This window comes from Astatotilapia calliptera, chromosome 22 (genome assembly GCF_964374335.1).
Source record: "Astatotilapia calliptera chromosome 22, fAstCal68.1, whole genome shotgun sequence".
In the NCBI taxonomy this organism is placed as follows: Eukaryota; Metazoa; Chordata; class Actinopteri; order Cichliformes; family Cichlidae; genus Astatotilapia; species Astatotilapia calliptera.
In genome coordinates, this window is record NC_137442.1 from 24,940,235 (window position 1) to 25,183,742 (window position 243,508).

The 243,508-nt window shown below is 41.7% G+C and overlaps 11 protein-coding genes and 2 long non-coding RNA genes across 21 annotated transcripts; 8 read left to right on the forward strand and 5 right to left on the reverse strand.

Annotated features, from left to right (window-relative positions):
• Positions 1–9,183: 9,183 nt before the first annotated feature.
• Positions 9,184–15,148, forward strand: LOC113014509 (sodium-dependent neutral amino acid transporter B(0)AT1-like). Its single transcript, XM_026156093.2, has 12 exons — positions 9,184–9,558; positions 10,101–10,241; positions 10,719–10,856; positions 10,945–11,126; positions 11,215–11,325; positions 11,923–12,035; positions 12,125–12,253; positions 12,365–12,521; positions 12,644–12,848; positions 12,935–13,094; positions 13,707–13,869; positions 13,990–15,148. Exons 1-12 carry the CDS (start codon positions 9,360–9,362, stop codon positions 14,197–14,199), a joined length of 1,908 nt encoding a protein of 635 aa, XP_026011878.1. The 5' UTR covers positions 9,184–9,359; the 3' UTR covers positions 14,200–15,148.
• Positions 15,149–24,509: 9,361 nt separating this feature from the next.
• On the forward strand, positions 24,510–32,900 carry LOC113014527 (sodium-dependent neutral amino acid transporter B(0)AT1-like). Of its 2 annotated transcripts, XM_026156120.2 has the most exons (12): positions 24,510–24,708; positions 26,762–26,902; positions 26,994–27,131; positions 27,220–27,401; positions 28,367–28,477; positions 28,560–28,672; positions 28,818–28,946; positions 29,553–29,709; positions 29,815–30,019; positions 30,150–30,309; positions 30,854–31,016; positions 31,257–32,900. In XM_026156120.2, the coding sequence occupies exons 1-12, from the start codon at positions 24,510–24,512 to the stop codon at positions 31,410–31,412; spliced, it is 1,854 nt and encodes a 617-aa protein (XP_026011905.2). In that variant the 3' UTR covers positions 31,413–32,900. The 2 variants fall into 2 exon arrangements, 1 of the variants encoding a protein (XP_026011905.2); XR_013904565.1 differs by lacking the exons at positions 24,510–24,708; positions 26,762–26,902; positions 26,994–27,131; ... (6 more) ...; positions 30,150–30,309; positions 31,257–32,900 and adding an exon at positions 30,552–30,728 and having other exon boundaries at positions 30,854–30,990.
• A 5,678-nt stretch (positions 32,901–38,578) lies between these two features.
• LOC113014577 (sodium-dependent neutral amino acid transporter B(0)AT1-like) lies at positions 38,579–44,903 on the forward strand. The gene is made up of 12 exons (XM_026156207.2): positions 38,579–38,810; positions 40,400–40,540; positions 40,674–40,811; positions 40,896–41,077; positions 41,168–41,278; positions 41,377–41,489; positions 41,716–41,844; positions 42,358–42,514; positions 42,588–42,792; positions 42,879–43,038; positions 43,741–43,903; positions 44,551–44,903. The coding sequence occupies exons 1-12, from the start codon at positions 38,615–38,617 to the stop codon at positions 44,719–44,721; spliced, it is 1,866 nt and encodes a 621-aa protein (XP_026011992.2). The 5' UTR covers positions 38,579–38,614; the 3' UTR covers positions 44,722–44,903.
• A 1,602-nt stretch (positions 44,904–46,505) lies between these two features.
• On the forward strand, positions 46,506–52,209 carry slc6a18 (solute carrier family 6 member 18). The gene is made up of 12 exons (XM_026156024.2): positions 46,506–46,940; positions 47,645–47,785; positions 48,063–48,200; positions 49,163–49,344; positions 49,522–49,632; positions 49,709–49,821; positions 49,906–50,034; positions 50,122–50,278; positions 50,400–50,604; positions 50,694–50,853; positions 50,943–51,105; positions 51,827–52,209. Exons 1-12 carry the CDS (start codon positions 46,805–46,807, stop codon positions 52,043–52,045), a joined length of 1,854 nt encoding a protein of 617 aa, XP_026011809.1. The 5' UTR covers positions 46,506–46,804; the 3' UTR covers positions 52,046–52,209.
• On the reverse strand, positions 51,140–65,996 carry tert (telomerase reverse transcriptase). 4 transcript variants are annotated; one of them, XR_013904450.1, is made up of 17 exons: positions 65,873–65,996; positions 63,268–64,543; positions 62,991–63,180; positions 62,744–62,897; positions 62,486–62,653; positions 62,188–62,349; positions 61,134–61,235; positions 60,963–61,048; positions 60,765–60,881; positions 60,550–60,621; positions 60,069–60,257; positions 59,710–59,836; positions 57,467–57,528; positions 56,488–56,612; positions 54,221–54,358; positions 52,878–53,040; positions 51,140–52,066 (listed from the first exon to the last, which is right to left on the reverse strand). XR_013904450.1 is itself a non-coding variant. In XM_080295797.1 (16 exons), the coding sequence occupies exons 1-16, from the start codon at positions 65,399–65,401 to the stop codon at positions 52,937–52,939; spliced, it is 3,288 nt and encodes a 1,095-aa protein (XP_080151923.1). In that variant the 5' UTR covers positions 65,402–65,514; the 3' UTR covers positions 52,173–52,936. The 4 variants fall into 4 exon arrangements, 1 of the variants encoding a protein (XP_080151923.1); XR_013904448.1 differs by lacking the exon at positions 65,873–65,996 and adding an exon at positions 65,186–65,513; XR_013904449.1 differs by lacking the exons at positions 54,221–54,358; positions 65,873–65,996 and adding an exon at positions 65,186–65,527.
• A 121-nt stretch (positions 65,997–66,117) lies between these two features.
• On the forward strand, positions 66,118–73,484 carry rbbp4 (retinoblastoma binding protein 4). The gene is made up of 12 exons (XM_026156025.2): positions 66,118–66,325; positions 67,635–67,785; positions 67,884–68,029; positions 68,125–68,298; positions 68,544–68,659; positions 71,027–71,187; positions 71,290–71,416; positions 71,597–71,674; positions 72,443–72,519; positions 72,649–72,706; positions 72,790–72,900; positions 73,089–73,484. The coding sequence occupies exons 1-12, from the start codon at positions 66,307–66,309 to the stop codon at positions 73,149–73,151; spliced, it is 1,281 nt and encodes a 426-aa protein (XP_026011810.1). The 5' UTR covers positions 66,118–66,306; the 3' UTR covers positions 73,152–73,484.
• A 1,061-nt stretch (positions 73,485–74,545) lies between these two features.
• Positions 74,546–78,402, reverse strand: sync (syncoilin, intermediate filament protein). Its single transcript, XM_026156027.2, has 6 exons — positions 78,245–78,402; positions 75,709–77,291; positions 75,416–75,630; positions 75,058–75,265; positions 74,864–74,988; positions 74,546–74,791 (listed from the first exon to the last, which is right to left on the reverse strand). The coding sequence occupies exons 2-6, from the start codon at positions 77,233–77,235 to the stop codon at positions 74,743–74,745; spliced, it is 2,124 nt and encodes a 707-aa protein (XP_026011812.1). The 5' UTR covers positions 77,236–77,291; positions 78,245–78,402; the 3' UTR covers positions 74,546–74,742.
• Positions 78,403–92,476: 14,074 nt separating this feature from the next.
• nhsl3 (NHS like 3) lies at positions 92,477–129,709 on the forward strand. Of its 5 annotated transcripts, none has more exons than XM_026155687.2 (9): positions 92,477–92,851; positions 122,352–122,510; positions 122,692–122,735; positions 122,845–122,980; positions 124,918–125,025; positions 125,118–125,281; positions 125,392–125,562; positions 125,695–129,112; positions 129,491–129,709. In XM_026155687.2, the coding sequence occupies exons 1-9, from the start codon at positions 92,620–92,622 to the stop codon at positions 129,529–129,531; spliced, it is 4,473 nt and encodes a 1,490-aa protein (XP_026011472.2). In that variant the 5' UTR covers positions 92,477–92,619; the 3' UTR covers positions 129,532–129,709. The 5 variants fall into 5 exon arrangements, with proteins under 5 accessions (XP_026011472.2, XP_026011473.2, XP_026011475.2 ...); XM_026155688.2 differs by having other exon boundaries at positions 125,395–125,562; XM_026155690.2 differs by lacking the exon at positions 92,477–92,851 and adding an exon at positions 103,382–103,666.
• Positions 129,710–131,062: 1,353 nt separating this feature from the next.
• On the reverse strand, positions 131,063–136,234 carry yars1 (tyrosyl-tRNA synthetase 1). Its single transcript, XM_026155691.2, has 14 exons — positions 136,105–136,234; positions 135,466–135,539; positions 135,236–135,382; positions 134,972–135,147; positions 134,725–134,854; positions 134,502–134,582; positions 133,275–133,367; positions 133,022–133,157; positions 132,824–132,909; positions 132,600–132,735; positions 132,393–132,511; positions 132,111–132,304; positions 131,871–132,012; positions 131,063–131,757 (listed from the first exon to the last, which is right to left on the reverse strand). The coding sequence occupies exons 2-14, from the start codon at positions 135,520–135,522 to the stop codon at positions 131,647–131,649; spliced, it is 1,608 nt and encodes a 535-aa protein (XP_026011476.1). The 5' UTR covers positions 135,523–135,539; positions 136,105–136,234; the 3' UTR covers positions 131,063–131,646.
• On the forward strand, positions 136,105–136,880 carry LOC145423440 (uncharacterized). The gene is made up of 3 exons (XR_013904477.1): positions 136,105–136,243; positions 136,511–136,540; positions 136,618–136,880. It is a non-coding gene; the product is annotated as an uncharacterized LOC145423440 (long non-coding RNA).
• Positions 136,881–141,914: 5,034 nt separating this feature from the next.
• On the reverse strand, positions 141,915–143,150 carry LOC113014607 (SOSS complex subunit C-like). The gene has a single exon (XM_026156263.2). The coding sequence runs from the start codon at positions 142,928–142,930 to the stop codon at positions 142,619–142,621; it is 312 nt and encodes a 103-aa protein (XP_026012048.1). The 5' UTR covers positions 142,931–143,150; the 3' UTR covers positions 141,915–142,618.
• A 1,871-nt stretch (positions 143,151–145,021) lies between these two features.
• mfsd2ab (MFSD2 lysolipid transporter A, lysophospholipid b) lies at positions 145,022–159,987 on the reverse strand. The gene is made up of 14 exons (XM_026156274.2): positions 159,747–159,987; positions 156,345–156,467; positions 155,297–155,421; positions 151,314–151,437; positions 150,912–150,990; positions 150,653–150,828; positions 150,449–150,539; positions 149,765–149,883; positions 149,457–149,540; positions 147,809–147,892; positions 147,560–147,672; positions 147,312–147,455; positions 146,879–147,055; positions 145,022–146,786 (listed from the first exon to the last, which is right to left on the reverse strand). Exons 1-14 carry the CDS (start codon positions 159,834–159,836, stop codon positions 146,732–146,734), a joined length of 1,584 nt encoding a protein of 527 aa, XP_026012059.2. The 5' UTR covers positions 159,837–159,987; the 3' UTR covers positions 145,022–146,731.
• Positions 159,988–215,819: 55,832 nt separating this feature from the next.
• On the forward strand, positions 215,820–221,632 carry LOC145423473 (uncharacterized). Its single transcript, XR_013904521.1, has 3 exons — positions 215,820–215,924; positions 217,240–217,342; positions 220,782–221,632. It is a non-coding gene; the product is annotated as an uncharacterized LOC145423473 (long non-coding RNA).
• Positions 221,633–243,508: the final 21,876 nt, after the last annotated feature.

Here is a 243,508-nt window from a genome sequence, read left to right on the forward strand (position 1 = left end):
TTGTCTAAATGTGGGCTTGATCACCTCCCAACCACGCCTTTACACCGTGCATGGAAGTCATCATGAATAAGATCATTTGCAGCACCTTAGTCATTGGGTGGATGGCATTAGCTGCAGGTTATAATACAATCTTTTTGATGGATTATCAAAATTGTACAACTAAAATTATATATATATATATACCTCTGACCACCACCAGTAGGCAAACATGGGGTTAGTATCTTGCCCAAGGATATTTGGCATGCAGGCAGGAGGCAGCCTGGGATCAAACCACCAACCTTCTGATTAGTGGCTGACCTGCTCTGCCACCTGAGCTACAGCCACCTCATATAAATAGCTGCCTATGGACCTGCACATGTGTCTATACAAGGGGGCTAAATTTGTAAGTTTGTTTGCTTACAAAGAAATGAACAGTCTCTAATTTTTATGATAGTTTTATTTTAATAGAGAGAGAGAATATCAACCAACACATTACATGAAAGTGATTAAATAATTTGGTCCATTCCTCTTGGCTGCTGCTGGGCAACTCAAAGTTTCGGCTCCTTCCACACATTTCCTGTAGGACGGAGGCCTGAAGACTGGTAAGGCCAGTACATGACCTTAATGTGCTTCTTCTGCAGACACTGTTTTGTTGTTTTTGGGATATTTTTTCAGTCATTGTCATCCCAGAAGACCCTTCTTTGAGCTGGTTGTAGGAAGGCGTTTCTCAACCAAGATTTTACAGTACACGGCCCCATACCTTGGCCCCTCAGTCTTGTCTGTTATGATAGAGAGGTTGAAATGGAAGAAACAGATCCTATGTGCTTCATACATATAATGAGTTGAGATCTATCTGTAATTAATCGATTGATTGTAGAATGTCACAGAATTCTGCTGTGGTGAGCTAGAATTCTGTGACATTCAAATCAATGTGTAACCTCTATGTAATGTGTTTTTTCTGTATTTTTAGTTATTCTGTCAATCTCAATTAAAATGAAACCACCACAGAAATGAGGAACTCTTCATTGTTTTGCAATGGGGCAAACTTACAGATATAACAGGGGATGAAAGAAGTGTTCCCCCCACCTCACATCTCTATGCAAATATGTGCATTTCAAACTGTTATACATATGGATGCCACTGTATTGAATCAAAATACATTAAGAGGATGAACAAACAGAAAGGGATGTCATGTACCGAATACAATGTGTGTGTATTTATTGTTTCTTTTGTGTGTCTTTTTTTTTTTCAGATCAGAAAACGCAACAAGTGAAATGACCCACACCAAATGTAAGACGGCTCACTAACTGACCCTCGCTGTTTTTTTCACCTGGCATAACAAAACTGCTCAGGGTTTGCAGATTCGTGCTGGCTGACAGACTCTCGAGTGACCTTTGAATGCATCGCTTGAGCAGGCATTGCAGAATTTTTAAAGGTCCACTGAATCTAGCCGGGCTGATACTTTCCCTGAAAACGATCATTGCTTTCTGGTAATGCCTGACTCTGTATGGATGTGTTTGGTTCTGTGAAGTGTCCCCCTGTGTCAGCATTGTTACATAAACGTGTGCTCCATTTGACAGTCTGGGTATGCAACTACTTTTATTACACAATTACTTTGATTCCTACAGCTGAAGTAGACTGAGTGACAAAGCCAGTATGCAGGGATGTTGTAGTTTTCCATATAAAGGACTATGGGTTAAAATTTATTTACCTCCAATCTTCTGCCTGTAGTCACACATATGCAGTTCTCAGTTATTTACCAATAACGCTAAGCTCTGAAGAACGGAGGTTTTTTTTATCTGAAATGGTAACATCTCATCCTGTTCCTTGAAGACGACATGAGTGTGTGCAAACTATGCAAACACACTTATGGCCAATCCAGCAGGACCTGGAATTGCACAGACACCTACGAAGAAGTGGAACATGGGGCAGTGGCAGAGTGGAGATCTGCTCTATGTGCTTTCATGGCTTCACTCCAGCTTCCTCGTGCAGTCCAAAGACATGCGTGTTAGGGTCACTGGTAATTCTACACCAAGAGTTTAAACAAAAATAGACATACTGTAAGGAAATAAAGGTGATTATGATTGTTGACTGATGGTCTGATAGACAGTATTTGCACCATAAACTCCAAATACACTGAATTGGATTTTTCAAAGGAATCATTATCCAGTGTAATCTATTACCTTAAATTATCACATGGAAACTGCATGAACCTTGACCAGTATGCCATAAATAGAGGTGTGTTGCAAGTAATGCAGATTAAATGTTTTCATGATTCAATTTCATGGTCACATGTCTGAACCTCGAGTATTAGTAACAGCCTAGATATGTAAGAGAGGGAGAAGGTGATTTCAGACTGACATCGAACATTAAAAATGGCATTAATTCCTCCCTACTTCAAATTACACCGACTAAAACACATCAGCATGAAATAAAATAATAAAAAAAAAACAGTAGGAGGGTTTACATCAGTGAAGAACTGATTTTATTTCACTTGTGTATCTTATTGAAAATGCAGTAAAGTGCAAGTAACTATGCTAGAATCACTTTTGATGATTTTATCTCAACCTCATTGAACAGCTGTAATTCTGTTTCTGTGAATAAGAAATCTGGTGGGAGAATATAAATACCGGAGATAAAAAAAAACTGAGCATGCATAATCTAAAATGCTAGAGACACAATAAAAAGCCCGATGCGTCATTATGGGTTTAATATCCTGGCTCAAAGTAATTTGTGTTAAACATTAACTTACAGGTGAATGGAAATCGCTTCAAAAAGCTAAAACATCCATTTGAGAGCAAAGACCCACCGAAGCGTTAACGCACTGTACATAAAAATTTGTGTCCATAGAGTTGATGTTGTTTTGCTGCAGGGACAGTGGTTGTGACACGATGCTATCAGCACATGCAAACATCAGTTAACAGACACGTCATTCAGAGGAGCATGGAGCCAACATAAACTGGTCAATCTATCACTTTGGCATATTAGCATCAGCTAATTAAGGGCTAAATGCGAATGACTTATTTGTAAATCTAAAAGGTATATACATTTTTATTTACTATTGTAAAAAAAACCAAAAACAAATATATAAGAATATATTTTTAAAAATGCTCATGAAGTCCAAACTTCCCATATGAGCAAGTTTAGCAGCTTTGAGATCTGTGTAATATTGGGCTGTACTTTTGTTTAGCTGATCGGTGCTTGTATACAGTGATTAACGTTTAGTTTGCGTTACTATCGGACAAAAAGTAAGAGCCAGAAGTTCAATGGGACAGCCACCTTTCCCTATAGAGGCCCAATCATGTCGAAAATGAAGGCTCAAAACCCGATGTGTCATACAGCTTCTCCATATCAGCTGATTGAAATCTCTGTTATCTGAAAAAGATGCTCGACCAAGAAGCGAACTTTCAACCCTGACCCCACACCACCTGCATTGTCACGCGTGATAATGAAGACAGTAAAAGCTCTGATTGGTGCATTTTCTTACTTCGCATGTTTAACAGTTTCTGAAAGACTTACGTGTCAAGTTCTGAAATATGTAACTGACAGTCTTGAAGAGATTGAATTGCGAGGCCGTTAAATTAGTTGAGGAGAGGGGAACTGTGAAAAGAATAATGAAGGTCGTACACGACACTTTATACGGGAGAAATAATAAATCTTTTCCGTTTGTGTTGGGGTTTGAAAACATCTAATGTTCCAGTGGTTACAGTAAACAAGGTGTGCGTTTAACTCATTGTACACAACTCTCGTATCTTTCAAGCTATTTAAGTTTATCTCATAACAAATGCCCGAGTGTGCTTTTATGGTGCCTTTCCTTATCGTGCACGGTATTTCCCATCATTCCGCTATCGGATGGCTTCTTTGACCCCCTCCGTGTTATTATGCTGCTTCAGAGAATACTGACGAGGCTTGAGGTCTCTCATGGCAGTGTGGATTCTCAGAGCCACGGTGTGTTTTTCAGTCTATACAAATGTACGGGTGCACACAGTGAAGTGAAAACCATTTCTCCCTCTTGCCTTTTTGTTGTGTTGTTTGTTAGCAATGTTTAATGCTGCTGTTTCATTTCCAAATATCAACCATGGAAAAGGTTCCAGCTTCAACCAGATATTTAATTATAAGTATTTCATTTAACAAACACTCAGCTGATCTCCAGAGATTTCTAGAGGCAATTGTAATAATCAATATTGGTCAAGCTACTTGAAAGTAGTAATTAGTTGCTAATTACTGATTACTTCTCTGAGAATGTAATTCCATTACTTTATCGATTACTTATTTTCACAAGTAATTAGTTACTTTATTACTTAGCTACTTTTAAAAAAACGTGACACACAACCTGAATACAGGTTAGCAATAGACCTTCCAGCCCAATTCTATTTTTTCTGCATAATCCTTCATATAAAACTGAATCAAATGAAAAAGTCTCTTTTTAAAACTTGTTTTATTAGTTTCGGTCTTCTAACTTTATGCATCAAGCAAACATTAAATTATATGCGACAGTCTTTGAATTGAAGAAGTTTGTTTAACATTTAAACCTGTTTTCTGCGTATTCCAGCACATAAAATCAAATAATGTTTTGTGTTTACACTCAATCTTTCAAATAGATGCAAGTAAAATACAGCAAAGAATTAAATAAAATCAAAGATTCACTGGCACTGAGTCCTGTCGCTCTTAAATCTATTTTCACCTGTTTAGCAGGAGTGGGGCCGGTGGAGGTTTGCCCGGTGCTGCACCAGTCATGTCAGCGGGGGGATCCAGGGGTTTCTCTGTGAATTTCACATTCCCGTGGCAGCTGCCTGCTCAGATTGAAAGTTTCATTTTTTGTTTTCTTCCCACGCATATTGTACAGCGGACGCCAATGTTTTTGTCACTTTTAATGGAATCAAACTCAAAGTAATGTCAGTACTTCCAAGCTTTAAAACGCTGCATGGTCGTACTCTGTCCCACACTCTGCTGCTGATTTTTCCCAATCAGTCCACTAATACAGTGGTGTTCCTTAAACAGTGGGAAAGACGCCATTTTTAATCATTGTTTTTTTTGTTATTTTTTTATTGCTTGTCCTGTAAATAAGTCAGTGAAGCACCGCAGGTTGTTTTATAGAGTCTGAAGGGAACAGTTTCTCCTCTATTGCAATCATAGAGGCCATAAAGTTTTGCCCCGGCCTCTACACGATGCTTGGAAGTACAGAAGGACTGCTGGTTCCTCTGCAAGACCTCAAAATTTTACGAATACCTGTGTCAGTGTGCTAGTTTGTACATTGTTTCTTTATTGGAAAAGTGTGTTTGTTTAGGATTTTAGAAAATGAATCCTTGTCATCCGTATTGATCCTGCTTATCTTTGGTCTGTGATCTGTTAATTAGTGGTTAGGATTATCAGATAGATTTGCAGGCGTCACCACTTTCTGTAGGATGATTACCTAAGTGTCCTAAATGGTTAGTTGTTAGATTTTCTTTTCTATTCTTCCAAATATGCTGCTACAGCTCAACACTGTTTCTGCCAAAATCATCAAGCACAAGAACACCACAGAGCATCCTGCTCCTCCTTCAAAAATGTCTTTTTTTCCCTCAAATCCAAAGAACGTTTGCCAAATTCTTTTGATGCCTCAATGAGTGACACTGATATCTATCCATGCAAAAAGCAATGACATCAATTCATAATCTGCTGCTTATCTGAGCCTGGGTCAGTCAGGAGAGAAGCTCAGACCTCCGTCTGGTTGGGTAAACGGATGTAGGGGTGTGTGAGGTTGTGTTAACATATTGTGAGTTTTGTGTTCTGTACAAATCGTTTTAGATATTTTGTACAATTTAATTTGTTGAAAACAGCAGGTTGAAAGCGGTTTTTGTATCTTTTGTGACAAGATGAACAAACTACCTGTGCTGCGCTGCCCTTTTTACTCCCACATGCTGATCCAAATCTGTTAGAAATACGTGCATAGATACATTTGGATAACTTTCTCTCAGCATATCTACACTGAATTAAAGAAAGCATAGTTTTTACAGTAGCAAATGAAATATTTTTAATGAAGCAATATCTTGAGATTATTTTTATTATATTAGTGATTTCCATTTAAAAATGACTGATACTCAAATCTGACTTTTAAAAAACATTATTTTACACATTTCTTCACAGACAGCCTGAATGTAACATAAATCTTCATAATTTAAGTGCTTTTAAGCTTCATGTATCTTTCAAAAAGACATCCAGTATTGTCTTTTAACATGGTCCCATGATGACAAACCTTTAAAAAAAAGAAAGAAAATAAAATCCTGAATTTAGAGTGCTGTAACATAGCACTGTTGCCTCATAGCAAGAAGGTCCTGAGTTCTATCCCACCATCAGGGTCTTTCTGTGTGGAGTCGACGTGGGTTCTCTCCCACAGTCCAAAGACGTGCAGTTAGTGGGGTTAGGATAAGTGGTGATTCTAAATTGCCCATAGGTGTGGATATGAGTGCGAGTGGTTGTCTCTATGTGTTAGCCCTGCAACAGACTGGCGACCTGTCCAGGGTGTACAGGCTCCAGCCCCCGCCCCCGTGACCCTGTCAAGGATGAGTGAAAGAGAACGGATTGATGGATGATGCTGAAAAAACACTGAATCCTGGAGGCAGGGATCTATTAAGAAAGAAAGAATTGTGATGAAAGTCAAATGTAATATTAAGAAAAAGAGTCACTGTGATACTAAGACAAAAAAATGAATAGAGTGGAAGAATCAGTCATTTAGATGCTATTTCACCCCCACAGTGAAGCATTTAACATTACTGATGGTAACCTGCTGACTTCACATGCACAAATGAACTATTAACTATTTGATGATTCGGTCTGCAGCAGGCAGTGGGGAGTGAGCATAAGAGGAGTAAGTTTTTTTTTTGAAGTTGCAGGTAATTTCTCACAGGTCAGCAAATATCACCAATGTCACAAATTGTTCTGCACAGGCTTTAAAAAAAAAAAAAGGGAAGTCACGGTTGCTGTAGCTGCAGTTTCCACATTAAAAAAAAAAAGCAGCGTGTAATAAATTCACTCTCAGAGAAAGATGTAAGACAAAGAGGTCAAGAGAGGAAGAAAAGAGATTATTCTTCAGAGGCAAGAACTGCTCAGCAACAGACATTTTACAAAGCAGCAACAATGGGAAACTCCATGTTAGATTGAAGTAGTCAGACAGTGGATGTGTACACAAAGTGCTGCTTGAGATATCTGGTTATTTCATATTGTGAAATGTCTTTAAAAACAAATTACATTATAATAATTTCATGTTATTAAGAAGTACATGGGTAGTTAGCGCAGGCTAAACTGGGACTGCTGTGTTGCGGTACAGTTTACAGTGATGGACGGTGGTATGCATAGAGAAGGGCTTGGAAAAGAATTGAAAGAATTCTGAATTGGACAGAATTTTGGCAGAATTTTGCAACAGCAAAGGCGATGGTAGAAGTAACTTCCAGGGGAAAATGCTGTTTTGTCTTTTTTTTAAATGAGATTTGATGGGATATTCTGTTCATGTAGTTTTGTTTTTGTCCTGTTGACCACTGAAATAAAAGGTAATGCTTTACAGTAGGTGAAGCAATACACCTGTTGTCCTCAGGGGTCAAAAATGACCCCAGTTCATTTGAGTGTTTTTTAAAGTACAAAGTACAAATTGTCAATCAATTCAGTGTTACACCTTAGTTTAGCTTAAGACCAACACATTACCACAAAATTTACCTTTCATTTTGCAATTTGGGACCACCAGAAATTGTTTACATAAAGTATAGCCTGTTTTTTAGCGAAAATAAAATCAGACAATAAAATATTTAAATGTTTAGATTATTTTGACTATTTGACTAACCACAGAGTGCTGTATGTTGAACTTTAGTGAGAATGTTTTTCTTGAAGCATTTCAAATTTTTAAAGCAGCACATAATCACACCTGTTGTCCTCAGGGGTCAGAAATGACCCCATCTGGTTTGATTGATACTTAATTAATATGAAGTGGATTTTTCACCCAATTAAAACTTAATTCAAACATTTTGACACTATTTCTTTTTTAAGTCTGATAAAACCTCATTTAAATGAGCTTTTCCTTTGTTTTTGGCTAACACTGAGTAGTGCTGATTTTCTAACACTGGAATATTTCTAACATTTTGAGTTATTTTCCAGTGTTAGAAAATCAGCACTGCTCAGTGTTAGCCATTGTTAATCTTTAAAACTGACTAGGTTACTTTTAAACATATAACACTGTCAAAAGTGTTAATTTAACACTCAACAGTGTTGTATTTAACACTCAGAGGTGTGGACCCATATAGACACTCTCTAGTGTTAATTTAACACTGGAGATTTTGCTGTGTAGCATGTGGTCTAAATATTGGCAATATTTTCTTTATCTTCTAATCCTGGATCCTCCTGATCGTTGATTCTTCCTCCTCATTATATTAGAGGACAATATGTGCATTGTTCTACTGGTCATTCCTTTCCACAACATGGTAAAAAAAAGAGTTCTTTTAGGGTCAAAAATGACCCGAGGACAACACAAGGGTTAATCTGATGATTTTCTTTAGTGACACTTTCCAAACTCCACCTTAATATTTACCTTCTACCGCCCCATTATTTAGCCAAGTCCCACTTTACTCCCTGAGTGTGACTGCCAGTTACATTGATAGTGGAAATGTACCACTCCGTAAATGTTGATGCCAGCCTTTCATTAGTTAGTTATTACGTTAGAGAGCAACACTGATAAGGTTTACAAGGGCCGTGAACTACTTGACAATCATACTGTGAGGTAAACATGGTATAAACTTAGAGAAAAAAATCACTTCCACAACTCTGTGATCATTTTAAAAATACTTTAATGGTTATCATTTCAAATAAGTCACAAATGAGCTTTCACAGACCGAATAATGTTCTTATTGTAGCAAGAAATAAGCCATCTAGTTTATCAGGGATTACAAAAACGTGACCCGATGGTAAAGACAGAGGTTTATATCATTTCCGGTATTAGAATTCACCCAATCACTCTTCGCCCAGGGAAAGGGTTATTGGCAGCATCTCGTGTAATGTATTAACCACTAAGAACAAGGTTGCACCTTTTTCCGCTTAAAGTTGCTGACATCATATAATATAACACAGGTTAAGACAAGTGACTGATAACCACAAGTTAGGTGCAACGGGTCACAGTAAATGCCTCAGTGTCCCTCACCTGGACACACAGTAGGGATAAAGGACTCAGAGAGAGGGAGGAGAGAGAGAGAGATAGTCCTAGGAGACTCAGGAGCCGACTGCACAGAGGAGGTTTACTTCTGAATCCTCTCAGTTGCTTAAAAATTTACAAAAGTAACAGAACTTCTTATTAAAGAGAGACACAGAAGCTCTTATTTCCAATTTCTTTTTTGCACGGAGGAGGTTTACAGCAAGCCACCATGAAGCTGAAATTACCAAACCCAGGACTGGATGACCGAATCCCATCTCATGAAGATTTGGAAAGGATGGAAACCGAGGAGGCTGGGGACAGGCCCAAATGGGACAACAAAGCCCAGTACCTCCTCACCTGCGTGGGCTTCTGCGTGGGACTCGGTAACGTCTGGAGGTTCCCGTACCTGTGTCAAAGCCATGGAGGAGGTATGCAGGGACGTGTGGGGCAGTAGATGTGAAAGATATTTGAATATAGACTAGATGCCACAAAAGAAAATATCAGTGGATTTACTTTGTTTTTGCTAACAAAAGGACACTATGGATTTTAGTGATTAGAAAGAAATTATACCATTTGAGAAATGCTTTTGTTAAAAGGTTACAACCAAGTGATAGGACAAAGCATGCAGACATGTTGTATCAACACAAAGAACCCCACAGTATGAATTATGGAAATGCCCGTTTTATTCACCATAAATAATCAGATATAGATGCTGACTAGATTTTTATTGAATTTTATTTCTATTTAATGAAACTCAAAAAAATAAAGTCTTTCTTGAGGTAAATGCTATGGGAAAGGTAATGTGTGAGTCTTATTCTTGGTTTGTACAGTTCCTAGTTTAGCTAATAAAAAGCTGCTTTTCACAGTTTACAAGTATCTTTGTGCTTAGTTTCCTTTGTTAAAGTGTCTAACAAAGTGAAAATCTCACCACTTTGCTAATTCATTATGAATGTGAATGTTGTGCTTTTAGGAGCGTTTATGATCCCGTTCCTTATCCTGTTGGTTCTGGAGGGAATCCCGCTGCTGCACTTAGAGTTTGCCATTGGTCAGCGCCTGAGAAAAGGCAGCGTGGGAGTGTGGAGAGCAATCAACCCTTACCTGACTGGAGTTGGTGTGTACAAAAAAAAACATGCATGTGTGTGGGTGTGTGCGCCTTCGTATCTTTGTGTTTTATTGTGTCTATGTTGGCAAAATGGCTCCACAGACAGCAATAAGTTATAATTCCCATAATGGCTAAATATCTCATGTATTAACTAATTTAGAGTTTTTAGAGGATGGAATTGTTCTGTTCTTCCATTAGGTTTGCTTTTGCAGCAACGGTTACTCAAGCTAGGTTTTAATACAAAATACAGACCGAGTAATCATTCCTATCCAAGCATTTAGAAAAAAACACTCAATATTGGGATCACTTAAGTGTACACTGAGCACCATAATGAGACCAAATTCCTGCCAAGCATATATCATATGTAACATATATAAACATAGCACTTACTATGCTGTCATGCTAAAATAAGCTAGCAAACATGGCCCACATCTTAAGCAGATAATCACTGTGAGTTTTTCCACTGCTTTCTTCATTCTTTTGCAGGCATTGCATCGTTACTTGTCTCATTTTTGGTCGGTATGTATTACAACACCATCATGGCCTGGATCATGTGGTACCTGTTCAACTCCTTTCAAGATCCTCTGCCTTGGAGCCAATGCCCTCTCAATGCTAACAGCACAGGTGTGCCTTCATCTAACAAGAGGTTACAATAGAACGTTATGCGATGATTAGCCTGCCATCAAGTTGCTCTTGCTTGTGCCGTTTGCAGGTTTAGTGGCTGAGTGCGCACGGAGCACCACTGTTGACTACTTCTGGTACAGAGAGACTCTGAACACTTCAGCAGCCATTGATGACTCTGGAGGTTTGCAGTGGTGGATGGTGCTGGCCCTGTTCGCTGCCTGGACTCTGCTGTATGTGTGCTGCATTCGTGGCATTGAGACTTCTGGCAAGGTCTGAAAAATCACAATGTCTAAGAAAAGGAAGTGATTTTTACATGTAGGTTTGCTCAGATATACACGTGCCATCTTTCTTTTTTCAGGCTGTCTACATCACCTCCACTCTCCCATATTTTGTCCTCACAATCTTCCTCATCAGAGGATTGACTCTCAAAGGCTCTACAGAGGGAATAAAGTACCTCTTCACACCAGATGTAAGGGTTCAATGTATCACATGTCACAAGAATCAGAAGGGACAAGATGAACTTATTTGTCATTATGGTTTTTGTACAGTTTTACAACGTCTGTGGAGAATTACTCAATAACGTCAGTGAAACCTGGACCTCATTGTTTCCACTCTTCATGCTTAGCTAAGCTAGATGGCTGAAGGCTCATATTTATTGCACAGACATTACAGTAATATATGGTTATATAACTGTTAGAAAGTGTACTTACAGAGATACAAGCCTATTTCTTTAAGCTATTATTTGCCGTTTTAAGACACCCAGGCCTGAAACATGAGAGCAGTAAACCTTTATCACAGGACTGATAAAAGCTGATATAAAAGCTGATACTGAAGGCTGAAACGCAGCACAGTTAGTACTGTAAATTCCAATACATAAGTAATCTAGATAGGCACTTTAAAGCCAAATTACCTGGTGACAATTGTGCAATTGTGCATTGTGTGTACCCTCTTAGATTATTAACTAACAACAGCCAGTGAGGTGGGAAAGTGTCCGTTTTAAAATTCTGTATAGGTCAGAAATCTGCTCACAGCTCAATAAGAATGCTTATCTTTGGATTCTCTTTAGGTGGATGAGTTAATGAATCCACAGACTTGGTTGGATGCAGGAGCTCAGGTTTTCTACTCCTTCTCCTTGGCTTTCGGGGGCCTCATCTCTTTCTCCAGTTACAACTCTGTTCAGTGAGTAAAGGTCTTGATTACACAGTCATAATGGAACTCACTGTCCAGCAAGTGTCCTCACGCTATGTCCCTTTAAAATCTACTTGCAGCAACAACTGTGAGCAAGACGCCGTTCTCATCTCCATCATCAATGGCTGCACCTCGGTGTACTCTGCAACGGTGATCTACTCCATCATCGGTTTCAGGGCAACGCAGAAATTTGATGAATGCCAGGGAGAGTGAGTTTCAGTTTGCACAAAAGATGACATTACAATAGGGGGAAAAATGAGAGAGTGAGATTTACTTGTATCTAGATAGACTCATATGAGTTTTTTCTTACTTTTTTTCAGTAACATCCTGCATCTCATCAATGCCTTTGACTACCCTGAAACCTCCATCACAATAGAGAACTACGATCAGGTTCTGACCAGCCTAAATCAGACAAATCCAGATATCATCCAAGGTTTGCCCTTAAAAACCTGCGACATTCAGAATTTACTCAGTCAGGTCAGTGGAGCCTTTATTTTTTTGTATCCTGTTAATTCCCTGATTATTTGCCCAGTTTGAGTGTCACAAAAATGATTCAAAATCGATTCAGAACTTGAAAGATTTGCCCTGTACCGCTTCAGGGTGTGGAGGGAACGGGCCTGGCCTTCATCGTTTTCACAGAGGCCATCATGAAGATGCCTGTTTCACCTCTCTGGGCAGTCCTCTTTTTCATCATGCTCTTCTGTCTCGGCCTTTCAACTATGTTTGGGAGCATTGAGGGAGTGGTGGTTCCCCTTCAAGACCTTAGAGTTCTTCCTCAAACTTGGCCTAAAGAAGTTTTTACTGGTAACTTTCTCACATTGAGAACTTCTTCATAACCACCATGGAAAACTGGGTATGATTGTAACCGCCTGCTTGTGTTGTTTTTTCAGGTCTTACTTGCTTAATATCCTTTGCTCTTGGGCTCATATTCACCCAACGCTCTGGGAACTACTGGCTAGCTCTTTTTGACAACTTTGCAGGCTCAATCCCCCTCCTAATCATCGGTTTCTGTGAAATGTTTGCAGTTATCTACATCTATGGGATTGATAGGTAAGTGTGCCCGTCCTTAGGTGATCATTGAGTCAGCTTCCAAAGTAATGACCTTCTAGGTACTTTATCAAACATCCGACCATCTAAACAGAATCATGTTTGTACTTGTCATTATGGGAAAGTTCGCTTTCCTGGTATTTTCATAAGAGGCAGAAAAGGTCAGTGTTCAGTGAGGCAACCAACAGTTCTTGTTAGAGTTCAAACAAAGCGTTGCCTTCTGACCTTGCAGTAGAGATAATGTAACTCATCACAGCAGAAGTGTGTTTTAATGTTGCAACAGGAAGGGGAGGAATGTGTAAAATGTACTTTTGGCTTAGAGTTTCTGACCATGCACATGAAAGCAGTTAAGTTGACTTATTTATAACAATTATCTAATAGTTAGAAGAAAAGGTGCAAAAAAGGTGGTGTAATATACATCTTTTAATGTTGTCAATTTGGACTCAAAGTTAGCTTAGAGAAAAATAACAGACTACAGTCTGCTTTGGTATCAGCCAGTTGAGCAAACAGTGACATGTGATGCTTTATTTACTGTAACTAATAAAATCTACAAGGTTGCCTTTTATGGATGATTTTTACACGTATGTATGTCTCCCTCTTATTGCTTTCAAACAGGTTCAACAAGGACATTGAATTTATGGTTGGCCACAAGCCCAATATTTTCTGGCAGGCAACATGGAGAGTGATTAGCCCACTCCTTATGATCTTCATCCTAATTTTCTACTTTGTTACCCAAGTCACCAAAGATTTAACCTATCTGGTGTGGGACGAGGAAGCGGTAAGTTTGTTGTTCACAGTAGTTTACAACAAGTTTTTACATACAGTAACTGCAGGAATAAAGATGTAGTTTGATGTTTTGTGCTGCAAAATGTAACTTTTTTGTTGATCCCGATCACAGGCGAGCTTTCCCATACTGGAAGCACGTCCCTATCCCTCTTGGATCTATGCCATGATCTTTATCCTTGCTGGAATTCCCAGTCTGGCCATCCCCATTTTTGCGCTCTTTAAATTTTTCCAGAGGAAGTGCTGCAAGGACAAAAGCTACAAAGATCACCCAGTGGACACTATCTCAGCCAAAATAGAAATGAACGGCAAAGCAAAGTTCTAGGTTGATGTCGCCTTGATTGTTTAATGTGACTGATGTGTACTTGCTTTTATTGATGTGTTCTATGCACAAGATTGCGACTGCTGACTATTATCTTTGAAAAACAGATGTGTATTTTTAAGTTGTTAGTTAGTTTCTGCATGATTGTGCACTTTGGGAGATTTATTATAGGGCTACAGGACACCCAATGGCTGCTTAGCTTATCTTGGCAGAAGGAAACAGGTTGACCTGCTCTGTTCATAAAATATGCTTACAAGCATCTAAAGCTCAATAATTAACATGTTCTCAGATTGCATCTGTATGGAGTGCACAAAGAAAAAAAAATGGGTGAGCCGGTCTGATATGTTTCTCCTGTACCCACAGAAAGTAGTAATGTTAAGTTAACCAGTCAGTGGTTGAATATATAACTATTCTTTTGATATTTTAAATGTACCACGCATGTATGTCTAATACAGACAATTGACTAATTATGGGACAAATCCTGACCATCGTTCCCTAGAGTGATGGCTTTGCAGTCACTAAATCTTTCAGAAGAATGGTATTCATTCATTCAATCAATGCAAAGATGAACTGAAGATGCTTTGGTGTCACGTGGCAACCCAGCATATTACTCAGACACTTTATGTTGCATTTTCCTGTGGTGTGCCGAGTGCCTCTATATACATGAGGTTTATTTTAATATTTTGTAAATAATCCTTGGATTAAGTAAGATTTTTACACACTGTAATAATGTCTTAGATTTTTTTAAGCTGGAAAAAAACGAAGAATACAGGCCTCGCTACCATTCAGCCCCCTTTTGTGTTGTTTGGTTATTGTGTTTTTAAGGCGGACTGTTGTAAACTTCTACCTTGTGATGTACAGTTCCAAGAAAAGGTTTGTGAAATTTCTGCACTGATCCTAACTTGAGGCACAACTATTGATAAACTTTGTCTGACTAAACTAGCACAAACAACGGAGCTTTTCATGTCATTATTTGAACACACTGAGCACACCGATCATGTCATATGTTTGACTTACTAAATATTGAATTGATTAACTCTTATACTTTCTTTAGCAGCGTCCATGAGATGTTTTCAGTAGCCGCTCGTGAAAGTTCTGCGATGAGCAGCAGGACTTTTGTAAAAGTGTTTCAGTTTCTCAGTATTTCTGGAATGTTTTGTACATCACTCTTCATCAGAGCTCGTCTTTTTCACTGTGTTCTTTGGCTCATTGAAGTATTATAGCACCCAGCAATAACAATTGGTCATGAAACCAGTATCGATGGCTGCAAGGCAACTGGGACAAAGCAACCCCAAAACATGATGAAACCTCCGCCATGCGGAGATGGAGTTTTTGGTGTTAGTGTTCAGCAGGTGCTGGCTGACCACTTCTGGTCTCGATTCATCCGGCTGTACCTTCCAAGCCTGCAGCTGCGGCAGAAATGGCAGTCATCCCCCGCGGATGTCACAGAAGGTTTGGTGGTGATGATCGTAGATCCTCAGCTGCCTCGCACTTCCTGGCTCGTGGGTCGCATCTCCAAAGTCCACCCCGGTGCAGACGGGCACATCAGGTCTGCTGACATCAAGGTGAAAGACAGGACCTTCACCCGACCTGTGGCGAGGCTGGTGGCACTGCCTGCCCTCCCGGACGAAGACAGAAGGCAATCATAGTGACTTTGTTTGTAAAGTTGCCTTTTGTTGTGAGCAAATGTACTCCATACATTTGGGGGCGGCTGTACAAAAGGCCCCGTAGTTACGGTTGTTGTTCAGTTGTTAGTTCACCTGTAGTTTTTTTAGAGTGGCCAGTAGAGGTCACCCTACCGCTTTGTATGAGAGAGACTATGGGCAGGGAGAAACGTGGGCAAGGCACCTGAGCTTTTCTGCTCCGGATTACCAGCAGAGAAGGGGTCATTCCGTGAAAAGTGTGTGTTAATGAGCAACGTTAAGTTTGTGATGTGTGAGGATGTGATAATAAGATGTGTTTGGGACTGTAACTGAGGTTAGGGGGGAAATGACTATGTTTCTGTCTGTGCCGCTAGCGGGCGCTAGGCTAAGCTAAGCTAACTCTCCTGCCATGTGGTTGGGTATAACTGTGTACTGGGTTAGCTCTCTCAGTGGGTCTATACGTGAGTCGTGGGTAATATATGGCCTATGGCAGGGGTCTGCAACCTTTAACACCCAAAGAGCCACTTCGACCCGGTTTCCACGCAAAAGAAAACACTGGGAGCCGCAAATACTTTTTGACATCTAAAATGAAGATAACACTGCATATATTGTTTTTTTTACCTTTATTCTTTGTATGAACAACTAAAGTAAGTAAGTAAAGTTTATTAAGCGCTTTTCACAGAAAGGCAGTCACAAAGCGCTGTACACAAAGATTAAAATAAACAATACAATCAACAGACATTATACACAATGTAAAAGATCAAATGTAAATAAAGAATATAAAATACGTAGATCAACAAAAGGCTTGTTTGAAAAGAAAAGTTTTTAATTGCTTTTTAAAAGAATCCACAGAGCAACTAAAGTGTTGCTTATGAAATCCATGAAGTGCTACCGAGAAAATTACATTTTATTTATGTAATTAACACATTTGAACTCTTAAAGAAATATAACAAAAGTAAAGACACCCAGCTGAACTAAAATGATCCATGTAGCAAACAAAAACTGTTGTGAGCCGCCACCCTTATATCGCCTTTGGGCTTTTGGAGCCTTGACCTGACTTTTAAAAAGTAATTGGAAAAAAGCACTATGCGGCTAAAAAAAAAAAAAAAAAAAAAGATATTTGCAAAATTATGCCTAAATATGTATTTTACCTGGTTAATGTGTGTGGCGGGGCGTGGTCTACCTGAGCGGCACCCGTAATCACGCCTCGCCACCTTAAAGTCTGTGCTCTCTATGCTGTTGTGTTGGTATGTGTCGGGCTGTGAGCTGAAAAGCTACAGCCGGCTGTATGCGTACAGCAACCGTGTGTGAAAAGCGGTCAATAAAGAGATGCTGAAAAGCATGTTCATGCAAACATCGTCGGGTCTGTCGTGATATGTTTACAATAAGACTTATGGTCCCGAACCTCTGCGCACAGCGTCTGCAAATCGGGGCTTTCATCTTTACGCAGGACTGTAAGCTGTCATCTGTGGGGCGTGAGCGGTGTTTGTTTTTAACGTAGTTCACGGTGGAGAATAGCTGCCGACATAATGTGGATATGAAGATCCATAATTGGCCTACCTGGGGTCGAAAGTCTCGATAAATGCACGGCGTTTCGGCTTCCGCGAGTGTGACGCTTATTTTGAGCGATGAAAAAATAATAAGATATAATTAAATTTTTATATTTCAAAATCACAATAATCTTCCAATTTAGAAGTACAAGTTAAAAAAAGAACTAAACACAAATAAAATACACTTCAGCTAAATACTTCTAATTTATTTTCCCAAACCACCCAGAGCCGCAAAATAAAGACTAAAAAGCCGCATGCGGCCGACACTCCGGGGAGTGGTAGCGGCAAATCTGAACTAGCATCTTACAGTACTCCCAGTCCAAGCTATCTACCCAACAAAATGCCTCAAACAATCAACGTAGCTTTAAATAGCTGCATGCCTTATGACAAAACTAGCAAACGCTGGGGGGAACTAACTAATGCAGTGACACATTGTTTAGCCAGGGACATGATGCCTATTCATAGTGTGGAAAGAGAAGGTTTCAAAAAGATGCTTAAAACGTTCAATTCACGCTACAAGCTACCCACCAAGAAATACTTCTCTAAAGTACTGAGGTGTCAAATGCGTTATCTTCAGTGGAGTGCGTCCACCACGGACATGTGGTCAAGCCGAACATCGGACCCCTACATGAGCCTCACAATACATTATGTGGACAAAGACTGGAAGCTACAAAACAAGTGCCTCGAAACAAGTTTTTTTCCCCGAGGACCATACTGGGGAAAATATAGCCAAAGTCTTAAAAGAGTTCCTCAGCTCAAACAAGTGTGTGTGATGACAGACAACGGGGCCAACATTGTGAAAGCCATTGCACTCAACAACTGGACCAGACTTTCATGCTTCAGACATCGCCTGCACATTGCAATAGGTAAGTTAATTATAACGTCAGATTAAGCACTTATTGTATTAGTTTAAATGGTAATAATACTGTTTGTGTTATTGATCTCTGAATGTGGGTACTTGTGCTGCAAGATATATATACAGGGTGGGCCATTTATATGGATACACTGTAATAAAATGGGAATGGTTGGTGATATTAAAGTCCTGTTTGTGGCACATTAGTATATGTCAGGGGGCAAACTCCTTGTGATGGACCGAGTTGAAAAACAGGAGGAGTCCCAGGAATTATTAGAAAAATATAATTTTCATTTATTTAACCCCAAAAAATTATATTTACAAAAGTAATAAATGTTGAGCTCATAAAAGAGGTCAAAGAAACAAAACTGAACTCAGGCAAAGACTGCAAACTTAACCAGGCAAATGACTGCTCAAACACACATAATTGACCTAAGCATGAAATGACATACAAGGGTATATATAATGGCTGATCAGACCATTGTGACACATGAGGGGTAACAAACAAAACACAATCATAAATCACAAACGATGCAGTATTAATAAACTAAACACTAAAGAAGAAAATCAAAAAACCCCATTAAACCCTAAACTCAAATATTTAATTAAATACAAATACTTTGTTTTTAAAGTAAAGAAAACACACATTCCCCCCTTCAGCAGGAAGTGGTGGTGTGGTCCAATTATCTTCCTTTGTATTTAATGGTTTCAAACCCTGGCTACCATCTTTTGTCCAGCAACTCCCAGGGATAATGGCAGGTAAGAAATAAAAAGACAAAAGTTAGTCAGAAAGCAAAGAAATGAAGTAGTATGAATACATAAGTAAACTAAATGTGCGCGCTTACAAATAGAACAAATGTATCCAAACCAATCAATAAAGTTATTGGCAACTAAAATGTATTACTATGTTCAAATGAAGAATGAAAATACAAAAGTTACCGACTTTAGAGTGTGGCCATGGGTTTGGCCATCACACTCCTCAAGATGGGTGGTGACCATGGTGGCCATTTAGAAGTCGGCCATCTTGGATACAACTTTTGTTTTTTCAGTAGGAAGAGGACCATGTGACACATCAAACTTATTGGTAATGTCACAAGAAAAACAATGGTGTGCTTGGTTTCAACGTAACTTTATTCTTTCATGAGTTATTTACAAGCTACTGACCACTTATAAAATGTGTTCAATATGCTGCCCATTGTGTTGGATTGTCAATGCAACGCTCTTCTCCCACTCTTCACACACTGATAGCAACACCGCAGGAGAAATGCCAGCACAGGCATCCAGTATCCGTAGTTTCAGGTGCTGCACATCTCGTATCTTCACACCATAGACAATTGCCTTCAGATGACCCCAAAGATAAAAGTCTAAGGGGGTCAGATCAGGAGACCTTGGGGGCCATTCAACTGGCCCACGACGACCAATACACTTTCCAGGAAACTGTTCATCTAGGAATGCTCGGACCTGGCACCCATAATGTGGTGGTGCACCATCTTGCTGGAAAAACTCAGGGAACATGCAGGCTTCCGGGCATAAAGAGGGAAATGCATCATCGTGTAGAAATTTCAAATATCCAGTGGCCTTGAGGTTTCCATAGATGAAGAATGGACCCACTATCGTTGTACCCCACATACCACACCAAACCATCACTTTTGTTGTTCCAACAGTCTTGGAGGGATCCATCCAATGTGGGTTAGTGTCAGACCAATAGCGGTGGGTTTGTTTGTTAACGTCACCATTCACATAAAAGTTTGCCTCATCACTGAACAAAATCTTCTGCGTGAACTGAGGGTCCTGTTCCAATTTTTGATTTGCCCATTCTGCAAATTCTGTGCGCCGATCTGGGTCATCCTCGTTGAGATGCTGCAGTAGCTGGAGTTTATAAGGGTGCCATTTGTGAGTAGCTAATATCCGCCGAAGGGATGTTCGACTAATGCCACTCTCCAGTGACATGCGGCGAGTGCTACGCTGTGGGCTCTTTCTGAATGAAGCTAGGACAGCCACTGATGTTTCTTCATTAGTGACAGTTTTCTTGCATCCACATTTTGGCAAATCCAACACTGAACCAGTTTCATGAAACTTAGCAAGCAGTTTGCTAACTGTAGCATGGCAGATGGGTGGTCTCGTAGGGTGTCTTGCATTGAAATCTGCTGCAATGACCCGGTTACTGCGTTCACCAGATATCAACACAATTTTGATCTGCTCCTCACGTGTTAACCTCTTCGACGTGTCAATGGCTGTGAACAAAGAGAAACTTGTAAATAACTCATGAAAGAATAAAGTTGCGTTGAAACCAAGCACACCATTGTTTTTCTTGTGACATTACCAATAAGTTTGATGTGTCACACAAAAGTTGTATCCAAGATGGCCGACTTCTAAATGGCCACCATGGTCACCACCCATCTTGAGGAGTTTGCCCCCTCACATATACTAATGTGCCACAAACAGGACTTTAATATCACCAACCATTCCCATATACTTTCAGCAGCATATTAAACATATCAGGTCCCCATAAGGAGAATCATGTGCTAACGGCTGTCTAAATGACTCGGGTAAAGTTTGTAGCATGCTTGTCGTTTTTGTCTGCTTCCACTTGTCTTTGCACTAGGATGATGTCGGCGTAAATGTGCAGTCATATTCGTTGTGTTCCCACTAGTGCTGTCAGCGTTAATCTCGTTAAAATGACATTAAAGCCATAACGCGGCAAATCTCCGTTAACAAGTTACCGCGGATCGCCCTGTGCTTGGGGCTGGACGGCGTCAACACGTTAACAAGCTAACTGCGCTAACGCACTAGTTCCCACAAATTGAGCATTGCGTGGCACATACGACATGCTGTTTTACTTTTGTCCATGACGCGCTTACCATCAGGGTCATGTTTCACATGAAAACCAAGATAGTTCCAAACGCCAGATCTGAATGAGGGTGGGGGAGGTTCAATTTCGGGTAGCGTTGAGGTAGTTGCCATGTTGCAACGAGCTTAGCTTCTGTCTTGCTAGCTTGCGCTGCGCTCAGTGGATCTGCACTCGACAGTGCAGTCTAGGCGGAGTAGTCGAACGCAGATCCACTGAGCACTCAACACAGACAGCATCGTCAGAAGAAAAGTTGATAAAATAAATTTAAAATATTTTATTGTTCGATACATATGCGTACCGAACCGAATGCACTGTATCGAACGGTTCAATATCGATACGAGTATCGTTGCACCCCTAATAAATATGTGTGTCTATATGTGTGTGTAAATAATTGTGTGTTATACATAAAACTTAAATGTCACACATTCCACACCGCATTGATATTGCTGTTGAGTAATGAACTGTGTTTCCTTTTAAATGTATGTCTTTTAGAAAGAAGTGTGAAGGAGCCAAGGATCAAATGGGCAGTTGGAGTGGGAAAGAAGATTGTTGCTGCTTTTGGCCACAGCTGGAAGTGCCAGCAAGCTCTGCAGGCTGCCCAAAAGGAACTGGGCCTAGCAGAACACAAACTCATAACTGAATGTTGCACTCGTTGGGGTTCAAAGCAGAGAATGATCCAACGGCTGCTGGAACACGAAAAAGCTATAACACAGGTCTTAGCAGCTGATAAAACCACAAGGCACCTCATGTTGCCATGGCAAGACATTGAAGTGCTTGACTTGGTCAGCACTGCATTGAGTCCACTCCTGGAGTTTACAGATGCTTTCTCTGCTGAAGAGTATGTAACCATTTCATGTGTTAAGCCTGTTCTTCAGATGTTTAACAATGACATGTTAAAAGTAAAAGAAGGTGACACTGAGCTGACCAAAGACATCAAAATAGCAATACTTGATTACATGAACAAAAGCTACAAAGACAGTGTCACAGAGAGGCTTGTTAACATGGCTTCTTTCCTCGATCCACGGTTTCATACAGAATATTTCTGTGAGAGTGAAAGCGAAGCCATCAAAGTTCAAGTCATGAGTGAACTAGAGCATCTTGTGTCACACCAGGGTAGCACAGCCACAGGTTTTTCAGAAACACCTCATATATCTACTGAAGACCAAACAAGTCAGGGAGCTGTTAAAAAGCCAAAGAAGAGTCTCGGGAGTTTTTTTTGAAGGGACCAGTTAGTGTCAAGATAGAGGTAACTGCAGAGAGGTTATCATCTGAACTGCGCAGTTATGTGAATAGTCCACCAGCAGACAGTGAGTGTGATCCTCTTTCGTGGTGGAAAGTTCACACAGTAAACTTTCCCCACATCAGCAGATTAGCTAGGGAATACCTCTGCATTCCAGCAACTAGCTCTGCATCTCAAAGGTTGTTCAGCACAGGTGGAAATGATGTAACTTGTCAAAGGTCCTCCCTTAAGCCCGCATCTGTGAACATGTTAGTGTTTCTGACAAAGAATCTTAAAACTTGAAATGTAGAAAATGTAGCATAATTTATCTATGTTTTTGTTTGTTTTGTTTTTACTCAAGAGTTTGTGCAATATTATTATTTGACTTATTGATTTTGCACACTGCACTTTTGTTGCAAAGCACCTCTTAAGTTTTGTGGATATACATGGTTATCCATAACCATGTATATAACAGGATAACCACTGTTCAATTTTGTGTGGCTGTAATGCACATTAAAATTAACAGCTGCTTGTTTAAACAAGAAGAAATTGATGGGTTTTTTTTCCCACTAATAAAGTTGTGGAGTTGTATTTTGTTTCGTGTCAATTATATCGTCAGTTATATCGTTATCGCAAATTTTCAAATCTACATCGTGATAAATATTTTTGGCCATATCGCCCTGCCCTTCTCTGTGGGGGTCAAAGTTTGCAGAACTACAAACGCAGCTGGAATCCATAGCTGTGCGTGTTCATGGTGCTTGCATTTTCACCTGCTGGACATCACTACCTGACATTAACATGTGTATCTCTGTACTAACAAACATGCCATATTGGCCCAGTTTATTTTTCTTATCATTGTTGTGAGGAGACCATAAATAGCATTGCATTTTCTGTCGTACAGCTCATTTGCTGTTATGGAGTTCTTGTTATGGATAAAAAGTGTCTTTTTTTGTTTCAAAATAGCTGATAACTGCAAACATCTGCGAACAAATGTGATTCTATAAAGTGGTTCTATATAGCGTGTAACTGTTAATATAGAGCTTTATTAAATTCATTGCTAATGCAATCATATGGCACATTGACTTCTGAGGAAATTTTAGATGGCACTCATCATCAGAAAGGTTGCCGATCCCTGGTTTATGTTGATGTGCTGTGTTTGGTTTGGTTGCATTATGTTCAGTCATCTCCCCTTTGGTCTTGTCTGCCCAAACCACAGTGGCCCTCATTTCCTTAGTTGTGACTAATAAGTGCTCACTCAAACAAAATTTAGCCCCGGATACAAATTTGTCTTCAGTCTCAGTTCTGCACGGGAGATGAATGCTGATTATGGCACATGATACAAACACAAAGGGAAAACGTAACATTTGTAGGGATGATGAAATGAACTTAATATAGAAGCAAAGCAAAGAAATTGGATTTATAATAGACGCTCATTTAAAAACATAAATGTTAATAATTACCATGCGTTTCACGATATCTGTCTAACATTTTGTTCAGACATATATACATACATATGCTACCCTTATTATAGTAAGATTATTATTATTATTTTATTATAAGATTATTCTGTTTATCTTATGTTAGCAAAAGAAAACATCTGATAAAGGAGATTAAGCACTGTACTAAAGTCTAAAATGATTAAATACACACAACACAAATTTAAAGACTGCAGCTTTTTGTGCGTTTGTGTGTTTTGCTGATTGCCCATAATTGTGACATGGGTAAAACCCAATGCCAATCAATATAAGCTATAGATATTAAAAAACAGTTATAGTCAGTTAAAAATCTTTGTGGTTCAGTTTAGATTGTGGTTCAAGCAATGATTTAGTGTTTCAGTGAGAAGAAATGTGCTACAAAAAGTGATGAAAATAAAACTGATGCTCAGAATAAAAAAAGAGTTCTGACCATAGCAACAAGAGAAATGGGTTTTGCTCCTATTTCTGTTCTTTTAAATGTTCATGTAGACTGTTAACTAATTTGTAACAAAACTAAGAAACTCAACGGCTATAAATGAAGAAAAAAGTACAGAGTGTGCCTGTGTCTGGTTAATCTGCCCAACACTGCAGATAACGTAAAGGTCATAAATCGTTTCATGATTACCCGACAAGCCTATGGGGGCGCACACACATGCACTCCCCCCTGACAAACGCTTCACCAGCAGTAGACACAACGTGCGCTTCAGTATACAGTGGACACCATGAGACTGGTACTTCCTAACCCAGGACTGGATCTCAGAATCCCCAGGCATGAAGATCTGGAGAGGATGGAAAAACAGGAGGCTGCAGACAGACCCAAGTGGGACAACAAAGCTCAGTATATACTAACCTGTGTGGGGTTCTGTATCGGTCTGGGTAATGTTTGGAGATTCCCTTACTTATGTCAGAGTCATGGAGGAGGTAAGCTAAGACAGAAAGGGCAAGATAACATATCTGGTTAATAATCAGACAATTTAGTGATTTACTGATTTTAAAAAATGTGTGTTTGTGGTATACAGGAAGTAATTTTTATATTAATCTAATATTATTATTAATAATAATATTAATATGCTTTTCTTTAAATAATTAAAACTTTAACTGCAACAAAATCACTTGACCTTTGTACCAACACTTAAATGGAGTTAAATTGTCACCAATTCATTAATACAAGAGAGTGCCCTTAGGTTTGCAGTCAAGCTGCATTAATGATTATTCACCAAGATGTCCCCTGAGTCCAGCTGGTTAAGTTTAAACACAATCTTAATTATGTAATGAGAGGTGTTGACTTTTATGCAGTTACCTTATTGCACTCAAATATTTTTAAAATATGCATTTATTTTGTAATTTAATCATTCTTTTTAAATCGTTAACTCAAGCACAGTATCATGAGCTATAGCAACGAGTGTCCTTTCTGTGCAATAGTGATGGTGTATACTGATTAATACAAAACAGCAATGTGACCTTTCAGGTTGCACTGACACGAAATCTTATTTTTAGCCTACAAAAAAAAAGTGCTAAATATAGCCAAACACATCTATGACTAACCATAGTGATAAACGTCGCCCATCGTATTTGTACATAAGAGCATATCTAACTTTTAGGGCCACACAGTTGCTAATGGCTAACTGCTATTAATAACTTTTATTAGAAGATGTTTTAAATTATCATAAATATGTCGAATTTTGAACATTTTTAAGTTCCTACACACTTCATCGTGTTGTCGCGTTATCAGACAGAATCAGACAAACGGACACTTGTCAAAAACATAAAGCATTAAAATGTAGACTAACAGAAAACCCTTTATTTAACAAACTCAGAGCCTTGTTCAAAAAACAAAAATAAACCCACACAATCTGATTATCAGTCCACTTCTTGTGTAATTTGGAATACTTAGCCTTCATGTACATGGATAAACTGAAGGGTTGGACGTATCTCTGGGGTCCTGTGTCAAGTTCTTGCTGGATCTGTTTTCTATTTATTCAGGATGTGACTTTCAGGTACTGTTCATCAACAAATCATTGTTCCTCCACCACTGTATGAGGTCTTTGGGCTCATATGCTGTGTTAATGGCCAGACATCTGCACTTTGGGTTTTATTTCTGTCCAGCGTACAACGGCCCTCTTTTACTGATATGTCTAATATGACAAAATTACCATCAGATTTATGAAATGCGTAAAGCAGTCTGTTTTGTTCTTACCATCATGCGTAAATTGAATCTGAATCATTCTGAACCAAATCCGATTTTTTCCATTAAATAGACACACTTGCCTCTAGGTGAAGCAAAGAAAGTGGTGATGATGTAGCAAGGGAGGAGCTTGCATCACCATGCCAAGAAAGCAGAAACTGAAACTATTAAGTTCAAAGAGGAAGCGCAGCTTTCCATTGGAGTGATGAAAGCCTCAAAAATGTAAAAGGAAAAAAAAAGAGCCTCTGGCTGAAAAAATGAAAGTTCTGAATATAATTTTTCCTGAGATGATCACTGTGGCTCAAGTAAGAAAAAGATTGGACATCAAACCCGATATGTTAAAACACTAATAGACTACAAGAAAAACAAGAAAACATCTCATGGTCGGTTAGACCGAAATGAGAAAACCACTGTGGTTAAGAAAAAAAAGCAAAGAAATTAGACTTTAAATGATGACATCCAGCAATGATAAGTAATTTTAATAAGATGATTAGTAGTAGTAACAGTATTAGTGGTGGTATTTAAATTTTCTAAGAGAACCTGGCCGTTGTTTGTTCGCGTGAATGGTTAGAGGCAGTTTAGATTTATTCATATAGCACAGGCTAATTCAGTTAATAAAGCACTGATTTGAGAATAAAACATTCATGTGCATGACTTACACCCACAGTCGTGTATGTCTGTCATGGCATTAGTTGTTCCCCAGAATTCTGTGCTTGAAAACAGTTGTGTGTTACTTTCACCTGTTAATGATATACTAACAATCTCTAACCTACTTAAATATATTTGCAGGTGCATTTTTGATTCCTTACCTGATTCTGCTGGTGCTAGAAGGAATGCCTCTCTTACTGCTAGAGTTTGCTATTGGGCAGCGCCTTAGAAAAGGCAGTGTGGGAGTGTGGCGGGCCATCAGCCCATATCTGACAGGTGTTGGTAAGTAAAATGGTCCCTGCAAAAAAACCAAAAATACCCAGTGTGTGGTTTTTAGTGATTGTGATGATAGATGATTAATGCTGTCCCTCAGGTATTGGCTCCATGTTAGTGTCCTTTATGGTTGCCCTGTACTACAACACCTTAATTGCCTGGATCATGTGGTATTTCTTCAATTCCTTTCAAGATCCATTGCCTTGGACTAATTGTCCTCTCAATGAAAACAGGACAGGTATTTGTACACTGATTTTCATCCCACACACACAAATCATAGCATCTGTTTTGCTATGTTTAAGAGTGGGTTTTTTTTCCCACTTTAGGATTTATACCAGAATGCCAGCAGAGCTCCACGGTGGACTACTACTTTTACAGAGTCACTCTGAATGCTTCTAACTCAATAGCAGACTCTGGAGGACTCCAGTGGCCCATTATAATATGTCTGTTAGCTGCCTGGACAGTTGTTTGTATCTGCTGCATACGAGGGATCAGTACTTCAGGCAAGGTTTGTAGAACCTTAAATAAAATGATCACTCTTTACTCTGCCAATGTTCCTATTTTATTCATTAACGTGAGTATCCATCCCTCCATCCATCCATCAGTTTTCTTCTGCTTATCTGGGGCCTGGTCGTAGGGACAGTACCCTGAGCAGAAAACCTAGTCAGATGCCCGAACCTCCTCAACTGGCTCCTTTCGATGTGGAGGAGTGGCAGCTCTACTCTGTGCCCGTCTCAAATGACTGAGCTCCTCACATTATCACTAAGGGAGAGAGACCAGTCACCCTTTGGGGAAAGCTCATTTCTCCAGCTTGTACCCACAATCTCATTCTTTCCGTCATTACCCAGAGCTCGTGACCTTAGGTGAGGGTAAGGGATGTAGATCGACCAGTAAATCATCAGCTTCGCTTTTACACTCAGCTTTCTCTTCACCACAACAGTCCGGTGCAGCGTCCACATCCACGTCAGAGCCATTTGTTAATCCCTCGCTCCCCTCACTCGTGAACAAGACCCCGAGATACTTAACTTCCTCCACCTGGTGCAGTAATTCGTCCCTGACTTAGAGTGGGCACTGCTCACTTTTCCAGCTGAAATCCGTGGCCTCTCATTTCAAAGTGCTGATTCTCATTCCTGCTGCTTCACATTCAGCTGTGAACTGCTCTAGAGTAAGCTGGAGGTCTTCACCTGATGAAGGCAACAGGGCCACATCATCGGCAAAAAGCAGTGACGAGATTCTTAGACCACCAAAGTGGAAGACTTCCACCACAAAGCTGATTAATCTAATGTATTTTTAAAATCTGGAATTTTAAAAAGACATTTAATATGATGCATTGATAGCATTAAGCTAAGTACCAGAATAGGTTTCCACAAAAAAAAGAAAGAAAAAGCATTGTAAATTATGAAATTTTGTATGCTAATTGTTATAGCTACATTTCCATCCCACAAGTTGTTCCACTCTCATTTCTGTCCTCAGGCAGTCTACATCACAGCCATCTTGCCATACATAGTGCTGGCCATCTTCCTGATCCGAGGACTGACTCTTAAAGGTGCCCTGAGTGGAATAAAGTTCCTCTTCACACCAGATGTATGTTTCAAATCTTGATTTTTTTTTAAAGTATGAATTTAAAGGTCAGAAATACATGTCAGTGTGTGTCTCCCTCTTGCAGGTGGAAGAGCTGATGAATCCAACTACTTGGTTGGATGCAGGTGCACAGGTCTTTTATGCTTTTGGCTTAGCGTGGGGAGGGCTGATTTCCTTCTCAAGCTACAACCCTGTTCAGTAAGGAACTGCACTTTTAGCATTTTGTTCACTTTAATTTAATTTCTTTTAAAAAAAATAGGCAAAATAAGTCATTGAAAAATGTTCTAAAAACCAAAGTCAGGCTGTTGTTTCCTTGTTCTTTTTGCACATTTAATTTCCAAAGCAACAACTGTGTGCAAGACTCTGTGATCCTGTCTGTGGTAACTGGCCTCACCTCAGTCTATGCAGCCACAGTGACCTACTCCATCATTGGCTTCAGGGCCACTGAGAAATATGACACCTGTATCAACGAGTGAGTAAAGCTTATTTTAAGGCTTTGAAAAAGTTTACTACTTTTTGGTAAAAGGCACTAAACTTACTGACCAGGAATTTAAAAACCCTGTGACGTCCAGGTACCCCTACCCCTTAACACCATGCTTTCAGCAAATGTAATTTGCATCTTTTGAAAAATTTTCTCCCAAGTCTTGTAAAAAACAAACATTCTGGCTTTAGCACAACAGAACTATTAGCTTCTTTTCTGCAAAACATTGAGTTAAGGTTGTAAAGGTTTTTATCCTCTTTGTTGACTTCACAGTGTTCAGTTATAGGTACAAAGATTTTAAAGTCAGTCTAATGAGATCGTCATCATTGCAAGCAGTCTGCCTGTAGACATGACACCAGCTGGTTTGTCAGTCAGCACACAGCACCACAACATCCTTATATATTCACATCAAGCTACGGCAAAATATGTGTTTAATGTGACTAGAAAATGCTAACATGCTTAACTCAATTGTGGGGATGGTAAGAATACCTGATGAACACCTGCATTTGTGCATTGCCATTATAAACATATGTAAGCATATCCTTTAAGTAGATAATAGTAACCCCGAATTACTAATCTGATGTAATTTCTCATCAGAAACATCAGGACGTTACTAAATGGATTTGAACTCCCTGAAGACAGCATCACTGCCAGCAACTACAATGCAGCCCTTCATCATCTGAACAGCTCCAATCCAGATACTGTTTTTGGACTGGACATTAAAACCTGTGACATGCAGAAACTCCTCAGTGAGGTGCCTATTTTAATGAAAATCTATTAAGTTCCCATGATAATATTATTATTATTATTATTATTATTATTATTATTTTATATTCTAATCTGCATTGCATTTGTTCAGGGAGTGGAGGGAACAGGTCTGGCCTTTATAGTCTTCACTGAGGCCATTACCAAAATGCCGGGTTCCCCAGCCTGGTCTGTCCTGTTTTTTATCATGCTTCTCTGCCTCGGACTCTCAACAGTTTTCGGAAACATTGAAGGAATCGTAGTCCCTTTGAAAGACTTTAATTTATTTCCCCAAAAATGGCCCCATGAAATATTGACTGGTAACTTAGCTTTATTTTATTTTATTTTATCTACATTTGATGCATTCCTCAGAATTTTACATTTAAATTGAACATTTTTAGAGTTTCTTGCTGGATTTTTAACAAAAGATCCATTGTTCTTATTTTTTAGGAGCAACATGTTTTGTATCCTTCATCATCTGCCTCCTGTTTGCACAACCATCAGGAATTTATTGGTTAACTCTCTTTGATAACTTTGCTGGATCTGTTCCACTGCTGACCATTGGATTGTTCGAGATGATAGCTGTTGTTTACATCTATGGCATTGACAGGTTAGTAGTGCTTCCATTTGTTAGCAGAGCTGCTCTGTGCAGCGTTATGGCATAATAATTTTAAGGGAGAATAAAAAGTCGACACACATATCTCATTCCTGACGGAGGACTCTACCACTACACTTCTCCAGTCCATTCACAGAGTCGTTGCATGGTAAGACATGGATAGGAAGTGGGCGAAGCCTTTTACCGTCATTTTATTACGACGCAAAGTACAAACACCTGTGGACACACAATCCAACACCATTAATTTCAGCTGCATATTTGGAAACTCAAGTAAAGTGTCAGGAAGAGTAGCTTTACATTTCACTACTATTAAGCTGCATAAGGTAGCTCAGCTTTCTGCAAAGCACAAAGAACAACGGGGTTAGCTTGGTGCAGGCATTTCAGCACATATCAAGCTAAAACAAACAGTTCAGGTATTAAGGGAAATACCTGAACTTAGACATTAAGATTCTTTGTCCGTTTGGAAAAGCAGCATCAAAAAGTGGTAATTTTTTGTATAACATGATGTGAAGCTAACTGAAATTTTCTTGTTTGGCAGGTTCAACGAGGACATAAAGTTCATGGTTGGGCGAAAGCCTTCTATTTTCTGGCAGATTACGTGGCGATTTATCAGTCCTCTGATTGTCCTGGTTATTTTGGTTTTCTACCTGGTGACTCAAGCCCAAAAGCAGCTCAACTATCTAGTCTGGGACATAAATTCTGTAAGTTTGCAACCACCATCCTAGTTACTGAATCAACTTAAGCACCTCCTCTTTGTTTTGCTTTGTATCTTAATGTTCACTGATGCAATTATATGGCGTCCCAAATGTTTATATTTATCATCATAAGTAAAGTCAAAAGACAATAAGCAAATTGGCAGCAGTCACATAGCTTACCAGTTTGAAAAGTTATTGCATAAACTCATAATAGGTTGTTGGATTTTTTTCATTGTTCTTTTACAGGAGACATTTCCAGCTTTGACATCAATACCCTACCCCTCATGGATCTATGCTGTTATCTTCCTCTTAGCAGGAGTCCCCAGCCTGGTAGTGCCTATGTACGCATTATGTCGGCTGATCTTTGTTTGCTACAAGAAAAAAATGTCATCCAGACTATAAATGAATACATCAGAGAACAAAGAAGAATTCAGGATTATTTAACAGCGCGTCCTGCATCCAGCATCACGCCAAAACATGTATTAGGCATGTTGGTCCATGGTGTCACTCTTTGCAAGAGTGAAATGGACACACGTGCAGTAATTTGCAATAATGGCAGAGGGAGGTATTTTATCTGAAGACACCATGAAAATAATCATGGGAACGCATTTGAACAGACATTACTAACACATTTAAATGTAAACACACATTAGCCACCTAGCTTAATCTGGCTAATAAAGGACCCTGGTATACTTCATACTTCACTTCATTGTTCACTAGCGACTTCTTGGCCTTAAATATATTATCTCCCCCTGCTGGTACTGCAACATCTGCACGGTGGACCCGCGTGTCTATTGCATTGCTGCTGTGATACCGGGTTCATTATTAAGTGTTTGGTAATAATCATTGCCAACAAAAAACCACATTGACAGTGAATTATAGTTTGGTAAATAGATCTCATTAGTCTGTGTAATCGATATTTATTTGATAAATTGTATTTTGGAGTGGACAGCACAGCTGTGAGGTGATTAGCACTGTTGCTTCAGAGCAAGAAGGGTTGGGTTAAAACTATTAGGCTACTTCAGAATATATTGCATTGAATTATACTGAATATGTTACTTTCCAGACCTTTTGTTGAGGATATTCTCGAGCTACACCCCTGTAACTTCTTATTACATATATCCATGTTATAGAAGAATAGTTTTTAACCTTGTAGATTTGAGGAAACCTATAAAATTGATGTCTGCATGCACTTAAGCTGTTATGAAGGCCCAACACTAAGAAGCTTTTTTAAGCTGACCCATCTGTATATGTGTTTACACTGTCATGTGAATAAGAAACAAGCATCGCACAGGTCAGAGAAAAACTAGATAGACTTCAAGGAATTATAAGGGTATGTAGTAGCCAGGTGCTGCTGATCAAATGCACTTGATTATCTGATCATCAGCAGCCTTGATGCATGCTCAATTGTCAAGACTGCTAATTAAACCCCAAAAGGTTGATTCTGTTCATCTGGCTGTAGTGTTTTCAGTGGGAGAAACATTTCGTCACTCATCCAAGTGACTTCTTCAGTCTCAGCTGACTGCAGGTTTCCCAAACATAATAAGCAGTACATTTACATAATGACTGAAACTACTTCACTGAATTAACAATGAACAATGATCAGTTCCTTAATCATTAATATGTAAATTGTCATGACCACTGATCAACAACCACTGTCCAGGAGTCAAGGAGGTCTTTGCTATGAGTTTAATTTCCAAGATCTACATTTGATGCTTTGACATGCCTTTCTTTGCTTTGTACTATCTCTCCTTTCTTTTATGGAACCCTGTCTTTACTTTTAATGAAGTCATCCAACAGTCTGGATGCAGTGGTACCGCTCCCGACCAAACCATTCCTTGAAATAAAGATATGAGATACCGCTTTTTAAAACTAATGCTAAGACATAAATATGTTTATAAGTGCTTTGTGAAGCAAATATTCTTTTATGGTGATAGGGTAATAATTTTCATTTAAAAAGTGACTAATTGACAGATTCATTTCCTAAAGCACCTAGAAAATAGTAGAACAGACAACAGTTGTTAAGCAAATTCATCCTGAGGTTTGACTGTGTCGTGCACAGAGAAACTGCAACAAACCCAAGAGCTATAGACTCTACAGGCCTCAGTTAGCATACATTTGACGTATTAAGGAGAGCTATTGCTGTATATAATTGTGCAAGTTTTAATATTTGATCTGTTTATATGTCCGCTATACTATGTTGCCATATTAATCTTCAAATGTGTCCTATTAAATCAACGGTGCTGTTTTTGCTTTTATTCCTGTGGCTTTGTCTCTTCTGTTTAAAACATTTTTGTAAGCTTTGAATGAAATTTGTGTGAAATTATCACATTGAAAAACTGAATGGTTATAGACAAAAGTCAAAGGTACAAATGTATAGCAATGTTCAGTATTACCATGTTCTCCTATTTGTACTCACTAATGTCCCAGTTTCACTAGTAGATGTGACTTCTGTGCTTCCGTACACTCATGGACACCGTGAGATGGGTACTTTCTAACCCAGGTTTGGATGTCTGGATCTCCACTCATGAACATTTGGAGAGGATGTTGTACACAGAAGTTATCTTGAACGTCATAGATTTCACAGTAATGTTAATGTTTTTTCACCAACATGAGAACGACGAACTTCCTTATAATTATTCTTTCCAAAAATAATTCCTGGTCTTTGCAACAGCAGCTAAAAGAAGAGATTAATGTGTCATCTATTATTGGGTTCAAGTGAATCTGCTAGCATGTCATATTAATAATTCTCAAGAATGACCTCATAGGTTTTTCTAAAGTCCACAAGCTTTTGGTTTGTTCAGATGAACTCGGCAAACCTAAGAGCAATGCTGCCGTGTACTTTGTAGAGAGAAGACGCTCTCTCCTGGTAACGTCTCCACACAAGTCATGCTCATTTGCTCTTTTTCTAATTATACTGTCAGGATTTACTCAAAGGAATTTCATCTGCTTTTCAAGCATGCTGCTGATTCAACATTTTCATTTAGTGGATTTAATTTAATTGTTTAATCATCATCATCCAACATCCAAAAAAGAGCTTTGAGTGTTCTTCAAGAAGCCTTTCTGAAGACTGTTTTTGAAGGACAAAAAAGTTTGCCTAAGAGAGTTCAGGCTGCGTCGAATAAACATAGTGATACCAATACTGACTTGTGTATATTGAGCTGTATTAAATCACTGCACCTATTTCCTATTTTATGGGAAACATGCTAACAGTTATAGCAAAATATAACTTTGTAGAGCTCTATCCATAGTTAAGTGTTAAAGGTTTTTTGTGAATAATTCACCTTCCTTAGACTCATAAATTGTAATCCAGCTGTAGTTATTTCTTTAGAAGTAATGATTAAGAAATGTTTTTAATCTGTCCACTAGGGGGCAGTGTTTTATCTGTGCGTTTTAGTGATGTGGTTGTTTACTCCCCCATGTAGTAAGAAATTTGTATATTAGAGGGGCAGCTCAAGTTAAGCAGTTTGGATACAAAGTTAGAGAGGCAATGCTGAGATGGTTTGGACACGTGCACAGGAGGGTTAGTAGAACACCTGCAGCAACAGATCTACAACTTCATACATAGCAGCTTCTCACTAGTTCATTATTGCTTCAGGATTACTTTAGTATTGCCGACTGTATCCATGTGCCATAAAAGTGATGCATCAGTGCATCAGTGCAATAGTTATTCAGCAGGTCTTTAGTGTCTTTACAGTTATTTCCATAATGGTAAATCAGAGACAACAGAAATCTTAGAACATGTTTTCATCGACATATTCAAATCAAACACACTCATATAAGTTTCATGTTTTTATTTTTGTTTTTTGTTTTTAGTAGTGTTAGAATTTAGCTTAACTTAAAGATTTGACACAGAACCTGGCAAGAAATGCAAGAAATCCCAAACTCAAGCTACATTTATACAGGATATTAAGTGTTTATGTATGTTTTATTTATCTGATAGCTGAAACAGAAACAAAGAGAATTTCCTTTAAAAAAAAATTAAAAATGAACCAATAAGAAAAAGTAGTATAATGTGACATATGTTGCAGGTGAACTTTGTCTCTTGTTCTTTAGGTTCTTTAGGCACTTGGATAACTGACAAACTTTTCCTTTAATGATTCACAAAAATAATGATTAAAGCAAGATACATTTCCTCAGGATTTACTTGCCCATAGACTAATGACCTATATAATCACTGTACCCAAAACAGCATGGTTCAGCTTTGAAGCTTTAAATGGTGCTTAGTGAGTATGGGTTTGCACTCCAGGTGACATATTTCAAAAGAATTGTGTGCTATATAAAGTGCTAATCAATTTTTAGTACATTGTTATGACTTTAAAATGTACAGGACATTTTTACATACATACAAGGACTTTAGGAAAGTAATCTAAGCATGTCAATTGAACTAATTATTATTTTCATAGAAAAAAAAATCAGCAATCTTTTTTTTATAAACTAAGAAATTGTTGTTATCTTTTTTGGGGAAACATTATACTTTCTCCAGTTTTGAACAAAGATATATGCATAAAATAAGACAGATTAATTTTCCACTTATCATCAGTTTCTTTTGATGTTTTACATTAAAATTGTGATCATCATTCCAATAGAAATTTGTGCAAGTGAACTTGATATTATCATATCAAGGACAATAAAAGATCAACTGCAGACAGTATAATTAACATTTATGAACTGAACTTTTGCAGATGAGAAAGCAAATTCCACCATAATGTGTTTGAACATTACCCTAAACATAATTTAACTTACAACGCTGGTTGTTTCACATCTCTTTCAAATGAAATGCAGACTTGGTGAAAACTGATGCCTCAACAATAACAGTAGAATAACACTGGAGGGTAAAGTTTTGTGAACGTGTCTCATGAAGGCATGCAAATTAGAGATCAGCTGATAGTTAGATCGGTTTTGCCTGAGTGCTGAACGTCAAAACAGCCAACCTTCTGGGCAGGAGCATTTTCAAGGATTTTTTAAATGGGGACACTGCACGATGTGTCAATGTGATGCTGAAAAATGAAGCCGTGGCCAATTGCACTTTTTCCAGATGGTATTGCACTGTGTTTCATAATCTGATGGTACTTTCTGTGTTCATACTACAGTTCCAGTAATTGTGACAAGATCCCAACAACACTGGTTAAAATGAAGCTCCAAACTATGACAGTCTCCACTGTGTTTTATGGTTGTCAACACTCACTGTTGTACCTGTCAATGACCTTCTCCATAAATAATGAAAATTATATGACATGAAAATTTGATTCATTTCAGTTCTTGTATAATTTGGCATACCTCAGACTTTTCTTCCTGTTTTGCTTCTGCTCAGAAGTCCTGAGTAATCTGTTTTGCTTTACTTCCTTAAGAACGGTTTCTTGACAGTCACGCTTCCAGTGATTAGGTCTTCATGTTGTCACTTCCCTACTGTCGTCTTACCATTTTGTATCAAAGAGGCATAGGTTTTAGTTGTTTGTTTATTTTGTAAGAACAAGAAAACATCATCATTATCATCATCATTTATTTATATAGCACTTTAAAAACACACCTGGTAGACCAAAGTGCTGTACAGTACAAATATAAATATAGTAATACAACAGGAAAAACCAAACATAGCAATAAAATTAATAAAAATGTCAGTTGCCCCCAGAGTTAAAAGCCAGGGAGTAAAAATCTGGACTTAAAAACTGCCACTGATGTAACTTGCCTAATATGGAGAGGAAGATTATTCCAAAGCATCGGAGCCTCAATAGAGAACGCTCGGTCTCTATGCCGTGCACAATCTCAAGAAACTGCTTTTGGGAAGCCCTGGAATAATTACGGGGTACAATAAGTCCAGTGTTTACATTGTAAAAACAGCTGGCTGCTTTATTAGGGGGTCAGAACTGAGTGTGAACTGAACTTCACAGGGTCCTTCTTTTAGAGGTTTCTCAGGTTAAAAATATGTTGGAATGATTATGCCTCTTCTTTCTGAAAATTACTCAGGACTCTTGGGTAGAAGCCCCTGGTACTTCTATGTTCTTGTGCTATTTCTTCCTGACGTTGCCATATGCCAGGATTGCCTCATTTATCACATCTGAGGTCTCCTGCTTCTTGTCAGGCACTACTATGTGTGGTTGGTCAGCCAGCAGCTGCTTCTCTGGCTAAAACACTAAGTTCCTGTTGCTTTGAAATACTTCTCATTGATTCTCTTATCAGGACTGGGGACTTTCTTGTCCACATGCAGCACAGACATTCATGTACACTATCCTAGCCACTTGGTTGTGCTTCTCATGTACTCAGTCGAACTTTCTCTTACATCCTGCCGCTATATGTTGGACTATCTCAGGGACACCTTTGCACAGCCTGCAGCTTGGGTCCTGCTGGCTGCTCTTTGGTTTCGAGATATCTGCTACTTCCTCTATCTGTTGATGGTATGTCTCAAGGAAGGACTTGGTCTTCCATGATACTTCCTCATCACCATCTGTCTTCAGTTGATTTCTGGGGTCATCTTCCCGATGTATTTGCAGATGCTTTGTGTTTCATTCTGGATTGTGTCTCTAACCCTCACTAATCCTCACCCACACTCTTCCTATCATTGAGCTGGCTTCTCAGCACATTACCTTCTACAGCTGTTTGGCTGTGGCTGACCTTCATGGGTCTTTATCTTGGCTCACATCAGCCGGAGGGATACGCAGGTACTTGTAGCTGTTCCTTATGTCCACTATCTCCTGTTTTTGAAAACATTCAGCCACATTATCCAGCCCAAATGGCATCCATATGTCCTCGCTCTAGAGCCTTTTGCGTTGGAGCAGTAAATCGATGTCTTGCTTGTTCCTGGCATACATCTTAACGTCAGCATTGTACAGGAGGCGGCTGATGGTTGCTCCACTCCTGAATCAGTATACACTCTTAGTGGCAGGCTGGCTTAGGGGGTTTAGGCCTATGCAAAACAGCAATGGGGACACTGCATCACCTTGTTATCTTCTGCATTTAATGGTGATTTTTATGATTGCCTTGGAGATGGCCATGGAATATCCAAAGATGATGCACTTTTTACTTTTTGTTTGTTTGTTGTTGTTTTTTTACTTTTAATGTGTTTGAACCTGGTGGCATGATTCTAAGCAGGTGGGTTCTAGGAGTTTTCATCTCAGTTTCCACTCTAATTTTAACTCATTGAATAGCTGGCTTGGGTTTAGAGCCTGTTCCTACCACACATGACTCCCTTTGAATTCTTCCACCATTAACTGTGAGCACTCAGTTATCATCGTCGCATAATAGGCTGCATCAAAGTTCCCTGCAAAGTTCATGTACTCCCTTATCAGCTCCTGGAAACAATATGACTTCTCCTGGGTGACTGAGTTGCAAAATGGGATTACAGGTGATCAGTAGATTCAAGCACTGTGAGGATTATTGAGAGCTACCATGCCATTGTTTATGATTAATGTTTGATTAAAATTTGTGACTTATACAGTACCGACACAGAGTGCACATTTGCTTATCAGTGCAAATGTGCACTCTGTGCACTTACCAGATAAAGCAAAAGATCATAAACTTGTTTCAACCCAGTCTTATGCTTATAATAAGCCCTCACTTTGACTTTCCAGAACCATAGAGTAACATCTCTGTTTTATTGGGCAACCATGAGACTGGTTCTTCCCAACCCAGGACTGGATCTCAGGATCCCAAACTATGAGGACCTGGAAAAGATGGAAAAGGAAGATGGTGACAGACCCAAATGGGATAACAAAGCTCAGTACATTTTAACATGTCTGGGCTTCTGTGTAGGGATTGGGAATGTGTGGAGATTCCCTTACTTGTGTCAAACCCACGGAGGAGGTAAGGCCAGAAGAAAACAGTAAAGCATCGCATTATTTCTGTCTCCAATTACAGTATTGTCATTTTTTATTGCAGTGTTATAGAGGTTTGTGGGTATGTTGCTGTTTTTGTCTTTTAAACATTTTCCTGAATTAGAAAGAATTAGAAAATAGTTTTAAAAGTTACAAAATCTGTGTGTCAAGGAAACTTAGTGGAAGCTTTGGAAATTAATACTTGACATTTGTAAGTGTCTGAATCCCAACAAAGCTACATTATGATATTTATTTTAAACATTGCCAATAGAAATAAGCCACAAACAATTTAATGAATGGGACAAATTGTTGTCAAGATAAATTTGGGAAGGTAAAAGGCCCTGAATTAGATTTAAAACCATACAATTGGCTAAAGGAAAAGGGGGGTGGGCCCTTACTTCTCTCAAGGATCATTATTGGGCAGCAAACATAATGTTTGATAAATTAAAGCTACGTTTTAATTGAAGCAGAAATTATACAGTGTATTAAAGATTTTTTATTAGAGCTTTATTTTAAGCTGTGACCTTTTCCTTCAAATAAACAATAATAATAATAATTTTTTAAATTCATGGAAAACAGAAAAAAATATTAGCTTTGACTCCACCACTGATCTCCACCAGTCTTAGCTTGATAGCCCACAAAAGCTGTCAGTGTCATGTACTTGCTATGGCAATGCCATCTCAGAAATCAAGAGTTTAATCTATGATAACAGTGTTGTTGCTTAAACAACAATTGCCCTTCTGCACATGTACAAAAGTCATGTGTGTCGGTGGCTGTCTAATTCATGCACACTCTAGCATTGTTCAGTAACGAAGAAACACAGTCACTGGGGGGGGGGGGGCATTTTTAAAAAGCCATTTTTAAAAATTCAAGTATTAATGTCACTGATCTCCCAGCAAGCCCCTGACAGTTTTTGTTAAACTGCTGGTTGCAGCTCACCAATCTACACCACTGCTGAGAATATGAACCGTGCTCCCACTCTCTTTGAGATCTCTATCTTTGTGTATATATTTTTCATAGGTGACTATGGGATCTCATAATTATCTGGAATTTTCTGAATGGGCGTTTAGAGCCGTTACATGTATATCACATGTATAACATATCAATGTTCACACATGGAACAGCTGATAAATGGTAAATGGCCTGTATTTGTATAGCGCTTTACTAGTCCCTAAGGACCCCAAAGCACTTTACAGTACATTCAGTCATCCACCCATTCACACACAGGTGATGGCAAGCTACATTGTAGCCACAGCCACCCTGGGGCGCACTGACAGAGGCGAGGCTGCCGGACACTGATGCCACCGGGCCCTCTGACCACCACCAGTAGGCAACGGGTGAAGTGTCTTGCCCAAGGACACAACGACCAAGACTGTCAGGGCCGGGGCTCGAACCGGCAACCTTCCGATTACAAGACGAACTGCAACTCTTGAGCCACGATCGCCTGCATAAACCAGCTCAGCTCAGATTTAATAGCATCTGACTTCCAAACCTTATTCCACTACTAAGTATCTAAGTATGTGAGGTATTGCAAACACCTCTGACTGTCTAATTGTGCTGCTGATCAACATGTTCCAGGTGCCTTTTTGATTCCTTACATCATCCTGCTGGTGCTAGAAGGATTGCCCCTTCTGCTGTTGGAGTTTGGCATTGGCCAGCGACTCAGGAAAGGCAGTGTGGGCGTGTGGAGGGCCATCAACCCCTATCTGACTGGTGTTGGTAAGTAACGGCCTCTACAACCACATACCCAAGCAACAAATGGGAGAATTATCGGTACTACAGGAACACAAAGTTGTTAATGAAAGCTTGGTCCTGTGTAAATGTGATGTTTGTTAATGATCCTTTCCTACAGGTATTGCTTCCATGCTGGTCTCTTTATTGATTGGCCTGTACTACAACACCTTAATAGCCTGGATCATGTGGTATCTCTTTAATTCCTTTCAAGGCCCACTGCCTTGGACCCAGTGTCCTCTCAATGACAACCGAACAGGTAGCTGAAAAGACACAAGCACATACTTAGAATCTGTTAGTCTCCAATATCTAATCACAAGTGTGGACTTTTATGCATTTTCAGGCTTTATATCCGAGTGTCAGCAGAGCTCCACAGTGGATTACTACTTTTACAGAGTCACTCTGAATGCCTCTGCCTCAATAACAGACTCTGGAGGACTCCAGTGGCCCATAGTGATCTGTCTGTTAGCTGCCTGGACAGTCATCTGTATCTGCTACATACGGGGGATCAGTACTTCAGGAAAGGTTTACTGAACTTTTTTTCAAAAACAAGCATTGCTTAATCAGTCTTATTGCTGTTATTTGACAATTTTTCACATCTTTTCATGACCTCAGGCAGTGTACGTTACAGCCCTCCTGCCTTATGTAGTGTTGGCCATCTTCCTGATCAGAGGACTGACTCTTAAAGGAGCCATGAACGGAGTGAAGTACCTGTTCACACCAGATGTGTGTATTTCAAAGTTCTATCATAAATATACATCATGTAACATTGTGTAAATATCTTAATACAAAGCCACATTACACTGTGTATCTCACCCTTGCAGGTGGATGAGCTGATGAACCCAACAACCTGGTTGGATGCAGGTGCCCAGGTCTTTTATGCCTTTAGTTTAGCATGGGGAGGCCTGATCTCCTTCTCAAGCTACAACCCTGTCCAGTAAGACTTATAAAGAAAGGCTTATATTTTCTGATAATCTAGATCAGATCTCTAATCCCCAGTTTCTGGGCTGCCTTTCCTCAGAACAGCCACCCCTCAAGACTCTCACCATTTAAAGCAATGCATTATCAGGGACTGCAACATCTAGTCCTTTTACTGAATGTATCACTACATGACTGTTACAGTAAGATTCGACTCACTTCTATTTTTACTTTCTTTCGCCAAGCAACAACTGCATGCAAGATGCGGTGATCCTGACTATTATAACTGGCCTCACCTCAATCTATGCTGCCACAGTCACCTACACCGTCATTGGCTTCAGGGCCACTGACAAATATGACACCTGTATCAGTGAGTGAGTAAAGCTTATTTTAAGGCTTTGAGAAAGTTTGCTACATCATTTTAGTAAATGTCACTAAACTTGCTGACTAGGACTTTAAAAACCTTTTGAAAAATTTGGAACTTTTGAAAAATTATTCTCATTTTTCTTGCAAAAAACAATCATTTGAGCTTTAGCACAACAAAAATTATTAACTGGTATATATGTATATGTATGAAAAATGGACAGCTTGTTTATGAAGAGTTGAGCATTTTCATCATTGACATCTTGATTGGAAAAAAAAGATTTAAAAAAGTGCCACAGCTATCGCCACCTGGTGGCTTTTTTTATAGAATGCAGCTTTAAGGCTCTTCCATATTTGCTTAATTTTTCTAACCTAGATTTGTCAGTGTTTGTAATATTTAAGATTCCTAAATTAACTTTCTTGTGTTTTTCTTTTTCATCTTTAATTAAAAATCTAAAAAAGGTTATTTGCATAACTAATGTATACTCCTGTAATTACTATTCTCAACTGTAATGTCTTCTTAGAAACATCAGGATGTTACTAAATGGATTTGAACTCCCTGAAGACAGCATCACTGCCAGCAACTACAATGCAGCCCTTCATCATCTGAACAGCTCCAATCCAGATACTGTTTTTGGACTGGACATTAAAACCTGTGACATGCAGAAACTCCTCAGTGAGGTGCCTATTTTAATGAAAATCTATCAAACTCCCATTTCCCATTTTTATTCTAATCTGCATTGTGTTTGTTCAGGGAGTGGAGGGAACAGGTCTGGCCTTTATTGTCTTCACAGAGGCCATTACCAAAATGCCGGGTTCCCCAGCCTGGTCTGTCCTGTTTTTTATCATGCTTCTCTGCCTCGGACTCTCAACACTTTTTGGCAACATCGAAGGAGTCGTAGTCCCTTTGAAAGACTTGAATTTATTTCCTAAAAAATGGCCCCAAGAGGCACTGACAGGTATTCTGTTTCAAAGACTAAACAATCAACACGTCGGCCTGCAACCCCAATGTTAACACAAGCTCCCTTGTTTTCATGTCTTTCAGGAGTAACGTGTCTTGTATCCTTCATCATCTGTCTGCTGTTTGCACAGCAGTCAGGCCTTTATTGGGTAACTCTCTTCGATAACTTTGCTGGATCAATCCCACTGCTGACCATTGGCCTGACTGAGATGATAGCTGTTGTTTACATCTATGGCATTGACAGGTTAGTGCACAAAGTTTATGTACTTTTAGATAATATTGTATTATATAAAGCAGCCACACATCTGTAAAATCAGGAACATGATGTCCTGTAACCTTGTACAATCAGGCTGTCATCAATCTTTATTTGGTGCATTTAGCACAGTTGGACAACAATTAAATATTTAAGAGCCTATGTTATGCTCATTTCCAGCTCCAACTTTTATTATTTGTAGCTTTGCACAATCCACTGTTTAAAAGCATTTCTCATTCAGCCAATATTTGTCTTTGGTGCAGCCCCACCCTCTTTTTATGCCCTTTAAAACAACTTCCTTCTGACTGACTGCCCCTCCTAAACATAACATTTGAACAACATGCGTGCAGAGTTTCTTTGCTCACAGCCAGAGCCGTGTGTCTGAGATGATAGTTATCCTTTCTCGCTCAACTTTTCATAAAAGCAGAAGTAGGGATCATTTGTACACATGCTGACCTCATCATTTGAAACTTTGTCCATCCACCACTGCAGACTGTCCCTTAAAGCAATCACCTTGCACATTGCTTCTACAGGTTCTAACTTTACTGTTTACTGATCTTTGTATTGGTTCTACTTTAATATGAGTCTATTTACTTTTTGTTCTTTCATTTTTGTTTTTGTTTTATTTAAATACAGTTATAATTCCATGAATTAAATCAAGTTTAATTTCATGAAAACCCTCTTGTGTGACAGGTTCAATGAAGACATCAAGTTCATGATTGGAAAGAAGCCTTGCATCTTCTGGCAGATTTCCCTGAGATTCACCAGCCCTCTCATCCTCCTGGTCATTTTAGTTTTCTACCTGGTGACTCAAGCCCAACAAGAACTCACCTATTTAGTCTGGGACCCCGACTACGTGAGTTCACAAAGACCACTTCTTATAAAAATCTGTGAAATCTGAAAAAAAAAGGAAAAAGAAAACAATCAACATTATCTCTCAGAATCAGCTGTTTTTCTTTTATGTTATTTTACCACATTTAATGAAGAAATTTCATTTTTACCTGCATAATATAAAAAAACCTCCAGATTTTCATTGTCAGACAACAGGACAGGTTTACAGGTTGTTTTCATGGATTGAAGCGGGGAGTTGACAGCTATTGCAAAGCTGCAATAACTCCTTCAACTCTCCTGTTGGGTTCAAAAAGTTCAGGAAGCCTCGCCCTGTTGGTTTCATCAACGGAGCTGCAAGCTGTTTAATTGGCGTGTCGGGTTGGAGGGTTGAGTCAAACAAATTATATTTCCATCCAGCCAAACTTTATGGCACCAACTGAGGTTCACAAGCTCATGATGACCAGTTGGAAGCCCCCTATTGATATCATGACAATCAAGGTGGCACATGGCTTTTTTAAATGTGTTTTTTATTGTAGCTGATTCTGAGGGATTCAGGTGGGGGAGGGGCCCCTCATTTAATTTATATATATATTTGCAATAGTTGCTTGTGTGAAGTTTAAACAGTAATGAAAACAGGCTTGTTTGCTCATTGTGATGTTTTATGGTTTGCAGGACGAATTTCCAACTCTGGCATCAGTACCTTACCCTTCATGGATCAATGTGGTCATCTTTGTTTTGGCAGGAATTCCCAGTCTGGTGGTGCCTGTCTATGCCTTGTGCAGGCTGGTTTTTGTACGCTGCAAGAAAAAGATGAAGCCAGAGAAAGACATTAATCAGATATAAACAATTGCCTAAACAAGTCAGGCAAAAATATTTTATTTTGTCTAATAAAGGAAAAGTTATTTAAATACTGTGTCAGCATCAGAAGCATCATGTCTCTTTCATCAGTGCACTTTTGTCATGGTGGGGATAAAATGTAACATATTTTGACATGTGAATACATATTTAAGTAAGCTTTGCCATTAGATTATTGTTGAGTTATTGGAGGATTAGTTCATTTAACTGCTCAGTAGAGGTGTATGGATGGATGGCTGGATGGATGGATGGATGCCGAATGCATTGCAGAAGCATATCCATACCAGCAGGTGGCAGAAACCAGCCGTGTGGAACTGTATCAATTTGAAGACAAGGGAATAAAAGATGGTCACCAAATGTTTGAAAAAGACTTGATCCTTATTTTTAAATACTCAGACATCAAAGAATCCGATGACTGCAAGATTTAATAACTATAACTGAGAATTATTAACTAAATTTACTGACGTTTGAATATGTCTATGCTTGACAGGTGATGATGTCACTTCTCCCGGGAAAAGAGAAGCAGTTTGGATATATCCACTAATTAAACATAACATAACTTAATTAATATATAATAATTAAGGTGTTTCAGGTGCAAACTGCACTTGTTATCAAGCACATTATTATCTTACCGCCACATCATAATTGCACCTCCAGCTCATCGACTAAATGTGCCACTACATGTTATGTATTAGACACTCCCCTTTATGATCCAAAGGACCAGCAAATTATTGTAAGTTCACATAGGCTGTCGTCATGTTTCCACTCTGCGCTTGGCCTATTAAAAATGTCCTGAGAAATCGATTTTTATGATGACCTGTGATGAAGGCGTGATGTCGAAATGCGCAGGTCAGGCAGTAAAATAGTTCTTTGTTAGTGCTTCAGTTGCTCCTTCAGACTTTATTCTGTCCTCCTTGCACCCTGGATGTAGGCCAGAAACCTCTATTTGGCTCCTACAATAGGACTGACACATGAATATATATAACACTGATGGGGCAGTTTAGTAACGCCTAACTTGTTTGGCTTTTGACCGGAGCACTTGAATTAAAATCGGCGCAGAGTCAGCCAGTGAAAGAAACTTCACACATAATATCTGAGACACCGTTGGCTGGATTTGTTTTTTGCTCTTTTCAATGCATAAGCGGACATCGCTGCTTAATATGACCATAATATAGGAAATGGGACAGCTTTGGTGTGCTTGATTAGGAATGAATGTTAGCAATATCAGAGAGAGCTAGAGACAGCAATCAAGCCTGCATCTAAGCATAAAAATCTGCAACACAAGGATTCATGAAGTGACGACGGAAATGTCAACTGGCCAGGAGAAAGAAAACACTTCAAAAAAATCATATTTGAGGAAGGAAGAGTGTGGATTTGCAGTTTAAATCTCAACCTGAGTTCACAGGTACAGGTAAGAAATGTGGACACAAATTATTATTGACTTTTGTGTCTGGAAAAAATGCCCTTAATGGTGAAATGTATCAAAAACATCATTTGATTAGATCGACTTTCATCACTTCAGATTTAGGTTTGCGTACATCTATTCTCAAACTAGAGCACAGAAAGACCCGGTAACCTTTTCACTCATTTTGCAAGAAGATTGTATGCGAGAACAATGTTTGATTAGCTGTTCGGCACAACTCTCCTGATGTCTCTTCCACCCTGTATCTGATTGCTCTGATGTAGGTCGGTGTAGCAGAGAAAAGCATCACCAGGTTATCCATTAATTCAAGTTTCAGCACACTCCCATTCTGCGGGAGGGAGGTAAAACCACTAAATCACCCTGGCAAGTGTTTCACCAAACTTCCTGCTGGCTGGATGTCTCAAAAAGAACAGAATCTGCACCTCTGACTCAGAGACGGGAGGGTCGCACAGAGGATGAAAGAGGAGTGCTGAACATCACGAAGACCGAACCAATCAGGAGTGTAATTCATCCAAAGTACGGAGCAGGAGGAGAATTCTGGACTAACCACAAAATATATGCAATTTGATCAGACTGCATGCTACAATTCCATTAGGTGTATTTTTGTAACACAACTGGAATTGCACTGAGTCTTTTTTCCAGCTGAGGATGGGAAAAGACGCTGGGCCGGAGGAGAGACCCAAGTGGGACAACAAGGCTCAGTATCTGCTGACATGTATTGGTTTTGCAGTGGGAATCGGAAATGTGTGGCGATTCCCTTACCTCTGCCAAATCTACGGAGGAGGTGAGATGCTGCCCTTTTACTCACTTTACACCATCGCTCCTACTGTAAGAGTATCTGTAAGAGTCCTGTTTAATCATCCAGTGTAGAGATGCTTTAATCGGTTTGCATTTCCATTTTGTTTCAGTAGGTATTAACGAACAAACCGGGTCGGTCCCTGAACCTGTCTGGAAATGAATAACTTTATGTATACCTGATTAACCATGGGAATCATTACATACTGTTTGTGAGGAATATATCCACCTTTGTTTGCTTCCTCATACTTACCCAGAGAGATACGCCGAGTCCTCATGCCACGGAGTTCTATAGGAGCCTGCTCTGGGTCAGGCTGTGTAAACAGCCAGTCCAGAAAATGTGTGTGGGCTCTATCACCTTCACATATTGACTTCCCAAAAGACTGTTTCTCAAATCTGCTGAGCGTCTGTTTAACTTTGGCTTAGTCTGTTTAATTGAGTCACGTTTTTCTATTGTTAATCTCCCCTCAGATTTGTTTGGTTTGGAGCTCGTACGGTGAAGCAGCGAGGTGACACGAGAAGTTAATAATTTTTTTAAAATTTTGTAAATATAGTGGGTTTTTCTTTTTAAAAAAAAAAAAAAAAAAAGTCAGCCCGATTCCCAGCAACCCAGTGTGTTTTCATTAGCAGAGCTTTGCACTGTAATCATAAAAATGCCTAACTGTAAGATAAATATTTACTTCATGTCTTCAGGTGCATTCCTCATCCCTTACCTGATAGCGCTGGTGTTTGAGGGCCTCCCCCTGCTCTTCCTTGAGCTGGCTGTAGGACAGAGGCTCCGGAAGGGCAGCGTGGGTGTCTGGAAGACCATCAATCCCGTAATCGGTGGAGTAGGTGGGTAACCCAAAAAGTAATAGTAAATGTTTTTATGTACTCTACAGTTATACTATTCGAGTGTGTTGCTTTATTTTAACGACATATTAGTTAATCTAAGATTCTTAGTTGTTTTTCAACCCTTTAGTCAACTGTATCATGTACAATAATAAAGTAGAAAGTAAAACAGAATAACCAAAAAATAAATGTTTCTTTTGTTGAAATTGACACCAAAGATTCCTCATTTTTAAATTCAAAAAATAAAATTAATACCTGAAAAAATCTTTCTTATGTGCAGGCATCGCCTGTTTGATTGTATCGTTTCTGGTGGGCGTTTTCTACAACACCATTCTGGCCTGGGTGCTGTGGTACTTCTTCCACTCTTTTCAGGAACCCCTGCCGTGGAGCACCTGCCCACTAAATGAAAGCCGCATAGGTGAGACAGGAGCACACCTCGGTATTATTCTTGCTTGATAAATTTATGGCCGTACGCCGTGATTCTGCTGCTGCTCCACTGTTTGCAGATTTAATAACAAAGATAAAGTTTAGGATTATCAGTAAAGATTTATGGCTGCCTGCCATGCTCTTGGTAGCATTTCAAGAGAGATTCAGTAAAAAAAAAAAAAAATACTGCTGGACAGCTTTATGGCACAAAGGGAACATTGCACCACAACATAAAATAAAAAAGACAATGATTTTTTTTAAAGATAGGTGCAACTAAGACATGAGATGAACAAGTAAATAGCAATGATGATGCAGTGTTGGGACTGTTGACGCTCTGCTGAATTTGTAATTTTACACACTTTTAAACAAATGAACAGTATTTTGTGGTAGTTTCATTTTAATGGAGAGACACAATACCAAACACACCAAAACATGATTTAGAGAAAATCCTTGTTGGCAATCACAGCGGTGAGACGTTTCCTGTAGTTGGTCAGCAGGTTTGCAAAATTCTCAGGAGGATTTTAGTTCACTTCTATTTACAGAAACTCCAAATCTTTTAGGTTTCGTGGCTGCTGTTTGGCAACTCAAAGTTTCACTCCACATATTTTCTATAGGACTGAGGTCTGAAGACTAGGAAGACCACTCCATGACCTTAATGTGCTTCTTCTTTAGCCACTGTTTTGTTGCCATAAAGATCTGTTTTGGGTCATTGTCACATTGGAAGACCGATTTGTGACCAACGTTCAGTGTTGCAGCTGCGGGTTTCTCATCCAAGATGTTTCAGTACGTGGGCCCATACATTGGCACCATTTACAGAAAAATAGTCCCAAAGCATAATGCTTCCAACTCCGCACCAGCAGTTATCTTCTCACCAACCTTCTTGTCGATGGTGCTTTGGCCCATTCCAGCCTTATGCTGGTCTACAAAATCTTTTGCGTATGTGTGTCCATGTAGACTATAATTTGGAGTGTAAGAAAAGCACTCCGGTAAATTACTTCTGGTACCGTGAAACCCTCAACATCACACCTGACATCGAGATCAGCGGCTCCGTGGAGTGGGGGATGGTGATCTGTCTAGCCAGCGCCTGGTGCATCGTCTACATCTGCTTCATCAAAGGCATAGACTCCGTGGGAAAGGTCAGTGTAACTACCAAAAACATTTAATATTTAATGATAGGTTGCAGAACACTGGACGCCTAACCCTGTGCTATCACGATATGTGGTTTCTATCTTACAAAACTGTTCTCCCAAGTCATTACATCTGTCATTTCCCCCCAGAAAACATGTTATTTTAATGTTTCTATATATTTTCAGGCTGTGTATGTGACATCTACCTTCCCTTACCTGGTGCTGACTATTTTCCTGATCCGTGCCCTCACTCTGCCTGGAGCTACTGATGGACTGTTGTACCTCTTCACCCCTGATGTGAGTTGGAGTGAAATTTTTAATCTTTTGTCCCACAAACAGCTGATTTCCTAATCAGATGTTATGCTCGTGACAGTGGCAAACCCTGACGAACCCACGGGTGTGGTTGGACGCCGCCACGCAGATCTTCTTCTCTCTTTCTGTGGCGTTTGGAGGTCTCATATCTTTCTCCAGTTACAATGAAGAGAAGTAAGGACAGACACTTCTTAACCTCCCCCGGTGAACACGGGGTGATTAGTAAGCTCGTCTTTCTCTCGCTCTTTGTGTTGTTAGAAACAACTGCGAGAGAGACGCTGTTCTTGTGGGAGTGATAAACAGCGCAACGTCTATCTACGCCTCCATTCCGATTTTCTCCATCCTGGGGTTTAAAGCCACCACCGCCTTTAACGCCTGTAAAGACGAGTACGTAAGCATGCCTATTTTAGGTGGGGTTTTGCAACTACGTCTTTGCCTGATCCTGAGTACTTACTCTTCAAATCTTATCTGCAGGAACATCCTGGCTCTGACCAATTACTTTGAGTTCTCAGACCAGAACATAACCCTGCAGAACTACGATTACTGGTATGAATATCTAAATACGACATATCCAGAGAAATTCCAGAGTCTGTCCCTGAGGGAGTGTGATCTACAAAAATTACTTAAGCAGGTACTCACTCCATCTTATAGTCATTCTTCTATCCTCGAGCCCCTCCATCCACAAACACTGGTCATTTTCAGACATTGCCATTTCAAGTATCCTCATTAGCTTCTTGTTTTTTTATCTTCAGAGTGTTTCAGGTACTGGCCTGGCTTTTATCGTGTTCACTGAAGCGGTGATATCGATGCCGGGCTCGCAGGTATGGGCCGTACTGTTCTTTGTCATGCTCTTTAGTTTAGGTCTCTCCTCCATGTTTGGTAACATAGAGGGTGTCCTCGCGCCCCTCAATGAACTCAAACTATTGCCCAGGTGGATGCCCAAGGAACTCATATCAGGTACTTGCACATCAGCTTGTGCTTTTTAAGTCAAAAACAATTTCCTTTGAATTCCCTCTTTTAAACTTTCACCTTCTTCACTTCTGCAGCGGTCATCTGTTTGATATCCTTCTTGGTGGCGCTCCTCTTCACCTTGAGCTCAGGCAACTACTGGGTGGAGGTGTTTAATGGTTACGTGGGATCTGTACCTCTGCTCATCATTGCTTTATTTGAGATTATTGGAGTTATTTACTTCCGTGGAATGAAAACGTAACTTTTTCTCCTCTTCTTCCTGAACATAACACTGTAAACTTCACTAACAATCATAATTCATATCCGTTTTACGTCTCCTCTGCCAGTTTCAGTGACGACATCTATATCATGACTGGGAGGAGGCCAAACATCTTTTGGAAGGCGTGCTGGATGGTGATCAGTCCTTTACTGCTCCTGGTGGTGTTTGTTGCCTATGTGATTGTCCAGGCACAGACACGTCCCACCTATCAAGCATGGAACCCAGATTATGTAAGCAGGAAAGCCAAGAATTGAAGAATGAATCTACTCATAAGTCAAGATTTTATTAGGTGCAGTTTGTTCGCTCCTCTATTTATCTTCAGAACTGCTCCAATTTTCTGTTCCATCACATCCCAAAGGTACATTACTGGATTGAGATCTTTTAATTGTGGAGACAATTTGAGTACAGTGAAATGATCTGAGCTGTGAGTCATAGCGAGTTATCCTGAAGGAAGATGCTACTAAAAATCAAACTGACTTCTGAAATGAATCCAGCAGCCAGACTTTTACCTGAGAAGCGACTATCTGTAATGTCTGTTAACAAACAAGCAAGAGTTTAAAAATGTCTATCAAAACCTACATTTTAACAAATATGTCGATTAATAAATATAGACCGGCGGGATAAAATGACAGCTCAGTCCTTTATGGGATTTTATGAGCCTGAAATATCTCTTGGTTGGTTTCGATAACCTTAAGTTAGCCCTAAAGCACTAAAACAGCAACCACTGACCAAAGTGCTGGACACAGCAATAAAAAATAGAATTTAAATAAAGTAAATCAATATAAAAAATGAATTGAATTAGTCAAGCTAAGCTAATTGCCTGCTTGCTGGTTGTTGCGCTCTATTTAACCCGAAGAAAGAAAATTAGCGCATTTTACCAATTTTAAACCATATTTTATAATTAAATAAATAAATGTCCTTCATTGTTTCCACCTTGATCTTTCTTTTCAGGAAAAATTCCCTGAAACTGAAGAGAAGCTTTATCCAGACTGGGTCTTTGCCATAATCATCCTCCTCTGCGTGGTGCCTGTGATTTCCATTCCTCTGGTGGCCCTCTACCAGCTGCTTCGTGGCAGATTCAGAAAGTCCTCGGTTGGGATGGAATTGAATCCCTACGACAACGACGCCTTCGTGACTGACACACAGGAACAGAAGACTCAAAGGGCTTAAGGACTGTGGAGAGTAAAAATGCTGCCATACAGCAAAAATCCAGATGTTTATCACTGCTTTTCATCAAAATTCACTAGAATTTCATACAGATTCTGATGTTTACTTGACATATGAAACATTACATTACTTCCCTTGAAAATAAAACAGGATTTATTTAACAGTGACATTCTTAATTTTCATTTTACATATTTTTTACATATCATATATCCAATATAACATTATATCCATTACACACCTTTCTTTGACTCCAAATATATGAATCTGCACAGTTGAACATAGTAAAAATAAAAGAAAATAAAAAAGAACACAGAACCCTTCAGGTTTGTTCATTTCTGAACAACTTTAGCATTATCTAAAGAACTGAGCATATGTGATGTAACACAAAAGTTAAAAAAAACAATCCTTTGGTGAATGGCTCACAACTTCTGTGACATATGTCCTCACATGCTCTTTATGGAAAACTACTACAAGGTGTAAATCAAAGTCCACAAAGACACACACAGCTATGGGCTGAGACCTGCTCTATTACAGTAGCTGCATGACTTTCAATTACCGATCTTGACAGGTTGCTGTTGTTTGATTGTGTGCGTTTATGACTAAGGTTTAGCACTTAAGTGTTTTGCAGCACACGACTAAGTACTGTGTTTTCCAGACATGTTTCCTGACACTCTAGATCCGAAAGATGTCATGTATTGGTTTGAGGTTTTTTTGGTGATATATATTGTTAAAACACTTACAACTTAAGAATTAAACAAAGCAAAAGAAAAAAAAAAGGCTTTTAATATGTTTTTAACAAAAAAGGGGAGGGAATCTAGATTAAATAAATCCATACCTTTAATCTCCGAGTATTGTTCTGCGGTCATGTTGGAAACTGGGACTAGGAATAGTAATTTACGTCTGAATGGCCAAGAAGTCGACTGGAGTCCTGGGGTTAGCGGCCTGCCGCACCCTGGCCAGCCTCAGGTCCCCCAGACGCCGCTCCAGACTGCGCTTTCCTGTAAAAAGATAAAGATAAGAAGCTTTTTATTTCCTTCTTTGGTGACAAACTGTAAAATCAAATGACAGGTGCCAATAAACTGCAGATTATACATGTAAAATGATATGTGTATATTGGCTAAATTAGGTGCACCTCTTACAAAGTCCACATTTAAAAAGAATCAGCCTTCCTGGAAAGCGACAGGAAGGACAGCCTTTCGTAGTGAAATCGAAAAGCTTCATTTTTCCAAACTGTAGTACTTTTATTTTGTTTTTAATTATTCTTGCCTAATTAAGCATCCACACACACATACACACAGGCAGCGGTTATTTTATCCTGCTGTAGTCCTCAAAGGTTCACCACAGCAAACAAATCTGCATGTTTGATATGGGACTTTACACCAGATGCCCTTCTGGATGCCCCTCCTAGAAGTGCACAAACTCGTGACCCCTTCAGGCTGTCTCTTCGTGTCTCCTCCTTTTGCACGTAGGGAGGAAACAAAGAGACTCCTACTGATAGTATGCACATGCACTTCTTTGGATGTTATTTGTGACTCTGCAGCAAATTATTTTTGATATGCAAATACAACTTAATATGTGAGCAGAACAAGAGTCTGCAACTGACAAAAGTGTCAGTGGTGTTGGGGATCGTCAAAATTGCTGGGCTCATGAAAAAAAGAAATGTACAGCCAGATTTTATCCACAATGAAAGATCATCTGGAAAGCATCCAATTGGCTTCAGCCTCATTTTTCAGCAACAAAATGATCCAAGACAGACTGCTAATGCAGTAAAAGCAATGGATAGAAAAAACACACAGTGCAGCACTATCAGTTTTGGATTGGCCTCCCCAGAGCCCAGACCTCAAAGAGAAACAGCCAAGATCCAAAGAAGAGCTGTGAATGTGCTTCAAGAAGCCTGGAGAACTATTCCTGAAGCCTCCTTAAAGAAATTACAAGAAAACGTAAAAGAAAAAAGGTAATCATACCAAATTCCAACTGTTTTAGAATTGCACTTTGTTTTGTCTTGTATTTCCATGTATTTTTGCACATGTTTTAATTCATCACTGTGCCCATTTTCCATTTTAACAACAAAATCTAAAGGAAAACTGAGATGCTCAGACTTCTGCAGAGTACTTTGCGTAACATTTTAATTGCATTTTTTGGAAGAAGAATCTGAACATCACTTTTGAGACTACATACGTTTGTGCAGGTGTGCGAGCAGATCTTTATAGAGAAGACGGTGTTGTGACAGCACCAGCAAGAAGCACAGACAGAAAAGCAGCTCCACTGCTTCGTACTGCACAATCCCCGTCTGGGCCTTATCACCTAAAATCAGTCCTAGAGAGGCAAAGAGAGAAGAAATTAAGTTATTAATGTGTTTGCTCAGGTGGCTGAAGGAAAATGGGTTGAATTTTACATCACAGCTCAGTAACACTGCAGCAATTGTGGGTTACAATCCAGTACTATCCAGTGAATAGTTTAGCTTATCCTATAATAACACATGTTAATGAAATTAACATAGCGTTTACTCACTTTAGTAATACTATAGCAACCTGCTTAAAATAAATGGTTATATCAATGCAGTACGTATGCTGACAACATATTGTGATATTACAGGATACCATCAGCCTAATATCCTCAAAATCACATTGAAACTGTTTAAACTATCATCCCCAGCAATTTGTGCGCTGTAAATAATGTTTATATTTATTTAAACATTCAAAAGTCTTAGGGTTAATTAAGCGCACACAACACTGCTGCAAACTAGGAATTTACTATGTGGTTTAGTCTAATGTTTAACTTTCCAGGCTGAATGAGGTTATAAATCTCCTGATTCTCCTAAACGTACCATGAATACACAGAATGAACTATAATGGAAAACAAACGCAAATTACTACCATACATCCTGAACACATGCCAAAATAACTGACAGAAGTAGAAGTAGAAGAACTTCTACTTCTAGATGTTCTAGAAGTAGAAGAACTTCTACTTCTAGAACATCAGAAAATATCTGGCTGTGCAAAAGTCTTGAGCCACCCTTCATATTTTTCTTAGCTGGACATTTTAAGCAGTCTTGAGCAGCAGTTCTCTGGGCTTTATGAAGATCTTTAAAAGTTTTTCTTTGGACATCATCTGCTTTTTCACTCATTTTCACTTCAGTCATGACCATTTTCACAGGACTGTTTCTTTGTTAAGCCACTTGACACTGGCCTGAATCGTTCAACATAAAAAGGGCAGCTAACCCAAATGCCAAATTTTAATAAGAACTCAACTGTAAATTACCGGAAACAGGTTTTCCAGAATGATTAATCCAAATTTGCAATTTGCTGTTCAAGTTATTGAAGCATTGTGGGAGCACCTTGATAGAAAGTATACTTCTGTTACTGGAATTCCCACTGCCTGACCCGACGAAGCCTCGAACCATGTTAACCATTTGCCACACAGTCACCCTGACGCCACTATATTCCTCGCTCCTTTAAACTGTTTGCACAAGAATAATTAGCACCCCTGCGGAGTGTGGTCTCTGCAGGGGTGCTAATAAAAAAAAATAAAGTATGCATTAAATACAATACCATCTATATAATTTAAAAATAAGTGACATTAAACTAGCACGCAGTGATTAAGAAGATGTAGATAACTGAAAATGAAAAAGGATAAAATATAACAGCTCTGAAAGCGTCCAACTCGCAAGTATGTGGGACTCATTAACTCACAGGAGCACATTAACTTGGCTCTGCTGTTATTTGCCAACATCCAGTTTGGAGAGGAGTAAGTTTAACTGCTGTAACTGATCCTGAGTCTGCCGTTTCATGTAATATAATACATTTTTGTATTCTCTCCTGTTTTCATCTGCTCGTTTAACTGGGAGCACTGACATCTCAGGGTGTTAGCGACACAATTATCACACTCTCACTGAGCTTTCACAAGCGACATCACCCGAAAAGGGCGCCCTCTGCTGGCCACGAGCCTGATGCCACTGCTGTTTGCTGTTCGGCTTAAACAAATCTATAGTATGGTAAACAGGACACCACAGCAGTACTCTGAGTGCATCTCTACCTCTAAAATCCAGCTTGTGTGGCTGCTATCTTAAGTAAATATTAAATCTATAAGGAAAATGAGAGGGAAGCATCCCTGTCACCAAAATGGATCAAACCATAAAGTTCCCAGATTGAAGAGCAACCGAGTAAAACTTGAGGAGCAAAAAAGGCACAAAGTAAAATGTGCTAAGGTCCAAAACATTAAGCACATCATAGCAGTGCTGGATTTTTTGCCCTGGTTGTCAGTCTTCTTATACCTGAACATCTTGTTTTTTTCCAACTACCCACATTACTCTTTAAAACTGCAGGATCTTACTTCACAATACAACTTGCAGAGATGCTATTACTTGATTTGAACGTGTTTATATCAAACTACTGCCCACTATTACCAATCAGTAACAAAGTGCTGCTGTGAAATGCAAAAGTTGCCTTTGTTGCTGCGTCTGATGAGCTTGTTGCAGTACTGGGCCATCTCCCATATCAGCTGCAGAAAGAAGACGGGGTTCTTGGAAACGGTCTGACCAAAGGGCAAACTTTGGGCACAGACGTGAAATCTGAAGAGGAAAAAAAAAACAGGAAGACTCACACAAAAACTGTAAATGAGGACAGGTTCAGTTAGACATTTACATTTAGAGATAAACAACAGGACAATTATTTCTTTTTTTTTTTTTTTTCTTTCTTTTTGCCTGTCCCGTTTGGCTCTTTTGCCATCAGAATTATTGTCTAAAGGCAAACAAAGATGCCCAACGGATTTACTTTACCAAATTGACCATCCCAGCCTTGCCGTAATGGTCCATTTGATTCACCTTTTATTGTTTATTTTATCTTCACTTGCTGAATACGGGACAGACTTGACTGGGGGAAAGAAAGAGGGAAAGAGAAACAGCTGAGAAGAGGGACGGGGGAGAAGGGCAAAAAACAAAAAACAACTGAATGAGCAGAGAAAAAAAATGCATATATCGATCACCTGCTGAGAAAGAAAAAAGAAAACAAGCAGAAGAGAACAAGAGTAATAGAATAAACAGCATCACAATGATGTATGGGAAGATGACAGTAAATACTAAATATTAAACATTATTGTGCAGCACATAAGATCGACAGCACACAGTGTGCTTTGAGGTAGGAGCCAAAAAGGGTGTAGTTTGTGTGTGTGAGCACCCTTGTGTACACCTGTGAGCATGGACGCGCTTGTTTTTTTAAAAGGTTCCTTCATGTAATGATCTGCTAGAGAGTGTGGGGAGCCACGGGACAATTATTTCTAAGCTCGGTGCAGGTACTGATTAATATAACCCAGATTTTTACCCAACTGGAAGCGATTCATGTTGAAGGTTCCCAGTTTGTGTTTATTGTCCATGTATTTTGATGTTACAGGTGGGTAAATGCACCAATCTGACACTGACAACAGTACCTGTACGCATGCAGCAGCACCATCTTGTACATGTTCTTGTAGACCGCTTCAAGAGAATTAGTCTGAGGAGAAAAATTTATAGATTAATGTAACGGAAAGCAAGTAGTTTACTAACATACTGATACAAGATTTCTTCATTGATTGCTCAGGTCGGATTTTCCTGTTAGTCAAAACAGAAAGCAGCTCCAAACCCTGCTGCTCCCTCTGCCATGCTTTACAGCTGGGAATTGAATTTGATTGCTTTATGGTCACTTTGGTTTTTCCTCAAAAGTGCAATTGTATAAAAAGATGGACATCGCCTCAGTGATATCGCACATTGGTTTTAGGCTGTGCATTTTGAAGGCCCAGTATTCGAGCTTTGACCAGTGCCGTCCTGTTCTGAGCCAAGTGTGACCAAATTTGAGTAAGAGGGAAGGAAAAAAAGAAAAAGAAAAAAAGAAACATGGCAGCGCAGCTTAGCTTGACAAAATTGCATTCGAACAAACCACAAGTCTTCTGGAACAATGTGCTTTAGACAGATGAGACCAGACTGGAGATTATTTTGAAAAGCAATAATCTCCAATTTGTTTGATAAAAACAGCACATCAGCACAAACACCTCATGCCAACGGTCAAACACAGTGTGGAGGGGTGATGATTTGGGCTTTTTTTTGCAGCCACAGGTCCCGGGTACCTTGCAGTCATTGGCTGTATCCCAATTAAGGGTCTGCAGCCTTAAAGGCCGCATTTTAAGGCCGATTATGTCACAGCGACGCGACGAAGGTTGTCCCAATTCGAAGGCTGCTCGAAATGCGGCCCTCAAATGCGTCCTTCATTTCCCTGAATTTTAAGGATGTGGCGGTGTAGACTTCGTGGCCCAACATATCCCAGAATGCATAGCGCGGCGCTGGGTGTGGATAATTTTGCCGAAAAAAAAACAGCGGATGACGGGCTATATTCCGTACTTGAACTATAAGTAAGTACTGAATATTATGTCACTTATTTATGTGCAAATGTTTAATAACGAAGAACACTAAAACATTACTGTTGGCCACATGTCGGCAAAGTTATGTGACGTTTGTACTAACTTGGTTTTAAAGCCTTTACTTTAAAATACACGCCGTCCAATAGCTGACCTTAATCCTACAGAGAATGATCAAAGCTCATGTAGAAACAAACAAACAAATGAACAAAAGATTTTCTCCTTCATTTCTGTCAAACAAAGCTGTATGACACGTTTCCAGCTGTTAGTATCATGGTTGCTAGGCAACCTTGGCAGCACGACGGAGGCTAGACCGTCCCATTTTACAAGCCTCGCACTTCCGGCGTTAGCGGTCTTTAAGTACGCAGCCCTTGTGGGCCGTTAAGGCTGCGTACTTTTAGGCTGCAGACCCTGAATTGGGATACAGCCATTGAGACGATAAACTCCCGTGTATTACAAAGTACGCTAGGATCAAATGTGAGGGCATCTGCCTGAAAGCCAAAGCTTGGCTGAAACTGAGCCATGAAACAAGACAATGATCTCCAGGATGCCAGCTAATGTGCAACAGAATGGTCCAGTCGAACATCCAAGTCTTGAAAAAAAAAAAAAGAAAAGCTTTCTACCCTTTCATATCTGTGCAACACTTCTTCTGACATCCTGCAAAGTTGCCAGATCAATAAGATTGCTCTCACCAGCTAATCTTTCTTTCCAGTAGCCGACTTCGTGAGCAACCAGGCTTTTATTTTCAGTCAAAGCTGTACTACTCAAACTCTGAATATCATGTCATTAGTTTGAACACCTAAACCTGGCAGTATTACAACCTGTCAAATGTATCTAATAAGTACATGAAAAGTTCAACTAATTCTTTGCCATTAGTATAATTATATTGCATTTGTAGAAATTACTTTTTTAAAATCACCAGTCGGTCATTTTATTGGATATTTTGTTCAAGGACTCATTTACCTTGATTGGCATCTTTCTAGCTTGTACTTTTGACACAGACATTGGACATAGCATGCTGGTGATGCTTCAGTGTCTGTATAATATTAACATATACATTTCGTAGAAAGAATATATAGTTTAAAAATAGCTGATCAAAATATCTTAAGAAAGATGAGAAATGAGTCCAAGTTTCTCTTAACAGCATGTTTTGATCTGTGTACTCAGCTTTTGCCAAACTGCACCTTCCCATAATTGTCCACAATCATCAGATCTAAAAGAACGTGTCAATGTTTAACAGTTACGGCATTCTGAAACGTCTTAAAAATATTTTTGTTCCCGACCTTCAAGTCAAAGAACAGGGCATGACACTTGAGCCTGAGGATAGCCATTAGTTTCCTTTTCATCTGCTGTCCTGCAGAGTGGGATGAACCCAGAGTAAGGCTGTAGCGCAGAGACAGTCCAGCATAGCTGTGAAACAAGAAAAAAAGCAAGAAAATTTAAAAACAACAAAACATTCAGAACTACAGAGAGATTTTTGTTTGACCAGAGGATCATTCATCTATGCCAGAATTGGCTCACGTTTATGAGTAGGAACAAAGTTCAGCCATAAACTATAAAGCCTTGACAACAGGCCCAAGGAGACACCACAATATAACACAATAACTGTGCAGTATAATTACAGCTGGAATGGACCTTTCACCTGGAATAGTCTTTATAGACGTCCAGTGTGTGGGTGTCCAGCAGCAGTCCACACCAGGGGAAGAGGCAGCGAGGGGGCAGCATGCGAATGTCGGGACAGGAAGCCGCGCTTCCCGATACCTGAAAGTTCAAAACCACCTTCTGCGGGTTGACTGCCAGACCATACTGTGGCACTCCGGCCAGCAAGATCCTACACACAAAGAGCAAGCGGCATTATAAATGCACTAAAATAAGCAGCTTTGCATGATTTGCAGTTTGAAAAATAAATAAATACATGTAAAAACTCTCTATTTCTCTTATACTGAGACTTTGTGCAGCTCACCAGGTCATCCACTGTCTCAAGCAAGCTGTTCAGAATAACTATATATGTGGATGCATTTATTTGGGGTTATACAGAAAACTGCAAATCCCATTCCAGTCCCCTACTCCAAAATATATTGTGCAGTAACACAGAATATTTAAAACTGAACTGAAAGTAATACTTGAGAAAAGCTTGTGCTTCATGTTGGTCTGGTGTAATCAGAAGGAAGTCATCCACCAGTCTCATCAAACACCTGCAGGACACAAGGAGAGCAAAATAACAGCCACAGTGGACCAAATCAAGAGCTACAGCACAGAAAGAGTGCCCTCTTCTGCCCATGATGGGTAATATGTATACAAGCTGGAGCTGACTGAAATACAGCGAGGTCTAATGTACCCTTTGTGTCCTGGAATATCTTTAAACAGGAGATTCTCCATGTGGCCGTAGCAAAGGCAGCAGAGCAAACTAGATACAACCGATCCCTGAGGAATCCCCCGGAACTGACGGTACGTCCTGAAACATAAAGGGACAAAATAGACGTAACTGCCTTGATGACATCAAAATGTTTTAGAAAACGGTGTTCGAGAATCTTACTTTTTCCCATACTGAACAACACTCCCAGTTAGCATTTGGGTAAAGAACTGCAATGCCTCTCTGCCATGAAGATCTGAGCAAAAGTGCTGCAGCAAGGAAAAGTAATGCGTTCAGGACTTAAGCACACAATTTGCCCAGCCACAGCAAACCACGCGATGAAGCCAGAGTTACCTGTTCAACCAGGATGGCGTGATGAACTTTGCCTTTTCTCTGCAATGACGTCGAAAAGCCCTTCATGTTGGTGGATCCTATGTTATCCTCCAGGAAATCTGCCTGTGTTAACCAAAACAAAAAAAGACCGACTTTCACTCATAAATAATGTTTATATATGGTGGTTTTCACAGATTCTTCTTCTTAAATTGAGTTTAACTTAGTTTGATGGCCATGTCTGCCAAAGGGTTCAGCGACGTGTTTGTTGACCTGTGCGCTTAGATCAGGGTGTGGCACACATTAATTTCCATCGGTTAAAATTAATTGCCCACTGCTGATCTAGATGGTTGTGCTGGGTTATTTGTTGGTCATAATGTCAGTATAGCTGGAGTGACTTGGTTTAACCAGACATGTAACTATATTTATGATAGGGAACAGGCATACATACACTAACTCCTCCTAGATGCACGGATCAATCTGGATGAAACTCATTATATAAACTGGGTAAGGTCGCAGGATTATCAACATCTACATCGCTTATAACACTCTAATCCTTACAAATTACATATAATATGTCTAGCAGCTGAACTACAGCAACATTAAATGTATGCTGCAGGCATGTTGTTGTTCATAAATACATTTTGTTAAATAATTTTAGTACAGTGGCACTTTGAGAGTCACTGGAATGTGTTGTCAAGCATAACTGTGCCTGTGTTCATCTGACGGTGACACTGACAGTAAGTTACAGTGTCTAATAATCAGTCCGACTGACTAGTTTATATAATGAATATGTAGTTTGCACAGAAGAAGAAAAATATGGTTTTTTTTATTGATTTGATTGGTGCTTATGAGCAGCCCTTTTTGCAGTCGCACTGTACGTAGCGATATAATAAAAATAAAGAATAACATGTAAATTAAAATGTATGCGTTTTAATCCAACAAATACACCAGGCTAGCAGGTATAACACTAGTTTAAGTAATGTGATGTTAACTAATATTACAATAAATGTCATTTTTGGACTAATTAATACTATGTATGCTCTCAGATAAGCATGTTTGCAGATCGGATGGCTACCTGTCTGACAAAGGCCTTTTTCAGGCCTTCGTGTGAGTCTGCCCAGATCTTGGCATAGCGGCGGATGGTAAAGAGTTCATCGTGGACAGGTGACAGGGCTTGGCCAATCACCTCTATGAGTTTGTCATGCGGCAAACTCTCATAGGCTCCACTCACGTCCATCTTAAACAAAGAGGAAAAAGCTAAATTATACATTACCTATACAATATGTCCATATTAGTGTGCTGAAATTTACAGCTGTATTATCCTTAAAATAAATTGAAAGTTCTCTGCCAAACTATTAAATGTAACAACTCACCTTAACAAAATAGAGGGGTTGTGGTTTTTCTTTCTGCGCTGGTGCCAAAGAGCACAAAACTTTGTGGATGTCAGTCATCCCCCACACTGTGGATCCCAGTAGTGATGGAGTGGCACGCACACAGGCCCGCAGCATATCCAGCAAGTCCCTGACATGACCTCGGTAGAGCTGTAGGGAGGACCAAAGAAAAGTTGAAAAACCAGCCCATGGACACAGGATGTAATAACAGACAAGTCTGAGGTAACTGTTGGTGCGTACCCTTGTTTTGGCATCTGCTCCTATGACTCGTGTGATAGGCCTCATGCCATCAGTCTTGGGAATGAAGCGAAGGCGGGAGATGACGGTGCCTTTGGGCAGGGATGCCACCTGAGCTGGAGTCAGCTCCTCCATCTGGCCTTTGGAAAGGTGACCTCTACATGAAAAGAAAATTTTGTTCCTTTTTTTTGGAAGTATGCCTCATGTCTGTATGTATGCTGGCTACTGTAGTAATGTTGTGTGAGTGTACCTGAAGGCCAATTCTTGCAGTTTGGTCCAGACTTCCTGCCTGTAGAACCTGATGGCGTTCTTCTGCCCAATACTCTCTGTTGCATAGAAACAGGCTCTCACAAGGCCTGTAACATATCCATCCAGAAGCCAAGCCAAGAACTGACCCAGGACCTGTGTCCGATACGCAAGCTCGCTGGGTGGAAAACGGCCTGCAGATGAGTTACATTAGTTAGGTCGGGCATGAAACACGAAGCCATGAAAAAAAAAAAAAAAAAGACCATTGGTGCTAACCTCACCTGTTTTACTCCTCTTCAACCAATCACAGTCATTCACCTTTATCTTCCACATCAGTTCAGCCAGTGAGAGCCTCTCAAACTTGCCACTTTGCAAGAAAGTCCTGACCCTGGCAAAGAAATGCAGCCGGTTTTGATCAGAGCCCCACAGTTCTTGTGGGATCACAGAAGAGAGGCATTCCCGGACAAACAGGTAAACCCTGTGCGGTGCACAGTGCTGAGGTAAGAGTGAGTTTAGTTCTCCCTGTCCTGCATTGCTCTCCTCCATTGATGGACATAACCTCTGTAGTATTCTGGTGTAGGGACATCTCCTGTGTTGTTGTAAGAGCTGCCTAAACAGGGGGACCAAGCCAAAGAACCGCTGGGAGAGTTTTTTAGGCTTCCTCTCTACTCCATTCAAATGCGCTAGTCCCTCGAAGAAGACTATTCTTACCAGATCTTGTCCTTGAAGCCTTCTGGATCCATGAGCAGTCTTCTTCCTCCTGTTAAGAAGAAAGCCACGCATGCCCCTGCCCCCATACAGGAATCCCAGGGTACGGATAAAACATTGCGAGGGTGGTAAAGGGGGGAAAATCCCTGTTCTCCAACTAGGACCACCCTCCAAGGGAAGTACAAATGTTGGCATTTCAACAGGCTGTTTGAAAGCTGTAGGTGGTGCTGATTCCACAGCCACGGCCTGTCCTTCCTTTTCAGAGCCAACTTGTTGGATCGCCTGTTGATGTTCTACAGATGCTACTCGCCTCCTCTTTCTTGAACAAACTGCCACCTCCTCCTCTTCTCCAGTTTCCCGTTTTCTTTTCCCTTTTGTCCCTCCTTTATTCCTTCTTTTCATCTTCTTGCTTGCAGGAGTCACAACTGTGCATTTCTGCTTCAAACTCACTGACCCTCGACAGCTCTCAGTCTTGGTACGATTATGTTTCCTGACTCGCGGCTGGAGAAAAAACCCACAAGAGGCCGTGGTCATGGACACCCTGTCATAGACTGGAGGGCCGCACACCTGGAAAGCACACGAAGGAGGAACTGCCACAAACACAGAGCAGCTCTCCAGGAGATACTGCGTGATGTCTGTGCCCAGACGTGTTATGACTTTTTTCCACAGGTCACTGCCGTGGATGTAGGCAGCACTCTGTGTTACATCGCCTTGGAATTTGAGGAAATCTGCATCCCGATCCTCCTGAGCCAGCGTCTGAAAATTATACCCATGTGCCAAGACATTCCTTTTTCTTTTTCTTTTTAGAGTGTTGAGAACAAACGCCAGTAGTTCAGGCAGACTGCAGATCTGTGGAAAGTATGAATACATAAGAAGAGGCCATCTGCCATTAAGCTGTTAAATCTTGACGAAGGCAAACTCTTTGCTATATTAGCCCAGAGACAAAACAATAATCTGAGTTCTTTATTCTTCTATGTAATTAAAATTACTTCAAAGTTACAGCTTGCCTTACTAACTAGAGCCATTAAATCAAAGAGTCATGGCACTCGAAAGATCCTGAAATGAAATATCCCACGTATAACTTGGCACAGTGAAAACCCTTTCAGAGTATTATTCTGGGGCCCGCCCCGTGTCCTAGTGTAGAGCCGGACGAATATATCGGGCGATATTAACTATCTGTCATTATAACTGGATACATTTAAACATGTCTAATAAAGGAGAAAAGGGGGAGGGGGGTGCCCCAAAAGAAAAAAAGAGGACCTCGCTGAAGCTGAAATATCCTCCAGCAGCGCACATTTTACTCCCAGCTTAGTTTCAATGAGAAAAAAAAAATATAGGAGTGTAACATGGTTTCCTGGCTTTAACATTATAACAGCATGGCAGGCAGAGTTAGCTACACCGCTTCAAACGTCCACAGAGGAGTGCGTGTCAACTCCTCAGGGCTAACCTGGGAAATGTACATGTATACTTTTCAATAGGGCGAAACGTTACCTGTTTGCAGCTCGCTACCTTCTGTAGCTCCTTGTCAAAGCACACAAAAACACTCCTAACGAACGATTTGAAACGGTTTGTATCTGTCTGCTCAATGAGAGCTGCTTTCTGTCCCTCTCTGAACACGATGCTGTCCGAAAACTCCTCCAGTGTCTGCGTGTGCCGGTACAATAACCGAAGGATATCCAGCACACCGGACATATCAGTCGCAGACATACCGACTGTGTTCGGAGCACTTGGACAGAGGTTAGCTACTTTACAACTGGATTTAGCTATGTTTCACGTTTTAAGGGCCCGCGTCATGCTTAGCCTATGGGAAAGCGGTTTATTAGAGCCGGCCAATCAAAAGTTCTCATACTAAAGGGGGGAATTTACTGTTGACCAATGACAAACAGGTAAAGGCTTGTTGTCTTTTGGCACGAGTGTAGTGGAAAAAGTGACAGTATCACGTGCTATGAGAACTGCTCACCAGAGATCATTCATTCTGTCACCAGCATTATATGGGCACCACAGGCGGTTAAAGCGACATTTGTTTATGACCTTAAAATTACATTTTAATTATAAAAAAAAAAACCCGCAAACGAAGCCTTCAGAAGAACAACAACGATAAAGTTTTCTACCTGGTGTGCCTCTGCCAAAGTCCACAGAAATGCCAAGAAACACAATAAGCACACGGGTGGTGTTTACCTTCATAACGTCCAGTTTGTAACAGTATATTTTAGTAAGGATAACAATACATTAGTTTTCTCAGTATTCGTGTCTGGTGTGCGTGCTTTGACGTAAAAATAGTGTCATTGTTCCTATTTGCTATGGCTGGTGCTCTAGGTTGCCATCGAAATTACTTGCAGCTGCACCGGAGTCTGCGATAGCCACGCGCACAGGTGCTGCGCCGTAATTGGTGGGAAGACGCCCCTCTTTGTACTGAGCGCGCGAATGCACCCACGTCTCTCACAGTCGGCTGCTCGGTTAGCTAGTTCTTAGCGTGCCGTTGTACTCCCGTGGTTTAAACGGTACCGGGGGTCTGCAGGCACACCGGAGGACCAGCTTGGACGAGGCTCAAGGGGCTCTACACCTTAACCACACTTCAGCTTTCAGTTTTCTGTCAGCTACGTGGGAGAAACATGATGTCAGACAAGGAAGGTAGAGTGAGTACTTTAGTTGTCAGCAAAAAGAAACGATTCTGTTTGATGCCTCTCAGCTAGTTGTCAGGTTAGCTTAGGTGGCAGCTAGGGCAAGCTGCCCGTAGCTCTTGTGTTTTACTCTATAACAGTCAACACAAGCGGGTTAATTTAAGAGTGTGAAGGTGAACTTTACTGATGTCAAAGCTCAGTTATTGTTTGGGCACAGTCTCTGAAAAGTTGGGGTAATTTGTGTGTGAATACCGGGCAGAGGTGAAGAAATGAGTTCACGTCTTATGGTAATGCTAACGCTGTAGCAAGGTGCGGGAACAATGAGAAGTTTCTCATAACACTGATAAATACCTAGGCCTTGTCACGTTAACAGTCAAATCACTTGATAGCGAAATTTGTTGACTGTAAAGACCAACTTTTAAAGGTTGTTGCCGATTCACCTGAATAATAAACTAGACTGGAGCCACAACACTGATGAACTTTACAGGAAGGGTCAGAGCAGACTCGACCTGCTGAGGCGGCTGAGGTCATTTGGAGTCCGGGGGGCGCTTTTAAAGACCTATGACTCTGTGGTGGCATCCGTCATTTTTTACAGTGTGGTATGTTGGAGCAGCAGTTTATCGGCAGCTGAGAGGAAGAGGTTGGATAAACTCATTAGGAAGGTCAGCTCTGTTCTGGGATGCACCCTGGACCCAGTACAGGTGGTTGGGGACAGAAGGACTCTGCCAAAATAACATCTCTGATGGACAGTCTCCCACCCCATGCATGTAAATGTTGCTTAACTGCAGAGCTCCTTCAGTGACAGACTGCTGCATCCTCGATGCATGAAGGAGCGCTTCTGCAGGTCCTTCCTCCCTGCAGCTGTCAGACTATACAATCAAAACCGCTCCCAACAAACATAGTGCAAGTGACAGCGCTGATGTAAACCTCTATTTTATCAACCGATTCACACTATAACCAGGGTTTGCCTCTTAACTTTATTTAATTTTATTTAATTTAATAACGGTACAGTACTCTGTTTTTGGTAACAATTGTCCTTGATGTAAATATGTAAAAATTGTGTATGTTTCTGTTCTGTGTCTTGTTTGTTTGTATATGTGTCTTTCTTGCTGCTGTTACACCCAAATTTCCCCTTGTGGGACAATTACAGGGTTATTCTATTCGATTAACTGTAACAGAAATAAATCTAGTATAAACTAACAGCTTGAGTTAGTGAAAGCTATGGATATATCTGACAGGTATTTGTACTTTTTATTTAGTTACAGTATTACTGTGTGGCCAATTATCAATACTGGTTCTGTGACCACTTTGTCTTCCAGCTGGTGCTTTTGATGATGCGTTGGAGGAGAGGGTCATCAATGAAGAGTACAAGATCTGGAAGAAAAACACCCCCTTTCTTTACGACCTGGTTATGACCCATGCCTTAGAGTGGCCCAGCCTGACTGTTCAGTGGTTACCTGACGTCTCAAGGTGGAAGCGCTTACACATTTGACCAGTAATATATCTCAAACATGCAAGAAAGTGGTATTAATGCATTAAACCTTTTTTTTTTTTTTTCTCCCTACCAGGCCCGAGGGAAAGGATTACAGCGTACACAGGCTCATTTTGGGCACTCACACGTCTGATGAGCAGAATCACCTGGTTATTGCTAGCGTGCAGCTGCCCAATGATGATGCCCAGTTTGACACCTCGCACTACGACAGTGACAAAGGAGGTGGGTATATTGATAAAGAGAGAATGTATAATGCATTCACTTCATATTTTATATACTCACAGCTTGCAAACATATTTCTCTATATTTCCCTGAAGAGTTTGGAGGCTTTGGCTCAGTAAACGGCAAGATTGAGATTGAAATCAGGATCAATCACGAAGGAGAAGTGAACCGTGCCCGCTATATGCCCCAGAACCCCTGCATCATTGCCACTAAGACCCCCACCTCAGATGTGCTGGTGTTTGATTACACCAAGCATCCCTCAAAGCCAGGTGCAACAATCACACAAAGCACAACACACCGCTGAAGATGGCATGTTCTTGAGTACGTTATGAAAAACTGGATTGTGATTGGTAGCTTGCTGGTATTAAAACAATTATACAACTTCATCAAAACATAAATACTGGGCGTACAGAATCGCTAGTCAAAAACAAACTTGTCTGTTCAGTTCTTTTAGACTCACACCTCTCTTCCAGTGTCTCTGAATTGACAGTTGATTTTATTATGTCGTCTTTAGATACTCCAGGAGTGTGTCGCCCTGATCTGCGTCTCAGAGGCCACAAGAAAGAAGGCTATGGTCTATCCTGGAATTCAAATCTGTCAGGAGCTCTTCTTAGTGCGTCAGATGATCACGTAAGAGGAAGTAGTTCTTGTTTTATGAAGAAATGGTGCTAAATATTTTTCTGTTTTTAATTTTTAGCAGCAGATATTTCCAACTAGGGCTATTTTACAGATTTGTTATATTAGTTTCAATCACTATATTTCCAGTACCATAAATAAAAGTAAACTGCTTTGCCAAAAAAGTCACACACACAGATATTTTGGTGGGCCGACTTCAGCCTTCATGACCGCTTGCATTCACTGTTTGGTTCCAATCCCTCGAGTTGTCTGTGTGACGTGCACATGGAAATGCTCGTAATTTAACTATTAAACTGCTCTCAGCTTTGTTCATTTGCAGCTTCTATTACTGTAGTTATCACAGAGCATTATTTCTACGATTAGGTTATTGAACTAGCATTTCTGATGCCAGCTGGTGAATTAAATCATTTACTCAGCTGATCCTTTACATCAGGGGTCTCAAACTCCAGTCCTCAAGGGCCGGTGTCCTGCAACTTTTCTACGTGTCCCTGTTGCAACACGCCTGAATACAATTAATTAAAGTCATTAGCAAGACTATGCAACTTTTAGACTGCATGCTGAGGTGGAAATTCAGCCGTTTGATTCATGTTACAGCAGCTTGTGAGTGAATGAACATGGTGCAATAAAAGTACTTTTAGAAGTTCATTTTTCCAAACACTTACATTTACTTAAATTTAGCATGCAGGTGAGTTCTATATTCTCGCTAATGAGCTACTAATTTTATTCAGGTGTGTTTGCAACAGGAACACCGGCCCTCAAGGGCTGTGTCCCAAGTAAGAGACTGCACGCTTGAAGTACGCGCACTACGTACGGTGCGTACTATAAGTACGAGAAGTGTGGAAGTGAGAGGCTTGTGAAATGGGAGGGTATACGCTTCGTCGTGCTGTTCAGGTTGCCTAGCAACCATGATACTAACCGCGAGACACGTTACATACAGCGTTGTTTGACAGAAATGAAGGAGAAAATGTTTTGTTAGTCATTCATTTTTGTCATGACATCACTTTGATTAGTTGAGTATCTGAGGCTGAGACCACGGGACTGTAAAACATGATTATTGGGCTTCATTTCTGTGCTGAACAGTCATTTAAGATTAGTTAGTAAATAACAATTAGTTAATGTTGTTCATGAGACTAAAGTCAACTCACTGTGGTGATGTAAATATAATATGGCCAATATTATAGTATTGTCAGAATATTATGAGATGTGTGTGTATATCGATCTATCTATCGATCGTCATATTCAGTACTTTTGACAGTTCACTCTTCGGCCGCTCCATCTTATTAGGGAAATTCCACATACATAAATGTAAATTTCAAAACTCAATCCCATCATTTAATTTGTTTTTGATTGAAATTGAATATTACTTAAACTCTCTTAAATTAACTTCCAATAAAAAAGGTTTATCATTGATTGAAATTCGTTCAGCAATGTTCAACGAATGAGCTGTCACAACTTTCAAATACAAAGTTGTTATGAAGTCTGTCACATCCCCCCCCCTTTTTTTTTTTTTATCCTTTATTTATCCTTCTTATTTCATTGTACTGTATATTGTTACTCTTATTTGCCTTGTATGTCTACTGTACAAACTGAACTGGAATGACTGACTGTTCGCTTTATGGTTTCAATAAAGTTTGGAAGAAAAAAAAAACCTCTTCAGCCACTCGCGTCTGCCGCATTTTGCGGCAAAATTATCCACACCCACCGCCGCGCTATGAATTGTGGGATATATGGGACCACGAATCGTGCACCGGACCACGCTTGATATTTGGGGAAATGGACGGCGCATTTGGAGTATGCATTTGAAGCACACTTCGAATTGGGACAGCCGTCGTCACGTGGCGGTGACGTAACCGCACTTAAAATGCGTACTTCAAGCGTGCAGTCTCTTACCGGTAATTGGGACACAGCCAAGGACTGGAGTTTGAGACCCATGCTTTACATCAGGGGTGGGCAATTCCAGGCCCCGAGGGCCGGTGTCCTGCAAGTTTTAGATCTCACCTTTGGTCAACACACCTGAATCACATGATTAGTTCATTACCAGGCCTCTGGAGAACTTCAGGAGCTAATTTAGCCATTTAAATCAGCTGTGTTGGTTCAAGGACTCATCTAAAACCTGCCCTCGAGACACCGGCCCTCGAGGCCTGGAGTTGCCCACCCCTGCTTTACATTCATAACTACAATGACTTCTGTCTAAATGTTTTTCCACAAATGCTGTCAGAAACTGACCTTAATGAAATGTCAGGAAGGTATTAAAAAATGTGCACTGCCAAAAACCTGCTGTTAACAATCATTTTCCAATTTGACTACGTTTTTACAAAACTGAAGTGCAAACATGAGGTTTGTTGTGCTTTTGTCCCTTAGACAATCTGTCTGTGGGACATCAGTGCTGTTCCCAAGGAGGGCAGGATAGTAAATGCAAAGACGGTCTTTACCGGTCACAGTGCTGTGGTTGAAGACGTCTCTTGGCATCTGCTTCACGAGTCGCTCTTTGGATCTGTAGCAGACGACCAGAAGCTTATGATGTAAGGCTCTCAGTCAAATACCACGCGCAGGTGAAGCACACTTACAGTTTTTTTTCAAATGCAGCAAAAGGATGAGCGTCACCCTGTGTCTTGTCCTTTAAGTTGGGACACTCGTTCAAACAATACCTCCAATGCCAGCCATGCAGTGGAGGCCCACACAGCAGAGGTCAACTGTTTGTCATTTAACCCTTTCAGCGAGTTCATCGTTGCCACCGGCTCAGCAGACAAGGTGATATAATATTCCAACACTTTTTAATTGGTATTGTTTTATTAACAGCAGGACTTTTAACTGAGTGCATTTTGTAACTGTTGACTAAATAATCCTCATGGTATTGTTAGTTTTGTAACTGCAGTGTTGTTGCCGAAAATGTTGCAGGCATGTTTTAATCTATATCTGTGCCGCCCACAGACCGTGGCTCTTTGGGACTTGAGAAACCTGAAGCTAAAGCTACATTCCTTTGAGTCGCACAAAGATGAGATCTTTCAGGTAAGATGTTTCTTTATATGAATGAAATTGTACTGAAATAAGGACAGTATCTAGTGGTGCAGTGATATAATTTTGTATATTTTATACTGATTTAAATTTTAAAATAAAGCACTGAAATAAATCTTATGTAGTATATGCCTCTTTTGACTCAACCTGCTGCCTTCAGCCTGCAGCAGGTTTGGTAAATTTAAATATTAAAGTAAGTTAGCAGTCTGTCTAAATAATATATTTTAACTTCTGCAGCTTTTGTTTTTGTTTGTATCCTACAAACAAACTTCAGTGGCTGGGAGAAACTGGAAAAATGCTTTTCTTCACCTCTGAGCTCGTTGAGCAAACATGTTGGTTTGATCAAGTACTGCTGCTAGTTCTCTTACCTGTGAGGCTTTTAATCTCGATTACAATAAGACGCGTTGCTGTTGTGGACTGTAGAAAAACTCCACCCAAACTCACCGTCTTGGTCAGAGCACCGCTTCTTTGCTTTTTGCTGTGTAATGGCTCAGCTCGGCGTTAAACTACGACAGCAATGACTTTGCTGCTGATATCAGTGTTCTTGTTGAGAAAATAGTGGCTGTGTGGGTTTCAATATACACTTCTGCATTTTGATTATTATTAATATTCCTGATGATCATTCCGATGCAGATGCCAAGACGTTCTTGTAATTCCAAAGCAGTGAATCACACAGACAGTAACTCAAAGATTTACTTTTATGATGAATGAATGACCTGCGTTAATTGCTTTTCACCTTCAGCGCCTTAAATTCTGTTTTAGGTTCAGTGGTCACCTCATAATGAAACCGTATTAGCATCTAGTGGAACAGATCGCCGCCTCAATGTCTGGGATCTCAGGTACACAATTATTTGATAAGACCTTCTTAAAACAGATGGCTTTAAAGACTTAGTTGACCCCGGAAATGTGTGGCACAGTGTAGTGACATTGCCTTGTATAAAGTTTAACTCTCATTTCTTCTTCTGTAGTAAAATTGGCGAGGAGCAGTCTCCAGAAGATGCAGAGGACGGCCCGCCTGAGCTTCTGGTGAGACTCGCTGAAGTCTGTAGAAGTGTCGCCATCTTGCATTGATGTATGCCGAAACTTGAAGCTTCTCTTCTCTTTACTAGTTTATCCACGGAGGCCACACAGCCAAGATCTCTGACTTTTCCTGGAACCCCAATGAACCCTGGGTCACCTGTTCTGTGTCTGAGGACAACATTATGCAAGTGTGGCAAATGGTAAGACAGCTGTGACCACATGTTAGCTTTCAATCCCTCTGCCTTGTACCATACGATTTTTAATGCTTTTTGTGAGTGTGTTGTTCCATCTGCCAATTATTTTATTTATTTAGACATATTTTTACTAAAGGTTTTCTCACAGCTAATATTTTTGAGTCTGAATAACTGACACTGATTTGTCCGTGTAGGCTGAGAACATCTACAATGATGAAGAACCTGAGGGTACAATGGAAAGTGAAGCTACCGCGTAACACCTCCACGTGTCGTGTGCATTCACCTACAAGCCTGATCACAAATAGTTCCACTCAGCTACTCCGCCATCCTGCTCCGCTTCCATCGGGACACTAAATGCTAAGAACACAGTGTGACTAAATGTAGCGCTGGCTTGTTTTGGGACACTCAAAGTGACTCGTTTTAGTAACTTACTGCCTCAAGAATTTCACTTTTTTCATTTTTATTTCTTTATTGTTTTTTTCAATGCACTTATGTATAATCTGTATTTTTGTAATTAACTGGCTCTTCCTTGTACAATGCTAATTGTAAATGCTTTCTTTCCCTAATAAAGTGTTATTGAACAATTAAAAGTGATTATGTTACAACGTTAAGTAAAATGCCAGCTAGAATTTGATGCAGTCCACAGAACAGTGGCATTGAATGTGACTTTCTTGAAGTAACGTTCCTGAAATCTTGTTGCTCTGGTTTTTGTGGACTACAGATGATTATAGAAGAGAGATTTAGAAGGTACTGTTGTCATTTTCATCCTGTTATGTTTTTTGTTTTTGTTTTTTTACTGGAAATGACAAGCAATGACTTGTGATAGACAGGTTGTTGGTCTATGAGCACTGACTGCACTGGACACTCCTTTCTGACCCTTACAGTTACCCTAATTTATTAACAAAATGAACTTTGATTCTTTATGACCTCAAAATAGTAACTGAGTGTTAGCAGACTGTTTATCTGGACCATAAAGCAAAGGAGTAGAGGCCTAATTCCACACAGATAAAGCCAGAAGTCTTCAGAGTCATCGCCCTCTGCTGGCCATTTAAAGAAATGCAGGTTTTTACTTTTCAGGGTGAAAAGTTACTGTATGGAGGGCCACAAGTGCCAAAATGAATGAAATAAATCCCTCATTAAACAATTAAACATGATTGATTAGTTTTTTAAAATGAAATGTCATTAATTAAAATCATAAAATTTTAAAGTGACATGAATAGATATTTAAGTTTATTTAAGCCATACATTTAATGACACTAAATTATTGATATATTATTTGATTCATTTTGGTACTCATGGTACAGCATAGTTTATTCTCCTTCAGCCACAAACGTTTTTTGCATGTTTAATATTTTGCATGTTTAACATCCACTATGCCTGTAATTCTGTGAAAATGAGGATTGTCTCCTTGTCAAACGTGAGCAGTCACAGTTTTTAATCATTTTAGTGAAAGAGTTGATGATGCTTCGTCACACTTTGCTCAGGCCTCTTTTGTGTTGTGATGTTTTGGTACTTTTTCCCGTCTCTGAGGCTTACTCACCCTGTTCGTCTGTGTCCCAGTGTTTAGTTCTTCAGGCACGTTGGCCTTATAAGTACAAGAAATTCAGTCTGCTCTTCAGAGACAGACATTAACTCATCAGTGGCACTTAGATTACAAAGAACACACTGCGTTTATTCATAACAAAAACTTTCCTACAAGCTGCAGTCTAGTTTATCTTTACAAAAAAAAAAGATTGTCTTGGTTTTGTCCTATAACAGCATGTATGTTTATATGTGTTAAAGTGCACTGATCAAACCTTTAGTTTACTATGTTTCCTAAAACACAAGCTCATTTTGTGTGAAGAACAGTCATGTTTCCTCCTCATTGTCACCCATGTTATGGTCCTGAATGGCATTTCTGTAAAGAAAAACAATCTAGTTACAGGCTTAAAGGTTTAAAGGTGTGGTACAGACTTGATGAACGGATTACCTGTAAAGTAGGAGCTGCTCGTTAAGGCTATCTCTCAACTCCTTGATCTCTTTGGTTTTTCGCTTCTGAATCTGTAACTCAGTCTTCAGTTCTCTGCTGCTCTCCTCCAGACAGTGCACCGTCTCCTGAGAGGCAGGCATAATGTCAGTGTTTTTGTCGTCATGCCCTACTTTTTCCTCAGTCACCTTGGTTACCTTGTACTGCCCCACGTTTTCTCTTCTTTGCATGTGGATTAGATTGAGTTTCTCCTCCAAACAAGCCCTCTGCAGCTTCAGTTTTTCTATCTCCTCCATCAGAGGTCTCAGCTGGGCTCTCAGCTCCTGGGCCTGCTCTTTGGCTTTAACGATTGCGCCAGCTGTTGCCTCTCTTCTCTTCAACAGTGCAAGCAAAATGGGCTCATACCTGGACAAGCAAATCAGAGAAAGCTTTAGTGTTTTATAGCTGTAACACTGTGTCAGTGGGTTTTTATGTCTTAAAACTACAGCACTACCAAATGTCTGTGTGTGTCAAAAGGAAGAAAAACACGTGTTTTGGTGATTCCACTGACTGCACCTGTCCTCCAATGCTTTCAGGCCACCCTCCACATACTGCTGTATGTCCCCACATGAATGCCTCCTGCATTCAGTCAGCTCCTCTGCAGTGTTGGTAGTCTGACTGGAGCTCTGTTCCTGGAGCTTCGCTCTTACTACTGAGAGCTGTTGTTGTTGGGCCAGCCTGAGCTGGCAGCCCTCTTCTATCAGCTGGAGCACCAAGGACTTCAGCTTCTCCTGGAAGAAATTCATTTAGAAGAAGATGAATGAATGGTTGGAAATGCATGATGGATGGAAATGTAATTATGTTCTTACCTCTTCTCTCTTTAGTATCTCCACTTCACGGCGCTGGTTGTTCAGAGCTGCCTGGCTGTGGGCGCAGCCCCTCGCCATTGCAAATAGCCTCCTCTTCAGCTTTCTAAGCTCATCTTGTAGCCCCTGTCTCTCCAGGTTCACCTTCCACATCCTTCTTTCCTCCTCTGCCCTCTCCTCCCTGAGGATCTCGCTCTCCCTCTTTCTTTCTCCCCTTCTGCCTTCTTGTTCTTTTTTGAGCACATTCATCAGGTCTGCCACTTTGTTATCAATCTGCTCCTCCTCCTCCTCCTCCTCACTTGCCCCTTGGCCCATTTCCCCTCTCAGGCACAGCACCTCTACCAGCAGCTCCTTCCTCCTCTTCTGTAATCGCTGTACCCCTTCAATGCAGTCCTCCATCTGAGTCCCCAAGGCCTCTAATTCTGTCACACTAGATCCCAGATCTAAGGTGTCTCTCTTGAGTTCTTCTGTCTTCTCAGACAGGAGTTCATTGGCATCTACATCAATCTCAATCACATCTCCTGTTGTTTCTGTGCTTTCATCAAATATATGTCCAGGCTTCATTCCCTCGCAGTACATCGTGTTCTCTTTTGTAGTATCTATGGGTGTCTCTGAAAAGCCGAACACCTTGTCTGTTTTTAGATGACCTGGGCTTTCTGATCGGTCCACAGAGAGCTCACCCATCATGTCATGGCCAGACAAATCTTTGTGCTGGCTGCCATGTGTTGCTGAACCTGCTGTCATTCTTTTCCCGGTGTCCTTGGAAACTTGACCTTCTTCCCAGGAGTCCAATTGCATTGGCTGGCTCTCCGTCTTTAATAGCCTCTCTTGCTGAATGGGCACCAGTGTTGTGCCTCTATAAAGCTGAGGGTTCTTGTTGATGTGTACATATTCTTGGCTTTCATCTGTAACCCACTCTTGGGGTTCAAAATCCATGCCAGTTTCTTCCATACAGCCCTCCAGCATGGCTAGCATCCCCAGCAGCTGGCCTTCATACTCCACCATGGTTTTGCTCAGTTTGTTACCTGCTGATGTCAGAGGCATTTCTGCCTGGCGATAGCGTTCTGTGGTCACGCCACACCTGTCGATGACAGTTCCCATGCAATGCGATTGGCCCTGGGCAGGCTTTTCTTCGGCACTGGTCCCATCTATGTGTGTGTCAATGTAGCTAGTTGAAAGATAGGCTTGGGGGTGTTTCCATGCTTCTCCACACTTTTCCACTGTTACTTCCTCTTTTGCCTGACCATGACTGGATTCATTCAGATTTGTTTCAGTATAATTTGCTGAGTACTGAGAGCCAAATGAAATACCGGTGAGCTCTTCACAGCTCTTCAGTAAGTCATCCATCTCCTGGAGGTATGGCTTTATCAAAGCTGATTGCTTTAGCTGTGCGCCTGTGAAGGTGAGGTCATGGAGGTTTGTGTTACATTCTCCTTGTTCCATGAGGGATCTCTCTGGATTCCCCTCCTCTTCCTTAATGAAGAGTGGCTCAAAACCAGAGGATGAAATGTTATCATCTAGGTCATCCATCTGTTTGGCCTAATTCCCGTTGCCCGTTTTGATGTAGAAGTCCCCTTCAGAAAGGCCTGTTAAACCAGATGAATACGTTAGGCAGTCTCAGGCCTCTTAGCTATATATTAGGTCTGGCTTAAAATGATAACATGCGAGCATACAATAGGGGCTGGGTTAATGTTTTGGCTGGACTTGCAAGCTATGCTGATGTCATTAGCACATGTGGGCATGTGGAGGCATGGTTTAGCAGGGTATGTTTTTGACAGCTGCTCCCTTAGGCTAGGTGCCACGGGCACCAATTCAGTGCATGGCCACGGTCAAACACACCTCAGACAAGTATGCATTCAATGAACACAAAACCTCTAGTGATATAAACACACACAGACAGTTTTCATCTGAAGTTCCAGCAAGTGGCATTACAGAGATTACACCAGCAAGCAGATTATCATAACATGTCATTGTCCCTGTCGATGGATGGGCACTTGGAGTCTCCCCTGGTGAATAATGCAGCTGTAACTGTACCCTTTGAGGTGTTTGCCAAGACTAGCCAGATACTCCCCAAGGGTAAATTGATCAAATTGACCCAATAATGTCATCGGGTAGAGATTTGAGACAAGAGAGACAAGATCCATGTGATAGATGCTGTTTCTTGGTTTGAAACCAACTAAAAAAAGCAAAGAATCAAGCTAGAACTCTTGTGCTTGTATTTAACTAGGTCATTTCATGTAATTAATGAGCATATTTTAGAAGCTACATTTTGTTGTTCTTTCTTTGACATGTTTGACTGCTAACAGAACAAAGCTCAGTAGAAGATATGACAGGGACCAGCTGTCTCACTGCAGGACAGGTGCTGGGATAAGGCACAACACCCAGAGACAGCACCAGCATGCGCCTGATGTCCATCTTACACAAAAACATTTACTTATCAGTTAAGCAAAAGGCCACAGTAAAAATAAAAAACTGCATTATGAACAACAACAGAAAGTTCATGAACGTATAATTAATTTAAACCATCACAAGAACTTACTTCTCAACATATGATTCCTTTTTTCTGCCTTCCTGCTGTATTCCGATGATGAATCTGCTGAGCAAGAATAAAATCAAGGCGCTCTGGTTCAAACGACAAAAGTAAAGTGAGTGTTAAAGAATGAGCGGGAGCAGCGAGTACAGATGAACCGAGAGAGGAGGGGGGATAAAGACAGTTGACCCAGCCTCCTCTCACTCAGTCACTGTGCTGCTATGCGTGACCATGACTACCCCGGGTCTGTTTATGTCTATTAATAAACACTGTGCAGGGGGAAAGAAGAGGCACAGCAGGCTGCCTGTTTCACCCTGAGAGTATGAGGTTCCATTTGTGTCAAAATTTTGCTCATGTGCACAATTTTTACATCGACTGAAAATGTGACAAAACTTTTGTTTTTGAGCTCTGAACTGTTTTTCAAATACTACGAAACTCTTTAACAAACACACCTGCCAAAGCAATTGTTTGTACCAGGAGCTGTAAAGTGCTGAAAACTACAGTTGTGTGCTGCACTCTGAAGCCCATTCTTTTCTGTGGCTTGCAATAATGTGTTTGCACTGCATTAAGTAAAGTGCAGCATAAGTGCGCCGGCTAAAGAGCATTTATGTGTGCTGCAGCTGAACTTTGACTGCGGCCATGTTTGACTTGTATGTGATATGCATCCAAGTAGACGGGAAGGCCATGAGCAAGCGATTTAATTATGTTGTACAGGCAGGGCTTGGTGACCAGTGACCACAACATGCCATGTTATAAAAAATTAAGAGGTAGGTAACAACAGTGAATATGACATCAATTTGATGTGAACTTTGCCATTTGTGAGGCACCGCACGACGAGTATAAAATCCTAATAGTCATCGCAGCACATCCCACTTCCTGTCTGAAAGATCCTTTAATGTGCTGATCTTTACAGTATGATAAGGCATGTTTTCTGGCTTGTATAGAAAACATTACTTGCCTCTATGAAAAGGGAGGTGCCAACTGTTGACCATCATTATTTCCTAACCGCACCCCCCTGTAAATGGTGTCATTGATTTGTACTGCTGAGGTGTGTTTGTGGTGTTGATGCCTTTTGGTGCTTTATTGTGAAATTATCTGAAAGTCATATGTCTTACGGTGTGGTATTATTTGTGCTTCAGTTTTGGTGAATGAGATTTAGGGATTTTAGTCTCATCTTAATGAATACTATGTTGTCCGTGTTGTGCTCATAAAGCTTATAAATCTTGGTTAGCTAGCTTTTAACCAAGCTAGCTAACCATGCTTGCTAATAGAGATTGACAGACCACGTGACTTTCGCGCATTGCATTGTAGGTACGAGGGCAACAAAATCAAAACACTGCATCAAGCGCTAGCATTTCCAGCACCGGTAATCATTAATTCTGCGGTTTTAATCCCTACTTGCATTTTATTTGCCCCAAAACCAGTTATGTACAAAACAACGGAGAACACGGCAGGTCTGTACAAAGACAGACTTGACGAAAAGGCAAAAAAAAAGTATGAGGAAAAAAAATCAAAGGAGTGAAAGGGTCAGACCCATACAAGTAAGGACGTTAGCGTGCTGCCCGACTTTCATCATGCACATATTTATTATTATATGGTCCTAAGTGTGAGTGCATACACTCACAAAATGTTTAGTAACTTCAGATCCCTGCAACAAGCCCAGGTCCAGTTTACTTTGGTGATTTGGACTATTCCATTTCACAGCTGTTGTTAGATTTTTTTTCTTTATCTCCTGTACAGGCCAACGCAATCTATTTGTCATTTCAGGTTGTAGTATTACACAACATTTTCGGATCTAATAGAATAAAAAGAGTTATTATTATTGACCTTATTTATAACTGGCATTATTATTTCATTCTATTATAGAATCTTACAGGAAAGACGCAAAATTGTGTTCCATTGTGCTTTATCAGCTGCTTCGGTGAAAAACAAATCAACAAAAACACAACATTGCAAAACAACATACTGGAAAACAGTTATTCATCACTTGATTGCTTCAATACAACACTTGGGCACATATATGCAGGACTTTTCGTGGCTGTTTTGATATTGCTCTCCCTCTTAACCGATCAAATCTCGCTGTGGTAGCAGCTTTAAACTCGGTATGACCCAGGTTGATAGAGAGTGCACAGTCTGGATCGCATTCCAGCATTTTGTAGGCTGGTTTTCCTACAAAATACAACAAACATTAGCCCACAAAGCCACCGCGAACAAAGCAGCATAGCGCAACGAATTCAATTCAAATTAAGACTTATTTGTAACCTACATCAATAATTATGTTATGATATATTACGTAATAACTACAACAGAAGACTGACCTTTGTGGGAATGCTTGGAGCAGACTAACATGTGAGCTGGAGTGCTCTGGAACGTTATATTTGGTCTTCGAATGGCTGCAATCCAGGCCATCCGTCGGCTCTTTGTTACTTTGGAAACACGGCTTAAACAATTTCTCTTCCACGACGTAATCAACAACAAACAGCATGTCAGGGCATTATTCTCAACATCCAAATGAGAGGAAGTGTAACAAGATAACAGTATAGTTTGATTTACACAAATGCGAAACAGTGTTTTGTTCATAAACAGTATAAAAGATGGATGTAGGTAGCTACTGTGAAGTCCATCAATATTCATCCGTCAACTGAAGTACAACTACATATTCAGTGGGACGGCTGCACATTTAAACATAATTTTGGCACAAATAGGACCCCATACAGGACAGATAATGGCCTTTCCAAGTAGAAAGTTTATTAGTTCTCTCATTTTAGCCCATTTAGCTGTTTTATTTTCTTGAATTATTCAACATAATCTTGGAAAAGTCTGCCTTATTTTTAATTGCTGCTGTATAGTAAAAACAAGGCCACCAAATTCCCAGGAATCTCTTAGTCTTGACACCTTAGAGATCAGGGAGTGTAGATGCATCCGTTACGGCTGCTGAGAGGCGTGGGCATGTGTTTATGATGAAAGAACACAGCTCCAGGATTCCACCCCTGCCATCTCATTATCGAAAAGTCTTTAAATAGCTGCCTGCATTTTTCTGGCTGTTTCCCAGAGGAGGATCGTTTTCCATCCAAACTCCTGACCCCCAACAATCAACTGGCAGACAGGTGCTGCTCCGGACGAGCAGGGAATGACATGGATACAGATTATTTGGAAAATATGAGGCAGATGAAAAAGAAATGAGATGATGGCGATGATGCAATAAAGAGAAAGATAGTAAAGAGCAGATATTACTGTGACCTAAGCAGCAAAGAATTGCTTTGTGGTTTTTTTACACCAAAAACTATTGTTTAAATTCCCTTTGAGTGACTTTTCTTTTTATCTAGAACTTAAAAAATTAATTCCCTGTATGAGTTTTTTGTATACTGTTGTATTTTGTCAGATTTTATATCTTTCATTTTACACTACTCATATATTAGTACTTTCGTATTACAGCTAAACACCACTAGATGGCCTCATAGCTTAATTTGAACTTTTATGACACTGGGTAACATTATAGAAAATATTTAAGATTTTCTATAATGTTAAGAACAGCTGTTTTATGTTCTTTAAATGCAGAAATGTACTCCCAGCTGTTACTATACCATACTGTGGTTTTTCTCTCTTTTTCGTTTCACATCATCTCAGCTTGCTCAAAACAGCCAGAAGAAAAAGATGGACTCAAACTGTCAAAGATTAATTTACCACGTATCCCCCTGTGATGTGTATTTACTTGACCCTGTCTACTAAATATACTTCATGTGCAGTTAACACCCTGTAAAACAGTGACGGTCGTTCCCCTGAGATCGTGATTCAGTGTTTCCATTGCAAACGTATGTCCCCTGTGCTCAAGAGAAGATGTAATGTTTATCTAATTCACCCTCCTCGACTGCTTCAGCTCTGTGTTTTGGCAAGTCCCGGCTTAGGGAAAGAGACGGTAATTTACGTGACGTTATGTCCAGGGCTGATCTGTTTCAACACATTGTTTAACACTGGGATGATGCACACCCACGCAGCCACTGGGAGAGAGGCTTAGTGGCGCTCCCTCTCTTCCTCAGTTCCTTGCCTGAAAAATGATTAGAGTATAGATGGAGAGGTGATCAGTGTGTGTGCGTGGGTGTAGAGTAGGGCAAGGGGGAAACCAAATATTCAAGGGGGTGTGGTGGTTGGAAGCCCACTGTCCCACTGAGATAGGCCATATGCTGGACTTGCTGCTCCAAACTGCAGTACTTTCCAAACTCACCAGAATGTCCTGTCAGTGTGTCGTCCTCTTTCTTCTGTTTCTCCTTTCCTTCATCTCTTTCATTTTCTCACAAACAGCAGTAAGGTGTCACTAGCAACAGAAAGCTGAACTAGCTAAATATACCTCTTAAACAGCTGTTATATTGTTATATATTTTATTTTCCAGGGTTTCTGGAAGTACATTTTGTTCTATTTCATAAACACTGATGCCATTTGGAGGAAGCAGTTCAGTTTGTTTGGCTTGCATACAGACCTGCAGGACCACCTGTGTGGCACGAGCACAGTGGAGATCACCTGCTTTTAGGTTTTCTCACTCCTGCTCCTGAACTGCATTAACTTCTTCTTTGTAACACACCTAAATAAACTAAATGTGCATTGTCAGCTGTTAAAAAAAAAGGAAAAAATCAGGACAGTTTGGGAAAATGTTTCCTGGTGTTTCAAGTTGAAGTGTCCTATATGGGTCATTTGTTTGTGGTTGTGCTTGTGTTTGGGGGTCTGATCACATTTGCCATACAGGGAATTAATATTGTTCTTGTTATAAAGTCAAGATTGAAACAAAGCTATAGCACTGTGCAAAAGTCATGAAAAGAAAAGCACCATCAGATTTTGATCCACCGTGTAATATCATCTGGTTGCATTTGATTTGCAACAGCTTCATTTTTTAGCACGATAATGATCCCAAACACACTTCCAGTGCAGTAGAAGCATGCCTGGATAGAAAAACACACCGTGGAACACTATCAGTCATGGATCGGCCTCCCCAGAGCCCGGTCCTTAACATTACTGAAGCAGTGTGGGATCATCTTGACAAAGAAGGGAGTTAATGCGAGACAAATCCAGTCCAGCCCTGGGCACGACACGCAGTGAATTAATCTGAGAAGGTGCATTAAAAAATAAATGGCCGCGCCAGCCGTGCACATTGCAAATTGGATTCTACAAAGACCGGCCCACCAGGTATTAAAGCCATAAAGCCTTTGAATGAAAACAAATGCTGTTGTGACAGTGATGTACAGTCTTGTTGGTATATGTATGATTTCTATACATTTTACATCAGATAAAAACTTTGGTTGTAAGCTTAAGAAAACTATTTAATAACAGCCAGACATTTTAAATGAGAATAAGAAAGAAAAAGAAAAGTATTTCTTTGTGCCCCCCTTTCCCTGTTAATGTTCTACCTGGCCCCCCTGGCAAAACTTTGCTAGATCCACCCCTGCACAGTTACCAGCTGTCAGCTACATCGAAAAGGATCCTGGTGTTATTTGTCTCTCAGAAACAGTTCATAACTTCCCTTCAACTCATTCATGTCACCTAATCCACCACCTTTCATTGTTTATACCGTTACAAAAAAATACAAATAAAAATAAATCATCGGCCCATAAAAGCAAAAATTCACCATCGGCCCACCGAGCAAATGCCCGGTATGCCCGATGGCCAGTCCAGCTATGGTCGTGCCATCAGTTAACCCTTTGACCCCTGTCTTAGTCTCTGTCTGTGTTATGTTTCCTGTTTTACTTTGGTAGTCTCTTGTCACGTGTGTGTTATGTTCAGTTTTGCTGCCCTTTGTCTCATTTGAGTCGACCTTTGAAGTATATTTTCTCTCTGGAGTCCTGCACTGCTGTGTGGTAGGTGAGACTACACAGCTGAACCATGACAGTCATGGTGGTAGCTCAACAAGGTTTCATTTTGGAAAATATTTAATTAAGAAGACAATTTGAGTGGTTACAATTTTGTTTGGGTGTTTGTAAGCACAAAAGAAATCCAGCTGTGTAAAGCCAAAATAGAACCAGACATGATGCACATATGATAACACTTTTACTCAGAAACTGTTTATGAGGAACTGCCAGTAATGATGACGCGAGTAACTAGTTGCTGCTTTGCCGGACTCTTAGTTCAGTGTCTTAAAATAAAGTTGCATAATTTGTTATTTTGTGGCAAAGAAACTCAGGAAATGATGGATCCACATCTCTCAATCTTGCCGTTACACATGGGTGTTCTCCTGAACATCCAGTCAAAGTGAACTGCTTCTTCAAACGCACTTTAAAAATGTGTTCTTTCACAGCCGGTCTGGAGATCTAAAGCGAAGACTATCTGTTGACAACCAACTGCGTCCTCAGGTTAGACTACTGACTCGTGTTGTTCCTGCCCATCTGTCATGTCTTATAGTCGTGTCTTACTACAGCTGAGTGTGTTTTAATGACAGTGACCTTATGTTGTGTTTACTTTGAACAGAGTGCTTCTGCTACGTAATTGTCATCTCTTTACCATCTTCAGTCACTCGCAGTCTGTACCAGTAGGCTTTTTATGGTCGTAAAGCATCACTTAATATGATGAAGTAGGCAGCCTCGTGACCTTTTTTCAGTGTGTTTTTCCACTGTTCTGGATTAAGCTTGTTTCCTCCAGTTGACAATGATGAACATGCTTACCTTTAAAAAGGCACAGAGCATCCACGACTTGTTTGACCCCTTCATTTATCTCACCCCAGCCTCCCTTCAAAGACAATCACTTCTCTTTCAAACAAAAGCAGATTTTTTTGGTATTACATCAGCTTATTGTGACTGCCGTTCAGTGTAATCCTTGTAGGCTTCTTCACAGGCACAACCAGTTCCCATGAAGGAACGCTGCAGATGAAAACAGCTGATAAGGAAAGACGACACAAGCTACGCTCATGTTGACAGTCAGGATCATTCAGTGGCGTTCAGTCACCGGTGACGGAGCTTCGGCACAGAGTGAACAGAATCAATAAAGAAAATCATTATAGGATATGTTCAGCGCAGGTCTTGCGTTTTTAGATTTAGAGATTTTGTGTGTTCATGAGGTTGTTTGTCTGCTTGAGCTTGCATGTCAGCTTAACCTTTGCTGTAGGTGCGTGGAATTTTTAGCAAAGGAATTCATCTGATAAGAAGACATTTCTTTGAAATGATCTTGATCAGCGATGGAAGGAGGATACTGTCGCAAGAACTGGATTTGCAGCTCATTTGTTTTAGGGAAGTGTTTTTGTACTGTGAGCCGTGAAATACCTGAAGCTGACAACAGCAGCGCGTCTTAAAAAAAGCTTTCAAATGACGACTTGCTGGGATCTTATCTAAGGGAGAGCATCCTCTGTTTGGACTGAAGTGTCATAACAGCATTTAGTGCTAATACTACTAAACTACTACTCAGGATATCACTCATCTGCTCTCGTCACAAGAGGCTCAATTGGTGCCACTGTTTTTCACAACTACAGTCATTTTAATACAAAAGCCCCTCTTGCCTTTTAAAGGGTTTACATTACAGGACATAATAAAAAATAATCTGTCCATAACAGGTGTTAAAATTAGATGACTACAAACTATAAAATATGACATATTATACTGTGTTAGAATTAAACTGAAATGCCCAACAGTGTGTGGAAATCTAAGTACACCCTTACTCTCTCCATTGAAATTAAGAGGGTAGCAACCACGTTGTGCTAATTAAATGCAACTGTAGTGTTAACTGATCATCAGCAAGTGTGAGCAAATCTATAAAACAAAAGGTGTCAACAATCAGCTCAGAGAAGCAGTTGTTGCTGGCCATCACAGCAGTCCATCGTTCTGCAGTGAGAAAGATTACTCAGTTATATTTTATTTATTTATATAGCACATTTAATTACAACAGGAGCGTTGACCAAAGTGCTGTACAAGAATACAACATACCTAATAAAATAACTTAGAGTATTGATAGCACTTTACCACTCAGAAGTGGAAAACATTTAAGACAGCTGCTGGGACCAGCAAACTCACCTCACAGTCATTCTGCACAATGCTCAAAAAACTGCAACAAACCCCAGAGCTACATCTCAGACTCTACATGCCTCTGTTATTGTGTTAAATGTTAAAGTTCATCACAGTACAATTAGAAAAAGACTGAGCAAGTTTGGCTTGTTTGGAAGGGTTACCAAGAGAAAGCCTCTTTTCTCTACAACATGGCAGCATAGCTTAGGTTTGTCACGTTGCATCTTCAACCACAAGACTGGAACAATATGCTCTAGACAGACAAGACCAATGTGGAGATATCGGACCATAATGCACAGCACCGCGTTTGGAAAAAAACCAAACAATACCAACTTTCAAGCACGGTGGCAGAGGAGTGATGATTTGGGCTTGTTTTGCAGCCACAGAACCTGGGTACCCTGCAGGTATTGAGGCAGATGTGAGGCCATCACTCTGACAGCCGAGACTTGCCTGAAATTGCATCATACAGCAAGACAAGCACAGCAGCAAAGAATAACCTGATTGAAATCAATGGAGAGACCTTAAGAGGGCTGTGCATAAACGAATACCTGCAAACCTCAATGAACTGAAGCAACGCTGTAAAACGTAGGCCAACATACATCCAGGATGACTGAAAGTCACAGAAAATGAGTCCTTTTAGTTATCCCTGCTAAATGTGGCTCTGCAAGCTACTGAATCATGTGGTGTACTTCATTTCTCACTTTTGTAGTTTTTGTTAAATAATTAATGAAACAGTGTAATATGTTATGTACTGTTGTTCATCCGAGGTTGTATTTAAACAACCTTTAGTGGGTGGTAGAGGCTAGATGATTATTTTTCAGTCTTTAACGAAACAGTTTGTTGTTTCAAGGCATTTAATGGTGCATATGTAATGCACATGACAATGCAAAGGTTAATAAAGATGTTGTGCACAAATCTATTAATCCATATTTTTAGATATGGATTTACTAGAGAGTGACAGACTGCTGTTTTCAGCTCTCCTAATCTGATGTTGAGCAAGTGGCAATCCTGTTATTTTATTAGAGAACTGGCTGAGGTCACCTCAGGTTTCCTGTTGTGAGGTCGGAGCCTCATCTGAACGACCCCCAGGGGACGCTCAAAACAGGCAGATGGGGAAAGAAAGACAAACGGGGAAGAGAGACACAAAGAAAGAAAGAACGAGGTGGATGGAAAGCTGTGGCCTGTTTTTGTCCAGCCCCAACAACCCAGCGGTGACCACACCCTCTCAGGAATTCCTGCTGCAAAAATATTTCATGGCATGTTTTTAAAGGAGTAGTTCATCCTTACAAATATCTCATTTAAAAAGCCTTCATATTGAGGTTAATGCTGCAATATTCTGCGTGCAAAATGTGATGCAACAGTAAAAACACACAAGGAAAAATGAGGACAAAAATAACAGTAAAAAATAGTTTAGAAAAACTTGATGCCAGAAAATAAGGAGAATGAAAAAGTGTTGCTTTCTAATGTAACTCAGTTAAAGTAGCGTGCTCATGGGGCAGTAAAGCTGAAACAAAAATAGAACAAAAAGTAGAAAATTGGGTGTTATTATTTGAGTCAATTCTGCATGTAAGTGCATTTTTCTGTATGTGCGTTTGTATGAATTGCAGGCCAGATGGCTCAGTACACAGCCAGTGTGTTTTGGCTCTGACTGCTTCCAGATTCTGAGAAATACTTTGAAAACTACAAAAACAGCATTATTCCTGACGTCGGACACGCAGAGCTTTGCGTGTTTGCCTGGATCGTGTTTTATTATTTTACCATCTGCCATTTATTTAATTTGCTTAACCCATGGCCATGTTTGTGTATTCAAGAAGGGTCATGTCAGCTTAAACTGGTCATCTTTACATGCTTCCTCTCATGAAGGCATGAAACAGAAGTAAATCCTTTAAACGCTGATCTTGGTTTAGTCACAGGTTTAGTGACAGTCATTTATAATAATGACAATACAGATATCCACACTGCAGCACTGAGAAACTGATTTCTTTCGGTTTCACTGTTTTTCGAAATGACCCCTTCATCATTCAACTCTAAAAAAGTGTTTCCCAGAGGCACAATAAACTCTTCCAGCTTCATTTTCAGTAGGTTCAACCCTGTATGACATGACTCAGTGATATTTCTGGTACTTTCCTTTTGCATTTAGAGGCAGTAAAATGGGCAGCTTCTTCTAGCTTTTACAATTTATAACCCAGTCTTTTTTTGCCTACATAAGAGTGGGGTAGTAACAGCAAGTTGTCCAAGAAGAAAAGAGACATGCCAGGAGAGAGAAAACCAGCATTTTTATTACATTCTCCTTCTTTTTCTTTGCACTTTTCCCCTCTCAGCTTAAATTTCTTTATTTCCAAAATCCCTTATCAAACCGAACTCATTGCCAACAGAGTCTCTGACTTCTATTATAACCATAGACTGGTTAGACAAAGCTTCCTCTGTACAGAGGAATCCCTTCTGCTCCCTTCACAGCTGAGTATCAACCTGGAATCTCTCCCCATGCTTTAAAACTATTATTACTTATCACAATTCTCTCTCTGTCCTCATGGCTTAACATCATCTTAGCTGGTTGATGTTATAAATAATTGGACTGTGGAATGTATTTGGACTTTTTTTGGTCTTTTTCACTTCTAAATTAATTCCTAGAAATGTATTCCTAGATGACGGAAATGCACATGTTAGATTAGAGTAGTTAAGACCTATTTTGGTGTTTGGTTTTATTTTGTGCGTTTAAATGTTGTATATGCCTGTTTGAGAACTGGATAGAAACAGAGAAACAGTCGGTGCAGAAAGAATGCGTCTGTCGCAGGACAAAAGCAGGTCGAGAATGATAATGCCGGGTCGAGAGAGCTGGGCTTATCCCAACCGGCAGTATGGATTTCCTGCCTGCAGCCTCCTTTCAGTCACATCCAACACAAACACTCGCACACATACACACAGGTCACTCACAAAGTGTTGTGCAACTGTGAAATTAAAAAGTAGCTTCCAAAACTTTTTCCAATATCTATATACTGCTATAGTGTTTAATAAACATCTCCTCTTGGTGTTCCATTTCTACAAAACAATTCAACAAGATAATTTACACTTAAGTTGCATATTTAGAAGTCATTTTGAGTAAGATGCAACTCTATACCAGTAGCATTCTCTCAGGGCAAGCAAGGAAAGCAGTGCTTGTCCAGTGAAAGCTAAAAATATACATCTATTTAAAGTACCAGAGTGCATCTCTTCTCGTCACATCTCAAACTGCATTCAGGAACCGTCCCCCACCTGGCACGATCTGATATCGTCGTGTTGGTGTTGTTCCCAGATCATCATAGTAAATGTTCCAGGATCAACATTGCAAGTGAACAATCGGAATGTTGTGACGTCATACTTTTGCGACTTCGGGAAAAAACGCCTTAAAACAAAAAACTGTACTTAAGCTGCGAGAAACCGCCTCTGTCCGCCGAGGCAGAAAGTAACGAGCGAGTTAACTCCCAACACTGGGGAGGAGTACAGAAGTGGATTTACTCTTTCAGCATATATAAAAGAGTAAAATGAATTATAAAAATATTACATTTAAATAAATTGTTTCAACTTAAGCTTTTTTGCCCTTAATGCCATAACATTATGAGTTTTTGAGACCTCGAGTAAGACCATCATCACTTCACTTGTCTCTTGTAATGCTTGTTAAAGGATAGCGGAGCATATGTAGCTGCAGTTGTTACACAGAGAGCTACATATGGGAACAGAATGAGGGAGGATAGGTGACACATTACCCAGCAGGATCATGATGTTCTCGTGGTTAATGATTTTTACTGCACATGCACATTTCACACAGGCGCTCCGTAGCCCACTTGCAGACATATTGAGGGTAACTGTTTTCTCTTCAATTGCCATAGAAACCTTAAAACATTTCAATCTGTTAGGCCTGAGTGAACTAAACGATGACTCATTTTAACCCCTCCCAGGACTCCAACACACACATCCAGCATGGACCCCTCCACCACTCTCTCCCTCTCACACACACTCACCAAGCAAAACCTCACCATGAATCATCTCACATTCATAACCGGCACACAGGTCGAATTTTTGAGAACAGCTAACCGACTGCCGCCCTGTCTTTACTGCAACACAAGTGACACGGTGCCTCAAAGCAAATTCCCTCCACATGTTTTAATTTACTTTTGGCTCGCTCTTTTCCATGATGTGAGACAGAGAAAGACCTCTGACGAGCACTGACAGTACATGATCGGCTTGAGGGATGACGGTCATTAAAGCTGTTAAATATGAGAACCATGTGCTGAAAGAAAAAAAAAGCTGACTGACAGCGATATCTTTAGATCGTGTGCCAGAAATAACCCAGGAATCCCAAGAGACAGGTAATTTAGCTGCCTCATCTCAGGAGCTAAATCAAGACCGTGGCCCACAGCTCATGATGAGGCCGACCATGTGAATAAGAAAGACTTTAATCCCGTGTTGTTGGGCTACTTGCGTGTACACGTGTACCTGAGGAGCTTTCTAAGATCTGCATCACAATTATACCTGCGTTTGGCATGGGATGTATTAAGTGATGTTTTTGCTGGATCTCTGCTCTAACCAGCATGTTTACTCTTGATGATGATGAGTATTTGTGTGAGTTACAGGCTACAAAATACAAAAGGTTGGTTTGGGTGCTCATAGTATAAAATGCCAAAATTACAGTAAACTCCCTTGTTGCCAATTAACCAGATGCATGCGAGACTGCAGTCACAGGCTTGCCTCAGTCTGTTCCCAGAAGGCTGCGACACCACCTTCTGCTTCCTCTTCCTTACCCTACTGGGTCTCCTCCACATTCAGACCAGACGAGCCAGTCCCACAACACAACAACATGCTGTTGTCGGCTCGGCTCGTTCCCCACCACAGTGAATTTTGAAGCTCAGGTCAGGTTTCTGAGGTGAGTACAGCTGAATGCTGCTTAAAGGTGCTCCCCTGTAACTTGCCTTATTGCCCTAATTTCTGTGTGTGTGTGTGTGTGTGTGTGTGTGTGTGTGTGTGTGTGTGTGTGTGTGTGTGTGTGTGTCACATTTAACAAGTGGTGTCAAGTTTCTACCTGGCCAGAAAGAGGTAGAAAAGAGAAACCCTGTCTTTCAGGTGAAACGGCTGAATCACTTCACCCTTGACAGGTGACTGTTCGGTAGTCTCCCCATGGAGCTTTCCTTTTCTCCAAATAAATAAGACAAAATGAAGCCCAGGAAGGAGGCACAGTAGTGTTGAGCGCTCTATTTATGGTTACACGGCTCCAAAGGGTGTATTTTTGTTTCAAAGCTTCAATGATGGATCATCACACCAGGGTTCCTCTCCAGAGGGAGACGACTGAACCTGATCCACAGAAACGAGGCTGGGAGGAAAGACAGAAAAAAACCTAACTGTGCAGCTTCAAGTAAAGGACTCAACACGAGAGCTAAAATGTGAGAGCTGGCTATGAACATGAAGAGGAACAAGCAGCGCTGTAATGGCTCACTCCTACCAGCACTGTAAGAGGGTGGAGGAGAGGGTGGCTCCGATACAGAGGGAGGGACTGTGTTCAGAGAGCATGGAGCTTCATTCACTGTGCTAAACACACACACACAGACACACACATGCTCTGTAAAGCTGTTCTCAGGCGGAGAGAAAAGAGTGGAGCAGAGGAGAGGACAGCATGCTCACGCTGTAAGTTTACAAATGTTTGATTGTTTGTTAATGTGACACGTACAGGAAGCTTGTGTGTGTGCGTGTGTGTGTGTTGTTTGTGTGTATCTCTTTTTAAAGTAAAAGAAATAGTTGACTTTTAAACTTTTTCTTCCACTCTTTCTCTTCTCTAACTCAGCCGTACGCACTTTTCTGCTGATGTGAACCACATGGCTCACGTGCATGCACACACATACAGAGACGCTGCAGAGGTCTGGAGCTCCCGTAGGGCCAGGACATATACAAGAAAAGTGAGAGAATAGAAAAGGGAGAGTGGGGGCGACTGAGTAACAGGAAAACTTTGGGAGAACAAGGTAGAAATACTCTCGGTTCACGGTTATACTTTCTTGTTTTCTCTTCTTTTCTGTTTATGTTTTATTTCGATTCCATTCCTGATCATCTTGACTGGGTTTGGATATTCTCATTAACCCAGCCTTAACTTTGTTCCTCTGTTCTTGAGTTCCCATGCCACTCTGTCCTCCCTCTGACTTTCATTTCCAGCCTATTTTTATATATTTCTCTTCTGCGCTCTTTCTCTCATCCTGCTGATCTCATTGTTGTCCCAGGTGGTGACAGACGGGGGGGGAAAGGATAAACGGACACTAAGAGAGGCCAAACAGGGAAGGGAGGTTTCATCAAACCCTACATACCAGGGAGGTCCAGGTCCTGTGACAAACAGTAAGACGCCTTGATCCAGGTGGAGGTACAGTTCCTTAGCCTCCAGGACCAACCTCCAGGATGTCCCGGAGGAGGTCTACAGGTGACCTGGTGCCCAGGGACATCACTGAGATCTTAGCCCGTGAGGCGAAGGCTCAGCGTGGGCAGAGGAAGCCAGGAAGCTCCCTTGGAGGCGCCTTCAGCTGGTTAAAGGGGAGCCGGCGGAAAAAGAACGCCGGCAATGGACTGAACCGCAATGGGAGTGCTGTGACAGATGCCAAACTGGGACACCAGAACCATGAGCCTGCAAAAGGTGAGAGAGGAGTCATTTTGAACTTGACCTTTTTTAAGTGTCGCCAAACACAGTAAGACTAGAAGAAATTCTAGCTCATAAACAGTTTGCTGGGGGACATTTAAAGATTTTGAATAAATGTTTTCTTAATATTTAATATAAATAGTTTAAAATAGAAGATAAAATAAATATTGTTCATCACACGAGGATTGATAGCTTTAAATCAGAATGATTTCCTATTTCTAGTACAGTTTGCATTTGTAAGCAGCATTTATACTCTAATTATACATTTGCACTAACAGTGGATCAGATTATGTTTCTGTTGTTCAATTATAAGATGTTGCTTGTCGTGACAAACCTACACAGACTCTGCAGTTCCCCTCAAATCCGTGTAGTGTTTTATCGTCTTTTAGCTCATCCTTTTGGTTTTACGGCATGTAACTTTCCCTTGTTACCATAGCAACATGCTGTTTTCTGAAAAAAACAAACCAAACAAACCCAGAGACAAACAAAAAACGAACCAAAAAAATCCCATCTGAAGCTTGAGACGGTTAGCTACTAGCTTGTGGACTCCCTGTTGCTACCATTTGAAGTAGTGTTATTGTTCCTAGAAAGGCAGAGAGGACTGTTTTAACTTACAAGGACTGATAAAGTCCCTGTTTGGAAGCAGAGCCTTCAACCAGCAAAATATTAGTCCGTGTTACTTTTTCTTTCACTGTGTGTTTACTTTTGTTTTTACTCAAAGTCTAGTTGGCATGAGGCACAAACCCCCTTGTTTGCTGATTGGTTAGTGCAAAAGCACCTTTCAACATTGGTGAACATGCCAGAAAGTGTCAGAGAGAATTCTTTACCTTATAATCTAAAGTGTGCTGAGATAACCCTTTTTGTGAATTTATGTGACGTAGGGGGAAAAAACAAGGCTCAGCATCTTGAAGCCACTTTTGGTTTGTCTGGTGAGTCTGCCGTATAATTTTGTCCTGTTTTGTTTGTCATGACCGCAGACTTCGTGGTCATGATGTGTTTTTGAGGAATGTTGACTTTGAGATTAAGATGGAAAGTTACAAGAGATTTTGTTATCATCGGGACATCAGTCTTTAGATTTAAAACCTGGCAAAACCGACACACACAAAGTCTGACTCCGGGGTCTAATCCCCTCTCTTCTGTTTACTCACTGTTTGCTTGCACAGAGATTACCCACAGTTCCCATTTCCTGTTTTTGTTCCACCTCTAAACCCATCCATTTCTCCTCTGTCATTGCACTTGTGTGTGTTACTGTAGCAAGTCTTGGAAACCCAGATTCTGAGTCTTTTAAACTTTCTTGGTCACCTCCTTTGTGGTTTTTGTGCCTCTTCTGCCTAAATAGGGCTTCCACAATCCCTTACCGTGCCTAATGCTATGGTTTTGTCACATCCGTGGAGAACTATGACTACAGGATGGGTAACAGACAGTGACTTCATTTGAAAGCAAAGATTAACTTGTAGTAGTGCTAATAATTCCCGGGCAAAGGATGTGGTCAAAGGCTGATGCGAAGAATGTGTGGGAACCCTGGTTTTGGCATCATGTTTTTTTTTCCATTATAAAGGCTAAAAAGGGAGTGATGTGAATATGAGAAGAAAATGAGCACACATATTGATGCAGCTTTGTGTTCACTAGCTGTGTTCTCTTTGAGTTCAGTTGGTTAAGATGGACTACAGTGGGATCGTAACGCAGCTGCACATGTGTTTGTTATCATCTGAAAGTTTCATTTGAAAGAAATCCATGATATCTGAAAAGCAGAAATTGGAGCATTGACAGGACATAGTTCCCTGTTCTAATCCTCCAAACATTGCTCAAGCAGCTGTTTAAATTAGTCAGCATCTATTCAAAGTTCACATGCATTCACCATGCACAGGGGGTCTGAGGCCTCTGCACTTCCATCTTATTCTAAGGGAAAAAAAACAGTCGTGCTGTTTCAGAAGCATGAACTGCAAGTGCTTTCTGTCTCACCTGTGGTTGTGTGTGCATGAACACATCGTTAGACTTGAACTGCTTTTGTTTTCTTTGGCACTTGGTCTCCTAACTGTCAGTAATCGGTGCATTGCACCTTTACTTTTCTTTCACAACAGTTCATTCTTTCAGAACCAGCTAGGTGACTTTTTCAATCCGAGGAAACAAAAAATCAGTCTCCACCAAGAAAAGTGCACTCACACACAAAACTCCCTTTTAACAGGAAGAAAACTCCAGCAGAACCAGGCTCAGGGAGGGGCAGCCATCTGCCAAGACCTGAAGATAAAATGAAATAAAATAAAATCAATATAATACACATTACTTGTTACTTTTGTTATGCATTATGTTACTTAATTACTGCTTGGGGAAAATAATGTTACATTATGTTTGCATTACTATGTAACATGGCCTGTTAATTTAATAATATAATACTAAGGTTACAGTGCCGCACACTGACACAAATTGCCATCTTAATGAACATACATACAGTCTTTGTTTTAGTGATTATGTCTGAACACAATGCAACACTGAATCCCAAAGAAGCGTTAAAGTGACAACCAGTGTAATTTCACTGTAGAAACAAGTGCTAAAAATGGAGGCTAGAAGCTAACTGCGCTTCGCTGCTTCTCTTACCGACTAAACTAAAGTCTTGTTGCAGGGCTGAGGTGCACATACATCCAGCATCATTCCTGGTTCTTCCCTGGCTTTGTGCTGGCATGCTGTCTGTTTTTTAAAGGGCAAAGAGTTGCCCTGTTTGTTTTTGTCCTGGGCGCAGTTTTCACATTATTGTCACGCTCTTGTTCTTTAGTTCACAAAAAATAAAAGTTATCTTCATATCTCCACTCCTGAAAAGTTGTAGACCGCTCCCCCACTTACTTCATTTCGGTTTTTTATTGGTGTAGTGTGTCTTGAAAAATATCAGATTGTGCACTATGACAGTAAACATGAATGTAAGCACTGGTTTGTGGATGAACATCATGAAGCCTTGTGTCTGGCTTCAAGTTTGTCAGTCTTGTTGGTTGGGCATATTTGGTTAAGAGGTTATCGACTGATGCTAGCTAGCTTGATAAGCAAGGACAAATGTCTGCTGACATTTAAATAAAATACCCTTTGAAGCGTTCTTAATGGAATTATTAGGCAAATATAAATGTAGCTTGCTGTGCAGTGAATACTATAAACAGATCAAGCTCAAAGCCACCGTGACATCAAAGCCTTAAAAAATGTCAACTTATTAAAAATTATTTGTTTTCTCAAAGGCGTAAATTAAGTGTAGAAGAATAAAACAGTTTCCTCAACCCGGTTGCAAACATGTGTTTTTCTGCTGTACAGTTGGGTGCGTGGTTGAGACAAGGGAGCTAATGGAGAGTGAGTCGCCTTTGAAGCCAGCCTTGTGTGACCGCAGGAGGGACTGAACGAACCAGACTCACGTTGCGTCTCCACTGCATACGAACGTTTGCTTAAAATCCCATAACGCATTTGCAGTTCCTGTAAATTACAGTGTTTCCATTTGTCTTTGTTGATCTGCTGCACTTTGCGTCATCCGTGCACATCTTTGTTATGTGCGGCACACTTACATCTTTGCTGGTTTACATTAGCTGCGTCATCCGTGCATGACTGATTCAGACCGTCTCCTCTGAAAGGGAGCGCTCTGCAGTTCAACACCGACTGCTGGCTACATTTTACAGAGACTCCTCTTCTTCTTAAAAAAAACAGAAAAACAAAACTGTCTTTGATGTGCTGAATTCCTGGGAGTCTTGTATCACAGCGGATTGTGTGTGTGTGTGTGTGTGTTAGCCTGGATGCCAGATTGGGCCTAGAGTTATGTGATGTAGAGGAGAGATTACAACGAATCACAAAGCTCCATTCAGCCTTGAGAGGACTCTTCGGGAACACTCTCTCAATGCTTTTTTAATTAGAGCAACGTCTCAGCACAAACACATGCACTCAGACACACACATCTCTGTGTCTCCTAGGTTTTTCAGCCTCTTTTCACACTCGTTAAAGAATATTTTTATCTTCTAATCACTTCTCAGATTGCTTAACGCTCTTTTCAGCACCGCTGTGGGTGTGTTGGCCTTCGCTGATTGTTACTGTGCAGTCAGCATGTGTTTATAGTTGGACGTCTGCTGAGCTGCGTGTGAGGGCGTGTGACCGAGAGCTGCCCTGTATCAGAGGGTATCTCTGTGTTTGTGTGTCAGCGGCATATTGCTGGGCTTAGGGCGGCGCCAACATTCATTACATCACCTCCACAAAGAAACACACACACATTCGAGGTTGAGTAGAGCCCCCCGCAACTACCTGCTTTGTCCAGCACAGCCCATCTTTGGTTGCTGGCTTTTTGTGCAGTGAGGTCATTTTGCGCAATCCCCGGGATTCCACACGAGTGCGTCTGTGTGTGCAGTCACTGTTTTCTGCATGTGTACAGCCCCGTGTGAGCCTTTCCTTTTTATTTTCTTTTTTTTTCCATGTGGCTTTCTAAATGTGTTTGCAATGGAGCCCACTCAGTACTTGAGTTTCTGGATCTGCTACGGGTTTATATGTGTGTGTTCGGCTGCCACATCACAGAATACAGTCAGGGTGTGTAGATTCACAAACTGGGATGTAGATTACAGACCTAGCAGGGTAATAGAAGAGCAAACATCTCATTACATTGAGAACATTGTATACAGCCCACGCTTTATTACAGGCCACAACTCAGGGCTGGTTTAATGCAGTTTGACAGGATGAAGGCAGTGAGTGTCGGGCAACGAGAGGGTGTGAAAGTTTAATGCATCCCCACTGCGTCCCCCCTCGAACATCATTCATCACCAATGCGCACACACTTTGATGAGTGTGTGGTAATTTCACCTGGGTAAGCAGATACCTCATCCATCACCACAGACCTAAAGCCATGTCGCTGAGGTAAACGTCTCCTAGGCAGCAACACTGTGAGGAACGCGTTGCTGTGGCAGCAATAATAGGGTGATGTTGTCGTGAAACATTAAGCATTTTCAGGTCGTGGTTAAGGTGAAGCGTACCTCATATTTTTTTAGAGGTTCACATTCCTTGTGAATTCCCATGCAGGTCACATCAATGCTTTATATGTACGTAGGAAGAGGTTCCTAAAATTACTTGTGATCATTATCCGATGTGCTTGCAGGGGTTATGTTTATGGAATAAAAGGTAATGGTTGTTTTATAGGACATGGAGTGTGTTTGATGTGGTGGGGAAGCAGCTGGAAGACATCACTGTGGGACTAAGGGAGTGGGCATCTGTATATACAGGGAAATACAACTGATTTACCCTCAAGAGTGTGTGTGTGTGTGTGTGTGTGTGTGTGTGTGTGTGTGTGTGTGTGTGTGTGTGTGTGTGTGTGTGTGTGTGTGTGTGTGTGGTTCAGTTATGTAATATGTTGTAACAGATACACCTGTTGAAAGCTGTTTACAGGATACAGCTGCGTCTTTGTCCATTTTTATTTCTGTGAAGAGAAGAAGACAATGATAGCACAACTCAGAACTCAGCGAGCCTCGAGTAAATTAAGGACTATAAAGTTCTGATAACTTTCACTTGATGAAAGACCTTGGAATAATAACTAATGTCACCAATGTTTGTTTCTAATCTAGGCTTTTGCCAGCTTCTTGTGGTTCAAGCTTAGATATTTACCAGGCTGCAGTGTTGTCAGGTTGTGCTATCCCACATCGGCACTTGTGCTTGACAAATGTTGATCTGGAAATACACTGTGGGGTCAGGTCTTTTTCATAGCGACTTTGACTAAGACATGCTAACTACTTAGCTTGCTATGCTGACTGCCTGTTGGTTTTCAGAGTGTAGCTTGTTTTTGCTGAGATTAATTATTCATCCCATGCTTTGTTGTTAAAGTTAGCACGTGGCAGATGGTTTTAAACAGCTGATTCATCAAACCACCTGCCAAGTATTTCTTTGAAACTCCCAACTCTTCTCAAACAATTTACAAGGTCCACTTCCACGACGCTTGTGTGAGCTTGATATTTACTTAATATCTCCAACCATGAGGAAAATAAGCATAAGTGATGAGAGTACATAAAATACTTGTTTCCTACATATAAAGCCAAATTAAATTCTAATATGACACAGACTTTGTACTGGAGAAATCAACACCAGCATAATGTTGCTTTTGAATATTAAGTTCTGTTTGGTTCAATGAATTGTCAAAATTGGTGAATTCCATTTCTTTTTCTTTCACTGGTTTTCTTTCAGCAAACAAACATGTACAAATTAATCACTATACTCTTATCTCTAGTATATGTGAAATAGCACACAACTGGCCTGGGCTTAACTGGGCTTAATGTTAACCTTTTATTTAGTTATTTCATAAATTTGACCAAAGAACCAAGTTTTAGTTGTTTAGAGCTTTTGCTTCACCAACTATTCTTGCAGTGGCATGTGTTGACTCTTACAGAAAGGCAAGCAGAGACATTTGTGCTGTCTGTCTGTATGCTACATGGACATGTTCACCTTTCTGCACTCTTTTCTGGCTACCACTATAGTTAAATAAATATCTAGTAAATTATCTGTTACCAGGACAAATCATTGAAGCTGGTTTACTTGCTAATGCTAGCTGTGTTTCCATTTGAAGCGCAGGTCGTAACTTTCTTTAGTTCACAAAAAATAAGTTATCTTCATATCTCCACTCCTGAAAAGTTGTACACTGCTCCCCCATTTCACTTTATTTCATTTTTTGGGGGTGTAAAGTGCTTTGAAAAATATTAGATTGTGCATTATGACAGTAAACATGAATGTAAGCACTAGTTTGTGGATGAACATCTTGAAGCCTTGTGTCTGGCTTCAAGGTTGTCACAGTCTTGTTTTATGCCCATATTTAGTTAAGAGGTTATCGGCTGATGCTAGCTAGCTTGATAGGCAACTGCACAGGTGAATCGGACAGATGTCTGCTGACATGTAAATAAAATACCCTTTGAAGCGTTCTTAATTAAATTATTAGGCAAAAATAAATGTAGCTTGCTGTGCAGTGAATACTATATACAGATCAAGTGAGTGAATCGCTTTTGAAGCCAGCCTTGTGTGGCCGCAGGAGGGACTGAACGAACGTTGCATCTCCACTGCATACGAAGGTTTGCATACAAAATCCTATAACATATTTGCAGTTCTTGTAAATTACAGCGATTCCATTTGTCTTTGTTGATCTGCTGCACTTTGCGTCATCCGTGCACATCTTTGTTACGTCTTTGTTACGTAAGCGCAGCTCAAGGCTCCATGCACACAATAACTAGCAGGCGAGGAGCTTTATCACAGTGATGTCTGATATGAAAGGAGAGAGATCGCATTACTTTGATAAGTTTCAAATTATGTCTATTTTTAGATTTGACACGGCAAGCACTGCTTACCTTGCTTGTCCCGTTGGAATGCCAATGAGGCTAGACACTGGTTGGGGTGGAAATGAGGCAGGTATAGGTTTGAATGAGGATCTCTAGGTGACCAGAATGAAATGAGGCGAGTCATTCCAGTCAATGTAAAAGGCAGAATGGCAGAAGAGAGCTGACACTTAAAACACAGAATAGAGGCTGATTGGCTCACAGAAGGTAGGATTGAAAATGATTAGACCAGATTGATGACGACAGAATGAAAAGTGATGCAAAGAATAGACTGGCAGGAATGCAGGCTGACACAGGAATAGATATCTTTCTTACTTAACTTGCCCATAAGCTTGAGTTTTACATTTTGACACTTGCCATCCGGTTTTCTATCTTTTAAGCTGGACATGGCCATATTTGGAGAAGACAGTAGAGCTAGGGAGTTACAAAGGAAAACATGTATTTCCCAACCAGTTGACAAAAACCTCCCTGACACTGCTAACACCAGCATATTGTTGCAGTTGTACTTTGAAAGGAAGTGGAAGACTTGTCAACAAAATAAAAGGAAAAATCTCTGAAAGCTGTAGTACAAATGTGAAAAGTGCTACACAAACTTTTTGTCCCCCTTTTTCAAGGTTTGCTACCACTTGGCTAGTAAGTGTTTGAAAACAAACATGAAAAAGTAGAGGCAACCGTAGCAATCTGCTAGCAACCAAAACAGTCAGAAGGAGTCTTTCGTGCAACACCTTCTTTACAAACGATTTCACCCAACCACATCCAGGAGCCTCTGCCTGACAGTTTCCCAAGCAACTGGTGGTTGTATGACATACACTATGGCAGACAACTCTTGAGCGATGTGCTCATGAAATCAGCTCAATGCCAAAGAAAAATACTTCAGTTGCACCTGCTTTTTTAGTCAGCAGATGTCACCGTTTAGACGGGAACTTCAGGATCATACCTGAAACTGTCACCTTCGCTAGTCTGCAGCTCTGCAGCTGAATGTTAATGACAGAGTGCTTTTGCAACACCAGCGTTGTTTGTCCTCAGGAGTTTAAATAGTGATAGCAGAGCATTGCCACAAGATGGAAGTGCTGGGCTGATGTAGGCAGAATTATTGAGCTTGAGGATTTCACTCTAAATGTTCGTGCCACGGTGAAGGGATAGGATCAAGGTCATACAGCACAACAACGTATCATGACGAGGAGGCTTTTAATTTGCAACTTCTTTAAACAGATGCTGTCTGACGGGGCGCTTTTGATGGGACAGATATGCTCACACACACACACACACACACACACACACACACACACACACACACACACACACACACACACACACACACACACACCAATAAAAGTGTAAACAGTAACATTTAAAGAGAGATTCCTTAGTCCTGTTTTGAGACTCTGGTGATGGTCTCCATGACAACAGCATTCCTCTACACAAATGTCCTTTAATGTACGCATGCGCACATGCACGCACATGCACGTGCACGCAAGTCGACTCCCCTTTGCATGTTTCTCTTTTTTCAGTTCCCTTCAACTGTCAGATCCTCAACTGTCTCCTGACTCTGACACACGCTTTCATCACGCTCATATTGAAATGTATCTAGGGCACGTTTGCCACTATGCTTTGCTGCTCACAGGTGAAGGCATGTTGCAGAGCATCATCCCTGTGCGTGACCTGAGTGAGATCTCATAGTTTTATGAGGGATGAGACGAGGAGCTCAGTGTACTCTACCAGCGCAGATGCACTGGGTGTGGTTGTGTTGGCGATGCATTAGGAGGCAGCACATCGTTCTGAGTGTTTTAGTGAAGATCGTTTTACACTCTGCAACAGGAAGCTTGCTGATATCATAAGCGCACTTCTCTCCTTTCTCCTTCCTCTGTATGCAGACACAATCTAACACACATATAGCATGAGCATTCACATTTCATATTTGGAAATTCCCAGTAAGTCCTCCTGCTCCTCAGAGCCAAATCGATTCCTCTTGTAGAAAAAGAAGGGATTGTAAATTCTTTGCCCAGCAGCTCTCCCGATCCACGCTCCCCCTCCCCTGACAGTAAATCTGCTTTTTTCTTTTATTGGAGCCTTTTTTTTTATCTTCTTCTCTACACATCAGAAGGAGCAAGGGCTGGAGGGCTGTGCATGAACAGGGCTTCGCTCATGAGAAGTGCGCATTTTTTCTTCACCGAAATCTCACTTTCACCTGATGGGAGCACCGTGCTACGTGGTGATTGTGGTGATCATCATCACCATCTCTTTCTCTCCACACGCCTTCCTCTCTGACCTCCTTCTGAACAACTGCAATCGATCCACAGGCTCTGGGAATGGTGTCATTCCTATCTGGTGACAGCAGAGGTCATGACATCATCACTCCAAGACACATAACCTGCCAAATCGTCACTCGGTGTTCATTTTTAGGGTTAGACGGGGAGGTGGGAGGAGCCAGAAGGAAAGGGAGCACAGGGAACGAGGAAGAGGATGTTACAGGAAAAGATTGGACTCGACACAAGTGATTTAGTTTCCCCAGAATTCCCCATTATCCCTATTTCTGTAACTCATCTGTCTGGCTCAGCATTTGTATTTCCTCTAAGCGTAGTCGGAGTGATCTCATATCAAAACAAGCTTTGATCCTCTGACTATAGTTTTTATATTCGGTTTGTGTTTGTGTGTGTGTGTGGGATGAAGGGGAATTTCAAAGAGTGCCAGACAGAATATCTTCACCTGTCAAGATCGGCTGAATTATTAAGCATCCATATGCTGTTCTAAGCCCACACTCTTTCCTTTATTTCAGTATTTATTACTTATTCTGTGTTACTCATTCCCAGGCAGTAAATGCTACAGACCACCCTTCTCATCGGGCAGCTTTTGGTTTCTGTTTGCGTGTGAGGCTCGAAATGATGGAAATAAGTCTAATGTGGTGCTTGTGTGAATCCTCTGCTTTGGAGCACAGTGATCACAGTGGGAGGGGCACACACACATACACACACGATTCCACGCATACATACGTACACACCCACAAACTGAGGCTTGTCAGTGCTGAGTGTGTCTTCAGTGGCTGTGCTTGACTAGCAGTGGTGAACGGCAGATTTGAGTGGACATTTATGATTTATGGAGCTTTTTTTTGTTTGTCGCACAGGAATGGTGTCAGTGGGTCTTTAGCAAAGATAGTCCACACTGTGGCATGTGTGTGTGTGTCAGCAGGACTGAATCAGCAGGAATGATTTGAGCTTTATTGACTTTGACTCAGAGTGTATGCTCATGCTGGAGTAGAAAGGATTTAAGAGTAAGGATACAGATGTAATGTCACAGGAGGAAAACATGGTAGAGCCACTCTAGGGGCCAGAGGACTGCCCCCCTCTCTCAGAAAAAAAAAGAAAAAAAATGGGAAACGGTATCCAGAAGAAGAAGAAGACAGAAAAAAGCTCATCTTCCTCTCCATCCTCGTGCCTGAGTCCCAACAGGGAGAAACCTAAAGGCGTCTGGCTGTTTGGGCACGCGGACAAACTGACAACAGGTAAGGTTTTGTCATTTGCTTATTGTCATTTTAAAACTGAAGGAGGAGTTTGAGAAGAGATGAAGCTGACTTTTAGTTGTGGCTACTCATGCAAGGTTGTGCAAAGTAGTTCCCACAGTCAGCTTTTTATGTGCAGGGTGAATATTCCCATGCTGACTTCACCTTAGTCAGCTGCAAGGGTTCCTGCTTATTGCACCAGTGTGCACAGGAGGACTGTGTGTGGGTAAAGTTCTGTGTTTGTGTTGTGGAGATTTCTTTTCCTGCTGACAAATGATCAAGTTAACAGAGCGTTTTATTTTAGCGCTAACTTTACTCTTTTTGTTCCTCACTGCTCCTCTACCCCACCCTTCCATCCATCCTGAACCACCCTCAGTGTGTGTGTTATCTTTGGGCTGAGAGTGGGGGATTATTTTATGACTGTCTGACCGCTATACCTGCTGTGGAAAATAGAGCTTGGCCTGTCCCACACTGATCGTTGTCTCTGTTAACTGTCCCCAAAGCAAAAAAAAGGAAAAAAAACCCTGACAAACAGGTTCAGCCCTGACACAAACAGATAGATAGTCAGATAGCGCTCTGCTACTGAGATTTGTTTTTCCACCAGGGCGCCATGGCATAATCTTTTTATTTATTCCTCTGGAGTGGCTTTGTGTTTCATGCTTTCTTCCCTGAACCAGTCCTATTTTTATTCTGCTGTTTGTAATGGTGACTGATAAAATCTGGTCACTTTAGCCTGTCTTCTTCTCTGTCTCTGTATTCTTCTTTTAAAGTTAAGAACAAACTAGATCTGGGGTTGTTAGGTTACAACACACATGGTTTTATTTTGACTAAGCCTGGGTTTCCTTCATAGACTGTATATAAAAGATGGGCACATCCACTGTGACATCACTGACTGGTGTCTGGCTCCACAATTTAGTCACCAATATGTTTATATTTTCAGACTATAAACATGGTTGTTTGTGCTGTTTAACATGGGAGTCTATGGGGGATGGAGTTGCTTTTGGAGCCTGTCTTTTTCATTATGGGGAGATTAAATTGTCAATGCTGACCTTGCAAGATCAGAAACTAAAAAAACACTTTATGAAGGCAGCTGGCTCACAGTCTCGTAGACATCCCACTCTCAACAAACCAAAGTGTCTTCATGCTTGTTGCTGTTAAAAATTTGAACAAACTGTGTGGTTTACTGTGTGCTTGCATACACGTCTGCGCTCAGGGTGGTCAGTGTCTTTGCGAGCATGCGTGGTTATCGTCTTCTGTTCTCCTGTTCTCATTCATGGGGGGGTTTATTCAGAAAGACTGTGAATGCATTCCTACATTCCTGCTGATTTACTTATGCATGAGCACTCATCCTGCACACAAACCCACAATTTTGAAGAGCAAGTCAAAGTGAAGCTTCTGAGGTGATTGTAGCTGCCCTTTGCAACACAAAGAGGCAAAATAAAAACAGCCTAGAGAGAAAGAGAAAGGGAAAGAGAGTGTTGTATTGCATACTGTTGAGCTCTGTGCTGTAAGTGTAAAAGGGAAACACACAGAAGATGAACTTGGTTAACTATGTTTCTGTCTCTGTGGTTCTGGGTACGTTGCAAACCGGAGCCCTGCCTCGCTTTCATCTAACACTTGAGAGCTTTATATCTGGGATTTTGGCACCCGACAGAGTGAGAAACGACTGGATGTCACACCTACACCACCTCACTTGTTCTGTATTTTTGATCAAGGTCATCAACTGGAATGTGGGATGTTTCCCAAGGCTGGTCAAACTCTGTTAAACATCTCAGACTACATAATGTGAGAAAAAGCATTTGCCGCTATCCTGAGTTCTTAGTTTTTTGCTTATTTTTCAAACTTACATGTTTCAGATTGTCAAAAAAATCTAATATGATAAATTAAATAATCCAAATAAATACAAAATGTAATTTGTAAATGATGAGTTCATTTATTGAAGGAAAAAAACTATCCAAATCTGCCTGGGCCTGTGGGAAACAGTAATTGCCTCATACTGTTAAATCATGAGTTAACTGTGACTAGCAACACCCAATCAGGAAAGGAGCAAATGCTTTGTCATGGCACAAGATAAATATATATGCACTGTCCTGCAGAGCCCTCAACCCCTTGAGCCAGCTCATCACCAAAACTGGATATAGATTTACGAGTCGAGTGACCATCAGCCACCTCCTGTATATGGATGACATCAAGCTGTACACCAGGAACAAACAAGGCATTGATTCACTGATCCACCTCACCGGGATGTGCAGCAAGGGCATAAGGATGTCACTCAGGCTGGATAGGTGTGGCTGAATGGTTGCAAAGAGAGGGAAGGTGATCCAGACTGAAGGGGTGGAGTTACAGGACAGCTCCAAGTACTAGCAAGCTGAAGGGTGGTAATAAGATTTGAGTTATCAATACAAATGCCATACTGGTCATCAGATTACTATGCTGGGATGATAAGCTGGCCACAGGAGGACATACATGTCACTGATGTCAGGACACCAAAACTCCTCAAAAGCGCCTACAAGAGGGCCTCAGGCAGCTGAAGACAGATGGTGATGAGGAATAGGAAGAGTGGGCCGATGGCGCGATATGGCAGCCTCGCTTTTGTCAGTCTGCCCCAGGGCAGCTGTGGCTACAACTGTAGCTTGTACCAGTGTTCCTCCACCAGTGCTTGAATGTGAGAGTGAATGAATAGTGGAACTGTAAAGTGCTTTGAGGGTCTCAAAAAGTGCTATATAAATGCAATTCATTATTATTATTATTATTATTATTAAACACACACACAGCCCAGGAGTGTGAAACAGAGGTTTTATATACAGGAAGGATGGATGTAGCCACCACTGCATCGTGTACTGGTTAGTAAAGTCTCACGGTGAAGTCTTGACCTGAGGTAGGGAGGGATACTGGGAGGGACACTGCATAGTCACAGGGTAGTGACGAGTTAATTACGCACTTAAGTCATACCTTGTTCTTCCTGACTTGTTGGTTTTAACAGGAATTATAATTTACAAAATAAATGTAGTGTTCTTTCCACTGGATTTCTTTTTGCAACCAGAGGACCAAAATAAACCATGCTGGTTTGAGGCACTTTTGCTTTGGTTTCATTTTTCACTCCTATCATTTAAATACAGTCTGTGTTATTAAGTAATTCAATTATTTTTTTCTTGGCTTTATCGACCCTGACAGAACATATTACAAGAAAGCCGTTGTAGCAGATTTATGGCACATCCACTGTACATCCACTGATGTCAACTGTAGGGCAGTGGCTACAGTGGATTAGGTTAAATTATACACACACAAACACACACACTGACTGCTGATGGGCTTGCAGATGTTTCATATTACTTTCTAATAACTGTCCACTGTGCTGGAAGAACCTCACAGCTGGCTTTTATCACGGGGAAGTCTGAGTTCATCTTCGCTACGATGAGGTGTCAAATAACACATGGAACAAACTGGTATTACTGTAAATTTCAAATATCAGTACATATCCTTGAACCACACCACTCCTCTAAATCTTAGTTCGGCTTTCACTCCTCTGTTTGGTTATCTTCTTAACCTTGGACTCTTGGCGAGTTATTTATCTTAGCATTCAAAAGGACAGATATTTACCCTGGACTGGGCAAAACGGGAAAAGAATGTGGTGTTGTAGCTGATAAAGGCCAGAAAAGTGAAAGAACGCAGATGACAAAATTAGGGTGGGAGAATAGAAAGAAGGTTATACTGGTAGAGGATATAATTGAGACAGAAGAAGAGAGGAACACATCGTATAAATTCGTGACTAAGGCTGCCAGTGTATTTCCCTCCCATTCTTATTACAACTGTCTTGTGCGGGTAGTGATATTCCATATTCCATTATCCAGCCGGGTAAGGCTTGCCTAAGCCTTTTGATTTCTGTAAGCGGGGCTAAGATGCTTTCTTCCTGGTCCTCCTTTGAAGATCTCATTTACTGTGCGCCACTGTCAAAGTCACGGACTCCCTGCAGAGGAGCTTAGCAACACACAGTTGGATAAAGACTAGATGACTCTTCATCTCCGCTATCTATCCCTCCTCTATCCTTCTCCCCATCTGATCCTTCAGCACTGATCGGTTACATTGTGCTGATGTTTCTGTGTGCATCTCCTCTGGTTTACATGCAGCTAAGTGACACAGATCAGGTTATATTTGTAGTTCACATCTATTCACTTCCTTTCAGTTTCTTTCCTGCTCTCTCAGAAGCTGCGTTTCCCACCTTATGAGAAAAAACAACGGGGAGAAACAGGCTGATATTGCCATTCTTAAATCTCTTTCCTCTTTACCTACAACTTTGTGTCTGCACGTCAGTACAGTTTGCAGAGACAGACAGACCCCTGTGTTTCATCGCTGTTTCTCACAGGTATTACCGCCTTTTAGTGTCTGCCCGTTTTAGCAGCACAGCTTCCCACCTGTAACATCATGTTTTAACTTGTTGCACAAAATGTCACAAAAGTGATGAAAGCGGATCGTTACCTCCTTCCTTTAGCCTGTCCTCCCATGCCCTTTAACGGTAGAAACGTTTGTTTTCTTGCCCTTGAGGAAGGGACAGTTTCGGCAACATACAATTGTGGCAAGTCTGAAATTTCTAGCCCTAGATGCCATTTCCAGAATAGTTTGAAGCAGGCATGCTAACTGATATAGAGCCAGTTTGCAAATGCTTTGCATGCAAAAAGAGAGAGGAAGTGCAGTTGGTTTTGATTTGTATCACTATTTAGTTAAGTTTGTGCAGTAAAACTGTTTGGCTGGAATTGAAATACACAATTTATTATACCAGTGTTCTCTGTAAAGGGGGACGAGCACACATTTTCTATGCACTCGCTCATTCTCAGGGCTGCTAGCTCTCTGTAAAATACAGTTGTAGGTCCCAACAATACCCTGCACAAATACTGACCACTGCAGTTACTTTTAGGGGAAGATCATCTCAAAATCTTACATGAAGTTGAGGCACATTCAAGTCATTGCTAACTGATTGATGCACTTCCTGATATTAGTATCAACGCTGGCTAGAGCTGATGTATATCACAGTTGAAAATCTTGTCTTGTGACTACATGTCACACTGTCTCTGAAGCAGAGAGTTGAATAACGAGCTTGTAGCAGAGAAAAATAACAAGATGTTTAAGAAAAACTAAACACAATTGTTGCAAATTGCATTAATAAAGTTTCACATGTCCTTAGATACACTCCTAATTCGTGAGATTCATAACTACTACTTAAAGTAAAGGACTGCACGTTACTGATGTAATAACACTCACTTCCAGAAGGGGGAGACAAAATTGGCTCTTAAATGCCGTCATTTCAGCCGTGCTAGCATTACTCTACTTAATTAGGTCAGATTCATTTGCAACTTTTTTTCCTAATCACTGCTACAGTCGTCTACAATCCTGCATTAATAATAACTAAAATGGTGTGCATCGTGTCTAAGAAGGCCCTGCAGTAACAAACCCACAGAGAGTTTTCACACAGCTCTGCAGTTCTTCACTGCTTAGGGCCCGTTTTAGTTTTCTCATAATTGTCTAACCTGCAAAAGTGAGTTGAAATAACACAGTTTCCTGAGGCAGCGTCTGACCGTTTGTTGTTGTTGGGTGTCTTTTTTTCAAAAACCTGAAAAACACCGGCGTCGTGTTTCACGCGGTCCAAAAACACAACATTAAACAAATGCTTATGTTTAACTGTATCTACACCGAATATGCGAAATGGCAATTATTCCAACAACGAGTGGTGATTGAAGTAATGTATTAATGAGTAATTAATGTTGCTTTCATTTGGAGAAAGGGCAATACTTGTGTTATGGGGAAAAGCAGTGTTGACATTGTTGGTTAGAGCTGCATCTCTGGATTTTTGAGTATATTCTGAGTAACAATCCATCGGGTTGCTAAAAATCTTGTAGCTTCAGTGCAGCTGAGTGATCCCTCTGTCTCCAGTGCAGAAAGAGTTCATGCATTAAAACATAAATTCAGTCAAAGCGTCTTCGTCTGCACAGACAAATGCAACCCATGGTGTTTGTGGGAGAGACATCGTAACTCAGAGGTCCGTGTTTTTGCTTCAGACGTGATTGTAGAATTGATGGTTTAATGATCACCTTTTTAAAATAAGAACAAACTCATACTTTATGCTTTCATTAAGCCTCGCTTTCTGACATCACTCTGTCCGATCTTTAATTCAAAGCTTGCGACAGTTTCATTAAAGCTGGTCCTGCCGAGCCAATAGATGAATTTTCAACTTCACCACAGTGGCTTTAATTCAAGTTAATCATCCGTGAAAGGGGCTCTTTCATATAGATTTGTCCTCTTATGTAGATAAAATAAATCTGGTTTGTAAGCTGCTACAATTGCTGCTGGTGAATGTTCTGTCCAGAGTTAGAGGACTAACATAGAAACTTGGAGTTATTTTGCAAAAGCATCGAGAAAATTTCACCAGCAGCTCAAACAAACGTAAATTTCTTCTCCTTATCCAGTTAAGTGTGGCCAAGCATTGATAATATAAATGCTGCTGATGTTGGACACATGTGAGACAGCATGTGAAAACTACTACATTAATATGCAAAAGGCCAGATGTCATTCATCTGTTTCTGTGTATTTTCTATGAATTTTTAACTAGAAGATGTCAAACTGTGTCCAGTCTTTGATTTATTGTGGTTTGCCTATGAGCCAAATAGATAAACATTCATTTGTAGCAACAAGAAAAAATGATTAAACCTTTGATAAAAACATAACAAGGTTTACAAGAACCGGTTATCACACGGCATCATCAAAAGTTGCCAGTCTCAATAAGAGCGATACATTGGCTAATTTGTGGTGTGTGTGGCTGCAGTGAGTGTGTCGGTTTCCCCCTGATAACTGAGAGTTTTACTGAATGAGCATTTTGAACAGAAGTGAGCTGTTTGTTTTTAATTTATCCATCAGAAATTGTCCGGTAAGCTAAAGTTTTTCAGGCATAGTTTTGAGAGATATTTGCAAACAGTGAAAAACACTGGAAATTTTGGAAAGGACAGTTCTTTGTGATTGTGTCATTGCTTGGCTGTTTATTGTGGACAGTGGGGATTCTGCGTCTGCATGCATCTCTTTTCCCGTGCTGTGCCACATATACAGAATGTTAGGATAAAAATGTGCTGTTTTTACCCCTCAGCTGTAAAAGGACATGTTGGCGGATGGGTGAGCGGTGAGGTCACTCATGTTTGTGAATGAAAGTAACTTGAGAATGAGGATAACTTCAGAACGATGTGGGATTTTGAAATTCATACCATAGATGCATCTACAAAAAATCTCAGACAACTTCGAATCTCAGTGACCTTGAACTCAAAGTCAAGGTCAGGTTTTCTGAAAATCTTTGAATGTGATAACTTGTGAAGGATTTTCAAATTGACACCATATACTTGCACCTATACTAGCAGGCTGACGGGAAGCACTGGCAGGTGCCAGCAGGGGTGCCACCAAGGGGGGACCGGCAGGAGGTAACTGCCCCCCCCCAATACTTCCCTATGTTGATAATTTTAATAAATGCGAGCACGAGAGAGAGGAAGATACCCTACAATGAGCTGAAGCATTAGCTTATTCTTTATTGTTATTTATTGGGCTCCATCACTTTGCAAATTGGGCAACTTAAACAAGATGACATGTGTGAAATTGGTAAAATAAAAAATAATTATTTGTGGCTGTAACTAAAATGCGAGCATTTTGTGAGCACCATCGCTTCATGCTCGACTCTCGGGGTTCAGTAAAGCTCTCTTATTGCATGTTTATGGCGGCAGGATGGATGTTCACAATTAAATTTATTTCATTCACAACCAATTCAGTCTTCCTGTTTTTGATCAAATTTTCCCCCGTCTGGTCGCCCAATTAAAAAATAAATAAATTCTAGAAATGCCCCGGGTCAGGAGACCTTGGATTCATGCAGGCACAGGCGTTATACACTGAAGCAGAAGGCTGTGAGGCGGTGCCAGCTTCAGCCTCTTTTTCTACTCCAACATTTGGCAGCAGGTTTACTCAAACGCCTTTTCACACACATTTAAAAGTGTTTTCAGGCCGATTCAGTCCGAGCGGTTCTGACTTGTTTACGAAAGGGAGGCTTAGCTCATCGGCCGTGCATAATGGGATCTCGCAGAGGAAGAGTGATGAGCAAGAGAGAGTGTTTCTAAGACTTTAATGAAGGCTCACAGCTAGCAGAATGAGCTGTTGTTCTCAGTGGCTAGAAGTCACTCGCAGAAGTTAGTAGACACATGCTAGACTCATTCTCTGCACTGCTGGTACATTTACGTGTGTGTTTATCACATGTGTGTTGTAGTGTACGCTGAAAACAGGCTGCGTCTGTTCAAGCCTAATGCGAACGGTGTGATTCGGATGACGTGCACTTAAATGAAGATGTCCGCCCCCTCGTTGCACCTCACAGCCCTCTGTGCAGGATGTCAGCAGATCCTCTTATTTATTTATTTTTGCTCCATGTAAACTCTGCTTTTCACATTTAATGGTGGCAATACAAACAAGTTTATCTAAAGTATACCACAATGCCTTGGCATATTCCACAAGTGGACTTGAAACACAGCTATGACATTTTCCACAGCTTTGACAGCCTCTCTCACAGCAGCTACTGGCTAACTCTCATGCATTTATCCATCATAACAGACTGATGATCCATTTAGAGGAGAAAAACAAGGGGTGATTGTTTTGAAGAAAAAGAACTCCTTTAACTTCTCGAGGAAAATAAGTGCCTAAAATTATAGAAATGGCATTTTGGTTAAATAGGAAAAAAAGAAAAGAAATGCAGACATAGCTTTTGTCAACCGATGAGTCAAGCCAGAGTTTGACATTTACATTTTGTGGCATTGCTGTCATTGAGAAAAAAGGTCGAAGAGGTTGGGAGTTTGAACAGCTGCTAAACGTCAAGCAGTTTACTCTTTATCTCGGCTGAAGTTTTATTGTGAAATTTCAGACAGGATCCTTATCTGAGACAGCGGTCACGTTATCCTGTGAGCTTTCATTTTGCAAGCGAATTTTGGGAACGTTCCGAGGAAAATGATAAGCATGAACATGAAACACGGGCTGTGACAAAAATCAGTTTTCTTTGTAAAGCTTACAAATTCAGATAAAGGAAAACGAAAAGAATTATGCATCAGAAACCTGCATAACTGTGGCCATACCATTGTGCAGGAAGATGGTGGGCTGCCCCCTACAGGTGGATAGCGAGTTAAGTTGTAAAGCGCTATACAAATACAGACCATTTACCATTTACCAAGTTAACCACTTAAATTGATTTCTGGTGTCTTCGGGCAAACCCTGCAGATTTGGACCTTGGTTTTACTTTTTTGTTTTGTATTTTTGCTGATCTATTTCATTTGCAATCACATTTTACTGTACTTTGCTGCATTTGGGTAGGTTTAGCCATTAACAATTGCTTGGTTAGTGTCCGGAAAAGGTCATGCTTTGGGTTAAAATGCACCCATTCACAACAGCAAACCCCACACTGAAAAATTATGATCCAGCCCTGCTCAGAGATGAGTCCTGACTCCTCACCATTACAGGTGCATGGGCTCAAACAATCTGCCTCACCTGTTTCCGTTTTCATATCCAGCTGTTTCTTTCAGGTACATTAGACGTAATAACTCGGTTTCACAACACACGAAACTCTCATTTTATGTTTAGTTCAAAATGAACTGAATTTTGATCTAAACAAAAAAGTGAGATGCCACTTGTAACAGTGGAAGAATTTTCCAAGGTTTTAGCTTCTGTGCAGTTGTGGTTTTGTCGGTCCATTGGCATCCACCTCTGTGTGACTGCACACTGGGCATTATTATTGCAGTATGCTTTACACTTGCACCCTTTTGTCTTCTCCCATGGCAGATTTCTCTGGAGGCCCACATTGCTCTGCAGGAGTCCGGGGTACCCCTGCACTCCCTCCCACACACCAGTTGGAACGAGATAGATTTATTATCTTGTTTGGAGTTTGTAGATGAATGTGGCAAATAGCGGGTCAACTGTGAGTGTGCTGTGAAACATCCATATGTGTTTATAGAGCTTTCAGTCTGGCTCACAAAAAGCTTTTAAATGGAAGCGACAGGCAGCACAAACAGCTCACGACTCCTTCAAGAAATATATGCACAATCCCCTTATCTGGTTAAGAGAGACAGAGAAGAGACAGAGGGGGGAAAGAGGGATAATTACAAAAAGAGTGACGCTTTCTATTTTTAAGCACAGTGGCTGGTGTGGCTCCTAAGTTTGGCTCTGTGTTTGTGTGTGAGTCCAGTCACCTCGGCTGAGGTTTACACCTGCTTCAGGTCGGGATTAGGAAAAGCAACAAATACAGGATTTATCTCCGGTAAATAGGCACCGGTGGGTTAAGACGACACATGAGCTAACAAGGCATTGCATTAATTTAATTGTGCTTAAGCTAAGTGCAGAGAGGGTCTAAATGAACCAATTTTACATTTCAGAACCTGTATCAGTATTTGTTTGAGATCTCACCTTTATTACATGTTTTTTTGTGTATTGTTGGCCCCTGAGTCCTAATTTGTTAAGTGATTAGTGCTGGTAAAGCACCTGTAAATATTCTATTACTGGCACTCACTAAACCTTCACTACAATATTTCAACTATGAGTAAAAATGTTGTTTTTCACATAAAACCTATTTACCTACTAAAATCTTGACGTGCAATGGCTAAACAGTAGCACACTATAGAGTTTGCATTTTAAAGCACCAGCATTAGAGTCTTTCCAGCAATGATCACTGGTTGTACTTCAAGTTATCCGTGTTTGATTAAGTTTGGTTAAGTGTAAAGTTACCAGCTAATTCCATCGAGACTGGTTAGTAACCTCCAACCATAAGCTGCCATAAGATCAACACAGACATAGATACCTACCAATTAGCGCTAAATTACAGACTAATAAAATACTAGAATTTCATGTACAAAAACCAAAATCCAAACTTCTATGGCAGGCAGAACCACACAACAAGGCATTATTTATCAGATAATTCCTTTAAAAATGCTTGAATAGGTACCAACATCACCAAAATAATGATAGCTAGCAAACCTAGCTGATAGCTAGCAAACCTAGCTATCAGTTAGTGCTGCCTGTGTTGGTACACATGCTAGCTTTTAGTCTTAGCAAAATCCAAATGTTACAGAAAAAAAAAATCACCCACCTCTTCTTCATAGAGCGCTAAATCATTGTTTTTCTGTTTTTCTGTAAGTTAGTTGTTAAACTACCTCATATCGCTGAGTCACCAGTGATGCTGACAAATGGGAGTTTTTGCCTGCCTGGCATAAAATCTGGGCTCATTATTGATGTTTGTGCCTAACCAAATAACCTGTAGTTAAATGATCTAGAAACTGTCATACTCTTTCAATGACATAATTTTGACCACAACTCTTCAGATCCTTGTTTGCTTCAGTGTTTCCTTTGCCCTTCTCATCCTCCTCACCACATCTATTCAACCCACTGTCTTCCTTTCATGTTCCCTCTTCAGCTCACCACCTCTGTTTCTCACCCAGAGGAAATCAGAAATGTGGGTGATTCATGGGTAGCGACATTTACCGTACACAGTGATTTATGTCCTCTCCATATCCTCCTGCCCTCTTCCCATTTCCTCCGCCCCTCTCTACCTTCCTTTAGTCCTATTTTCTTTCTTCTGCTGTCATCTTCGCACAATCCCCATGATTTTTTTAGTACAGGTTTTCGTTTTTGTCTGTTTGCATTTTTTTTTCGTACTCTCTGAATGTCAAATGTAATCAGATAAATAAAGTGATAAATGAGCATAATATAACAATGCAATGTTTCCAGACACATTATCACAACATACATGAAATATTCCAATAGATATGTGTGTAAGGGCTGTCGGGCTAGCCTTCATCTCTCCTTCGCCCTGGTAAATACTGCACAACTAAAAGCTGAGGGGAGCTCATAACTCAAGTCCACTACAACAACCACTGAATACAAATCAGGAGTGTAGCAGCCAGCTTGAATAATGACACCTGTGTGTGTGTGCTCCTGTGTTGGGGTGATTGGAGGTTTATTGCTGGTCACACTTTAACCCTCTCTTCCTGTACTGTGGCAGCTTCATTTGTGTGTACAGGGATGGAAAGATCAACCTTAGAAGACTCAATCGACTGCAAACCTTACACTTTCTATCTGCTGATAATCGCTAAACGCTGAATCATAAGACAAGGCAGGTGTCATCTAAAGTCCTGATTGTGTTACTCTGTGGTATAGAGTTCAGTTTTTGTCCACAGACTATTTATTGAAAAAATACAGATCCACTGGCTGGATGCTGTGCTCTATGTAGTTTATATGTCACACACCACTGTGCTGCTGTAAATATTTACTACTTCAGCAAACGTATGTTTATCTGACTGAAAATAGACTCCAACGAAAGCTCTGTTTACTCCAGCTTGATTATCTCTGCTACAATCTACTGCTAAAACATGAATGTTTTGTATCTGTACCTCAAAGGGAGCCTATCATGATCATTTTGAGCCTCATGTTCTTGTTGTTGTTCTCTGCTAGCATAGCTTTGTGTCATTCACATTTCAGAGTCATCCTTATTTATCCTGGACTGGACTTTGGAGCGGCTCCTTAGTTAATTCACTGTCTAAAACAATCCATTTTTAAGTCCATTGCTCCACCCTTTGAGCTAGCTGTCTTCTAATTGGTTACTTTTTGTTAAACAGAAGTTTTGAACAGAAAGTGGGTGGGGCTTCTGTGCTGACATCATACAGAGCCATGAGTGCAAAAAAATGCCCGAAAGAAAGCATTTAGAGACTCAGATCTGACTAAAAGCACTTACTTATCGTACATTGAGCCTGGTCCTGCAGGAGGTTTCTTCCTGTTAAAAAGGATTTTTCTTCCTTCCCACTTTCACCAAGTCCTTGCTCATAGGGGGTCCTCTGATTACTGGGATTATCTTTCTAATATTGGAAGGTCTTAACGTTACAATGTAAAGTGCCTTGTAAAGCCACACACAACCAGTGGAAAACATTACTTCTACATGCCACTGTCACCTGGTGTCCCCCCCTCTTTTTTTCTAATGAGCCCAGTGTTAATGTAGTGAACCATACACCCAGTAATAAACAAAAGCACTTTTGAAACCCAGCCAGGCATGAAGTGGAAACCCTGTACCTCGTTGTGGTCCAGTGGCCCATGTGCTCACCTGATACAGATTTTGAGGTTGTGACAAAAGCAATACAGCTATCACTTCTTAGTCTCTTCTCCTCATTTCTGCGGTGTGCAGCAAATGAGAGGGTGAGCCGAGGATGTGTGATGAACCACTATGAAATTATAAAATTTTCCATCAAGGGTGTTTATTTCTGTGTGTGTTAGCATCCATGGTTGGGCTTGGTCAGCTCACTGGGAGTCATATTTTATATTCAGCTGCTTTTCTTTTGCCACTATCAATGCAAAGTGGCCATGTGTATCTGCTGTAAACATCCTCATCGAATGACCTGCTTTTTTTGCAGTCTCATACTTGCAGTCCAAGCAGAATCAGAGCTGATATAGCACTCTCTAGTGGAGCAAGACGCTATATGGGTGTGTTACATGTTTACCAGAAACCATAAAAAGCTTATGTCTGTGTGCTGCTCTGAGAGATAAGGTAGCTGTGTATAGTAACATTGTTATGCTTGCAGCTTGTAAAGTAGGTCAGTTTCGAAGTTTTTAATAATGTATTGTCTGTTTTGTTTATTTTCATATTTGAAGTGATTTTTTTTATTACAAACGGGCAACTTTGGATAAAGAGTAGAGTTAATTAATCTCATTAGTTTGGATTTAAAGATGCTCTACAGTTGTAATACACATGCATTTCATTTAATTGTGATTAGGGCTAATCTATCTGCTCAGATTATAGACTTTACACACAATATCTATGAAAATAGAGGCTCTAATGATAGTTTGGGAATTGAAGGAGTCAGTATTTATTATTTATTTTGTTCCCAACCTAAAACCCTGTGTAGTTTGAAAGCCTTGTCCACTTCTAGGATAAAAAAGAAAATAATATTGGCCAGGACTAGAACTAATAATTGTTTTCCTCTTAAATAATCAGTTGTTACATCACTAAACAAAGCTGCTAATGTAGCAGCTAACTGCCCAACTTAGTTTCCTTCCCTGATAATGTTATCAGTAGTTAAATGTTATTTAAAGACATATTGTAATTCAGTGTTTCTGCCACTTTGGAGTTTGTGTTGGAATTGTTTGTTGATGTGGTCAGTACTGTTTCTAAGCTCACTGATTAATATTATTCATTTCCAATTTAAATTAACAATGTATTCATGTATTTTGTGTTAAATACATAAAAAAGCTGAATCAACTTTTTGGGATTTCTTTACCTGAATGATTGAGCATGCATCAAGACACATGAAAAATGCTTCACGTGGTTACACAGAGAAACTTTGAATGTGTGGTTTTATTTGATCAGCAGTCAAACATCTGTAAATAACAACCCTATAGGAAGGTTTATTATGACAAATGAGTGTGAGAAGAGATCTTAAAAACCATAAAATATTGAATTTAAATATATGAGTTTTAAAAAAAATGGGATGTTCAAATAAACAAATAGACATTTTTCTTCCAAACTCCACACACTTTACCTTTTCAGCAGATCACACACCTGGCTGGAGCTCTGATACAAGATGTAAATCAGAAGGCTAAAGGAAAATAACATCCCAAGTCATTATCGTTATTTTAAATGTGACTGTTGCTAATGAAGCATGGGCTGTATTTTTGTGCCTGTGACCTTTTAACAAGCAGGTTTTGTTGGCTGTCTGAGCTCTGATTATTCTTTCACAGACTATTTGACCTGCAAACAAGCCCAACAGTCTGGCACTGGTGATTTATGATATTATCTTTAGACTCACAAAGACAAGGCTGTAAAACAACCTCTGATTGTCCCCTAAAAGGCACACCAGTTGATTTAAAAGTGCTGAAGGAAGTAGGCTACGTAGCACTTTACAAGTAAATATTTGGCTTTTTTTCCCCATCTTTTGACCTGACACCTTGAACTGATTTGGAAACCTGCGTTAGAAAGGCTTTAGTGTCCGTTAGTTTCTGTTTTGTTTAGCTTATGCAGTGGAATGGTTTGTTGTGTGTACTAAAGGCCCTCGCTCCCCTCTGCCCTCTCCACCAGGACCAGATGGTGTCTCTTTAGGCATTCTAATGAATATTGATATGAGGGGTCTTAGTTAACAAGAGGGGGGAGGGTGCATATGTTGGGCCAGGGACCCCCAAAACTGGCATGTAGTAAAGGTCTGTGGTGAGGGGAGTGGGTGTGCAGGGGATTTATATCTGAAGAAAAGGAACGTTTGCGACTTGCAACAAAGCTCCTTTCTCATGCCCGTAAGCTCTCTCTTGTCTCATATTGGTAAGATATTAATATGGATTAGACAGTGATGAGACTGAATTAGTTGCCTGGCGATGTCATCCAGACACTTGAAGATGAGATGCAGAGCAAAGATGTGGTGCAAAGTGTGATATGGCATAAATGGGTAAGACAGAGAGATGACAAAGGTGAGGCAAGTGGGAGCACGAGGTGAGGAGATGGACAGGTTAATCTGGTGGCAGAGTTAATCCTCTGGCACGGCTCCCAGGTCTAAAGCTCCTGAACGCCTCTGTATATTCCAGCCTGGGCTCACCACACTGAGGTTGAACCACTGCCAGCACCCCGGGCTGGGCAGTCTGACCCTGGGGCACTGGGGTGCAGATTTCTTTACGGGAGAAGCTCCACTTTTATTTTACCAGTGCCAGGATTCCTGTATGTGGAGGGATAGCAAGTGAATGATTGAAGGTAATTGCATTACTACCCTCCAGCTGGTGCAAGCCAGCTGTAGCCCCCTGCTGTGACCCTGTTATTGTAGAAAAACACCCATTCAGGGGGCAAGAGAATCAAAGTGCTGCATCTTCACCAGCAGGAAAGCAATCCCGGGATGCAGTACTGATCGTTTGTTTGGCACCGAATCCACATTAACTGAGTTGTCCTGAAGCCGTGTTATATTTCATACCCTCTGCAGTTTGTCAGGAAACATTAGCAGGAACTCATCCGCAGACAGATGATGAACTGAGGCGCTGTCAGCTATTTATAACTCAAATTAGACCTTTGTTAGATATAAGGCTAAAGGGGCAGGCAGGAAGAAGGAAGAACTATAGAAAGATGTAAAGGAGTTGAGATTGGCAGAGACAGGCAGGGGAGTGAGGGTACTGGGAAAAAAGTGATGGAGGGAGACATAAGAGAATAAAACTGGAACGGCATAGCTTTTCATCGTGAGGACACAACCTTTACTGTCAAATGCAGCCCCTGTAGCCCTTAGATAATGAGACACAGTGTCAGACACATGCATACTGCTGAAGGCTTCCAGTAGGGATGTAGAAGCTCCACAACTTCAGATTATATCAGTGACCAAGCGGGTAGTTTTAGAATCTATGGTAGAATATGCAGAAATTAGCTCTCTTATATTGGAACATTTTTCATGGGTAGCTTTGTTTTAATTAGCATAAGGAAGCTTTAACTGGGTTTGCACTGGTGGAGTGTGTGCACAAAGCTCCACACGTGTCTGTCTATACTGAGTGAAGTGGGGGGCTGGTTGCCTCCTGAAAGCCAAACTTTGACAGCCGTCTTGCTGGCGGGAGGGGTTCATCATTTGACAATGGGGAGGGAATAGCAATGGAGGGAGCCTGTGTGAGCAAAACAGACACGAGAGAGAAAGAGCAGCGGGGGAAGGGAGGAGGGTATCAGACTCGGGGATAAGGCAGCTGGGCTGAAAGCAGATCTCATTGTGCGCTTGTCCTTCCCAAGTCCCTCCAAGTCTCTGCAGAAGCACCTGCGATCATTGCTGTCGAGCTCTGCCTCCTCAGTCGAGGCATGTGGATCTCAATCGCAGGTCAAATTGACAGAAGGACGACTTGTTAGACTCTGTTTTGCTTTGCTCTGGCGTTTTGAGTGTGGGTTTTGTTATGGCACTGGTGTAGGCATGGTTGTTTACTTGAGGAAGAGCATCCACTCTCTGCTGTCCATCTTCAAGAAAAAGGGTGAGTGCCGACTCACGTGGAGGCTGCAGTAAATCTCTTTAACTTTGCTGTGATTGATTGTTTAACCAAGCTTTTTATCATCCTAAATATACCTTAAAAGCAAGTACTGTTTTTTCATTTTAACTGACATCTACCTCAACAGTTCACAAACACACCGATGTGTAAGAATTAGTGTTGAAGGTAATTTGGAGGTCCTGTCTAATGAGATAAAGCTCTTTGCTGACTTTTTGGGGGGGAATCGTATTAATCAACCCAAATCCCTAAACCTCCTGCAGGGGTCTGGCAGAGTATCAGGGAGGGCTGCTTCTTCGGTTATTTGTTGCTACTGGTTAAAGTGTTACATATTTGAGTAATTGTCATGAGATGCTCACAGTTGTCAAGTGGAAGTTTATAGACTAAACTGAGTGTAGTCCATCCTAACTGGGAACCAGTGGGAGCGATAAAGGAAGGAAAAGGAACAACTCACGCTGACCCTTGCTCAGCTAAGATTTTAGCCAATTTGCATGACTGATTTCCCATGGAAATGACTTCCCAGTTCATACACAGTTGTGCAGATTTTCATGAATTTGTGGTTCAGAATCCTAGATGTAGCACTGTGATGTAGCTGCCATCACTGTGGTTAACACAAGAAGGCAAGAAGCCCCAATTTTATCCCACATGCCAAAGACATGAATGTTTGGTCAGTTGATTCTACGTTAGCTAAAGGTTTGTATTATTGCTTTTCTCTCTTTTTGTTTGCCTTGTGATGGACTGGCAACCTGTCCAGGGTGCCTCTTACCCAGTGTCAGCTGGGATCAGCTCCTTAGCTGTCATTTGACGTCGTGCAAAGCAGTCCTGCAGAGAGACAGAGCTTGGTCCAGTTCCCACACAGGAGTCCTGTTTTTGTAATAGTCTGTTTATTTGATCAGTAAGAGGTATGTGTGTTGTAGTTAATATTTCAGCAGGGTTTCTTGCAGCATCCTTGCATGAGGACAGATTATCGGCAGTAATCCCTGCAGGGTTTACAAGGAAGCAAGATACTGCAGGAGATTAGCCAGGCCATAGTTTACTGCCGAGGGCCTGGCCAGACTGGGATGTCTGCACGCCAAACTTGGATGAGGAGACTTAATAAGTGCGCTGCATTAAAGGTGCGCTGACAAACGCACATTCTTATCAGGTGGAAGTGAAGCAAGTTCTCTGTCAAGTTGATAAATGTCTGTATTTATGCTAACACCACTGCTTTCATTGGGATAGTGCAAAGAGTTGATGTCTCACTATTGTTTTAATTCTGAATAATTCTGGATAAATGCTGTTGCCAAAATTAGTAGTTCTGATGTTACAATATGTGTGAATAAAGGTTCTGTCACACAATAGGGTTCCAAAACAAATTGATATAAACTCGATATAACTCCAGTTCTGTGAGTGTGTTGCCCCTGCTCTAACAGGCATAAACCGGTGGTTTTGTGTCTTTGTTGTTAGCTGTGCCATCCCATTGACCTTGCCCTTGAGCAGGACAGTGATGGGTAGACATCACAGTTGTTGCAAGACATGGTTGGAGTGCAAAAATCGTTTTTTATAATATACCTGGACGTTTCAGTGCACGTTACAAAATTAAGACCATTCTTTTTGGTGAATTTCAGGCATTTAAAGGTATAAAATACCAAATAGATTTGACCTTTACTATTTTTTCTTATTATATCAACAGCTGGTCCCAAGGTGAATGAAGACCAGAAGAGGTTGACAGTCCATTATACAGCCTCGCAGCACTACCAGGAGAATGTTTTCATTGAGGGCAGCAGGCCTCAGTACTTGGAAGACCTGCACACTGAAGCTCAAGAGGGACTCAAGATACAACAGCAGGAAGGTAAGGCACATTCATTTGATTCTTCATATCAATATGACATAACATAACATTTTGTTAGGTCTTAAACTGAAGATTTTTGTATATCCCACTTTATTTAAAAAAAAAATGATTGCATGTCTATATAAGAGTGATTGTATATGGAGCTTCAGTTTTTTCAAACTTGTCTGTTTTGATCTCTCAGAACACAAGAATGGAGGGAACTTTCCTGACAGTGAAAGCATTGCTGTAAGTGCCCTAAAAGCTCTGTGGATCATTTTACTCGTTATTCCTCAAAGCAAAGACAGCTACCTAACTACACACCTCTATGTGTGTCGGTGTGTGTGTATCCCTGCAGTCCACAGACACTCTTCATCCGGAGGATATCAACTCCAAGGATGGAGATGCATCTCCAGAGTCAAGAGCCAACTCTGGGAATACTGATAGCACAGTAACCTTTGCTGCGATGACTAGACCTGCACTTACCCGCCAAGGCAAGAAACAGCTCTGCTTGTGTGTGTAGAACTTGGAAAGGAGGGATATGTATTGCCTTCATCTTAGAGGAATAGGAGCTAATCATAGTGCCCATGAGAGCAGTTTGAGCTTTGTTCCTGAATTTACTGCTTTATGGTGAATCATAGGTGGGTACTTATTTAGCATGCACGTCTCATTCCAGCTACTTGGTGCCTCTGCAGTTATGGTGTGAAATCAAAGGAGGAGGAACTCGATACACAGACACACACTCATACTAACATACTCTTATGCACAGCTGAAGATTTTTTTTCTGTAACTCAAAGAGTTCTAAACATCTAAAGACATCACAGCAGCTCTACACATCGCAGGCTGAAGGGGAAAGCGTGCCATTCTGTGTGTGCATGCAGGGAGTCTAATTGGTATTCAGATCATATATTTACAAAAAAAAAAACTTAATTATCAAGAGAAGAAAAGTGCCTAATATATTTTACTTTATATATAATATATTTCACTGCTCCCAGTATTTAAGCACTGTTCTTACTGGCCACTTTTTTGGGTGCACCTGTTCAACTGCTTGTTAAAGTAAGTATCTAATCAACCAATCATATGACAGCATTCTATGTAGGCATGTAGACATGGTCAATATGATCTTCTGAAGTTCAAGTCTCAATCTCTGCTGCCATATTAGGATTAGGAAGGTCAGAATTTGGCATAAATAACATGGAAAGCGTGGTTCAGGTTGGTGGCAGTGGTATAATGGCGTGTTGGATATTTTCTTGCCACACATTCTTGCCCCCTAAGTTCCAAATGATCATTGTTTAAGTACCACAGCCTCGCTGATTATTGTTGCTGACCATGTCCATTCCTTTATGACCACAATGTGCACTTCTTCCAACAACTGGAGGTTGAAATTCCATGTCACAAATCATTTAAAATGGATTTCCTTAATATAAAATTGAGTTCATTGTACTCAAATAGCCTCTAAAGTGACCAGATTTCAATACAGTAGAGCACCTCTGGGATATGATGAAGTGGGAGATTTGCATCATGGCACATCTGCAGCAACTACATGATGCTATCATTTCAATACTGAGCAAAATCTTTGTTTCTAGCACTTTGTTAAATCTGTGAATTAAGGCAGTTCTGAAGGCAAAAGATGTAACTATTAAAGTGTCCAATGAGTGTACAACTTTTTTTAGTCATGCCAGCAATCTGGCCCTAAGATTGATCATCTCCCTTAAATATGTCAGTACATACTGGAAACATTACCATTAATCCTATATAGATATCCATGGCGCCTACATATGTTGTTGAAACACTGACCTTTCCTTGAGTGCCATCATAAAATGTGCATACATATTTAGAATAAGCTGCTGAAACTGGCTGCAAGCTCAGAATATTTAGGCATTAAGTATTTTTCTTAAATTTGTTTTTATTTTTCCAGAATCTGTTATGTATTACTTGAAAAACTAATGACATTTCCATCCATTTTATTCATACTGTTTGGTACTAATTGTCACTCTAATGGGCTACACCAAAAAGTAGAAGATTTTTAACCGCATACTTGCATCCCATTACTATGCTAGGATAATCATTATAGGCATGCTAGCATGTTGGTGGTAACATCTAGCTTAGGTAGAGCCTTAAAGAGCTGCAAATATAAGAGTAGATTCTTAGGAAGGATTAGCATAAACTTGCTCCTTCTCCCTGGTTGTGGGAATACCTGAAATTTGCTGCCACATTTGTCATAATGACCATAATTAATCACTATAAAGGACAGTCAACAGAATTTCAATTAGCAGTTAGCATGAACATGAGATGGGGCTTTGGCAGTTCTACAGCACAACCTGCAAAGCAAAGAATTCACAATTCAGTTTTTAATGTGCGGCGAAAAGTCAGACAAGAATATTGAAGCCTGAAATGTGCACATGTGAAAGTTTTGTTTTTTTACTTACAGGTTCTACATTCAAGCCCCTGAATCCAATCAAAAGACAAGATAAGAGCAGGAAGAAGACCAGGAGAACCACCATCATGGGTATTCCCAACCAGGTCCAGAAAGAACTTGGTACGCTCAAAGTATTGTTCTTTGTTGATGATGAACTAAAACTATATTACCATGTTACTAATGGTGCTAACAGTGATATACCTTTTTCACAGGCCTAAACAGAAACTCCACCTTTCAGCCGCTTGTTTCTACTGAGGTCTCTGTCAACACACAGATCAGTAACAGCCAATCATCAGGTGTCATCACCATTTCTACAGATGATGGGACTCCAGTCGCAAATAAGTTGGGAGCAAGGGTACATGTTTCAGAGCTGGAGGTAAAGAGTTATTCAGAAAGAACCTATTCATTGTAAATAGCTTTGATATATGTTATAAGTTTAATATGCCTTTTATATTTCAAGAATGGTCCACTCCACTCCACTCTAAGCAGGCATTCAGAGGTGAAGAGCTGGTGAGGAAGCATCTCCAGGACCACCAGGACTTTGGTTCCCAGCTCTTTCCCACCTCCAACCTAAGACCCAAGTCTCTTGCAGTACCTGGCATGACAACATCCACCTCTTTATCTCCTTCAATGTTTAATTTCCTCCAGGAACCCCAGGTAGGAATTAAATCAAGCTGTTAGATAAGAAAACTGTCTTTAAATTAGTTGTGTGAACTTTGTTTTTAATTCCTAGTTGATTATTGGCAATTTGTCACATTTACATATGAAACATTTTCTGTTTTCTTTCAGGGGCCAGTGATGTCTATCTCTCCACAGGCCACTTACTTGTCTACAATCATTCCTAATGCTGTAATGCCAGCATCGATTGAATTCATTGAGATTGACCGCAGTACCAGCCGGACTCGTGGCAGCAGTGTCAACCATGGCAGCAGTGTTCGCACTGTAAGCAAAAGCAGCCTGGCATCTGGGGACTCGGCAGTCAGCCCCTTGCTATCCAGAAGATCAGATGGTGACACTTCCCAGACAAACCATTATCACAATGACTCCACACTGGCCACATCAGCTTCAGGGTCAAACTGGAGTGAGTCAAAGTCTTCTGAGACCATTATTTCAAACTCATCCCCACTGTCCTCCAAGGGTAGCACACAAAGCAGTAACTCTTCACAGAGAGTATGTCTAAATGGGCAAACCAAACAAACTGCTGGGGATCAGGACCTTGTTAGTTTCCGTAGCTCTGTTCATGCGATTAGCAGCCCTAGCGGTAAAGGTGAAAACCTTGTTACAAGACCAGCAACAGAATCTGGTGAATCGGTGGCGGTGGCTGCTGGAGAAGAAGCAAAGAATAAAAAGAAACGTAGCCTTTCAGTTATGAAGACCAAGCAACCTCCAGCACCACCACGTAGATCAAACTCTCTGCACAGTAATAAGATTAGAGGTAACTCCAGGGTGGTTATTGTGGATAACAAAAGTCTTAATGACTCTGCTTCTGGGGAGGTGACATTTACTAGAGAGAATATTGTACCAGAGGATGAGACAAAGTTGGTTTCTACAAATAGCACTAAGATACCCGAAGATGTATCAAACTTCCTTAGGTCAAGCTCTCCAGATTCTTCCACCAATCCTCTGAGTTCTGCTAAGGCATCTTCAAATGAAGATGGGCTATCTCCAGAATCTAGTTCCTCCCCACAGAAAGTTCCACCAGAGGATGGGAAATTTGAACGGACCATTTCTCCATCTAGTGGTTATTCTAGTCAGAGTGGCACGCCAACACTTTCTCCAAAAGGGATCTCCCCAACCTCCCCAGAGAAGCAGAGGAAGAAACCAGTCAAGCCGGAAAGATCAGCGTCGCGAGCCTCATCCTCAGCAGCATCTCCTTCATCCTCAGTTACGTCTTTATCATCTGGAACATCTGAGCTTGCCAATACAGAAGTTTCTGTGTGTAGCTCAAATCAGCCTCCACAGGGATCTTCACCAACTGTTGCTACAAAAGACCTTGCACTGAAGAACAATACCTCAACTTTTAGAGAGGAAGTAAATGAGCTATTGAACATCCCACCACCTCCTAAAGTCAAAGCACCATGTCCTCCTCCTCCAGAGACATGGGTCCACAGCAGACGCACCTTGGAGCTCCTCTGTGGGCCTTGCCCTAATGTTAAACAAAAAGCAGCACAAGTACAGGAAAGCACAAGTAACGACACAGGAACCCAGACTGAAACTAGGAAAGAGATGCAGGTTTTGGATCAAATTCAAACAGCTACAGACAAACCTATCATAGAACTGTCCAAAACTCAAGCAAAGCCTGAGTTACTATCAACAATGCATCCTGACAGAGTTCATGTGGTGCAGGAGGGTAAGGAATATCCAGAACAAGAAACATCTTTCGTCCAGGACAAAAGAAAAGCAAGCGTAGATGTTCAGCAGCAAGAACAGAGTAGTAGCTTTGTGATGAAGGAGCCAGAGAGTCAAGGGACAACTCCAAAGAAAGATCCCCCTCCTGTCATGAAGAAACCCATGACACTACTGCACAAAGGGGAAATGGTCTTGGCGGAGAAGTCAGTGGAGAAAGAGAACAATGTAACGAGTGGCACAGCAGAGGTCACTATATCTGTGGAGAACTACATGTCTTTAGAGAAAGGTGTGACAGCTTTATTTGACGAGAGCAAGGCTGAGATGGACAGAAGTGAAGTCCAGTCCATGCAAACACTTTCAATAGAGGTCCCCAGAATCAATAAGTTTTCTCCGCCACCTACCCCTCCCCCAGCATACCACCCGACACCGCCTCTATCAAGGAAAACACCTCCCTCAGCAGTATCTACACCTCCAAATGATTTACAAAGGGTACAGGAGGAGATCCACATTGTAGAGTCCTCCTGGCCACCTCCACCACCTCCTTTGGAAGGGGACTCTGTATTTGATGGAGTGGATGAGGTTGACTTTCCTCCACCTCCTCCTCCATCCATCATAACCGACAGTGCACCAGATGTGATGGCTGGTTGCGTCACAGAGTTGGGCAACCCTAATGTGCAGACTGTACAGAGTTCAGATTTGCACCCAGTTGTTCCACAACCAGTTATAAACGACACAGAACCAGTGATTGACGTGCAGGTTCCAAAATCTATAGCTTTTGAGGAGATTTCTTCATCTGTTTTAGAGACTGTATTGCCTCCACCAGTGGAATCGCCTCTTATACCAAGTATGAAAAGAGCAGAAAGCCCAGTACCAAACACAGCTGTAGATCCTCCCGGCAGTTTCCAGAAGCGAGGTTCTCTGCAAATTGAAGATCCCCCTGTGTCCATCAGTACTCAGTTTTCAGCTCTGACTGTGCCTGTAGCGCCTCCTCTACCGTCAGATAATTTAACTCATGGAGTTAATTTCAGAAGACATTCCAGCCTAGCAAATCGAGATGCCAGGACCAAGGAGCTCCTCTCCCGCCACAAAAGTGTTCCCATTCCCAAAGAGGATGCTAACATACCTCTTGTCACCCCTTCCCTGCTTCAAATGGTTCGCCTGAGATCAGTCAACATGACCGAAGATCAGGTGCAAAGTCCGCCAGAGGACAAGTCCACAAATGAGGAAGCACCAGTTAAGGATAATTCCCCAGTTTCTATCCAAGGATCTCAAAACATTCCTCAAAAACCCATCCGCAAGTCTTTGTCACTGAAATCTCCCCCTCAGGCCATTAAATCATCCTCTGTGACAATGACCAGTCCTTCAATGCGCTTACAGGAAGCCATACGAATGAAAACTGCAGCAATGTCTTCAAGAGATGGTCTGCCCTCCAAACTGGGTGTGAAATCATCGACATACAGCTGCGTCAGTGACCCAGGAGCTTTGCCACGGAAATCACACGAAGGATATGACATGCACAAGTCTCCAGCTTCTACTGCTAGCTTTATCTTCTCTAGGAGCACAAAAAAGGTTGTCATAGAGACTGCCTCATCCCCTGACGCTCAGGCAAATCTAAAGCAAAGCTTGGCAGCTGAGCTCATGCAAGTGTCCGATCAATCCAAGGCTGCTGTGTTTACATTTGATGGAGTGAAGTGTGATAAAGTTCCTCCACCTGTAGCCAAGAAGCCGACGCAAAGCAGCATCAACTCTTCACCGAGTCTTCCGAATTCTTTGTCAAAGATGGAGGTCAATGTCAAAGGGAATGGAGCAGTAGTAGGAGGAGAACATAGGAGTGGAATAAACCTGTCTGAAACAACAAGTAAGTTTATCATTATATTTGTGCCTTCATTGGTGTTTTTGCTGCTGAGTTTGCAACAGCTTCAAGGTTTGTTCTGTACCAGCATGAATAAATAACTCTTCCAACTCTTGCCATGAAAAAGCAGAATGCAAAGCAGAGGTTGCAGAATAAGAGTCACCTCCGGCACAAGCCCAGTACAGATGCTGCTGGTTTGCCTACAGACTTTTTTTTTCTCCAGTTAAATGCGCAAGCATGTGCTTTAATTAACCGTAACCTGAAGCTCGTGATCATGTCTCAGTAATTCGATTAGATTAGGAAGGAATACTCATCAAGCGTGTTCCTGTAACTGTATTATGGTGATGCTATAATGTCTAACCACCACTTGTCTTCCCCCTCCAGCAACCAGAGTAACAGCGGACACAATTGAAACACTGTTCTGAAAGACTTCTTTGGTGATTAAACAAGAACCAGGCTGATACCAGAGGAACAGAAAAAGGACAACTCACAAGAGAGACTGACTGGCATTAAGAGACATTAACTAAGTGTTTGTGTGCATTTCCTCCAAAAAGCCTTAGCCTGTATTGGCCTTCCTTAATATTTATGCAAAAAAAAAAAAAAGTATCACTCCCAATTTCTTAAAATAGCTTTATTCTGGAGTATTTTTCTAAAAATATAGTTTATGTCCTACTGAGGCCCCTCAGGGTGAAGCACTGTACATTGGCTGAATTGCAAATATTTAGCTTGTGTTAGATCGCCTCCCAGAGGTTCCATTAGGTAGTTGTAATTTCAACTCATTGAAAACGACTTGTCTTCGAAAAAAAAGCATTTCTGTACATAGATGGTCTGTTTCCCCCTCCTCTTGTATTATATATATTGCAATATTGTCTGACAAAAGCATCCACTGTAGGACAGGATATCCATTCCTTACTTAGACTGAGTGAAGAAATTACTGAGCTTAGCATCATTCACGCTTTTTGGTGTGGAAAGCATTTGTCAAAAAGGGATGCCGCATACTTAAGAATTCAGTGTTTTTGTTTTCCCGAGATGCACTTTTGTAAACAACATATGCTAAATAGTTCAGACTTAACAGAATAAAAGCATCTAAATACGGGAGTAGGTGAAATATCAAGTAGATGCTTTTTTTTCTTTTTTTTTTAGCAATTCTTGGGTGACTGCAAAGCCAGCTCATCAGTATCCTATTTATTTATGTGTGATTGTTTTCACCAGTAGCACTGTCAGTCACCTTTTCCTACCAAATATGAAATATTTAAGAATTTGTTTCATCTGAAAACCACCTTTAGGGCTACGACTGGGGTGACTGGCCCTGGAGGACCATTACACTGGAGCAGGATGTCAGTGTTTTCAAAAGCGGACCTATTATTGTAATCCCTGTGAACCAAAAGCTCAGACATCACGCCTCAGTTTCAGATGGCATTTTTTAGTTTTGGATGTTAATGTAAGTGAGAGTGGGGAATCTCAGGCACACAGCACTGAGTACACAGGCCTGTTAAGGAGCAGCCAATCAGGAGAAAGTTTGCTTAAACTGAGGGGAAAGAGACAAAAACAACTTGTTTCAGATGGTTGATGAATTAAAGCCTGGGTTTTAAAAAAAAAAAATCATTATTATTTTGAACTGTGAATCATGCAAACTACTTCATCCATTGATAAAGACATGCAGCTGAAACTGAGCACGATGGGTCCACTTTAATACATGTTCTGTAACTCTGTAAGCCTTTTTATGGTGGAAAACAAATACAGCTCAATATATTTGCACAAAACTTTCCCCCTCTCAGAATCATTGATGAGTGAATTACACAGACTCCTCACACAGGGTCAAAAAAATCTCTGTTTTGCTGATTATAGAGAAATATGTGCAGTTATTACTTCTATAAATAAAATTTAAGTGTATTAAACTGTTTCCTGTGTTCATAGTTCAAAAACTTTCTCACGGATCACAAATGATATTCTCACTCAGACTTCAACCAGTGTTTATTACACATTAGAGATGATGATGCATGGTTTGATTATAACAACTAATGTTCAGATCTGGATTTCTGTGCAACATTAGTCAAAATACAACCGTCATATAGTACAAGGCATATTGATTTTTAGATACATAGGATGTTGGGAACCCATAAAACTATGCTTAGTAAGCAGATTTGGCAGATTGGCCACAGTCCTGATGTTCACATTTACCATGAAGGCAAACAGTAAAACAGGTAACTAAGGAAACGTTCAGTCCCTTTTAGGAAACCCGAGATATTTTTCATTGGCTACTTCCACGAATAAGCTATAAAGACCAGAGTCCTTTAACTGAAAAGGCCCTTTCTTCCCCCATATGTGTACTAGTAACACTAAACAACTTCAAAGAAAGGAAAAGTAATGAATCAGGTTTTCAGAATTTGTCTAAGAGAGTTTAAAACATGTAAGACACAAGGCATCATGTGCCGTCACTCTTCAGGAAACATCCAGATGAAGCTCGATGCTGCTGCCATGGCGACTCGATGGAAGTACTGTTGCTGTGGCGAGCAGGAGCAGCTTCAGCGTTTGCGTGTTTAACTGATGTTCCCTCCTTTGAGCGTCTTACATGTGATCTGCCCCAGTTTGGTCATCAGCTGCTTGTCTTTCCACTGAGCTACACACTCGTCTGATATCTTTAGGTCAACCTAAAATACCAGATAACACACATGATTTTATAGTCTGTACTTTAAATGTTAGCTCTTTAGTAGAGGGGGAAAAATACAGCGGTTTAACGTTAAACATACATAAAGAAACATACCTGGAGTTTCTCCCACACCTTCTTCTTTGGGTTAAGTCTATCATCTGGCTTGCCTGACTCATACCCTTCCACAAAGACCCTGTCCCCTGGCAACGAACCTTCTGGAGGATCCAGAGGCTCCACCTTTCTGGGCTCGCCCTCACTGGAAAACAAACAGAGATCGGAGGAGTTGGAAATTTAAGCTAAATTTCACTTTGTGCAAAAAAACAAAACAACCCAGCCCCCAAAAATGAAACTCACATAGAGGCACACAGCAGCATGGCTTGAGACTCGATCCCACGCATCTTCTGGGGTTTCAGATTGCACAGCACCAACACCAGTCTGTCCTGCAGGTCCTCCTGTGAAATGTAGGCCACCAGCCCACTGACTACCGTCCTCGGCTCAGGCTCTCCTACATCGATCTTCTCCAGGTACAGAGACTCAGCGTCTGGATGCTACAGAGGGGGGAAATTATTTTTAAGTTCCACAGTGATTATCCAATGATGTAAAAGTTCTGATTATAATGAAATGACAATAACTTACCTTCTCCACACTGAGGATCTTTCCCACTCTGATGTCCAGTCTGGATGGAGCCAGCTCATCGTCCTCTCCTCCACCACCATCTCCTCCTCCTCCGGCCTTAACGCCCTTCCCTCCTGCTTCTAATAACACACAAGTAAGACAGCATTAAGTCTCAGTATGAAGCCACTCCCGCTTTAAGCCACAGCAGCCACACGGTTTGACACTGACTTGTCTTTGAGGGATCAGGATAGGCGTTGCTGGTAAGTTTACGGAGCTCAGGAGACTCGAACTTCTTTCTAATTGGGTCCAGTAGCTCATTTAGTGCATCCTCCACAGAGGCCTTCAGGTCTCCAGGGTGGATCATCTATAAACAGCAGTTAACTACAGGTTAAACCAGAGCTCGTTACGGGAAGACTTCATTGTTCAAATAAACCAGTTAAGGCGTCCTTCACCTCTGCAACAAAGTCCTTCTCCACTTCCTCAAACACACTGTAAACTTTGTCTCCGCCCCACTTTGCATCTCTCTTGATGGAGAACACTGAAACACAACAGTACAAATGATCAACTCATTTGATTATTCAAATTGATTTGCCGAAAAAAAAGGAAGTCTGAAGCCAGGTTGCAGGAAGAGATTGAAAAATTGTTTCTACCTCCTCGTAGAGGGAAGAGGACATATTTGACAAAAGAGAGAACTCCATTGTTCTGGATGTTGCCCGGCTCACAGAAAGCCTTCTTCAGCTTCTTCTTTACATCCTCTTTGGAGTCCAGGAGATCGATTTTCGATTCCTGGAAGCAAAAACAGATAATAAAATGAAGATGGACGGAGTGTTGAGAAAATTTCCCGTCAAAATCTTGATCTCCAATCACTTCCTTCCATGACAAACTAAGTTTATATGACCTTACCTCTTCTGAAGAGCTCATCTTAGCCCCCGTCAGCCCCGGCACCATCGGGTTCATCAGGTGGGCACGTTTAGCGTAGCCGAGAGAGGGCAGGTACTGCCGAACAAGACAGGTTAAAAGCTTGAACAGCTGAACGTTATCAATTCTGTACTAGTCTGTTATCACACTTTCACATGTAACTAAATATAGAAGCTGACATGAGAGAAAACCTTAAAATTCTCAGAAAGGTAAAGAACTGGATCTGACGCTCTGATAATAACAGAATAAATGTTCTACATCTTCTATAACAGAAAAACTCGTTTGGCTTTTTGTGAGAGCACCACGACCTTTGAAGCATCAAAGTCAGGCTAACTTCGGGGTTAAAAAAGTAATCCCTACAGCACACTACATTCATAAGAGTGCAGGAAGAGGAAAGTAAATGAACTTCCCATTCCTCTCTGGATGTAATATAATATATACAAATAGCTCAATTATGAATATCCAGAATATCACAGAGATGAAATATATATGACTGACAGTTAACTCTAACCAGTAAAGTTGGTTTATTTGTTACTTTCACTTTAGAACATGTTTAAAAAGGGTGTAACTATTGACTTTGTACTGTGCCTTAGATGGACGAGTTGTACTGGGATATAAGCCACAAGCAGGAATGATTTCTTTTGTCACTCGGTGGTGCATTTGTGGAATCTCAGTCTCTCGTTGAACGTGCTCCTGTGACTAGCCAGCACGTCATGGAGTGGGTGGGAGGTATTGTCCACTATTTTCCTCATCTTATATATTATAAGAGATATTTTTATATCTCTCGCGGATTTCCTTCAACTTTGTTTTCATATTCTCAGTTTACTTTCATAGTTTGCAAAGTGCGTGCCGCTTACAGGCAAACCACTACCACACTATTGGCATACAGCTGCTCCCTTTTTAGGTAACAAATCGTCATTGGAAGCTCACACACCGCTCTCGCACTCAGACATAAGTGGGGTTAGGCCATTGCTGCCCACACTAGCAAACAGAAATGCATCACTATATCACCAGTTTCACAAGATATACCAGTGTTATTGTGGAAGGTATGATAAGTCACAGCACTAATGTACTGGATTCAAAGGAATCCAGTACATTAGTGCTGCTAATGACTAAAGAGTCATTAGCAGCTGTGCGCTGCTGGGAGGCTGCAGAGGACTTGAGCTAAAACTAAAGGAAAAACCTCTGTAAATGTGCAAAGGTGTAGGATACCTTCTCTGCCAGAGTGAAAATCTTCCTCTGGTCAACACCTCCAAACTGAGCATCCACTTTCAAATACTCCTCATCCAGAGCCTGAGGGCATGAGGAAAAACACAAGATACGGTTACTGTGAATAATACTAAGCTGTGACACGGACACATCTGAGAAACTTCAACTACTGCATTGTCACAGTGTGATGACACCAGCGTCTCAATTCTATGAACAGCATTACTACCTGTAGGCCGGGGTACAGCAGACCACTCAGGAGAGGATGCTCCACCTGTTTCACCACCTCAGCTCCAGCCTTCTTAGCATCGTGCTCTGTCACCATGGAGGACAGGCGGTACACATCCAGAGTGTACTCCCTGGAAAACATGGTAACACCTACATGTTCAGTATGAGCTGCAGCTACAGGCAAGTTTTAAGAGACTGTAAAGTTGAACGAGTGGATGTCAGATCAGCCTCTGAATCAGCAAACAGACCTGCTGAGCTGGAAGTCAGTTCCTTTGACAAACTTGAGTTTATCCAGAGGCACACTGATGCTCTCCAGCATGGCCTTGATAACCTGCTCATAGTATTTGACCCTGAGCTCCAGCAGCTCCCAGGGAGCTTTCATGTTGTCTAGGTAAGCATGCAAGTCTGCAAACAGAACAGTGACCTAAGGAAAGGTAGAAGAGGGAGTAAAAAGGCTGTTTTAATTTAATAGGAACTACAAATAAAACCATAGTCAGCTCTGCCACACCCACCTCACATCCAGCTTTGAGGAAGTCTGCTATCTTAGACATGGGGACAAAGTAAGCTACGTGGGGTTTGCCAGTGGTTGCTGTGCCCCAGTAAACCCTGAGCGCTCTCTCCTGAAGGACCTGCTTCACCTTCTCCTCTCCAAGGACCTCCTGCAATACACACACACGAGCAGAAACATGTGAGTGTGACCTGTATGCTCCAGTAACAATGAGCAGCTGCCTGCGTGTCCCACCTGGAGGTTCCTGGTGATGAGGTTAAATTTCTCATCTGGACTCAGCTGATCTGCCATGGCGCTGGGTACTCCGACTATAACACAAGCACAGTGGTCATCCTCCTGGGGTTCTTAATAAGGGAGTTCCAGTTAAATTGCTTTCGGTTTATTGTTGATCTTGGCTACAGACAGGTATGACTAACATTCGCCTGACTGCCATGTTTTTTTCCACTGAAACAAAACAGTAATGCATATAGATTTTGCGCGTTTTAAAAAATTAAAAATACTGCAGCTCAGTTTGCTGTCTATAAGCCGTATTCATGTAATAAACTTCACTTTGATGCTTCATAGGCTGTGCAGGCTAGCCAATGAACATAACGGTAGTTTTGAAAAAGACGCAATTAACCCAAAAATAAAAATGAAAAAGCACATCTTTCCCCGGTAAATTTGCTAAAATTCAGCATGTAGCCTATAAATTTAGCTAACTTCCACCGATGAATGAAGGATCTAATTAGCGAGAAAACCATGTGCAGCTAACGTTACCTATCTCCTGTGGTTATAATCGATTCAGCTGCTTTTTTCTAATTGCTACATTTTTTTTGTTTATCTCACAGCAATGTCGTTCTACGGTAAAATCACACTGCACAGTAGCCGACTTACCTCAAAACCGTCTCCTTTCAAAGAGTCCTGGGTGAGAGAAACCGGCTGAACGGACCGGTCAGTGTTGCATCAGCGACAGCCTCCGCTCTGCTATCGATTCTAGGCGGAAGTAATCGAGTTCAGAGTGCAGGTCCTACCGGTTGGTAAAACTTTTTTCTTTTTTGCCCTCCAACATCCTTACACTAGGAAATGAGATTTATTGGAAAAACAACGATGATAAATCATTACATTTCATATAATGATCAGAGTGTTAAAAGTTAAGTGTTAAAAGGCTCTGTCCACTTGTTTTTTGGTTTGTTTGTTTGTTTTTAAGAATTGTCTAATCGTTGTCTGAAACTGAAAGTTTAATTCCTGTCAGAGTACAGTACTCACTTATATTCTAATTTTTTCTTCTACTCTTGTCAAGCATTTCAGAGAAAATCTTGGGAGTGATCAGGTAATTATGATCTAATTACAATTGTGATACTTAATAATTTAAAGACAATGGCAAACAAACTCTTTTTTTTCTCCCAGGGTGGCCAGAGGTTGATGGATTGTTGGGGAAATGCTGGCAATAGTTCAATGCACCAGAGAAGAGTCGCTGACACCCAAGGCAGTAGCAGTAGAACCTGAAAGATTCCTCCTCTTTAAAAAACAAAACAAAAACAAACAAAAAACAGTCCTTGTTAGGACTGTAGGAAGCTTTTTACGCACTTTTTTTTACGCAAGACAGATATATGAATGAACAGAGAAGCGTTCCAAGTAAAACTGGTCTACTAAAGTTTCTGACATCTGAATATTTGCTTAGACTCGATTCTTTCTCTTGTCAGATAAGTCTAAAGGGCCTAAAGAGTTCACTCTGCCACTTTTAGATCTGTGCTTGTAGTAAAATTAAGAACTCATTCTGCTGTTGGAATTTGAATTTCAGTCACCTCCAGGATTTCTTGGGTGCGCTTTAAAAGTGCTCCAGACCCTCCTGTCACTAAGGCACTCGGTGTGTTGTGTGTATGACCAATGTCACCCTTGACTTTTAGTGAACTGTTTCTGGAGCAAGAAAGAGGCGGACCCCAAGGGCGTAGATTTGGCATGAACGGAAGGGACATGTCCAGCGATTATTGAATTGTCCCCACCAATAATTTGATCTCTTCGAGTAAAGAAAAACAAACCCGATAGAAAGAAAGAAAAAACGATCTGTCAACGTCTCATTCACCCAGTGGTGCAGAAAGAGTCCTACGTCATGTGACAAATATGGCCAATGTGATTGGCTGTGCCTTTCAGGGAGCTCTGTTTCGTTTTAGCAGCGGCAAGCCTGCGCAGTGAGGACCTGCAAGGAGGAGAGCAGGATGGCAGCAAAAAGGAAGAACCTGGATATAATAAAGTATTTTTCAAAGAAACCTGTAAGTCACTTAAAGTCAAGTTCACTCATAAAATGTGTCCGTCATAATAACGTTACAGGCTATGCTAGGCTTTGGCCCACATCAGTCTAAAATTGTATGTAGCCATGAATAACGTGTTTTGGAAACTAACTGCACAACATGCAGCACTATTAGTTCTCTCAGTCTCAGAGTAGCATTTCTAATTTTGATTGAAACTGTCAGAGAAAACGGCAGCCTCGAGCAGCCAGGATATTAGTTTACAGAGGCTGTTAAAATTATACGTCTAACGTTAAAATGTTGGTGACACAATAATTTCATCCTAATGGCACTGACATATTCACAGGGTTAATTTTTGAGACAATATATCATGAGGTAGTCATGATTTTACAAATATTCCACCTTGTAGTGCAGTTTGCACAAATTGTTTTACAAATGCACTCACCCTACAAACATTACTGATGAGTCAAGATCTGCACAAAGTGACAGAAACACTGAAGCACCTCCACATTTTATTCTTATTGTCATGTTTGTCCTATTTGTCAGGTGACAGAAGAACCAACACAGAGCTCAGAGAGTAATGGTGATACAAGATCACAGGTGGAATTGGATGATGACTTGTTGGTTCATTACTGTATTTGAAGCACATGTGTGACTGCATGTATTTGGAATGTCTCACTGTTATTTATCAGGTGACAGAGGCAGCTCTGCCATGTTGTAGCTCGGACAGAGGTGAAGAGGCGAGGTCACAGGTGACTGACTGATGATTTGGTGCTATAGATTAACTAGTATTTATTATCATAACAATTGTTAGGCTGCTGATGTAAATATATTCATTAGTGTACATTTGACAAAGAATCTGAATTGACATGTCTCACTTTTTATATGGCACGAATCAATGTGTTATTTTATCAGGTGGCAATATGTCCTAGTGCAGTCAGAGGGGAAGAGCCAGGGCCAAAGGTGAGGCACATCAAGCACATAATAATAATTTTAATCTGAGGATAAAACGCAGGTACTGAGGCTGAAAGAAGCTTCAGTGCTCTCAGAAGACTAAAAAGATGGCTACGGTTAACAATGACTCAAATGAGATTAAACAATGCTGCTGTATGCCATGTCCACCAGGAGAGACTGGACAGTATAGATGTAAAACAAATATGCCAGCAGTTTATCTCAGTTAATGAGAGGAGAAGGCATGTGTTTGGCTCCTTCACATAGTGGACATTGAGTTGTTGTGTGGGGCACCAGTAGCTGTAACAGTAGTTCCTGTTTAGAATAAGAAATCCCAGCTCACTGATTTGATCGGGGCAGTAGTGCCTAAAATGTTGCATAATTTTGCTGAGAGATCTTTTACTTTGTGATAATCTTAGATGAGTAGTTTTATGGACAAAAACCACCAGGTCATTCAGTGTTCCCTTAGTGCTATAACAGGTGTTGGTGCACTATAACTGAAGTAATGTTGTTAAGTCCTTAAAGTCATATTCTTTTATTGTCATGACTGTATTTGAAGCTATTGTTATTTTTGTATGATACCTGATTTATATGGAATATGGCTGAAGTAAACTAAAGCCTAAAATACTTAGTCATTTCTTTAATAGTAATTTAACATTATATAATTCACATACAGTGGGGCAAAAAAGTATTTAGTCAGCCACCGATTGTGCAAGTTCCCCCACCTAAAATGATGACAGAGGTCAGTAATTTGCACCAGAGGTACACTTCAACTGTGAGAGACAGAATGTGAAAAAAAAAAAATCCATGAATTCACATGGTAGGATTTGTAAAGAATTTATTCGTAAATCAGGGTGGAAAATAAGTATTTGGTCAATAACAAAAATACAACTCAATACTTTGTAACATAACCTTTGTTGGCAATAACAGAGGTCAAACGTTTACTACAGGTCTTTACCAGGTTTGCACACACAGTAGCTGGTATTTTGGCCCATTCCTCCATGCAGATCTTCTCGAGAGTAGTGATGTTTTGGGGCTGTCGCCGAGCAACACGGACTTTCAACTCCCGCCACAGATTTTCTATGGGGTTGAGGTCTGGAGACTGGCTAGGCCACTCCAGGACTTTCAAATGCTTCTTACGGAGCCACTCCTTTGTTGTCCGGGCGGTGTGTTTTGGATCATTGTCATGTTGGAAGACCCAGCCTCGTTTCATCTTCAAAGTTCTCACTGATGGAAGGAGGTTTTGGCTCAAAATCTCACGATACATGGCCCCATTCATTCTGTCCTTAACACGGATCAGTCGTCCTGTCCCCTTGGCAGAAAAACAGCCCCATAGCATGATGTTTCCACCCCCATGCTTCACAGTAGGTATGGTGTTCTTGGGATGCAACTCAGTATTCTTCTTCCTCCAAACACGACGAGTTGAGTTTATACCAAAAAGTTCTACTTTGGTTTCATCTGACCACATGACATTCTCCCAATCCTCTGCTGTATCATCCATGTGCTCTCTGGCAAACTTCAGACGGGCCTGGACATGCACTGGCTTCAGCAGCGGAACACGTCTGGCACTGCGGGATTTGATTCCCTGCCGTTGTAGTGTGTTACTGATGGTGACCTTTGTTACTTTGGTCCCAGCTCTCTGCAGGTCATTCACCAGGTCCCCCCGTGTGGTTCTGGGATCTTTGCTCACCGTTCTCATGATCATTTTGACCCCACGGGATGAGATCTTGCGTGGAGCCCCAGATCGAGGGAGATTATCAGTGGTCTTGTATGTCTTCCATTTTCTGATGATTGCTCCCACAGTTGATTTTTTCACACCAAGCTGCTTGCCTATTGTAGATTCACTCTTCCCAGTCTGGTGCAGGTCTACAATACTTTTCCTGGTGTCCTTCGAAAGCTCTTTGGTCTTGGCCATGGCGGAGTTTGGAGTCTGACTGTTTGAGGCTGTGGACAGGTGTCTTTTATACAGATGATGAGTTCAAACAGGTGCCATTCATACAGGTAACGAGTGGGGGACAGAAAAGCTTCTTACAGAAGACGTTACAGGTCTGTGAGAGCCAGAGATTTTCCTTGTTTGAGGTGACCAAATACTTATTTTCCACCCTGATTTACGAATAAATTCTTTACAAATCCTACCATGTGGATTCATGGATTTTTTTTTCACATTCTGTCTCTCACAGTTGAAGTGTACCTCTGGTGCAAATTACTGACCTCTGTCATCATTTTAAGTGGGGGAACTTGCACAATCGGTGGTTGACTAAATACTTTTTTGCCCCACTGTATAAAACTATGAATTGTGATTTTAAATGGTTTAAAAGCATGTAGAATAGCATATGTAGGCAAGTATATTTCTCCTTTTTTTTTATCAAAAAGCAAAGACAAAAAGGAAAAAAATAAGAAACAGGGCAGAGTTCAGTGGTTGAATCATCCGTCCCCACCAATGCCAAAACCAAATCTACGCCCTTGGCTAATACTGTAAAAAGCAACCATTAGTTTTCTTTGTAATATCGGAACATTTGTTTTGATAAATACATAGGTCAGTATCAGGGTTCATATGAGCTATTTTAGCAGTAATGTTACACCTCCACTATGATAGTATTTAGCTGTTAATCATGTTAGCAAAGAAGCCAGGGTTTGTAATTCATTCTTAATTTAGCCACGCTGCATGAATTTGGATGATAACATTTTTGAAAATGGCAGTTTACTTTATCGGGCAATTATAAAATCACATTTCTTAGGCTGGCTTTTAAGGAAGGAGGAAAGGTATGTATCAGGTGGCTGAGAAGAAAGATGGAGGTGGAAAGGATGTGCAAGCTATGGGACAAAGTTGCTGAGACTAGGTTAAAAAGAGGTGATGATCATGCTGTTCTTGCAACAGCATGAGAACTGACAGAGGTGAGACAGCAGAAAAGTTTTTATTTATTTTTTATAATAAGTTAAGGAATTAAGTGAAGAACAGTGATTAATTAAATTGTTTCTTGCATTTTTGATTTAAAAATGAAGCCAACAAGGAAGCGGCAAAAAAAAGAGAACTGCTGTTCCTCTTTAAGCCACTTGAGGCTGTCTCAGAAAGAGACAGTGAAGTGAGGGGAGTGGTTGCTTTGACTGACAGGTGTGTTGACACAGGTATGTGTGTGAGCACTTGCTCTCCTCTCTCACTCTGCATCGCCTGCATCAGTCTTCTCTGTGGCCCTGCTCTTTTCCTCCTGCCTGGAAGCTCCACCTTCAGCATCCTTTATACCACCGCCTCTGTACACACATCCTAGCAGGTCTAACTACTATCTTGTAAACATTCCCTTTCACTCTTGCTGCTATCCTTCTGACACACCCACTCCACCCTCCCTTCTCTTCTTCACCTGTAGGACACTGTCCTTCGCTTTTGGATATCCTGATAGTCTTCTGTGTAAGTTGTTATACAAAGGTTTCAAATCTATTTCTTTGGAATGAACATAAAATGAGGAAATGCAAAAGAAAATTGTATAATTAAACATATGAATTATGCCAGAATATGTTTAACAGTTTATTTAAACCCATCTCATGTTTGTGCTTCCATAGTAAGTCATCTGTTGAGGGATTCTGGGCAAATAACTGTTGTAACCTACACAGATCTCATAGATTGCAATTATGAGCCCAGATATTCACAAACCAGTCAGTACCCCTGGGCTGAAATGTGCTATGTTAATAATACTGTGACATATGAAAGTACAACACACTTAAAAAAAACGGTTCTAAAATACCAGGAACAACAAAATGAGTTGGTGATGCAACTGTATGCAGTAAACTTGGGGTTTTCGGGCTCTTCCAGGACGTCGGTAACTGTTTCCATCTGGTTATCCAGACTTGCATCTTCAGTATTCAGTTCCTTTTGAAGACACAATTTCTGAAACTCGTTTTACATCCTGTTGCTTCTTTGGATTTTTTCCAACTCTCATAGATGAAAGCACCTGCCACGTAAAATCTGTTATTATGCCAGCAGCAGACTTCTCATCCTGACTCACACTGATCTGAATGAAACACAGTCATGATCGCATAATTAATGAAGAATAATCTGTGTGAGGGCTTAACACAGGACATTACGCTCAAATATTTTATTCTGTCTGTGACGTCTTTTAGTCTCCCTGGCAGAATAAAATATAATATCAGTCATCAGATCAACAATACCATAAAATAACCAGTTTTAATGTCTTAGGGGTCGGGGTCAGAATTTAGAGTCAGAAGTCGGGCTCCAGCCGGGGGAGCACCGGGAGGATGAGGTTCCCAAACGAGGAGTCCTGGGTGATGAAGAACCCGGAGGAGTGGACGTGAGCGTGCTGCAGGGCGGCCTTCTGTTGGGCTGCGATGTGCTGCTGCTCGGCGCTGTCCCTCACCTCCTTCAGGCTGGGTCTGGACGACAGCGGGATGTTGGCTCCGGGGCTGTTCATGGACTGGCTCTGCAGCAGCCGCCTCTTCTCCTTGTCCAGCTCCGCCAGGATGGCCACACGGGTCTTGTTCTGAAAGCCCTGTCCCGGCGGGTTAGCAGCCATGTTAGCTAAGCAGTTAGCAAACACCGGTTTCACGAGTCCACGAAGCACATAAAGCCGACTGCCGGGATTGCTTCTTTAGGGTATGTGGGTATATAGAATATCTTCGCTATGGAGAAACACAAAGCACGCACTGTCAGAGATAAGACATAAAATACCGCCTTTAGGCAAAGGAACTGGACAACTTCCGGCTAATAGTTCTCCTTTCAAAATAAAAGTTCACGGAAACGACATCAGTTTTTTTTATCGTTTTATCTTACGGCAACACGCAGATGACAACGGTTAAATGTTTATTTATGTAATGATGTTTTTTTTAAAGTATAACTTCTACCAGGAAGAAAATATTCATCCAAATGTCGCCGTTTATGTGTGCGAAATAAAACCAACATTCACCAAACAGTTATTGCAATTTCGTGACTGAACACTAGATGGGATCAGTTCATTATGAATCATAAACCATGTGAATGTGAAAACTGGGTTTCACTAGAGCCACACCTGAAAATACGACGAGGACTCTCGTCATAGTTGGAGTGCAAAGAGTGGCCAAATTATATCACTAAATACACCATTAAGCAATTAAATGGATGAGTACGTAATTAAAATGGAAATAAATAAATAGTGTATTAAATACATATGTCAATTAATCTTTTTTGAAAACATATTTTATTATTTCACCATTTAATTGATTATTTCATGGTTCCTTGGCAATCTGCAATCTGTCAGCCTTACCCATTAGAGCCAGGGCACAGGGATGACGCTGATCTGGTCAAATATGTCAGCAGGTGTTTCTCAATACTAAGTACACACAGTTTGTACTTGTATACTTGCACACTCGCTTCCCCGTTTGAGGACGGGAAGACACGTCTTGGAGGTAAACAACACAGCTGATGACATAAGCTGGGCCTCATTGTGTACTTTACTCCCCCTTTCCCCTTATAAATATTTACAATAAAAATAGCAAATAACAGCCTAATTATGTTATATTTTAAAAATATGCATAATCATAGTACGATTCTCACCTAAAGCCTCATTGATGTCAAATTACTTTGAAAGGTCATAAATTGATTTGAAAGAAGTTAGTAACGAATTATGTATCATTATATGAAATTAAACATTACTGATTAATCAAGACGACACGGTTCAGCAGATCTCGCTTAAAACGCTTAAAATACAGTTGAACTAATATCAAAACAGATCATATCACTCTTCAGCACCTAAACTGCAAACAGCTGCCTCGGGCTTCTCTAATCCCATCCACCCAGCTCTGGTTATGTTTAGGCTTCGCACTGTGAAACACCGTAAACCTAAAGTTCATTCATTCGCCTGCTGACACACTAACACTTTTCATGGAGTTCATGGTGGGTTTTTTTTCCCTTTTTGGTTAATAAATTAGTATAATTTTGACTGATGCTGCGCCTCTTCTGTTACCTGTTATTACTCATGACTTTTCTTCTCCAGTGGGTTCCACTATATATAATATGGGACTAATTTCTTGTGCAGAGTTGGTAAATGACTCCTTGACATATTTGACCTGCTGCTGAGCTGTGAAACCACTAGATGGTACTGCTGCATCGTGTCAATACAGCTGGGGTGACTTTGTTTGGACAGAACTAGGTATAATACTGTTTTTTGTATGAAGGTATTGCTATCAATTCCACTGTCTGGTCCTCATGTTTCCCCAGACCTGAATCCTTGTGAGAACCTCTGTCACATCTTCTGTGTCTAGTCCCCACACTCTCCTAGAGCTCCCTGATGCTATAATCCATGTCTGGGAGGATATCCCCTAAAACACCATCCACCGTCTCATCAGTAGCATGCAGAGGTATTAGTGAGAGTGCATCAGGTCATTATTATTACCAGAGGCCCAAACCAGTGTTTGTGCTGGCTATAAACTTGCTTCAGCTCTACAAATCCTGGACCAGAAAGACCAAAATCCCCTCTGATCATAGAGGGAGACAACTGATCAGCAATGCATCTTGGAATCTCATCCATCCACATGGGATGTGTGGATGGAGAAGAAGTTCCTTATTTTTAATCCACACAAGGAGGAAGTAAAGACTACTGCCAATTTCTTTTTCCCCACAGTGCACAATGGACATTTATCAGTTAGTGTTTATTAACATATTTTTCCTCCATCACAGTATTTTTTTTCTTAAATAGCTACACCACAGTGTAGATGGGTTCATCCCACTTGCAGACACAAATATAACAAAGATATATACACACAAGTATATACATATGCACAGGAGGCGCCTGTGTGCCTTTGTCGGGATTAAAGCTTCACACATTTGGCTACAGCCTCACTCAAGAGTCAATAATAAAAAAAATAAAAAAAAAAAACAAAAAAAAAAACTACACAACAAATTAAAACAAGACAGCATTTACAGGATGTAGACTAAACCTGTAGTAATTGTAAGGATGTACGTTCTCTGTCCTCTTCAGCAGAGGGTAAAGAAAACGAGCATGAATGAAATAAACATTGGCAACTCAGTTGTCCGAATCAAATGCCAAAGATGTAACATTATGTATAACATATGACACTCAATGTACACATTTCCATATCGACAGACATGAAACATAATCCTCGTGATGACAGATTGACATGTGCTTCTCCAATAAAAACATATATACAGATAAACATAAACACCCATCGATAAGAGCTCCGCTTTCTATCTTCATCTTTTTTTTTTTTCCCCCCCCCTTCTTCTTTCTCCAAAATGATGCGCTTCCCTTTTATAAAATGCATATGAAGCAAAGACCGCAAAGGAGGTTAAACCTGAATGCCCAGTTGGCAACAGCTTTACAGGCCTTAAATAGAGTTAAATAATCCAAGAAGCATGGCTTTCTAGAAAACATGAATTTGAAAAGGAAAAATGAAAACTAATAAATATTTAAATAATGATATCACTAAATTACAGGTGCCTGTAGTAACTTAAATTTAAAGCATTGAGAGAGAAAAGGTTTTTCCTGCCATCAGCAGCTGTCCTTATAAATAATGGAAATAATGTAGCTGCTGAATATACAGACATCAGTTATGTTTTTGAAAAATAACTGCTTTCACTCCTGTAGTGGTTTCAGTGTGACGGTGGAGTACTATTAGAAGCCCTTTAGAGCGCAGGTGTTCCTGTTTGGCCACAAGTTCAAACATCACCATTATTTATAACCTCTTATAAGAAAAGCCAGTGGGATGGGAATAAGATGAAACAGGCTGGCTGATTGGATTGTGTAAACTATGAAGTGAAAATGTAAAAATACAATTTCTATTTTAAAAAAACAAAACAAAAAAAACCCCCGACGTTTGCATCAGCTTTTTAAAACCCCGTAAACGGGGGAACAAATTAAGGTTGTACCGCTGTTCAAGTTCCTCGTGTCGAACGCTCACATCTCAGAGCCTCCTGAGGTCGCTCACGTTCGACGTGCGTACATAGCACCATTAATACTAATGAAAACATGCTCTTAATGCTTTTCATAGTTCTTGTGTGATTTTTGACTCAGAGAAAGACCAACTAAACAAAGAAAATGAAAAGGATCTTTTCACAGTACATCTAAAAAATAAGGCTTTTTTTCCCCACGAAAAACAGAAACAGAGAAGTGTGCCAGGAAAATATCACAGATTCACAGATGGGAGGGTTGTCTTTAGAAAAGGCCTCAGGGTGGCTGAAACAATGACACTTGAGTGAATCAAGTACTTCTGGAACAGCAGCATTAGTGGACAAGGCAGTGATCCGACAGTCACGGGTCTGTTGGTGCCGTCCGGTGCAAAAGTGCCATTCGTTCACCCCACTGGTCTGTCTGGAAAATGAGCTAGACCACGTTGGCTAGTTCTGCTGAGTCCGTTTCAGAGTCCGCCTCATTCTCCCTGTGAGACGAGAGACTTCGGTTGGAGGGTTGCCTCACACAGATGCAACACACACACAGAAGATGGTGAAGCGTTTGGGTCTGTGCACTTACCTCAGGTCCTGTAGGAGTTTGCGGTTAGCTTGCCTCTTCTCCTCATTGATCGGGTAAGAGTAAATTATGGACAGGCCAATCGCCATCAGAGCTATGGGTGCCGCCGAAACCAGTAATTTCAACGTCAAGTCCACTTCCTTAGGTTGAGAGCAGCCTCGGCTGATGTAACCCGCAAAGCTAAAAAGAAGAGAAATAAAATTATTAGCTTTTAGCGCAGCAGAGATATTGATGTGCAGGAAAAGTAACAAATTACTCATCAAATGAAAAACACTGCTGTGGTTGCTCATGTGATATGTACCCACATGCACTCTATAGCCTCACTGTAATCTAATGGAACGGAAAGGAACTCCTTGCTTTGATGTGGGATTTTAGGTGCTGAGAAATTCAACTAAACAAATCGCTGCAAATGCTTAAACTTGGTGCCAGTGCTTACTCTAAACTAAGAGTAGAGATGCCGAGAGAGACTCCAGAAGCAAACTTGGTGAAGAAGACATAGAAGGAATAGAAGAGCGCTTCGTGGCCGGTGAAGTCAGGATTTTGCACTTGGAAGTCGTCGACGACATCGGGCAGCATAGACCTGAAGAAACAAAACGTGAGGCTTGGTCATTTATGTGCATTCCTGATAAGAAAAAACGTTTTTATCTATAAAGTCATCAAATACGAGCCAGCGGAGAGGCATACCAAGGTAGCAGGAAGGCGACAGCCACTCCAACGCCAGCAGCAAAGGAGCAGATGTAGGTGACAGCCAGGTTACTCTTCAGGGACACCACCAGGATCATGAAAGGAATCACAACCTGGAAATGACAGCAGTGAGAGATTTAAATCCCAAAACAGGTCTCTTAATGATACTGCATCAGTTTTCCTATGAAAGAAAAATTCCCCTAAGTTTTATGGTTTGTTTATACTTTTAACAAGATTTCAGGGACTTACCAGTGTGCCAACGTAAACCGCTGTCTTCTTTCCAAAACGAGTCAGAAACCACTGCCAGAAGGGAATGGCCAGAGTAGCGGAGAGCTGAAAGAGGGGGGAAACAAAAAGCAAGTGTGGTTAACCAACTGTTTTACCAAAACTCAGAGAAGTTCCTGTAAGTTTCTCCAACGCCCCTCCGTATTCCAGGTCAATATCGGGAAAAACAACAACAACAAAAACCCTACTTTATCTGTGTTATATAAAAGAAGAGAAGCATGTTAGACATCTGATGCAGTCACAAAGCACTTCAGATATCATCTGACCTAAAGAGGACATGAAGAGGCGGGACAGCCCCCAGATCGTCGTGGGCTTTGACCTGCGCGTGTTTGACCAAGGCGGCGAGAACACCCAGCCATTGTGCACAGTGTTCTCGGTATTTCCCCACCTCTCCTTCTGAATGCCTTCGATAGGAAGTACATGAAGGACTCTTCATGTCCTTCATGTACTTCCCGTCACCTCAGTCTCTCTGTGCAGTCATCTGTAGCTTTCAGACTCATTTCATGTAGTTTCACTTTAGTATACGAGCACACACTCTGTTTTAAAATGTATGCACTTGAAATTAGTCTTGCTGTTCTGCAAACACTTCTCTCAAACCTTTGCCCCCATGAGCCTCGCTGTTTTTTTCCTTAGAAATCAAATATCAACATCACGCATCAGCTTTCATCTTCTAAACCAACTTTGAAGAGAGTTTCACACAAACTGCCTTCACTGAAACTGAGCAGCACAACATTCTCATACAAACATCCTTAAGAACGACTGCACGTGCTGTGCATCCAAGCTGGATCTAACATGAACAGGCGCCACACAGGAGGCTTTTTCTGCCTTCCTCCTCTTCCCTCAGTTATTCATTACTTTTGACCTTTGCTGCTTTTGCTCCTTCGACTGACAGCCAGTGTGAGGTACATGTGCTTTTATAACGTGTGCCAATTTGATTTGGTTTATCTTATCGTTGCCATTATAAGATAATGAGATCACCTCACACATCATCAAGGATTACCATCTCTCAGTGCTGATTAAACAAAGTCATTTCAGTGACTGCACGTACTGGTTAATGGTCACTACCTTGGCTACATAATCCTGTCCGTGAAGTAAAGGCTCAAAGCATCTAATCTCTTCACCCTTGCTAACCTGCACTTTCTCACCCCATACCGTTGCGTGAGCTCAGCACATCTGTGGATTAATTAGCTTTAATACTCGTCGGGAAGTTTGCGTGACTCTTTGATATGAAAGCTTTTTGTTCCCCTTATACCACAGGTTTATATAAAAGAGACATGAAAGCAGAGGTGACTGTGGCTTCTTTACGGTCTGTGGGAACGGGGTGGCATTCGGGCCGAGTAGTCACACATCACTGAAACAGCCATGCAGGAGCCTTCCTTTCTGACCGAGTACAGAGTGGATTTTGTAATTGAAGACCATTTACAAGAGAAGGCTTTTGTCTGCATGCTGACGTTAATGGCTCATTTTGTTCCGCACAAACGGGCTGCTCTGGGTTTCACCTGCCAGGGGTGGCTGGAGTCATTTCTATGGGAACAGTGCACCTAGCTGTCTGTGTCTATGTGTTTGTCACAATAAACCACCTCCCGGTCACCTCCTCTGTGTCTCTACTCACCATGATGACCAGCAGAATATTCTGGAAGTCGTTCCTGAAACCCAGTGTGGCGCTGCAGAACAGGGCAAAGTTTCCCTCCAGGAGCTGCAGGATGAGACAGAGAGGTCACTCAGTGTATTGCTTGAACACACAAACACGCACACACATGCACATGGGGCCAAGAAAACTCTGGCTGGGAGCACAAACATGCGAGACACTAAACAGGCTGAAGTTAGTGACTGAAAAACGCAAACATGGAAAGTTATCCTGTATACAAATTCATTTACAGTAAAATATACAGAGTGTGTGTGGCTCTTTCATGTACGCACCATGAAACCTAGTGAGGTAAAGAGGAAGGCCATGACCAGTTTGGCATATGGTCCATACCCCATCACCAGCTTAATCCCCTGAAAGAAGGACATGGGCTCAGACCTGGGACGAGAAGACTCTGAAAAGAGAAAAGACACGAGGGAGTGAACCAAGATGCAGAATTCACTTTGAAACGTTCTGATGTCCCGTTTCTAGCTCAGTAGGTAGAGTGGTGGCCCCATGATCGGAAGGTCGGGGGTTCGATTCCCCTGAACAGCTACCCTGAGGTACCCCTGAGCAAGGTACCGTCCCTACACACTGCTCCCCGGGCGCCCAATGGCTGCCCACTGCTTCACTGAGTGAATGGGTTAAATGCAGAGAGGGATTTTCCCCATGGGGACCAATAAAGTACACTTTCTTCTTCTTCTGAGCTTTTTTACTTTAAATGACACTTTTCATGTGCAGCTGCCTTTAAGCCTCACCCTGAAATAGCCAGACATCTTATTACGAGGTCATAAGGCTTTCACTTTGAGCAAACTTTGTGTGCTTCCTCAGCCCATAATCATGGAGCTGTAATCACACGAAGGAAGCGTACATGTGCGGCCCATCGGGAATCTGACATCAGTGATTTTGGCTTCGGATAAAATCTTAGTCTGTTAAAGGATCCAACAACAGAAGGATGGTTGATTCTGATAAACGCTCACCTTTTTGTTCTCTCACACCGAAGAACAGCACGACAGCACAGATGATATAAATCAAGCAGATCACACCCGACGCGATCATGTAGGCTGTTCTCTGCACAGGAGGAAGAAATGCGCAATGAGTATTCAGAAGATTTCACAAACCGCCGTCATCAGCTCGCATCTAATTAGACGAACTTGTTAATTAGCCAACTGATAAACGGTTACCGTGTGCTCCAGGGAGATGACAGGCTTAGACTCATTAAGTCCAGGGGACGCAGAGAAGTTGCTCGGCTCCGCCAGGATATCGGCGGGCCCCGGGATGCAGGGAGCGTTCGCCAAGCCGACGATCTGGCCCTGGATCGCCGTACCGAGCAGGGTGCCCAAAACCTCCACCGTCATCCCTGATGAGGAGACAAGGAGGCATCGTAAAGAGGCTCCAGGAGGTTTATCTAAGAGGACGGCGCTTTAACATGCTGATACTCACTGTAGGCAGTCGCAGAGTCTCTCTCTTTCTGCTCTGAGCTGATGAACATGGTGAGGGCTGAGTATGGCACATGGAAGCACTGCGGGAAATCACAAAGAGTATGAAGGTGAGAGAACAGCTTCAACAAATGATCGATACTTAGATACCACAAGCGCTGCACGAAGACAGGAAACTGTTTAAGTAATCCAAATATATCAGACTTATAAAGAAGTTGGGGTTAATCTTCCCATGAGGTGCTACATACTAATATTATATATACACACGGAAGAAGGAAATACAGAGGGGAACATTCTTTCCCTCTGACATCACCAAAGACCACAGTTAGGCTGCAGGCCATACTCTGAGAACCCTACAATGAAAGGTTATAGTGAACATGTTTGTGCGTGCACATGTGGTACTCACAGTTTGGAGGCTCTGGAAGAGGCAGTAGAAGAAGAGGTACCAGATGACTTTGCCATTCTCAAAGGGAGGAACGTACCATATGAGGAAGTAGGAAATCACAGCCAGAGGGGTTGACAGTACGATCCTGCAGATGAGATAAAGCAGGAGGGAGGGGAGTGGAACAGGAAAACATGACAACAGCAACAGCGTCAGTCGGTGTAAAACGTGATCTATTCAAAGTGTGGAACATCTCATTTTGTAAACAGTTTCCAGGCCTAAAAAGTCTCTCATTGCGTAACTACTCATGGCTTTTCTATTCTGCTCGTGCCAACACTTCTTCAGTGATTCTGCACTTTAGTTAACTGTCTCCTGATGAATATATTGTGTCTATGTACTTTACATGCAAGGAGGCTGAGCCTCAGATATGGCCTGATCTGAGGGTTACTAGAGGATGAATGACTTGGGGAATGCTGCTGAACGACATTAAAGGCACCTTTTGTTTTCATGAATTCACACAACATACAGGAACTTTAACCGAGCATAAAACCCCACAGAAGTGAAATTCTTTTGCACACTTCCCACCCTCCAGTCACCTCCTTCCTATGGTCAGACAGCTACAGTCCAATGAGATGTGAGATTTTGCCCTGCAGTTACGCCTCTGTGGATGCGTCACATTCCAAGAAATACACATGGAATATGACAGTTCGTGCCATCCTGCCAGGCCATTCACTGACAGGTCCTGTCTGAAAAGATCAGACAGCGAAATCATGCTCGAGTCAGAGTGGCCCAACAGCTAGAGCAGGCCTAACTTCTCTCCACAGTGCTCAGAAAGCTGAACAACTCGCTGCCAATCAATTCGAGCCCTTGCGAACAATTATCAACATAATCACACACCGCAGCGAGAGTTTGAAAGAGAGAGAAGGTCCGGCGGAGCGACGTGCTGTCTGCTCTCTCGCCCATGTGATGTGATTAACTGTACCCTTGTTTGAACACAGTGTGGGAGTGTACAGAAAGGGTGGACAAGCTGGAACACATGATCCATCCACATGCAACAATGCGCTCAGGAATGCTTGCTCCTTTTTTTCCTCCTTTTTTAATACAGTAATCAACTCCAACCCATGAGATGAACACAAACGCAAGGAATGTCATCCACACAAGTCACCAGCAGAAACTGTGTTGCTTGGTTTGTTTGTTTTTTTAAGGCACGTGTTCACTGTCTGCAAGCCTAAGATAAGCTTCGCACCATCCTTGCAGAACTCCGGAGGCACACTGGGCCATACAAGCATTGACCTACATCACATTTAAACATCTTCTGAAACAGCCGTGCTGACAAGAGCGAGCGTTATCTACTTTGTCAGCGAATTAACTCAGCGAGTGGCAGCTTTAAGTCTATCAACAGTTTAGTAAGAGTGAAAAGCTATCTTAAGAGCTTCTGCGTGTGAGAGTGACACAGTTATCTCTCCATTTTCTCATTTTTGGCTTGGCGGCTGAAGCAATAATACATTTTTAAAATTCAGTTTTTGACTTTGTGCTTTCATAAGTCAGAAATCACGCCCCCCCCCCCCCCCCCCCAAAAAAAAAAAAAAAAAACATATATCACTCTTTAGGTGAAAGTCTTCAAAACTGGCTCTTCATACTGTAGCCAACTGCAGAAGCTGACAGTGATATAAGATAAGCAACAGGAAGGCCTTCGGTCTGAAAATTCACTGCTAGAACTTGAACTCCAGTAACCTCCTGGATTCCTCAGTCACTCTTTAACACGTAATACAGGCACTGAAAGCTGAGCAGCTATTGGCTAAAACTAGTGGTGTGTTGTGGGCAGGACCAATGAGAAGCTCGCTCAGCTCCGGTCACCCTCCCCCCACTGTGGCTTCCAAGCATTAAAGACAGAGCAGCTCTGACTGCATCTGCAGCTTCCTGCCTGCTCTCTGCACATGTGTCTGAAATGAACTGAGCCATAATATAACCAAAAATGCCAAACCCACCCCCGCTACAACCAAAAGCCCACGCCCCATTTCTGACGAGAAGTGGAGGATGCACTTTATCCCCCCCCCCCTTCCTCTGTGACCCACTTTTGAGATTCAAACATCAGCATCTCAGCAGTAATTACAGTAACGAGATAAAATCCATCACCCTCTTGCACATTCGCTTCTCAGTCAAAATTCTTTGACAAAGAAATAACTCTTAATATAATTTTTACATCATCGAGTTCAGCGCTCCTTTACGGGAACTCCCATTAACGATTTCATCACTGGTGAGGAACATTTCTATCACCGTCAGCTCTGCGAACCTCAGTCTCGCCATTATGACATTTCTTCTGCATTAGTCATGCAGGTCTACTTGCGACATACACACCCACATAGGCTGCAAGATTAAAGCTAAAAATCACAGCCACAAATACTTAGATTATTTACCACAAACTTTCTTTGAATGAGCTCTAAAACCACGGCCGTTTAACTAGAATTCATTTGAGCATCAGCAAGAAACTGTCTTTCTAAAACATTACATGACCTTTACCTCCTCTAGAAGATATTGTTTCTACAGAGCCACGCTGAACTACGTGGTGACAAAAGTAGCTGCGCTCTACTTGTAACAAGCTAAAATTCGAGCTGTATAGGAATTATTGCAAAAAGGAATTTTATCTTGATTATCTGCTTTCATAGCCTTTTGCAACCATTTACCAAGAGGTTGCATTAACACAGGGAAAGACAGTAGTGGGCAGGCAGGGGACCCTCTCCTCCCACTCGTGCCACTTCCTACCCAACGCTCATTTCCTAACCAGCTTGGGAAATTATATGTTTAATCAAGGAGGCAAGGGAGTAAATACACAGGTGCAGCACACACCCCACACCTCCTCGTGGTGGTTATTAAAGAGATGCCTTTGCTCTTTTGTTGTTCTTGACATATCCTCTCTCTCTGATACCTTTTACCTCCGGTGGCTTATTTCTACCCTCGTCACACTACAGAGTACTGCATGTACTGCATGTACTGAAGGGACAGTGGCTCTAAAACGTCTTCTGTGCTGACAGCTCTATAACTAGCAGCTCCGCTGACACCCCAGTAGTCTCTTACATCAGCGGAATTATATCAATTACATCTCCGTTGACACAGACCACAGGTGTGCAACGGTGTGGGGAATAGGGGTTTAAAAGTCATTAGACTTTAGAGCTGATAAGACTGTGCAAGATGCCCATAGACAGAACAATGTGGTGGTGGGGGGTGGGTGGGTCAAATCTGAAAAGAAAAGCGATCAGTAAGCCTTTTCAGGCATGCTTTACAGCCCTCCTACACACAGACAAGCTGAATTCAAACCTTAATACAAGATGGGTTTTCATATTATTCTCTGTATATTTAAGGTTTTATGTCAAATAACCACACAAAGAAGACTTCCAAAGAGTCTTTGTGCGCTTCCTGTAATGCGCTGGAGTTGTATTTGTCACCAAAAACTACAATGTGGGTTATGTGCAAGAGTATCTCCTGAAGCAACTTCCTGTTTTTGTTTAACTTAAAAAAGAAAATGGCTTGACATCTTTAGGGGGTTTATAGTTCAAACAGTAGCAGTTAATGTGGTCCACTTCACCTAAAGACAGTTCTCAGTATGCTATTCTAAATAGCAAGAGGTGAATGAGAGACGGGGGAAGGAGAGTTTGAATGGACACATCCGCACATGCTGGCAATGAGGAAGTAGTACTGCAGCAATAGCATGACGCGTAGTAAACCCTCCTGAGAGAAGTCTCTGGCTTTTCAAAAGTAGAGAACAAAGCCCCGCCCTCCCCAAACACTGACATCAGTTGGGAAACTTCCACCAGGGCTGATGGGAGACCCTGTGATCACATGCTCCAACAGCAAATACGCAACAAGTGTTTGAACTGCTTAACCTGGCTTTATCAGTAAGGTAAAGGAAACAGTTTGTCAGAGACCTCACTAAGGAAGTATATTTGTTATGCACATCAAATCAAATGGACTGTGTAGCGCCACGAAACTAGGAGGGAGTAAAAGCTCACCAGGGCAGCATGCGTCCAAAACGCGTCCACGGGCTTCGAGAGACCAGGAAGCCCACTGTGGGGTCCGTTACGGCGTCCCAAGCTCGCCCAACAAACAAGATGATGGAAGCATAGAAGGGATCGATCTGTAAAAGCACAAGAAAAAGATTAGAGATGTCGACACGTGGCTGTTATACACATCAGCTCAGATAAATGAGCACAGGTTATGTGGTCGTATAGCTAAACAGTAGCAGTGAAGCTGTAAAAATGGGCATTACACTTCGCATTACAGTGGGAAAGGTTTAGTCACTATCTTTTATTAAAGGCAGCAGTGAGAGAGTAACTCTTAACACATATTAGTTGCCAGCTGGCTGTTAACAGAGGGGACAAACTCGGACAGGGTGATGAATGTGTGACTTCTAAATGTACAATCTGTACCACGCTGTGTCACCCCATAGACTGTTAATTAATAGCCATGGAAGGCGAACAAGACCGAACCCTGGGAAGCCTTTGACTATCACTGCCATCATGGCCATGACCATCAGATTACTGCCAGAGCTCATTAATGCGAGCTCCCCCCCTTTATATTGTGCCACCACTGTACCCCTCCCAAAGCTTTTCAGAACAAGCTCCTGTAAGCCTCTTAATACACTGGAGCCCCATCATCGAGTCAATAATAGCAACAAGGCAGAAACTTTTTCCACAACTTTGCTCTGATCTGTGTAAAGTCCTGTATGAGGGCTTATAAGAGCAGGGCTTTAAGACTCAGCATTACTACATTACAGAGAACAGACTGCACACTTTGCTCTCAATCCCATTTAACCTTGTGAAGTCTAACCTTACTCCTATCCCTTAATGTTTTGGACACATATAGGGTTAGGCTTTCTTATTGGAAAATTTAATAGTATTTAATGAGTGTTAAATTGAACATATATGTATTTTTTTTTTCCCCTAACCGTCAAAATTGACATATTTTGAAAGCACAGGTTCAGGTTACTTATCACTGATGGTGAAGCCAGGTGGCTTCATTTATCTCTTTGGAGTTTGGAAACAATTTCAACCTCCTCACCTGTGCTACGTCCAGTAGATAGATCTGCAAAAAGAAGCCCAGGGCGCATCCTGTGATCTGGTACGGAGCTCCCCCGATGGCATAGCATATCTTGTTGCAGACTGATAACCTGTTCTGCTCATGCTGCAAGTAGGCAATAAAAAGAACAGAAACACAGATTTAGAACGTGCTCAAATACATTGATCGTAAAAACAAAAGTAGGATAAGAACATTTTGTTCAACAGGCACACCTTAGAGCAGGCCTGAGACCTGCTCGTCATCTGGGAGGATCTCGCTTGACAAGAGGCAATAAACGGCTTCAATGATAGCAAACTTTTGAGGAAACTGCCCTTGGGTATTTGCAGCTGTCTGCAAACGTTTTTGGACTTCAGCGGGGCCAAGTTTTTGTAATTATAGGAGAGGTCACTTCCCCGGAGTGGCCAGCAGCAGCTTAAGCCTTACACAGCCACTGCAACACACCTACAAACAATTACACTCCCCCTGTCCCCAGAAGACAAAAAAAGAAAGAAAAAAAAAAAAAAAAAGGAAGCAGACTATAAATCGGCAACTTTCTCAATTTCTGTCTGAGGACTTAATCTGCAGACTTGCTTCTTTCTCACCAGTCCCATTAAACAATAAAACATTTTTTCCGAGCCTCACGAGGAACATGGCCTAAATTCTTAATCGCCAGAGGGTCTTAAGAGCTCGTGAGTTCTGCTGGCAAAAAGCTAACCACAGTGTAGTGTATTTGGAAGGTGTCGGGGACAGCCGCCAGGGAAACAAGAAACCCTTGGTTCGGTAACAAGCGCTTATTCTTCAAGAGTTTCTCCGCTGAACATGTAATCATTTCCTCAACAGACAGACTCCAAACAGATCTCCTAATGGCAACACAAATCCACGATTGGTGTGAGCGTCTGACTACACCATTGTGTCACTCACCCCAAAAGCCAGGGCGACAGCACCTTGGCATCAGTTTGAGATGGCTTAATTCCTCAGTGGATGACTGCCACTGTTTGACCAGAGCTTTGACCACTGCTGCCCAAAGAGAGGCGAACACACACCCTTATCCCCGACCAATCAAAAGTTTGAGTTTTCTGCTGCTTAGTCTGACCCCTCTCTCTCTCTTTATTTATTTATTTTTTTTAAAGGGGGGGGGGTTAATCTCTGGTGCTGAATGAGAAAAGGGCTCTTGCTGATAACCTTAAGCAGAAGAAGAAAAGCAGAAAACCTATATCAAGGTACAATCTGTTTAAAGTAACCTTCGGCATATTTCACCACTCCTCATAAGGATCAGGAAAAGGACACGGAAATGAAGCATTGCTGTCATTGCATGCAAATAAACCAGTCTTTGCCCCACTGATGCGCCCAGCTCTGCTTTTCTTTAGGTCAAACACTCTTCACTGCAAGGACAAACCAGCAGAAGAAGCAGTTTTAACCATAATAGCTGGAAATGCAGTAGCTCTGGTGTCCATGGCAGCAAATGCAAAATCTCAAGCATCTCTCACCTTACATAACTCCCCTGAACCCACTCTACCTGAATGCAGAGCACTGACTGTACCGACACAGGTGTGTAACCATCAAGTAACTGCCACAGGAATGTGTTAATGTGACAGTGTATTCGTGTCACACACATTTGCATGGTTGTCAGGCAGTCTATTTAAAACACACAACCATAATGGATCTTAACTGAGCTTGCGGCCACACGTGGACAGATGTCTTTGGCAAAAAAGAAAAAGAGAAAGGAATGTAGCTGAGTTTTATAAACAGGACACTGAATCTACCTTCACTGATATTACTTCCAGGGCCACACCTGCTATCAGAGTTCCCACTAATGATATGTTACTACTGTAAATGCGTAACATGCGTAGGTGAGACGTTTTTCCTGCTTTTTGGGTTCACGTGTCACTCCCTTAGTCTAAAGGTGCAGACACACAAAATCCCGAACACTCATTTTGTAGTCTGTTTTCGGGAAAGGTCCTCTGCCTGCTCCTTCATTATCTGACACGTCGCCTTGGTGGGTGCTCCCTGTGGCGTTCAGTGCTTTCGGGAAAATTGTAAATTTAATGGGAATTTTCTTCAGCAGTGTGTGTGTTTGTGTGGTTTTCTTTTTTTTTTTTTTGGGGGGGGGGGGGGGGGGGGAGACGTGAATACCAAAGCAGTGAAAAATTAAACCATTTGTTTAACAAACCACTAGTATGTGAGGGAATTTAAAACATCGTGCAAATGAACTCTACCGCATTTTTGTTACTACAATGCAAATTATAGTGTCTGATTATTCCAGCCTCAGAAAGACAGGCTACTTTCTCTTTTTCGTTGAGTGTTTCTTCCTTGCAAAGGCAGAGCTAGTGGGGGTTTTAACAGAGCCCAGTGAATGCAGCACATCTATCTGAGAATGCTTATTAAAACTGATATGAAGGATAAGACAAACCACGCTGGTGTTAGCAGACTATATTCTGCGACGTTTTTGGAAAGGCGATATCGATATTCCCAGCGTGACTTAAAAAAAATTTGTAATTATTTTAATTAAAAGTAAGCCACCTTTATGCAAAGGTTAAAACCCAAATTTATAACCTAGCTTACAGATTCTCGGCTACTTTAAGGAACAACGTCAAAAACCAGCCGAACGTGAACTGAATTTGAGGAACTGATAAGACGAGAGGTATTACATTTTTTAATTCAAATGTAGCTACACGTTGCTGGCGAAATAAGGGCACAGAAAATCTCGAACATTGCCTTCCACACACGCAAACTGTGAATTAAACCCGTTTGTGTAGATGTAGCCCTCCAAAACCACGGTTTTTGGTTTAAACTATTTGAAGAATGCGTTCTTAGTATAATTAAGGTTCAGAAGAAGGAGAAAGGGCTTCCCAAAGGCCCAAATAACACTCACGTGCCAAATAACAATAATTACATTTTATTAAATTATGAGTTTATCCATTTTTTAAATTCCGTTTATATCGTTTCCGAGTTACTAATGAGACAAATGTTGGCCCGGAATGGCGCGCGCCTTATTTAAGCTAACATGAGTCACCCTTAAAGTGTCAGCTCGCTGGTATTACCCATTCATTTAAACCAGGGGTGCCCAATCCCGGTCCTCGAGAGCTACCGTCCTGCAGCTTTTAGATGCATCCCTACTCCAACACAGCTGAATCAAATGGTTTGATTACCTCTTCAGCATGCCATCGTGTTTGGCAAAGGCCTGATAACAAGCCATTCATTTGATTCAGCTGTGTTGGAGTAGGGATGCATCTAAAAGCTGCAGGACGGTAGCTCTCGAGGACCGGGATTGGGCACCCCTGATTTAAACGATCGACACCCATTCCTATCAAAGCCTGGCCCTTTCTATTTTCGAGAATTCGTGTGAAAGCGGGCCAGAATCAACCCGTACCTGAAGCTAAATTTTGAATAAATGAATTTACTCACCCTTTTAGCGAGCTGGATGCCATCCGAGTTCCCCGGTTTATTCAACAAACTGGCGTTCGAGTATTGTTCAGCTCCTTCTCCTTTCGCCATGGCAGAAATAACTTCGTCCTCGGTTGAATTTGCCTCAGAAATAAATACACAAATAAACCACTATCCTCCCTTAACAGAAAGAAATACGGTCCGGTAGCGTGTAAATTTAATGAGGACTGATGAGATGTGGTGCTGGCAGCAAGCAAGCTTGACTGGATGTAATTTTTTGGATGTCCCCGCCCTCTAACGTGAGCCATTCACACCACTACTATACCACGCCCCCTCGGGTGTGTCACAGTCATATGTTTCTTCATCAGAAGCCTTTCCTTGGAAATTCTTTGTATCCGTTTTCATCCAAGTGTGTTTACATTTACAAACGAGCTGTGACTGATCGCTCCTATAACGCGCACGCCTACTAAAAATTAAAGCTGGTGGATATATATATATATATATATATACACACACACACATATATATATATATTAGGGCCTGATTATTTGAGACCTTGTAATTAAGAAAGATTTGCCAATACTAGAGAAATATGCTCTCTCCATGCGTTTTCCCTGAGCTAATCATTCAAACTGGATACGCTGGCGCAGGTCAGAAGACAATCAAAATAAAACAGGAACACTCAGACAGAAACTCAGACTCAAGCAAACAGCTGGTTAAAATGTAATCCACGACATTTAGCCTACACATTGCATTTAGAGTGAAGCTGTGTCGTTCCTTCATATACAAACACGTCTTTTAGCAGCTGTTTTGTATACAGGGAATCAGCTTTGGGAAAACTCTCGTGCAACCTTTCATGAGTCCTGTATGGCGATGTCAAAACTCAAAGTAACCCCTCTGTACTGAGCATCAGTGGAATCAGTTCAAAGGCGTTGATCACCGTCAAAAATGGACACACGTATCTCCTCACTGCTAAACAGAGGCATACACGAGACGCCTCGTGTGTGGTAGAAAGAAAAAGTTTTGCTTGTGCAGTTGACTGCAGATCGCTCGATTACTGCTTGACGTGGTCTCGGATTCTCAGGTCTATATTTGAAAGGTGTTTTATCCTCTCTATTCCAGTATATATTCCCAGATTAGCTGAGCATACATTCCATAAAGCCTGCAGTATACATATGCTATACACACACTGCTACAGGTATGAATACCCACCTATGTAGCAGGAACCATTGGACTGCTGGAGATGTAAACAAACATTTGCAATATTTGCTTATGGCTTTTCACACACACACACACACACACACACACACACACACACACACACACACACACACACACACACACACACACACACACACACACACACACACACACACATAAATACTTGCCCTCCTCTTTATCTTCGCACTAAGCAATATTTGTTTGCACACACCCTTTAAAAGGAGACTCTCCCTTTGCCTGATCAAACCTTTGGTTTGTGAACCCTAACCTTGCCAAGTGTGCAGTCAAGTTTAGACCATTTGCACATGAGGTGCAAATCTGTAATGGTGCAGGCAGATCAATATGTGTCAACATGCTGCAGATTAGATAAGAATTTATGGCCAAACATAGGGATTGCTGGTAAATGTATGGGATGCTTACGGGAAAGAAATGAAAATATATCAAGAATGCTTTAGCAAGCCCTTCCCTTTGCACACCACATTAATTGCAAATAATTGTTTGGTATCAAAATGCTGTTCCCCTTAACCTCATTTCAATATTACTAAAAGATCTGATGCAACGACTTTTGCAAAGATCAACCAGTTGCTGCAGAAACTTGTTATGAAACTGGATGATTCCTAAAAATGGAAATAATGATTTCCTCTTACAAATGAAGTTAATGGACTCTTTGCTTTCACACAGTTCTTGAGTTTCAATCGCCTGCATCACAATGTGCAACATTTCAGACGTTTGAGCATCTTAGCTGCACAAACTTTTCCACACGCTCTTATCCCGTTTAAATGTGCCACTCTTAAAGTAGGGCTAAGACAAACGACAAACTGTCCTAACTGATTACAAAGTACACTGTTTTGTGTGTTGTTGCAGCGAGACAAAGAGTGTACTCTGCATTTCGTATCTCAGGAGACCTAACTGTAACCAACACATCACTTTCCCATGGATCGCCTTACTCAAACCATTTCTTTTAGCACAGCTATACCGAAGAAGGATCCAGAGTAATTAAATGTACTTCAGCAGAGGAAAAAAAAAGAGAAGATGCTTGGATTCCACTTGGGGTGCTTTGTTTGTAATCTTGTTCAGTGAGTGCAAGCAGAGACAGAGTTACACTGGAAAAGCTTGAACCAGACAGTCGCACGTAGCTTGGCACATGTTTGGCACATGTATATGTTTATAAGGGCACAGTTGTGTGTGTGTGTGTGTGTGTGTGTGTGTGTGTGTGTGTGTGTGTGTGTGTGTGTGTGTGTGTGTGTGTGTGTGTGTGAGGAAAACTGTACTCTTTGTACTGGAATTCTGAGATGCTGGTGCTGCTGAAGTCACTGTAATGTAGACTAAACGTCACGGTGGCACATGTGATTACTATTCTGTGTATGAGTGGATAGGGTACAATGGCTGTGGCTCAAGAGGTAGAATGAGATTAGGCATCTTTGGGCAAGATAATGGACCCCAAATTGCCCTTGATCCGTTTTTGTGATTGTGTGCATGATAGTTAGAAAGCACTTATTACATGCATAGAATAAAAGCTGTATGAACGCTTGCAGCACAAAGCCCATATGGAGTTGTCAAACACTATGTAGTTATCAGTCCATATGTGTTGTGTGTTGTGCAATGTGTGCCTGAGGGGAGAGTATGACTGTGTGTGTGTGTGTTTGTTGCCAAACACAGCATGAAAATCTGATTGCACTGCCGTGAATTCAGAGTCCATTTAACACGCTGAACTTTGCATGCGTCAACCAAACAGCGGGGTGTGCATAGCTGTAGGTGGGATGGAAACTTAGGAGAGTACACTCACACAGGCAGAAATGGGCATCAAACCACGTGAGGGGAGTAACAGGGGAAAGGGTAGGTGTCATGTGCTCAAACTTATTTGAAAGGTCGTTCGCTTTCAAATAAGTTTGAATCGGTTGTCAGTGTTTTGGGCCAAAGGAGATTACTGTTAGTAGTTCTCAGTAAGCATATTTTTATGATTGCGTAATCCTCAAAGGCTCAAAGGTAGTAATGAAAATGTATTACGTACCTTGCCTGTAGTGACTTGCATCAAAAGATACCACCTACACCTGAACATACCTGTGTTTACTCTGCTTTGTTATTTTGATACAAAACTCATTGCAGATTAAATTGGCTCATTTTATCAATGTTAAGATGTCTGAACTTGGGTAGTACAGACAGACCTTACGCGCCAGGCCTTCATAAAAATAATTTGGTCTTAAAATCTGGTAAATACAACGTTAGATGAACAACAACATAAGACATATTACGCTGTTTCCTTATTTATTTAACAAAAATTAGACCAAAATGCAAAATCAGAGCACTCTGTTACTGCTTTGGTAGGAATTAAAAGAGTAAATAGCTGCCAAGTGCTGCTAATCAAATGGACTTCTTTCTATAAAAGCAGAAGTTTTGTGTTAACGCAATGCCAACAAGGGAAGACATCAGCAACGACCTTAAGGAATGCAGTTTTGTTGCTCATCAGTCTTGGAAAGAGTCATGAAGCCATTTTCAAACAGTTTGGCATCCATCATTATATAGTGAGAACAAATATTCACAAGTGGAAAACATTCAAGACGTCTAATAATCTTCTCAGGACTGGAGATCCCAGTAAAATCACCCTAAGGTTACATTACACAATGCTCAGAGAAACTGGAAAAAAATGACAGCACAATTAGACAGGATGGTTTATTTAATGGGTTGCCAGGAGAAAAGCCTCTTTTCTCTGAAACAAACACTGCCTATCAGGACAAACACTTCATACTAACTGTCAAACACAGTAGTGGAGGGGTAATGATTTCCGCTTGTTTTGCAACTATGGTTACCGGGCACTTTGTAGTCACAGAGTCGACCAAATTCCTCCACAACGACGTGAAAGACTGATACAGTCATGCAAAAATAATTACTTCAAGTTGTTACTGCTAAAGTTGGCTCAACAAGGTACTGAATCATGGGGTGTACTTATTGTATTATGTACTTATTGCGTTGTTTGCCAGTAAAGTAGGCCTAACCCTAACCCTATGCAAGACTGAGCAGGCCTTAGTTATATCACTGGTCATGTCTGGGTACTCTGAATCTTAATTTTTGTCTTGTTTGTTTGTTTGTTTGTTTGGTATGTCATGCATTGCATTTACCTCATTTTAAGAAATCAATACATACAGTAAAGTTCACAGACAAGTGAGCTAATGTCTCTGTAGTGACCCCGACTTCTAATGCAGACACAATCCATGTGTACAAAGACACTGAGGTGACCGTGTCAAAGTCCATTCGTCTTGATGCTGTGGCTCAGAGCGACAGAACATTGAACTTTACTTGCTGTTATCAGGGAAGACTGGCCTTTAATAACAACATGACATTTAACCCAGTTTGGTGATGTCACTGTGTTTACGTTGGCAGTGCATCTACCTGCCCAAATCCTCGTCTCGCCACCAAAAGCAGGCTTGAACGATCTTGTGCACAGTTACAAAAGTTGCCCAGAGCAGATAAGCATCCTCATCTATATCTGGCCAATCTCCCCTTAAAGATCATTTCTGGATCTCCTTCACTGCATCGCAACAGTGACAGCGACCTGATCTAGCCCCCCCGACCCTGGAAGAAACAGGACAGATGGATTGATAGATGGGTGGATGGGAAGGAAACAAAGCTGTAGTGAGATAAATCTGGTATGTAGGTCCACTGGGGACAACGATTATGTTATTATGGTAAACAAACTCTGAGCTGGCAAACATTGGTGCGCAGTTTCCACAATGGCACATGACTGATGTCAGGTCTTTTGCACTGAATGCTCTGCCTTGGATGCCTTATGATATTACAGCAGAGCCTAGCACTAACAGAGTGACCCTCAGGGACAAATCTATGATGCATGCCCCTAGATGCACTCCTGTCCTGATGCGCTGCCTTTGGGTTCAGAGATGCAAATCTTGTAACAACATGTGCAAACGAGCTTTGTTGATATCAATGGTCATGTCTAGGTAATCAGAAAACCCTGTTTCTAGTTAGACAAAAAGCATCTTAATTTGTGACCAGTTTGTTTATTTGGTATGGTTGAAAGACCTCTCTACTTCTGCTGCAGGTTCTGCAGAAGGAGTTGTGAAGTACAGGGTAATTAAACAGCTTCTGTCCAAAAGCAGAACTCCATTAACTCCCAGCAGAAAAGCATGCGTTGGTTAAACACATGTGGCATTGTTACATTTCTGGTCAGTAAGTAAACCTTGAATTATCTTCCTTTGTGCAAGCCTCTGTGACAGTAATGATGTTGAAAAAATCTTGACTCATGCCATTTTACTTAACCACTGGATGTTTGGCAACTTTAAACAAAGATTGTGTGGCAGGGGACAGTTGATGATGTGGCACACTTCCTTGCTGGCATACTCAGGATGGCTAAGAGGGAGTGTTGTCTTTCAAATGTAAATCCCAGTTAAAAATGATCCAGACATTTAATTTGTGAACTCTGTTTCTGATATTATCCAATATTCCTGGTTTCACATAAGCCTAAGTCTACAGACACGTCCATCCATCCATCCATCATTCTCTTTTGCTTTTAGTGTTGGGGTGGGGGTGGAGTTCAGCTGCCACAGGGTGAGAGGCAGAGTACGCCCTGGACAGGTTTCTAGTCTGTAACATGGCCAACATTGAGAGACATACAGCTATTTACACTCGTGTTCACACCTATGGGTAATTCAGAATAATCAGTTAACCTAACCCGACTAACTGAATGTCTTTGGACGACTATCCTGCCCGTCTACAGCCACACTTGGTCTTAGTTAATGTCAAAAAGCTGAAGCTGCTTTGTGTGAATGACACTGAAAAGATTTGTGATCAAAAGCTCACTAAATTCCTACAGACGCTGGCAGCAAGATAAATTTGATGTGAATTCACAGATGGACTTATTACTAAGCTGTCCTTCCTACTCTACCTCACAGCGCACACCTGTCGGTTTAGCCTTTGTAAACACATATGGACCACAGTTATGCAGTTTATTGCCACGATACCACTGGGAAAGCCCCAAGGAGAAGACTAAATTAATAGTCTTGTCAAACTGTGAGCTGATTTACATTTATGTTCAATGCCACACAGCCCATCAGCAATTAAATAAAGCATCTGTTTGATTCAGTTTTTTATTCAGGGAACAGTCAGATAGAATAGAATAGAATAGAATTCAACTTTATTGTCATTGCACATGCACAGGTACAGGGCAACGAAATGCAGTTTGCATCCATCCAGAAGTGCTTTAGTGATATAGATATATTACAATATATATTAGCAATAATATAGATATGTGAGTATATTACAGAAATGGGTCTATTATGGTATGTTATAATGTACACGGTATGAAGTATGTTGTGAATATTCTATAACTATAAGTATGTACAGGCTGTAGTGAGTACAAGCTATGTACAGGCTATGAACAGGATATAAATATGAAAAACTATACAGAATATGAAATAAATAACTTTACAGAATCTGGGATATACAGCTATACAGAAATGGGAACTATGCAAGTTGTAAACAGTTGTAGGATTAAAGATTATCGAATGTACAGAATGATTATTTACACAGGGCTATACAGTAGTGCAGTTAAGATAAGTGAGGGTGTAGATAGTTTCTACAGAGGCTATATAAAGTGCTAGTGGTTGTGAGTGGTGGTTCAGTCCATGTTATTATTGTGTTTGAGGGTACAGTTGTCCATTGTGGGTGTGTGTATGTTCAGTCCATGAGTTTAACGTGGGTCAGATGTCAGGAGGCAGAGTTCAGGAGTCTGACAGCTGTGGGGAAGAAGCTGTTCCGGTACCTGGTGGTCTTAGTCCGGAGGCTCCTGTGGCGCCTCCCAGAGGGCAGGAGGGTGAAGAGTCCATGTGATGGGTGACTGGGGTCTTTGATGATTTTCCCAGCCCTTTTCAGACACCGCTTCCTGTAGATGTCTTTTATGGCAGGAAGTGGTGCTCCGGCGATGCGCTGGGCAGTTTTCACGACCCTCTGCAACGCCTTCCGGTCCGAGGCAGAGCAGTTCCCGTACCAGACTGTTATACAGTTGGTCAGGATGCTCTCGATGGTGCAACGATAGAAGTTCACCAGGATGTCTGAGGACAGGTGGTTCTTCCTCAGAGTCCTCAAGAAGAAGAGGCGCTGGTGAGCCTTCTTGACCAGCTTGGAGCAGTTGGTCGTCCAGGTGAGATCCTCGGAGATGTGGACTCCCAGGAACTTGAAGCTGCTCACACGCTCCACAGCCGTCCCCTTAATGTGGATGGGTGGATGTGGGTCAGCATTCCTCCTGTAGTCCACGATGAGCTCCTTGGTCTTCTCGGTGTTAAGCAGCAGGTTGTTTCTGTCGCACCACTCAGCCAGACGATCCACCTCCTCCCTGTAGGCGGCCTCATCGTTGTCACTGATGAGGCCAATCACCGTGGTGTCATCTGCAAACTTAATGATGGTGTTGGAACCATCAGCAGGTCTGCAGTCGTGGGTGAAGAGGGAGTAGAGGAAAGGGCTCATCACACAGCCTTGTGGTACACCGGTGTTCATTGTGATGGTAGATGAGCAGCGGTTATCCAGCCGGACATGTTGGGGGCGGTTGGTCAGGAAGTCCAGTAACCATTTGCAGATGAGGGAACTGATACCCAGGTCTGTCAGTTTCCTGATGAGTTGTGAGGGGTGGATTGTATTGAATGCTGAACTGAAGTCTATAAACAGCATTCTGGCGTAGGTGTTGTTGTTGTCCAGGTGTGAGAGGACAGAGTGCATTGCGATGGAGACTGCATCCTCTGTGCTCCTGTTCCGGCGGTATGCGAATTGGTGGGGGTCCAGGGTGGGGGGGAGACAGGATTTGAAGTGTGCTAGGACCAGTCGCTCTAAGCACTTAGTGATGATGGGGTGAGTGCTACTGGGCGGTAATCATTGAGGCAAGATGGGTTGGAGTTTTTGGGTATCGGGACGATGGAGGTGGATTTGAAGCAGGCCGGTACCACAGCGTGGGCCAAGGACAGATTGAATATGTCTGTGAGCACTCCTGCAAGCTCCCCAGAACACGCTCTGAGAACACGCCCGGGGATGCCAGATGTTGCTGTAGTGATAACAGCTGCCTCGAGAAGTCCTTCACAGGAAGCAAAACTATACTAGAAAGTCCCTCATAGAATGAGATGCAGGCCTATGCAGACTGACTGAACAATGGCCAGTTTAGCTGCAGTAATTTATGTGAGTTCCAGCACTTGATCAGGGCCTAGCAGACCTTGGCCTTAGTGTGTAAATGCTTTGCTCAGAGTGCCCTCATTCACAGAAGGCTGGAAAGCTGCCCTAGATTGTAACAGATCTTTATATGCATTGAAAATGGATTTTGTAAAAGAAAAAAGGCATTTCATCATCAGCCACATGATGAAAACTGAATTTCTGTTTCTGAAAACACACTGGATGGATCTGTCTTTTGGAAATGGTCAGATAGGAATTCTTTGAAACTCGCATTTGCATTTGTTTCTGAGCTGGGAATTTTATAAGCCACAGACTGGCTAATGTAAGGCGATTGTGTTAGGAAGAACTACATAAAACTTCACTGGTATAATCACACACTGATCATATGATGCCATGCTAATATGCTGAATTTGTATTTCTTAAAGCCTTTTAACTGACCTGAAAAAGAGGGACTATAAGCTGGGGGAGGAGATTTCAACTTTCTCCGTTGAACTCTCACATACTGTACTGACACACAAAATATTGCGATGCAAACTCAATGAGCCAGAAAAAAGTTCAGACTTGAGAGAACAGTTCAGGAAAGATCAGGTTCTCATCCATGAGCAGGAGAGTTCGCATCATCTCCAGTAAGTTTTCTGCGCAGCGAGATCCATACAGTTCTCAAGGAAAGTAGATGGGATCAAAATACTCTAAAAGACCATAGAGCAATAATAAAAACACACATCGGGAGATATCTGTAACACAGGTTGTGTTTTTAATGTCAGCAGTGATGTGTCTGCACACAGTGCTGTATTTTGATGAATATATCAGATAGCAGGAAAAACTCCAGGGATTTCCAGGGACCTCTGAGGGGAAAGAATGCAAAGATGAGAACTGTGAGAAAACCGAGAAGACAACAGCAACAGCAAACTCACCTGCACACCACAAAAAGGAGCCACAGCCAGCTCAAAAATAAAAGGTGACAACAGCAGCAGCACAAATATGGTGGGAAAACATAAGGTATTTAGTACAAGTGGAATAACACTGCATAGCTAACTGATTTATTAATCAAATAATTTGTAAATGCATTTTTATATACCACTGATAAAAACATAATCAGTATGATACTTGGTATATTTCAGCATTGTGTGCTGTCTGCTCTTAAAATATTTGACAAAACTGGACAAGTGGAGGTTCAAAGAAGAGGTGGGAGGCCTAAAATACTACCGACAGAGGGTGAACAGTGTCTGAAAATCATGCCCATTTGTATGGTGTGATGAATCCACACGTATGCTTCAAATCAGTATGCACAGAGGAGGTCAGGGAGAGGTACAAAAGTGAATCTACAGCCATCTATAAAACACGGCGGAGGCTCTATCGTGGTTTTAGGCAGTGGTGTTAGAGATCTTGTCTAAATTGATGGAATTATAAATGCAGAAAAGTACCATCAGATTTTGATTGAAATCAAATCACCATGGAATACAAGGAAAGTGGAAGGCATTTGATTAGCAGCTGCTTCATTTTCAGCATGAGAATGACCCCAAACACGCTGCCAATGCAGTAAAAGCAGACCTGGATAGAAAAATGCACAGTGGAATGATACATTTCAGAAAATCGCTGCATCTATTTGCTGTTTTCCTGTTTTCCTTGCAAAATATAAAGAAATGAGCACTGGCTCTAGACTTTTGTACAGGTTTGTACACATTCATATGTAGAATGTGTTAATGACTGAGGCTATGATTTTATTGAATTAGAAAGTCAGCTGCAAAGAATAAACAAACATAGAAATAAGTCATTAATAGAACAGGGAATAAAAGTACATAATTAATAGGAGAATTTGAATTTGGGCATAATACAGGACTTCATGCTCATGGTTTAATTTGATAATTGAACTCATATTCACCCTTATGTCCTCATATTGTTGTTACTGGCTAGTAGCAAAAGCTAGGCTAGCTGTTTCCCCCAGGTCTTGCTAAGCTAAGCTAAGCTAAGTAGCTTCTGTTTGTAGATAAATACATAAACACACAGCTAAGATTAGACATTAAATACCTGTGAAAAAACAAATGAGAGCAATTTCTAAATGAAGAACTGTCCTTTGTGAAGTCAAATTAACCATCAGGTAAGAGGATAGTTGCTCATTTTGAAATGTCTCCAGATCCTGATGCTAAATTTCAGCTAACAGCTATTAGAATTGTAACTGCAGATATAGTGTAGTGTTTGTGCTGGGTTTAATCTGTAGTTTTGACACTGATTTACAGGAACATATCATAAATTCATATACAGAGAAACAAAAACGGCTGCAGAGGACTCGGGCGTTATATATGATAACTTCAATAACACAGACATAATCAAAAAGCTACAGGCCAAGGTCCAGCTGCATGGGCGTAAGAATAGAAATTGAGGTGTTGCGCCTTAAAATCTAAAGTTTACGCTCACTTTTATTTTAATTACAGTCTTCAGAGGCAATAAAACTAAGCCATTATATCAATAAACTCAAACTTTATACCTGCACAGGCCCAATTATTGGTTCTTGGCTCTATTTCTGCCAGCACAAATAACAGGTCAGATCTGTTAGTGCCACGTAGACACTTTGGTATGACTGTGTAATGATTTATCTAGAGGTCACCTCAGATTGCTGAAAGTCACTTTGACTCTTAAATACTTATAGTACTGCAGGTCAGAAAATGGATATCAGTATGGTATCGGTCAGTGTCACCCGACACATTGATTCATAGGCGAATATAAGCCTCAGACTTGTCTGGTGATCCATCAGATGATGTGCTGGTGTTAGCCGGTAAAAAGACGTTATTAAATTATTCAGAAACACATCATCGTGTGACTCTGTACAGCATGCGAACAAGAAGAGCTATGGTTTCATAATAGACCTCATACAGCTTACTGTGTATAACTGTGCTCTAAGAACCTCAGAGTTTATCTATATTTAGAATGGAAATTATGACGGGTGTGTATCTCTCTCTGGGTGGGAGTGTGTGTGTGTGCTGCACCAGCTCCAGTGGCTTCTCTGTCCCTCTGGAAAAAATAGACAAGGGCAGACACAGGAAACTGGATGTCACAAGTTCATTGCCAGCCCTTTGCCTTGTGAGTTCTTTTCATGTACAAGTTCCTTTAAGAAGGTCTTCAAATGATAAATTTTCAACACTTGTACCACCTGTTAACACTTGTCAAGTCATGGGGGACCCATCCGGGGTTTGGTTCTAAGCTACATGCTAAACAGGTTTATTTAAGCCCTTGCAGGGCTCGCCAACACCTAACTGATGTTAACAGGTTCATTTCCAAAAGGGCCTTGAACACACCTCTGTATTTCTTATCTCCAGTAGAAAAGCATTATCTAAAATCATTAACCATTATCTCTTTAATCACTCTAGAGATATTTCAGACATTACTTCCTGCTCTCCAAGACCATATATCTTCTCTGGAACAGTGTTTCTGAAGCAAGCATCTGTAAAGTGCAGCCATCAGTTAGAGGCAGAGCTTCAGTGAGTGAGTGAGTGGGACGATCTAAAGATTCTACATGTCTTTAAAATGTTAAAATGATTATCTATGGATACATTCTCCAGGACTGTTAACAGGAATAGAGAATGTATGATTCACACGTGTGATTTGCAGTAAAACGCTCTCTCACTGCCTTTTAACAATGCTACAGACATTACGAGCACGTGACTGTAAAAGCGCCTGACACTCATCTAAAGTTATTAGCCACTGTTCAAAATCTGCTTAATGTAGTAGTACAGAGCAATGTATTCTAGAGCAGGGGTGTCAAAACAAAATCGGCCTGCCAATGACTCCAATCTGGTTCACTGGAAAAAATATGAAGGAAGAGATACATTTTGGACTTTTGACTGTGTTTGTTTTCTTTCTTCCTGATATAAACCAGCCTCATGGTCATACTACACCAAAGTAATAAAGTAACAGATAAGCAGGTAAATGAGAGCAAAGTTCCTATTTTTTCACTGCATACTTGAGAAACTGTTTTTTTTTCTTCTTTTTTTTCCCCATTTTTACAATGGTTCCAATGTAACTTTTTCTGTGATTTCACACATTTATTTCTTTCAGTTTAAGCCCAAAGAGTCGCACTGACAGGTTTCTTTCAATTACTACAGCAGCATTTGTTTATCATGTAGTAAAACTGAGAGGTCCTGTTGAAACTGTGCTTCTTTTTCTTGTACTGAGATATTACTGGGATTAAATTTGCAATGAAACCTCTTTACACTGACAGAAAGGGCAGTTTTTATGAGTGCAACTGTCTCACAATGTAATGGTTGACATCCCAGTAGACTGACTGGGGGTAGGTTCCTTACATTTTTGCCACTTTGCTTCCACCTACTGGAAAATTTGTGTCTGTGACGCTGAGCTTGAACGCAGCACATAAACATGTGCTTTAGGGTCAGATTTAGTAGAAAGCCTTCTTTTGACCCTAAAAATCTGCAGCTTTTGTAAAAGAGGCACAGAGTCAGTTGTTTGACTGAAAGTTGTGTTTTTGCGGCTGGCCTTACGGCGTATGTATTTGTAAGCATTTCACCTTTGGGAGAAGAATATTTAAATGAATCACACAAATGTTAATTAAAGTCTGTGACTCACAATTTACTGCAGATTGTACGTGTCGGTGCAGTCATACTACGGGGAGGAATACTGGTCTAATAAACACATTTCACGGAGGAATAATAACATGTGGACTCTTTTTTTTGGTGAAACACTGAAAAAGATGCCACTTTATTAGACACGTCCTCACTCATACATCACATAGGTCAAAGTTGCTCGCTTTTTCTTGCCTTTTCTTGTAACACAATCCGTGTTTCATAGTTCCTTTTAAGCACCTCAACACACGTTTAGTTGTTATCCAGTGTTGTTCTTTTGGGTCAGATAGGTATTGTGATAGTTTGCTGACAATCTCACGATATTTCTTTGAATCAGCAGGTTTTGCATCACCATCAAAGTCTAGCTTTTGTTCACATGGAGCTGATCTACCCTTGCAGTCAGACATTTCAATCCTCTCCAGTATCATGGTTATGTACCATATAACCTTGCAGTTAATTGGAGCATGCAGATAAGCTGTTTTAACATCAGGTGGAGCTCCAAGTCATACTGGGCAGTCAGTTGAATTAAGCTCCATACTGACGTCATATTCACAGTGGGAAAAAGTCTCCTTATAGTCGGCTGTAGCCTTTTGCAACATATCTAGCCTTATGTGTTTTAGTCCCATATGAGTTTTCTTTAATTGTATGTGTAGCACTCTCGTGTGATGCGACGAGCTAATAATCACTCTCGATGTTAGTCCGCTGTAAAACTTTTAATGCGTACTCCAGCACATGACAAAACACACAGACCGCCCCGGAAGAACAAAACTCCCCCCACCATACTATTCCGGTTGGACTAGTCCCCCACAGTTATGGCAGGTCCGCACAAACAAATATTGCTTGGTGATCATTTAACCAATGATCTACATCCTCCCCATTTAGCTGGTAGCACCTAACAAAACTAATTCACTCACAAGTCTCTAGACAGTGCTTCTTAACACAACTTTAACTTACCGGTAACAATGTTTTTTGCTCGGAGTAACCCCACACCTTAACATAACAGCAATTATGAAAAATGCAAATAGCAAGCATCATAATTCAACATACTGACAACAAACTGATTACACCTAAGGCATCCTAGTGTTTTCCATTTACGTGTATCTTGGGTTGGGTCTGCAGATGCGACCTGCACGTGTAGTGTATGGTGTCTGGTTCACAATGTTCTGGCCGGGCACCTGCACAGCAGGTTGGGGCTGAGGAGAGGATGTGTTTTGTGAATCTTCGTTTGAGCGTGTGTGTGATTGCGGTGTGAGTGTGGAACTGTCCATTGTAGAATGGTTAGTGTCCTGGCACTCAGGGTCATAGTCATGGAGTGGTGGCGGAGGCGGTTCTGCCACTGGGAGGATGTGGCGGCGATTCCTCCTGTAGGTTCTTCCACCGACCTGAATGATGTAGGATCGTGGCTCCTTGCTCTTCCTTTCCACAATTCCCAGCTTGTCGTAGCCTTTCTCTGTCTGCACGCGGACCACTTGTCCTTCTTGCAACGGCTGTAGCGTGCGACTGGACTTATCATAGTGACGCTTCAGTCCGAGTCTTTTGTCGCGAAGTCGGTCACGGATCTGTCCTGTGTCTTTTGCAATGGGTGCCAACAGCTTGCTGCACACAGGAATGCCCGCGCGTGTCTGACGAGACATGAGGCGTTCAGCAGGGGAGCCTAGTTGTGTGTCACGGGGAATGTTTCTAAGGTTTAGGAGGTCAAGAAACACATCGGTTCCATCTCGGTGAGATTTTTCCATGAGCTGTTTTGCACTGCGCACCGCTCTCTCAGCAAGACCGTTTGACTGTGGAAGCTCTGGGCTGCTGGTTGAATGGGTGAAGTCCCACTGTTTTGCGAAATCAACAAACTGTTGACTAGTGTATTGTCTGCCATTGTCAGTGAGGAGAGTGTGCGGTGTGCCATGAACTGAAAAGTGTCTCTTTAGCTTGGAAATGACCGCTGCTGTGGTCAAGTCACGGAGAAGGTCAATCTCAATCCATCCTGAATAGGAATCTACAAGGACCTGGTATTGTTTTCCATGCCAGGTAAAAATGTCAGCAGCCACCGTTGACCATGGGAGGTCTGGAACAGGGTGCAGTTGTAGCGGTTCTCTCTGCTGATGTGTCTTAGTGCTGTTACACACAGTGCAAGAGAGCAGCTCTTCTGCGATGTCTTTTGACATTGCTGGCCAAAAAATTACACTCCTAGCTCTGCGCTTGGTTGCTTCGGTACCTGGATGGCCTTTGTGTACGATGTTGATGTACTCTTTGTGCAGGGACTGGGGAATGACAGTTTTGTGGCTTTTCATGATGATCCCATCCTCCATGCTGAGCTCATCTCTATATGGAAAAAACGGAGCCAGTGCGGGCTGGACTTGGCTCTCTCTGCTGGGCCACCCTCGCTGAATGACTGTGCTGAGCGCTTGTAGCACATCATCTTGTGCTGTGTGCTGTCTTAGCTCCTCCAGGCGAGCAGTGGAGATGTAGCTCACTGTCATCACTTCATAATCAGTGTGTTCGACCGGGCAGCGTGATAGCGGGGCGAGCGGGGCTCTTGAAAGGGTGTCGGCTAGATACATGTATTTCCCCTTTTTGTAGACCAGACTGATGTCGTAACTCTGTAGTCGCAGTAACATCCTCTGGAGCCGGGCAGGGGCGGCATGGATTGGCTTTTTCATTATGGTCACCAGGGGCTGGTGGTCGGTTTCAATGATTGTTGCTTTGCCATAGACATAATCTTTGAACTTCGTGCAGGCAAACACCACGGCGAGGAGCTCGTTCTCTATTTGAGCATATCGCGTCTCTGTGTCAGTGAGAGCACGCGAGGCGAAGGCCACTGGTCTGCCATTTTGCAAACACGCGGCACCCAGCCCATAGCATGATGCATCACATGTCAGTGTGACTGGCTCCTTGACGTTGTAATACGCCAATACTGGCGGGCTGGAGAGGCATGATTTGAGGTGGTCGAAAGCCTCTTGGTGCTGTGGGAACCAGCACCACGCAGTCTCTTTGTGGGTTAGTTTCCTTAGGGGTGCGGCAATCTCACTAAGGTTCGGTATGTATTTCCCAAGGTAATTAACCATACCGAGGAAGCGCTGTAGCGACGTGACATCCGTGGGCACTGGCATTGCTCCTACTGCTGTGGTTTTGGAGGGGTCTGCTTTTAGACCGTCCCTTGTGAAGATGTGGCCCACATATGACACTTGATCTAGGCGAAATTTGCACTTGTCAGGGTTTAGCCTGAGTTTGATCTCTCGAGCACGTGTCAGCACTTTTTTTAGGTTGGCATCATGTTCGGCCACTCCGTGTCCTCCGATGATGATGTCATCCACGATGACAGAGCACGGGTAACCGGTAAACAGCTGTTCCATGGAGCGCTGGAACACCTCACTGGCTGAGTTGATACCAAAGGGCATCCGCAGAAACCTGTATCGCCCAAATGGGGTGCTGAATGTGGTCAGCATTGAGGATTTCTCGTCGAGCCGTATTTGCCAGAAGGAGTTTTTTGCATCTAGCACTGAGAACACTGTCGCTCCTGACATCTGTGCTGCCACTTCCTCAACGCTACGCATTGGGTGATGGGGTCTTTTCAGTGCTGTGTTGAGGTCTTTTGGATTTATGCACAGTCTGATCTCATGCTTGTCTTTCTTGTGTGCTGCCACCATTGAGGACACCCAGTCAGTAGGCTCGGTGACTGGTGTTACAACGCCGATGCGTTGCATGCGTTCAAGTTCAGCTTTGACTCTTTCCTGCATCGCGATGGGGATGCGGTGGGCTGGACGGACCACAGGCTGCACATCAGGGTCTAGTATCATTGAGTATGTGACTGGAAGTTCCCCCAGTTCATCTCTGAACAGGTCATGGTATTGTGTGAATATGTGGGAGCTGAAATCTGTGCTGCTTTCTGTGCTGATCTGGTGGACCTCAGGGCTCATTTTCACAATGCCCATTTCCATGCATGCTCGAAATCCTAGCAGCGGTTGCACTTCTCTATCCACCAAAAAGAAAGGCAACGTGTGACACTGCTTCTTTAAGCAACAAGGGAGTGTAACAGTTCCAGTGGTCTGAATTCTCGTGCCTCCATAGGCAACAAGGCTCACAGGATTCTCTTGTTTAACAGTCTGTCTTCCGCCATTCACTGTTTCGAAAGTCTTGAGTGACATGACGTTGCATTTCGCTCCCGTATCTACTTTCATCTCTGTGGGCACGCCATTTATGTGTATTGTGACAAATCCCTCATCTTTTTTATTAGCTTTAGCGTGGATGCAGTCAATCTGTCTGTCAAGCTCTACACCATCCACGTAAAACGTTTCACCTTGAAGTGGTGGCTCACTCACTGTTAATTCGTTCACAAGCCGCCTTGCAGTCTGTCTGTTAGGGGCTCTGTGATGGCTGCGTGGTTTAGACTTGCAGCAACTTTTGTAGTGATTCAGTTTTTTACAGTTGTGACACTGTTGTCCAAATGCTGGACACTTGTCTCGCTTGGCCGCGTGGCTGCCTCCACAATTGGAGCAATTGGTGACAGTCTGTGGGAATGAAAGGGGCTTCGGCTTGTGCTTGCTGTTCAGAATGGGCTTTACTGCGTCGACACTGGTAGCTTGTGTTGCTAGTGTCTTACTGTTTTTTTCAGTCATTTCGTGTATTCGACACACCGAGATAGCTTTAGCAAGTGTTAGCTCGCTGTCTCTTAGCAGAGCCTTTCTCAACGTGTCGCTAATGACACCACAGACGATACGATCACTGAGCATCTCGTCAGTGAGGTCCCCAAAGTGACAACATTTAGCCTTGATCTTTAAATCACTGATGAATGATTCAAGTGTCTCACCTGGCTTCTGATTTCTGGTGTGGAATCTATATCTTTCCATCGTCCTGTTGTGTTGAGGATTGCAGATTTCTCGAAATTTTGCCTTCAAACACTCTGGATCCTCTCTGGACTCAGCAGCAGTGAATATCTCTCCATCTGCACCAGCTGCGCGAACGGCAGGAGCATAAACGAACGAGCGTTCTCGTTCAATGGCGTCTGGTCCAGCAATATTCAGGAGAATGTAAGCCCTTGTCTTCGCCAGCTTGTCAGAGTGAGCAGCGGCGATGAAAATATCATACTCCCTTTCAAAAACACGCCAATTCTCGGCAATGTTCTCATCAAAAACCAGAGGGTCAGGTCTGCGAAATCCGTCCGCCATGATGGGGCGACTTCTTTTTTCTTTAGCGGCTAATCCGATACAGCGCACAATAAGCAGTGCTATATATAAACATACGCGCTGGCGTGACGTCCGTACCGTCTTCTGACACCATGTAGCACTCTCGTGTGATGCGACGAGCTAATAATCACTCTCGATGTTAGTCCGCTGTAAAACTTTTAATGCGTACTCCAGCACATGACAAAACACACAGACCGCCCCGGAAGAACAAAACTCCCCCCACCATACTATTCCGGTTGGACTAGTCCCCCACAGTTATGGCAGGTCCGCACAAACAAATATTGCTTGGTGATCATTTAACCAATGATCTACAGTATGAACCCACTTGGCCTCCACTGTGTGTTTGCCTTCTGGATGTGTGATCAATGTGAATGTGTCGTTTACTCTAAGCAAATCCATTTTCCTGTGGTTTGAAATCTCTTGTGATATTGCAAGTTCTTGCAACTGCTACCACTCTTTTTGATCCATGCTCAATCATCCTGGTAAGTAAATCCCAAAGGTTGATTCTGTTCATCTGGACGTAGCGTTTTCAGTGGGAGAAATGTTTTGTGAAGTGACTTCTTCAGGCTATGTTTACACTGGCCCGGATAAATTTGAAAATGGCGTTTTCGTCTGAAACGCTCCACGTCCACACTATCGTTTTCAGTTGTTTTCACAGAGTTGTGTGTCCACATTGAAATGGCCAAAAACGCTTACGTTCCAGTACTGTGCATGCATTTACTTTCCAGCGCTTTGAAACATCGCACAAAATGTCGAGGAAAAGCACCGAGTTTTTTAAATGGACTAACAGTGAGGTGGAGTTGTTGCTGCGAGTAACACAAAAGTACAAAGTTGCAAAAGCGAGTGAGAATTAAAGAATTTGAAGAAAAGCTATCTGGAGCATGTACAGGCTGATATTAATCTTTAATAGGGCTGTCAAAATTGAGTGCAAACAAAACAACTGCTGTATAATGCTCTCTGCTATCTTAATTTAATTGGTGACAATACTGCATCACATGACTAAAATGTGTCAACGTTTTCGAAAGGACTCCGGTTCGCTGTCCACACTGCCAGTGTTGGGAAGGTTACTTTACAGATTACAGAATACATGCCCCAAAATGTATTCTGTAACGTATTCCGTTACGTTACTCAATGAGAGTAACGGATTCTGAATACTTTGGATTACATAATATATTATCAAGCTTTTTACAACTACGTGAATGTACTATTGCTGTGATAGCTCCGATGATGATGTCAACGTGTTTACGGAAGCGGTTGTGGGATTCATCGGGAAACTAGCGGATGATACCGTGGAGACAAAGACTATCACAACGTTTCCCAACCAGAAGCCGTGGGTGGATAAAACCATCCGCGACGCTCTGAGATCCCGCACCGCTGCCTACAACACGGGACTCACGACGGGGGACATGGACCCGTACAAAGCCGCGTCATATAACGTGCGGAGGGCGGTGAAAGAGGCGAAGCAGCGCTACGGGAGGAAACTAGAGTCACAACTCCAACAGAGTGACTCTAGGAGCCTGTGGCGGGGACTAAGGACAATAACGGACTATAAAGCACCAACAACCGGTATGACGAACGCGGCCGTGACTCTGGCAGACGAGCTGAACACTTTCTATGCTCGCTTCGAGGCTGCAGCTAAGGACTCCAACGATGCTAGTGCAGACAGGAAGATACTGCCAGCACCGGAAACGTGCTCGTCATCTCCGAGCATGAAGTAAGGAGAGCCTTCAGAAGAGTGAACACCAGGAAAGCAGCAGGACCAGACGGCATCCCAGGTCGTATCCTCAGAGACTGCGCATACCAGCTAGCTCCTGTGTTCACTGAGATATTCAACATCTCTTTATCTCAGTCGGTGATCCCCACATGCTTCAAAGAGTCCATCATTGTTCCTGTCCCGAAGAAACCCCACCCTGCTTCTCTCAATGACTATCGCCCTGTAGCCCTCACCTCAGTAGTGATGAAGTGCTTTGAACGCCTGGTCAGAGACTTCATCATTTCTTCACTACCAGACACACTGGACCCACTACAGTTCGCTTACCGTCCAAATCGTTCCACAGACGATGCCATCTCTCATCTCCTCCACACATCACTCACTCACTTGGACACTAGAAGGGGGAATTATGTTAAAATGCTCTTCATAGACTACAGCTCTGCATTTAACACCATAATTCCCTCCACGCTCACCACCAAGCTGGAGCATCTGGGACTCAGCTCATCTATGTGTCAGTGGATCTCCAACTTCCTAACTGGCAGACCACAGGCAGTAAGGATGGGCGGACATGTCTCAGCCTCCACCACTCTCAGCACTGGAGCCCCCCAGGGGTGTGTTCTGAGCCCCCTGCTGTACTCTTTGTACACATATGACTGTGTGGCCACTACCAGCTCCACCACCATCATCAAGTTTGCTGACGACACCGTCGTGGTGGGCCTGATCTCTGATAACAACGAGACGGCCTACCTGAAGGAGATTAGGAATCTGGAGAACTGGTGCCAGAGGAACAACCTCCTTCTAAACGTCAGTAAGACAAAGGAGCTGATAGTGGACTTCAGCACTAAGCAGGAGAGGAACTACCAGACCCCCGTCATCAACGAGTGCCCAGTGGAGAGAGTGGACAGCTTCACATCACGCAGGACCTGTCATGGTCCTGTCACATCAACACCGTGGTGAAAAAGGCCCGACAGCGTCTCTACCACCTCAGACGCTTGAGAGACTTCCAACTGCCCTCCAAGGTGCTCAGGAACTTTTACTCGTGCACCATAGAGAGCATCCTGGCGGGAAACATCTTAACCTGGTTCGGGAACAGCACCATGCAGGACAGACGAGCTCTACAGAGGGTTGTGCGGTCAGCTGAGCGCACCATCCGCTCCGAGCTCCCTGACGTGCACTCAATCTACAGCAGGCGGTGCTGGACCAAGGCCAGGAAGATCGTGAAGGACCTCAGCCATCCCAACAACAGACTGTTCTCTCTGCTGAGGTCAGTAAAGCGATTCCGCTCCCTGAAGACCAACACAGAGAGACTGAGGAGGAGCTTCTTCCCGCAGGTGATACGGTCTCTCAATCACACCACCACACAGTACTGACCCACACATACAGTTCTTACACACACTGGACATTCTGGACATTGTTTTCACTTCATCACTTAAATCACTTTAAGCATATTTGCACTGCAGAAGACATAATGTGGATTGCACAACACTGGACACTATTCTTCATTTCCAGTTAATACTTGTACAGCTGCTGTTATTGTGTATATATTTATTTATATTTATATTTCTTCATACATTCTTATATAGTTCTATATTGTGTATTTTGTTGTACAGTTATTTTATTTTCAACTTTAATTTATATATTTTATCTTATTCTTTCCCAGTTAAATTTACCCTTCATTCTAATTTGTGTTGTACAGTTATTTCCTTTTTAACCTTAATTTATATTTTATTTCTTCCTAGTTAAATTTACCCTTTTTAATTTTTCATATTTATTTCCTATCTTATTCATAGCCTTTTCCTTTTTTTGTTTTCTTTAGGTCACGAGCAGTTGTCCAAGCATTTCACTACATATCGTACTGTGTATGACTGCGTACGTGACAAATAAAATTTGAATTTGAATTTGAATTTTGATTTATTACTGTTACTGAAGGTCGGGTTCCGTGTTGGGCTCGTAGCTGAAAACTAGCTTTACTTTGTTGTCTGGGTCAACTTTGCTTGCGAGAGACAGAGAGAGGCATTGAAAGGCTGCACCAACGGAACTTATTGTTTCGGAGGAAAACACGAACACAGCGTACAGTCGAGTCTTAACAGCGTGCTTACAACTAGGCTCGTCAGGCACTCTTTTTGGCTGCAGTGGTTATTATTATATTTACATGCTTCCAGCTCCTGTTTTTGCTCGATGACAACTCATACTTTTCCACTCGCCTTTTTCTCCCTCCTCGCGCTCACAGACACATAACGAGTATGGCAGTCCATTCTCCCTGCAGCACGGACTACACTGCCCATCAGGCTACATTCTTTAGAGCTATCCGATTGTAAAGTGATGACGTGACGAATCCTACTTCCGGGCCTAAAGTAGTCTGCGTTTAATATGGCTTTTGTGTTGTTAACATGTTTAATGTTATGTATTTTCTTCTATTTAATCTCAAAAAGCTCCTAAAACAGTCAGTGATCACTGTTGACCTCACTCGGCTTTTATTACCCCTAATCATTTATTTAAACTTTTTAAAACCTTAGGATGTAACTACAGCCCAGCCCATGCAGCAGTATATGAATGACTAACCTCGTATTGTGGATGGATTATCCCAGTTGTTCTCCTGGCTGAAGTTTGGTCCTTTTACAGCATCCTGCCATGCGATTATATTTGTTCCTGACCACTGAGAACACTCACGTTAACTTTTATCGAGTGGAAAAAAAGTTAGCTTGTTTATATCATGCTAACATAGCTGTGTCGCTAGCGGTCACGTAGCACATCATTATATACCAGCTAGCCAAACTTCAGTAACCCTACAAACGTCACTGCTGTTTAGCTTTCTGTCTTCATTTATGTTGGAAGTGATAGCAGAGCTGTACGTTTTCATTTGTTTCCAAAACCCCGCAGTCAGGACATGCTATATTGTATTTAGATAGAAGCTAGTGAGCTAACTTCCTGCTAACTTCTAACTCCGTTAAATGCCATAAATTCCATTTTCATGGATGCCTGGATGTTAAACTCAATTGTTACACCTGGTAGAGCAGAACGCTGATCATTTTATTAAAGATGAAAGACTTTAGACAGTTTTTCAACTCTCAGTAATGCCATAGTGATCGTTTGATATATGGACCTGCAGCGGAGTTTAGGTCCAGACACGGTAGTGACATCAGACTGAACAACCTGTAGCATTCTGCCTATTAGCTTAGCACAACAACAACAACAAAAGGGCGCTCTCTCACCCAGGAAACACGCAGAGAGAGAGCGTCACCCTGTAACCATGGCAACCGTAACGCTGCCACCTGGAACAACAGAACGTAGCTGTCAAACAAAACCCAAACAGTCCTGACCCGCGATAATATGAAACAGGAAAGTACCGCCGTGTAATCCACTTATTTCAACAAAGTAACTGTATTCTAAATACCACCTTTTTAAACGGTAACTGTAACGGAATACAGTTACTCATATTTTGTATTTTAAATACGTAACGGCGGTACATGTATTCCGTTACTCCCCAACACTGCACACTGCAACACGAAAACAGCGTTTTCAAATGTATCTACTTTGGAGAGCGTTTTCAAAATGCTGCATTTTCCTTGACTGAAAATACCGTCTCAGTGTGGAGAGAAAAAATGGAGAGAAAAAGATGCGTTTTCAAACTAAAACGTATTAATGTGGACATGGCCTCAGTCTCAGCTGACTGCAGGTTTCCCCAACCTTATGAACAGTATATTTGCATAATGACTGAAATTAATGATCACAGAGGTCAGTTCCGTGATCATTAATATGTAAATTCTCATGTCAAAGACGACTGATCAACGGTTATGTCCCTTCCCTGTTTATGAGGTTGGGGAAACCTGCAGTCAGCTGAGATTGAAGAAGTCACTTGAATGAGTGACGAAACGTTTTTCCCTCTGAAAACGATACGTCCAGATGAACAGAATCAACTTTTGAGGATACTACCTTTCTAGATTGTATCACGTCATCCAAACAACAACAAATTTAACAAGTGTTAAGTTGTTGAATTTCATGCAGATCGTACATGATTTAATTGCGTTCACCATAGAAACATCAAACTATTTTCTTAAAATTAAAAGTTAGACTCTCGTAAATGTAACAACCATCCAGTTTCACTCTTTTGAGTGTAGATGAGTTAGCAAAATATAACATGAGAAGACAATGTCAGAAAATAATTGTACAAAAGGCCCCGTAGTTACGGTTTATCGCTGTTCAGTTGGTAGTTTTTTAAAGTGGCCAATAGAGGTCAACCCACCGCAATGCATGAGAGAGACTACGAGCAGGGAAAAACGTGGGCAAGGCACCTGAGCTTTTCTGCTCCAGGTTACGGCAGAGATTTGGTCATTCCTTGAGAAGTGTGCGTTAATGAGCAACGTAAGTTTGTGATCTGTGAGTATAAGTGATGATAAGATGTGTTTGGGACTGTGCCTGAGGTTAGTGGTTAGGGTTAGAGGTTAGGGAATGAGTGTGTTTCTGCCTGTGCAGCTAATGGTTGCTAAGCTAAGATAAGCTAACTCTCCTGTCATGTGGTTGGGTATAATCGTGTACTGTGTTAGTTCTCTCAGTAAGTCTATCCGTGAGGCGTTTGTAATATGACCTATAGTGTTGAAGGGGATGTTAGTTTATGTCCCACCTGTGTTTATGTTGATGTAGTCTTGAGTTATTGATGTGAACACCTTAGTAATGTAGTATTTTCATTCTGTTCCTTCTAGAGACCACACACACACACACACACACACACAATCCCCATGCACCTAACCCTGTATGCATACCTGCTCCTATGACAATACCACTGTTACTCCCACCTGTGTGAAGTCAATACAAGAGTCTGCACTATCCTCTGTGTCTTCATTGTCTCCCTTCTGAACATTCATCCGGGCCCTGAGCAGTGTTCTGGCCGACACTCCGGGGAGTGGTAGCTGCAAATCTGAACTAGCACCTTACAGTCCTCCCAGTCCAAGTTATCTACCCAACAATAATACTAAAATAAGTTCCTATTACTACTAGGGATGGGTATCGTTTAGGTTTTATCCGATACCGGTGCCAAACCGGTACTTTTGAAACGGTGCCGGTGCTTAAATGGTGCTCAAACCGGTGCTTAAAGAATGGAGAACACAAAATTGGTCCAAAAACCTCTCATGTTTAGCTGTTTTTTTGTAAAAAGATAACAATGTTAGCCTTTTCTGCAGCTAGAGGGCATATATGGTATCACTCTTGGCTGGAAGCAGTGCTTAAACAATGGAAAAAAACACACAAACTTTGTCCAAAAACCTCTCATGTTTAACTGTTTTCCACTTTTTCTTTGGTCATTTTAGCCTTTTTGGCCAGGGTGAAGGGAGTATCTGCCATCAAACAAGAAGACAGCCACATGTAACTACAACGGTGTTTGCTAGTTCACCTTACATGCATTAATGTAATAACGTGGTTAGCCTACTCAACGTAAATTACACACGGACAACATTAAGCTACTCACGCAGAGAAGAACGGCTGCTGCTGCCATCATCATCCTCATCATTTCTGCTACACTGGCAGGGCTAGGGACCAGGACTCTCCTCTTCGTGTTTTTGGGGGATGTTGTTAACTGCGGCTCCGATAACAGGCAACCCACCCGCAGTAGATGCGCTCGGTGTGAGGTCTTGCAGCAAGCTATCAACTACGGCGCATTTTTCGGCTTTTAAAAAAAACGCTATGCGTCGCCAGGTGTTTCATCGGATTTGAGGTGTTGCCTCCTTTGCACAGTATCAGCTTAAAGCACTTGTTGCAGGCTGCTGAGTTTGCATATTTTGCTGTGAAGTACAGCCAGACTTTTGATCGCTTCGCCTTGGGCATTTTTAATCTATTGCTCTGCTCTAAAAGAACGTACGTACCTGGGCCCGCCTACTATCCTCGGAAACGTAAAATGATTGGCTAGAATTCAAAGTGTATCACAGCTCAGGGGAAAAAAGCACCAAAATGTGCGCTGCTTTTCGGTCTGGTTACTACCGTTTATGTCAGAACCGGTGCCATCATGGCACCGGACACCGGTACCCATCCCTAATTACCAGAGGTGTGGACTCGAGTCACATGACTTGGACTCGAGTCAGACTCGAGTCATTAATTTTATGACTTTAGACTTGACTTGAAAAAATGTTCTAAGACTTGTGACTTGACTTGGACTTTTACACCAATGACTTGGGACTTGAATTGGACTTGAACCGGTTTACTTGAAAAGACTTGATATTTTACCCCAAATATAAAATTTAACATGCATATTATATAGAGATTGAAAATGTGACGTCATTCACGGGTAGAACCGCAAAGGATTCTGGGAACTCGTGGCAAGCGGTACTAGCGCACGCAGGCTTTCAATTAAAATCAGTCACACAGCGATAAAGAGAAACACAAAAATGTCAAGAAGCCGTTGTATGATTAACTGCAATAGCCGGTCGCATGACAGCCACGGGAAGCCGACGGGTAAAGAGATCGGTTGTTATCGGATTACGTCGTTGAAGAGAAATTGTTCGAGCCATGTTTCCGAAGTAACAAAGACGCGACGGGTGGCCTGGATTGCAGCCATTCAAAGATCAAATATAACGTCCCAGAACCCTCCAGCTCACAGGTTAGTCTGCTCCAAGCATTTACACGAAGGTCAGTGTTTTTTAGTCGTTAATACATCATTTTTCTTAACATAATTGGTGATATAGGTTACAAGCAAGTCTGGCGCTGAACAGAAATTGTCGCGCTATGCTCCTTTATTTATTGTGCATAAATAGTAAATTGTCCTGACACAATATTGCGTTTCGCTTCTGTTATTATGGTACATTGACAAAAACACATACTTTTATTCACAGGATAAAACAGGTTTTTTGTATCACTAATTGCCCAGTACGATTACAGCATACAATATTGTTGTCACTGCTACATTTCTGTGATGCTACCAGAAATTATTTCCACTACTAATTAATTACCGTTGAGCTCAAAGGTCCTATTAATAAACGGTTAAGGAATGTGTATTTATGACGACAATTTGTGAGACTGGTAAACTTATGATACGTACGATGGTCTTTCGTTCTACACGGTGCATTTCAAGGTCCTGTACCCATCCGTCAGTAAACTGTACCTGGGCTTGTTGCAGTGACTGGAAGTTACTAAACTTTCATGAGTGTATGCGCTCACTCCAAGAAGCGTATAATTATAAATATGCATATAAATATGCTAAGATGAGATAGCTGACTTCATCTAACTAGCAAATGTTTTCCAGGCTACGTTGGTGATACAGTTTTTTTTTTAATGTGTATATTTTTGTCATGCGATTTTAAAGCTGGTCCTACAACCGCATCCAAGAATAACATGCAGCTTATCTCAGAACTGTCGGTGAAAATTATTCTTGGAGCTAGGTTTAATTGAGCTGCATTTTATAGAGGTGCAATTTCACAATTTGTGTATATTTTCTAAGTTCACTATTTTGTCATGTGTTGAGAAAAACACAGATTTTAAAATTACATGGTCTAATATTTACATTTAGCATAACTGCAACATTATTTTTTCGTTGTTTTTTTTTTTTAAAGACTCGAAAGGACTTGAAATTCAAAGTTTCAGACTTGTGACTTGACTCGGACTTTTACACCAGTGACTTGAGACTCGACTCTGACTTGCCTGACATTACTTGAGACTTGACTTGAGACTTGAGGATAAAGACTTGAGACTTACTTGAGACTTGCAAAACAATGACTTGGTCCCACCTCTGCTAATTACTACCATTATCATAGTTATTTTTACTGGTGCTATGTTGAAATTTAGGGTTGTGTGAGCTGCCAAAAAGCTTCAGGGGCCAAAGTTCAGCTCTGCCCAGGAGCATCTCCTTCGTGTCATTCCCGCTGTTCTCTTTCTGTTTTCCTGCCTGCTCTCCTCTGCTCTATCCCTAAAAATAAATTTTTTAATAAAACTTGTACTTAGTAGAAGAATGAAAAATGATCATTTATATGGTCATTGTCTGCTGCACATTGGTTTGTGGATTATCTGTGTGATTAATGTTAATGAAAGAACAAGAACGTCTGGTTGCTGCAGTAAAGTTTATTTCATTGTTGTACTGACAGTTAGAAGCTGAGTAAAACAGTGAATAGTACACGGTGGCAAAGGAACCCTTCTCCAATTTGATAGATGGAGACATCAGAAAAAGCACAATGACTTTCTTAGCTGAGGGTGTAGGTGAAATAGATATATCCACCTTTTGAGAGACGGCAGTTGTGCTTACGAGTTCCCTTCTGTATATTTGTAGCACAGACTCCCAGCAGGTCATCAAAGATCACATCTTTGTCATACACTCTAAGCTCCAGGTAGTTACCTGGGGAAGCTCCATAATAGTGTAACTCTTCATGCCAATTTGGGTCTGGGGTGTTGAAGACAACATTTGTTGTCTTGGATGCAGGGCCACAGGACATCCTGACATATCCATCTCCATTATTATTGCCCGGGTCAGGTCGAATACCTCTGGCATACACATTGTACACCCTCAGGCCACACTGGGCGACATTCAGACCGCACAAAATCAGCAGGAGGAGACAAAGTCTGGAGGCCATGATTTCATAGAAGGCTGTTGAGAGGAAAAACAGCTAGCTTAGTATTTTTATTGTTTTTAAAATTTATTATTTTATTTGTTTTTTAAACATTTCTTTTATTATATAGAAAGTGATTAAGTAGACAATGACGTCTATATCCTCTCAGACCACTGTTGAGATACATCTCTGTGATTCTGTCTGCAGCCAGACAGAATAAGTGACAGCAAGAGTATCTATAGCAGTAGCTCTACAAGTAGTACTTGTTATTGATACTGCTAGCTATGTTATTACACTGCGTTCCAAATTATTATGCAATTGCTATTTTTCTCTGATTTTCCTAAATAATTGATGCAAATGACAGTCATCAACCATTGGAGTATAATTCAAATGTTACTCAACAAAACTGCCAATGAAAACAGTATGTTTTTCAAAAATAAAAACCTTAAAATGCACTGTTCCAAATTATCAATCACACAGAGTTTCAAAACATTTTATAGGTTGTAGAGAATTGAAAATGGTCATTTGTTGAATTTGCAGCATTACTAGATCAATTTTACTAAATATCAAAAGCTGTTTCAATCAAAAACATCTTAACAGATCAAGTTACATGTTAACATAGGACCCCTTATTTGATAGCAGTTTTTCAATTCTTGCATCCATGGAACTTGTGAGTTTTTGAAAAGTTTCTACTTGAATGTCTTTGCAGGATGTCAGAATAGCCTCCCAGAGCTGCTGTTTGGATGTGAACTGAACTTTCTCTCCTGGGGTGGCTGTAGCTCAGGTGGCAGAGCAGGTCAGCCACTAATCAGAAGGTCGGTGGTTCGATCCCAGGCTGCCTCCTGGCTGCATGCCAAATATCCTTGGCAAGATACTAACCCCATGTTTGCCTACTGGTGGTGGTCAGAGGGCCCGGTGGCGCCAGTGTCCGGCAGCCTCGCCTCTGTCAGTGCGCCCCAGGGCAGCTGTGGCTACAATGTAGCTTGCCATCGCGTGTGTGTGTGTGAATGGGTGAATGACTGAATGTAGTGTGAAGCGCTTTGGGGTCCTTAGGGACTAGAAAAAGCGCTATACAAATGCAGACCATTTTATGCCGATAGCAGCCAATGATGCAGAGGTGTTCCTTGTAGCATAAGATGGTGCATTGTCTTGCATGAAGGTGGGTTTTGTTGCAGAAGGCACAGTTCTTCTCTTTCTACCATGGAAGAGAGTGGTCAGTCAGAAACTCCACATACTTTGCAGAGGTCATTTTCACACCTTCATGGAGTCTAAAGGGGCTGACCAGGTCTCTCCCTGTGATTCTAGCTCAAAACATGACACCACCACCTTCTTCCTGACAACGCAGCCTTGCTGGGACATGGTGGCTGTCCACCAACCAACCACTGCATATCTGTTTGTTGCTTTGTAATGGCCTTTTAGCAGCTGCTCTCTTAATCTGATGTATTTGTCTGGCAGAAACCTTCATCATTGTGCCTTTACACGAACCCATGTGTGCTCTGACTCAGCCACAAATCTCTTAATATTATGGATTGATTTCAGTGATCAAAAGAGCCCTGAGACACAATTCCATCCATGGGTTTAAATGACAAACAACTTATTTAATATTTATGACACTTAAACACAATTTGCATAATAATTTGGAACGCGGTGTGGTAGCAAAAATGCTGTAAAAATGCAGATTCAGCAGTAATCTGAGAACAAGATCGATTTAAAGAAACGAAAAATGTTCAAAGCTAGATGTGAAGGCTTACCTGTTTCTAGACACCTTGCTTCTGCACTGCTTGTCTCACGTTCCTTGTTTTTATAGACCAGCGGAGCACTTATCAGATGGATAAATAAATAAATTTAATATTTGCTGACATATGGCTTGCTCAGCCTCATCCTTAAACAATCGACAGATAAGGTTTGACCTTCAAAAAATGTAGTAACCTTGTATAAAAAAACAAATTATTGCCTATTGTCACTGATTTCCAGGAACATATAAATTCATATACAAAGAAACAGACACAGCTGCAGAGCACTCAGGCATTATACATCATAACTTCATAAACACAGACATAATCAAAAAGCTACAGGCCAAGGTCCAGCTGCATGGGCGCAAGAATAGAAATTCAGGTGTTGTGCGTAAAAAACAAAAGTTTACGGTCACTTTTATTTTAATTACAGTCTTCAGAGGCAATAAAACTAAGCCATTATATCAATAAACTCAAACTTTATACCTGCACAGGCCAAATTATTGGTTCTTGGCTCTATTTCTGCCAGCACAAATAACAGGTCAGATCTGTTAGTGCCACGTAGACACTTTGGTATGACTGAGTAATTATTTATCTAGAGGTCACCTCAGGTTGCTGAAAGTAATTTTGACTCTTAAATACTTATAGTACTGCAGGTCAGAAAATGGATATCATTATGGTATCGGTCAGTGTCACCCGACACATTGATTCATAGGCGAATATCAGCCTCAGACTTGTCTGGTGATCCATCAGATGATGTGCTGGTGTTAGCCGGTAAAAAGACGTTATTAAATTATTCAGAAACACATCATCGTGTCACTCTGTACAGCATGCGAACAAGAAGAGCTATGGTTTCATAATAGACCTTGTTGGAGTCTGTTTCTGTTTCTGACCCCCTCCCCAGCTTGTTGAATGGTGGGGGAGGCTGTAGTGTTTTATTATAAGGACAAATGCTATGTGAGGGTTCTGTTTTCTTGTTTAGTAAACTTCCTGCCTTTCTGACCCTTTTGGTGAGCAGGAGGTCACACAAACGCACCCCCAAACACAAATACACATACTCACGTGCACCTACACACACACACACACACACTCTCGCACATGCATATGCACACATACAGTACCTGACACAATGGGGGGGGGGGGGGGGGGGTTTACAGTGGGTGTTTGTGTAAACTGTGTGTCATGGGAATAAAAGGCTGCAGGGGAAGCTGGTTCTTTGGACTCGTTTGACACCAAGGGCAGAGGACTGCTGTCGTCCGGCTCCCCTTGCTAGCAAGTAAAATCGATTGATTGCTGTTCGTCTTGCTTCGTTAACGGAAATCGTCCGTGACGCCTGATGAAAGCCCCGGTACTTAATTTGCGGCCAGGCCGGTGAGTTAGCGTCTGACCTCTCCTCGGGTTGGATGGCGATTGACGGGATCCAGAGACCTCCCTGTGAATGAGAAGCAACAGTAAGTAAAGAGAGAGGGCCTTATTCGTCACAGTGACCGCGCAGTTAAACGCAGGTACGGGAGCTACCTGGTTCTCCACCAGTTTTTTAAGGAGGTCTGGTTTTTCCGCCAGTTTTTCAAGGTTGCCTGGTTTCACCGCCAGTTTTCAAAGAGGTCTGGTTTCCTCGCCAGGTTTTCAAGGAGGTCTGGTTTCCTCGCCAGGTTTTCAAGGAGGTCTGGTTTCCTCGCCAGGTTTTCAAGGAGGTCTGGTTTTCTCGCCAGGTTTTCAAGGAGGTCTGGTTTCCTCGCCAGGTTTTCAAGGTCATCTCGTTTCTTCGCCAGTTTTCAAAGAGGTCTCTTTTCCCGCCAGTTTTTTAAGGAGGGGTTCTCCGCCATTAGGTACGTTGAGTTTTGAAGGATGGTTTTATCCACCAAAATTAGTTTTTTTTTTCTTCACCGCTGAGGGCGTTGAGTGTTTGGTTTCTCCACCAATATGTAAGGAGGATAGAGCTCTCGTTGGTTACTCCGCTGTAAGGGAGATCATAGGCCGATTTTCTGTGTGTGTGGGCGCGTGTGAGTGAGTGCGAACCAGACGTGGTGTGTGTGGCTGAAAGTTGTCTTGTAATGGGGAATAAACTGGGTAAGTCTGCCTTGAAAGGGGATGGAATACATTGCAAAGTATTCACCGTGCAGCACGTAGTATGTAGATCACTGCAGGTCACCAACTACCCCAGTGGACACAAAAAAAAGAAAATAGTTGTGTTGTTGACAAAATGCAATGATAATATGAAGAGTGTTTGGTGTTTCTCAGCCTAAAACAACTACAAAAAACTACCTTCTGTTTTTAAGAAAGGAGAGTTCAAAAACCAGAGAGAGGAGATGTGCGTTGTTTAAGTAGTGATGAGAATGATGAAAATGTCACTTGCAGGTGAAGAGCAGACTTGGATCAATTTTCCACATGCAGCAGTTGGAGGAAAATTATAGGTTAAACATCATTAGGAAACACTCAGGCCGAGTTTTGGCTGAATTAACTTCCATGTGTTTGTCACCCTGAGAAAACAAGCTCCAAGAATCTCTCCCTGAACACAAGGAGTGCAGTTCCAGAACAACGACAATGATATCAAGAGCTCACGACAGGTCAAGAGACAGCAGTATCCTGAGCAGTCAGAGGTCCACCAGCAGCAGGAGCAGTTGTGCAAAACAGCATCAGCATGGAGAAAACACCATCATCGTGGATGGATGGATGAAAGGATGGATGGAGGGAGATATGCGTTTCCAACGAGCTGCAACTTCACTGTGTGTGAACGGAACTTTGAAAAGACTGCCTGAGTGGGGCATTTGCCACTTTTTTTGCCAGAGGGGCAAGCCGCACCTAGACCCAGGACATGTACTGTAACCCTTCTCTCTGGGGTGGAGGCAAGCGGACCACCTCCTTATCTGCAGTACCAGGGAGGCCCCGCATCCCAGACCCCAGTCTGACGGCCAGCACCTCCTCCCAGCCCCCCAGCCCTGACGGCTAACAGAACCGGGGTGAGTGAAGACCTCAAACCTCCCTACGCCCGCTCATATGTAGTGTTGCTGTGTGCTGTTCTAAAGTGCATTTAAAACTCAGGAGAGCATGGTACTAGCTTCCTCTCAGAGAGCAGCACGGCTCTTCCCGAAAACACTTAGTGTCTAAATGCATTTAAAATTTAAAATTGAGGGTAGGGCACCAGCGCCAGAGGTGGGTTGGAGTACACCGACCATCCTCTGGATGCTGTAAAAAGTGCCCACCCCCAAGGCCCTATATGTATGTGTTATGTGAGAGTGTGAGTAATGTGGATGTCTAGGTTGCAGAATAAAATTGAGGCACAGGCGGCCAGAAGGGGACAGAGGGGAGTGCCTCCCCTGCACCCTGGTGACATACCTGCACCCCAAGCCCTGTGTGTATGGGTGGGTGTGGTAGAGCGGGAATAGGGAGGCAGCTGAGGATGGGGAGGGAAGAAAGGGAGGGGCAAGTGGCCAATTCCCTGGGGCCAGCTCCCCCGCTGACCCCAGTAGGCACCCCCACACTCTGGAACCCACCAGGGCAAGGGGGCCCAGGCCCATCCGGACCGGGGCCCGCAGCAGCAGCACCGCCCAGCCCCACAGAGTCCGGGGCAGCCCACCCGACTCCACCCCAGAGAAAACTGCACCCACCCCATCATCCAATCATCTCCCAAACTACAAAAAACAACTGTCTTGCATGGAGAATTGAAAAGTTTCTGGAGCACCGCAAAGAGGAAAGGTACACAAAATCACATACAAACTGAAAATGAATTAACCCTACATAGACACATAATGAAGCTCATGAAGACCAGATAGCATCTTAAGCATGTGATTCTGTTTGTCATCTTGTCCAAGTCACTTAGTAAGATGAAAAGTGATACATAGACTAGTGACTAATATCATAGTAGGAAAGATGATTGCATTATAGTGCGGGAAAACAGAATGCTGAGGATGGGTCTTGAATGAGTGAGCTGAGTGAGCTGACAAATTATTGAGTTTTTGTTTCTGAGGTGTGTGGAAGAAGTTTTAACATGGCACATATTTGATTACATGGGAAGAAACTGATTATGTGACAAGGCATCAGGGTTATGTTGTGCGTTGTTGTGTGTAGACTTGTAGTCAAGACCGCCTAAACCGAGACCAAGACAAGACCAAGACCAAGACAAGACCAAGCCGAGACAAAAAAGTCTTTAAACTGCAGCCAGATGCTGCTTCGTTTACGGGTGTCAGGCATGTTTATGTGCTTTTGCTTTCGCACAGCTCTCCTCACCCGTCTACTGTCTCACTCACGTACTGAGAGGACAGACGCACGCTCCACTTGACTGTCGCATCCATCACCCTCTCTGTTTTTCACATAATGATATTATCCTATATCCTCGCATGTGATTGGCCACAATATGGAGGGATTGGAGCATAGCCATAGCTGGACTGGCCATCGGGCATACCGGTCATTTGCCCGGTGGGCCAATTGTGGTTTTTTGTTTTTATGGGACGATGTTTTTTTTTTTGTTTTGTTTTGTTTTTCCGTAACGGTATAAACACTGAAAGGTGGTGGATTGGCCAGATGCTGGGAGATGTGTAAAAATAACTCAATTGTTTGGTGGTGGCTATGGCGGAGCTTCCACAGATTCAGTAACATTAGCAAGTGGTGGAGGCCAGCAGATGCAACACGCTGACAGGTGGATGACGGAAAGGCAGGAGGAGCAGAGACCCGAGGCGGTGAACTGAACTTCAGGTAAGAAGTTATGACCTGCAGTCTATCTGGGTCAGATATAAACCAAGTTTAGGTGGAGTTTATTTTCGTTATGCTGACTTTTTACAGTCAGTTACAATAACCCGTACTGTGTACTAGCTAGCATGACAGAGTTTATATACTGCTGGGTGGGTGCTATGATGTTATTGATGTTGAACTTGTTTTATCTTATTTTATTTATAAGGTTAGTTATTAGAGTTTCCAACCGTCCCGTAAAAAACGGAATGGTCTCGTATTGGGGTGAAAAAGAACAGTTTGTCCCGTACTTCAGCTACAATGAAAAAGACACAAAGCTGGATATATATTCTGTGTCTTTGCTGCACAGCTGCCTCTTCTTCTCTCATTCTCTCCCCCTCCCTCTCCTGTTTCTACTTCAATCATGAAACTGATCAATGATCAGCTGATCGGCTTTTCTCTCTTGTTTGTTTATCGCCCACTTTGCGCCAGAAACAGGAAACCAGCGGATGTCGTGCTAAACAACAGCAGCACGTTTAAGCTTGATCAGCTGTTGTTAGAATTTATTTAATATTAATTTCTAGCATCAGCTGAGGTTTGCTGGAGCCACAGCTGTAAAGCTGCTGGTCATGATGTCGGTTTGGTTATCTGGTGAGAGGGAAACATGCAGATGAAACCAGGAGATGTCCTTACTGAATCATCAGAGCTGAACAGGTGATGGAGAAACAGGTTTACCTTTTCGGTGACATAAATGAGTTAAAGGGAAGTTATGAACTGTTTCTGAGAGACAAAACACCAGGATCCTTTTTTTATGTATCTGACAGCTGGTAACTGTGCAGGGGCGGGTCTAGCAAAGTTTTTAACAAATAATTATCTGAACCTTACAACAAACATTTTCATCTAATGTAAATTGTATAGAAATCCATTATTGTACATAGTAATTTTTTATAGGGTCCCATCATAATTTCTTCAGAAGTAGCTAAGTACTGTATATGATGCCAGTATTTTCCCACATTTTCTAGATACTGTACCAGTACTGTGTGTAAAATGCCATCAAAAAGTCAATTAAGTTTTATTCTTTCTCACCTGTATTTCTGTCTCCCTTCACTTTTTAAAGGTTGCCATGTTAGAAAAAATATTTTGCCCTGCCATGCTGTTTATTGATGTGGCAAATGAATGGTTTATGAATATATATATATAAATCTCATCAGTAATCAGTAATGATCATGTCTCACCTCTAGTCTTCTCTGTCTTAATTTCAGGTTTTCACCATGTGTTGTAGATAGTTCAGGAGGTTAACTCGACCAAGCAGTCTACTTTCGGGTACTGTTTAGAATACCAGAATAGGGAGGATGGTGTAGGTTTAAGTTTATTAGACTGATACATATATACCAAGAAGACAGTGTACATCACTGTGACAACAGCGTTTGTTTACATTTAAAGGCTTTATGATTTTTCCTGTAATACCTGGTGGGCTGGTCTCTAGTCAAAATGAAAAGATTTTTTGTTACAGTCCAGCCCTGAGCATAGCTGAGCCACAGTGTGAGAGCTGAGCAGCAAAAGGAAATTAATTGAGGGTAGAATTGACTGAAACATTAATAGGCTCTATTTTGAGTTTTGTTCAAAAAAGAATGATGTTACGCAGTGAGGGGCGGTGAGGGAAACATCAGACTTCACTCTATCTTAATTAAAGTAATTGTTTTATTATCTCTTGCCAACATCATACACATGCAGACAGCAACTTTTCAAAAATGGCCCCCAATCCATTTCCTGCTCCCTTTAAATACTCTAAAGACACACCTTCTTAATACAGACTGGCCTATAAAAGAGCTGCAATTGAGGCAGGCTTCCTCTTTACTGGGAAAACAAGATGGCCACCACAAAGGTAACCTGCAACTAGTGATGGGCAGATGAAGCCCCATGAAGCACTGGAGCTTTTCATCCAATTGGTTCACCCCAACGCGAAGCTTCATGAAGCTTCATTTGCTCTAGCAGGACACCTACTGGACGTAAAAATAATAGCTGGCATGAATTTGAAGAGTGTGGCATTTTGCACACAGCCTGTAAATGTCAACAACAAAAGGAGTGTGTAAAAAATGTATATTGTAGTGATGGCAGTATACTGTGTATATTTATGCTGGCAGTATGGAAAATGATTATTTGCGGCAAAGTTCGAACCGCTTCATGAACCAGTCACGTGGTACAGCCGGGCAGCGAGGCTTCGGACGTCATCATTTTCAGCTCCTCCCATAAATGAAGCAAGCCTCGATACGCGCTTCGCGGAAACGCCCCCTCCATTACTCGACACACGCTCCGAAGCCTCGATACAGAACGTCCCATCACTACCTGCAACACTTTGTTACTTAAATGCTTCCCCACATTTGACTTCATATAGGAAAAAAATATATATCACATATGCAGGACACCTTAAACTAGTTTTTTAATTAAGCAGTCAGGCAGAACAAAGTCGGGGCTGTATCAAACCACAGGGACTAAACCCCAATTCAACCAGACCCAGAACTGATCTGGAATTAAAACAGGACTACAACAGTTCAAAATCAGGACTACCGAGACCGGTCTCGAGACCAAGACCAGTCTTGAGACATCCAACTCTAGTTGTGTGGTGTGTGGCTGATGGATGAATGTTTGAGATGAAACTGGCTGATGATTTGTCTTTCGTTACAAAGTTAAACCTGCCAATTAGGTTTGGTATGATTTACCCTCCTGAGATGAAGAGCATGCTTCATGACTTAACTAGGCCTTCTTTATTCCTTTTTATTTTGTTACTTTCACAGTGCACTGAAAATTTTGTTTGATAATCTCTGTCATTTATGCAGATCTGAACAATTTGAACCAGAAGAGCTACACAACGTGTTGTCGGGAACAGTCGTAAAGTGAGTTTCTCCAAAATTATAATGGGCTTGGGAGAAAGTCACTTATTTGGGACAATCAGATAGCGAGTCCCTGTCTAAAAGGATTCATCGAGGTAATTCGATCTAAATTCTTTTTCTTATTGAAATACGTCATATTGCTGAGGGTGGAAACGAAATGCAACGATAGATTCCACTATCAGCAATGAATGAATGAATGAATGAATGAATGAATAAGCAATGAGTGAAAGAATAGGGAACTGACTGGACTGGTAAAAGCTGACAAGAGTTGACTGACTTGACTGATTTGACACCACTATGCAAGGTTAACCCCCACCCAGATGTGACAAAGGGGTGGATGTATGGATGTGTGTGTGTCTTTCGTTGCAGGAGCAGCAGGAGACCAGAGGAGGAAACTTTGGGTCACATGACAGAGTGTGAACTCTGCAAATTTAACCTTTTAGCTGTAATTTTTCTGGGTGTCTGTGAATTTACCAACAGTGTGTTATTCATGACCGAGGATTGCTCACAGCAAAAGTGTGTATACACCTGCGCAGCGCTAACATTTTACATAACAGAGGGTTAATCATGTGATCTATAGAGGACACACAATTGGTTAATATTTTTTTTTATACAGGATTTCTGGGTTTTTGTGTGACGGAAACTGTGTTTACAGGTTGTGTGTTGATTATGCTATAACACTCTGTTGTTGAAAAAATGGTGGATATTACAGGGGGAAATGTGAATACAGTGTGAGACATACTGTCTTTGAAACCAGTGTTACGTCTTTTTGCAGCAGATTGTTAACTTTATGGCCTTTTTACAGCACCTCTGAATTCTGGTGACCTAGGCCTGACCTCCAGGACGCTACTGCTAATATTTGTTTCTTTTTAAGAGTGCTTGTAAAGGATTCAGCACAAACAGACAAGTAACAATTGAACAGATGTGCAGTGATTACACAGTAGAATAGTTTAATATGGGTCTAGGTGCCGTTTCCCCCTCCAGGGGCGAGGGTACCTGGACCCGGGGTATAGAGTTTGTTTGGGGAGTGTGATTGTGTGTACAGTGTCCATGTAGGTCTATCCCTACGTTGGGTCAGTGCTGAGTATTTATATATGTGTACATGAGGGTGGGAATGCATTTTTGTGTCTGTGTGTGCCTGTTTGTCTGTGTCTATATGTCAGGTCGGGTCTTACACTCCACCTCTCTGGGAACTCCCAGGCCCTCCAAAGGCCTATCTCCCCTCACCACACTCCCTGCCGGTAACTGATGCCCTCAGGGGTCAGTGCGTTGGTGGTTCTTGGTGTCCGGGGCTGGGCGCTTAGATATGTACCAGCTCACTCCCGGTGACTACTTGGTGGGGCCTGGTGCCTGTTGCTCGGTCAGGCCTCTTCCGGGGAAAAGGGGGCCCTCGGGCCTCTGGGCCTGCGGCTCGGTTCACTCTGGCACAGCCTCTCTACATCCTCTATCAGACCATTAAATGGGGAAACCTTTTGAATACAAGCGCGCTGATCCACACAGGTGTGCACACGGGTGTTCACTGTCCATAAACATAAACTACACCTTTCTTGGCTGCTATTTCCAAGCACATTGTGCGCTGTCGGTCCTGCGTGCTACACAACAACATTCAATATTTAGTATTTACTGCTGTTTACACTTAGCTGGATTAACGTGATGGTGTTGTGTTTAGTATGTTGCTCTGTTTTTTTGCTTGTTTTCTCTTCTTTTTCTCTCAACAGGTGATGCAGGAGATTTTTTTTCTCTTCTTTCTCTTTTTAAGTGCCCTTTCTCACTGTCCCTCTTCCCTTCTGTTTTTCTTTTCCTTCATCTTTCTTTCTCCCTTTCCTATCCCTCAGTCATGTCTGTCCCGTCTATAACAACTGAAAATAAAATAAAATAAATAATAACAACAAAGGTAGATCAAATAGACCAATACGTCAAGGCCGTGATGATCTATTTGGCAAAGTAAATCCATTGGGTATCCTTGTTGGTCTTCAGACAACAATTCTGATGGCTAAAGAACCAAAAGGGACAGGCAAAAAAAAAAAAAAAAAATTTGAATAGTTTAATATGGGGTCATTATCTGACCACTATTGAGCTCATAGTGCTGAAATGAGTAAGTGACAAACTTAAGGAAAGTCACTGATTATAATGTGGAATAAATTGGATGATTCATGATTTGGAGCAAATTATGGCAAAAAGTAGTGGGTTTAATGATTTAGAATAAACCTGCACATGATACTTGTCTCTGTGATGCTGAATACTTTATTGCTCTTATGAGCTACAGTTGTTTGCAAATGTGAAGTTTGTTTCAACTTACAGGTTTTGTCCTACAGGCAAGGAAACAGGCTCCAGGTGGAGCTGGGAGTTAAACAAGCTTAACATTTAACCACTGGCTAATGTTTTTCTTTGACACAGGGTTACAGGTTTGGAGTAGAGTTACGCCAAGGGAGAAACCCTGGGGAATTTTTCAGAGACAATGTGCAACATTCTTGTGCATGTCTAGTTGTGTGGAGTTGACACATGGCAAGGGCCATGTGGCAAAAGAGGGGTGTCAATTTTTAAATTGCAGGTACCATGAGAAGGAGTGACTGAAGAAGATCATCCACAAGATGAAAGCTGAGGTCAGGGGCCCGTTCTTCGTACCTCGCTAAGTAGGTTAGCTGGATTTGATTGTTGACGATTTCGCGTGATCTTGGATCGTTCGGTTCCCCGAAGCTCATCCGGGACTTGCTGTCATAGCAACAGAGCCGTAAGCGTAAACCTGCTCGGGAGCAGGTTTACTTTATGTAAACAGGATTAGATCGCGGCCACGCAGGTATGTCCGCTTCATTCATACGAAAGCAACAGCGATATTCCACCACTGTTTCACCATAAAGAAATAACATCAATGTAACTAAAGATAATGCAGCACTTGATCCTTTTATTGATTTCACACAGATACATACAGGTCATTTCCTAAAAAAGGGAAATGTACTATTAACATTCTATTACATGTATGTGATTATTACAGATGTAATTCATATTTCAGAGTAGCAATTGCAAATTACTTCGTGTAATCAAGATGAGAGACCACGGCTATAAAAGCGAAGGTGGATTTGGGAAGTCTGTCGCAGTCATATCCTGTCCGTATACGCGAGCCACCCATTGCGGAAGGTGCAAGATTGATAAGGAGAGTTTTCAGAATCCAGCGTATATTGCGGGACAGACAGGATCCTTTAGCTCAGCGCGACAGTGTGCTCATAGAGAGATATCGATTTTCCCGTGAGGGTATTATTCACTTAACCAACTTGTTGACGAGGGGGTGCAGGACCACCACCTGTCTTTTTTTTGCTCTGCCCTTTTCTTGGTTGCTGTTATGAACAAACAAACAGATTATTTCAGGGTCTCTTTCCAAGAGATGACAAGCAATATAAGTGATAAATATTACCATTCTGTAGAATATTCTTATATTTCACTTTTACTTGTTCCCATGTTCTAGTGGGTCCTGTTGTGGCTCTAATGTGTAAGGGGATATAATATAACATAATATAATATAATGTAATATAACATAATATAACATAATGTAATATAATGTAATATAATATAATGTAATATAATATTGGATAATATAATGTAATATAATAAATTTTCCCTACCGCCTACTAGTGTTGGCCAGAGGGGCCGATGGAGCGATATGGCAGCCTGGCTTCTGTCAGTCTGCCCCAGGGCAGCTGTGGCTACAACTGTAGCTGCCTCCACCAGTGTGTGAATGTGAGAGTGACTGAATAGTGGCATTGTCATGCGCTTTGGGTGCCTTGGAAAGCGCTATATCAATCCACTCCATTATTATTGTTATTATTAAATTACTTACGAGTTTAATTTGTCAGCAACTTTCTGCCAGCCCTCTCTCCTTGCTTTTGCAGCCTTTGCAGTGTTCCCTTGCGTTCTGATTAAACTCTGAAACTCCTGAAATCCCTCACTCATGAGTTCTTGCTCTGCTGCCGAAAAATACCGAGCGCGCTCCTTCGACATTTTCGCCGACCAATCAGAGGGTTGCCGATCAATGTTTTTACTATCGATGCGTAGCCCCTTTTACGACACCCAGTGATCTCACATTACTTCATCCAGCTGTACTGATCGTCAACAGCAGGTGTGTTCGGGGAACCGGATTAGCGAGCTCACGGTTAGCGCGATGATTTGGTCTTGGATGTGTCATTTGATCTTGGATGTAGTAAGCGACGTACGAAGAATGGGCCCCAGGAGAGAGGCTTCAGGAGGATCAGTGAGGAGCAGAGATCATCTTCAGCACAGCAGACATCCCACAGAGACCTGTGCTACTGGGCTTCCAGAAGATCGTCATGAGGAGACTTTGAACAGCAAACAACCAGAAGTAGTGAAAGAGATTCGACGTTGAGGAAGCCAACTAGGGTGTACAACTTGCTCTACCCTAAATCTTCAGCGGTGTTGGAACAGGGAAGCAGAAGGATGAAGGGAGCATGCCAAGCTTCATTTGACGGCCCAAAAAGGAAGTTCAGCGAAGGAATTGTTGAATGGAATGGAACTCTGTGAACAGAACAGATGCCAGGAGACTGGGAAATTACTGACAGCACTTTCCCATGAAGATCACCTAAAGTGTGTCACTTTGCCATGCAGACTTTGATACTCTGCAGAGAGGGGCTTTTGTTTACATTTGCATTATGTACACTTCTTTAAACTGGCTGAAGTTTTGAGCCATGGGCGTGGACATGACTCAAAAAGGGGGAAGAAAATCATAAACAACTTGATCAAATTTCCTTTAAAAAAAATTCTGCAGTGACAACAGGGCATTAGAGGAGTCATAAATGCAGATAATCCACCAGTTGACTCTATCCCCCCACAGGAAGAATGGCTGCAGTGAGAAGATTTGGGGGTTTCACAGAGGCCATAAAAAGGAGTGTTGACCAGGCTAAAGCTTTGAAGATAGCTGGAAGCCTCATAGGCAAACAACACAACCAACTGGTGTGTTTGAATGTCTATTCTCCAGACATTTGGACTCTGATCATATGGACAATGATGCACTGAGAAATGCACCACAAAGCTGGAATTCGTTTGAAAATGTTGATTAGTGTTTTGACTGTTAAACTGGAGGTCACAAGGTCATTGCCAGCCCTTTGACTTGTGAGTTCTTTTCATGTACAAGTTCGTTTATGAAGGTCTTCAAATGATAAATCTTCAACACTTGTACCACCTGTTAACACTTGTGAAGCCACAGGGGACACATCCGGATTTAGGTTCTAAGCTACATCTTTAAGTTGCTTGAAGACGTTTCACCTCTCATCCGAGAAGCTTCTTCAGTTCTAGGGTTAAATGGTGGAGAGTCCCAGATTTAAACCCTGTGGGAGTACAGGGCGATCGTGGCTCAAGAGTTGGGAGTTTGCCTTGTAATTGGAAGGTTGCTGGTTCGAGCCCCGGCTTGGACAGTCTCGGTCGTTGTGTCCTTGGGCAAGACACTTCACCCGTTGCCTACTGGTAGTGGTCAGAGGTGGCGCCAGTGTCCGGCAGCCTCGCCTTTGTCAGTGCGCCCCAGGGTGGCTGTGGCTACAATGTAGCTTGCCGTGACTGTGTGTGTGTGTATGAATGGTTTACCATTTATCCCTCCAAAGAGGTACAAAAGGACCACCTGATGATCCTCTACCTAATCACATGAGCCAAGGCGTGAAAACTGGTGTGGGTCACAATCAGACAAGGTTTCGGGTGAGCTCACCCTATCGCCCCACCCTATCATGTGATTTCCTGAGGTGAGATGGCCCAGGATGTGAGTGTCTGTGCTGAATCCTTTACAAGCACTCTTAAAGAGAAACAAATATTAGCAGTAGCATCCTGGAGGTCAGGCCTATAGGTCACCAGATTCCAGAGGTGCTGTAAAAAGGCCATAAAGTTAACAATCTGCTGCTGTAATAGCATAATCAACACACAACCTGTAAACACACTTTCCATCACACAAAAACCCAGAAAAATTACAGTCAAAGGTTAAATCTGCAGAGTCTGATGGATGAATGTCTCAAAACATTCATCCATCAGCCACACACCACACCATACAACACACAACATAACCCTGTTGTCTTATCACATAATGAGTTTCTTCCCATGTAACCAAATGCGTGCCATGTTAAAACTTCTTCACACACCTCAGAAACTCAGCTCACTCATTCAAGACCCCTCATCAGCATTCTGTTTTCCCCCCATCTATAATGCAATCATCTTTCCCACTATAATATTAGTCCACTAGTCTATGTATCACTTTTCATCTTACTAAGTGACTTTGACAAGATGACAAACAGAATCACTTTTTTAACATCAGAAACACCTGCTGCTATTATACCGAAGAACAATTCAATAAAACTGTCAAGGCTGACTGCAAAATGTCCATAATCCACTTTAATAGTAGAAGTTTATATGCCAATTTTCACAAAATAAGAGAATATTTAAGCAAATTTGCACATCCATTGAGTGTGATTGCAGTATCTGAGACGTGGATTAATATGGAGAAAGGAGTGGACTTTGAAATAGACGGATATGAATTAAATTTTATGAACAGAAAGAATAAGAATGGTGGAGGTGTGGCTTTGTTTGTGGACAAAAATTTAAAATACAGGGTGGTGGAAAAAATGACGGTGGTGGTAGATAACATATTAGAGTGTGTAACAATAGAAGTTAGTATGGAAAAAAAGAAAAATGTCATTGTAAGTTGTATATATAGAACACCAGGTTCTAATATTGAAATATTTAAGGAGTGGGCAGATAAAACATTTATTAGGACAAATCAAAAAGTTGTTCATTTGTGGGGATTTCAACATAGACCTATTAAATCCAAACAAACATAGCATGACAGATGAGTTTATTAATACAATGTATAGCATGGGACTCTGTCCAGTGATCACTAAACCCAGCAGGATTACAGCACAGTCGGCAACCTTAATAGACAATATATTTACTAATGAAATAGAAAACAGATCTATAAGTGGTCTCCTAATTAATGACATCAGTGATCATCTACCTGTTTTTGTAGTGTATAACAGCAATTACAGGAAGGTCAAACAGGAAAATACAACAAAATACAAACGAGTGAGAACAGAGGAGTCCATAAATGCATTTAAAAGTGATTTACTTAAGCAATCATGGGAGATGCTGTATAAGGAAAAAAATATTGATAAAGCTTATGAGATTTTTTTTAGGAAAATTTAAACTGTTATATGATAGCCGTTGCCCAGTAAAGAAATATAGTAAAAAACAAAAATATGCAGCGTGCCCATGGATCACAAAAGGATTACAAAATGCATGTAAAAAGAAAAATACGTTATATAGAGAATTTATAACAAACAGAAGTACAGAAGCTGAAAATAAATACAAGAAATATAAAAATAAATTAACTAGTATTTTGAGGTCATGTAAAAAGGAATATTATGATAAATTATTAAATATGAATAAAAATAATATTAAAGGGATTTGGAAAACTTTAAATACCAACATCAAAAATGGTTCTAGGCAGTCAAATTATCCTTCGTATTTCGCTAATAATGATAGAAATATTAGTAACATGAGTGATGTAGTTAATGAGTTCAATAAATTCTTTGTAAGTGTTGGGCCAGACTTGGCTGATACAACATATTCTGCAGAGAAAGAAACTACAGGGAGTGCAGAATTATTAGGCAAATGAGTATTTTGTCCACATCATCCTCTTCATGCATGTTGTCTTACTCCAAGCTGTATAGGCTCGAAAGCCTGCTACCAATTAAGCATATTAGGTGATGTGCATCTCTGTAATGAGAAGGGGTGTGGTCTAATGACATCAACACCCTATATCAGGTGTGCATAATTATTAGGCAACGTCCTTTCCTTTGGCAAAATGGGTCAAAAGAAGGACTTGACAGGCTCAGAAAAGTCAAAAATAGTGAGATATATTGCAGAGGGATGCAGCAGTCTCAAAATTGCAAAGCTTCTGAAGCGTGATCATCGAACAATCAAGCGTTTCATTCAAAATAGTCAACAGGGTCGCAAGAAGCGTGTGGAAAAACCAAGGCGCAAAATAACTGCCCATGAACTGAGAAAAGTCAAGCGTGCAGCTGCCAAGATGCCACTTGCCACCAGTTTGGCCATATTTCAGAGCTGCAACATCACTGGAGTGCCCAAAAGCACAAGGTGTGCAATACTCAGAGACATGGCCAAGGTAAGAAAGGCTGAAAGACGACCACCACTGAACAAGACACACAAGCTGAAACGTCAAGACTGGGCCAAGAAATATCTCAAGACTGGTTTTTCTAAGGTTTTATGGACTGATGAAATGAGAGTGAGTCTTGATGGGCCAGATGGATGGGCCCGTGGCTGGATTGGTAAAGGGCAGAGAGCTCCAGTCCGACTCAGACGCCAGCAAGGTGGAGGTGGAGTACTGGTTTGGGCTGGTATCATCAAAGATGAGCTTGTGGGGCCTTTTCGGGTTGAGGATGGAGTCAAGCTCAACTCCCAGTCCTACTGCCAGTTTCTGGAAGACACCTTCTTCAAGCAGTGGTACAGGAAGAAGTCTGCATCCTTCAAGAAAAACATGATTTTCATGCAGGACAATGCTCCATCACACGCGTCCAAGTACTCCACAGCGTGGCTGGCAAGAAAGGGTATAAAAGAAGAAAAACTAATGACATGGCCACCTTGTTCACCTGATCTGAACCCCATTGAGAACCTGTGGTCCATCATCAAATGTGAGATTTACAAGGAGGGAAAACAGTACACCTCTCTGAACAGTGTCTGGGAGGCTGTGGTTGCTGCTGCACGCAATGTTGATGGTGAACAGATCAAAACACTGACAGAATCCATGGATGGCAGGCTTTTGAGTGTCCTTGCAAAGAAAGGTGGCTATATTGGTCACTGATTTGTTTTTGTTTTGTTTTTGAATGTCAGAAATGTATATTTGTGAATGTGGAGATGTTATATTGGTTTCACTGGTAAAAATAAATAATTGAAATGGGTATATATTTGTTTTTTGTTAAGTTGCCTAATAATTATGCACAGTAATAGTCACCTGCACACACAGATATCCCCCTAAAATAGCTAAAACTAAAAACAAACTAAAAACTACTTCCAAAAACATTCAGCTTTGATATTAATGAGTTTTTTTGGTTCATTGAGAACATGGTTGTTGTTCAATAATAAAATTATTCCTCAAAAATACAACTTGCCCAATAATTCTGCACTCCCTGTAAACTCATTGACTCTAATCCTCATTCAATGTTTTTAACGGTGGTAGAAGAAATGGAAATCATTGATATTGTTGGGAAATCACAAACAAAAAATTCTACAGACTCTGATGACATTGATATGGAAATCGTTAAGAAAGTGATCGATGGCATCTCCAAACCCTTAACATACATTTGCAATTTGTCTCTACAAACTGGTGCATTCCCAACACAAATGAAAACAGCTAAAGTAATACCACTGTTTAAAAATGGAGATAGACACCAATTCACAAATTACAGGCCTGTTTCTCTACTTTCACAATTTTCAAAAATACTGGAAAAAGTTTTCAATAATAGACTTGACAAATTTATAGATAAACACAAAATAATAATGGACAGTCAGTATGGTTTCAGACCAAATAGATCAACATCTATGGCATTAATTGAACTAATTGAAAATATCACCAACAATATAGATCAAAGACAATGCATAGTTAGTGTTTTCATTGACCTAAAAAAAAGCTTTTGACACAATTAATCATGACATATTACTTGATAAACTGGAGTACTATGGCATTAGAGGAGTGGTGTTAGAATGGGTAAAGAGTTATTTGAGAGACAGGCAGCAATTTGTGAAGATTGGTGAATATCAATCAGAGTGCCTGGACATTGTTTACGGAGTTCCACAGGGGTCAGTATTGGGACCAAAGCTGTTTATCCTCTACATCAATGATATATGTAAAACATTTGATATATTACAGTTTATTTTATTTGCAGATGATACAAATATTTTTTGTGCTGGAGAGAATTCACAGCAGCTTTTGGAAATTGCCATACAAGAAATGATTAAACTGAAAACATGGTTTGACAGAAACAAGTTATCACTAAATTTGAAAAAAAAAAAAACTACATTTATGTTATTTGGAAATTGTAAAAAAGATGCCGGAGCAAAATTGTTAATAAACAATGTTGAAATAGAGCAAGTTTCTGATACAAAATTTCTGGGTGTGATAATAGATAACAAAATCTGCTGGAAACCTCACCTAAAGCATATACAAGCTAAACTGTCAAGAAGCATCTCTGTACTGAGTAAAGTTAAACATTTTTTGCCTTCCAAATCACTTCGGGTACTTTACTGTTCACTTATATTGCCATATTTGGAATACTGTGTGGAAATCTGGGGAAATACATACAAAACTTCACTTCAACCACTATGTAAAATTCAGAAAAAAGCAATCAGGATGATTACTAAAGCAGGATTTAGAGACCATACTAACATCATGTTCTTGAAATTAAAAATTCTGAAGTTTATGGATCTTATAAAATATAAAACTGCAAAAATTATGTACAAAGCCAGATACAATATGTTACCAGGAAATGTACAGAGGATGTTTTTTGACAGAGAAGGGGACTATGAATTGAGGGGAAAATTAAATCTGAAGACTCTTAAAGCACAGACAAAGGTTAAAACCTTTTGTGTTACTATTTATGGGGGAACAGTTTTACTGTGGACCTACAGCAATGTTCAAGCATTAGTCAGTTTATAAAGATGTTTCAAAAACTGCTTTTGGAAGAATATGAAACTGATAAAGTTGATCACCCATTGTATATATAACTATGCTAAATTGTATCTAAATTATATCTATCACTGTAGCTATGTTTATACATGTTCTCCTTGTTTATTGTGTGGGGTAAGTGATGATGGGAATTAGGTGAATAGTGGGATTCAATAGAATGTTGAGCATGGGGTAGAGATTAATACGTATGTTATACTTCTTCCTACTCCATTTCAGACCTAATAATTGTCATTTCGTGTCATTTAGACTGTTTTATTTTATTTATTTTATTTTTTTTGTTTTATCTGAGCACATACGTGTGTGTATTTACATATATATTCGTATTTGTAAATGCAAGTATGTGTACTTGTGTATATATTGGTTTTTTTTCTGTATATGTCTGAAATAAAGATACAATACAAATACAATACAAATACAAGTTTCATTGTAATGTGTGTAGGGTTAGTATAGTTAATGCATTTTCTGTTTGTGTGTGTTTTTGTGTACCTCTCTCATTTTGTGGTCCAGACTCCTTCTCAATTTCCCACTTAAACCAGTCAGTTTCCTTTTTCCCAGGATTGCTAACCCAAATTTTGATTTCCCACACTAAATAACAGCATTCCTCTGTGTTGTCACCTGCTTCCTCCACTCCGTTCTCCTCTCCCACTTTGCAGTCCAATGGCAGTGAGTTCTCTTCAGCTTTGTCCTGTGTTCTTGCCATTTTACTCCAAAAGTGGCAAATGTCACTTAGACAGCCTCCTCAAAAGTCATGTTCACACACAGTGAAGTTGCAGCTTGCTGGAAACGCATCTCCATCCATACAGGTGATGGGTTTTCTCTCTCTCTGATGCCGTTTGCACACACTGCTGCTGGTGCTGGGTCTCTCACTCAGGACACTGCTGTTGACTCTTGGCTTTGGCCTGCTGTCAATTGTTGATGTTCATGCCTGTGCTTCTGGAACTGCACTCCTTGTCTTCAGGCAGAGGTTAGCTTCCATGGAGCTTGCTTTTTCAGGATGAGGAACACAGAAGCGAAGCTGTAAAACAATTCAGCCAAAACTCAGCCTGAGTGTTTCCTGATGACGTTTAACCTATAATTTTCGTCCAACTGCTGCATGTGGAAAATTGATCCAGATCTGCTCTTCACCTGCAAGTGACACACTGAGACATTTTCATCATTCTCATCACTGCTTAAACAATACACATCTCCTCTCTCTCTGGTTTTTGAACTCTCCTTTCTTAAAAACAGAAAGTGAGATTGGAGTTGTTTTAGGCTGAGAAACACCAAACACTCTTCATATTATTGTCATTTTTCTTTTTTTATCAACAACGCAACTATTTTCTTTCTTTTGTGTCCACTGGGGTAGTTAGTGACGTGCAGAATCACCTCTTCCCCAGTTGGAGACTGCTTCGCACACACTCTTCTAGAACGCGCACACATACAGTGACGTCAGACACATTCACACTCACTTTTTCTACTTTGAGCCTTTTTTCAATGATCTACATACCACGTGCTGCCCGGTGAATACTTTGCAATGTATTCCATCCTGTTTCAAGGCAGACTTACCCAGTTTATTCCCCATTACAAGACAACAATCAATTCAATTTTATTTATATAGCGCCAAAACCATAAACCAAGATGGCGCCGCGGATGGTCGCCCTGGTGCTTCAGTGCGTTACTTTTGTTTTGTTTTTGTGCATTTCTTCTGTGTCTGGGCACTCCTCTGGATATTCGTACACCAGAGATGAGCTCCTTAACTACAGGACTACAACGCCTGTGGATTTATTTCCAATATTTGTCGCATCTGCGGCAGATTTACTGCTGACTCTGACCAGGAAAGCGAGACGCCGAAAGAGAGGGAAGCAAGCCGGCGCACTCGTGCGTTTGAGGAGACGCGGACTGCGAACCGCTCTTCCTGGGATCTTCCTTTCTAATGTACGCTCACTCGGGAATAAGATTGACGAACTGGCCCTGATGAGAAGCATGAACAGAGACTTTGCCTCCTCCTGTGTCTTATGTTTTACGGAGTCGTGGCTCAGTGAGAACATCCCAGACTGCGCGCTCAAACTGGAGGGCTTCCATCTGCTGCGCGCGGACCGGCAGGCTGCTCTCTCCGGTAAGTCCAAAGGTGGAGGTCTCTGCTTCTACATCAATAGTGGCTGGTGCACAGATGTAACAGTGATTGCTCAGCACTGCTCTTCCTCTCTGGAATACCTTTTTATCCACTGCAAACCGTTTTATTCTCCGCGGGAGTTTGCTTCATTCATCCTGGCCGCTGTTTACATCCCGCCAGACGCAGATGCGCAGGCAGCTCAGTGCGCACTCGCGGAGCAGATTCTCCACACGGAGCGGACATTCCCGGACTCTCTCATCATTGCTCTTGGGGACTTTAACAAAGCCAATCTGAGCCATGAGCTTCCAAAATACAAGCAGTATATTAAATGCCCGACCAGAGAGGAGAGGACATTGGACCACTGTTACAGCACGATCAGCGGGGCCTATCGCGCGGTGCCCCGCGCTTCACTCGGACTTTCTGACCACGTCATGATCCACCTAATCCCCGCGTACAGACAGAGGCTGAAGCTCTCCAAACCTGTCGTGAGGACCAAAAAACTGTGGAGCAACGAGGCTGTGGAGGAGCTTCGCACATGTTTGGAGACCACAGACTGGGACACATTGAAGGCTGCTTCTAACAGCTTGGACGAGTTTACGGACACTGTCACCTCCTATATCCACTTCTGTGAGGACAGCATTGTGCCATCACGCACCAGGGTGAGTTATAACAATGACAAACCCTGGTTTACTCCTAAACTCAAAAAGCTGTGGCTGGAAAAGAGAAAGGCGTTCAGAAGCGGAGACAGGGACTGCTACAGAGAGGCCAAGTACAGGTTCACTAAAGAAGTGGACATTGCTAAACATCAGCACTCTGAGAAGATGCAGCAGCAGATCTCAGAGAATGACTCAGCCTCTGTGTGGAAAGGTTTTAGGAATATCACAAACTACAAGCCTAAAACCCCCCACTCCACTGACGACTTGCTCTTGGCCAACACCCTCAACGACTTCTACTGTCGTTTTGACGAGCCATCAGGCAGCCTTCACACCTCCAACGGCCCCAACAATAGAGACACTTTGGACACTAATTCCCCCACCTCTCCCCCCTCCATAGAGCCATCACCACCTTCAAACCGTTCACCTACAACACCCGCCTCCTCACCCCACACAAAAGAGGATTTCACACCACCTCCTCCGACCACAACTCTTCATATTCTTGAAGTAGATGTGAGGAAGCAGTTTAAGAGTCTGAATGCTCGGAAAGCTCCCGGCCCAGACGGCGTGTCTCCTGCCACCCTCAGACACTGTGCAAACGAGCTGGCCCCAGTGTTTTCTGGCATTTTCAACTCCTCACTGCAGGCATGTCATGTGCCTGCCTGCTTCAAGTCCTCCACCATAATCCCTGTCCCCAAGAAACCTAGGATCACTGGACTAAATGACTACAGACCCGTGGCTCTGACATCTGTGGTCATGAAGTCCTTTGAGCGCCTAGTTCTCTCCCATCTCAGGACCCTCATGGCCCCCCTCCTGGACCCCCTGCAGTTTGCATATAGAGCCAACAGGTCTGTAGACGACGCCATCAACATGGCCCTACACTTCATCCTGCAGCATCTGGACTCCCCAGGAACCTACGCCAGGATCCTGTTTGTGGACTTCAGCTCTGCCTTCAACACCATCCTTCCAGACCATCTCCGAGACAAGCTTTCCCAGATGAATGTGCCTGATCCCATCTGCCGGTGGATCACTGACTTCCTGACGGACAGGAAGCAGCATGTGAGGCTGGGAAAGAATGTCTCGGACTCCCGGACCATCAGCACCGGCTCCCCTCAGGGCTGTGTTCTTTCTCCTCTGCTCTTCTCCCTGTACACCAACTGCTGCACCTCCACCCACCAGTCTGTCAAGCTAATCAAGTTTGCAGATGACACCACCGTTATTGGACTCATCTCGGACGGGGACGAGTCTGCCTACAGGAGGGAGGTTGAACGTCTGGTGTCCTGGTGCAGCCACAACAACCTGGTGCTGAATGCCCAGAAGACAGTGGAGATTATTGTGGACTTCAGGAAGCACACAGGCCCACTCCCCCCCATCATCCTGACTGACACCCCCATCACCTCTGTGGACTCATTCCGCTTCCTGGGTACCACCATCACCCAGGACCTGAAGTGGGAGCCCACCATCACCTCCGTCATCAAGAAAGCCCAGCAGAGGATGTACTTCCTGAGGCAGCTGAAGAAATTCAACCTGCCAACACGGACGATGATGCAGTTCTACACCGCAATCATCGAGTCCATCCTCACCTCCTCCATCACCGTGTGGTACGCTGGAGCCACTATCAGGGACAAACAGAGACTGCAGCGTGTTGTGCGCTCTGCTGAGAAGGTGATTGGCTGCAGACTCCCATCTTTGCAGGACCTATACACCTCCAGGACATTGCGGCGTGCAGCTCGGATCTCAGCTGACCCTTCTCACCCTGGACACAGTCTGTTTGACCTGCTCCCCTCAGGCAGGAGGCTCCGGTCCATTCTCACCAGAACCTCTCGCCATAAGAACAGTTTCTTCCCCTCTGCTGTTGGTCACATGAACAATAACCATATGACTGTCCCCGCCACTAACACATGACCCTACGCTGTGTCACTGCATCATTCTATGTTTGGCACTGATCACCACCTGCACTCATGTATATATCTTTCAACGTAGCACTCTTAATTCTTACTCTCATGTATATATCTCATGTATATCTCATGCACATATCTTTCCACGTAGCACTTTTAATTCTTATCCCTACTTTTATTTTTTCCATGTCTATTTAAGTGTTATTTATGACACCATGTTTGCACTGAAGCACCGCAGCAATTTCCTAATGTTGTAAACCTGCTCAACATTTGGCAATAAACCCCATTCTGATTCTGATTCTGATTCTGAAATCACAACAAAAGTCGCCTCAAGGCGCTTCATAGATACAGAGAAAAACCCAACAATCATATGACCCCCTATGAGCAAGCACTTTGGCGACAGTGAGAAGGAAAAACTCCCTTTTAACAGGAAGAAACCTCCGGCAGAACCAGGCTCAGGGAGGGGCGGCCATCTGCTGCGACCGGTTGGGGTGAGAGAAGGAAGACAGGATAAAAGACATGCTGTGGAAGAGAGACAGAGGTTAATAACAGATATGATTCAATGCAGAGAGGTCTATTAATACATAGTGATTGAGAAAGGTGACTGGAAATGAAAAACTCAATGCATCATGGGAATCCCCCGGCAGCCTACGTCTATTGCAGCATAACTAAGGGAGGATTCAGGGTCACCTGGTCCAGCCCTAACTATATGCTTTAGAAAAAAGGAAAGTTTTAAGTAGAACTAGTTTTTCAGCGTCACTCTGAGACAGGATATTTCTAATTTTAGAGATGTTGTGCAAATGGAAGAAAGCAGTCTTACATATTTGTTTAATATGTGCGTTGAAGGACATATCCTGGTCAAAAATGACTCCAAGGTTCCTCACAGCGTTACTGGAGGCCAAGGTAATGCCATCCAGAGTAAGAATCTGGTTAGATACCATATTTCTATGGTGGCTCAAGAGTTGGGAGTTCGCCTTGTAATCGGAAGGTTGCCGGTTCGAGCCCCGGCTTGGATAGTCTCGGTCGTTGTGTCCTTGGGCAAGACACTTCACCCGTTGCCTACTGATGGTGGTCAGAGGGCCCGGTGGCGCCAGTGTCCGGCAGCCTCGCTTCTGTCAGTGCGCCCCAGGGTGGCTGTGGTTACAATGTAGCTTGCCATCACCTGTGTGTGAATGGGTGGATGACTGGATGACTGGATATGTAAAGCGCTTTGGGGTCCTTAGGGACTAGTAAGGCGCTATATAAATACAGGCCATTTACCATTTCTAAGCTTTTCAGGGTTGAGTACAACAACCTCAGTTTTATCTGAATTAAGAAGCAGAAAGTTAACGGCCATCCAGGTCTTTATGTCTTTAAGACATTCCTGCAGTTTAACTAATTGGTGTGTGTTATCTGGCTTCATGGACAGATAGAGTTGGGTGTCATCTGCATAGCAGTGAAAATGTATGCTATGTCTTCTAATGATACTGCCTAAGGGAAGCATGTATAATGTAAACAGAATTGGTCCTAGCACTGAACCCTGTGGAACTCCATAATTAACCTCAGTGTGTGAGGAGGACTCTCCATTTACATGCACAAACTGGAGTCTATTAGATAGAGATGATACAAACCACTGCAGCACAGTACCTGTAATACCTACAGCATGTTCTAATCGCTCTAATAGGTTATTATGGTCAACAGTATCGAATGCTGCACTAAGGTCTAGCAGGACAAGCACAGAGATGAGTCCACTTTCAGAGGCCATAAGAAGATCATTTGTAACCTTCACTAAAGCTGTTTCTGTGCTGTGCTGAGCTCTGAAACCTGACTGAAACTCTTCAAATAAACCATTCCTCCGCAGATGATCTGTTAGCTGTTTGACAACTACTCTTTCAAGGATTTTTGATATGAAAGGAAGGTTGGAGATTGGCCTATAATTAGCTAAGACTGCTGGGTCTAGAGATGGCTTTTTAAGTAAAGGTTTAACTACAGCCAGCTTGAAGGCCTGTGGTACATAGCCAATTATTAGCGATAGGTTGATCATATTTAAGATCGAAGAATTAATTAATGGCAGGACTTCTTTGAGCAGTTTTGTAGGAATGGGGTCTAAAAGACACGTTGATGGTTTGGAGGAAGTAATTATTGAAGTTAACTCAGAAAGATCGATTGGAGAAAAAGAGTCTAACTTAACATCAATGGTACTAAGAGTAGCTGTAGATAATATTACATCTGTGGGATGAGGCAAAACAAAACAGGAGCACCAGAAGGTCAAAAGACAAAAAGAAAAACAAAACACGAGTCCAAAACCAAAAGAAAAGAAGCACACCAGAGCACAGGAAAACAGAGTCCAAAACAGAAGAGGTCAGGGGGCCGGCCAGCACAGGAGTCCAAACAGTTCAGGGGGCCAACAGCGCGGACGGCAACGGCGGCGACGTGGACACAGTTCGGGAGGCCGACCGTGCGGAAGGCAACGGCGACGACGACAGCACTGGTCAGGGGGCCGGCCGTGCCGACGGCAACGGCGGCCACTCAGGCGCTGGCGGTCCGGGGGCCGGCTGTGCGGAAGGCCACTGCGGCCACTCAGGCAATGGCGGTCTGGGGGCCGGCCGTGCAGAAGGCCACGGGGGCCACTCTGGCGAAGAGGGTCTGGGGGCCGCCCACGACGGCGATGGCGCCTGGCCAGGGGCCTAGTGTCCCTGTGTGTTGGCCCTGCGACAGACTGGCGACCTGTCCAGGGTGTACCCTGCCTCTCGCCCTATGACAGCTGGGATAGGCTCCAGCGCCCCCCGCGACCCTGAAAAGGATAAGCGGAAGCGAATGGATGGATGGATGGATGGATGGATGGATAGAAACATCAAACTATTTTCTAAAAATTAAAAGTTAGACTCTCGTAAATGTAACAACCATCCAGTTTCATTCTTTTGAGTGTAGATGAGTTAGCGAAATATAACATGAGAAGACAATGTCAGAAAATAATTGTACAAAAGGCCCCGTAGTTACGGTTTATCGCTGTTCAGTTGGTAGTTTTTTAACGTGGCCAATAGAGGTCAACCCACCGCTATGCATGAGAGAGACTACGGGCAGGGAAAAACGTGGACAAGGCACCTGAGCTTTTCTGCTCCAGGTTACGGTAGAGATTTGGTCATTCCTTGAGAAGTGTGCGTTAATGAGCAACGTAAGTTTGTGATCTGTGAGTATAAGTGATGATAAGATGTGTTTGGGACTGTGCCTGAGGTTAGTGGTTAGGGTTAGAGGTTAGGGAATGAGTGTGTTTCTGCCTGTGCAGCTAATGGTTGCTAAGCTAAGCTAAGCTAACTCTCCTGTAGGGTTGCCAACCGTCCCTTAAAAAACGGAATCGTCCCGTATTTAGAAACAAAAGTACACGTCCCGTATTGAGCTAATAAGGGACGCACTTTATCCTGTAACACAGTGAGAATCAAAAGTAGTCTATAAATGTTAATGGAATTAACGCTTTGTTTGAAAACATAATTCCCAGCCCCTCTCCTGCTTTGTGACCAATGAGCTGACAGCACACTTATGACAATTCGAGTATGACAATTCAGATTACCGCTCATCTCATTGGTCGAGGAAAGGTCGCTTGCGGAGAAAATACCGGAAGACAACAGATGACCATAACAAGAAGCAGGGCCAACAGGGAAACAAACGCCGACACTGCGGTGCAAGTCTCGGACGACTGTACACCTAAAGCTGGGCAGACACTGTGCGATTTTTTCAGTCATGTTATTCAGCTCCTGCTCAAACTGCACGATTGACTCGCAGGGGTTAGAAGTTGGTAGGTCACGATGCAGAGTCTCACACTATACCGCCCGATGCTCTGATGCGACCTGAGTGCTCACACTGTGCCTCCATAACATGAAGCTTGTAACAGAAAATCTGTCGCTCTCTCTGTCTTTCACTCACACACACACACCAACACCATCAACTTTGCTAAATTGCTAATGAAAAACATGATCAGGCAGCTGTGATTGAGCAACAGTGTAGATCCAACTATTTTCACGGTTGTTGTGGTCATGATAATTTTGTGATGCCACATGGAAAAGGCTCGGATGAGCTTTCCAAAGTTCTACAAGTTGTGCCTCCATCGCTTGTGTCCAGATCACACGCTGCACTGCCGTGCTGCGCCGTCTTTTTCACCAACGTTTACGTGTTTGCGCGTGAGCAGTGTGAGCGGGTGTGGTGACACAGCCGCTTCTCGTTACCCCACGTATACTAAACGATGCACGATGAAGGCCAAAAACGGGCCGATCACCAAATCGGTCGCACGACTCAAAAATCGGCTCAAAATGGACCAAAAATCGCACAGTGTAAGCCCAGCATTAGAGCAGCAATGTTTGTTCCCCTCAGAGAAAGAAAAAAAAAGGCTGCAAAAGTACAGGGAAGAATGGGAAAAGGAAAACACCTGGCTGGGAAAATGCATGATAACACCTATAACGTGCACTGCACTGTGTGCCGGCGCACTTTTTCCATAGGCATGCTTCTAGTGGTGGGCACATGAAGAACATGAGGGGCGTGACAGCTCGGGGAACCCTTAACCAATTTTTTATCCACCAGGCCACGGCAGAAGCAGATATGGTATGTAAACACTGGTTTGTTTTTTTTAAACCCTCTGGTTAAGGTTAATATGGGCATGTGCAGTGAATATCAGGGCTATGTGGCCAGAAGTGTGATAATATAATTTATTTTGTGTAATAAACAACTGCAAGGATAGATGATTACAACAAATAGATCACTAATACATAAAAGTAATACATAGATGAATATGATGAGTTAAGATGCATAATCATGGGAACAAGTGGGTTTACAAACAGGAGCAGCTGATTAGCATTAGAAAAGCTGAAATAATACCTCAACTGAAGCCAATTGTACTAAATGCACTATATGTGCACTGTTACAAGAATATTTTTCGTTCTATTGCTTTCTATTAATTTATATAATAAGTTAAGCAGGACAGAGTTCTTTTAAAGAAAGATTTACTTATATTCTCAAAAGTTAAGCATGACAGGCTTCTGTTTAAGAAAGAGACCTGTTTTACTGTGTTAATGTTGTCATTTTGAGCTAAAAATAAATGGCTAAATGATCATTTGTTTCCCATATGGTCATATCAAAAAGAATATCCATCTGCTTAAATCAAATTCAAGTCAAATGGTTAAAAAATAATTTCACACACAAAAAAAAAGAGCTACCACACTGGGAAGGGTGAAGACAACTGGGTTGCCCGGCCCTGGCCATGAGGTGTCCCTTATTTATTTTTCAGGGAGTTGGCAACCCTACTCTCCTGTCATGTGGTTGGGTATAATCGTGTACTGTGTTAGTTCTCTCAGTAAGTCTATCCGTGAGGCGTTTGTAATATGACCTATAGTGTTGAAGGGGATGTCAGTTTATGTCCCACCTGTGTTTATGTTGATGTAGTCTTGAGTTATTGATGTGAACACCTTAGTAATGTAGTATTTTCATTCTGTGTCTTCTAGAGACCACACACACACACACACACACACACACACACACACACACACACACACACACACACACACACACACACACACACACACACACACACACACACACACACACACACACACACAATCCCCATGCACCTAACCCTGTATGCATACCTGCTCCTATGACAATACCACTGTTACTCCCACCTGTGTGAAGTCAATACAAGAGTCTGCACTATCCTCTGTGTCTTCATTGTCTCCCTTCTGAACATTCATCCGGGCCCTGAGCAGTGTTCTGGCCGACACTCTGGGGAGTGGTAGCTGCAAATCTGAACTAGCACCTTACAGTCCTCCCAGTCCAAGTTATCTACCCAACAATAATACTAAAATAAGTTCCTATTACTACCATTATCATAGTTATTTTTACTGGTCCTATGATAAAATTTAGGGTTGTGTGAGCTGCCCAACAAAGGTCTACTTGCAGATGCCCATATTGCCAAAAAGGCTTCAGGGACCAAAGTTCAGCTCCGCCCAGGAGCATCTCCTTCGTGTCATTCCCGCTGTTCTCTTTCTCTGTTTTCCTGCCTGCTCTCCTCTGCTCTATCCCTAAAAATAAATTTTTAATAAAACTTGTACTTAGTAGAAGAATGAAAAATGATCATTCATATAGTCATTATCTGCTGCTCATTGGTTTGTGGATTATCTGTGTGATTAATGTTAATGAAAGAACAAGAACGTCTGGTTGTTGCTGTAAAGTTTATTTCATTGTTGTACTGACAGTTAGAAGCTGAATAAAACAGTCAATAGTACACGGTGGCAAAGGAACCCTTCTCCAATTTGATAGATGGAGACATCAGAAAAAGCACAATGACTTTCTTAGCTGAGGGTGTAGGTGAAATAGAGATATCCACCTGTTGGGAGATTGCAGTAGTGCTTACGAGTTCCCTTCTGTATATTTGTAGCACAGATTCCCAGCAGGTCGTCAAAAATCACATCTTTGTCATAAACTCTAAGCTCCAGGTAGTTACCTGGCGAAGCTCTAGAATAGTGTAACTCTTCATGCCAATTTGGGTCTGGGGTGTTGAAGACAACATTTGTTGTCTTGGATGCAGGGCCACAGGACATCCTGACATATCCATCTCCATTATTATTGCCCGGGTCAGGTCGAATACCTCTGGCATACACATTATACACCCTCAGGCCACACTGGGCCACATGCAGACTGCACAAGATCAGCAGGAGGAGACAAAGTCTGGAGGCCATGATTTCATAGAAGGCTGTTGAAGAAGAAAAACAACTAGCTTAGTATTTTTATTGTTTTTATATGTTATTAATTTTATTTGCTTTTTAAACATTTCTTTTATTTTATAGAAAGTGATTAAGTAGATAATGACATCTATATCCCCGTAATCAGACCACAGTAGTGTTGAGATAAATCTGGGTGATTCTGTCTGTAGCAAGTGACAGCTAGAGTTTCCATAGCAGTAGCTCTACAAGTAGTACTTGTTATTGATACTGCTACTTGTGTTAGTATCAGTATTAGCAGCCTTATTAGTATTATTAGCTATAATTAGTATTATTTACAGCTAGTATTATTATACGAGCATGCTGTAAAAATGCAGATTCAGCAGTAATCTGAGAGCAAGATCGATTTGAACAAATGAAAAATGTTCAAAGCTAGATCTGAAGGCTTACCTGTTTCTATACACCTTGCTTCTGCACTGCTTTTCTCACGCTCCTTGTTTTTATAGACTAGCAGAGCACGTATTAGGTGAATAAATAAATAAATAAATGTGCTGACGCACAGCCTGCTGAGCCTCATCCTTACACAATCAACAAACAAAGTTTGACCTTCATCAAATGTAGTAACTTTGTATAAAGAAACAAATTATTGCCTGTGGACTGGTTTTCAATGCACCCCTGAATGAAGAAGGATCAGTTATGATATGCTGCTCAGTGTAATACTCTGTCTACTTTACTTTGCAGTCTGTATTTATTGTTGAGTTTGTGTTTGTCTGTATTCTAGATGCACTTAACATGTCCATCTGATATGGGCATTGCAAATGAACAAAGTCTATAAATCCTGTCGTCCGTGGCATAGTTTACACAACATACTAACCCATCTTTTATCTATGCAAGTAAACATAAAAAAACTTCATAGACCTCCAACAGCATTGAGGTGGATTGCAGCTGAGTGTTAAACAGCGGGAAAGCAGTTCCTCCAAGTCTGACAGAATGGTTTTCAGGTAAGAAGGGCGGATGTGAATGTGTCACTAAATCAAATGCAGGAGTTATACTAAACAGGCAAACCACAGAAAGCTAGACATTGCTTAGCAATCTGAGGTGTGAAGCCATTGGTTCAAGAGACTGCAGTGGGGTTCAGTTGATGTTTTGTGGGTCCTTATGTCTGAAGTTTATTCTTCAACAACTGAAACGCATGCTCACTTGGGTTAAGATCAGGTGACTGACTCACCCATTCTTTGCTTTAATAAACTCCTGGGTTGCTTTGGCTGTATGTTGTGGGTCACTTTTCTATCTCCATCCATCCATTCGCTTCCGCTTATCCTTTTCAGGGTCGCGGGGGGCGCTGGAGCCTATCCCAGCTGTCATAGGGCGAGAGGCGGGGTACACCCTGGACAGGTCGCCAGTCTGCCGCAGGGCTAACACACAGGGACAGACAACCATTCACACTCACATTCACACCTAGTGGCAATTTGGATTAATCAATTAACCTATCCCCACAAGCTGCATGTCTTTGGACGGTGGGAGGAAGCCGGAGTACCCGGAGAGAACCCATGCAAACACGGGGAGAACATGCAAACTCCACACAGAAAGACCCCGGCCTGATGGTGGAATTGAACTCAGGACCTTCTTGCTGTGCGGCAACAGTTTCTATCTGTATTATGAAACTCTGCCGAATCACTTTGATTGTATTTAGCTCGATTTGAGCAGACAGTTTGTCTCTGAACACCTCAGAATTCATTCGGCTGCTTCTGTCCTGAGTCACATCATCAATAAACAATAGTGTCCCAGTGCCACTGGCTGCCATGCATGCTCAAACCATCACACAGTCTCGTGTTTTACAGCCGATATGGTTCTATGCTTTGACCATGAGCTATATCACAGCATCTCCATACTTTTTCCTTGCCATCATTCTGGTAGAGGTTGAACTTGGTTTCTTCTGTCCAAAGAATGCTTTTCCAGAACTGTGCTGAATGTTTTGGTTTTTTTGTTTAGTTTTTTTTTTTTTTATAGCAAAGTCCAATCTATCCTTACTATTTTTTAGGCTTATGAGTGGACCTTGCAGTGAACCTTCTGTAATTGGTTTTGTGCATTCACATTTACTCCTGGAGACTGTTGTTCACTTGGTTGGCTGCTGTGAACAGGTTTGTCTTTACCATGGAAATAAATCTGTGATCATCCACCACTGTTGTCTTGCATGGTGGTCCAGGTCTCTTTGAGTTGCTGAGTTTACCGGTGCTGTCTTACTTTCTTATGATTTACCAAACTGGAGAGTTTGGTTAATCTCACTCCTAATATTGCAGCATTTTCTCAGATGGGCTTTTTCTGTTTTCACAGCTTAAGTAGGGCTTGTTTCACCTGCATGTAGAGCTCCTTTGACCGCATGTTGTCTATTCACAGCAAAATCTTCCAAATACAAGCACCACACTTCCAATGAACTCCAGGCCTTCTATCTGCTTAATTGATAATGACATAACGAAGGAAATGCCCACACCTGCCCATGAAAAAGCTTTTGAGTCAATCCCTTTAAAAATAGTCTGGCACATGTTAAAGAGCTGAAACTTGTAAACCCAACCAATTTAAAAGTGGATACCCTCAAATGAAAGCTGAGAGTCTACAATTATGTCCATGTCCATAATATAACTATAATTGCAATATGTTTCAGTAAATGGCTAAAAAAAAAAAAAACTTATATGGAGAAAGAAGAGCACTCAGAGAGCACTCAGAGAGCACATCCACCCAAAAAGTGCAAGGCTTATACTAAAACTTCAGTGTTTTATGATTTATTTTTTTTATCACAACATGCTGCCGTCAACCTGTTATGGCATCATTGTGACCTTGTATTGAAAAAATATAAAGTGTGTTGTACATGCCTTTTCATATGATATGTTACTTGATATGATTTTTTTTTTCAAGGTCAGCTTTGAGTTTGGACACTAACAGTGAAAGTTAAGGTCAGGCGATTAGCAAACCCAGGTACGCGTGTCCCCCAATCTCTTCTATATTGATGTAAAGTTTAAATTGTGGGTAATATAAAGTTTTTACTGTTTTTCACCAAAATTAACTCAACTTGAGCGGTTATTGGGCTCTACTGTCACACAAAATTTGAACATGATATCTTGAAAATTGTGGATGCTAGACTGCTAACAAACAAACAGGCAACCAAACAGAACTGATGATATACTCCGTTTGGGAAAGAATGAGGGAAGGCTCAAGACTTTTGCACAGTCCGTACACATTCATATGCAGAATCTGTTAAAGACTGAGATTAGTACACTATGAAGTGGAAAGTCAGCTAATTTGTAAAGCTGAAGAATAAACACACACAGAGACAAATATGTCTTTAATAGGACATTTTACATTTTGGGATAACATAGGATTGCTGATGGTTTAATTACCGCCACCAAGGAGGCCGTGTTTTTGGTGGCGTTTGCATGCGTGCGTGTCCTTCTGTCTGTAAACACGATAACTGAAAATGTTTTGAATGAAGCAACAGAACACTGAACTTTACTCACTGTTGTCAGGCCTTAATTACAACATGAAATTTAACCTAGTTGTGTGATGCCACTGTGTTTGTGTTGGCAGTACATCTTACTCGCCCATCTCCAGGAGACCATCCCACCATAGAAACCATCCTTGAGAAAAAATAGCATAGTAACAGTAATAGAACAACACTGAAAAACTGTTCCTAATCGAAACATAACAAATCTGATCTGAAGTCACAGATTTTCACTTTAATAGAAAGCAATTTATTAATGTGGAAATCATTTCCATGATCATTTTAAGTTGATTTAAAGAATAATATTTATGGAGTGTTCAACAAAGTATTGAGTCTGGTTAACATAAAAGTTTAATGGATTCATAACAAGTTTCACATACTTGTCATCCTCTTATCTTCATCAGGGTGGGGGATCGTATCCCAGGTGTCACAGGGCCAGAGGCAGGCTACACCCTGGACACGTGGTCGCCAGTCTGTTGCAGGGCTAACATAGAGAGACAGACAAGCATTCATACATATGGGTAGAATTACCAAGTAAGCTATAGCTGCATGTCTCTAGATTTGAACTCCGGACCTTCATGCTGTGAGGTAACAGTGCTAACCGCAGCACCACCACGTCACATCAATCCATGCTTCAAAAAAGCAGGAAAGCTTTGATAACAAAGCTTGATACAGAATTCTTTTGATATTTTTGTCCTTGACAGGTTAACCACAATAAATAACAATAGCATACATGTGGTGTGTGCGTATGCTTTTCTGCCTCTTATAACCCCAGTGATTTTCCTGTGGTTTGAAAGCTCGTGTGGTCTTGGGAATTTGGTGAGTCCAGGCAACTAACCACTCTTGCTAGATTGAATCAGGTCATGTCAACAAGATTAAATTAATTTGTTGAATTTCATACAAGATTTAATTCACCATGGATCCATGAAATTATTTTGTTCAAATTACAAGTTAGACTCTAGTAAATGTAACAACCACCCAATTTCATTTTTTGAGTGCAGGTAAATGCACCATGCGTTTGTGTGTATAGAAAAACGTACATATTAACAGAACTCAAACCCTACACAGGTCACTAATCACCTGTTTTTTATTACCGGGTTCATTTCCAAAAGGGCCTTGAACACACCTCTGTATTTCTTATCTCCAGTAGAAAAGCATTATCTAAAATCATTAACCATTATCTCTTTAATCACTCTAGAGATATTTCAGACATTACTTCCTGCTCTCCAAGACCATATATCTTCTCTGGAGCAGTGTTTCTGAAGCAAGCATCTGTAAAGTGCAGCCATCAGTTAGAGGCAGAGAGTCAGTGAATGAGTGAGTGGGAGTGAACACAACTAATGGATTAAATGAGCAGTTGTGGGACGATCTAAAGATTCTACATGTCTTTAAAATGTTAAAATGATTATCTATGGATACATTCTCCAGGACTGTTAACAGGAATAGAGAATGTATGATTCACATGTGTGATTTGCTGTTTTTACAATTATTTATTTTTCTGATTTCCTGGTAGTCTGGAGAGGTTCAATCAATCTGGAGTAAAACGCTCTCTCACTGCCTTTTAACAATGCTACAGACATTACGAGCATGTGACTGTAAAAGCGCCTGACACTCATCTAAAGTTGTTAACCACTGTTCAAAATCTGCTTAATGTAGTAGTACAGAGCAATGTATTCTAGAGCAGGGGTGTCAAAACATAAGGCCCGGGGGGCCAAAATCGGCCTGCCAATGACTCCAATCTGGTTCACTGGATGGCTTTGGAAAAAATCAAGGAAGAGATACATATTGGACTTTTGACTGTGTTTGTTTTGTTTCTTCCTGATATAAACCTCCCTCATGGTCATTAATACTACACCAAAGTAATAAAGTAACAGATAAGCAGGTAAAATCTTCTTCTTTTTTTTATTTTTCACAACCTTAAAAAACAAAACAAAATCCCGTCTTTAAATTAAAAAAAAAAACTTGCTCCTTTATAATCACCGGGCAGTCTGGGTACTTGGAGCTGCCAGAAGTTATTCTGTGATTTTACACATGTATTTCTTCTAGTTTAAGCCCAAAGAGTCGTGCTGACAGGTTTCTTTCATTTACGACAGCAGCATTTGTTTATCATGTAGTAAAACTGAGAGTTCCTGTTGAAGTTGTGCTTCGTTTTTTTGTACTGAGGGATTAAATGTGCAGTGAAACCTCTTTACACTGGGTGAAATTATTTCCTCACTCTTTAGTTTTTTGCCTCTTTGCTACCACCTGCTGGAATATTTGTGACTCATCCCATAAGGTGAAGCGTCACTAAGTTGAATCACTGAACTGCCTCAGCTTCTGCTACTTTGAAGTAAGATATCCTTGTTCATACCTCAAACCTACCTAAGCTGCTGTGTCAGAAAGGATTTGCTGGATCTCAGCACCAAACACAATAAACCTCAGCTTAAATAGTTTCTTCTTTATATCAAATATTTTTTTACCGTAAAACGTGTCACCTCAGTCTGTTTTAAAACTTCTAATTGTTAAAAACAGTGGATGGATGCTGTCAGGGTGAAGTGTTTCCTCACAGTCTACATTTTTGTCCCTTTTGTTCCGCCTACTGGAGTATTTGTCCAATGACAGGTTCTGTGAATGCAGCATGGAACCACAGTACAAGAACAAATCGGTTCAGTCTGGACTAACCCACAGAGAGCTTGTTGATGGCTTCTTCATTAAAACTGACCACAACCGTGATGTGTTCAAAGTCATTTAAATCATCTTACTTCCTTATTCTGATGCTCAGGCTGAACTTTAGCAGGTCGTCTACAGGCCTAAATGCACTGGGCTGTTTCTATGTGATTAGCTGATTAGGTATTCGTGTTTGGACAGCTGTAACTAATGAATGTTCGATGAGCCTATAAATCACTGAACACTGCAGTGATACTTGTTGACTGATCACGTGTGCAGGGAGACAGCACGGCCAGTAGGGCGCAGTAAAGGTCTGTGTTGTGGTGATGGGCGTCTACTTCAGTTAATCAGAGACTATACAAGATAAACATCCTTCTCCAGATAGTCCAGACTAAAAGCAAATCAAAGGCCCACAAATAGTCATTAATAGGAAACAACCTATATGCAACGGACAACCCTAATACTGCAAAAAGTACACAAGTGTGCATTAATTTTGTGAATGTCACTGATATAATACCCGGGCAGATCCACTTTTTCCTCTTTTTCCTTTTCTATGTATTAAACAGGCATTCAGCTGACCACCGAATGGCTTACTCATGAACAGTGACCATATAGGCACCTATTTCTATAGATTCAGGGTCAGAGTCACATTTTAAGAAGATTTTATGTTAAATATAAAATTCAGCCCGAAACCAGGGCTGAAGTGTGAAAAGGTCGCCAAAAGTTCGTGAGATATTTTCATGGCTAAGCTTCTGTGTACAAGCATGTAAAGCAGTTCTTATTTATTAGGGTGATTTTAATCATTATTTATTTCATTAGTCTTTAACATAACTTAAAATTCTGGTGTGTTTTGATGTAAAGAATGTTTGTATTTTACAAGAATAAAATGGGCAAGATGTGATGAGTGTTGTTTTGGATCGCTCTTTAAGTACTTTTTTTGTTCATATTCAGGACAATATGGAGAATGATCTTGTTCATCTATCTTATTCCCAGCCTGCAAAGCAAATTATGTCTTTAAGACCTTGCTAAACTCCTTTGTCCTCCCTTAGTTATGCCGTGAAAGGCCCAGGCTACTGGGGGCTTCCCATGATGCACTGTGTTGCTTTTTCACTCACTATGTGTTCATACACCACTCCCCTCACCCGAGCCGGTCATGGCAGATGGCCACCCATCCCTGAGCCTGGTTCTACTGGAGATTTCTTCATTTAAAAGGGAGTTTTGTCTTCTCACTGTCACCACGTGCTTGCTCATAGGGGGTCTTGTGATTGTTGGGGTTTCTCTCCATTATTGTGGGGCATATACCTCATAATATAAAGTGCCTTGAGGTGTTGTTGTGATGAAGTGCTTTTTAATTAAAATTGAATTCAATATTGCAAAGTGAATCCAAGAGAAAGTACGTGCAACTTCTTCACGCACCACTGCAGAGGATTATTTTATCTGATCTCTTTTCATCGCTGAGCTGACCACCAGGCCTCACTGTGTTTCTTTTAGCAGAGGAGGGGAAGTATTGGATGATGTCACTGCTACCTGTCTGAGTGAGTGAGTGATTAATCACCAGGGGGCTCACAGTGGGTGGAGAGGGCGAGGGGGATCGGATTGGAATGAGAGAGGGAGGGGCGCGAGACTGATCAATCTCCATGATTGGCAGGCGTGATCTGAGGACCTGCCTCCCCGGAGGATACTACATCAACCAAAGTCAGGCGGGAGGCATAAACATGCAAACAGGGGCACACACTTGGGAACCTCGCATAGACATAAGCGAACAGTTACACACAGCCAGCACGCGCTGACTTAAAAACATGCAAAAGTGCACACAAAGAGACTCAGGCACATACAAGCAAACTGCTGTAATCTCACAGACCCACCCATGATTATCATTTCTACCTCCAACTCCTCGCTGAGAAAGTGTCAAGACTGTAAAAAATATTCCCAGGTACAGGCTGGATGATAACAACCTGACCGTGGGTGGATTTACTGCCATCTCACACACACACACACACACACACACACACACACACACACACACACACACACACACACTTTATGTCAGCAACACAGTCTGACTGTAGTTGCTCCATGTAGGTAGAAGGGAGTGGAATTGCTAAAGAGAACTCAAGGGAAACCATGTAAACTGCAATGCTGGATTTACCATCACCACATCTAAACACGTGCACGGATAAAAATGATAGCCTCACACGTTTTTTTAAATTTTATTTTAGAAAAGATACATTAAAATTTGCAACAACAATGACCCTCCCCCCTACACACTTTTCATCTCTCCTTCCTGTTGTAAACGCCCCTCCTCCTGCTGTTACAGTATCGCCTGATGTTTAGTGGCTTTAGTTTTCCTGTTTCAGAGACAGAGAGCAGCATCTGTCACTAGCTAGGACTGACACATGGAATCCCACCCAGAGCCCCGAGGCGAGAGCCTGCCACCTGAGAGCCCACCATCAGAGAGCCTCTCCCTGGGGGCCTGATGACCCCTTCCCCCGTTAGTCACTTTATCCAAACTCAGCACTTTTGATCCATCCTTGTCTCCTTTTTTCCGAGCTTGCTGAATTTCTTTATTGCCGCCTTTTCACTTGTTTCTGCTCATCAGTCACATTTTCACAGATACATATATATATTTGGCCAGACACTTTAGAATTTTTCTGTTTTTCCAGTTAAGATGTAACACATGCCTCCCACTTAATTAAACCTGATGAGTTTAATAAAAAGCATGCTTACAGAGGCTCGCACAGTCTCCACGCTTTCCACCGCTCGAGCTCAACAAAGTCAAGGCTGCTTTTTATGTTTTAGCCAGTAGATTTGAGCTAATGTTGTATTTATTAAAGCAAATTTCTGTGCATCTCTACGCCTATTGCAGCACATCATAGAACACATGATGCTTTATGTTAGCAAATAAAGAAAGCATCATGCAAAAATGTAATCACCTGATGTGTAATATGGTTGTGTCATGCACACACCTAAATGCTAGTTCCACCATAAGATAACAATTATTTTAACTCTCTTTCCCCCCATAAACACGACATTTGACGACCTCACTGCTACACTTAACAACAAATTCTGACACCTCAATAAAGACGTAGTTTGACAACCGTTAGTACACGTTCCTGGTTTTTCCAAAGGAGACCACTCTCAGTAACTTCTGATACAAAGCCAATCATTTTTCTCTATAGGCCGGTCTAAAACATGACAGGTTTTCAATGGGTAAAGAGTTAAACTCGTTGAATTGTGCAAAGATAAAGCTGGTGGTGTGGATAAAATTGTTGCCTCACATCAAGAAGGCTCCTGTTTGAGTCAGCTGGAGCCTGGAAACTCGGGCTATCTTGCGAAGACATGCGTGTTAGATTAATTGGTACTTCTCAACTGGCCGTGAATGTGAGGTAGATAAAGTGCCTGAAGTGTATAGAATAAAGTGAAGTATGAATGTATGGTTAGAAAATGTGACTTGCAGTTAAAAGCACCTTGAGTCATCAGCAGAAACCGGAAATGCGGCAAATAAAAGTGAGCACCATACATGTCCTTTTAAGCACTATTACCACGAAGCAGGCTCACAATAAATTCTACTAACGAAAGAAAATAAACATAAAACAGGGCCAAGTATAAAGTATCAGAAAATGGAAATAGCCTGTGTCTATGAGCTGTACTCAAAGCTGCAATGATTCAATTACTGGATGTAATTATCTAGATTATATTCTAACTTTAGGGTTTCCCACAGCCTGAGAGCATATTTCAGATTGACTTATATTTCATGTGTTTGTTTTGAATTTTAGTCATATTTAATCAGCCTCAGTGTCGCTCCTCTTATGTGTGATATTTCCAGTTTCCCGTGGTTGAGCTGCACAGATGTTAGATGGTACACATAGTGTAGCATTTCCAGCTGTTTTCTCATTTTACTGGAGAAAAAAACAAAGCTAAAAGAAGAGTGAAAACTGGGCAAGCATCATGACCCTAAACACTTCTGTAATCCAAGAGATTGAGGCTAACATGGCTAAAATCTGAGTGCATCAAACAATCCAAAAAGATCCCATCTGAATGAATGCCCTTGTGTGCCTGCGCTTTCAAGTACGGGCACTTTAAATTTGTTAAGGGAAAAAAGAAAAAAAGGAAGATTCCCAGAATGATTTGAATTCCTTTTAGGCACTGACCTTCTGCCTGTGATGTCAGAAGGCCATATGCTCCCCACACACAATGAGCCAAGGATACAAACACATTCATGCACAGACAAAGTGGCTGCCTGGTTACATTGTAGCAGGAGCTGCCTGAAGGAGGTATTGTTAATGTTAACTATTGTGTCTTCCTCAGCAGGGATAACGGGGGTGTGTGTGTGTGTGTAGGGGGGAGGGGGGGACAATTGCTACTTCTGGGGTTGCTTCTGGGGGAGTGGAGGAGGATTTGGGGGGGTTGAAGGATGAGCAGGCAAGTAAAGAGCCAAACAGATTAAATGAATATAAACAGAAGACTGAACAGTGTGTCATTCAGAAGATGCTTTAAGGCAAATTTTGGACAATGAAGAAAATCTCCCCAAATATAAGACTTTTTATCAAGAGTGGTATATTTTTTAAAAAGCATCACAAATATTACAGTATATATTGTTGCGTATATGCTACTGTTTCAACTACACGATGTTCTCGCCCTCAGCACACCTTCTCTGACTGACTGTGGGGACTACCATCACACTCACGCCACGGTTTTGTTGGCGAGAAGAGGAAGTAAAAAGGATTCTCCTCTCAATGATCAGCTGCCATTACTGAAAGAGAAAATTGGATTTTCCTCAGGCTGCTTGCTGAAAGAGATTGGAATTTTTTTGATTTGAGCTGGCCTCTAGTCTTCCAGCGTATGAAAACGGGAACTCCGTCTGCTCTGTAGTACTACCTCATATGCATACTTGAGTTATCATGGACTCCGAGCAAATCATACAAAATAATAGACCTCTTTTCTGGGTAGTATTATGTTTTAGAAAAGTGCACCGGAGTTTTCTTGGTTTTTGGACCGTCTTTATGAAACCACTGAAGCAAGAAACGCAGGATTTTAAACTATTTTAAATACGTATTTTAATCCGATTAAAGGCTGTACCTAAAAGATGGCTATAGCTAGCGTGACATCACACATGGAAACTTCCAGTCAATAGGCAAAACTTTTTATTCCACAACTAGTTTGCAAGTGGTGCACCACAAACGTCCAAGACGCTGACCTGTCTGCAAACACTTATTAACTAACCACATAATGGCAGTGAAACTTGAAAACGTGCAACCTTCGAGTGAAAGTTTTCCTAACGGCTCAAACCAACATACTTAAACAGGAGCAAACTTTTACTTTGAAGGGGAACTCTCTCCATTTCCGGTCTGTGTCATAGTCCGCACAGTTTCATTAGTACTCAACGAGCAGTTAAGCAACTCACTGTCTTTCATACAAACTACTAGTAATCGCAACAGCCTGATATTTACCAGAGCAATCCCAAGGAGCACCACATACCTGTTTTCAGCCAATTTCACCTAGCAACAGCAGCCAACCTCTCACAACCACTTGTCAATTAGTTGGAGAATATTTTCCAACTGACTAATGGCTACAAGGGATCACTGATTGGTCTGTAGGCCAGTATAATCCAGGTTTTTAGCAGCTGATTTCACAGCAGCTGCCAGCCACCTACAGCAGCGACCCCCAACCTTTTTTGTGCCACAGACTGTTTTATGCCCGACAATATTTTCAGAGGCAGGCCTTTAAGGTGTCGCAGATAAATACAACCAAATAAAACCAGTACCGGTACCAAAAAAAAAGAAGATTTATTCATAACACATGGGAAAAGACCCAGGGAAACAATTAAAAAATAACGCTAACGACCGATAAAAACCCTTACAAACATGAAATTCACACCAGAGCCGCAACTCTTGCCGCCCGGTACCAAACGAGTCACGGATGGGTACCGGTCCGTGGCCTAGGGGTTGGGGACCACTGACCTGCAGCAAGCACTCACAACCAGTCTCTGTGTGAGTGGGGACTTAAAATAAAGACAGTGTAAACTTCATGTGAGTAAAAATTGCAGTTATGAGACCTAGCAGAGAGCAGTTAGCCCCAAAGATTGCTGCTTGATCCCAGTGAGTACAATTCATACTTCAAAGAGGGCCGTCCAAACTCATATAATCTGGAATGACCTTTCAGACTAATAAAATGATCCTGATGATGTTGTCAGGGTTAAAGCCAAGTTATTGAAGCCTGCAGATCTGCCAGTTCAGTGAGCAAACAGTTGCTCTATTCATCCAGCAGACACAGAGAAAAGTCTGCATGCATCTGAATCATTTATGTGAGCCTACAGCGTCTGTAGGCTCACATAAATGCATCAGTCAAAAGCATATGGGGAAAAGCCTATATTGTTTAGCTACATCTAGTAGTCCCTGACTTAATTTCCCTGCATTTGATTAAGAATGTACATTACCTTTTTTGCTTTTAAGAAAAAGCAGGGACATCTGTAAAGGAGGTAACTGAAAGAGTAAAGGTGTGGCAGCTGCAAAGCTTTTAAGACTCAAGCAGTATCCACTGGTAATATACAAATATTGATTATTAAATAAAACATTTGTGCCACTTGGTTGCTGCTTACCTTACATCTGTAAATATGCTTCCATTGAATGACTGCTAAAAAAAGACTTGCAGAGCTCAAATAAATTAGGCGGAGAAGTACGAGAAAACACGGAGGAGATTGGTGTTGACAGTCGTGTTTTATTTGGAATCATCGCTGTGTGGGAAAACACAGCTGCAGGGCAAATAGGCATCACCATTCCTCTCCAAAATGCAATTAGTCCTAATTAGAAATGATTACGAGGAGCGGTTCCTTTCTTCTCTGCCCATCTTCCTCTGCTGTGTAGCCAGCTCTGGTTATAGTTTCTGACATAACCTGTGGAAAAATCTCACTTGATCTGGTGATCTAGAAAATGAGATTTCAAGTGTTGCTACACTGCTGTTTAGAAGAAAAAAAACACGACGTTTACTGCTTCCAGTTAATTGAAAAAGCAGTGAAGAAGGTATTTTTTTATCCATCCATCCATCCATCTTCATCCGCTTTATCCAGGGCCGGGTCGCGGGGGCAGCAGCCTAAGCAAAGAGGCCCAGACCTCCCTCTCCCCAGCCACCTCCTCCAGCTTATCCGGGGGAATACCAAGGCGTTCCCAGGCCAGCCGAGAGATATAATCTCTCCAGCGTGTCCTGGGTCTGCCCCAGGGCCTCCTCCCGGTGGGACATGCCTGGAACACCTCACCCAGGAGGCGCCCAGGGGGCATCCTTGTCAGACGCCTTCTCCCATCACTCGCGAACAAGACCCCGAGATACTTGAACTCCTCCACTTGGGGCAGGAACTCATCCCCGACCTGGAGTGGGCACTCCACCCTTTTCCGGCTGAGAACCATGGCCTCAGATTTGGAGGTGCTGATCCTCATTCCCGCTGCTTCACACTCGGCTGCGAACCGTTCCAGTGCGAGCTGGAGGCCCTCACCCGATGAAGCCAACAGAACCACATCATCTGCAAAAATCAGAGATGAGATTCTGAGGCCACCAAAGCGAAAGCCCTCCGCCACTTGGCTGCGCCTAGAAATCCTGTCCATAAAAATTATGAACAGAACCGGAGACAAAGGGCAGCCCTGGCGGAGCCCATCACCCACCGGGAACGAGTCCGACTTATTGCCGGCAATGCGAACCAAGCTCTTGCAACGGTTGTATAGGGATCGAATGGCCCGTAGCAATGGGCCAGACACCCCATATTCCCGCAACACCTCCCACAGGACACCCCGAGGGACACGGTCGAATGCCTTCTCCAAGTCCACAAAACACATGTAGACTGGTTGGGCAAACTCCCATGCACCCTCAAGTATCCTCGAGAGGATAAAGAGCTGGTCCAGTGTTCCGCGACCAGGACGAAAACCGCATTGTTCCTCCTGTATCCGAGGTTCGACTAGCGTAGGAACTCTCCTTTCCAGCACCCTGGCATAGACTTTCCCAGGGAGGCTGAGGAGTGTGATCCCCCTGTAGTTGGAACACACCCTCCGGTCCCCCTTCTTAAAAATGGGGACCACCACCCCGGTCTGCCAGTCCACAGGTACTGCCCCTGATCTCCACGCAACATTGCAGAGGCGTGTCAACCAGGACAGCCCTACAACGTCCAGAGCCTTCAGGAACTCGGGGCGGACCTCATCAACACCAGGGGCTCTGCCACCAAGGAGTTGTTTAACTGCCTCAGTGACCTCGCCCCCGGAAATTGGCGGGTCATTCCCCTCATCCCCAGACTCTGCTTCCTCCTCAGAAGACGTGTCAGTGGGATTAAGGAGGTCCTCGAAGTATTCCTTCCACCGCCTGACAATTTTCTCAGTCGACGTCAGCAGCGCTCCGCCAGCACTATACACAGTGCAGGTAGAGCACCGCTTTCCCCTCCTGAGACGTCTCACGGTTTGCCAGAATCTCTTCGAGGTAGTCCGAAAGTCTTTTTCCATGGCCTCTCCGACATCCTCCCACACCCGAGTTTTTGCTTCAGCCACTGCCCGAGCCGCATTCCGCTTGGCCTGTCGATACCTGTCGGCTGCCTCCGGAGTCCCACAGGCTAACCAAGCCCGATAGGACTCCTTCTTCAGCCTGGTGGCTCCCTTCACCTCTGGTGTCCACCATTTGGTTCGGGGATTACCACCACGGCAGGCACCAACCACCTTGCGGCCGCAGCTCAATGCAGCAGCTTCGGCAATGTAGACGCTGAACATGGTCCATTCGGACTCAATGTCCCCAGTCTCCCTCGGAATGCTGTTGAAGCTCTGCCGGAGGTGTGCGTTGAAGATCTCGCGGACTGGGGCCTCTGCTAGACGTTCCCAGCACACCCTCACTACGCGTTTAGGTGCACCAGGTTTGTCCAGCGTCCTCCCCCGCCACCTGATCCAACTCACCACCAGGTGGTGATCAGTTGACAGCTCAGCCCCTCTCTTTACCCGAGTGTCCAGAACATATGGTCGCAGGTCTAGTGATACGATTACAAAATCGATCATTGACCTACGGTCTAGAGCGTCCTGGTGCCACGTGCACTTATGGACACTCTTATGTTCGAACAGGGTGTTCGTTATGGCCAAACTGTGATTAGCACGTGAGCATTGAAGTCTCCAGGTGGAGCACCCTCCAGCACCCCCCCCCCCCCCCCCCCCCCCCAGGGACTCTAAGGAGGCTGGGTACTCTGAACTGCCACTCGGCGCATGAGCGCAGACCCGTTCCCCGACCCTAAGGCGCAGGGAACAAACCCTCTCGTCCACCGGGAAAAACCCCAACGTACCGGCAGCAAGCCGAGGGGATATTAGGATACCCACCCCAGCCCGCCGCCTCTCACCAGGGGCAACTCCAGACTGTGACAGAGTCCAGCCCCTCTCCAGGAGACTGGTTCCAGAGCCCAAGCCATGCGTAGAGGTGAGCCCGACTATATCTAGCCGGTACCTCTCAACTATGTGGTATTTTTTTATATTCGACAGATATTTTTGTTTGTTTTTTGTCCTGGCTTTTGTTTTGACAGCTCCTTATCAGGTTGTCAAGGTTACATCTTCCATTGTGTTCAAAAGCCAGATGAAGTGCTTGTCCCCGTCAGTGAGCGGAGCGCAGGTTCAGCTTCAGTTTTCAGGCTTTTCTCTGTAAGTTCTTCAATAAAATTGTACTTGTGTTGCAGTGTGCGTAGGCTAATTCAATAGTTAAAACTGTGTTTTCTTTAGCCTTGACAGCAGTTTGGCCTTTTGTGGTTAGAGCTATCCATATTTTGTACACGGCTTATAAAACACAGAGCAATGGACGATAATGCAGCTGAATGCATTGGGGAGGGGGGGACATGTAGGCTAAACAGAATTGCTGTCTCTCTGCATTTTCAACTTCAAGGCCAGTGATCCAGTCAGGTAGTCACGAGTCAGAACATCAGTTCTCACCACAAGATGTCTGAGTGCTGAAAACTATGTGGTGAGTCGCTGCAGAGAGGAAACAAACCAAAGGACACATACAAAAAGCTGCAGTGGCACAGAAATGATATATATGACGTGTCTAAGTTTAACATGAACTCATTTTACCCATTTACTGTACTCTGCAAAAGTCTCGATCCACCCTTCGTTTCTTTATGTTTTGTTAGAGAAATGGAAATGAGGGCATACAGAAGATGATTTGTGTGTTACCACAAAGCTGACAGAAAAGTTGGTTGAAAACAGCTGATAGAGCATTTAGCAGAAAAACATTATTGTGACCGTGATTCTAGGTCAGGAAAAACCACGTGTAGAAATAAATGAAAGAAATAAAAACAGCTGCTTTGCCGGAGTTGACATACACACACACTTGAGTCTCATTCTGAGTCTGAGGATCTCCAGCTGCTAGCTTTATGTTAGCATTATGAACTGTGTACAAGTCTGGCATATTGTGTTCACTGTAGCTTTTAGTTTTTCTATAATGTTCATAGTGACTGTTTACTCTTTGCCAACACTTGTGATTACTTTGGAATGCATTACAACCCTGGTCACAGTAGACTGTATGTAAAAGATGGACATAACCAACAAAGTGACATCAGCCATTCATTCTTAGATGATGGATTTTCAAGCCTCAGTATTAGTATTTAGGCTGGCACCATGTTCGTTTTTTTGAATCAGTATTTATGTTTACTTGTCTGCAGAGAAATGAAAGATTATTCAGCTTCTGTGTTGCCTGAAGCTCTAGAGGTTGCCACTTGATTGCAGTGCACTTGTATTATTGACATAAGCAACTGACACTGAGCATTTCTGCATCTTAAAACTGATCTATCTGGTATGGTATATTAAAACAAGGTTGAGTTACTAAAGTAACTGTACAAGTTTTAGTTTGATATCTCTTTATCTTTCCTCTGCCTTTCTACTCTTTCTTTTTTTCGCTGTACGCAAATTCAAATTTTTGTTTCAAATTTGCATTAACCAGCTGTTATTTGAGAAAACCAGGCATTCATGTGATGAACGGGCAAAACTGTGATGGGCATCGGAGCAGAAGGCCAGAAACGTTCAAAACAATCAGCTGTGTTGATTAGAACACAGAAAGAACTTCACACTCACACACATTGACAAATTCCTGACAACAGTTACGTAGCACAGACACAAAAACAGAAGGTGATTTATCAGCAAAAACACTCGCGGGCTATTAGCGTGTATTTGTTTACTTCACTTTGTGTGCATCTATGCGATATAATCTGTCCTCTTGTATTGACTGACTGGGTGTGCAAGATCGTGCGCATGCCAGTGTTTGTGGTTGTGTGTGTAGTTGTGAGTGTGAGCAACGTTTCAAGAATGCTCAGAATCACAGCCCTGCCAAATCAGTTATGCAATTGCATTGTTTTCTCTTCCTGTGAACTGCTATCACATCGCATCCCTGATTTCTCATTTTCTCTCCCCTCTCTCCCTTTCCTCGCTCGCTTGATGGATAATAATTTTTTTACCCGATCGCTCATTTCACCCAGTCCTGTCTACATTCCTCCCACCCTCCTGCTAACTCTTTATTTTGCACAGCATCTTCCGCCTCCATCCCCCCACTCCTTTTATACTCTTCTCCTGCAGACCCTTGTTCATTCCCTTGCTTTCTGGCACATCCCGTATACCCCACTCTCTTTGTAACACTCATGCCTTCTCGTGTTTTTTCTGTGTGCGTATCTTTCCCGGGGTACAGTCTGTGCTGACAGGCTGTTCCTCCAGAATTGATTTTGACCAAGAATGCAATAAAAGTCACTGAAGAAAGAAGAGGAGCAGCTGAGTAACAACTGCTTGTCAATCAGTGCGGATGGCTTGCAGGGAACAGACGAATGTAAGGAGCAGAGTTCATTTATCTGTCCACGCGTTACACCTGAGAGTACCTTTGGTATTTGTATTATAGCCTCACAAGGTTGTATGGATTTGCTGTCACCTCCATACCTTTTCTGTAACTGATAATCATTAGCTGTGCTGCCATGTGATTAAAATCAATTTCTCATTTGTTTACGCAAAGTTGCTGTTTTTTTACACACTGCTGTGGTTATATGGTGACGGGCATGAGACACAAACAAGATGTTGTGTAATTTACTCTGTCAGTTAGTGAAAATATGATGCTTCGATTTTCTAGTTGAAAGGAATTCATTCTCGCAATCACTGCTGGAAAGTCCACAAATACACAGGCCATGTGAGTGTACCAAATCCTCGTTCAATGTAACTGTAGGTATTCACAACTGAATGAGCAACCTAAAAATAAAGGTCATAAAATAAAATCTTAATGGGCCTTTATGGAGTTTAACACTCAGAAACTATTCAAGATGAATGTGGTGGTAGATTGATAAGGAATGATAGACACATTGAGCAGTGTGAACAGGCAGCCCTGGAATTATAATCAGATTTTGATCTAGCAGCTAAAATAGTCCCATAACCTGATGCAGAAATGCTAAAACTGCAAAAAGTGACTCAAGACTCACACACTCCCATAGCGTTAAAAATATTTCTATAACTCAGCCATTCATTCAAACTGCATTAATAAGGCTTAAGTTATCTATGATTAAAGCTGTGGCTGCACTGGCCAACCAATGGTTGTGTATTTATATGTTTATGGCCCTAACACAAGCAGCTGGTGCTGCTAGCTGTCTGCTTTGAGTCTTTCAGCAGAGCCATTTCAAGCGTGTTTGTGGCATCCGTCTCTTCTGCAATGTTTTTAAATACATATTTTTCAAATAAATAAAACTGACTGCTGCGATATAAATTGCACTAAAGAAGTCTGTGAAATGCTTGCATAGCTTTAGTTCTATATTAGAATCATCTGTATGTGCAATGTGCTTATGGATGCTAATTGCTAACCAGGCCAAGAAGTGTTAGTTGGCAAGTTAGCACCTTACCAAGTACAGTCAGAACTACATGAAAAAAATAGTGCTGTCAATGTTAATTTCGTTAAAATGACGTTAATGCCATAACTGGATTAATGTGGCAAATCTCCATTAGCGAGTTAGCTCGGATCGCCCCGTGCATGGGGCTGCACGGCGTCAACGTGTTAGCGCGGTTAGCTCGTTAACTCTGACAACACTAAAAAGAAATTAAAAAAAAAAAAAAAAAGGCTAAAAAGTTAAACACGGAAATCTGGTCGTTAAGTCTGACGTCACAAGCCGTGTCTGGGCCTAAACTCCACTGCAGGTCCATATATCAAACGATCACTATGGCATTACTGAGAGTTGAAAAACTGTCTAAAGTCTTTCATCTTTAATAAAATGATCAGCGTTCTGCTCTACCAGGTGTAACAATTGAGTTTAACATCCAGGCATCCATGAAAACGGAATTTATGACAATTAACGGAGTTAGAAGTTAGCAGGAAGTTAGCTCGCTAGCTTCTATCTAAATACAATATAGCATGTCCTGACTGCGGGGTTTTGGAAACAAATGAAAACGTACAGCTTTGCTATCACTTCCAGCATAAATGAAGACAGAAAACTAAACAGCAGTGACGTTTGTAGGGTTACTGAAGTTTGGCTAGCTGGTATATAATGATGTGCTACGTGACCGCTAGCGACACAGCTATGTTAGCATAATATAAACAAGCTAACTTTTTTTCCACTCGATAAAAGTTAAAGTGAGTGTTGTCGGTGGTCAGGAACAAATGTAATCGCATGGCAGGATGCTGTAAAAGGACCAAACTTCAGCCAGGAGAACAACTGAGATAATCCATCCACAATACGAGGTTAGTCATTCATATACTGCTGCATGGGCTGGGCTGTAGTTACAGCCTAAGGTTTTAAAAACTGAACTTAAATAAATGATTAGCGGTAATAAAAGCCGAGGGAGGTCAACAGTGATCACTGACTGTTTTAGGAGCTTTTTGAGATTAAATAGAAGAAAATACAAAACATTAAACATGTTAACAACACAAAAGCCATATTAAACGCAGACTACTTTAGGCCCAGAAGTAGGATTTGTCACGTCATCACTTAACGACCGGATAGGAAATCTGCACAATGCCAAAAGGGCTGCTTCTCCCTTTAGCAGTCTGTAGCCCACTTTAGCATTCACACTTAGCCACCTGGCTTACAGTTAGGCCAGTTGAGCAAACAGACTTTCATCAGATATGAAAAGCCAATTTAAATATTGCATCATTACTTTTATTATTATCATTATTATTATTATTACATAACCATGCCAGAATATTGTTTGATCTGTAGTTTTAGTTAGATTGTTGCTAGCCACAGTGACTTCATACTATATCAAGCATAAAATATTTCTAGGTGCTTAAAAATTACATGTCGCAAAACTGAACTGACAACATGCTTTTGTAAAGTGTTACACATTAGATAAACTGCAAATGAGTAATTTTAGCTCATTGGTAGGTGGTTGCCGGACACATATAGTAAATAAGAACCTTCAGTGGTCTAAGATGTATCTGCATGCCAGGTTTGGTTCCTCAGCTCCTCATCCTCCTCCTGTAGGAGGAGTTCACAGACAATCAGAAAAATTGTGCATTAAAGTATTAACCCTGGAGAACCCATGGGGTCAGATCCAACACCATTGGTTTACTAGGGAAACCATGGGGTCAAATTTGACCCAATGGGTTCTCCAGGGTTAAAGATTTGAGAAGATTTTCTGTATATACACTTTATGGACATATGTCTCTGTAGTTCAATGTAATGAGCATCTGGACCAAAAGGCAATCCACTCACTCTGTATTGTGTGTGTTTCAGCAGGAGGTCAACACCATCCAGTGGGTAGCAGCTGTCACTTTTCCTCTCCTGTCTCACAGATTACATGAAGTGAATTTGCGGACGCCACAGACACACTGATGGTTGGAATCCAGACTAGGTGCTCACTGATCAGGCTGGAAAGAGTCGAGTGCAGTGGGGGTGGTTACAGAAATGACGGGAAGGGTGACCCAAGAAAGGGGGGTGGTGGTGACTTGTTTTCCCGTCTCTATGCTCACATTCCTGGCCATCATTCGCTATCCAACTCCATTTCATTTTTTTCACTGGGGTGTTTTTCTTTTACTTTTCTTTCTGCGATACAATAAATCCTTCCACTGACATAATTATCTGTTCCATAAATAATCGTATTCATGACAGAAGATGACTTGATTGGTGTATTTAGTAAAGAACCCAAACCAATGTGTTATTTTCTGATACATCATTGCCAACTGCTAGGAAACTGAGTATATTGCAGCAAACGTATCCATGTGTAAATCTAATAAGTTCAAATAACACAAGTTTATTTAAGGTAGCCTACGCTGATTTATTCACATCCCACTAATATTCTACTAAAGAAATTTTCTCGCTCTCTTTGCATATTAAGTGTCATCGTTTTAATAATCTGCATATTCTGTATGATAAACTCATATCGTTTGCTGCTGCTCCAGCAACCCCATGGGGATCGTTGCGGCTTTATTTAATCCAATTTAATCTAATGATTAGAAGCAACCAAATCACATTGAAATAATACCCTGTTCTATGCACAGTATGCCATAACAAAAGCTGCAGGGAGCGTTTGAAGAAAAAGAATCAGATGTATATGCACTAGTTATGTGCATGAAGACTTACGGGAGGCGATGCAATGGGTAACTTCACTATTCTTTATGAGTCCACAGTACATAGATGTAATACTTCATTAGAAGTCAATGCAGAAGGCCCGCCCACCTGTTGTTTAAATTTATGAGTGCAAGGGGAAGCCAGAAAGATGGCTTTAGGGGGGAGAGGCTAAAATGACGTTTTTAGGTGGTGGGTACTCGATAACAGTGGAAGTTTCCTCATTGTTTACTTTAATGTTTAATAACCTGATTTTATTTTCTTCAGGAACTGTCTTTAAAAAAACACTGTTTTTGAGCACTTTCCAAAGCTGTTAATACAATAATTCTCCAACACAAATTACTCCAAAGTGTAGATTTGTCTCTTCCCTGCTGACGCAAGCCATAGGCACTGATCCCGAATCAGTGGCCGTGCAGGCTTTAGATAGCTTTGGGCTCAAAAACAGCTTGGTTATGCACAAGAAAACATGCTGTTTTATATTAATATGTAAAGTGCATCGCAACACTATGAGTGTCCCTATTTTGGGAGAAGATAGCACTTAATTGGGACCTTGTGAGTAATAACATTTCAGTAATCCTATGAGACTGTCTATATGTATCAGTAAGATCAGTGCGCATCACAAACTACCCCTCCTATTTTCATGCAAAAAGCTTCACAGATCCATAGGGGAACTGGTGCAAATGAGTGTTTTCCCACTGAGCCTCACCACAACACATCCATGTAGGGATCTGCCTTTTCCCCAAATCAAATTTACATACTGCGATTAAATGTTGTCTTTGAATAAGACAATTTCTTGTACATGTAAATGATGAGAACCACAGGGACTCCTTAAACTCACTTACTTATTTTATCTAAAAAGACATTTCTTTGTACACTTTAAGGAGCGGGTTCTTGCTCTTATTCACGTTTGATGATTAATTCAAAGAGGGGAGGCAGATTAAACATTTCAAAGTAGGAAACAAGGCAGAGGGCAGAGAGGAATGAGATGAAAGCGGCAAGAGAAGGAGATATCAGGGCTAAGAGAGAGAGAGAGAAAGTGATGCAGATGGGGAAAACTGAGAGATTGCGGCCTCTGTTTCTCCAGTCTGTTAGTACTGCGTCTTTGTAGGGAATCTTCTGGGAAAACGGAGATATAACCCTCTAAAGTCTCCCGGCTTCATGTAGGGTCAAAATCTTTTGATCAGAGGTGACTGGGAATAAAAGGATGAAGGAGGTCATAGTGAAAAGTAGGCAGGAAGAACTGAAGACAGATGAATAGAGGATGAGTGACAGAAGATGGGGTTTGAGATAAAAAAAAAGAAAAGAAAAATGAGGAGGGTGGTGTCTGCTGTGTTTGATGGGATGATGAGGTGGACAGACTTGGATTTCACGCTGTCTGCTTCAAGCTGGAGGGGCAGCTGAAGAGGGGCAGTTATGGGAAGGATGTTCTTCAGTCATCGTGCTAAAGAGAGAGTGTGCGGGATGGTTTACTCCAAAATGGCACTAGCGAGTTGGTTTCATATGGCAAGAAAAACAAGTGTCAGCAGTTGTCCGTGTGTGTGTGTGTGTGTGTGTGTGTGTGTGTGTGTGTGTGTGTGTGTGTGTGTGTGTGTGTGTGATGCTCTCAGAGGGGGGGCTTTACATCATAAGCTTGATATTGATTACACAGACTGTCAGATGCATGGTCGACACCAGATACTGCAGCCATATGTCCACATGAAGGAAGTGCACACTCAGACGCACACACACACACACACACACACACACACACACATCAATAACTGCTTGCCCTTCACTGTTGCTGAACTTGCCCATCCATATTATAGCCCTTTATTTTTTTAACCAGTGGATCTTTTTTACATCCCAACACATGAATCAAGATTTCATACAGCCATACGATCTTACGTTGTGATTCACACGATGTCGTGATCTCACAAAGCAGCTGTACAGCATCTGCTCTGGCACAGTGCGCTGACAGGCCGGTTGGTAACCAAGTCAAAGCCAGAAGTAAAAAAGGAGAAGGAGAGTTTTTCTCAAAAAGTCTGAAAGCCAAGGAAGCTGTGACTTTAAAAGTGTTCTGTTACTTTAACCATACTGTAAAATTGGACAAACAGCTTTTGCCTCGAAAACAGTAACATCAAAATTGGAGAGCAAAATTATGCTAGCTTTTTTGTTTTTCCACAGTACCAAAGTAATGAAAATACTTAATTTAAAGTTAAATTCAGAGCAGCTGGTTGTGCGACCAACAGGAAGTTGCAGAGTGCCCTCTGGTGGACAAACTATGCAGCTTCAACACTCATAACACTGAAGGGTGTTTCCTTTCTCTCTTCTGTACTATTTACATTTTCATTTATTAGCAAGACTGAATTGGATGGATGGATGGATGGATGGATGGATGGATGGATGGATGGATGGAT

Coding starts and splice junctions, on each gene's coding strand:
- LOC113014607 (XM_026156263.2), bottom strand. CDS start 142,930: ATGGCTGCTAACCCGCCGGGACAGGGCTTTCAGAACAAGACCCGTGTG.
- yars1 (XM_026155691.2), bottom strand. CDS start 135,522: ATGGCAGATCAGCTGAGTCCAGATGAGAAATTTAACCTCATCACCAGG. Junction 133,158..133,274: donor AGATGAGCTCTTCAGAAGAG/GTAAGGTCATAT, acceptor TTTTGCTTCCAG/GAATCGAAAATCGATCTCCT. Junction 131,758..131,870: donor AGGTGTGGGAGAAACTCCAG/GTATGTTTCTTT, acceptor CTGGTATTTTAG/GTTGACCTAAAGATATCAGA.
- nhsl3 (XM_026155687.2), top strand. CDS start 92,620: ATGTCCCGGAGGAGGTCTACAGGTGACCTGGTGCCCAGGGACATCACT. Junction 122,511..122,691: donor CAAGATACAACAGCAGGAAG/GTAAGGCACATT, acceptor TTGATCTCTCAG/AACACAAGAATGGAGGGAAC. Junction 122,981..124,917: donor ACCTGCACTTACCCGCCAAG/GCAAGAAACAGC, acceptor TTTTACTTACAG/GTTCTACATTCAAGCCCCTG.
- rbbp4 (XM_026156025.2), top strand. Junction 67,786..67,883: donor TGGTTACCTGACGTCTCAAG/GTGGAAGCGCTT, acceptor TCTCCCTACCAG/GCCCGAGGGAAAGGATTACA. Junction 72,707..72,789: donor ACGGCCCGCCTGAGCTTCTG/GTGAGACTCGCT, acceptor TCTCTTTACTAG/TTTATCCACGGAGGCCACAC.
- LOC113014509 (XM_026156093.2), top strand. CDS start 9,360: ATGAAGCTGAAATTACCAAACCCAGGACTGGATGACCGAATCCCATCT. Junction 11,127..11,214: donor GCATTGAGACTTCTGGCAAG/GTCTGAAAAATC, acceptor TTCTTTTTTCAG/GCTGTCTACATCACCTCCAC. Junction 13,870..13,989: donor TGGTGTGGGACGAGGAAGCG/GTAAGTTTGTTG, acceptor TCCCGATCACAG/GCGAGCTTTCCCATACTGGA.
- tert (XM_080295797.1), bottom strand. CDS start 65,401: ATGTCTGCGACTGATATGTCCGGTGTGCTGGATATCCTTCGGTTATTG. Junction 60,622..60,764: donor GATATTCCAGGACACAAAGG/GTACATTAGACC, acceptor TGTGTCCTGCAG/GTGTTTGATGAGACTGGTGG. Junction 60,258..60,549: donor GAAGCACAAGCTTTTCTCAA/GTATTACTTTCA, acceptor CTTTGTGTGTAG/GATCTTGCTGGCCGGAGTGC.
- LOC113014577 (XM_026156207.2), top strand. CDS start 38,615: ATGAGACTGGTTCTTCCCAACCCAGGACTGGATCTCAGGATCCCAAAC. Junction 40,812..40,895: donor TCTCAATGACAACCGAACAG/GTAGCTGAAAAG, acceptor ATGCATTTTCAG/GCTTTATATCCGAGTGTCAG. Junction 43,039..43,740: donor TACATCTATGGCATTGACAG/GTTAGTGCACAA, acceptor CTTGTGTGACAG/GTTCAATGAAGACATCAAGT.
- sync (XM_026156027.2), bottom strand. CDS start 77,235: ATGGATGACCTAGATGATAACATTTCATCCTCTGGTTTTGAGCCACTC. Junction 75,266..75,415: donor CTGAAAGCATTGGAGGACAG/GTGCAGTCAGTG, acceptor TTGCTTGTCCAG/GTATGAGCCCATTTTGCTTG. Junction 74,989..75,057: donor AAAACGTGGGGCAGTACAAG/GTAACCAAGGTG, acceptor CCTGCCTCTCAG/GAGACGGTGCACTGTCTGGA.
- mfsd2ab (XM_026156274.2), bottom strand. CDS start 159,836: ATGGCGAAAGGAGAAGGAGCTGAACAATACTCGAACGCCAGTTTGTTG. Junction 156,468..159,746: donor GCATCCAGCTCGCTAAAAGG/GTGAGTAAATTC, acceptor GCCTACTTGCAG/CATGAGCAGAACAGGTTATC. Junction 155,422..156,344: donor ATCTACTGGACGTAGCACAG/GTGAGGAGGTTG, acceptor GTGCTTTTACAG/ATCGATCCCTTCTATGCTTC.
- LOC113014527 (XM_026156120.2), top strand. CDS start 24,510: ATGAGACTGGTACTTCCTAACCCAGGACTGGATCTCAGAATCCCCAGG. Junction 27,402..28,366: donor GGATCAGTACTTCAGGCAAG/GTTTGTAGAACC, acceptor TTCTGTCCTCAG/GCAGTCTACATCACAGCCAT. Junction 30,310..30,853: donor TACATCTATGGCATTGACAG/GTTAGTAGTGCT, acceptor CTTGTTTGGCAG/GTTCAACGAGGACATAAAGT.
- slc6a18 (XM_026156024.2), top strand. CDS start 46,805: ATGGGAAAAGACGCTGGGCCGGAGGAGAGACCCAAGTGGGACAACAAG. Junction 49,345..49,521: donor GCATAGACTCCGTGGGAAAG/GTCAGTGTAACT, acceptor ATATATTTTCAG/GCTGTGTATGTGACATCTAC. Junction 50,605..50,693: donor GCCCAAGGAACTCATATCAG/GTACTTGCACAT, acceptor TCACTTCTGCAG/CGGTCATCTGTTTGATATCC.